Source organism: Nelumbo lutea, chromosome 5, assembly GCF_056320005.1.
Source record: "Nelumbo lutea isolate HS-2025 chromosome 5, American lotus-T2T, whole genome shotgun sequence".
NCBI classification, from domain to species: Eukaryota; Viridiplantae; Streptophyta; class Magnoliopsida; order Proteales; family Nelumbonaceae; genus Nelumbo; species Nelumbo lutea.
Window position 1 is genome coordinate 21,134,628 of NC_142688.1, and position 283,304 is coordinate 21,417,931.

The 283,304-nt window shown below is 37.9% G+C and overlaps 13 protein-coding genes, 1 long non-coding RNA gene and 1 other non-coding gene across 47 annotated transcripts; 7 read left to right on the plus strand and 8 right to left on the minus strand.

Annotated features, from left to right (window-relative positions):
• The first annotated feature begins 35,854 nt into the window (after positions 1–35,854).
• LOC148850884 (Leucine-rich repeat protein kinase family protein) lies at positions 35,855–45,245 on the plus strand. The gene is made up of 5 exons (XM_088947373.1): positions 35,855–36,742; positions 36,858–38,901; positions 41,703–41,831; positions 43,396–43,418; positions 44,202–45,245. The coding sequence occupies exons 2-5, from the start codon at positions 36,965–36,967 to the stop codon at positions 44,810–44,812; spliced, it is 2,700 nt and encodes an 899-aa protein (XP_088803499.1). The 5' UTR covers positions 35,855–36,742; positions 36,858–36,964; the 3' UTR covers positions 44,813–45,245.
• A 19,419-nt stretch (positions 45,246–64,664) lies between these two features.
• Positions 64,665–111,128, plus strand: LOC148850885 (FAD/NAD(P)-binding oxidoreductase family protein). 4 transcript variants are annotated; one of them, XM_088947374.1, is made up of 16 exons: positions 64,665–65,230; positions 65,326–65,487; positions 66,390–66,569; positions 66,961–67,018; positions 80,882–80,932; positions 81,808–81,911; positions 83,853–83,940; positions 84,280–84,324; positions 84,423–84,497; positions 84,613–84,681; positions 100,589–100,704; positions 101,513–101,625; positions 107,855–107,934; positions 108,586–108,706; positions 110,658–110,724; positions 110,831–111,128. In XM_088947374.1, exons 1-16 carry the CDS (start codon positions 64,968–64,970, stop codon positions 110,964–110,966), a joined length of 1,728 nt encoding a protein of 575 aa, XP_088803500.1. In that variant the 5' UTR covers positions 64,665–64,967; the 3' UTR covers positions 110,967–111,128. The 4 variants fall into 4 exon arrangements, with proteins under 4 accessions (XP_088803500.1, XP_088803501.1, XP_088803502.1 ...); XM_088947375.1 differs by having other exon boundaries at positions 81,808–81,890; XM_088947376.1 differs by lacking the exons at positions 110,658–110,724; positions 110,831–111,128 and adding an exon at positions 109,877–110,442.
• Positions 111,129–112,104: 976 nt separating this feature from the next.
• Positions 112,105–118,547, minus strand: LOC148850886 (Clathrin adaptor complex small chain family protein). Of its 4 annotated transcripts, none has more exons than XM_088945103.1 (7): positions 118,412–118,547; positions 118,214–118,256; positions 117,796–117,857; positions 115,983–116,079; positions 112,982–113,052; positions 112,643–112,734; positions 112,105–112,338 (listed from the first exon to the last, which is right to left on the minus strand). In XM_088945103.1, the coding sequence occupies exons 1-7, from the start codon at positions 118,478–118,480 to the stop codon at positions 112,272–112,274; spliced, it is 501 nt and encodes a 166-aa protein (XP_088801229.1). In that variant the 5' UTR covers positions 118,481–118,547; the 3' UTR covers positions 112,105–112,271. The 4 variants fall into 4 exon arrangements, with proteins under 4 accessions (XP_088801229.1, XP_088801227.1, XP_088801228.1 ...); XM_088945101.1 differs by having other exon boundaries at positions 112,527–112,734; XM_088945102.1 differs by having other exon boundaries at positions 118,211–118,256.
• A 219-nt stretch (positions 118,548–118,766) lies between these two features.
• EMB2219 (Mitochondrial transcription termination factor family protein) lies at positions 118,767–124,220 on the plus strand. The gene is made up of 6 exons (XM_088945099.1): positions 118,767–119,548; positions 119,710–120,118; positions 120,528–120,743; positions 121,348–121,455; positions 122,433–122,707; positions 123,759–124,220. Exons 1-6 carry the CDS (start codon positions 118,767–118,769, stop codon positions 123,946–123,948), a joined length of 1,980 nt encoding a protein of 659 aa, XP_088801225.1. The 3' UTR covers positions 123,949–124,220.
• A 5,315-nt stretch (positions 124,221–129,535) lies between these two features.
• LOC148850888 (uncharacterized) lies at positions 129,536–134,339 on the minus strand. 6 transcript variants are annotated; one of them, XM_088947383.1, is made up of 5 exons: positions 134,094–134,339; positions 130,760–130,875; positions 130,525–130,617; positions 130,292–130,416; positions 129,536–130,207 (listed from the first exon to the last, which is right to left on the minus strand). In XM_088947383.1, the coding sequence occupies exons 3-5, from the start codon at positions 130,613–130,615 to the stop codon at positions 129,974–129,976; spliced, it is 450 nt and encodes a 149-aa protein (XP_088803509.1). In that variant the 5' UTR covers positions 130,616–130,617; positions 130,760–130,875; positions 134,094–134,339; the 3' UTR covers positions 129,536–129,973. The 6 variants fall into 6 exon arrangements, with proteins under 6 accessions (XP_088803509.1, XP_088803507.1, XP_088803508.1 ...); XM_088947381.1 differs by having other exon boundaries at positions 130,292–130,422; positions 134,094–134,324; XM_088947382.1 differs by having other exon boundaries at positions 130,292–130,422; positions 130,693–130,875; positions 134,094–134,300.
• Positions 134,340–137,165: 2,826 nt separating this feature from the next.
• Positions 137,166–156,077, minus strand: LOC148850889 (NADH dehydrogenase [ubiquinone] iron-sulfur protein 8, mitochondrial). 2 transcript variants are annotated; one of them, XM_088946050.1, is made up of 9 exons: positions 155,961–156,077; positions 155,541–155,833; positions 154,399–154,477; positions 148,902–148,955; positions 148,589–148,680; positions 148,396–148,509; positions 138,075–138,142; positions 137,599–137,710; positions 137,166–137,504 (listed from the first exon to the last, which is right to left on the minus strand). In XM_088946050.1, exons 2-9 carry the CDS (start codon positions 155,592–155,594, stop codon positions 137,409–137,411), a joined length of 669 nt encoding a protein of 222 aa, XP_088802176.1. In that variant the 5' UTR covers positions 155,595–155,833; positions 155,961–156,077; the 3' UTR covers positions 137,166–137,408. The 2 variants fall into 2 exon arrangements, with proteins under 2 accessions (XP_088802176.1, XP_088802175.1); XM_088946049.1 differs by lacking the exon at positions 155,961–156,077 and having other exon boundaries at positions 155,541–155,927.
• A 4,545-nt stretch (positions 156,078–160,622) lies between these two features.
• LOC148850890 (uncharacterized) lies at positions 160,623–178,227 on the minus strand. Its single transcript, XM_088942435.1, has 17 exons — positions 177,561–178,227; positions 176,452–176,762; positions 175,565–175,642; positions 174,899–175,119; positions 174,561–174,653; positions 174,316–174,399; positions 171,913–172,029; positions 171,139–171,244; positions 170,974–171,036; positions 170,790–170,843; positions 167,462–167,519; positions 165,912–165,988; positions 165,481–165,551; positions 164,379–164,439; positions 163,332–163,391; positions 161,596–161,658; positions 160,623–161,023 (listed from the first exon to the last, which is right to left on the minus strand). The coding sequence occupies exons 1-17, from the start codon at positions 177,730–177,732 to the stop codon at positions 160,901–160,903; spliced, it is 1,812 nt and encodes a 603-aa protein (XP_088798561.1). The 5' UTR covers positions 177,733–178,227; the 3' UTR covers positions 160,623–160,900.
• A 3,469-nt stretch (positions 178,228–181,696) lies between these two features.
• On the plus strand, positions 181,697–185,486 carry LOC148850891 (uncharacterized). Of its 2 annotated transcripts, XR_016099961.1 has the most exons (3): positions 181,699–181,972; positions 183,400–183,480; positions 183,844–185,486. It is a non-coding gene; the product is annotated as an uncharacterized LOC148850891 (long non-coding RNA). The 2 variants fall into 2 exon arrangements; XR_016099960.1 differs by lacking the exon at positions 183,400–183,480 and having other exon boundaries at positions 181,697–181,972.
• On the minus strand, positions 184,518–186,933 carry LOC148850892 (Leucine carboxyl methyltransferase). The gene is made up of 2 exons (XM_088947825.1): positions 186,343–186,933; positions 184,518–185,339 (listed from the first exon to the last, which is right to left on the minus strand). The coding sequence occupies exons 1-2, from the start codon at positions 186,728–186,730 to the stop codon at positions 184,711–184,713; spliced, it is 1,017 nt and encodes a 338-aa protein (XP_088803951.1). The 5' UTR covers positions 186,731–186,933; the 3' UTR covers positions 184,518–184,710.
• Positions 186,934–191,658: 4,725 nt separating this feature from the next.
• On the plus strand, positions 191,659–202,000 carry LOC148850893 (S-adenosyl-L-methionine-dependent methyltransferases superfamily protein). The gene is made up of 9 exons (XM_088945207.1): positions 191,659–192,033; positions 192,142–193,164; positions 193,245–193,394; positions 198,793–199,063; positions 199,157–199,249; positions 199,539–199,713; positions 200,631–200,873; positions 201,025–201,219; positions 201,591–202,000. The coding sequence occupies exons 2-9, from the start codon at positions 192,319–192,321 to the stop codon at positions 201,787–201,789; spliced, it is 2,172 nt and encodes a 723-aa protein (XP_088801333.1). The 5' UTR covers positions 191,659–192,033; positions 192,142–192,318; the 3' UTR covers positions 201,790–202,000.
• Positions 202,001–219,054: 17,054 nt separating this feature from the next.
• On the minus strand, positions 219,055–219,139 carry TRNAM-CAU (transfer RNA methionine (anticodon CAU)). Its single transcript is given in 2 exon segments — positions 219,055–219,090; positions 219,102–219,139. It is a non-coding gene; the product is annotated as a tRNA-Met (tRNA).
• Positions 219,140–219,234: 95 nt separating this feature from the next.
• LOC148850895 (MIP18 family protein (DUF59)) lies at positions 219,235–224,061 on the plus strand. Of its 2 annotated transcripts, XM_088943349.1 has the most exons (6): positions 219,235–219,481; positions 219,876–219,982; positions 220,769–220,868; positions 223,230–223,275; positions 223,493–223,604; positions 223,738–224,061. In XM_088943349.1, the coding sequence occupies exons 1-5, from the start codon at positions 219,371–219,373 to the stop codon at positions 223,591–223,593; spliced, it is 465 nt and encodes a 154-aa protein (XP_088799475.1). In that variant the 5' UTR covers positions 219,235–219,370; the 3' UTR covers positions 223,594–223,604; positions 223,738–224,061. The 2 variants fall into 2 exon arrangements, with proteins under 2 accessions (XP_088799475.1, XP_088799474.1); XM_088943348.1 differs by having other exon boundaries at positions 223,493–224,061.
• A 5,318-nt stretch (positions 224,062–229,379) lies between these two features.
• Positions 229,380–237,462, plus strand: LOC148850896 (uncharacterized protein At1g01500-like). 19 transcript variants are annotated; one of them, XM_088943363.1, is made up of 6 exons: positions 229,397–229,797; positions 230,624–230,659; positions 234,747–234,800; positions 235,187–235,960; positions 236,049–236,154; positions 237,063–237,462. In XM_088943363.1, exons 4-5 carry the CDS (start codon positions 235,247–235,249, stop codon positions 236,133–236,135), a joined length of 801 nt encoding a protein of 266 aa, XP_088799489.1. In that variant the 5' UTR covers positions 229,397–229,797; positions 230,624–230,659; positions 234,747–234,800; positions 235,187–235,246; the 3' UTR covers positions 236,136–236,154; positions 237,063–237,462. The 19 variants fall into 19 exon arrangements, 18 of the variants coding, with proteins under 18 accessions (XP_088799478.1, XP_088799489.1, XP_088799490.1 ...); XM_088943364.1 differs by lacking the exon at positions 237,063–237,462 and adding an exon at positions 234,477–234,546 and having other exon boundaries at positions 236,049–236,147; XM_088943368.1 differs by lacking the exons at positions 229,397–229,797; positions 230,624–230,659 and adding exons at positions 234,029–234,273; positions 234,477–234,546 and having other exon boundaries at positions 236,049–236,097.
• Positions 237,463–237,553: 91 nt separating this feature from the next.
• Positions 237,554–240,864, minus strand: LOC148850897 (uncharacterized). The gene is made up of 6 exons (XM_088943370.1): positions 240,704–240,864; positions 239,663–239,752; positions 239,028–239,204; positions 238,710–238,808; positions 238,377–238,622; positions 237,554–238,096 (listed from the first exon to the last, which is right to left on the minus strand). The coding sequence occupies exons 2-6, from the start codon at positions 239,720–239,722 to the stop codon at positions 237,797–237,799; spliced, it is 882 nt and encodes a 293-aa protein (XP_088799496.1). The 5' UTR covers positions 239,723–239,752; positions 240,704–240,864; the 3' UTR covers positions 237,554–237,796.
• Positions 240,865–251,037: 10,173 nt separating this feature from the next.
• Positions 251,038–263,797, minus strand: LOC148850898 (BTB/POZ domain-containing protein At1g63850-like). Its single transcript, XM_088943371.1, has 2 exons — positions 262,394–263,797; positions 251,038–251,613 (listed from the first exon to the last, which is right to left on the minus strand). The coding sequence occupies exons 1-2, from the start codon at positions 263,591–263,593 to the stop codon at positions 251,341–251,343; spliced, it is 1,473 nt and encodes a 490-aa protein (XP_088799497.1). The 5' UTR covers positions 263,594–263,797; the 3' UTR covers positions 251,038–251,340.
• Between the last annotated feature and the right edge of the window lie 19,507 nt (positions 263,798–283,304).

Sequence of the window (283,304 nt, forward strand, 5' to 3'; positions counted from 1 at the left end):
ATTTATGAGCCTGATCTGGGCATAGGCCCAGAGCGGCCCTGAACACAAAACCCAGGCCCAAGCCCGGAATTTATGGGCTAGGACCACCCTAGGTGCAAGTTGGGATGGAACTAGTTTGTTTTTTCAAGTCAGGATTGAATTAATTTTCTCCTTTTTTTTGAATTTTTTATTTTTTTCAATTTTGTCATTTTTGAAACAACTAATGAGATGTACTTTCTCAATAACTCAAATAATATCTTCTCCTAAACTATTTCCCCCACTATCCCTCACTTTCTCTAAAATTATCTATAATTCCTACTTATCTTCAAAATTATCTCTAATTCTATTTATCTCCAAAATTATATCTAATTCCTATTTATCCTTGGTCAATAAATTATTTCCTTCTTTTTAATTTGTTATTTTTTTATTCCATGTCATTTTTAAACAACCATTGAGATGCGCTTTCCCAATAACCTAAATAGTCTCTTCTCTAAAAATTTCTCCTAAACTACCTCCCCCACTTTCTCCAAAATTATCTCAAATTCCAATTTATCTTCTCCCCAACTTTTTATCTATATCTATCTAAAGAAAGTTAGGATTAAAAAATTTAAGAATTATTTACGTATTCTAATAAAATTATATAATAAATTTAAAATATTTATTAAAAATACAAAAAAAATAATTTTATATTTTTACAAAATATATCACAAAATTATGTACTAACAATTTAAATTCTGTTTTTCAAAATTATCAATTTAAATTTTATTATTTCAATAAATATCAGAAATAACAAATATTATAAATGTACAATTAACTATATAACAAAATATTTAGTAATGTGTAATAGCGTTAAATAAATAAAATTAAAATAACAAAAAAAATAAATATTTTACATATTAAATAAGTATTTAACATAACTAGATTTTAAATAGTTAAAATAAAGAAAATATGTAATAAATTAAAAAAAATCCATAAAAGTAGAAAAATAATAATGACATAATATTAAAATTAATAATAATTTAATGTCTTACAAAATTAAAAATGAAACTATGTATTAATAGTATAACATACAATTTACTGGATTATTAAATTCAGTAGATAACAAAAAAATTTAAATATTTTACATATTATTTAAAAATTTAACATAACTAGATTTTAAATAATTAAAATAACAAAATTATGTAATAAATTTAAAAAACTTCTTAAAAATAGAAAATTAATTAAAGCATAAAATTGAAATTAATAAGAATTCAATATCTTGCAAAATTAATAATAAAATTATGTAATAATAGTATAAATTATAATTTTATGGAATATTCAATCCAATAAAAATTAATATTTTAAAATTAAATTTTTACATATTATTTTAGAAGTTAAGTCACTAAATATTTTAAATAACAAAATATTTAACATAACTTTATTTTAAATTTGTTAATATAAAGAAGGTATGAAATAAATTTAAAACAATATGAAAAGTAAAAAAATAATTATAACATAATATTGAAAATAATAATATCTTAATATTTTACAAAATTAATAATTAAATTACTTTAGTAATAATTTAATATTTTTACATAATATTGTAAGTAACTAATTTCACTTATATCAATTAATAAATCAAAAAAATAAATTTCATAAAAATTAATATTTATTAATAATAATTTTAAACTCTTAATATATATTTATTATATAATTATATATTCTAATATTAATATTTATTGTATTCTAGTAATTATTTATATTTTTTTGTGATAAATGTAGTTTCAATATAATTATGTATAAATTTATTTTTGTTATTTTATTTATCAAAAAAACTTTCAATAATTATTGGAGATTAAACTACTATTATTGAAATTTTTAAATTTTATTTATTTTAATTATTGTATTTATTGTATTTTTATATGACTTAAAGATTAATATTTATTATAGATTATACTATTTATTGATTGATTTAATATATTTTTAGTACTTATGTATTTTTGCAATTATTGTATCTTTTTCATTATCAATATATTTTTCAATAGTTGTGTATTTTTGCTATAAATTTTCAACAATTATTGGAGATTAAATTATTGTTTTTTATCAAAGATGAGACTATTAATTTATCTGAAATTATGAGTACTCATGAGTTGGTTTAGTTCAGTTGTAGGTTGTTTTGCCAACCAAATTGACTTGGTCAGTTGAAACCGACTGACCATTTGTGAAAATCGACCCACTCAAATTGTATCAGTTTGGGTCGATTTTTTGGTTTGGTCAGTTGGTTCAAAAGATTTAAATTTCAAAATTAAATTTAAATTTTAAAAATTATAGTGCAATTGTTAAAAATGAAATTTATGATATAAAACATTTTAGATTAAGAAATATGGGAAATTTCCCACTTTTTCATATAAAATTTATGTTTAAAATATAAAATATTAATATATATCAATGGTCAAGTCATTCAATTTTGGTTGATTTACAAATGGCCAAAGAAAAATTGATCCAATATGGTCAGGTCAAGTTGATCGGGTTGGTCGATTTCATCAATTTAATGAATAAACCTAAGTGAAATTAGTAATTGTTATTTTTGTATTATAAAAAAATTTATTAAAAGTGGTATATAAAATATGAATATTTATTAATTATTTATAATTTTGAAATATAAAATAGTTGTATACTCTTATGTAGGGTTATCAATTGGACTAGATTTGGTCCAATCCGATCCAATCCAATGAATCCATTACAAATGGACCTGGTCCAATCTAGTCCAATGAATATTTTAGACCATGTTGGACCAATCCAAAGATTGTCCAATCTGTTAAAATTCCTGTTCATTTAGATTGGTTTCAACTCAAACATGGGCCATTGATACCTATGTTCTTATTTTCTATCAATGGACCAGGTATTGGCTCAATCCAATAAAAATTCATTATGGACGGACCAAGTCCAATCCAATATGTCATATTAGTTTGTCCAGTCTGTCCAAATTCAATATGTCTTATTCGTTCATCCAACCCATCCAAATGGATTTTGATTTGGACGGAGTCCAACCCAAAACCGGTCCATTGACACCCATACCCTTATGTGTTTCTATTAGGGTCATTTAGTAGAGCACACCTTAGAGTTTTACATATTTATTTAAACCTACATTATAGTTTTCATTTTAATAAAATATCTCATATATTTTACAACTTATTCACTTAATCAACATTTCATTAAGGAGTGTTTGTTTTGTCATTTGGGGCATGGTTTTTTATTCCAAAATACCATTACCACTTTTTTTGTACACAAAAACAAAATTTACCAAATATAGCAAATAGATTGGTTTGCATGTGTCTTATTAGGGGCAAAAATGGTATTTTCATTTTTATTTTCTTTTGATAAAATTTATTTAAATGAACATTAGGGTCGACATTGTCATTTTCCACTATCATCTAAAGGAAGATTGATTAAATCCATAGTAAATTATAAGTGGTGTTTTAGTAAAATACAAACTATAGGGTAAATTTTAGTAAATCCACAAAACTATAAGGGGTGTTTTAGTAAATGACATTTTCTATTATTTAGCTTTCGCTTAACAAATCCCGTGCATCACACGGGTCCCCGCTTGTTCATTATTTAAAATATATAGTTATTTAACTAAATATTTAAAATCTTAACCTTTTTATCATAATTGAAAGTTATCTAGTAACTATTTAAAATATATTTTTAACTGATTTAAAATATTAATTCGAATATTTTGTTATTTAAGACATTTAATTATTGAAATACTTAAATAATGTTTCATTTTTAATGTTAGATATTTATTATTTGAATAACATTTAGATTGGATAATCCAAAAAATCATAATTTATATTGTTTGTACATAATTTTGTAAAAATATTTAAATAATTCTTAAAATTTTTAATTCAAACTGTTTTTAGATAGATGTAGATAAAATGTGGGGGAGAAGATAAATAAGAATTAGAGATAATTTAGGAGAGAAACTCTCTACTATAACTTTATTGAATTTAATAATCCATAAAATTATAATTTATACAATTATTACATAATTTTATTATTAATTTTGTAATATATTGAATTATTATTAATTTCAATATTATGATATAATTTTTTTTCTACTTTTAAGAAGTTTATAAAATTTATTACATAATTTTTTTTATTTTAACTATTTAAAATCTAGTTATGTTAAATATTTAAATAATATGTAAAATATTTAAAATTTGTTGTTATTTACTGAAATTAATAATCCATTAAATTATAATTTATACTATTAGTACATAATTTCATTGTTAATTTTGTAAGATATTAAATTATTATTAATTTCAATATTATGTTATTATTATTTTTCTACTTTTAGTAAATTTTTTAAATTTATTACATATTTTCTTTATTTTAACAATTTAAAATCTAGTCATATTAAATATTTATATAATATGTAAAATATTTATTTGTTTGTTATTTGAATTTTATTTATTTAGCGCTATTACATATTACTAAATATTTTGTTATATATTTATTATATTTATTATTTACAACATTTATTTATTGAAATAATAAAATTTAAATTGATAATCCGTAAAAGCAGAATTTAAATTGTTAGTACATAATTTTGTGATATATTTTGTAAGAATATAGAATTATTTTTTTGTGTTTTTAATAACTATTTTAAAGTTATTATATAATTATATTAGAATATGTAAATAATTCTTAAATTTTTTAATTCATACTTTCTTTAGATAGATATAGATAAAAAGTTGGGAAGAGGATAAATAGGAATTAGAAACAATTTTGGAGAAAGTGGAGGAGGTAGTTTAGGAGAGATTTTAGGAGAAGAGATTATTTAGGTTAATGGGAAAGCGCATCTCATTGGTTGTTTAAAAAATGACATGGAATAAAAAATAATAAATGCAAAAAAAGGAGAAAATTTCTTGACTGTTTGTTTTAATATATATATATATATATATATATATATATATATATATATAGAGAGAGAGAGAGAGAGAGAGAGAGAGAGAGAAAATAATTTAATAAGTAATTAATATTTTATGGATTATTAAATTCAATAAGTAATTAATATTTTAAAATTTAAACATTGATATTATTTCAATGAATAAATAATATTGTAAATAAATATTTTCATCTATACCAATTAATAATTCTAAAAAATAATTTTAAAAACTTAATCTTTATTTATTATGTGATTATCTATACTAAAATTAATACTTGTTGTATTTTAGTAATTATTTATTATTTTTTATAAATATATTTTCAATGATTATGTATAAATCTATTTTTATTTTTTATTCAATAAAAATTTTTCATTAATTGTTGGAGTTTAAATTACTGCTATTTAGCTTTAAAATTTAATTTTTCTATAAATTTTTAATAATTATTGGATATTAGACTATTGTTCACGGGTTGGTTCGGTTCAGTTATAGGTTGTTTGGCTAACCAAATTGAAATGGTCAGGTTGTGGGGTTGGTCACTCAGGTTATATCAATTTGGGTCAATTTTCGGTTTGGTTGGTTTGTCAAATTAAATTTAAAAATTAAGTGTATTAAAAAAGCATATATATATAGCTCGTGACATTTGATTTTAGTCAGTTTACAAATGGCCAAAGCAAAACTAATCCAACCCAATCGGGTAAGATTTTCATTCATTTATAACCAATTTCTTTACACTATGGCGACATGTTTTGGATCCTTTTGTTAGGGGTGTTCAAATTTGGATGACAAACTGAAAACTGAACCAAACCAAATTGGAAACTAAACTAGTGGTTCTATTTGTTAATGGGTGATATAGCCTTCCAATCACATAGTGCCATGTGTCATGTCCGAACCATTTGACATATCAACATCATGTGGAGGTAGGTCACGCTTGGCCAAATCAGCCCAAGCCCACCAACCTGACCTATATCTCTACTGATGGAAGACCAGTAGGTTGCTCCACATCAGAACGTAGCACCTCACCTTGGGAGAACAAGCCAAATAACTTAAAGTAGCAAATCAACCTCCGCGATAACAACCTACGTGGAAGGCTGCCCTTATCCGGTAAGTGCTGGTAAGTGCACCAATCGATTCTGAAAAAAATGATGACACGTCCTCCACCTATCAAGGATGAGCCCAGTCCCATACGCTTCAAAGGGATTGGATGAGGATCATCACCAACACCAGTAGAGCATACCCTAAAGAAAACAAATTGATATGGCCTACCACTCCCTAATATCGTCTCTTGAACCTTGTGGTCTATAAAAAGGCACCTCCACACCTTCACAAGGTACACGTGATTTAGTACATACTATCTCTCTAGCTCTTAGAATCTCCTTTACCTTTCTTCCTCGCTAAGTTTGACAAACTTAAGCATCGTAGTGCCTAGCATGGGTCCAAAACCTTGAGTACTTTGATCTCTTGCCTTTTTCATATTGATTTGTTGACTCCAACACCACTCGTCTGAGCTGTCCTCCAGCAAGGAAGTTGGGCAATTCGACCTCCATCAATTGGCACCATCTATGGGAAAGTGAATAAAAAGCCAGTTCAAGTTCTCACCACTTTAGTCACAATCTCGACATATCTTCCCCAAATAACAACTAGAACAAAGGAACCTCTACCGGAGGCAAACACAGGTAGTCATGCCCTCAGTGGTTCCTACCGGTGTGGATCATCGACTATTTCAGGAGCTAATGCGGTATGCCCAAAGCATGGGCATACACATGAAGTCCTGGGAGAAACATTCTCGCCACTCCCAGGCCAATGTAGCCCTAGGTAGACCTATTCATGGGCCGGGCTTTCACATGTTATCAACATAATTTACCCAGGCCCGAGCCCGAAGCCCGAGTTGTTGTCAATGAATTAGAGGGAAGACTAGGGGAGAGGAAGAGAGGGAGAGAGACCGTTGTTGGGAAATGGGGAGGCGCCACTAGAGAGATGACGGGAAGCCTTTGCATTAATGTGTATTTAAAGAAATAAAAGAATGGGATGCCTCACCGATCGCCAATCGCCATCTGTGGAAGGAGATAAGAGAATGGGACACGTTGTTGGAGAAATTACACCGTTCACTGCCTCGTCGATCGCCGATCACCACTTGTGGAAGGAGATTATATGATACTATTGTTAGGTTGCTAGTTTGCTATCACTGGTTTTTGATTTGGAAGGGAAGTTCCAAGCTCTTCCAGGTTTGAACAGAAAAACAGGTTGAGGTGAGAGAGGAGATACTATCAAGTATCAAATGAGAAATTAAGGTTAGGAAGTTAAGAAAATAATATGTATGTTATTATACTTTTAATAATGTATATTCTTATTATTATTGTTGTTGTTGTTGTTATATATTAATATATAGTATTGTCGGGTCAAACCAGGATTTTATATGAAATCCCAAGCCTGGCCTGAAATTAAGTCGAGCTTTTATGTGAAATCTCGAGACTAGGCCTGCGAATCGGGCCAAGCTGTTGGGTTACTCGGCCCATGAACAAGCCTAGCCCAGGTGTCGTTGTAGACGTAGCTACCGTCCCAAAATCAGAATGTCAAGAAGTTGGTGATCCCACTAGAGGATAGATGTCGACCTCTCACTAGGACTCGGACTTCCAAGGCATGGTACAACACTTACGTCCTAGACGAGGGGATTAGCAAGGCAACCACCTCGATCATGTCAGACAATAGGGCCTCGGAGTTGAGGTCCAGGTGGAACATGAGTAGGAGGCGCCTTAGGCGTGAGCCCATCAAGAATCGACTTAGTCCTAAAGTGGCGAATTGTGAAATGAGCCCAACTAAAAACAAGGAGGCAAGTCGGTCAAACTCCTCGATCGTGCCTCAATTCACCCAGGCTTTGCTCCCTATTGGTTGAGTTCCTTGTTGAGCCCCAACCTAAGGACTTTAAGGTCCTGAACATAGAAACTTGTGACGAAATAACTGACTCGGTCGACCACGTCAACAACTTCTTGGCTATGATGGAGCTACATGGAGCAAACGTGGCAAGCCTATGCGTCGCCTTCCCAACCACACTCCGATAGGCTGCTTTGATGTGGTACTCATGTCTAGCCCTAGGCTCCACTTAAACCTGGGACTAGTTTGTTAAACTATTTACAACCCACTTTGCCACCAGATGGTGTTGCCCAAAAACTACCAACCACCTCATGATGGTCTATCAACGCTCTAGCGAGGACCTACGGGACCATGTGCATAGGTTTACTTTGAAGTCCTTACAAATCTAGAACTTTGACCCCGCTATACAGATGACTGTGGCGATCCATGATGTCCAAAACCCCTACTTAAGAAGGTCGTCTGTGAAGAACCTCCCAGAGGACATCCTCAAGCATGCACAAAAAATACATGAACGCCAAGAAGACGCTTCTCACGCATGAGGAGCTTTCCGGGCTGCTTAATAATTACTTAATTATAAGTTTTCATGCTAATTACTTAATTTACACTAATTAATTTACTGATTTTTTAATACTTTAAACCTTTAGTTTATTAGGTTTCTTAATAAAATTTAGTTAGGTTGTTTAATTAACAAAATTACCTAGGAATGGAAACTTTCTCCATCTCAACCTCCTCGGTCCAATGGGGATGAATAGGGATCCCTAATCAGGGATGGGGACGGGGGTGGAGAATGAAGCCCTGCCCTGCCCCAACCCCAATTATATATGTTAAATATTATTTACATTATATATATATATATATATATATATATGCGTCAAAACATATTAAAAATATTATTTATATTTAAAAATTTCCTCTATTTTAAGTAAATTTATTTAAAAAAAAATACTTTTAATTAAAAAAATTGGTGATCCAAGTCCCCATAAGGAACTTGTCTTCGTTAGGGATTAGGGATGGAGGGTAACTTTTTTCCCTAGTAGTGGTCAAGGTTGGAGATGGGGAATATGGTTCTTTCCCCAAACCCTCCCCATCGCCATTCAATTGCTTATCATAAACAATAATTTGCTTATTTTACTATTAACTAAAAACAATTATTTAAATTTAAGTACAAATTAATAATAATAATAATTTATTAATAACAATATGGTTTAAGTAACCTTAAATTAATAGTATTTATGCATTTATTATTTTACTATGAATTACTTCCCTTTGATCTTATTATTTGGTTTTCAAATTTTACCACCATCACACAGGGCCTTGCTAGTTCGACATATATTGCCAGTTTGGGAGAGCTTTTACAAGTGACTTCTGACTTTACGAGGTAGGTCTTACACAGATGGCCTTGTAAGCTTTGTTTGGTGAAAAAACTGGAAAGCCCAAATATACAATCATTTAGAAAAAAAAAAGGATAAATCAAAGCTTCAACCTTCACAAAAGAGTACATAATAAATATAACATAATATGTTCACTAGTGTGATTATTTTTGGAAATTGATGACCAAGAATCTTCAATGTGGCAAGTTTTGTGATCAATATACTTTTACCATGACCAATAATCTTCTATGTGGCCGCCGTCGAAAAGAAGAAGAAGAAGGAGGAGGAGGAGGGATGCGGTGAATAGAGTCCACTGGTGGGAAGAGGAAGGAGAAGAAGAAGAAGAAGAAAGAGGAGGAGGAGAGAGAGTACCTAGTGTCGGTAGCTACCACTTTTGGCAGTCAGTGATGAATCGACGGAACTGGAGGCTTCAATGGTGGCTGGACTTTGGGTTCAGATGAAACAAAAGAGAAAGAAGATCAATTGAACGAGGGTTTTGGGTTGGGATTGAGATTTTTATTTGGACCTTAGGGTCTTTTTGGTCCAATTTATGGGTTTTTTTTGTCTTTTTGTATTAAAAGTTAGATGTAATAAAACTGGATGGTTATGTAAAATTGGGACCCATTCACCAGTTCTCTGATTAAACTGGCTGGGTGAACAATTTTTTAACAAAGCAATTTTGGGGGTATATTTGGACCGGTTAGGGGGTGAGTCATGGTTCAACTGGTTCAGTTGGCTAGTCTGGTCTGATTTTTAGAACATTACAGTTTAGGATCAGCATACCTGGTCAAGCCCAAGGCAACTATTTTTAGTCTAGGCCATATCTTTCAAACTAGCAAATGATGAAGTTAGTGTGCAATTTGGAAGGGCTTGGGTTGAGCATTAGTTAAAATTTAGGAGGTGTTCTTTTTTTTTTTTGGATTTTGAGTGGGGGGAATGTTGGTCAATTGATTTTGGTTTCTATTGACCAAGAATCCTGTATTCTTTTTTTTTTTCAGATTTATTTAGGGGCAAGGGAAAGCTTATTTTCCTAGGTATCACATACCCCACATAGGGGGAAAGTTGTCAATACTTGAATGGGATAAAAATGCCCATTTTAATAATGAATTTTTATGGCTAAAATGGTTATTGCCTTATTTACCTTGGAAATAAAAGAACATGGGTACATGCACTTACCCAGGTAAGTGTTTCCCATGAAAAGCTTACCCAGGTAATTGCATTTATCCGAATAAGTAAATTATTGAAAAGCAAACGAAGCCTTAAAATGAGTCTAGCCCTCTTACACAAGACCTAATGATTTGCACCTCAAGACAAACCATAACATGGTCAAGGTTGACTACCTCACCTTAAGGGGGTGCTCATTTTTTTGTATTTTGAGGGGAGAAAGTTGGTCAATGTGATTTTGATTCCCATTGACCAAGAAACCAGTGTTCTTTTTTTAGATTTATGTGGGACTAGGGAAAGTTTATTTTCCTAGGTATCACTTAAGGTTATGTTTGGTTTGAAGGAAAAAGTAAGGAAAGGAAACCTTTACAAAACTTGTATAGGTTTGCTTACCTTTCCCTTCATTTTTCCTACATTTTCCTTCAAACCAAACACAATTTAAGTGATACCCATCTCTTATGTGGATAAATAACTTTTTCACCTAGGGGGAAAGTTACCAACACTTGAATGAAATAAAAATGCCCTTTTTAATAATAGATTTTTATGGCTAAAATGATCATTATATTTACCTGAAAAATAATGGATAAATACACTTAACAAGATAAATCTTTTTTATAAAATACTTATCTAGATAAATACATTTATCCGAATAAATAACTTAACAACGAACAGGACCTAAATCTTCTAACCAGTCCTTATTGGAAAAATTTATATTAATCAATCGACATTATAAAATGGGTAGTCAATCAACTGAACTTTTTATCGAAATTCATGTGATTTTGATCGGTCAAAACCTTTTCAGTGTCATATCTTTCCGGCATCATAAAATTTCCCCTTCGTCATATATATCAATCCCCACTCCAACAATTAAAATATTAAAATGGGCTTTGGCCTTTGGGTAATGAATACGGATATAATGGCGATGGAGTTAGATGAGATGTAGGGGTCTCAGATGATGGCTTAGTTGGGGCCAGCCGGCCAGCGTTAGTGCGTTACCCTTACCTTACGACTCACGGGACTTGGGATGTACGAAGGATGCTTAATTGAGTGGGCTTAGGTTGAGCATCTGTTAAAATTTAAATAGGCCCGAGGCCAATCCAATGTAATTTTTGTAATTTGGGCCCAATTTAATTTTATGTAATATTACATAAAAGGGTAAAAAAACTAAATCATACCCCATGATTAATTGCGAACTATACCCATTAATCTGACGTGGATCACCCTTTTATGTAATATCATTAAAATGCCTTTGCAATTGATCATGGGGTATGAGTTTCACAGCCCAATACGTGTTGACCTGATTCACCCGATTTATTAAGAATTGGAGGTAACAATTTGTCTTCAGTTGGTCACTTGGTTGGAAGGTTTTTAAAATTGGATCGGACAGCAAATCGTTATGGGACTGGTTCTTGAGTCAAATGGTCCGATCATTTGGTTTGAACAGACTGCCTATTTTGATAAAAAAAAAAGGTTAAAAACCACTGTCTGAGTCAGCAGTTTGACCATCCAAGTCTGTACTTTACTGATCAATTTTTTTTTTAACCAAAAAGTAATTTTAAGGTAAAATTGAAATGGTTAGGTGACAGGTTCTAGATTTTTCCAGTCCAACTGTCTAGTCAGATATGGTTTTGAAAATCATGCTTGATTGTCTATGGATGAGTAACAAGCAATTATTGGTCCATAAAGCCTCACCAGCATCTTTCGGATTAGGTTGTGTTTAATTTGAAAGAAAAGTTAGAGAAACGGTTCTTTGTAAATGGCCCCAACAACCTAACCCTGTATCTAGCTCCTCACATAAGTCAACATGATCCCAAGCAAACATTCTCCAAGTTGGAACTTGGAAGTACAGCCAAATCCTAGTTATTCGTTTATTTGAATTAGGCCCAGAATTCACCTCGAGCGCGGGATAAATGGCATCTTAGGCCCAGATATCCGTGGGCTGGGGCGTTTAAGTAGAAGTATTAAATAAAGTTAGTTAAATTCTTTATTTGATGAATGGAACCTAGAAATTGAAAAAGTGTGCCCATTGTTCATTTTGCGTGCAAATACAAATGTGGAGGTGGTTTAATTGGTATATTAGCTGAATAATTCTAGCAGATACATGGATTCAATTCCTACAACCACTGACCTTGGGATTTTATTAGTGTGATAGAACGGTGCAAATTTACCAATGATGGATTTCCCAACAACCTGAACAAAATTGCTATTGTAAGTTTCAGTATACAAATAAAATAATCACAGCATATAGTAAAGAACAAATTTTCATTTCCTTTATCATTTTCAACAAACCTGTCAATCCGATTCCCTTATTTTAATGAATAGTCGAGATTGCCACATGGGCAATCCAACTGTGAAGCGTCTGATTTGCTTAAAGAAGCATCTGTAACTAATGCCACGAGTACTGCTAAATCCATTAAAAAAAAAAAAGAAGCAAGAAAAAGAAAAAGCTGAAAGTTGGTCCATCCCGAATAATTAATTGAAGAAAGTCAAATTTAATTATCAGATAACATGGTTGTCCTTGCTACACTATTTATATACTGCAAAAATTGGCTGTAAACACTGTATGTGGATACCAGTATCACATGCTGCCGTGCTGGGGATAGGGACTTTGTCCTAATACTTGATCATTTGTCAAGTGTCAACTGTCAACCCCAGCTAAGATTTCTCGGCTCGAAATTAAATTTCATGATGATGTCAAGACCATACTTTCTATATTACATTAACAGATCTTTTTGGATTACTGAGCCAAAAGAAAATTGATCTCTGAGGGGTATATATGTGAAGTTTACAGACTAGACAGTATGGTCTTGTCTGCAACTCACATTTCCTGCTCTTCTCCGTATGGATAAAACGAAATCTCCTGTGAAATTGAGCACCCAAGAGTTGCAGAGAAACCCATTTATATTAGCATTCATTATCATCACATGATTTGATGTTCCTATATGTTTGTCATTTTTTAGGCTGTGTTTAGTTTAGAGAAATAAAATTTTGTTGAGCCCTCAATTTTCTGTTTCTGTGTTACTTTCTATCACACCAAATATAGCCTTACAAGGACCAGATCTAGGTGCACTTTTGCCCCCACTTTATTATCGAAGTGGACTCTATATTTTCATGAAATAAATCTCATTACGAAATAGGAATTCCTCCTAAATTTGCCGACGAGCAGAAGCCGAGATGGGGCACTCGGCTTCACTCCAATTACAGAGGTGCAAGATTGAATCCACACAACTGTAAGCTCTCTCTAGTAAGGTCGGTGGATCTCGTGTTCCCTGGATTTCTTGTAATGTAATTTATATTACTGAAAAATAAATAAATAAAAAAGAAATCCTTCCAAATTTTAATACTATCCTATTCGCACCGTTAATTTTGTATGTATTTGGAATGGTGGACGCTTTATTGATTAAACGTTTTGTATTTGATTTATTTAAAAAGTTGAGAAAAATAATGATAAACCTGTTTATTGATATTTAGGGGTCATTAAACGTCACATCAGTAAACAGTGAATAAATCTACCCGTTGAGGGAAGCAATAAATTAAAACTTTCCCAACGGTAAGTGTGCATATAAACCGGAATCTACTTTTGCAATTCCCACATAATGAACGAAAATGCTGAAGTGACACTTAATTATTTATTCAATAAACGCCCACGATATCAAATACATACTTTATTTTCTTACTTTACCCCTTGCTCCAATTCCAAAATGCAAATAAATCATTTTGGTTTGAAACCTCAATGGTGACATGCAAGGCTTAAAATTTCCTTTTCTATTAATTTATCTTCTTATTTTATTTTCCAGATTGAGCTTCTAAAATATCATTAACTCACCAATTCCTACTCAACTTTATTCCGGAGTATTAAAGAAAGCCATTAGAGTCCACATAAAAGGTTGAGAAGATAAGAAAATAAATTGGGAAAAACGGAATAGAGCAAGAAATAAGCTAATGGGAGAGAAAGAGCAACAACTATGTACTTTTTTTTCTTTGAAAGATAAAAAAACTATATAAGATCCATTACATCTGGAAACTATGTACTTGGATCCTAGAAAAATATTTGAAATTAGTTATTTAAAAAATATTTTTATTATATTTTAGTATTTGATTGAAACTTGGAAACAAACTTTGAAAAGTGGGATCACAGTCGGTCTAAAACTGTTAGATTTTAAGCCTATATAGAGTAGGGATACTTCAATGAAATCAAAAGTTTTATAGGATGAGAGTGATTTAAGGAGAGAATGTTGACTTGGTCAAGTGTACGTATCTCAAACAGGTGTGGTCAATACATGTTATAAATTATATATTCTATTATTGTTTCAATCTTATTTTGATATAAAAATGTCTCTAAAAAGTTCGAATTATTTTATTTTATTTTTCTTTTTTACATTTCTTTTATTTTACATCATTGATTTTATCCCATTGTCACTCTAGTTCTGGATAATTTTTTGCTTCCCTCATTATTCCTGCCAAATATGATGAATAATCACCTAAGATACGGTAAAAGATAAGATATATATATATATATATATATACTATCTATAAAAGTGTGAATAGGTGTCTCTAGCTTATTGGACAACAAATGCCCCTTCTCTAAATTATTTGCACTTGATGAATGATGATTTGGCCCGACCTCACAGTTATGCGACACGTGGCAAAAGTAACAGTTCGGCACAAAAGCAAACCTAAGGCGTTTTCACCAAGAGGAGAAACCAGCAGACCAAACTCCCTACTAGGGGCCCGAATTCACCCTTGGCCCCAAACCGGAAAGTAATCCACTGGCCTGCCTTGCAACAGTTCGGGACATACCTCGCCGAACTGACCTACCTGGTAACAGCTCGGGATACACCTCACCGAACTGACCCGCCCTATACATACATCCGAACTCAAGACTTCGCCTTGCTCACCACTCCACACCTTCAGGGCACAAAAACCAAACAAACCGCACTATGCCTGACACTGAGGAAGTCCGTTCCCAAGGGCGCCACACCTGATTGGCTTGGGATCTGACGCTTGACAGCCGTACTCTAAACAACCACCTGCCACCACCACCTGACATCGCCATCCCCAGTTAGAGAGACGGTTAGGCAGTGACGGTTCTGTCCCAGCAGAAAGGACGACGGCCGAACTGACAAATGTAAGGGTAATCATACCCGACCTGACAAGGGCCTCGGAGCGAGTGCGCAAAGTGATTATAAGAGCCCTCTGCCCCCAACAAACAAGGTATGTGAACTTTGCGCCATCTGGTCTACACTTTGCCTTTGAGAGATTATTGACTTGAGATTCGGAGTTATCACACCGGGTTCCCCTCGGAGTTCTCTCATTTTTCCCGTTTCAGGCTCCCCGAAGCTCCAGCTCAGAGGCGAGTTCATTAACAGCTAAGACCGACCGGATTGCGCTCCATCAATTGGCGTCATCTATGGGAAAGCTTCTAAAAGCCTCCCTCTAAATCTCTTCTACCTACCCTTCTTTCAAAAACTCCAACACTCACTCTAACACCGAAATGGCCTCCTCCAGTAGTGCCGGACGAGGAACCGAAACAGCCACTACCGGAGAGCAACTTCATGCTCCGGCGGTGTGCATTGGGTAGTTCACCATCCCCCTTTCAGTGGATGGGATCCCAAGTTTGAATGTGCCACATGCGGTGGCACCTCTGAACACTCCCTCGCTGAACATCCCTCTCCCACTCCCCATCGAAACGAACTTCGCGGAACCAACTGTTGTCCCACTGATAGCCCACCAAAACCAGATAGATGATCTGATGCAATGCATGCGGGCAATGCAGGCCCAAATGCAACAATTCCAGTAGCACCAACTCCAGCAACACTAGGTGTTGCACCACCTCTCTCAACACCATTATCAACAACAATTCCCTCAGCTACCCTTGAACCAGCCGCTCCCCCCCCGACACCCTATTTCAAAGCCAGTCAAGGCCTCCCCCCAAGGTGGACGACCTCACCAAGAAGAGGCTTCCAGACCGCAGAACCCCCTAACAGTCAGGCCTCTTCCCCGGGCCGAAAGCAAAGAAAGATCACCCCAGCCTCGCAGCCCGCGGGTGGGTCAAGAACCTCGCCAACAAAATCACCTCGGCGCTCCAAGCCCGAGTTCCCACTCACGGAGAACCGTTTCAGCGCCTTAGCAGCAGGCTAGCAATCCGGGCCCATCGAGCTCGGCAACACAGAGGCAAGCAGCGCCAGCACCAGGCCCAATCAAAGAAGGCACCGACGAAGTCGCCAAACTACTACCCGCGTGCTACCCGAGCTCAGAGGCAAGGAAGAAACGAGCTCGGGCGAGGTAAAAACCGTCCCCATTCTCTCAGTTCCTTCCCCCCTTTCAGCAGAACTTTTGGCAGTCCCCTTGCTTAGAGATTTCAAACTCCCTTCTTTGGACAAGTACGATGGGTCATTTGACCCCAACGACCACATCGACGCGTTTCAGTCATAAATGCACCTCGCTAGGGCAAGCGAGTCGTGCATGTGCGTGGCCTTCACCACCACCTTCAGAGGGGTGGTTCGCACCTGGTACCGGAACCTAGCTTCCGGGTCAATAAAAAGCTGGCCCCAATTCGTGCAGATCTTCACTACGCACTTTGTTACCAGCAAAAGGTGTCAAAAAACCGAGGAAAGTATCTTCGGGGTGATCCAAAGAGAGGGAGAACCCATCAAGAGCTACATCACACGGTTCAATGAAGCATGTTTGCAGATCCCTCGGTTAGACCCCGCGGTACAGCTCACCGCGGCAAAAAGAGGAGTGACTCATAAAGAGTTCAAATGGCACATGGTAGCCAGCCAACCAGCAACCATGGCCGACTTCCTCAAACTCGCGGACAAGTTTATGAGAACAGAAGAAGAGATCAACCAGAGAAACGAAGGCGGGGTTGAAAAAAGAAAAAGAGAAGGCGAGCCCTCCAACCCCGGCGACAGAAGAGGCCACAACCGAGAGGTGAAGCCAAGCCAGCCGTCCCGAGCTCCCTTAGCAGTTCGAACGGATTAAACGCCATTGAACACAAGGCGGATTGAGATCCTGATGACGATCAAGGACGCCCCTTACGTAAAGTGGCCACCTCGCCTGAAGAGCAACCCCAACGAGAGGAACAAAAATTTATGTTGTAGTTTTCATAAAGATCACGGTCATAGCACCGAGCAATGTAATAATCTCTACGACGAGATAGAAGGACTCATCCGTTGCGGGTACTTAAGAAATTTTGTACATTATGACAATAGTAATAAAGTAGGTCGGCAAGGGGAACACGGGAAGGATGTCCCCGAGTCGAGCAATAGACCGGCCGAAACCTTACAGCGACCTCCCCTAGAAGAAAGGCCAATCCGGGGAACCATCCATGTGATAGTGGGCAGTTCGGTGGTGGCAGGATGCAGTTCGGCGGCAACAAGGACATCAGTTTGCGATGCAGCCCGAGAGGAGCAGAACCCTCCCAAGAGGCCGAAGAAGGAAGAACCGATCTTTTTTACAGAAGACGACACGCGAGGTGTTCATTACCCCCACGACGACGCGCTCGTCATAAAGCTAAGGATCAGCGACTTCGAAGTTCGGCGCGTACTGGTAGACTCAGGCAGTTCGGCGGACATACTATTCAAATCGGTGTTCGACCAGTTACAGTTGCAGAAAAGCGATTTGAAACCCGCTCACACTCCTTTGGTAGGCTTCAGCAGAGAAGAAGTCACGCCTTTGGGAAAAAGAACAGTACCTGTGGAAGTCGACACATGGCCGTGCACGGTAAGACTCGACCACGATTTCCTGGTGGTCACAACCCCCTCCCCGTACAACGCCATAATAGGGCGACCAATTACGCATATTCTGCGTGCAGTGGTCTCCACCTATTATCTGGCAATGAAGTTCCCCACGGACTTCAGTGTGGGGGTAGCGCGGGGCGACCAACTTGAGTCCCGCAAATGCTATGTTGCCGCCCTGAAGGGAAAAACCAAGGCAGCTGACGATCTCGAACTAAAGCGACCTGCGGAGCAGGGCGAGGAACGAGCTTCGCCCACTGAGGAAACAGCTCGCCATCGGCAGCATTGGCCATCTCCTAAGTTATACACGAAGTGGATATGGCACTAACATCGAGGTCGGGGTACGTGTTCCAGATCATCCACCGGCTCAGCTTGAACCCCCTTCTGTAAGAATCCACTATCAGATCGTCAAAACACGGAGAGGCAATATAGTCTTCAATAGCCTTCTTCTTGGCGTCTTCTCCCTGATGTCCTCCTGAAGATATTCGACTTGATGTTGCAAGTCCAACTTCAAATCCGCCATGTGTTTGACGACTACCCCATGGCCTCGGCATCATGCTGAGACATCGCCTGCCTGGCCATGGCAACGCGAGCAGCTTCTTCGGCAGCATAAGCGGCCGCCTCAGCGGCTCGGGTATTCGTCTCGGTGGCACGGAAAGCCTCTTCAGCAGCATGGGCGGTAGCCTCAACAGCTCGCGCCTATCGCGGGCTCCTCTCCACTTGGGCCGCTAAGGCGTGAATTGAAGAATTCAGCTACCAAAAGAAACAAGTGAGCAACAGCAGCAAAAGCGATAAAAAGTGAAGGCAGACGAAATCTGACTTACCACCATAGCGTGTGTTACGGCGCGACAGGCGACCTGATTCAAAGGAAGATCGGTCCATGCCGCGATCTCCTCGGGGAAAGTAGCCTCCCTACTCTTCTGAAGAGCATAGTTTGGCATCAACACACTCATGAACTCCCCTTGATCTCCCGAGCCCGAGGGCCCAGCTCGCGTACGAGCGGACCCAGAGTGAGCAGGAGCACTGGAGTATGTAGGAGCACCCGTATGAGTAGTCTCAGCGTAAGACGCCCCGGTAGTTTCATACATTGGCAGAGTCACCTCGGGCTCCCTCGGCAGATCCTCCTGCATGTGGCCTGGAACTTGAGGCTCCTCATCCGGGGGCATTTCGGTACGAGTTCACTTGGCGACCCGCTTCCTCCTCCGTCAAGTACTCATGACACTTTAAACCTTGCCGTGCCCATTGCCGGAGGCCCTTCATCGTCTCTTTGTTGAGAGTGACACCAGAATCAGGAGCGACCTCACCCCACCCGGTCTGAAAGGGCCATCCTTACGCACTTCGCACGCCGAAGTAGTCCCGCTTCCATGCTGTGACCTTATTAGGAAGATCGTGCAGATGCTTAAAGCCTGGGCGAGGAGAAAGGTAATACGCCCGTCTTCCCCAGGAAGAGAACCCACTTGTCTCTTAAGCATCAAGATGGAGGAGAATATCTCCAAGTCTAAAGGGAAATTCTGCTCGCGGAAAAGGGAGACTGTCCCCAGTAGGTTCCGAATAGAGTTCGGGTGAAGCTGGCCAATGGTAACGCCAAAGTGGTTTATGACTTTGACTAAAAGGGGGTGGAAAGGTAGTCGCAGCCCCACGGAGAGCTACTCTCGAAAAATCACGATCTCGTAAGGACTGTGTTCCCAAGGAAAACTACTTGAGGGAATGAAATATGTATACACCCTAGGCATATTGTAAGACATGAGTATAGATTGGAACCCCTCGGGCATCATGGTTGAGGGACCAAACCTATCTAGCATCCGACCTCGGTGAGAGGTAGATGCCAAACTGCCCGAAGCTGCTTGGCCTACGGGTTCATAGTCATCTTCAAGTTCCACCTCGGGATCACTAAGGCAGTCGGGGGATACGGCTCGGTTTGTAGAACCTACATCAGTCCTACTTGAAGAGTCGTCTAAGCTATCAAAGCTAGACATCGAGGAAAACAAGTGGATTTAGGAAGGTACTCACCGGAAGAAAGTTTTGAAGGCTCCGGAGACGGGAACAAGACAAAAAACCTTGGAGGCTAAGTAACCAGCCTAGACGGGAGCTGAAAAGTTGGACGCGAGCTCAATAGGCAAACCGCAGAAGTGACAAATCGACTGGGGTCCCCCACTATTTATAGCTGCAGTAACAAGAACCAACCGTGCAGATCAAAGACGATCCGACGACCCACATTCGCGCTGACAGCACGTCCCCTGAGGTCAAGATGTGATTGGCGCACGTCTTTCCGAAAAGAGTGAATTGTCAACGCACGTCTTTTGAAACTGACGTTGCACCGGCGCACGTCTTTCTGAAACTGACAAAAACCGCCAGCGCACGTCCCTTCAGAATGATAGAGGCACGCTTTCTTCAAATTTAAATGATCCACTATCACGTCCCAACGGCGCAAATTTTTGAAATTTAAAACGCGCGCTGTCACGACCATCAACATTTATGAGCACTAGGCACGTCTCCCACCTTCTCGGACACTCCAAAAAACCAAAGAACCCTGGCAAACGCAACTCACACAGTCAAGATTCGAAGAACGAGACAAATCCACCTACTACCTCTCAAAACTCCCCGCACCAGGGCAAGACCCTTGGCGCGAGGAGTGGGGGGCAATTGATGAAGGATGATTTAGCCGGACCTCACAATTATGCGACACGTGGCGAAAGCAACAACTCGACACAAAAGCAAGCCTAAGGCATTTTCACCAAGAGGAGAAACCAGCAGACTGAACTCCCTACTAGGGGCCCGAACTCACCCTTGGCCCTAAACCGGAAAGTAATCCACTGGCCTGCTTTGCAACAGTTTGGGACATACCTCGCCGAACTGACCTACTTGGTAACAGCTCGGGATACACCTCGCCGAACTGACCTGCCCTATACATACCTCCGAACTCAAGACTTCGCCTCGCTCACCACTCCACACCTTCAGGGCACAAAAACCAAACAAACTGTACTATGCCTGACACTGAGGAAGTCCGTTCCCAAGGGCGTCGCACTTGACTGGCTTGAGATCTGATGCATGGCGGCCGTACTCTAAACGGCCACCTGCCACCGCCACCTGACACCGCCATCTCCAGTTAGAGAGACGGTTAGGCAGTGACGGTTCTGTCCCAACAAAAAGGACGATGGCCGAACTGACAGACGTAAGGATAATCATACCCGACCTGACAAGGGCCTCGAAGCGAGTGCGCGAAGTGATTATAAGAGCCCCCTGCCCCCAACGAACAAGGTATGTGAACTTTGCGCCATCTGGTCTACACTTTGCCTTTGAAAGATTACTGACTTGAGCTTCGGAGTTATCACACCGAGTTCCCCCCAGAGTTCTCTCATTTTTCCCGTTTCATGCTCCCCGACGCTCCAGCTCAGAGGCGAGTTCGTTGCCAGCTAAGATCGACCGGATTGCGCTCCATCAGTATTGATGCAAAACCATGATAGTGCAAATGATTTGAGTGTAAATTCTGACTTGTTTTTCTTTCAAAGTTTAGCTTATTTTATTTGATTGCAGTACAAATGAAGTAAATTAAGACAAAAAGCAGAGTAAAGTAAAATCTAAAACAAAATTAAACAAGAAATTGCATTTTTTTTTTACATTTGTACTAGTGCAAAAAAATTTGCACTGCAACTAAATACAGCCTTAGGCACAGTTTGGAAGGAGTACAAATACAAATATGTAGAGTGCAAAACCTTGTATTTTTTATTGTACCGTACATATTTGTATTTGCACTCTTTCCAAACTGAGCCCTAATGCTTGTTTATACTATTATTAAAAGTGTGAATAATGGTGCAAAATTTTTGTTTGTCTAAATTACCCCAATTATTGAATTTGGTCATTGTCTAATTTAAATGATGAAAATGTAATTTGAAAAATCACTTTTCTAATCATTCAAATCCCTCCCATCAATTCTAATATTTAAAGTATTAATTTTCACTAACATTCATTGAATCATTTTCTTGACTAGAATACCCCTATTTTTGAATTTGGTCCCTCTCTAATTATGATGACACAAAATGTAATTTGACCTACTACATTTCTTCTCATTCAATTCCCTCTCATTAAGTCTATCTTAGGGTATTAATTTTCATTCTTTTATCGAATATTATATTTAAGATGTTATTTTGCAAAATAAAAACACAAATAAATTCTATTAATTAGATCTACATCCAATACTTTTAACGATATAAAATATGTATTTTTTTAAATTTACCCAAAAGTTGAATTATTTTTTCATCATGGTGGCAAATAAGCAATTCAACCATCTGGGCTAAATGGGCTAATCCATAATGTCATAATTATAAAATATGAAGAAATAACAAATATAGAAAAATTGGGCACATATATAAACCAATCCAAAAATAAAAATTATTATTGTAGTGGTGGATCAACAATTCAACCTTCTGAATTAAATATGTTAACTCTTGATATTATAATTAAATAAAAAAATATAAAAACACAAAATATTTGGTTGGCCCAACCCAAGTTGCACCCCTAAAAGAATTTGAACTATTCAATAATCCACCGAGTGCACCAGCCTGGTCTTGGATGGCTATCTTCTCGAGATTATTTCGATTTTGAACCCCTTGGTCAGTCCTTTGACAAAGTTAACACACTTAATTATGAGAGGCGTTTTTCCAGAAATTGGTTTTACATTGGCATGCTGTTTTCCGTTTTCTTAGAAAATGTCTTATCTCTCTTTTTATTTGCTTTGATTGATGTTTCTGCAACATAGGCGTTTTTCAATTACATGTTAACACATTATTGCTAGCAATGGTAAAAAAATGAGAAAATATCTATGAGAAAAAAAATTTCTTTTGAAAAAATATATAACCAAACATAAAGTTTCTGAAAAAATGGATTTCAAATGTGGTGCTGATGTAACACAAAAACGACATTAATTCCAAACACTGGTTGATTTTATTTTTGAAAACAAAAACAACTGTTACATCTCCAAAAGCAATATAATTTTTCTGATGTAGCAATTAGTTTTATTTTTAAAATCAAAACCAATATGACCAACCATGTTGTCAAATACCGCTTTAGTTTTCTTTCTTTCTTTTTTTCCAAAGCTGTTTAGGGAATCGGTCTAAGCCAGTTTAAATAGGGCAAAATCCCAGAGTATCAGAATTTCAAATGTAAATCAATAACGTTGCGAAATTTTAATTCTTTGTGTACAATTTATCCAAATTAACTATGGGCCGGACATGGCTTAACACTTTCTGCCCATAAGCCTTAACCAGCAACCTTTTCGACCATTTCATGCTCTCCGACGTTGTACACTGTTAGAGTGCTAGTAACTAGTCTCCTTTTCATCCAGCAGTTATGCTTACACCATTGTCTGTTTTCAAAGAAAACCTTAAGTAGAATTCTGATCCTATTCAGCTGCGTGAATGCATGTTTTATTCGACTAACAAATCCACTATGCAAAATTTGATTAGTGGACCTAGGCAGTGTTGGATAGAATTCGGATTCAGATCTGATGTGAGTCCAATTAATGGACCATCTTAAGAAGAGGGAAATCTTAATCTTAAAAAAAATCTTATTTAATACAAGAAAGAAAAGAATAAATATATATAATTCATCTCTTTGACTTGTACGCTTAAAATAAATTAATTTGAATATTAGTTTTAACCTTTAAATAATGTACGTATATAGAATTGTTTTTTTCGGTATATACTGATTCAGACATTCGTTGACAACACAACTTTACTTAAAAATAATACTAAACGCCAACTTAATATTTCTTGCCTCACATTCTCTCTCTCTCTGTTCCTCACTCAAATAATACTATACTAAACGCTCTTCAAAAGAGGGATTGTTCCAACCTAGTTGTAATGACATGAACCAACCTCACTCATCGATCGATCGGCTCCATCCCCACCTGCAAGCAAACTTCACCGCCTCTTACGGTCCAACTGCCAGCTAAAGGTGTCAATGGACCGGTTTTGGATTCAACTTCATCCAGTCCAAAATCAATTTAGACAGATTAACAAGACATTGGATTGGATAAATTCAATCCAAAATATTTATTTGATTGGATTAGACCTGGTCTGTTCATAAAAAATTTGTATTGAATTGGGTTGGATTAATCCAATATCTGGTCCATTTATATAAGATAAGAATATGAGTGTGTCAATGAACCAGGTTTGAATTGACACCAATCTAAATCAAAACGAATTTGAGCAGATTGGACGATCCAGACATTGAATTGGACTGATTCAAAATGGTCCAAAATATTTATTGGATTGGACCTGATTCATTTATAATGGACTCACATGGGACTGAATCGGATTGGATCAAATCCAGTCCAATTGGCACCCCTTCCCAGGAGTCCATAACCTGACACTTCTGATGATCAATATATGAGTAATCATATCTTCCCTGACCCCAATAAGGGACATCACCAAACCCCTTTAATTAGCCGAGTACCTGTAGATAACCACATTAAGAGTTGAAGAGGCTGGAGAGTTTCAAGAATCTAACTCAGATTCAATCCTCACAAAACGGTATTCACGTCATACTCACAGCCACTTGCAATCGTATATTGAAAATATTTCCATACTTATACATTTTTATTCATGGGAGATATTTTCAATTCAGAGTTACAATTGTCTGTGAATACAGTGTGAGCACCATTTTGTGAGGTCTGAGTTGGATCTCAAAAGAGTCAAGACAACTGCATACTAACAGGTGGGATACATTTGTATTTGTAAGAGGTTTGCTTTCATTTCTCTTACGCTGTGTTTGAATGCGGTGTAAAAGTGCAATTACACTGATGGAGTTGTATACCGATCCTTTAAAGTTATGGACCGTTGTAAATGGAAAGTGAGATTATCAATGTAAATGTTTACATTGTTTTTAACAAAGTTATACTTTACATCATAAAACTTGATGTGAATGAAGTTTTACATCAATTTTTGGTGTTTAATTATACTCCATCCAAACGGCTACAAAACCATACTGAGTGTTTAATTACACAGGCCGGTCCGATATCTACAACCATCAGCACATCATTGTGCAAAACAATTAAAAAAAAAAAAAATCAATGCTTAGTGAGGTGATTTTCTAGGTCAGAAACCTTAAATAAAATACAGACACCGGGACCGGGGAATGGATCTACCCCACTCATCCCCTAGGCAGCAAATTAGACTACTAAACTCATGAAGAGGAAGAAAGTTATCCGATACTATCATCGTGTGACCCACGTTTCACTAGCCAGTCAACTACATGGTTTGCTTCTCTGAAATCTGAACATACATGCACAAAGGTGACTGTTCTTACAAATTTCGTAGCATGTGTCCAATATATATGAGCTTAACATTAATCCCGGGTGGATCTTCCATGTCCTCTTAATCCTTTAATAGTAATGCTTGAATCTCCTTCTAAGATAATTATTTTCTTTGCAAATCTTGTTGCTACATGTATCGCTTCTAATGCCGTCCATCCTCCAGCCATATTTATCAAGCATCTTCCAATATTCCTACTAACCACATACCACACTACTTGACCATCCGCACCTCGAGTTACAGCTCCTATCGCACATCTGCCATCTATCATTTCTTATAGTGTTGAAGTTGACTTTCACTTCTCCAACTCTAAGAGACACCAATAAATATAAACTACTCTTGTTGGGTTTTGGGGACTCCGGGTGTAGGTGGGGTGGTAAGGGAAGAGAGGTTGGTCTCCCTGAAAGATAGAGGATGATCAGCGTGTATAGGAAGGAAGAAAGGTCGTATAAGTTAGGGGTGTCCATACAAAACAAAAAAATCAAATAATTGAATTAAATCGAGAAAACTGAATTAATTAGAAAATCTGATTAACTGAGCCAATCGGTTTGGTATTTTTGAAAAACTGAAGGACTGATTTGGTTTTTTGTTAACCTAGAAAAAATAGGTGGTTAACTGAACCGACTGGTATATATATTTATATGTATATTTTATATATATCATATATTATCTATATATTATATGCATAATTATTTATTTAGAAATATGTGATATATATTATATATTTTTATAATATTTATAATATATTATATATTATATATCATTTATTATTTATAATATAATATATATTATAAATATAAAAAAACCAAAGAACAAAACCGGTCAGAAGCCAAAATCGATCAACTAGTTAACTAGTGGTATCAGTTTGATTTCGGTTTGGAGAAATGAAAAAACCAACACAGCTAGTTCGATTTCAAATATTGCCCATGGTTCAGTGACACCCCTAGTATAAGTTAGCATGGGGAGCAGAAAGGTAGGGGTTCTCTTTCAGTGTTCTTGATACAATTGTTTCCTAGAAGACTTAGGACTACCTCATTTTATAGTTGAATTAGCAAGGCTAAAGAGAGTGACATCAAGGAGGCACTTTCCTATTTTGGGAAGGTGTCATGATCTATTGGGTACCTATCGGGCAATATTTGTCAAAGTTTTGTCACGTGTCTAATGAGGATCTTTCAAGATTGGGGTTTCTTATCCTTTAAGAATCTCACGTAGGCACTCTTCTAACTACAGCCCCCTTTATGTGGCATATTTGTTAGGCTTGTATGGATTTCTACTAACAATTGTGGCCTTCCTCTCATTGTGGCAACATTGTTGGCGCCATCACAATCCTTACGCGATTTTGGGCGATCGCAGAGCTCCACAATCACTCCTTGTGGTTGTGGTGATTTTAATGGCAAGTATAATATTCATCGCAAGTCGTATCGTGATTACCTTTATGATATCAAGGTCCTAATTACAATCTGTGCAACAGTGAAGTATATGTACTTACACCGGGCGACATCTAAAGAGAGGTGGAGTAACTCTAAACAATAAGAGGTTGCTCTTTCCACTAAAAACATAGGGGGTAATTTTATTGTTAAAATCTTTATCATTTCTATTTTTCCAAACAAACCATAAGGATATGCTTTCTTATTCCATAATGTTTTTGTTATGATTTTCCTCGACTTTTCCCAACTTTCTCCTTCACTGATTCAACCTCTTCTATGGATCCCACATCAGGAATTAGTGGGCTCAAAAATCTTCAGATTTATTTGTGCCATTCGGAAAGCTAAGAAAATATGGTTAATTGTTTCTTCCCTATAGAATGGACAATTAGTAAGGATCTCTAACCCTTTTCTTCTTAGGTTTGATCTATTTAAAAGTTTTTTATTATTTAGTCATAAATACAAGAAAAATTTTATTTTTAGTGGGCATTCTGACTTCCACATTTCTCCAGAATTGTGTTGTCTTGGTTCATATCAACTTCATCACCTATAAGGTTATAATAAGTTGATTTAACCATCAAGTCTAACTTCCTACAAAATCAGCAGTCTCCTTACCAACCTTTATCCTTATTTTAAGGACCTAATTAGTCGAAAAAATAAATAAATGGCATTTCATAAGGAACTAATTAATCGAATAAAATAAATTGATACAGCAGACAGACGTCAACATGACCCCATGAATAACTTCACTCCGACAACTGGTAACCCAAATTGATGTAACTGTAATCTAGCAACTGGAAGCAGAGAGAATATAAATCAAACCCATTACCTACCCAATATATATAATTTGTCTATTAACAATTCTTGCTGACAAAATGGTTTCACCAACCTAGTTCATTTAATTCTCTAGATCTGTTGCACTGGAGTAATGCTCAGAACCACCGTGTCTGACATACAACTGCCCCCTCCTTTATAAAGCTTACCGTTTCAAAGCCAAATTGAATTGGAAATGTAGACAAATCACCCGCCAATAGGATATTAATCTTCTCTCTCCTTCTTTTGGCAGGATTTAATATGTTAATCTATTTCTGGTGGTTAGACTAAACAAAAGTCTTCTCTTTAGCCTTCACCCACTGTTGATAGATATGACCAAGAGGATCCATTGCACATGTTCATTATTCTTCTATACCAACAGAAAGGATGGCGCCTCCTTAATTAGTCGAAAAGGCCAACCTTTCAAGAGAGTATAAGATCAGATCAGTACTGTTAGGTTCCTTGCATGTGTTTTCTTCTTAATATTTTTTTAGTTATTGTTATCATCATTCATAATACATGGTACCACATGTCTGCAGTAGTTCCATTCAACTTTCAAATTTCTACAAAATTTTCCTGTCTGATCTAGTATGAAATATGCATATATGAATGGCCAGACAAGGAGGAAAAGAATTCATCGTTGCACCAATATAATTTATCATTTTATAAGTAGTAGTCGCTATAGTTGGCCAGAGAAAAGTTCGCCTATGTATTAGTTAGCAAGTAGAGATGCTTCTCATTATTGTCTTGCAATTTGATCCATCCATACAGACAACATGACTACATTAAAATAGATAATAATATTTGAGGAGTCAGATTCACCATTATTCTATATATTCAGAAGGGGTCTCACAATTAGCAGTTGCTTGGTTGGTGGGGGAAAATCCCAGCAAGCTTAAGGACACTTGATCATCGTCATTAATTCATCATCTAAGCCTTATCCCAATTATATGGGTCGGTTACATCTTACATGCATGAGTCCTGTTATCGGTTTTTATTCTGTTTAAGCCCCGTTCACTTTTAGGGAGTTATTTATGTGGGAAGTTTATTATTATTAAAACAGATAATAATACATAAGTCCTGTTATTTCAAATACATAAGATAATGATTGTTTTAGTCATAAAAAATAATTATTAGGAGGGGCAAATTTGTCTCATCCAAGTATAAACAACTTTTTCCCAGGTGGAAAAGATGGACCAGGTAAATGATACCTAAAAAAAATTTATTTCTCATAAATCCCACATTAATCTGAAAAGAAAAACATAGGTATCTTGGTCAATGGGAACCAAAATCCCATTGACTAAGTCCCCCCCCTCCTCTCAAAATTAAAAAAAGCGAATGGACCCTTAATATTATATTCGTATTGTTAAATTATGGACACTTCAATAATTTCTTACTTAGACCTGACAAAAAGTTAACCCAATCCAACTCAACTCGAAAAGGCAGGGTTAATTAGGGTCTCATGTTTAGCTACCTTTATTTGAGAATAACATGATCTGACCCAACCCGAAAAAACAAGGTTAGGGTCTCATATTTAACTACCTGAATTTAAGAATGACCTGACCCAACCTGAAAAAATTGGGTTGAATCATGGGTCAACTTGTTGACCTGATTGTTAGATCTAATAGGGACTATTTATGCATTGTTAGAAGTTTCCACTCTTTAATTTTTACTATTTAGTCATTACTCTTTATTGTTTTATTCTTGGAATTGTTAAATGCTTAAGTTATTTTATTTTATTTTTGGAATTTTAAGGTTAATTCCTTTATTTTGGCATTTTTCATATATTTTTTTCTTTATTTTTTAAAATTACAGTTATTTTTTGAAATGACTCAAATTAACCCATGAATCAACCCTAATAATCTAAACATTTAGGGATATGGTTTAGAATTTACCAACCCAATCCGAAGTGTCTTAACCCATCCCAATTGCCACGTCTATCTTAATAGTTTAATTCATATTATTTTTGTATATCCCAAACCTTTTTAGGCCCTTCAACTTGCACTTGATCACTTCGTCCTACAGCTCAAGGCACCACCAGGAATCATCTCAATTCTTTGTTTGAACTAATGTAGAGGATAGAGAAAAGTTATATGAGTTGAAATGGAGCCAAATCATGTTGGAAAGTGTCATATTTTCGCCACTAACCATCAGTCAAACGGATCCCATTGTTTTAGGCTTCTAACCCCTGCACTAGCTCTGTTTTGGCTTATAGGTGGATGAAGAAACGCCCGTGAGTTTTGAATGCATAACTTCTGTCAAGTGTCAACGCCTCCTCGCCCAAGTGGTGGCTACGGGGAGGCATAGAGCTTTGACTTTTGGAAGAAATGAAAGGTAAAGACTTCCGCGGAGCGGATATGTGATTGTGCTTGTGCAGGTGCAGTCACGCAATGGCCACGCGTTGAAGTCTGCTCTTTCCGCGTCGTGTTACATCCGGCCGACCCGACCCTACTACGATCTCGATATGTGTGGGTTCCCCGAATTCCTGTGTGGCCTGCCGTGCCTCGAGAATATGATGGCCGATCTTCTTCGGACCCATTTGGCTTCACGAATGACTTGATTTGGATGTTTACTCTGAATTGCTCAAGGGTATCTGACTTCACACGTAATCCCCCCTTTGGAAATGAAGAAAAGTTCACGCTGCACAGAAGACAGAACATGTACGCCTTCATTAAAGTAATTTCCTCTCAAATGACAATTCAAAAATCAAAACTTGTAAATAGGCCCTGAAACCTCGTTCTTATATGTTATTATCTCAATAATGAAATTTTGGATGACCCGTCCTAAGTCGCAACACGTCTTCGATAGACTAAAATCATTCCCAATTGCACCAGAGACAAAACAAAATTTATCCGTGCTGCTTCTCCGCGGCATATTTTTAACCTTGTTTACAATAATTAAGCGCTCGGATCGTGTCAAACGATATTCCCAAAACCATCCTCACACCTTCGTTACAGACACACGAATTGGGAATATCTCTCTGTGTAAAGATATTTTTAATGCACAACTGCAACTGCAAGGAGCTGTAAGAACGATGACGAAATAAATTATTTGGAGTTGCATCTGAGATGCATTACTATATCTCCTACTATGAGATGAAAAAGGTGCATCCAAACTCTTACAATGCTTGTTTAGCCTAGGTAAAATTTTGTATATTTTTATCAAAATGTTGGAGCAAATTTCTAATTTGGATATAGGGGTCTTCAATGCAAGAAAATCATAAATAACATGTTTTACCCAAAAGGGAACATAGTAGACAATTAGGATTTTAGTTTCATTTCATTTCGTTACCATTCATTTAAGTAGAATTATTCTTCTGAGGAATTCTCTCATGAGTAGCAAATCAATTACAATGAAATGTACAACAATAAAAGTGAAGAATGGTCGAACATTGAGAACCTCGCTTTTGGCCACTGTCAAAATGGGGTGTCTACAATTATAAACAAGATGTGTACAACAGGCTACAAAACCCAATTAAGAGCAAACAGAATTGCCGGTACACCAGGTACAACATGGATCGCTAACGTGTTTACTTTAAATTGCCAATTGGGTTTTATGGTTCATTATTGATTCGCAGTCAGAATCAGAATTAAAATCCTTCGAAATCAGAATTAGAATGATTTATTCTTATAGTCTCTTTGATTCAGACAGGAATGGGAATAAAAATTGGAATAAGTAGGAATGAGATTTCATTCCCGAGAGAGGAGCAGGGAATGGCCATTCGCTCAAATGGAGGAATGTCATTCCAATATGAATGGAAATGAGATTTCGATTCCGTTCAATCAAACAGTTGGAATTAGAATAGCCCTTCTGATTCTGATTCCGAGCCCTTATTCCTACAAACCAAACAATGTCTTTTTTTTTTAACCCTTGTATTTACACTATACATATTTGCATTTACACTCTTCTCAGATTAAACCTAAAAAAATACAAATACAAATACATACAATACAAATATATATATAAAATAATACAAAATATGAGATTTTAACTCTACATATTTGCATTTATATTCCTTCCAAACTTCCAAACTGAGCCTATGATACAATAAGGTCAGAGTTTTTCTTCATTTAACTTTACAACCACACATTTTAGAATTGGAGTTTTTTAAGTTTTTCTATAAGCCTGAAATAACTCATAGTATACACAGCATGCATCCATCTGAAACCTGCCTATAGTGATATTAAAATATATTTAGTTGGATATGAGTCTCAACATGTAAGATTACAATATGGTGTCAATCACTAGAATTAAAAGTCAATGGCTAATAAAAATGTTTTAGAAGTGACCATATTTTTATTATAACTCATTATTAGTAATAAACAACCTAATAATTTCAACATTGTAGGCCCAAAGTAGTAGTAATTGAATCTGATAAACTGAATTTTCCTTTTATTTAATTGATTAATTAAATTATCTTTATATTGGGTGTCTAAAAGAATTGAATGTGGGCTTGTAGTACTAAAAGCATAAAAGGCTGTCTTGATCCAACATTTCTGCTTGACTACTTGAAATTCAGACCCACCAGAATATCCAAGTGGTCAATTGTCAATTTCTTTTTTTTTTTTTCCCTAATTTTCTTCTGCAATCATACTTTGATTAGACACAAACCATAAAATACAACCTAACCTCTCCTCTGATCCTCTCTTTATTCTAACCCTTGATTGCAGTGTAAGTTGGATTGTGGCTGTCAGATTTGTATATTGATTCCCTCATTGAATTAGTGCGACCACATTGGTTATTGGGTTAAACACTTAAACTTACCACAAGGTAAAGTCAGATTATGGAGCAAAACTGCTTGCTTTGGTCGGATTTAGCAAATTTTATTCGTAGAATGAGTTTGAGAGTCTCTCCCCACCACCAAATAAATAAATAAATTCTTTAAATGAAAAACAGTCTTAATATAAACTAAGGGGTGCTCGTTAATGTGTATGGTTTCGCCTTTTCAAATAGCTGCTGCATCATCAAAAAGCAATACAATTTAGGAAAACAAAATTTTGCTTTTTGGCCACCACCCAAAAGTAGGTGAGAAATATCTCATCTGGGTTACTGGACAAATGAACAATGAGAAAATGGTAGGTGAGAAATAAGGCCTCTCCTGGATATGATTTTCCCACATAGGGAAGAACTCATCACTCAGGGCAAATACAATTTCTTGCTCTGAATTCAGCGTCATTGAACCAATTTCCCAAAAAGAAAACAGAAATCTCTATCTACCATCACCTTGGCTCTGTGAGACAAACAACGTAACCATGGATGCTACAGACATTAACAAGCCTACAACCACGTTTCACGCATCGCATCATTAGCCATCACAGTCTTCAAACCAGTATTAGTCTTACCAGACCGATAGCTTGAGTTTGAAATATCAAACCTTACTGGTCGGCAAGCTAGGCTTTGGAAAAGTTTTCTCTTCTTTTTCCATGTTGAGAACTACATGAAAACGACCCTAATTCATTACGTTGATTACACTATAATAAGCCTTGAGTTTATGCTGTTGTTTGGATCAGTGTTTTAAGACTAGGACCGGAGTAAAATTGGAATGCTCTCTAGGTTCTCGTTTTACGAAAGAACTTTGGCTCCTTAGGTACGATCATCATTTAAAGCCAAAAATAAGGAGACATAGATTCATCATCCACTGTCAAAAGTGATTGTAGTACAATACGATTATGGTTTTTGAGTGGCCGTTGAGTCAGATGGTTGAATCATTTGGCTTGGGAACTGTCTAGGTAATCGGTTCTGTTTTACTTCAAACCAGGTTTCCGGTAAAAAATCATTGAATCAATCAATAATTTATTGGTTCAGACAGTTGAATCATCAATTTATTGATCCATTCAATAATTTTTTGCTATTTTATTATTTTTTAATTTTTATTATCAGAATAAACCGTTCATTCGAACATGATGATCAAACCGTTGATCCGAAAACTAATTAGGAGAACGACTCCATTTTTAAGTCAATTTTTCAAACCATGCATACAATTTAAAAGGACCGAATTTTTTTTCCCAGTTTTACTGATTAACTGGGTGGTTTGCCCGTCCGATCTGCAAAAACAGTCATTTAACCAGAACTCGAAAAGGTCACCGGTTTCCGATCGGGCCGAGTCTTAAAACATTGGTTTTGATGAAAAACAATGAAATCGACACACCATGAAAAATAAAGTGGTATTTGGTGAAAATGGGGTCTAATTCATCTACCCATGGACATTAGTCATTTGGTAGTTACTCTCTAATTCATCTACCCCTGGATTTTAGTTAATTATATATGAACGTATGGATTTAAGGACCTCTTTAATCTTTCCTCTTTTTTTAATTATTTTTCTTTTTGGAGATGGAACACCTTGCTTTTTGGACATATCCTTGATACAGAGATATGATCTTGACTACCCTTTGCTTGTAGATTTGTAACACGAAAAATCTTTATAAATAAAAAAATATTGTAATTTTGTGTAAGGGTGACGGCACTCTGCACGTAAGACAGGTTTGAAAACCATAGGAATATCAGATTGGTAATATTTATTTACTCCAAAGAAGGAATAAAATAAAAATAAATAATAAAAAAACCTCTTTCACTATAGTATATCCATGCGAAGGCATAATAGTAAAAGACAATGAGGCCCAGTTAAGTACATCTTTGGCCCACAAAACCCTGGTGGGGCACCCATTCAATTGTGGGCCTCAATCTTCTGACCACTTGTACAAGTCCTTCAGTAATCAGTCTTGGTCTGAAACAAAAACAAGCTTGGAATTCTGTTGGTACAGACTTCTGTCACACCGTGTAGTATGTACAAGCTATAACATTATGTGCCGAATAACCCTATTTCTGCCATGAGTAGAGAACTAGAGATGATGGTGGCCGATGTAAACCGTTCATTGAATGAGGCCCCATTTCATCTCCAATCCCCAACCAATCTGTCCTATGCCCGGCCTTGGAAAGATATATATCACTGATGCAATCATAGGGATCAGCAGTTCTAATCCAACGGTTCTATCTTAGTGGGCCAACCCCTACATATTTTAATTTAATGGCACGATGGATATTAAGTACGTAATATGGGCTTAAACTTTTTGAGCCCATTATGGTTCACGGATGCGGGTACCTTGTTTAAACTTTTCAAAGACGAACGTTGAGCGGATATACCAATCGCAGACTATGTGGAAGAGTGGGAAGCTGTAGTGACGTCTACACCAGAGAATGATGACTTTCCCAAAGAAAGACATCTGGAGAAGACAATCGATACACGTAAGCAGAAACTGGGGTGTTGTCAGACATGAAAAGCTCGACGCGGAGGCGGGCGTCCACGTCGGATTACGCGTTGGGTATTGCGCCACATCATCCCAGTTATTATCGTTGTTGCTGCTACGTTGGCTTTGGAAGAAACGCTGATAGATAATTTGACCAAGTAATAAGGTTTGACTCAATTGAACCGAACGCCTAAAAAAACACCTAACAAGTTCTACTCGCCTTTTTTAAGATAGACTAAGAGCGCGTTTGACAAGTTTTTTTTTGTTAGTCAAAAGATATATTGAACTTTTTCATGAAGAGCTAAATAATCTAAAGTTAATTTAATTATTACAGTTTTTTTTGTAAATCTTTTTGTATCTTTTTGTATAAAAATAATATGAAAAAAACTCAAAAAACTATATTTAGAGCTTTCCAAAATCAATTCAAAATGAATTTATTGTGTATTTTTGACACACTGACTTTTGGTGTATAAATTTATCAGGAATCAAACTGAAAAAGACTATAGCACAATCTGCCCGATCACACGAAAAAACATGCCAAACGGGGCCTGTAATTCTTTGCCAAATTACTAAATTGCCGCTCAGAAATCCAACTCACTCCCAATAATTGTTTTATTAAATTCACTTAAAAAACTGCTATATAATTATATGCAGACTACCATTAAAAAAATATATAACAATAAATTAATGGGCCTCGTAGTTGGTTCAGAAACCAGAATGCACCTTCCAGTTACAGCCTTTACAGGCTATCCACATCACAATGACTGTGAAATGGAAGAAGAATTGGGCCCACCAGCCCATTCACCGTAACAATTACTCTGGCCTAGTGGCCTGACCAGTGACCAGAACCGGAACACTATAATTATTGAGGGGTTGATTAATTTAAAAAAAAAAAACTAATCACGATATGACAGATCTGGATGACGGGGGGACAGGTCAATTTTGTAATTTGAGCAGATGCGAGGAAATGACAAGGGCCTTTTAGTAACTTTCCGGAATAATTGGTTTTGTTGGAGTAGTACTTTTCACTTTATTGCAAAGAGAAAAGAAAGCTGTTAGCCTGTTACGATTCGAATCATCTGATCTCTGAGAAGGGGAGAGAGGTTTGGTTAATCGTTAGGTGTGTGATCTGATCTCTGATCTCCCTTCTTCTCTCTATTAATAGAAAAATTAAAACCACTGCAGAGTCTACAGAGTACACAAACAAAAAAGAAAAGAATACTAGTAGTATTCAGTTTTAGTAAAGAGAGGCTCAACCTTTTTTCCTGGGCTAGTTAGCTGGTTCGAGCGGGACTAACGAAGGTCAACGCTGGTTAAAGAATCGGCGCCGGTCTCGCTTCCCTGTCAGCACCAACCACCGATCAAATCCTGTTTTTCTCTCGCTCCGCCGCTCCTCCAACCATCCGACCAGCAGGCAGCAGCTCGCAAGTTGCACCACGGCAGATTTTACATCTCCGGCGACAGTAGAAAGTAGAAAGAGCGGGAACAAAGCGGTTGGGAATAGTTTTGTCATTAATGTCAGCGCTTAAATGAGATGAGGCCATTCTCCGTCTTAATTCTTATCCTGGAAGCTGGAAAAGCGGTTGCGCTAGAGAGCCAAGAGCGATAGATAAACCAGTCCAATCCTCCTCTTCAGTTGTTATTATATATTGTTATTACCATTTTGAGGTTGCTATTATTTGTTTTATGGTTGATACTCTTTCTTTCTCTTTCGTCAACCAAACAAAGAAAGAGAGAGCGAGAGAGACAGAGATAGATTAGGTAGGGTGACGGGCATAATTCGAGAAATGAAAAGAGAGAATCAAAGTAGAGGATTGAGTTTCCTCTAATTCATTATGTGTATTCTGGATCGGCGTTTAATGAGGAGTGACAAATTCGGCATCAACTCTTGTGCTTTAAGGTAAGAAAGATTTTAGTGGGGATGCAGATATAGATAAACAACTGCATTCCTGGTTAGCAAGAGTCCCCAAATCCTTAAAACTCTTACACAGATTCACTGATACATGTACTTGTAGCTTGTAATGGGACGCACAAGGAAGAGATAAAGATGAAGAACACAGAGATGCAGAATTGTTATTCACCATCATCATCGTTGTTGGCAATCTCTTGATCATATGTAAAAATGGCGGATCAGCGAAGTATACTAGAGTTTGCAATCCTTTTCTTACTGTTTCAGTCAGCATTCGGGCAGAAGGTGCCGTTGAGTTCCGGCACCGAGCTGATTGCCCTATATAACCTACGCTCGTCATTAGGGTTGAGGAGCAAGGACTGGCCGAGGAAAGTCGACCCGTGCTCACAGTGGGCAGGTGTTCAATGCCAGAACGGCCGGGTCGTTGGTATCAATATCTCGGGGTTTAAACGAACCCGCCTTGGTCGTCAGAATCCCCAGTTCTCCGTCGATGCCCTCGCCAACTTAACCCTCTTGGCCACTTTTAATGCCTCCGGTTTCTTACTTCCCGGCTCCATTCCCGACTGGTTCGGGCAACGTCTCGGAGCACTCCAAGTGCTTGATCTCCGATCTTGTTCCATTATTGGCTCTATTCCTTCGTCACTGGGAAATTTAACCACCCTCAGTTCTCTCTATCTGTCCGGTAATAGGCTTGCCGGCATTATACCTACAACCCTAGTTCAGTTATCGCGCCTTTCGGTTCTTGAGCTCTCGCAAAATTCGCTCACTGGACCCATCCCTTCGTCGTTCTCCTCTCTCGTCAATCTTACCTTCCTTGACCTTTCTTCAAATTTCCTGTCTGGGCCAATTCCCCCCGCCCTTGGCACCCTCTCCAACCTTCAAATTTTGAATCTTTCCAGCAATAGCCTTTCTTCTCCTATTCCCGTCCAACTCGGCGACCTTTCTCAACTGGTTGACCTTGATCTGAGCTCGAATTCTCTGTCTGGGTCGTTTCCATCGGATTTGAAAGGACTGAAGAGACTGAAGAAAGTGGTGGTTGGGAACAATTTTCTAGTAGGCACGTTGCCGGAAAATTTATTCTCCAGTCTAACTCAGCTGCAATATTTAGCCCTGAATGGCAACAATTTCTCTGGTTCTCTTCCTGATTTTTTGTGGTCAAGGCCAGAATTGCGTTTCCTCGATATCTCCAATAATAACTTCACGGGTATTATTTCCAGCCTCAGTTCAAATGCTAATGCCACAACCGCAGTGTTCAATATTTCGCAGAATCAGTTCTATGGAACTCTGACTTCTCTTATCGGGAGATTCAGTTCTATTGACTTGTCCTCTAATTATTTCCAAGGCCAAGTTCCAGCTACTCTGCGTAATGTTTCTCTTCGTGACAATTGCCTTCAAAATGTAGAGAAGCAGAGGAGTTTGGAGGACTGTCGATCATTCTATGCAAGAAGGGGCTTGAGTTTTGATAACTTTGGGGTCCCAAATCTAGCCCAACCTCCTCCGTCAGGACAATCGCAGAAGAGCAACAAACAGTTGAAATACATATTGGCGGGAGTGTTTGGTGGTCTTGGTTTTATTGTGCTCTTGGTGTTTGTGATAATCATGATCCTACGAACATGTCAGAGGACTGTTGTGGCTCAAAGAGGGATTGGTGTAGGGCCTGTTCCCGCGGGAGGAAGCACACCACCTGCTGGGGTCTCTATTAACTTTTCAAATCTAGGGGAAAAATTTACATATGAGCAACTGCTCCGGGCCACAGGTTATTTTAGTGATTCAAACATGATCAAACATGGTCACTCAGGCAATCTCTGCCGTGGTATGCTAGAAGGTGGAATTCCTATAGTCATCAAGAGGATTGATGTGCGCTCACTCAAAAAGGATTCTTACATGGTTGAGTTGGATTTGTTTAGTAGGGTTTCACATACCAGGTTGGTCCCCCTCTTGGGGCATTGCTTGGAGCATGAGAATGAGAAGCTTCTGGTTTACAAGTATATGCCAAATGGGGACTTGTCCAGTTCTCTGTTCAGGAAAACCAATTCTGAAGATGACAGCTTACAGTCTTTGGATTGGATAACAAGACTGAAAATTGCAACCGGAGCTGCAGAGGGTCTATCTTATCTGCATCACGAATGCACTCCACCTATTGTTCACAGGTATTTCAGAACTTGTTTTTCAATTCTTTTGTCATCCTTGCCTCTTTTTCTACCCTTATGATTCTCTATCTTCTGCCTTGGTGAGTCGGTGTATGTTACTATGCAATGGAAACCTTTTGCACTTGAGAGTGGCATTGTTTGTCTTTACAGAAAAAAGCAAAGGAATTGAAAATGGTTTTATTTTCATGCTGTTACTGTGTATCAAGTAAACTATGGTATGGCTTGCTTCTGTAGGCTATGTTTGGTTTGAAAGAAAAAGTAGGGAAAGGTAGGGAAACCTTCACAAACTTTATATAGGTTTCCCTTCCTTTTCTTTCAAACCAAACACAGCTGTAAAGATACTTTAAGCATTCTAATGTTCTTAATTTCATGGTATCACAGGTGATTGTTTGTATCTTATAAATTGGTTTTTTGTTCTTTCTATGTGTGAAGGATCACAAGGGGAAGACCTTCTTGTTATCCTCAGAATGGTCCTTGACTATGTACACAGTTCTAAAGCTGTATTTTATTCTCACCATTGTCTGAACTTTGTGCATGTCTTGAGGATTATTTTGTTGATTTATTGTAGCACAAATTTGAGCTAGTTTTAATTATTCTAATTGAATGTGAGTATGCAACATTTTATAACAGCGATATGAAATCTCATTATTTTTATCTGAACTTTTCTTGTCCCTTAGAGGTGAATGAAAATTTGAGAAAAGAAGAATATTTGGAGGTCATAAGGGTCAGGATGGAATATATACACACATAAAAGGAAATGGTTTCTTAATTTGGTCAGTTAGGCTTCTTCTGTATAGAATATAACCCATTAATGCCACACTGAAGGGATGCTTTAGCTGATCTGGATAGAATAGAAGAGCTGATACAAGCATTAGTATCATAGCAAAAAAAAAAAGCAGTAGTTTAATAGTTTTTGGTTTTATGGGAGACACTGCTAATACTAGTACATCTGAGCATTCTTAAATGACTAGTTGTAAACAGCCTTGGGGCTATAGAACAAAGGATCCACTAGAAGAGGCCATGGGGGGCACTCCAGATTGGTTTCAAGTTCATCCTTCTTAAGTCCACATTAGCCCTATATTCCTCCATACTTTGGGGCTCTCATCACATAGTATTGACTGTTGATTAGTCTCAGGCTGACAAGTGTGAGAACACCCAATTTGAGTATGAGAAGAATGGCCAGTTTGTTCAAGGAAATGCTGAAGGGGTTAGGTCTGAATCTAATCCACCTCTCCATAGACCCTGGATAGCTTGGAACCAGCATTAGATGACAACCCCTTTTAGTTTATTTTTAATAGTCAGCCTTTTTATAGTTTTCACATAGTTTTTAAAGAAAGGAATTGATGATGCCAAGCATGAATTTGCAGATCGAGTATGAACTTCCATGCCCTTATGGTGATTATTGGAAATTTAAGCTAAAGTATATGTATGATCTTAAGAACAGGAATATAAAAGCTTGCAAACATTTCCGAAGCCAAAATTAGCAGTGAAAATTCTTGGAGGGTCAAAGTTAAGCATATGTAAGATCACTTTAACAAGAATTCAATTACATGCATGTATATCTAAGCTAAGCTAGGTCAGAAACTTGGATAAGAATAAAAATTTGACAGTTGCAGCCGAAGCTGGATGTTAGTACTCTTGAACAAGCTATGTTGAAGAGAAAAGGAATTTATTTAGAATTATGAGAATGCAATCCATGTTATACCAGTTAAACTCTTAAAACCGAAGAATGTAATAGTTAGTTACTCTGGAATCGAAACCATTTCTAAGAATCCTAGAAGAGTTACAAAAGTTGAACCTGAACAGTAAACAAAAGAACCTTGTGTATAAAACCCAAAATTTATGAGGTAAATAGTTTGGGTAAATCATAGTTATGTGGAGCATAACATGTAGAATGGAGGTCATAGATTTTTAAGTTTTCTTTTTGCTTAATAAAATTTTATAACCAAATCAGTTCCTACTATGTGGAGGGATAATATAACCAACCCAAACCAATTATTAGATAGATCAAACACCTTCCCAATCCCACTGTCCTATTGTCCACTATAACCCGACTTATAGTGATGTTTTCCTGTAGTATTAAAATTGGCTGTTCAAGTTTTGAATTGTTTTTTAACTGCCTGCATAAAAGGAGTTGGTTAGACACATGGGTAGGAATTTTGATTTGAAAGTGTAAAACTTCTCCCATAAATATAGGTTGAAGAGATGAACAATAGGATCCTTTTGGACCCCCAAACAATATTGGCATGTCTAAGAATCCTAGATCATCTAGAGTTCTCTAGATGATTGGACTAGCAGGTATCACCTGTAGTGAACATTTGAGAGTCTAAACTATTGAAAAGATGAGACATTGAGACCCCCACTTGAACATTGCTCAGTAATTCTTTTCAAGACGTTTCTTAATTCTGGTATGAGGTTAAATTATTTTTATTTATTTAGGGTCTGTTTGGTTCATGCAAATAACCTGTATACCCTTTCAAATTACCACTGCACATACATCTGCACTTGCATGAAAGGAGGTGCTTCCTCCATCTGGATGTTAGGCATTCCTCCACCCTACCTTTACAGTCCAAAATACTTGTGAAGGGACACCAGGGATATCCATGTGGATCTTGTAGGAAGTTTGTACGAATTTGAATTTGTTTTGTTGATATCCCAAGTCTGGGTTTATGACCTGTATCCACTACTAACAGACTTATATAAAATAACGGTGAGAAGTGTGTGCATTATCTTGCCTTGGAAAAATATTTCGGCTAGTTGATGCAAGTGCTAAGTTTTTTTCCCCTTTTTGGTGGTTGTAGAGATGTCCAAGCAAGCAGTATTCTTCTTGATGATAAATTTGAGGTGCGGCTTGGAAGCTTGAGTGAGGCTTGTAGTCAAGAAGGGGATACTCACCAAAATGTGATCACCCGGCTGCTTCGGTTGCCTCAGTAAGTACTCTATTAATAGTATTATTCAGTAAATCATTTACAGTTTATATTAAGCTCTTCTCTTTGACATTTCAATTAAGTTTGATTAGAGTTAGCTTTGACTACTTTGCATTTGTTCGTATCCTTGGTATGAGGACTTATGGTTTTCAATTGTTCTGTCTATCTATAATCTGGTTTTGGGTTTTGATGAGTTTCCCTTTAACTAACTCCTAATACAGTGTTGTGGCTTTGCTACACAAGTACGGTTTGTGTCATATACTACACTCCATATCCAGAAAACAGCATTTCTTGTCCTTGGAACTTGGCTCCATGTCTATTCTTTGGTCTTGTCTCTCAACTCTGGATTCCATAAAATCCTATTGTAAACAGTTTGATAATGTAAAGTTTATATTTACCAAAAAATGAATAAATAAATAAATGAAGTTTACTTTTACCAGACGTGCAATAGAGCAGTGCATATCTCTGAACAGTGTATAGTTAGTATTTTATGCTAATTTATTTTATGCAGAACAAAAAAGAAACAAATTAAGCAATTATCTACTTCATCATTCTCTATATATCTAGGCCTAAAACTACATATTCCATCCTTTTAAGATACTTCAATGAATAGCCCATGGAAGTGAGGACTTAATTTCTGTCACACCAATAGAAAGTCACATTCTGCAGCTGCTGCTCCTAAGTTCTGCAGAAGTGAAACCTAAGCCATCCCAAATTTTCAGAACATTGACTTGGAGTGACTTACACAACCATGTTGAAGTTCTTCCATTGGATGAGAAATGCCACTATGATTTCACAAGTTGTTGGACACACTGCCAACCCCCTCCCCCCTCTTGTAATGACAAAAAGTCAACGGGCCAAACATTTTTATGGATAAAACCACCAGTATCATACACCCAAATGCTTTGGCTGATTTGGTTCTATGAAATGGTACTTCAGACCAGTGTTTTAAAAACTGACCTGGAGGCTGAACTGTTTTTGCCTCTGAGTCAAACAGGTCAGACCATGACACAACAATAAATAATATGTGTGTATATGCAATTTTTATGTTTAGTTTATTTTTTATTTTTTACTTAAAAAAGTACTAAAAATTGTGATGTGAGGCCAAAAGGGGGGGTTGGCAAAAATAGTGGGGCAAGGCATCTTTGGTGCCTTGGGATGCATAAATCTCGAAAAGTTGCCCCAAAATGATATAAAGATCACCCCAATTGGATAACCTGTGACCTAGAAGTTTTTAGTATGTAGTATGTAGCCCGTGACCTTGTGGCTGGGTGGAGCAGGTCATCAGTTCAACCACTCAGGTTGGATGGTCTTTGACCAAGTCAATGGTTTTTTTTGTCAAAATCCAGGGGTAAATCGGACCCAGAATCATGGCCAGGTGATGGTTTGAACATTTTGACCATCCGGGTCAATGGCGGGATGAAAAGACTGCTTCAGGCTAATTATGGATTATGTTCTAAAGAAGTTTCAATTGCTTAGAAAATTATATCTTCTTGCTAATGTGGTGCTTACTGCTTTATATTTATAATGTTTTCTCTGACTGTATTTTTCTATTCTTCATATGCAGGACATCTGAACAGAGCCCTTCAGGTATGTACAATTTAATTGATTCTAAAAAATGCTCTGTGAATGCTTCATTTATTGTCTGCATATCTTTTACCATGTCCAACACAAGAATCTATATGGTGAAGTCCATAAATCTTGACAAATTGTGGACTCTGGCCAATAGAAATGTAATTGGTTGAACATTTCCAAGATCTTCTAGAGTCTGGATGGGTACCTTAGCTGATTTAGTTACCTTGTGTACAACTGTTGTAGGGATGCAAATGGATCAGACTGGATTCGAATCAGAGTATATCCGAATCCAATCCAATAACACATATCCTAGATCTGATACGATCTGATTTAATTTCTGAAATTTTAAATAAATTATTAAAAGAAAAAAGCATAACAGATTAACAGTTTATATAAACAAAGACAAAAAATACAAGTATTTTTCAACTATATTCATCATATACATTAATATATATATAGGTCAGACTCGGATTCTTTCAGATCAGGGTGATCCGAATTTGATCTGATTTTCAATTGGATCCCATTATTCCATCCAATCTGAAAATCTAATGGGGGTATCTGAATCCAACAAAAAAATAGGATTCAGGTTCGGATCATGATCTGGTCCATTTGCACCCCTAAACGATTGGGATCTATACTCATTTTAATATCAACTGGGCCCTGGGCAGCAAATTTAGGGGGAGTGAGGATCTTGCAAATTTGTAAGTCCCATTTGCACCGGGTACTCTCCCTTGTAGTTGTACTTGCATCTACTAAAACTGGTGCCTAATCCCCTTTCTTTTCATTGGAAATGGTCAGGCTCACCGTTGGCAAGCTGTTCTTATGATGTCTACTGCTTTGGGAAGGTCTTACTTGAACTAGTAACGGGTAAGCTGGGCATCAGCGCTTCTGACGATGCCACTACAAAAGAGTGGTTAGATCAAACACTACATTACATCAGTATTTATGAGAAAGAACTCGTGACAAAGATTGTAGATCCATCTCTCATAGTAGATGAAGACCTGTTGGAGGAAGTCTGGGCTATGGCAATTGTTGCTAAGTCATGCTTGAATCCCAGGGCTTCCAAACGCCCACTCATGAGATACATCCTTAAAGCATTAGAGAACCCCTTGAAAGTAGTGAGAGATGAGAACTCCAGCTCAGCACGGTTGAGAACGACTTCATCCAGGGGATCATGGAATGCAGCTCTTTTTGGCAGTTGGCGTCACAGTTCATCAGATATTGCAGCCATTCCAAGCAGCAACAGCAAGGAAGGGGGCAGTGGTTTAAAACAGTCGGGAACAGCAGGTTCTCAGGGAAGCGGGCAAGGTAATGGGATTGACCGCTCATCTTCTCTCAAGAGGCAGTCGAAGGAGATCTTCCCTGAACCGGCTGCTGTGCATGACATAGAGAGACAAGACGAAGACTAATACAGATGGGTTTGTGATTCTTTGTTAATAATACTGCGGGCTTCCATTTGAGTCGATTGCCTGCTCGTTGTATCCCCCGCAATTTTATGAGTTCAAACCGAGGGGGATCCGGATCTATTCTTTCGCGCTGCTGCAATAGCCGTAATGCTCCTCTGTGACTTTGTGAGAGTGATTACCATTCACGAGCATTGCCGGTATGGCGCAAGCAAAATGTTAGGTGTACAATTATGGGTTGTATGTGTGTGAGAGAGAGAGAGAGAGATGCCAGTCTGCCGGTGCCAGATTTGAATTTGTTTGTAAGGCTTGTTTTCTTGTTCAAAGCAAGCATCAAATTTTTTTGGCAATTGGTTCTGTTTCCCTTTGAAATGTATATTGCAACGGTTGGGGCTTTTTCTCGATTAAAGGTTTTCTTTTTTATTGTTTTCATTTTCAATGAGAATCAAGGTAGCCAGTTATTCTAAATCTAACCAATGTTCTTTTAATGGGAAAATCTATGATGTGGAAAAGATATGAATCCACCCATGAATTTTGATAAATAACACCTGATTGGCTATCACGTTTATGAGAGGGGGGAAAGTTGTTTAATGGGATTTTAATTTTCATTGTGGATGAGGAAAAAATTATTTTTCTAGGTATCATTTACCCATTCTTAAGTGGATAAATAATTTTACTACTTAGTAGAAAATTGATAACACTTGAATGTGACAAAAATATAAATTTTTATAAGACTTTTATGACTAAAATGATCATTACGTTATTTACATGAAAAATAAAAGAATATGACTAAGCTCACCAAAAAACAAGCATAATATTAGTGATTATTAAGAAAATTAATATTCTACAATGCCTCGAAAGGTCCTAGTGAAAAAATATGAAGTCAAAAACAAGAGGAAAAATAAGGTCCAACCGAGATTTGAACTCGAGTTACTGGATTCAGAGTCCAATGTCCTGACAGCTAGACCATGGGACCTTTGGCGAATGCTTAATTAAACTATAACCATATAGAAGTAAGTAGCACGTTAGAACTTCACGTGCCATTATCTCCATCATTCAGTGACATTTTAAAAACCTTGGCTGGCTGGGTCATTAGTTCATGAAGACATGTCTTCACCGTAAGCCGAGTATCATCCGTGGATAGTGATGCAGTGGAGGTATTGGAAGCAACCGCACGATTAAAGAAGCGGTTTTCATAAAAAATCGATTAAAACAAAATTCAGTCAACTGACCCAATTGGTTCAGTTTGAAGAAACCGAAGGCATCCCCGGTTGAAGATGCTTATATTTACCCAGTATATCCACCCACTTGACCTTTCTATTTCTTCGTAGGTGAAATGCTGTCAAACAAACGTTTTGTGCTTGCCCCTGCCAAGTGCCAGCCAACTTACCGACATTCAGAGCCCCACTCCCATCTCAATGTCCCTCACTTGTTTGGCTCCACTTACTCTAACACTTATATTTAGCCCGTGACAGTAATCTCCTGACATCTGCATAAAAAAAAAAAAAAAAAAGACCCATAAATGCGACATTACACGTGATGACTGAAGGCAATGAAAGGAGGAACAAGAGAAAAAGTAGAAGTGATTCAAACTTCTAAGCCATTGCCATAATGTCACAAGTGACTCCTTTATTGCGCCATCAAATACCTTTTGCTGCGCCTACAACGTATCAGGGAGACTACCAATGGCATTATTATAATTATTTAGTATGAATTTTCACTCTTTTGATGTTTCTTTTTGTCACTTCCTCAAAAGCTTAACGTACTCTTTGAGGGGAGGTAAATAGTTGAGTGAGTCATACGCGTGTAAATGTTAAGCACGAGATCCACTCGACACTGAACTGTGTGCTTGTGCTTACCACTGATTAATACAATACAAGTTGCCTTTTGTCTAATTTGTGTGCCTTCTTGTTGCCTTTTGTGTGTTTGTTTACATTTGTAGGCTTTCTTGACCCCATTGAACGTCACATGGGGCCTCGTCGATTAGCTCTATGATAGTTGGTATCAGAGCAAGTTGCTCCTCAACACACATGACCCTTGCATAGCAACACTAGTGGTGGCGCAATGAAGCACAGTAAGGAACTCATCGGCGAGATTCAACATGACCTTGCCCATGCTAGAGAGATCAATGAGGTTCTAGGCGATGAAGCTGTTACAGAGAAGGCCCCGAAGGGGCGCACATCCAAAGCAAGCAAACGCGACAAGTCAGTTGACAAGCTTGCTACCTTCGGCACACGCATTCTTCATTGCAAAGTGACCATTGGAGAGATGCGTGACCAAGTAGAAGAAGCCCACCTGAACGTGGAAACAATTGAGAGATCCATGGTGGAGCTAGAAGCCTGCTTAAATGGCATTATGAACGAGGTCCAAGACGTCCTGAATGGCACCCTCAAGGAAGTCCTTGGCACAACATCCCGACAAGAAGGGAGCTCATCTCGATCCAACATCCAAGACCAGGTTGATGAGATGAGAGCTGAATGGATGACTATGAAAGTAGCCATATGGCCGCTCCTACTGACCTCCAGGCATACTTAGATGAACTAGGAGGAGACATGACGCTCCTCAAGAGATTAGTGGCCATCACTCCAAGCCCCTCCACAACATTGGCCCCTACTCATGCGAAGATTCGGGAGCCCACACCTTATGCCAGTTCCCGAGATGCTAGAGAACTTGACAAATTCTTGTGGCAAATGGAATAATATTTCCTTGCCACTGGCATTGATGATGACCTAACTCCGATTTGTATAGTGATCATGTATTTGACTGATATTGCTATATTATGGTGGCACAGGCGACTCTAAGACATTAAATGGGGTATGTGTACCATTAAGACATGGGTTGATTTCAAGCAAGAACTAAAGCGGCAATTCTACCTAGAGAACATGGAGTACCTGGTGTAGAAGAAGTTGAAAGCGCTCAAGCACAAGGACTTACTCCACGATTATGTCAGAGAGTTTTCAGCCCTTACCTTGGAAATCACGGACATGTCCAACAAGGATCTACTGTTCAACTTCATGGACAGACTAAAGCCATGGCCAAACTAGAGCTCCAATGCCGCAACGTGCAGGACCTCACCACAGCAATGGTAGTGGCGAGCAACTCAATGATATGAGATTCTCAGATGAAGAAGCCTCTATGCCAAAAGGCCCATGTGCTCCAAATTTGAGTAGGGGAGCAAGTCATCCATGCCCTCTATACAACAACTCCAGCTTCAACAAGCCAACAAGACAAAACTACGGGAATAAGCCATAAGGAGAGCAAGGCCCTTAGCACTAGTACAAGCCTAGAACCGTTGGGCCCCCACGTTCTTGCTTCCTTTGTGGAGAGAAACACCTGGTTCACGACTGCCCAACCAGGAGGAAGATCAATGCCCTTGTCGTCAAGCTCAGTGATGATGTAAAATGATGAGGAAAAGTCTATGTCGGCGCCAAGAGTGGGCGCCCTTCAACTCTTCAACGCCATGGTAAAGAAAGAGACCAATCATAGAAGGCCAAAGAAAGCCCAAAGGGGGTTGAAGTATGTAGACATCCTCCTCAGCGGGAAGTCAACTCAAGCCCTTATTGATATAGGGGCCACCCACAACTCCATTTCAGTTGCCGAGGCCAAGCGACGCAATTTGAACATTGTGAAAGATACATGGTGGCTCAAGGCTGTGAACTCCGAGGCCAAGGCGATTGAAGGCATGGCTCATGGGGTTGATCTCCAAGCTGGGCCATGGGCAAGCAAGACTAATTTATCAGTGGTGCCCCTGGACGACTTGCAAGTTGTCTGGGGAATGGACTTATTGACATAGGCAGAAGCAAAATTCATGTGTCATATAAACTCTCTATGCATCTTGGATGAGTGTGATCTGACTACTCCTAGCTGAAGGGTGATTTGGCTTCCAATCGAGCAACAAGCTAGATGAATCTACAAGATAGTGGATTAGAGAACCCGGGATGGCTAACCCGGTGAGGTCGCTACGATGCTTAAGTTAGTGTATTGTGATGCGAGCTGAATGCTTTGAGAGTTTGAGAGCTAGAGAGCTAGAGAGTAGAGAAATCACGCGTACCTGGGCCTTGGAGGGGTTGTTGGTCTTATATAGATGAGCTCCCATGGGTTTCACGGAATGGTTTCGGGATCTTAGACCTGAGGGGATGAGATATATTTCCGCTTTAGTCAGGGAGTAACGTATCAGTCAATAAAGTCTATCGTTTCCGCTCGATCCGGGCGGAGAGAAGATAAGGCCTGCCATTACGCGACGTGATCCCATAAGGTTCGGAGTCTACTGGAGAAACTTCCGGAGTCGTTACATGGCGGTTCAGGTTGTTAGCCCCGAGCTGATACTTCGGTTCTTGAGTTCCAAACTGGATTGAATGAGTCGAACCTGTTCGGTCGCCCAACTCAACCAGGAATAACTCAGGTCACGTCTAATTTACGTGTGGACGTCAAAACATGCACTAAATCAATTTCAACATTTGGGGTCGTGCAACTGGTTTTCCTAGGAGCCATTGGATCGTGTTGATCTCGACCGTTGATCCCCGAATATACTGGCTATAAATAGGAACCAAGGGGCTCATTTTCGTTGCCACAAGTCCGTTAATCTGCAATCTGAGGTCGCGCTCAAGTCCTTCAGTTCAGTGTCATTCTGAGGTCGCCTTTCTTTCTTTGGTCTTTCTTTTGGTGAGTTCCCCTTTGCTCTCTCTTTTTCGATTCTGTGTTTTTCCATCATGTCTAGTTTTAGTTTCGATAGCCTCTTATACAGGAGAGGTGAATCCGCTGGAGCTGAGGTGGGTACCTCAGCTCAGGTCGTAGGTCCTCATCCTACCAAGGAGGTTACTTCAGGTCAGGATGTGGTTCACGGTCCTCCCGAAGTGGACTCACCTCGGTGGGAGCGAGAGGCCTCCGGTAACCTAGCTTCCACCTCACATCGAGATCAGTTGCCAGATAACTTTGGCCTATCGACAATGACAACAAATAGGATCCTAACCTTAGTAGCCCGATACAGACTTCCTGATGACCTCATCTACAGTATCCCCTTAGGTAACTTCCCTTGGGAACACGGTCACGATGAGATCGTGATCTTCGAGGAACAGCTCACAGCTGGTCTTTGTCTTCCACTTCACCCTCTCATAGTCGAGATCATAAAGTTGTTCAACATCACCATAGACCAGTTGTACCTGAACTCCATCCGCAACGTCGTAGGGACCATTTCTCTTTTCCACGACTACAACCTTCCTCTTGACCTTGACATTTTTCTTCTATCATTTCCATAAAGAATAATTCATCTTGTGTTCTGCCCAAGCTTACTATCTGTACCCTCGTCCTGGCTTCAATCTTTTGCACGAGCTCCCAAACAAGGTCCCGGCCTGGAAGAGGCGCTATTTCATGGTTTGCAACACTAAGGGGTGGCCTTTCCCGACTCATTGGAGGGCAGCCATCCAGGACCCCGGTCTGAGTCCTAGTAGGTCACTGTTTGTTGTATTTTCTCTGTTTTACTTTGGTATTGTTTCTGACAGTTCGTTCTTGTTGCAACTATCATGGACATCCCCGCCAACGAACTCTTCGAGAGTATGAGGAAGGGGAAAAAGAAGAGAGCCTAAAAAAGGGTTCGCGTTGAGTCCCCACTAGCCGTTGTTCCAGAGCCTAAGCCATCAACCGCCGAACAACCTCCAATGATAGACCTGATCGAGGAGGACTCGGGCAAGCTCTCCCCGCCCCGCGTGCCCAAGGAGGCTACATCTTTAAAGCCCGCCCCGGTAGCAGACGCTTCTTCAGGCAGCGGGGACGCAATTTAGAGCAATTTGACTTTGAAATTCGGCCTCCTCAAGAGCAAGGGCACAATATTTGCTGAGGAGGTTGCTAGCTGGGTCAAACTGCCGATTGCCCAGCTCGGAGCCCAAGCGGCTACTCACTGCATGGTGATAAGTTTTCAGACTTGTCTTCTTCAATCTGTCTTGTACTTGGCTTTTTATATGTTGATGCTTATTTTCTTCTCTTAGCAGGTGAGTTCCACCATCCACGCCTTGGCTTATTAGTCTGAGGTGAACTTGAAGCGGGCCCTCGCAGCCAAGGAGTCTTCCCGTAAAGCCCACGCCGAGCTGAACTTAACCTGCAATGCAAATAGCCAGCTGAAGAAGGACGTGCGAGATAAGAAGGAGCTGCTCACGTTGTTGATGTTGGAGAAGAAGGAGCTCAAGGAGCATGAGGCGGCCTTAAAGAGGGAGCGAGAGGAGCGAGTGGCGGCATTGAAGAGGGAGGTGGAGAACCTCGAGGCTCACGTGAAGGAGAAAACTGAGATATTTCTTCAGGCAATGCAGAAGGCCAAGGTTAAGGCCATCGAGGAGTACAAGTCTTCGATGGAGTACCGAAAAGACATGGTCGAGGTGGGGACAACATGCTACCGCAAAGGTTTTAAACTTAGCAGGTAGCTGACCCGACGTGAGTTCCCCCAGCTCGACCTCTGTGTCATAACTACTTCGAGGATCACAAAGGAGATGGTCATTGAAGCTGCTCAAGATCCGGACTCCAAAGCAGAAAGTGACGGCAACCTGTCTGATGAAGGTGAGGAGACCGGTGCTGGTGAGAGCCACATGGAGACGGATCCTCCTGCCGAAGCCTCCAACAAGAGTGAGGAGCCCCAAAGTGACTAGATGTCTCTTTTCTTGGACCCCCTTCTGTAATACATCGAGCATGGTGCCTTGTATTTTTTTTTTTGTACTCGACATGCCATATCAATGAAATACAAATATTTTTTGCCATCTTTGTGTAAAAAAATTATTTTTTTCTTGTAAGTGTAAGTAACTCCCGAATTGACAAACTAAACCAAATAAGAGTAGAATTTCTTCTAAGTGGTGGTTACCCCGAACTGTCGAGCTAACAAGTTGGACTCCGAGTAGGGATAACTTCGCATCGTTGTACGCTGAGGTGGGCGGACACTGTAGGGTATATACCCGACCTGTCTGCACACGGGCTACTCGTTTAGGTGTTGGTTATCCCTTAGTGCAGAGCCATTGGGCCTGACTTCAAATGGGATCAACCTGTTGTTATATACCGAGGTGGGCTAGACATCGTAGAGTTTGTACCCGAACTGTCTATGCCTTAGGCGTGAGAACTAGTCTGCCTACGCCGAAGAGGTGACTAGGACTTGTTGCCTATGCCAAAGAGGCGACTAGGACTTGTTCGCCTATGCCAAAGAGGCGACTAGGACTTGTCCACCTACGTCGAAGAGGCGACAAGGACTTATTTGCCTATGTCGAGGAGGCGATTAGGGCTTATCTGCCTATGTCGATGAGGTAACTAGGGTTTATTTGCCTATGTCGATGAGACAACTAGGACTTATCGTAGTGTCAAGGTCTTATGTCACCTCGGCATCATGGCCCTTAAGCTTCTAGGAGTGACTCGTAGTCCTCTCTCCAGTTCGATGATCCCTTTTGATCACTTCAGTGGTCAAGAGTAGTACCTTCTTAGGTTGTCGATATTCCACATACCTGCTTTCCTTCCAAAGTCTTGAGCTCACATGTGTCTTCCTCGAACACCCATCTTACTCGGTATGGACCTTCCCAATTCAGTCTAAGCTTACCAATGTCGGGCTTAAGTACCATAATCTTCTGAAGAACTAGGTCACCGACACGAAAGTGTCATTTTCTGACCCGGGCATTATAGTACCGAGCTACTCTCTGTTGGTAAGCTGCAGTCTGAATGTAAGCCAGGTCTCGTACCTCTTCTACCAGGTCTAGGTTGGTACAAAGCTTGTCATCATTCGTCTCCTCGTCATAAGCGTCCAAGTGTAGTGTGGACACCTTTATTTCTGCTAGGATCACTACTTTTGTACCGTAAGTGAGGTTGAAAGGAGTTTCACCTGTGGCAGTAGTTCGGTAGGCCCAGAGGACACTGGGCAGTTCGTCTACCCATAACCCCTTGGCTCGAGCTAAGCGAGCTTTCAGTCCGCGAAGTATTGCTTTGTCAGTGACTTCCAATTGCCCATTCGCCTGGGGGTATGCCATCGAGGTAAATTTTTGTTGAATTCCCATTTCAACACACCAATTTTGAAACTTGATATCCTCGAACTGTTTTCCATTACCGGAGATGAGTACTCGAGGTAGTCTGAAGCGACATACTATGTTCTTCCAAAAGAAATTTTGTATGTTGTGGGCTGTGATTGTTGCCAAAGGTTCAACTTCCACCCACTTCATAAAGTAGTCTACTATTACGACCAAAAACCTCCTTTGTCCTGTCGCTAGCGGGAATGGGGCAAGGATGTCGTTTCCCCACTACGCGAAGGGCCATAGGCTAGTGAGGTATTTCAGATCGGCAACAGGTCGATGGTAGATGTTGGCATGCCTTTGACACCTGTCGCACTTCTTGACGAGCTCGAGTGCATTTGCCTTCATCATGGGCCAGTAGTAGCCTTACCGCAGTGCCTTCTATGCGAGAGCCCTACCCCCAAGTGTTCGCCGCACAAGCCTTCATGGGTGTTGTGGAATACGTACTCGACTTCTAAGGGTCACAAGCAACACAAGTAGGGAAGAGTAAAGGACCTTCTATACAACTGTCTGTCTATAAGGACGTACTTAGCCGACTGGCGCTCTACCCGTCGGGCCGCATTGTGTTCTACAGGTAGGGTCTCGTGAAGCAAGTAACTTACGAGTGGGTCGATCCAGCTCGGTTCTGCTTGTGCTACGAGAGTGACCTCTCCTGCCCCCTCAAGAATGCTAGGCCGAGGTAAGTCCTCTATATACATGGTCCGCACGGTGTTACTGCTTGTGCTGGCCAATTAGGGCAAGGCGTCGACTCAGCGTTCTTGGACCTCGGAATCTATCTAATGAAGTAGGAAACGAAGCCGCACAGGATCTCTCTAACTTTGGCCAAGTAAGTAGCCATAGTGGGATCGTGAGCTTTATATTCACCGGTGACTTGGTTGACTACAAGTTGTGAGTCACTACATACGATGAGGTGCTTTGCCTTCATTTCTCTTGCTAGGTTTAACCTGGCGACCAATACTTCATACTCTGCTTCGTTGTTTGTTTCCGTGAATCCAAACCGGAGTGTGTATTTCAGCTTCACCTCACTTGAGCCGTATAGAATCAGTCCTGCACCACTTCCCTACTGGTTGGACGAGCCGTCAAAGTGGAGAATCTAGGGCTCCTTGTCCCAGGTCAGACCTGCTTTGACCGAGACCGGCGCCACACTGGTTAAAAATTCCATCATGTGTTCGAGCTCGGCCAGCTCGGGAGTTGCGGTATTGAATGTGTATTCTACCACAAAATCGACCAAGGCTTGGGCTTTGATTGTCATCCGAGGTTCATACCAGATATCGTACTCTTTTAATTCGATAGACCACTTCGTGAGTCTGCCAGGTACCTCAGGTTTGAGCAAAATCTGTCTCAAAGGCTTGTTGGTGAGGACAACGATAGTGTGGGCTTGGAATTATGGGTGAAGCTTGCGAGCTGCTATGATTAACGCGTATGCTAATTTCTCAATCTCTGGGTACTTGGTTTCTACGTCATGCAAAACTTTACTAACATAGTAGATGGGTCGTTGGACCCGATCTACTTCTTTGATTAGTACCGAGCTGACCACCTCGTCACTCATGGAGAGGTACAACTTTAATACGTCCCCTTCCTCGGGTCGAGTCAGAACTGGGGTGGTACTTAGGTATCTTTTCAACTCGTCGAAGGCGAGCTGACATTCTGCAATCCATTCGAAGTCCTTACTCTTTTTCATGGCTTTAAAAAATGGTAGGCAATGATCTACCGACTTGGACATAAAGTGGCTCAGGGCGGCTATCCAGCTAGCCAGCCTCTGAACCTCTTATTTTGCAGGGTGGTCTCATATCCAGGATGGCCTTTATTTTTTTTAGATTGGCTTCGATGCCACGTTGGTTGACTATATAGCCTAGGAATTTACCCGAGGTGACTCCGAAGACACACTTGTTTTAATTTAATCTCATGTTGTATTTTCGCAAGATTTGAAAAACACTTTGTAAATCATCCAACAAAAAATTTGAAAACTGGGTCTTCATGACCATGTCATCAACACAACATTCGATTTTATTATCGATTAATGGCTCAAAATTTTTATTTAGAAGGCGTTTAATGGTTGCCCCAGCATTTTTTAGTCCGAAGGGCATGACCTTGTAGCAATACAACCCGAGCTCAGTTATAAAGGCAGTTTTTTTCTTCGTCGGTAGGGTCCATCCTAATCTGGTTGTAATCGGAATAGGCATCCAAGAAGCTCAGCAACTCATGCCCTGAGGTCGCCTCCATTAGGCGGTCGATCTTGGGCAACAGGAAACCGTCTTTTGGGCAGGCTCTATTCAGGTCAGTGTAATCGACGCACATGCACCACTTGCCATTGGCCTTTTTTACCAGAACTGGGTTAGTTACCCAGCTTGGTAATGGATTTCCCTAATGAAGTTTGCCGCTAGGAGCTTTTTGACCTCTTCATCGACTACTCTCCAGCGTTTCGGGATGAGGTTGCACTTCTTCTGTCTAACTGGCCTGACTAAGGGGTCGGTATTCAATTTATGAGTTAGAATTTTGGAGCCTATTTCGGGCATTTGTGCTACGGACCAAGCAAAAATATCTAAGTTTTTTAGTAAGAAACTTACTATCTGGGAGCGAAGTGGCTTGTTGATTGAAGCACCGATCTAGAGAGTCTTGGTCGAGTCATTGGTTGAGACTGGGATGTGGACCGTCTCCTCTGTTGGGGCAGCTCGCTCGTTGGCATATTACTTTGGTCGCTTGAGCTCGACATCAGCCGCTAGCTTTGCTTTCCCCTTGAGAGCAGCTATGATCTTGGGCAATAGGAAATAGTCTTTCGGGCAGGCTTTGTTCAGGTCGGTGTAATCGACGCACATGTACCACTTGCCATTGGTATTTTTTACCAGAATTGGGTTAGTTACCCAACTTGGTAATGGATTTCCCTGATGAAGTTTGCCGCTAGGAGCTTCCCGACCTCTTCATCGACTACCCTCCAGCGTTCCGGGGTGAGGTTGTGTTTCTTCTATCTAACTGGCCTGACTAAGGGGTCGGTATTCAATTTATGAGTTAGAAATTTGGTGCCTATTTCGGGCATTTGTGCCGTGGACCAAGCAAAAATATCTAAGTTTTTTAGTAAGAAACTTACTATCTGGGAGCGAAGCGGCTTGTTGATCGAAGCACCGATCTAGAGAGTCTTGGTCAGGTCATTGGTTGAGACTGGGATGTGGATCGTCTCCTCTGTTGGGGCAGCTCACTCGTCAGCATATTCCGTTGGTCACTTGAGCTCAACATCAGCCGCTAGCTTTGCTTTCCCCTTGAGAGCAGCTATGTAGCACTTGCGAGATTCGAGCTGGTCACCTCGCACAACTCCTACTCCATAGTCCGTTGGGAACTTCATCACCAAATAGTAGGTGGATACTATTGCATGTAGGACGTGCATAATGGGTCGACCTACTAAGGAATTATAGGGAGAGGGAGTCACGACCACCAGAAATGTGTGCTCAAACCTCGCGATATTTGGCCACGTGTCGGCCTCTACGGGTACCGTGACTCATCCGAGAGGTTTGACCTCCTTGCCGCTAAAGCCTACCAGGGGAGTGTCTATCGGATTTAGATCATTTTGTTGTAGTTATAGCTTGTCGAAAGTTTCCTTGAACAGAATATCCGCAGAGCTACCTTAGTCCACCAGGATGCGCTTGACTTCGAAGTCGTTGAGCCTCAGTTTTATCACTGGAGCATCATCATGAGGATACTGGATCCCGCGTGCATCGTCATCTGTGAAGTATATTGGTTCTTCAAGCCGAGGTCGCTTTGGTGGGTTTTCCTCTTCATTTTCTAGTTCGTAGATTGAGATCTGTCTAGCTGCCGATGTACACCCTACTATGATGGACCCGCTAGTAATCATGTTGATTACCCCGCGGATCGGTCTTTCCTCGGGCAACTGTCGCGGAGGCTGCTCATTCCCCCTACTGGTCTTGGGGGCATTCCTTCTCTGGTCCCCCTGTTGATCTTTTTCGTGTTGTGCTCGTGGTCTCTATGGAAATGATAGTAGACATTCCAGTTCCTTGTTGTAGGATCTCCCCTCAACCTAGGAGGCCATTTGACAAAGGAGTCCTTAATGGCCATTAGGTTTTCTCCTCGCTTAGCGTTTAATGGTGTGTAGTTCGTTCTTTCAACAGGTGGGGTCTTGGAGCGCTAACCTGATTTGCAAGTTCGCGAGGGAGATCAACTTTCAGATTCGTTTCTTCCCCTGTTCGGGGATTTGCTATTTCTTCTTTTGTGTCCGCCATTATGTGTGTCTTCATTGTCTCTTTTCCTTTTTTCTGTTGGTGTGTCAGCCTTTTGATTAATTTCCTCTTCGGTACCAATGAACTGATCGGCTAGTTTGAGGAATTCAGTGATGTCCTTTGGTCTATTGGCCACCACATGCCATTTAAACTCCATGTGGGTTATTCCTTTCTCAGTTGTAGTGAGTTTTACCGTCGGGTCTAGGTCTGGTATTTGTAGGCAGGTGTCGTTAAAGCGCTTAATGTAGCTTCTGATCGACTCTCCTTCTCTCTGAACTACGTTGAGAAAGCTTTCCTGTGACCTCAGGCACTTCTTATTGGTGACGAAGTGTGAGGTAAATAAATTTGTGAACTGCGACCAACTTTTGATCGATCCCGATGCAAGGTTCTGATACCTAGTCTGAACTACCCCTTCAAAGGTAGTGGAGAAGGCCACACACATACAAGACTCATTAGCCCCAACTAGGTGCATCTGGGACTAGAAAGAGTTCACATGGTCATTAGGATCGAAGGACCCGTCATATTTGTCTAAGGGAGGAATCTTGAAGTCTTTAGGCATCGGGGTCGCCAAGAGCTCAGGAGACAGGGGAGACGACCTGGAAAGTAGGGGAGAAGCAGCCTTTGTAGCTATCGAGCTCGCTTCTTCCTTACCTTTGGCTTGCCCTTCTTGCTAGTTCGGCCTTGCTAGCTGGTTGCTCTAAGCCAAGGTATGGCGTGCCTTGCGACGTCTCCGTTGTTGTTTCTTTACTGACTTGGCATTGGTGTTGCTGATTTCGGTGTGCTCCAGCACCGCTCTGTCGTGAGGTAACTCTTGGTTTCTTATGGGATTCTGGGGCTGGATATTACAAACGGAGAGGCCCTGTCTCAAGTTTGCACCTAGAACCCCGAACAAATTACCTGCTAGCGAACCATCATTTTCTTGCTGTGAATGCCAAGGAAGATTGGTCCTATGAGGCTGAGTATCCCCGAACCTGTTTCCGAGGTTCCCTTGTGAGGCAGGTGGAGTAAGTAAGCTAACCATCTCTTCTCCCACAGGATGAGACCTGACTCCTAGGAGAAATCGGGACTTGGGAGGTCTCTTCGCCTTGGTGGGGAGATCGGTTGATATTCTGATTAACCCGAGGTCGGTTCTGATTTTGATGGGCCTTTGGGTGTCGAGGTGGAACCTACTGTTGGTTCTGTGGTAGTGGAGGGAACTGATGCTGGTACTACTGGTAGAAAAAATACTGCTGGTACTATTAAAATTATTGGACCTGTTGCATCTGGATCTGGATAGCCCAGATGCACTGAACCAGGTCATTGAATTGGGACTGCCTGAATCCGGGGGGAACCACAGAAGGCTCAGAAAAAGTTGTGCCTACCACTAAGGGAAGTGGGACACTCACATGTGTGGTGTTTGGTGGCGCGGTCAGCGTTGGAACTCTAGACGCAGTAAGCGGGATGGTGAATTGGCCGATGCACACCGTAGGGAGTTGTGGTTGTCCCCCGGAGACGTTCATCTCAGTGCTTTTCACGGTGTGACTGGAAGATGCCATTGACGTAGAAGTAAGGTTGATAACTATAAAGAATGGAGATGACTTTTCAGTCGATTCTCACAAACAGTGCCAATTGATGTAGCGCGATCTGACTACTCCCAGCTGGAGGGTGATCTGGCTTCCAATCAAGCAACGAGCTAGATGAATCTGCAAGATAGTGGATCGAAGAACCCGAGGTGGCTAACCCAACGAGGTCGCTCCGATGCTTAAGTTAGTGTATTGTGATTCGAGCTTAATGCTTTGAGAGTTTGAGAGTTAGAGAGCTAGAGAGTAGAGAAATCACACGTACCTGGGCCCTAGAGGGGTTGTTGCTCTTATATAGCTGAGCTCCACGGGTTTCACGGAACGGTTCCCATATCTTCGGCATGAGGGGATGAGATCCGTTTCCGCTTTAGTCGGGGAGTAACATATCAGTCAATAAAGTCTATCATTTCCGCCTGATCCGGGCGGGGAGAAGATAAGGCATGTCTTTACGTGACGTGATTCCATGAGGTTCGGAGTCTACTAGAGAAACTTCCAGAGTTGTTACATGGCGGTTCGTGTTGTTAGCCCCGAGGCTTGCCAGGCTGAGCTATCATCCCTTAGTCAGGTCGTGTCCACGTGTCCCCTTCTCGCTAGGTTAGGCCAAATCACCCTTCATCACTCCCCTTGCATGGTACTAGTTATGACTTCTACTAAGGTTCATGGGAAACAAGTTTAACTTTTTTCATGAAGAAGCCTTATTTGACGCCAACATGGAGGAAGTAGAGAAGTTCTGCACTCCACTAGCTGAAGAAGCCACCCCTAAAGCCAACCTCAACAGTAGCAGGCCATCAAGCTATCCTCACCACTCCAGCAACAGAGTTCGCCCACACCTACTACCACAACCACCGAGGAGAGCGAGTGCCACCCAAGCCATTTAGGGACCACTTTCACACCATCCCTCGGATTGAATCACATAATAGCCCTATGAGTCACCCTTGGGGAAAAATTCATGGGAACCAACACCCCAACGGTCCAAAATATCCTTTTGACCCTTACTTGGCTCAAGCCTTCCCTATAGCCAAGTTGAATCAGCCACTACCATACCTTGAGGCCGCCAGGAAAGGACTTAGCCATAGTAAACACCAATAGAACAAGACAACCCAACCATGGCATCCAAATCTACACCTCGGCCTTGGACGATAGCCGGTTTGTGGAACAGTAGGAGAACCTTCCTTCCGCATCAGCAACTCTAAGGGACCAGCTAAAGCCGATCACCGAGGACGTAGATCGAATTGAGTGGGGGAGACTGTCACAAGTGACTCTTTCACCACGCCATCAAGCACCTTTCGTCGTGCCTACAACGTGCCTTCATGGTGTCATGGGTGGGCTATGTATGTATCTTGTAAGGGAGGACTACTAATGGCATTATTGTAATTACTTAGTATGAATTTCCACTCATTTGATGTTTCATTTTGTTACTCCCCCAAAAGCTTAACGTACTCTTTGAAAGGAGGTAGGTAGTCGAGTGAGTCATAAGTGTGTAAAGGTTAAGCACAAGATCCCCTCAACACTGAACTGTGTGCTTGTGCTTACCACTAATTAATGCAATACAAGTTGCCTTTTGTCTAATTTGTGTACATTCTTATTGCCTTTTGTGTGTTGTTGCTTGCATTTGTAGGTTTCCTTGACCCCATCGAGCATCGCACGGGGCCTCGTCGATTAGCCCCGTGACAATAAGGCTTATTTCCTTTCTATTACTTTGGACACCAATGAGTAAAGATTTCATGAAGTTTAAACCCAACAACTTGACTTCTAATAATTCATCGAAGAGATTTAAATGTGAAATATAAAATGAAATTATTTTTTCACGCCATGTCTGATTGTTGTTGTTGGAAAAAGTCTGGCCACTTATATTGTTTGCAATTGAGGTTCAGACTCTCAAAATATAACTAGGCTCTAGTGTAAAGATGCTTCGATTTTTCTTATAAAGTGTTATAAAAGCCAAAAGTGGATACGAGTCATTTTGAAGGTGTTAAAGGCTATGCACCCTATGGGCAAGCCATATTTCATGCTTCCCAAAAGCAAAAATCTTACAAACACCCTAAAGAGTGTGCCTTCAACTGCATATTAGATAATAAAGGTATTCGTAATGTACAATTGGATGCTCCGAATTGATGCTTGCATGATTTTTGATTTCATGATACAAAGGCTCCTTGTAGACATGTAAAACTATTAATCATCTTTCTTTTCCCTTAGGGATGGGTGGATAATAAAGGGGTGCACCATTTGGATATCTCACTAGTAGGATTAATAAGTGGTAACATGCATTGAGAGCTTTGTAGGTTAGGATTGGATCAATCTCAATTAGGGATGGCAATTTCTACCCTACCTGGTGGGTACCTGGCTCTACTCTTCCTGACCCACATATTGTTGGAAAGCATATAAGCTTTATATACTAGGTGTTGAATTTAATAATATTTTGAATTGTATGTAAAAGATAATTGATTGTTTATGTGTTTTATACACGTCTTAATCAAATAATTAGAATTTTTGTTGTATATTTGCATTATTTTACTTATTTATTGCTTATATGTGACAATGAATAATAGAAAATTAGATGCGGATTCTAAACCCAACCCGCCCTACCCTTGAATGCAGGGAGGGTAGGGTTGGGAGGGTTTTGCATTTACATGTGCGCAAAACCCTCCCCAAACCTATCCCATTGCCATCCATAGTCTCAATCTGATTTTGGGTCATGTGCGGGTTAGGGCAAACCCAAGTTAAACCTGATCTATTAATATTGCAACATTGAATATCTATATACATGGCCTTGTTTGAGTATTGACGTGTCATGTAGTAAGGGAAAAAACGTATAGATGTCATGGGTTATTTTTGGCAATTCACTTTGTTTAATTGGCGAGTCAGAGTCGAGTTGAAGTTACATTTTTTGGAGTGGACATATTACATAAGCAACGGGCCAACCGGTTTGACTGTTTGATCCTAACCCAATGAGCAAACCAATTGATGCAATTGTACAAGTATAACAGTACGACCCACACCAATGGGAACTAGCAACGTCTCCCACCTCGACCATTACAAGTGAGCCAACTTGACTGAGTCATTAAGGGCCTATTCATTTCCTCTTAGCTCTTATCTTTTAAAAGGAATCTTATAAATTTAAGAGGAAAATGGGTGTTTGTTTCATCTTATCTCTTATCTCTTAAAGAGGAATCTTATAACTTTTTATTTTCTAATGATACTTTCAAAACACAAACTAAAGTTCTCATATATGGGATTAAAATGAATATTTGACAATTTTCAAAATTTAGAATTTAGAATAATATTCTCCACATTTACAGTTTAGGGGAAAGAAAAGTTCACCAATAGCGATATACCTTTTAATGTAATTATTGCACCTTCGAACATCAAACATAAGAGCAATGATTGATTACTAACTACTAGGCAAGAAGCGACCATTACATGTGAGGGAACTATACTGACTTGCTAATGACAGATCCTAACTATCACTCACTTAACACATGCTAATGATTGATTACTAGCTACTAGGCAAGAAGCGACCATTACATGTGAGGGAACTAAACTGACTTGGGAGCTGGCATAGTTTCCATTACCTCCATGACTAATGGCCCCCTCCTCCATAAATAGGCAAGTGCCTTAAGGGTTTGACTCTCTTTACACTCCGATTTTCACACTCTCTTGCTCTCTAGTTACCTTAGCACACATCTTGCACCTAGAACTCTTTAACTCATTCACAACTCCAGCAATGTGCTAACTTGACCATTGGAGACTTTGCCACGGGAAAAAAATTCCAAGACCCCTCTAACATGTTTTCCGTGCTTGTAGGTGACTTGCAATTTGTGATCTTTAGATGAGTTCCCTCTCTCCTTGTTTGCCAATCTGGACGTCATCATTGATTCATGCGGGGCTATTTGAGTTGTTGAATTGTTAGGCTCATTGGTTTGACTTTTATTTGTTGAAATAAATAAACAAATAAAAATTTTCAATGATTCAATTATCTAACCAAATTTATTTTCAACTATTAAGAAGCCCTAGCCTTACAAAAAGGCCCCCCATTGTACTGGGTTAATGACAAATACCCCTTGAACTTTCACTTTGTGACAAGTACCCCTTGGCCATTAAGTTATAAGACAAAATGCATTAAATCACCAAAATGTCAGTTAAAATTTCCTCACTTACTTTTCTCTTAAACCATGATTGACAAAATGTACATCAATTTCTCTAGAAAAAGCTAGATAAAATAATAAGAATCGTTTTCACCAACATAGGAAAAATAAGATTTTTTAAATTATTGATTTATTTCACTGACATGAAAGCCTCTCTTCATCTTAAAATATAAAAAATTATCTACTCCTTTCTCCAATAAATCAAGAAAAACAAAATGAAACCATAAATTTATATTATCAAAAAAGAAACCTCTACCATTTCATTTGAATATAATCCCACTATAAATCTACAAGGAGCTATTGGAACAATTGAGGGGACTTCAATGTCATGTGTAGAAAACTAATTGAATCATAAATTGTTCAAATAAATAAAAAATGGTAGTTTGGAGATTTAAAAAAATCTTAAACAACTGAATGACAAATATTTTTGAAGTTATCTGATAGAACTATGATGGAGGGGTATTTTATTGCAAAGTGAAAATTTAGGGGGTATTTATCACTAATCCCATACTATATGGGGTATTTTTAATTTACCCTAAAATCTCATTCACTAAGGCTGAGTTTAAGAAAATTGTAAATACAAATATCTACAATGCAAATACAATGGTAGTACATATGATTTGAACAAATTCTGATTTATTATTGGGAGGAGTACAAATACAAATTTCTAGAGTACAAAACCTTGTATTTTGTATTATTTTATATGTATTTGTGTCATACATATTTGTATTTGTACTCATTCCAAATTGAGATTAAGGTTGTGTTTGGTTGCAATGCAAATAAAATTACACCGATGCAATATCATGACATTGCAAATTATTTGAGTGTAAATTTTGACTTATTATTGTTTCAAATTTTAGCTTATTTTATTTGATTGTAGACAATGAAGTAAATTAAGACATGAAGTAGAATAAAGTGAAATCCAAAATAAAATTAAACACAAATTTATATTTTTTACATTTACACTCCCACAGATTTGTACTAGTATAAATAAATTTGCACTGCAACCAAACACAGCCTAAATATTAAGAAGCAAACCATACAAAGTTACATTAGGAAGCGAGACAGGCTTATGATCAAACCAAAAGAAGTCATCATCTTAGCATATTGTGTAAACCCATGTGGACGAGTATTTTCTTGTCTACTTACATAGACAAAAGTAGGTGATTGAAACTTTGTCTTCAAAGAGTATATTTCAAAAAACCCAAGAATTAAAGATGATGTAGAAATCAAGCTAGTAACAACCGAAAAAAAGTCCAAGGTTGTATTTGGAAGCGATATAAAACATCAACGATGTAAAAGTACATCAATGAGGTTTTACACCGAACCATAAAAAAGTTACCATTGTGTTTTGAAAAGCATCGAATTTTTATATCGATATAGTATTTGCATCAATAATCAATATAAATTTATTCTTTTGATGAGATTTTGCATCGATTTACAATATAAAATTCCAGTCCATCTAAACTAGAATAGAATTTTACATCAATTTTGATTTACGCAACATCAAAACATCGATAAAACCGAACTAACATTAAACTTTTACATCTATAACATTTTATGTTTACTTCCAACCTCAGTTTAAGCAACATCACGTTCACCTAGAGAACAAAATAGAAGGACCAACTGAACTTACACAAGAACCCAATCTATTATTACAGACAACAGCCTTATTTAATGAACCCTCCATCACAAAATAAAATAAATTCATTAAATTGCACCGCAGATTAATTGAAAAGAACAGTTGGTTTTTTGTAATATCCAAAGAATAACAAATAGTTTGAAAAATCATCTCATTCATAATAAATCAAATATAATAAACGAAAAATATGAATAAATTCAATGCAGATTTCTGAATTATACTGCACAATTATAAACATTCAAAAGATCAAAATCCCCATTTTATACACCAATGCCACTCATTCCCCTTGAAGTATAGTTGAAGTATAGTTGATGCATAGAGACATTAATATTTGACATTTTAAATGTTTATAGGATTGCTGTGGAATTCAGCAATCTGCAATCCGTACTTTTCCGTATTTTATTTGACTGTAGACTGTAGAGCAAATGAAGTAAAATAAGACCTGAAAGCCCTAAACAAAACCGGAATTCAATCCAACCTGAGTTCAGGTTAACCCAACCCAAGTTGCAGAATTTGTTGCAGTGAGCTCTGCAACGGGAAGACGAGAGAGTGAGAGAGACCGAGCATGTGGCGAAGGATCTTCAGCACCAGCACCAGCGCCCGCGCGGCGTTTGCGTCCAAGGGGAAGAAATGGGACGCCCTGATCATCGGCGGAGGTCACAATGGCTTGACTGCGGCTGCATACCTTGCTCGCTCTGGCCTGTCTGTGGCCGTTCTTGAGCGGCGCCACCTCATTGGTGGTGCGGCTGTCACTGAGGAGCTTGTCCCTGGCTTCAAGTTCTCCCGATGTAGTTATCTCCAGAGTCTACTTCGCCCCTCCGTTATAAGGTTCGTATCTTTATTCCTTCGTGTCTATCCTTTCTCTACATCTCTATCTTTTCACTACAAATTCATAAATACTATTTTATTTTCTTTTTTGAAAGGGAACTTGAGTTGGAAAGGCATGGATTGAAATTGCTGAAGAGGAATCCTTCGTCGTTCACACCATGTGTCGATGGACGTTACCTTCTTTTGGGACCTGACGCAGAACTTAATCATTCCGAGATTTCTAAGTTCTCCAAACAGGATGCCGAAGCATACCCGAGGTAGTCCGACTTTTCCGATAATAGTCTCGCTCCGTAGATAATCGACACCTTTTGTTCGTTGTTTTGCCATCCCATTCGTGAAGTCGAACTGAGTTCATCACTACCTTGGCATGTCAGAGCTAAACATCGTACAAAACAGTAATTCTCTCTATTGAACTGTGTTCAAAACCAACCAGAACCTAGTCTGGCAGAAGTAATAATCAGAAGTTATATTGCCAGACTGTTCAAGCGAAAATTGTAGGGTATAGAGGAAGGATATGGTCTTATATAAGGTGATAGGTTGAAGTCTCTCCAGACTATGCTCAAACGCTCCATACTATTTTCTCTGTAACTTGTAATCAACATGTTCCTATATTCTTCTTCCCTTAGTGTTTGCCCATACTTACAAGGAAAAAGAAGGGAGTAGCTAAGGATAATACTCTTTTCACTTTCCAAATGGCAGGAACACTGCCTTGAACCAAATCTATGGTATTGTTGGAGGAAATGCTGTAATATCATGAAATTGGTATTGAAGACAATATTCAAGCTCTCATATCGAAGAACCCATGGAGAGTCTTGTTAAAATTTTGTCCAATAAATTATGTTTGAAATTAAACAACAGAAGGTGATAAGGAATAGTAAAAGTAAATATCCAACAATTGCATCATGAAGTTGAAAGCAAAATTCACAACTATAAAACATATTTACATACTTAATATTTTGAGTTTTTAATTTTTTCATTATCGCTCATAGTCTATAATTGATCATGATTGTTCTTGTTTATGTACTCTTGAAGATGTTAATCTTTGGTTTATAAGTCCATTTTTCTCTGGGTTAATATCTAGATATTTTGTTCATAGTCTCCACATCCTTGACTTATTACTTTATATTGTTCATCTTATAAGTGATTTTCTAACATGCAGATATGAGAATCAGCTACAAAGGTTCTGTAGTTTCATGGATTATCTTTTGGATTCACCAACACCTGAAATTTCACATAAGGTTCTGTCCTTCACTGATCGGATGAGGGACAAATTACAAAAATCAATATTTTGGGCTCATTGTTTCCGACGGGCTATCTTCCTTGGGCAAAAAGACATGGTGTAAGTCTTCATTATTTTAGTTACAAAAGTTTTACCTATCTGTTCCTTTTTGCAATTTATTATTGGGTGAAAAACAAATCGACCCAGTAACTATTTTTTTTTATTTATTTTTTTTCACCCTGGCTTGCCTCCCTTTCCTTTCAACTGGTAGATTTTCTCCCATTTTGAATATCTTTTATTGATCCTCATATGTTTTTAGCTATAACTGATAGCATCATGCTTATCCCAACTATGTGGATCACTTAATGAGTTCCTTTTTCCCCATTATGTTTTCTATAATGTTGTTGTCATTCAGGGAAAAATCTGACCTGTGAAACATGGTGAAAAATGTACTTCATTAACTTTCTAGTCTCTTTGCATTTTTAACATGCTTTAAAAATTATTCTGGCAGGGATTTCATGGATCTTCTCTTATCCCCAGCATCTAAGGTTTTGAATAACTGGTTTGAGGTTGTTATATTTCTTATTTTCCCTTGGAGTTATGTACTGTTATCAGATATATGCTTTATTTTTTCTGGCAATTTGTATTACATTGTCAACGATTTGAACATCCTACATTGCTTGTATGCTGCCTGGGGAAGAGGTGGTTCAGGGGAAAATGATTATACTGAGAAAATATTAATACCAATTTACTGAAAAATATCTATTTTCCCAGTAAATAATTTCCTACATAGCAAAAGCCACCTGAAAGAATATCATACATTTTTTTTTATCAGCGACAGAAGCATTTCATTAATGAAAAATGAAAGGTAGGTACAAAGGCAGGGGGAGGTAATTCTCTTAACTCCCCCCAAAATTAAAATATTACATGTAAGCCCAGAATAATTGATTCCTTCCCACCCCTTGTTTGGCTAGTGCAACTGCAAAGGAATTAGCACACCTCTTTACCCATTGTAACCTCACTGTCATATCTCAAATCAACCATTTGATGATCCTTTTCTCATTCTTGTAATTTCCTGTAGTTTGTGAATTTTATTTTATTTTTTCAAATTTTCTTTAGCTTTGATACTTCAATTTTTTTGTTCTTCATAAGTGAATGTTTACATGTTCCTTTAGAGTGTAGTGTTTTGGAAACAATCTATTTTATTTTTATCAACTTTTTGATTTAAATTTACTAATTGTTTCTTTGCTCCTTTCTGCAACATTATTATTTTTTGATTGGTAACTATAACTTTGTTGATATTTGATAATAAGTGACAAATAAGATATAAACAATGAAACAACGAGTTTTTTCTCCGGTTAGGGTTTTTCTTTTCTTGTAAGGGTTTGTTTCTATATGAGTGTCTTAAACTTGTTCCTGGAAGCTCTCAACTTTCTTCTTTCAGTCTATTAAACTGTTTGAAGTAGGATGGAGAATTAGAATACCGAGCTGAAATCCACCGGTACCATGGGATTGGGTGTTGGAAGTGATAATGATATTTTTGGGTCTGGAATTATTACTACAGTAAAACTGGATGGAACAAACTATTTAGAATGGGCACAATCTACCAAGATGGCTATTGGTGCCCGTGGAAAGTTAGGGTACATCACTGGGGAGGAAAGGAAACCAAATATAGATTCCTCTCGCTGGGTACAAGAGAATTACATGGTGATGTCTTGGCTATGTAATTTTATGCTACTTCACATTGGAAAAAAATTTGTGGGTTAATATTGCTAAAGAGATTTGGGATGGAGTAACCGAAACCTATTCTTAGAAACAAAATGTAGTCAGAGTTTATCAACTAAGAGATTAGGTGATTAGTATAAAACATGGAGATAAACCTCTTGCTATGTATTTCTCCATGCTGAAAACCCTATGGCAGGAAATAGACCACTAAGAAATTGTGATATGGGAAAGTGTCAATCTATCAAAATTTGGTAGAGAAAAATAGAGTTTTTGAGTTCTTGGCAGGGCTGAACCCTGAATTCGACATTGCAAGATAGTATATCCTCTCTAGGGAGAGTGTGACACTCTCTCAAGCCTATGCCTTTGTTTCTGGAGAGGAAAATAGGAGGAATGTCATGTTGAGACAGCTTGGGATTGACCAGTCGGCCATGGTTAGTACATCCAAACCTAAACCAAATGGAGATAAAGGGAGCAGTGAGACTAGGAGGGAGGATAAGGACTTGGTGTGTGATTACTGTAAGAAGCTTAAGCATACCAGAGATACTTGTTGGAAACTTCATCCACAACTCATGCGTGCTCGAATAAAGAACAAGAAGGGAAATGCGAATGTGGCCACTACAGGAGACTCTTTAGCCCCTCTTTCCCAAATTGATTGGGAATCTATTGTAATAGTAGTTGTGAGAACAGAACTGGAAAGGTTTGGACAACTCATGAAAAAAAGATGCAACTAGTTCTAGCCTTCCAGACGGACAACAGAGTGTAGGAGCCAACTACACCACCTCTTTGGCACATACAGGTAGCTCATATGCAACTGCAAACCTTGCATCCACTTCAGGTAAGGACGAATCTCCCTGGATTATAGACTCAGGAGCATCTGAGCACATGATTAATGCCCTTACCCTCTTCAGTTCTTATCAATTGTGCTCTGGTAGAGATAGAGTCTTTACAATAGATGGTTTTCATATTCCCATTGTCGGGAAGGGAATAATTAGAGTGACCAATGATATTACTTTATCCTCTGTTTTACATGTCCCTGAACTTCATACTAACTTACTTTCAGTTAGTTCTTTGACAAAAAATCTGAATTGTTCAATGACTTTCCTTCCTAGTAATTGTGTTTTGCAGGATCTGGAGTCAAAGAAGATGATTGGGAGTGGCCGTGAGGTGAATGGAGTCTATCTTCTAGATGAGATTCCGAGATATCAAATTCATCATGTCAATTGCAACAACAGTAGTAGATTAGAATTAGTGAGTCAGGTTATGCTCTGGCATAATCGGCTGGGTCATCTTTCTTTTAGTTCTTTAAAATTTCTTCTTTCAATGTTATTTGAGTTTGTTCAGTTATCTACCTTGGAGGTGAGAGTTGTCAATTGGGAAAATATTGAAGACATTCTTTTAAACCAAGTGATAAAAGAAGTGTATTTGCTTTTAATATTGTTCACACTGATGTATGGGGACCGTATCATATTCCTTGCATGGATGGCTACCGTTATATTCTCCTATTTGTAGATGATTACACACTGTATTCTTGGATATATTTGATGAGATCCCGCGATGAGGTCCCTAATTTGGTCCGACAATTCTATCAAATGGTTTTCACACAATTTGGAGTAAGGACTAAGGCCTTTAGATCGGATAATGCTAGAGAGTATTTTGAGAAGGACTTGACAACATACTTTTTGGAGCAAGGTATAATTCATCAGAGCGCATACACCGCAACAGAATGGAGTAGCAGGAATAAAAAATACACATTGTGGAAGTGGCAAGAAGTCTTATGGTATGTGTTTTATTTCTTGTCCGTTTTTGGGTAGATGTTTTTATAACTGTGCACTTGCTTAACCGTGTTCCTCCATTCAACCTTTTTTTTCCAATTGCAGAGATGTTTCACATTCCTTTGAGCCTGAGCATGTCATTTCTTCTAATGACAATGTTCCTGTACCTAACACTATTGTTGCAGTTGATCCCACTGATCTTGATCTTTCCATTGCTCTTCGCAAAGGGAAGAGAAAATGTACAACCCATTGCATTTCACACCATCTTTTCTATAGTGCCTTATCACCCTCCTACCGAGCTTTTCTTTATTCCTTGGATTCTGTGTCTATACCCGAGAATGTTACTGATGCTCTTTCCAAACCTGAGTGGAAAACAACCATACAAGAAAAAATGGAAGCCTTAGTTAAGAACCAAACTTGGGAAATAGTTGATCTTCCTTCAGACAAGAAAACGATCGGATGTAGATGGGTGTTCACTGTGAAGTATAAGGGTGATGGAAGGATAGAGAAGTACAAGGCAAGGTTGGTAGCAAAAGGGTATACTCAGATAGATAGACATATGGCATTGATTATTTGGAAAATTTTGCACCAGTAGCTAAGATGAGTTCAGTTCGTATTCTGTTATCTCTAGCAGCAATCAACTCATGGCCTATGTTTCAACTTGATATTAAAAATGTATTCCTCAATGGTGATTTGTAGGAGGTATATTTGGACATTCCAACAAACTTTTATGAAAATATTGGTAGAGGAAAGGTGTGCAAACTCAAAAAATCATTGTATGGCTTGAAACAATCACCTAGGACTTGGTTTGACAGGTCTAGAGGGGCACTTATCCGTTTTGGGTACACACAAACCCAATTTGATCACACCCTCTTTGTGGAGAGGAGAGACACTCTAGTGTCAATTCTGATCGTATATGTGGATGCTATAGTGGTTACAGAAAATGATCTAGAAGAGATTAATGCTCTCAAAAGGCTATTGTAGCAAGAATTTGAGATTAAAGATCTTTGTGAGCTCAAATACCTCTTGGGGATTGAGGTTGCAAGATCAAAGCATAGGGTTTTCATTTCCCAGAGAAAGGATGTTTTTGACCTACTACGGGAAACTGAGAAGTTAGGAACCAAACCGGTTGTAGTTAGGTCAAGTGCAGAGGCTGAGTATAGATTCATGGCCCATGGTGTCTCAGAACTACTTTGGGTTAGATCTCTATTGAGCAAGATTGGGGTGAAAGTAGAGGAGCCTATGATGGTGTGCTGTGACAATCAGGCTGCAATCAATATTGCCCATAATCCAATCCAACATGATAGAACAAAACACATTGAAGTTGATAGGCACTTCATAAGGGAGAGGGTAACCACCGGAGAAGTTTGCTTGCCTTATGTCTCTTCAGAGTCACAATTGGCTGATGTTCTCACTGAAGGAATTGCAAAGAACAAACTTAAACATGATCTACGCAAGTTGGGAATGTGTGACATCTACTCCCAACTTGAGGGGGAGTGTTGAAGATTGGATGATTTTTGTGATTATTTTAGGATAGTTGTGTTATGTTAGGATTTAGATAGGTAGTGGGGACCACAATAGTCCAAATCTTATTATGTTTTTGAATCCTAGTCCTATTCATACTGTTATGTTTTTTATTATAAATAACAAGTGAAGGGGGCAGCTAGAATATAGCTCTCCTATTTCTCAAAATCTTTTCTTCTCTTCTTCTCTTCATCTCTTCCTTCTCTCTTCAAGAAAACACTTTTATTTTTATCAGAAACGATAACTTTCATTAGAGATAAATTAACTTGAAATACAAAATTTAACCCTTATTAGAAAATGTTGATCCAATAAACATCAAACATTACAGCATTGCCCAAAAAAGACTCTCCCTTATAGTCCCTTGTTTTGCTAGGGCGTCAGCAAAACCATTTGCTAATCTCCTTACCTAGTTGAACCAAACACCCACCTCCCTTGTTATGCTAAGAATTTCCCTTATCAGGTGTTTATATTGCCAAATTCCCAACTGCCTTGATTGCATCCACCCAATTGCCAACTTGGAGTCTCCCTCTATCTCAATCTGTTGTAGCCCCAACTGTTTGGCCAGTTTTACACCTTGATGTAGTGCCAAGATTTCCGCTCTTAAGGAATCTCCAACTCCTATTGGACCTGAAAACAAAGCCATTATCTTGCCTTCATCATCTCTGAAAACACCTCCTATACCAGATGGGCCTGGATTACCTATAGAGCTTCCATCAAAGTTCAATTTCACCCTTTGTTGTGCCGGTAAGGACCAAACTTCCTGTATCATATCTTTGGAAGTAGTAGTAGATGCCACAATACCCCAACTTCTATAAATGTCTTCAACTGAGAAATCCTTAAAAAGATCACATGATTTCAACCAATGGATAACCTTAATAGTTATTCCTTCCACAACCTTTTCCTTGGATGTACATCTGCCTTTAAATATCCTATTGTTTCTTTCCACCCACACTGATCACAATACAACAGCTCTAGTGGCTCTCCACATAATCCTTCCACGAACCTTTGGTTGCCTGTAAAAAGTTGGATCAAAGAGGTTCACCATGCTTGAGGAGGGAGTCCACTTATAGCCAAAGAGAGAAGAGAACCAAGACCAAATAAAGAACACAAAGGGACATGAGATTAGTAAATGTGAAATTGTCTCACCAGAACCCAAACAGAGGCAACAAACATGGGGGGAGAGGCACATATTTGGCTTCTTTTTCTGCAATAAATCCAAGGTGTTGATTTTTTGGAGTACCACTTCTCAACAAAAGGCGTGAATTTTAGGGGTACAGGACTACCCCACACCTCCTTTGAAGGAAAGTTCCCTACAAGGTTAGAGGTCTGAAGCAAAATGTTATAGAAAGAAGAGTAATTGAAAAAACCAGAAGGGGAAGGTGGGAAGGTTTCCAAATTCTGTTATCTCTACAGGACTGATCAAGAAAGACTTCCCCTAACTGAGTAATCAAATCATCAACCATCTCCATTTCAGAATCTCTTAGACCTCTTCTCAAGCCCAAATCCCAGGAGTTACCAACAAACACTAAAGAGATCACTTTTCTTTTGTTTCTTGCCCACTCAAGGGCCTCTCTGTAATATTTTAAAGATTAACTTAATAAAATGTTTAGAGTGTTAGAGGGAGGTTTAGTTTGAACCTCTCACTCTTTAACTCTCATTGCCGCCAGCTCTCTCTCTCTCTCTCTCTCTCTCTCTCAACTTCTTAATCTTCTCTTGTTCATTTTTTTGGTTTTGCATCTAATCTCAAGCAGTCCTATATTTCAAGAGGACTGTTTTCAACTTTTCTTAAGACAACTTGATTGGGCAATGATTCGAAATAGGTCTCGGCAATGCTATAACACCTAAAATCCCCCATTCAGCTTCAATCCACTGTAAAGAGGAACCTATCCAATCGACAACAGGTAGGGTTTTCTTGGAAGTTTGACCAGGTAAAATTTGCTTGCTGAAGAGGGAGGTTCTACAATGCAAAATTCTCCACAAAGAGATTAAACTTCCTCATGCTAGATGTAATCCTACGACTGGGGTTATTGAACTCGTTTAAGAATCTTATTACGCTGAAATCCTCACCCAAACACCAAGGGCCATCCCACAAACCCCTAACAGCTGCTAGTTCTTCCCAGAAACCTTCCCTTTCCCTGTAAGAGGTGGGACCATAGACATTAGTTAGCACCCAAGCCCACCTATCTTCCTTTCTCTTCAATTTTATTGACAGAGAAGTTCCCAATTAATTATTCTTCACACTCCAGTCTTCATTTCTCCATAAAGTAATAATTCCCCTTGAAGCTCCCCACATTGTGCAAAGGCCCAACTCAAATTTCTTGTTGACCAAATGCTCCTCACCCATTTCTTGTCCCACCTCTGACAATTTTGATTCTTGTATTAAGACCACATTGCAGTGGGAAGCGTCTAATAAGATGGTAGGATTGATTGCAGTGGGAAGCGAGCAATTATTTAAGGAGTAGTTTATTGCAGTGGGACCTCGAAATCAAGATCTGGATTGGTTGCAGTGGGAAGCGAGCAGTTTATTGCTCTGCTTGGAGGAACCAGATTGCCAACACACACTGTACAAGCACCCATTCCCTGGTCTTTACAAAGGATTGAATCCCCTTTTTCTCCCTATTTCGGTTTTCTCCTCACCCGAGCCTGTTTTCTTTCTTTCCAACTCCTTTCTGGGCCGAACCAACTCTCCTGGAAGTGTACAAGCCTCTTCTTTGAACAGTAACTTTAATCCTGGGTCATCTTCCTCTCCAAACCTTGAACGACATTTACTCTATATACTACCATAGCTGGACTAGTGGAGTAAGAGACCAGTCTTGGTTGCCACGCTAAAGTCGGATCAGACAAACGTTTTTCTTTCCAGCCAGTTGTAGACCAATCTGAAGAGGACGAAGATATACCACAGCGAATGACTATAGTCTTTTGAACCTTGTTCCACCTCACGTGCCTGTTTAAGTGGTCACCTGATTTCCAGGCCCATCCACTTGAACCTGACCCAGTCTTTTAAAAGTTTAGTATTGGTTCCCTGACTGCAGGCCTGGGCCATATCAAATGGCTACCCACCTGGTTTCTGTTCCAATCTACCTCCATTTGTCCCCACTTTGGACACTTGTTCAAATTCAAAAAGTCTTCTGACAGACTTTCTCCACCTTTGGACGTTACTACCTGAGCAAAAGTCCTACTCCGATCCTCTGATTTGCCAATTAAAGTGGAAGACTGGGGTACCTATCCCTTGCTTTTATAGTTTCCTTCCCGGTGTTAACTCGAACCTTGGAGGCCACGTCATCTTCGTCTTCCCCACTCCTCCCCGATCTCCACCATCTAGCTTCTGTAGAAGTTGCAATCCAAACCTTGAGTTCGACATTATCTGAAGTTAAATCCAAAGACCTTGGGATAAGCTCTGGCTTTGCTTCAGCTACATTAATCTGCACGGCACTCAGGTTGGAAGCATCAAAGGAAACCATCTCGCCTCCACATAGCTTCGCAACTTTCCTGAATATATCCATCTTCCATAGATGGAAAGGCAACCCAATAATTTTCAGATTGATAAGTTCTGTGGGTTCTACCAACTGTACATTGCATAAAGGCTTCCATTTCTCCAACACCACCACACCTTGCTCTGTTACAGCCGAAACAGTAGCAAAATCCAGAGGAATCCCCTGAAAATACACTACAGCCTTGTGGTCGTCAAAGGGAGAAATCTGCAACACCTCTGTAGTCTTCAATATCTGTTGGATTTCTTCACCTAGCCTCTCCCAATCTTTTACTTTCTTGTTTACTGAGAGGACAAGTTTAAGTTGCCAATCCTCTTTAGGTTCGTTCACCCACAATTTCACCAAACCTAGTCCAGCATCAATCTGCAATTTACTTTCCGTCCCTATCTCCTCCTCTCTTGGGATCTCCCTGAAAACTTTCCCTGACTGCCCTTCAGATTGTTCCTTAATTTTTTGACCATCTTTTAGGGCACTTTCTCTGTCATTAGTTACCACCATAAACTCCTGAATTGCTTCTGCTAACTGGTCCCATCCCGAGGCCTCCCTTCCTTCAGGGAAACAGGTAACCTGCTTCAGCCCCTCACCAAAGTGTTGCTGCACTCCCAAAACCCCCTGTACTTGTTCTCTTTTCTTTCAGCCACATACTTCCTGTTCTGTTCCAATAGACAGCACCTCCATTCCGTTGATTTTTCTGTTACTTTAGCTCCATCAAGAACTCCTTGGAACCATGGTACCGCCCTTCCTTCGAGAAGCAAAGAAGCTTTCCTCGATTCTACAATCTTTAGAGAGAGTCCATTTCTAGTCCAGATTTCTTCCAAGATGAAAGTCTTCGCTTCCACCTTCAACACTTTCTTCCATCTTTTAGCTCGCAGGAACTGACCTTCCCTCCCTCTTTCCAAGCTTCCTCCGCTGATCTTCCCTCCCTTCGTGTTTTATAGAAAACGCTTTTTTCTTTTATATATATATTTTTAATTCAACAGATTTCTACTATTTATTTTGAAATTTAAATTTATATGTTTATTAATATTATGTTTAATATTTATTATTTATTATTTTTTTTTGCATTTTTTTTTTGTTTTTTGCACCTTGCTTCAAAAAGGTGGGCGCAAATTGCCCCTTGTGCTATTAAAACACTGGGATTGGTTTCTCTCTTTGTTTGGGTGTATATGGACCCCCTGCCAAATGTACAAAGCTTGTTCTTTTCTACTTTTTTTGGTTGGCTGAAAAAACGGGGAAGAATCCTATGGAGGTGTACAAGAGCTGTGGTTTGTTGGACTATTTGGGAAGAGAGAAATATGAGTCTTTTTAGGGAAGGAAAGAAGCAAAGAACCCTTATTAGAGGCTATTACTATAAGGATGGTCCATTGGGTGAAATCATTCCTCTTTTTGAGGATATTTCTGCTAATTACCTGCGTAGGAAGTGGGTGATTCAGCCCCAGTTGCTGCTGTTATAAGGTATTCTTGGTCCCCGCCAATTGGTGGATTCATTAAGAGGAACTTTGATGGCAGTAATGAAGGAAACTCCGGTCCCTTTGGCATTGGAGTGGTTTTCAGGAAGGATGAAGGCTTGCTTTCTTTCCAGGTCCAATTGGTGTTGGTGATTCATTGAGGGTTGAAATATTGGCTGTAAGCCTGTAATTGAAGGTGTTATAAGGGCCAAGGAATTGAACATTCGGAAATTGATTATAGAAGGTGATTCAAAGCTAGTGATTGGATGGCTGCAAGAGGAGTTGGGTTGGTGGAATTATGTTAATGAGAAAAAGAGATTCAAATGGATGGCGTGTGGTATGGAGATTAGATTGCAATGGGTGAAAAGAGATGCTAATTCTTTTGCAGATGCATTGGCTAAACAAGGGGTGGGAAAAGATCATCTTTTTTGGGCTATGTTGTAAATTGACTTTCTTGGGGAGAGTTAAGAGAGCTTATCTCTCCCTTCTCTGATTGTATTGTATACTCTCTTTATTATCCTTTAATGAAATTTCAGTTATTGATAAAAGAGTATTTTTATAGAAGTACTTTTTATATGAAAGTACTTTTTTTTATCAGCAAAGAATTTCATTAATCATTAAATAACATTAGGGAGAATACAACAGGTTGGAACATTCTAACAAGACCCAAGAGGCATAAGCTTAAACTTCTGCCCAAAACAACTGAGGTCTATTAACTCCCTGTTTAGCCAATATATTCAGCTATTCTGTTTGCAGTTCTTACCCAACTAAAGGTAGCATTGAGTTCTCTTGAGAGGTAAAAAATCTCCCTAAATTCATGCCTGCACATCCAAGGAGCTGAGTTAATTTCCTAGTCCAATATGTAATCAATTTTGAATCCCCTTCCACGACTAGCTCTTGGAGTCCCCATCTAATTTACTAGTTTTAGTCCTTGTAACAGTGCAAGCAGTTTAGCTCTAAGTCACCATTACCAATTGACCCTGAGTACAATGCCATCACCAAACTCAAATGGTTCCTGAATATACCCCCTATTACCTAACCTGCTGTCTGGATTACCCATGGAACTCCCATCAAAGCTCAATCTTATTTTACTATCTTGGACCTCTTCCAATCAGTCTCAGTCATTGATATTGTAAATTCTTGGACAGCAGTGGCACAAACAGGAACAAGGAAGGAAAAGGTGCATGTGAATTGGACTTCACCAGCTTAAACTACGTTTTTTTATCAGCAAAGAATTTCATTAATCATTAAATAACATTAGGGAGAATACAACAGGTTGGAACATTCTAACAAGACCCAAGAGGCATAAGCTTAAACTTCTGCCCAAAACAACTGAGGTCTATTAACTCCCTGTTTAGCTAATATATCAGCTATTCTGTTTGCAGTTCTTACCCAACTAAAGGTAGCATTGAGTTCTCTTGAGAGGTAAAAAATCTCCCTAAATTCATGCCTGCACATCCAAGGAGCTGAGTTAATTTCCTAGTCCAATATGTAATCAATTTTGAATCCCCTTCCACGACTAGCTCTTGGAGTCCCCATCTAATTTACTAGTTTTAGTCCTTGTAACAGTGCAAGCAGTTTAGCTCTAAGTCACCATTACCAATTGACCCTGAGTACAATGCCATCACCAAACTCAAATGGTTCCTGAATATACCCCCTATACCTAACCTGCTGTCTGGATTACCCATGGAACTCCCATCAAAGCTCAATCTTATTTTACTATCAGCTGGTGAAGTCCAATTCACATGCACCTTTTCCTTCCTTGTTCCTGTTTGTGCCACTGCTGTCCAAGAATTTACAATATCAATGACTGAGACTGATTGGAAGAGGTCCAAGATTTTTATCCAATGTGCAGATCTTATTGTTATGCCTTCTATGAACTCCTTGATTCTGCTCAAATCATTAAAAATTCTTTGGTTCCACTGCTCCCAAATAGACCAGACAACTGCTGCCCTTACTACCTTCCACATGATTCTCCCCCTTTTCTCTGGCTGCCTCAGGAAGTTGGGACTAGATAGGCTTACCACATCATGAGGGCGAACCCATCTGCAACCAAAGAGAGAGCAGAAATACTCCCAAACATAAAACACAAAGGGAGGAAATAAGTAAATGAGGAATAGTCTGATCACTAGTTTTGCATAATACACACGAGGAGAGGCACAAATTAGGCCTTCTTTTTGGCAGCACATCACAAGTATTGATCTTTTCAAGGAACACTTCCTACAACATGGCTTGCGTTTTGGGTGGGATAGGTTTGCACCAAATTTCTTTCACTGGAAACTTCATCCCAAGGACTCAGAATGAATGAGAAGGTTGAAAAAAGAAGCACAAGAAAAGGTGGCATTAGGAGAGGGAGCCCAAATTCTAGTGTCATCCAAGTCTTGATTCAGGAAAATATATCTAGCTTGGCTAATAAAAAATTAAAAATACAAGAGCCTCACATTCAATTATCCTTTAAGCCCCACTTGAATCGAAAATCCTAATTTAACCCCAAAGGGGAGGGAAGTAAGACCAAACTTTGAGATAAGTTCAAATTTGTAAGTAGAAAGAGAATAGAGCAAGGGGAATCGCAATTTCAAGGGTAATTCACCAAGCCACAAATCTCCCCAAAACAGGATTTTATTTCCACAACCCACATCAAAGTGGGTAAAACTAAGAAAAGTTGGGAGTACATCATGGATTGCCCTCCAAAGAAACATAACATTACTAGGCAAATGGATTTAGAAGTTTCCACTTGAGAGGGATAGGTTGTAGCAGAGAGTCATTGAAAATATTGTCCAGCTTGGCTAATAACAAATTAACAATACAAGAGCCTCCCATTCAACATCCCATAAGCCCCTCCTGAATCCAAAATCCCAATTCAACCCTGAAGGGGAGGTAAGACCAAACTTTGAGATAGGTTCAAATTTGTAAGTAGGAAGAGAATAGAGCAAGGGGAATTTGGCTAGCCACAAATATTCCAAAAACAGGATTTTATTTCCACAACCCACATCAAATGGGTAAAATTAAGGAAAGTTGGGAGTACCTCATGCATTGCTCTCCATGGGGAGTGAGAAGAAAAGTGGGCCACTTTTTGCATCCCAACCATTTTCCATAACATCATGAATACTTTCATTGACTCTGTGCCACAACATATCCCTCTCAATTGGAAACCTCTAAATCCATTTGCCTAGTAATGCTGCATTTCTTTGAATCGAATTACCAATGCCTAATCCCCCTTGGTCCTTAGATTTACACACCTGACCCCATTTTACCAAATGGTCTTTCCTCTCATCTCCTGGTTCCCATAAGAAGTCCCTCATGCATTTGTCTAATTGCTTTGCCACCTTAACCAGAAGACGAAAAGTAGACAAGTAGTATATAGGTAAGTTGGACAGTGTGGATTTGATTAGAGTAATTCTCCTCCCCCACTCCCACCCCCCATTGAATGTAGTTCTTTTTCCATAAAGCCAGCTTCTTTGCAAACCTCTCCATTACTGGTTTCCAGAAACTCTTAGCTCTCGGGCTGCCCCCCAAAGGTAGTCCAATGCATTCTAAAGGCCAGTTTCTAACCTCACATCCTAGGATCCCTGCCAGCGCCTGAACCTCACTCTCATTCATATTAAGTCCTGGAGCACAACTTTTTCCCCAATTCACCTTTAGATTAGAAACCCTCTCAAAGGTATTAACTATTTCCTTTAGGCTTCTCAAGCTTCCTTCATCACAACCTTCAAAAAAACACACCTATACTACTTGCAAACTGAAGGTGGCTCACAACTACATCATTCCTTCCCACCCTCAAACCCCTTAAGGAATTTGGCAATTATATGAAAGTACTTTTACATAAAAATGTAATTTTATAAAAGCACTTAGAAACATATTGATAATAGGGATTAGGGAATGGGAAAGAAAATGGGTGTCCAAGAATTAGGTGGGAAAACCGGAAGGGAGAAAAGCTAGCTCAATTTAGAAACAAATTGATAATAGAAGGGGATTAGAATTTAGATGGAAAGATTAATGATATTTGGCTTGAAATGGCAAATGATACAAGGAAAGTAGCAAAGGATGTATTAGGAGAATATAAAGGGAAGTGGCAAAGTACTAAAGAAACTTAGACTTGCAATATTTCATTCCCTTGCAATTGTTTAGTTTTAATTAATTTTTGATTTTTAATATTGAGCTTCATTAATGTTCTTTTTGGTTCATTCTTTAGATATTGTTTAGGAATGAACTTTCCAAAATTTCCTCTAGTAACAGTACTTGTATATTGTTTATTTTAATTTTTATTTTAAACGTAGAAGCTTTTCTTGTATGGGTGAATTGATTGGAAGCATTTTGAATGGTTTGGTCTTCTATAGTCTTTTCTATAGGGTAGGGTTTCTTTATCATTCTTTAGATATGAGTGGTGGTATGCTAATAAGTTTAGGATTTGAACCCTGAAGTTTTAATCTCATCATTAATTGATATCTCACTACCGACTATGCTATTTGCAGACAGATGTATTGAAGGCAACGCTTGCAACAGATGCTGTAATTGGGACTATGGTACAACTTATAACTTTGTTTGAAGTGGATAATGAATCAATATTAATTTTATACAATTATTTCTCCGAACTATTAAATATTGGGTGGTGTCAGCCAAGGGCATTTATAGAGCATTTAAAAGGGTGGTGGGGTGTGGGAAGCTGAATAAGAAGGGCTGGAAGTTATGGAAGACTATCCGTGCAGCAGTATCTTGGTGCATATGGATGGAAAGAAATGCAAGAATATTTCAAGGGAAATAATGTACAATGCAGGAGTTAACTAGGAGGGCATTAGGAGTGGTTTACTCATGGGTTTTGATTCTGGAGGACTTCAAAGATACACCTCTCAACAAATACTTTCTTTTTGATGTTTTATCTTCTTGATTAGGGTATACAGGATGGTAAGGCTATGCTGGGCACATTTTGTATAGCATTTCATTGTACATGTTACTTTACATGATTCTGATTAATGGAATTGATAGTTTACCTTCTTTTGTGCTAAAAAAGTAGAAAACTTTCCATTCTCCAAATATTTGCATCTTATCATTACTTGTGCTAAATAATGATTTGCTAAATATACCATTTATATGGAAGTCTCCATGTAATGAAGTAGCGTCTGGAAATGTCCATGTGGTATTTAGGTGTTGGTATTGGTATTACATCATGTTAGCATGTGTATGCTTTGCAGTACCCATTTATCAATGCTCATGACCTGCTATACAAGAGGGATTTTTGATAATTAAACTCTTATGGGTTTGGATGATTCCAAGCAATGGAATCTGACTGTTCAATACTAATGAGTTATGCTTTTCATTGATAGACTACAAAAGAATGTTACTTCTCCTTTTCAGAGTGATTGTTTAATTGGCATTTCCTGTTGTTCCATGTTTTCTATAGGGAACTGTTCATACACCAGGAAGCGGATATGTTCTGCTACATCATGTGATGGGAGAAACTGATGGTGATCGTGGTATTTGGTCGTGTGTATCTCTCCCTTACAGGCATTACATAGAGGATGCTTTATAGTTTAGATCACTTGCATGTTGCAGAAATTGTGGGATACATAACTTCTCTTCTGATGACTTCCATAATGCAGGCTTGTTGTCTGTTATAACTGAATTATAGCACAATAAATGAAAATAACTCTTGGGGATCAGAGAGGTATTCTACTATTATGCTGTGGGCACTGGGATCTGCAAAAGAGCCTAAGGACTTAGGCCCACTTTTCTTGTTTCAACTTTCAATTACTTGCAGAATTATGGATAAAGTGCTATTGAGTCACTTAAACTAGTTTCTTGTTGTCTTGGTAGTGTATACTTGACTACTTGTTAAAGAACCTTTATTGAGGATCATCATATTTTTGTCAGGGCCCTAATTGCTACAAGTGCATTGACTCCAAAATTTCAGAGGGTGTGATTGGTTTAATTTGCAAAATTGATTTGGAGATTCTTTGGGTGGGTGAGGTGGTGGTGAGTTGGCTTTGAGACAACCACAGGGCAATGTGGAGTTACAGAAATGAAATAAAAGAAATTAATTGGAGGGCAAGGGCTTCCATGCTGATACCAAGGATCAAAGTTTCAATACACCCTGATATGCCGGAAGGGGTGTATTGGTACTTTCTACCTAATGCAACCTTTTTTTTTCTAAGTTTTTTTTCCAAAAATAGGTCAAGGGGCAGGTCTTAGGCCTGCCTACCCCTGAAATGGATCAAAAGACCAAAAGGCATGTATTTGGCGTATCGGTGACCCCACTGATACAGACTGATATGTGATGAAAATTTGAACCTTGGGCCAAACAAGGGGTGAGCAGAGGGAGTATGTTCTGGACTATGTTGTAATCAGTTTATGAGTTTATGTGGATATTGGGATAAAAAAGTTGGGTTTGGTGGGGAGTCAAGCTTAGCTAATGGGGTTTGGTGATTGTTCAGCTAAACATTGTCTGAATAAACCTGCCAGTTCCTTGGAACCCATTGGAAAGGGCTGTTTATATTGGATGCAAAAGATCTTGCTTCCCTAGTCAAATGTCTAATACTCTGAGGATCCAAGTGCTGTCTGTGCTTTGAAAAGAACCAACAAGCCACCACCTAAGATCTTCTACAATTAGGAATTCGAATTTCATGAATGCTTTGTTGGGGTGCTGATGTTAGGGGGTGGGATGCGTAATGGTACAGTTTGTTGTATGATAACAATTTCCTTGATGTTGCCACACTTCTTTCTTCCCCAATATTTCTCAGCACACTCCTTCCATAACCATTAACTGTATGTTCCTGGATTACTCCAAAAAAGATCTACCTCTTCCTCTTCAATACCATTGATATGACAACTTCTTCAAGTCAAAAGGGAAAAAATATCACTATTTCCAGAATACCTAACCCTTGGCAAATACTTGAATCCTACTGAGGGGATCTTAATCTTCTTGAACTGTTGACTCTGGTCCTAACTCTGTCACTTTAGGATGAGTTGCCAAACATGCCTCAAATTTATATTCATGATGTGCTTGAGGTGGTGGTTAATGGTCAAACTTTGTGGAGTATGATCTGTTATGCAATTTGGTTGGACCTATGGAAGAGCTTTATAGAGTATATTCCATAATTTGTGCAAATAGTGGATCATTTTTGTTCTACTAGATATCAGTCTTTCTTTTGAAGGGATTGGTTGTTTATTTCTTGGGTATGAAGATTTGATATTAAAAAATCTTCTATTTATAAATTAGGTTTGCTTTCCTCTATACATGTACAGGGTTGAATCTGTAAATGAAAATGCTTTGTTACTGGCCAAATAAATAAATAAATGAGAGACACTTTTGATGTTGTTAGTCATTAGACATTAGTCTGTTGTTTTACATTTACTTTGGAGCTTGGTTGTTTTTTTTTTATGCGTCCCAAATGATGGGTTAGCAACTTAGCAAAAGAATTTGTAATTAAGAACTGATATTTGATATAGGTATGTTGAAGGTGGGATGGGTGCAGTTTCATCAGCTATAAGTAATGCTGCTAGAGAGGCTGGGGCTCATATTGTAACAAATGCTGAGGTATGTAGTTATTTTCTGATACTATTTCTTCTAATGAAGAAGCACTTTGTTTATGTATGAACTTTTGGTGTTAAATATCCACTTTGTTTTTTGTTTCAGAGTTGCTAAGGCATCAGAATTTTATTGTTTGCAATAAAGTGCATACTCTCATTCACCAAAAAATAAAATACATACTCTCAGGATGTTGTGACGCATCACTTTGTAATTGGAATACATCTACAGAAACCATTGATTCCTTCCGTTTTCATTGTGATTATTTTAAGAACTAATATTAGCTGTTTAGATTGGTGCCTTTTGGAACTTATCTGTTCCCCTTGATTGTTCCTTTTTGTTGGTTAGGTTGCTCAACTGATGATCAATGACGATTCTGGGGCAGTAAAAGGGGTTAGTCTGTCCTTGATTTCCTTTAGCAAGTGGTTTTGGAAGGGTACATAAAACTAATCAGATACTTCCATGAAACTGGAAATGTGGCTGCAATCTAGGTAGTGCTGGCTGATGGAACAGAGGTGCATTCTTCTGTTGTTTTGTCAAATGCAACCCCTTACCGAACTTTCATGGTAAAATACACCAATTTTTTTGTTCCTTGATATGGAGGCACATGCAAGTTTTTGATTTCTTAACTGAATAGGAAGAAACTATTTTTTTTATATTTCTTTGCATTTTCTGGTACAGGAACTAGTGCCTCAAAGTGTTCTTCCTGAAGAGTTTCGCTGTGCCATCAGCAACTTGGATTACAGCTCTGTAAGATTTATCTTCAGAGGCTTTTATCAATTGTGGTCTTATGGATGGTGGGGTTGCAAGTATGTTTTACATATTACTGTTTGCTTTTTGTTGGAACTCAATAGAGTTGGCTAATTTGTAAATGAGTTTGTCTAGCAGAGTTCTTGATTTTTATTTGTTTTTGGGTAAGGTAGTCTTTATTTTTTTCAAATTTTCACAGGTTCTATTGATGAGAAAGTTCAGAATTTGTGAAGAAAATGTATAGAGAAATTTGGTTTGTATTAAATCTTTAACACATGCAAGGATAAAGTTTGACATTTTAAAAAAATGCATGGAGCTATTTGTATATATAAGACAGATAAATTTGGAGTACATCAAGAATTTTTCTTTTGTATTGATGGTATTCTTTGAGGTTAATATGGCTTCAGGTGTCTGGTATCCTGTTTCATGCGTGGTGTTCCCAAGTCAGATACTTCCGTGTAACTGAAAATGTGCAACACTTCAGGTGGATGCAATTGTGAAAGCTGTTGGGAGACTTGTGATGTGTGGTTGGAGGATTGCATGTTGAAGTTTGTTGCAAACGGCAAGGCTGTTGGTAGAGGTGGATGGGAGGCAGTTGATCCCTTTGCTGCTAGAACTTAAGTTTTCAGGGGAAAGGTATGGGATAAGATTCTTGGCTGGGGAGGGGGGGGGGGCTGAAAGTGAGCAAAGATCCTAGAAATGAGAGGGTAGAATTGCAAGTGCAGGTTGAAGGCCAACAGTTGGGGTTATTGAAAAATCTTGGTTGAGAAGTTGAAGATGGGAGCATTTCTGGAAATAAAAGAGGTAGACTGTTACTGGTGCAAGTTATATAGTTTCATATAAAAAACTACTTATCTTAAGGTGGGTGGGATTGTGAAATCATGGAAGACCGACTAAAAAGTGTAATAGGTAGGAACACATGATAGGTTTTTGGAGGTAGAAGGATAAATGATCAAGAAAGAAGTCAAGTAAATGAAGGTGTGATAAAGAGGGGCATGGTGCAATTCTAGCTGAGTTCATTTTTTGACGAGTCTCATTTGCAACCACTTGGAGCTCACAAGAAACAAAACCAAATGAAAACTGGCATTGAAAAGGAGAAAATTTCAAATCCAACATAAATAAACATAAGGTAAATGGTAATTATTTGTGGGTTATCACAACATAAAGGAGCAGGACTGTGGAAGTGGGTACCAAGGTTCAGTGATGTAATAAGTGATTCCTTTATTTCAATCAGTCGGCTCACTGAGCTCTTTTGAGATCTCTAGCCAGGGAGTAAGTGTGCCTTATAGTGACATCATTGGAAAGGAATTAGATGATTTGTCAGCTGTAGATCATGGAGAGGTGGTTGACAGAGATGGAGTTCTTATTGAGGTGGTGGAAACAAGAGAAATGAGTAGGTCAGGCTGATGCACAAGTCTATAGAAGAAGGCGTAAGTAAACTTTACCCTTTACAGAAACTGATGAGGGATGGATGAACGAAGTGACAGTGGGGCTGCAATGTAAAGAGGGACAGAAATAAGTAATAGTGTGAGTAGAATTTGCTGATAATAATTTTAGATGAATTCCTTGTGAAGAAAAGTAGAAGAAGCTGAAAGGTTTCAGCAATAGAGAAGAAGAAGAGAGAAGAAAAGAGAGTGGGATGTCGCCAGATTTGAATAGATCTGGCTGCCAGCCCCTCTTGATTTATATACTTAAAATAAAAGAATGGAGTACTACATGAATACCCTTAGTAGGGTGGCTACTTTAAGTAGCTGAACAGTCACAACTTAAAATAACATAAACTAATGGGCCTAAGGCTCAATTACTTCCTAACTCAACAACTTAAAAATAAAATTAAAAGGTTGGGCCAAATAACTTAAATTCGGCCCAATTCAACACTCCCCCTCAAATTGGGAGTAAATGTCATACATTCCCAATTTGCATAGATCATGCTCCATCTTATTCTTTGCAACACCTTTTGTAAGAACATCAGCAAGCTGCAAATCAGAAGCAATGTATGGGAGTCAAACTTCCCCTAAAGTCAACCTTTCTCTTATGAAATGTCTACCCACTTCAATGTGCTTTGTCCTGTCATGCTGAATTGGGTTGTGGGCAATATTAATTGCTGCTTGATTATCACAGTATAACATCATAGGTTCTTCTGCCTCATCTGCGTGGTTGCCTTTGTTACAAGTTTCCCTGTTTCTTGTAAAAGGTCCAGAACATACTTCCTCAGAGAAATGAGAATTCCATGCTTTGATCTTGCAACCTCGATGCCCAAGAAATACCTCAGCTTCCCAAGATCCTTAATTTCAAATTCTCTGTGTAGATTCTTCTTCAAACTGTCAATCTCACTCATGTCATTTCATGTAATTACAATATCATCCACATAAACAATCAGAACTAACACTAGGGACCCCCTCCGCTTCACAAACAAAGTATGGTTTGATTGAGTTTGAGTGTAACCAAAAGCAATCAAGGCCTTCCTGAACCTGTCAAACCATGCTCTGGGAGACTGTTTTAAACTATAAAGTGATTTCTTCAATCTGCATACTTTCCCCTTTTCAACATCATTGTAGAAACTAGCAGGAAGATCCATATACACTTCTTCTTGCAAATCCCCATTCAGAAAAACATTTTTTACATCAAGTTGGAAAATGGGCCAAGAGTATGTAGCAGCAAGAGAGAGAAGGATCCGAACAGAAGTCATCTTTGCAACTGGTGCAAAGGTCTCTAAGTAATCAATGCCATAGGTTTGAGCATACCCTTTTACAACCAGTTTGGCCTTATACCTTTCTATACTTCCATCTGCCTTGTATTTAATTGTATAAACCCATCTGCATCCAAAAACCAACTTGCCCTCTAGTAGATCCACAATTTCCCATGTATGATTCTTAATTAAAGCTTCCATCTCTTCTTGCATAGCTGCCTTCCACTCAGGTTTGGAGAGAACCTTACTGACACCCTTGGGTATAGACACGGAGTCAAGGGAAGAAAGGAAAGCACGATAAGGAGAAAGTCCACTATAGGATAGGTACCGTGAAATACAATGAGTAGTACACTTTCTCTTCCCTTTCTAAGTGCAATAGGAAGGTCCATGTCATCTGTAATGAGATTAGTAGAATCAATAGGAACTGAAACATTATAGGGATCAAGATGAATACCTGAGTCCATGTCAACCAAATCTGGAATCTCCAAGGAATCGATAAGAAGTGATGGGTTCTGTTGCAGTGGAATCAACCTCCCTGTGAAGTCGTAGGTGCTGTTGTGAGTGACACTGAGAAGCAGGACGCAAGGGAGGTGGTAAGATAGGTGATAAAGGAGGATCAAACACAGGAGTGGACATAGATACTAGAACTAGAAGAGGAATGGACTGTTCACTCATTTCCCCAAAACACTCCCTTGAGAACCCTTTGAGAAAAAGGATGTGGACTCAAAAAAGGTGACATCCATAGTAACATATCGACTCCCAGAGACTAGGTCATAGCAGCAATGCCCTTTCTAATTTTCTTCATACCCAAGAAAAACACACTTCTTTGCCTTTGGATCGAGTTTCGAGTGGTGAGGACCAAGAACATATGAAAAGCAAACACAACAAAAAACCTTGAAAGGATGTGAAACATCTCCCCCTCAGGAAAAAGGAGGCTGAATGGGGTGCTGAATCCAAGTACACAAGAGGGCACCCTATTAATCAGGAAAACTGCTGTGAGAACTACATCACCCTAAAACTGAACTGGAACAGTGGATGTGATCATCATGCTTCTTGTAATCTCAACAATGTGTTTGTTCTTCCTCTCTGCAACACCATTCTGCTGTGGATTGTAAGAACAATTGCTCTGATGGATAACTCCATACTCTAATAGATACGAAGCAAGGTTCTTCTCAAAATATTCCTTAGCATTGTTTAACCTAAGCACTTTCACTCGTACCCCAAACTATGTTAGCACCATCTGAATAAACTATCGGACCAAGGATGGTACCTCATCACGGGATCTCATTAAGTAAATCCAAGAATACCAAGAAAAATCATCCACAATAAAAGAAAATATCAGTAGCCACCCATAGAAGGAACACAATATGGTCCCCAAACATCAGTATGAATAACAACAAAAGCAGATGAACACCTTTTATTACTAGCTTTAAATGAATGTCTACAATGTTTTCCAAGCTGACAACTTTCACACTCTAAGCTAGACAAATTAGCAGACTCAAATAACTTTGGAAACAAGAAACACAAAGAAGAAAAAGACATTTCCCAAATGATTATGCCAAAGCATAATCTAACTCATAGACTCTGACTCAAAATCCCTACTAACATGATGACTCTGGTGATGAGGAAGCGCATCTAGGAGGTCGATTCCATTCACTTCACAACCACTCCCAATCGTCCTCTTTGAAACCTGATCCTACAAAACACAATGGCCAGGAGAAAAAATCATTGAGCAATTCAAGTTCTTAGTCAAACTACTAACAGATAACAAGTAGTACTTAATCTAGGAATATGAAGGACAGAGGGTAGGGAAGTGGAATCAGTAATCTTGACAGACCCTTTCCCAGCAATGGGAACATGAGATCCATCGGCTGTGGAAACTATCTATGCCAGAACAGAGTTAGTAAGAAGAAAAAATAGTGGAACTATGGGTCATGTGTTCTGAGGCTCCAAAATCTATAATCCAATGAGGTCTCTCATTACTTGTAGTAGAAACATAGTTTGTAGTGGCATGTGAACTACTTGTATGAGCAAAGGAAGTAGAATGTCCACCACTAGAACCACCTGTACCTAGCTGTCCACCTTTACCAGATTAGAGTTGATTGTATCTGGTTGATTTAGTAACTACCCATATCTCTCAAGTTCAGCCCTCACTGTAGCAGTTGCAAAAGACTCCAAAGTAGCTGTAGTAGGGGGGCCAGGTAAGTCACCAGTGACTGGCATGTTAGCATTTCCCTTCTTGTTTTTGAGTCTATTCGGCACAAGGTGAGGATGAAGCTTCTAGCAGGCATCTATCGTGTGTTTAGGCTTTTTACAATAGTCACAAATCAGATCCTTCTTATCTTCCTTCTTGGTTTCACTGCCACCCCTGTCTCCACTCTGCTTAGGTTTCACAATACTGACCATGGCTGACTGTTCAAGACCCGAATTCCTCACATTACATTCCTCTTACTCTCTTTCCCTGATCAAAGGCATATGCCTGAGAGAGAGTAACACTATCCTTGGAAATGATATGTTGCCTTGCAATGTCATACTCGGGATTGAGACCAACAAGAAATTCAAAAACCCTATTTATCAAAAAAAAAATTTCAAAAACCCTATTCTTCTTTAAGAGTTTCTGGTAGACAACACCACCCTTAGTGGTTTCCTAAACCACCGTTTCTAGATGGTCAATCTCTTGCCATAGGGTTTTAAGGGCTGAAAATTAAACAACAATAGGTTTATCTCCCTGTCTGGTAGAGATAACCTGGTTCCTCGACTGATATGCCCTAGCAACATTTTCATTCTGTGAGTAGGTTTTTGCAACTCCATCCCAAATTTCCTTAGCTGTATTTGCCCAAAAAAAAATTTACTTATATGGGCAGCATAGAATTGCATAGCTAAGTCGTTACTATATAGTTTTCCTGTACCCACCGAAAATTGTTAGTCTTGGGTTTCACTTCCTCACCAGTGATATACCCCAACTTCTCACGAGCACCAATGGCTATCTTTGCAAATTGCGACCATTCTAAAGAATTTGTACCATCCAACTTAACTGTAGTGATGGTTCCAGCCCTGAAAAGGTCTCCGACACCTCCTCCCACTGGTCCCGTTTCACTCCTCGGTTTGTTCTCAACTCTGTGACCCTCCATGATCCCCCAAAAGAGGTAAAAGATCACTTTAAGATGAAAGAATATGAAATAAAACCCTTCAGGCACCACAGGCACCCTTTTGGTACCCTAGATGATCCTCCCACAAAAGATTCCCTTTTTGTGGAATGGGAGAAGAGAGAGAAGCAACAGCTCCCTCTAGAGGCCTCCAAAACAGATGGGACTTTGAACCGCCTCCTTCAGAGAACTCCAAGGAACCCTAAAAAATTAGGGCGCCACTTCCTAGGTCAAAATTGAAGAGTCCTACAAAAACAAGACTCTTCCCCTTTCTCTAGTTCTTCCTTAATTTGATGGGAAACCCTAGACCAGCTATAGGGCAAACAGATCCACCAAAAAATTCGAAAGTTGGGCTTACTTGAGGTCTTCGATCAGCCTCTCATATCACCATGCAGTCAGCCGATCTAGGGCTGCATGATAAAGCAACTCAAGAAACCTTCGGCCTGCTCTGATACCAAGTAGAATTTGCTGCTAATAATTTTAGATGAATTCCTTGTGAAGAAAAGTAGAAGAAGTTGAAGGGTTTTAGCAGTAGAGAAGAAGAAGAAGAGAGGAGAAAAGAGAGTGGAATGTTGCCAGATTTGAATAGATCTGGCTGCCAGCCCCTCTTGATTTATATACTTGAAATAAAAGAATGGAAGATTACATGAATACCCTTAGTAGGGCGGCTACTTTAAGTAGCTGAACAGTCACAACTTAAAATAACATAAACTAATGGGCCTAAGGCCCAATTACTCCCTAACTTAACAACTTAAAAATAAAAATAAAAGACTGGGTCCAATAACTTAAATTCGGCCCAACTCAACAGCGTAGGAGCTCTAATCCCACATACAAAGTTGTAAAGCTTTTTTAACTCTAATTTCTAATAAAATTCTCCTTTGCTGATCAAAAAAAGATGAATGAAGTGACAGTGGGGGAGAAGGGGCAATTGATGTACTTGAAGATTATATCCTGATAGACACACCACATGGTATAGATGATATTGGGAACCCTTTTCCTGGGTGAAGGAGAGTTTGCAAAGAAGGAATTTGCAGATCTGGATAGGAATTTATGCATGGAGTTAGGCACTGAGAAAGTGAATGATGAAGATGAGAATGGCATTGTAAAGGAGTGGGGATTTCAGGTTTATTAAGAGGATGAGGGTTTTGATATTCAGAATGGAAGTTTTTTGATGGAAGCTCTTGAAGTAATCTGGGCCCCTCTGAAATTGGAGGTGTAATTAGGTATGGTCATGTTTTGGGACCAATAAGGACTGGAGACTCCCCAAATGCATAAATCACAGAATTGTTGCATGGAATGAGGCTAGAAATGCAGTTAGGACTCAGAAGAGTGGAGGTAGAAGGGGACGCAAAGTTGGTAATATCGTGGCTGCAAAGTGGAAATCAAGGAGTGTGGACTCCCGGGCATGCTTTAGTGGACATTGGATGCATTGCTAGGAAACTGGAGGCTATCTTTTCTTGGTTCAGAAGATCTCAAATGGCTTAGCAGATTTATAAGCCAAGGGGTTGCTAGGGATCAATTGTTCTGGGCTGTGATGTAACATATTCATTGGGGCCAGGCTGTTAGTGCCTGGATTGTAGTCATTGCTTTGTTCTAAATAATGAAAAAAATTCTGTTATTGATCCCCCAAAAAAATCAGAATGGAAGTTGTGTTGAAATTCAAAATTGGCCCGGTAGGGATGGATCTTGGTCATACAACAGATTGCCTCTTTGTTTCATAAAAATGAGGATAAGGAGTCAAGGGAGAAAGAGGGGGTCTATTAGTGGATAAGGAATCAACAAGAAGGCTAAGAAGGTTGTGGTTGGTGGTTGGTCCCAATAAGAAGGCTAAGAAGGTTTGTAAGAAAAGAGGGTTGAGGGATATATCTACGAAGTTAACTGAGTTGGTGAGCAATGAGGTGAACCAGGGAAGGTAGGTACAGTGTTTATGTTTTTTTTTTTTAATTTTTTTTGCAGCACAAGTTTGGGAATGTAGTTGATGCTTTTATTGTTGTATTGTGACAGGGAACTACCTTTTTAGATGCGGATGTGGTTTTTGACACGTAGATGCTTGCAAGGGGTTGGGTTGAATGAATGGTGGTTGTGTTGTTTTTGTAATGTTTCTTGCTTTCTTCTCTCTAATGATTTCTGATGGCCTATTTTGTACTTTCAGTAGTCGATCTAGACTACAATCAGTCTTGAATTAAAAAGAAAAAAACGAATGAAAAATTGAGAAGAGAAGAGAAGAAGAAAAGAAGTACACGAAGAGAGTTTCAGAAAAGAGAGAGAGTAGGTCATAATTTCTGCCGACCCTCTCTTAGTATTTATATAACTATTGGCTAACTGTAAAAGGGCTGAATTGCCCTTATTGCTTACATGACAAATAGAATAAGAAATAACTAAAATAAAGCTGAAATAACTACCAACTAACACTGTCATATCTAACGGAAAGATTGCTGCCATACGAACACTGTGGGGACCACATCAAAGGGGTCCACATCACTGTTCTTTACACTCCCCCTCAAGTTCGGAATAGATATTTGTCATTCCCAACTTGCATAGATCTGCCTCTAACTTCTTCCTTGGAACAACCTTGATGAGAAAATCCGCAAGCTGCATGCTGGAGGTGATATACGGAAGACACTTCTTGAGATGAAACCCTTTCTCTGACAAAATGTCGGTCCACTTCAATATGCTTAGTTCTATCATGCTACATTAAGGGCTTGATTATCACAATGCAACATTAAGGGCTTCTCATAAGCAATACCCAACTCCTCAAATAGTGATTTCAACCATAGGATTTCAGCCACACCATTAGCCATGGAAGCTTCTGCACTAGAACGAGAAACAACATTTTGTTTCTTACTCCTCCAGGAGACCAGGTTACCTCCTACAAAAGCACAATATCTAGAGGTAGACCTTCCATCATCAATACTCCTAGCCCAATCAACATCTGTATAAACCTCTTTCTTCATATGGTTATTATTCTTGAATAGTATACCTCTACCTGGGCACCTCTTCAAATATGTTAATATCCTCTCAACTGCAAGTAAGTGAGTAGTCCTAGTAGAGTGCATATACTGACTGACAACGCTAACTGCATAACTGATGTCCGGTCGTGTGAGACAAAGATAGAGGAGTTTTCCAACTAATTGCTGGAAGATAGCTTTAGCTTCAAGTGGCTCTCCACCCTCTGCACTGATCTTGTGATTCCGCTCAATAGGTGTATCTGCAGGCTTAACACCTAACTTTCTATTTCTTCCAACAAATCTAGAACATACTTTCTTTGGGAAACAAAAATCCCATGTTTAGATCTAACTACCTCAATACCCAAGAATTATCGTAGCTCTCCCAGATCTTTCACCTCAAATTCTTGATGAGGAGTTGTTTGAGAGACTCAATCTCACCATTATCATTCCCTGTCATTACAATATCATCCACGTATACAACAAGCAAGGTCAAGGAAGAGTCCACTCTCTTAATGAACAATGTATGGTCTAACTGGACCTATACATAGCCGGACCTTTCAAGGGCTTGTCTGAATCTATCCATACGAAGCTTTATTCAACCGGCAAACCTTCTTTCCTGTGTCTGCATCATAAAATCCAAGAGGCAATTGCATGTAGACTTCTTCCTGCAAGTCTCCATTGAGGAAGGCATTTTTGACATACATCTGGAACAAGGGCCAAGAGTAACTGGCTACAAGAGAAAATAAAACTCTAATAGTGGTCATCTTTGCTACTAGAGCAAAAGTCTCCAAGTAGTCTATACCATAAGTCTGAGTAAATCCCTTTGCAACTAACCTAGCCTTATACCTTTCAATGGAACAATTAGCATTATGTTTCACAGTAAATACCCATCTACATCCGACCGGTTTCTTCCCTTTAGGTTGGTCAACTATCTCCCAAGTATTATTCCTCAAAAGAGCATCCATTTCAACCTTGATTGCATCTTTCCACTTAGGAACTGACAAGGCCTCCTGCACTGTTCTAGGGATAGGAATATCATCAACAGATGTGAGGAAGGACCTGTAAGAGGGGGACAAGTGATCATAGGACAAGAATTGGGAAATGCAGTGGGTTGTGGATGTGGTGCAACGTTGTTTGCCTTTACGGACTTCAATGGGGACGTCAAGGTCATCCAAAGGAGGTAAGGGCTCAACAGTGGAAGGTATCTCAATGGAACCCAGATCTGATAAAGGAATTGTAGTACCTGGATTTGGATCCGTAGAAGGAACTGGGGCTGGCCTGGACTGCTGATGACCGAAATCAACCTGCCTCCACCGCTTGTGATAAACTCTCAAATCCCGACACCTCTGACACCCTTCCCCATTACATCCCTCATCACTCAAATGGAATAGGTAAATGAATTTCTGATGAGTTAACCCCACACTCACTACTCTCCCCCTGAGGAGAAACCCTAGGATAATAGGGTACATCCTCGAAGAAAGTAACATCCATAGAGACAATTTTTTTTCCCAAAAGTGGGTTCACACCAGCAATATCCCTTTTGAGTTTGTGCATAACCGAGAAAATACATTTGGAGGCCTTAGGATCAAATTTAGAACGATGAGGTCCGAGAATTTGAACAAAGCAAGTACAACCAAAGGTTTTAAGGGGAGCAATATAGGAGGTAAATGGAGGTTTCATGTCAAGAACCCTTGAAGGAACTCGGTTAGTGAGATACATTGCTGTAAGAATGGTATCTCCCCAGAAATGAATAGGCACATTGGAGTTAAACATGATGCTTCTGGCCACCTCCAATATGTGCCTATTCTTCCTCTCAGCAACCCCATTCTGTTGTGGTGTACGAGGACAAGTACTTTGGTGGATAATCCCATGGTCAAGCAAATAGGAGGCTAATTGGTTGGCAAAGTATTCTTTCGCATTATCGGATTTGAAGATTTTAATTTTGACCCCAGATTGGGTTAAAATCATCTGATGAAAGATCTGGGTCAAAGTAAGAACCTCATCTTGAGAATGCATAAGGTAAACCCAAGAAAACCGGGTATAGTCATCAACAAACAACAAGAAATATCTGTACCCCCCCATAGCAATGATGTGATAAGGACCCCAAACATTGGTATGCACAATATCAAAAGGATTATTACTTCTTTTATTACTCAATGAATAAGATGTTTTGCAATGCTTTGCAAGTTCACGACTCTCACATCTCAAATTGGACATCTTAACAGACTCAAATAAATCAGGAAACAAACTCTTCAAAGACCAAAAAGATAAATGACCCAACCGATTATGCCAAAGCATAACCTGACTAACAGACTGGGAAACAAAAGACTTCCTATCTTCACCATCTTCCCAATGTGAACTCTCTCCAAGCAGATAGATCCCATTCATCTCACGGCCAGTCCCAATCACCTTCCTTGTCTCCAAGTCTCCAAAAACACATCGGTCAGGGAAAAAGGTTACTGAACAATTATGATGTTTTGTAATGCTACTGACTGAAAGCAAATTAGTATTAAACTTAGGAACATGCAGAACTGATGATAAGGATATGGCATTAGACAATTTGATGTCTCCCTTGCCAGAAATGGGAACAAGGGAACCATCAACAATGGACACCTTATCTCTTTTAGAAGATAAGTGATAGGTAGTGAACAGTGATGGCAAGCCATTCTTATGGTTAGATGTACCCGAGTCTATTACCCAATAATGTTCAGTGTTACCTGGAGTTGAAGCATGATAAGCTGAGGCCTGAGTACCTAAATGAGCAAAAGCTGATGTGGGAGCTGATGGTGGCTGAGATGATTGAGCTGAATTGCCAACTTTCTTTTCCAACTGTGTTAGGGCAGCCCGAACTGCAGCTAGGGTGTCTAGGGGTCTGCCTTTTGTGCTCGATGAGGAGGCACAATCAATATTAACAACCATATTAGCATTACCCCTTTTGTTCCTGAGTTTTGCTGGGACTAAATGAGGGTGCAACTTCCAACAGGTGTCTTTAGTATGCTTGGATTTCTTGCAATGTTCACATTACTAGATCTCGCTTGTCTTCATTCTTTATATCCCTCTTCGTATCATCCTCAAACTTAGGTTTGACTGCTGCCAAGGCTGGTGGGAAGGGCTGATGTTGCATCATAACCTTTCTCCTAGTCTCTTCACTGTGCATTAAGGAGTAGACTTGTGATAGGGTCACACTTTCTCTTATTAGTAGTTGCCGTCTCACAATATCATACTCAGGATTTAGACCAATTAGGAACTCAAAAACCATATTAGTCTCAACCTGCTTTCAATGAGTTTGTGCATCCTTTTGGCTTTCCCACTTTAGTGTTTCTAGGTGGTCAATTTCATGCCACAAAGATTTCAATGTAGAGAAGTAAACCGAGACTGGTTTCTCTCCTTGCTTAAGGTTGTTAACCTCACATTTCAGTTCAATAGCCCTAGCAACATTAAGGGGTTGGGAGTAGGTCTCTTTCATGACATCCCAGATTTCCTTAGTTGTTTTCGCCCACAAATTGTTCTGGCCGATATGTGGCTGCATAAAGTTGCACAGCCATGTCATAACCAAATAGTTCTCCTGAACCCATTTGGTATAGGTTTGGTCCTCCTTAGTTGGTTCTTTCACATCTCCCAACAAGTAGCCCAGTTTTCCCCTTCCCCTAATGGCCATCATGGTCGATTGAGCCCATTCTAGGTAGTTTGATCTATCAAACTTAACTGTTGTAATAGGAGAAACAGCACCCAAACAACTGATAACAGTTGGCCCAGGTCTTCCAAAGAACACAAAAAACAGAATTCTGAATGAAACCAGCAAATTCTGATATGAAACAAATAACAGTTCTGAATTTTAGGGTTTTCTCTCAAAACCCTAAAGAAAACACAAAAATTCTGAAGCCGCACCTCTCAGACTAAACCAAGATGATCTTTTCTGATTAGAATCACAAGAAAAAGCTTAGTTTATGAAAAAATCTCTGGCCTTCACCTTTTGGTTGATGCAAAACCCTAATCGTGAGGATCCAAAGCTTCTTCTGATTCTTCCTGACTACTGGAACTCTCCCAGACTTCTACAATCTCTTTAGTAGCAGCCGCACACTACTAGTAACCTCCAAGAATCAGCTGATCCTCCTTCCTTGTTGAAAAAACTTCCAAACCTAGGAGGTTCTCATGCAGTCGGCCTAATCAGACTAGCATAAGAGCTCCTAGGTCGGCTCTGATACCAAGTAGTTGATCTAGACTACAATCAGTCTTGAATTAAAAAGAAAAAAAGGATGAAAAATTGAAGAAGAGAAGAGAAGAAGAAAAGAAGTACATGAAGAGAATTTCAGAAAAGAGAGAGAGTAGGTCATAATTTCTGCTGACCCTCTCTTAGTATTTATATAACTATTGGCTAACTGTAAAAGGGCTGAATTGCCCTTATTGCTTACATGGCAAATAGAATAAGAAATAACTAATAATAAAGCTGAAATAACTACCAACTAACACTGTCATATCTAACGAAAATATTGCTGCCATACGAACACTGTGGGGACCACATCCGTGGGGTCCACATCAATGTTCTTTACACTTTCCTTAGAGTTTCTTTTGATTGATTACTGTAAACATTTTATCTGGAATGGGGGTGTCTTGAGAAATGAGAAGGGAGAGATTCTGTTGCTCTACTCAGGTCACTTAGGAGTTGGAGACTATCAGGGCAGAGCTATTAGCTGCTGTACAAGGGGTGCAATTTGCAAACCAGCTGGGGGTACAGCATTTAGTAATTGAAGGGGATTACAAAGTGGTGGTGGGCTGGTTGAAAAATCCTGAAGGTGCTATATGGCGCTACAAGAACGAAATGAAGAAATTCAGTTGGTTGACAAGGGATATGGTGGTCTCTTTACAGTGGGTGGGGAGATCAGAAAATACTTTGTCCGATGTGTTAGCCAGGCAAGGGGTAAATGGGCAAGAATTGTTCTGGGCTCAGCTGTGATTCCTGTATGTCCTTCCTAGTTTACTTGTAAGATTCAAGGAGGGGCTGCAGCTTGCGCCTCTCCCTGGGATGTTGTATGAATTCAAAACTCTAAATCAGATTGTGAATTAATAAAATTTACTATTATTCATCAAAAAAAAAATTAAGAATGATAGCCATTTTATGCAAGTCCTGAAATCAAAGCAGTCCAAGAGATATTATTCTTGACTGGCATATAATCAAATATCAAATGGGCCTTTTTCCAATCTCAATGCCCATGCCAAATCAACCACCATTGTAGTCCATGAGATGATATCCCTTTCAGCCATTCAATTTGGAATTTCAGCAAATAAGTTTTGAGTTTAAATACCATTGTACTCTGTTTGCATTCTCCCGAATACTTAGATTTGTTCTCCATGAAACCCATGGTGATTCAACCCTGAAATTGTTGAATTATAGCTTACAAAGTTTGGTTTTGGAATTTCAGCAAACAAGTTTTGAGTTTTATTGAAAAGACCCAATCAAATAAATGCTGGGGGATCATGTTTCATGAGTGCATATACTTGATGGTAGGCCTGTATCTGATCTGGTTATCCTGTATTTAGGTGAGTTACATTTATGAACGGATCCGATTCAGATGTGTCAAGTAGCATCTAATTAATAATCGGATTGAACTACATATTAGCATATCTATTATTAATTAATTTATATAATGTGTATATTATATTTCTAGTTATGAGTTTACAAAACTATCCTGATATGTTTTTGATATTTCCCTTAAATAGATTGTAATATATTATAACTTTTAGTGGTAAATAAGTAAATAAGGAAATGACTTTCCCCATTCCCCCTTTTATGGTCAAAACTCACACTCGAGAGCCAAAATTCTTCCCAGCTCTAACTAATGTGTCTCTAAGCTTCTGTTGGCGACTGCCATGGAGATTTAGGGTTTTTATCTTCCATTCTCTCAAGTGAAGTGAAGCTGTGAAGCCGTGAAGCCCTATTGTCATGGTTCCTGACTTCCTGTATGTCCATGTGCCTATTATAAAACAAATCCCCGTCATCCCCAAATCCTTGATTTTAGAAACCATGATTTGAAGAACCACTGTCCCTAGCACATTTAAGAAATCAATTAAAGTGTCAGTGAATCACTGCAACTTGGTTCTTCCAAGCATCTGATGTTGCTCAACGTTTGGTTCTCAGTCGAAGTGGAGAAATGTTCTCCAATGAAGATCTTCGTCAAATGTAAATATTCGATTTGATTAACCATTTCGCTGCTATTTCCCAACTATGAGAGTGCTGATGAACTGGCACCCTTATTTCCATAGCATGCTGGCTCTGCCATCTCTTCGGCAGTAATTGTTGCCTTAGTCTTTGTTTTTTCTTTTTACTTTTCTTTTCCCTTTTTATGCTGTGTTATTTTATGGTCTTTGTTTTCTGGAATTTGCTTTGTTTTCCATTGTCAACTTCAAATGAAAGCAGGAAAATGGCTGTACCTATGAGAGAAACCTTCCATGTGTTGTTCTCAGTTCTTCTTTGATAGGTTTGTCTCTTGAAGACTCTTTTTTCTTTGCTTGAATCCATCGAACTTGGATAAAATCTGAAATCCGATTCATCCGATCGGATTCAAATTTGAATTGACCTCTCATGCATCTGGTTGGATGTCAGATAGAATTCAGATGGAGTAATTTCCTTATCAAATCAAAGTCGGATTTATATACATCTGATTCGGGTATGATCCGATTACAGGCTTACTTGATGGGTATATCATCAAAACTCTTTTGAGCACTTTCAAGGGAACTACATTTTTTAGTACATGTCCACAAGACAGTTGTAGAGGAGTAAAAGTTTTGATTAGATATGAGTCTGGGAGCTTTCCTAGCTTTGAGAGAATTTCTTGTAATGCATTCATCAGTAAGGAATGAGTAGTGATGTATGTGAAACCAGTTCTAATGCTCCATGGGTAAAATCACCATTTACATCATTACTTGGGTGAAAGACTCCCCAAACTGTAGAGGGTATATAGAGTTTACCCTTCAGAAAATCAGTCAGATGAGTTTTAAAATCTTGTTAATCATCACTGAGCTTTGTTTTCTATTGATCCTTGACAGTAGTTTTTAGATTTTTGGTAATTTCAACATGGTGACTCAGACTAACTTGATTCTTATGTGACTGTCACTTTATGGAACAGGGGACAACAAAAATAAACATAGCAGTTGATAGACTGCCACAGTTTCAGTGTTGCAATCCTTCTATTCAGGAGGCAGGCCCTCAACATGTTGGTACCATTCACATCGGTTCTGAAAGGTATCCTACTTGTTGGGTAATAGGGAAACATTTTTGAAACATCTTTTCTTCTTTTATAGGGGCTATCTGTTATGAACATGCAAATCCAGATTGCCTATGTGTTGTCCATATTCACCTCACAAATTTATAAAATCAATTTATCAGTAAGAGATTTTATATAACTTCCGCATTGCATCAAACTATTAATATTTTTGGAAGGATAAAAAGAAAAATCATTAAAATAAAAAGGAAAGTACAGCAGAAGGTGATAAGATATCACCAAAAGCATGGGAGCCAACTCAGGAGACCCAATAAGGCCCAATACAACCGCAACTTACAACTACGAACATCACCCAAACACCCAAAAGAAAAATGAAAACACAAACCCAACACATATCCCCGATAAAACAATGGCTAAAGCCTGACATTAAACAAAAGCAAAGATCCCTAGCCTGAAGCCCACATCAGTCTTCATTGATGATAAGGAGATTCACTGAGCATGATCCCTATCCTGAAAGCATGAGAACTAACTCAGTATTAAACTATTACTTGATGGTCGGGAGATTCACTGAGCCCAAAAACAACCCTGGAATTTTGATAAATTTCATAACCAATAGAAAGAATTATAGGCTTGTGTGTTTTTTCAAAGAATAGTAGGCTTGAGATCTGAAGTGAATTCGTGGACCTGTACATTTGAACATCTAAATTTTGTGATTGATCTTTTTTTTTTTTGATAAATAAGAAGGATAAATTTCATCAATAAAAACTAATGCAGTTACAATTTTGTGATTGATCTTCATACTTACATTTCCTTCTCTTTCTCCTTAAGCATGGAGGAGATCGATCTGTCTTACCGAGATGCATTGAGTGGCTTTCCATCACAAAGACCTCTTATTGAGATGACAATTCCTTCTGTACTGGACAAGACTATTTCTCCGCCTGGTAGACTGAAGTTTTTGTTTCTTACTATTACATTTTCACTATCTATTTTGGCATTGAGTGGTATCTTTTTCTGGATAACCAAAATAAATCAAATTACTGAAAGAACATCACAGAATGTTTTTTTTTTTGTTTTTTAATGAATAACAAGTTTTATTCTTCTTTTTAGATGTTATACCCTGGAAGTATGGAAATCCATTGATGTTATTCATCAACCTTTTAATATATCTGTACATTCCAAAAATAATCTTTTAATATATTTTTTATATGCATGATCCTCCTGTATTTGGCTTTATTGGAAGGAGTGCAAAGGGCAAAGGAGCTAAGTATTAGAAAACTAATTGTTGAAGGTGATTCTAAGCTGGTAATTAATTGGTTACAACAAGAGGAAAATGGGTTCTGGAGTTATATTAACGAAAAAAGGAGGTTTAAATGGCTGACCCAGAATATGAAAGTGAGGTTTCACTGGGTGAAGAGAAGTGCTAATACATTTGCTGATTTGCTTGTTAAACAAGGGGTGGGAAGGGTAACATGTTTTGGACTAGGTTGTGAGTCGATAATTTTTGGTGGGGAGGGCTAAGAGATATATTTATACACACACACACACGATCCTGTGCCTGGTTTGAATGTTAAGTTTTGGCAGGAACTTTGCTATGGGGCTTGGCCAATGTATCTGAAATTTTGTAGACCGTATTTTATGTCCTTAAGGCTTAGTTTGGAAAGAGTTCAAATACAAATATGTACCATGCAAATACATAAAAAATATAAGGTTTTGCACTCTACATATTTGTATTTGTACTCCTTCCAAACTGAGCCTAATAAACAGCTAACCATACCAAGTATGGTGTCTTTCTCATCCTCTAGGTTGGGATCTTGGGTTTATAGAGGCCTTGGGGACTGCGAGAGTAAAATGGTTTTGTCAATAGCTTCCTGAATCATGGTAGGGATTTGATGGTCTGGTTTGCTAATTCCTTAGGATCATTCTCATTTTCTTTCTTTAGGATTCTTGATAGTAGTATACTTTAACTTTATCCTTGGGCTATTCTACTTGGAGCAATGATAAAAAACTCAGGCTGACAAGTATGAGAATGCGGGTTTGAGTCTGAGAGCTGCAACTTCATGCAAGAAAATGCCAACGGTTATGTCAAAACATCCTGTCCACCCTCCCAAGATCATGGATTGCCGGGACTGAGATTTAGTAAATATCTCTCCTTTTTGTATTTTAAGCTTTGTGAGATGTGATCCTGTGTTCAGGGTATAGAGCCAAATTCCAAGAAGAATGTTGATGGGAACTAGGAGATAAACCATTTAGTTGTGGTTATCCTTATCTTTATTCTATTTCCTCTTACAAGAACAAAACCAAATTTGGACATTGTGTGTTTCTCTCCTATGGGCATTTCTTGAAAATTTGGTTTTAGGCATGGTTTTAGAAAATATGAGTACAGGAGGTGGATGGATTTGTTGAGTTTCTTAACGGTGTTCTTTTTTTTTTTTTTTGACAGGAAACAGTAACTTTCATTAACAATAATGGATAAAGATTACAACTGCTACCATCCAAGGGCCAGATGGGGGACCCTTTGATAAAAATGCCTCAAAAACAGGCCCAAAACAACTCCTGCCCATTGACTCCTTGTTTAGCTAAAGCATCAGGCATACCATTTGCTGATCTTCTTGCCCAATTAAACCTCACCCCAATCTCCCTTGCTATGCTCGAGATTTCTCTTAGCTGTTGTCTGAAAGTCCAGGTGCCCAAGCTTCTAGATTGCAGCCAGCCTATTACCAGTTTGGAGTCTTCCTCTGCTTCTAACTTCTGCAGTCCCCATTGCTTTGCCAATCTGAGACCTTGGAGTAAAGCGAGAATTTCTGCCCTTAAAGAGTCTCCTACTCCTATAGGGCCTGAATACATGGCCAGCACACTACCCCTCTCATCTCTAAAAACTCCCCCTACACCCGAGGGGCCTGGGTTGCCTAGAGAGCTTTCATCAAAATTCAGTTTCACTCTAGAGCAAGGCGGCGGAGACCAACTGTCCTGGACTGAAAGATAGGAAGATGAGGAACCAGCTATGACACTCCATGCTTTGGTGAAGTCAGTAAAGGAGAAACCTTTAAAGAGCTCCAAGGCTTTCATCCAATGTATGATCCTGTTGGTGATGCCCTCTAAAGTGCTTCCTTGGGTTTTTCCTGCCCTTGGAAGATCCTATTATTTCTTTCCTCCCTCACTGGCCAAATAATAACCGCTCTTATTGTTTTCCACATCACCTTGCCTCTCTTCTTTGGTAACTGGAAGAAGCTAGAGTCAAAAAGGTTCCACACACATGAAGGAGTCCACTTGCAACCAAAGAGAGAAGAGAACCAGTCCCAGATACAAGAAGTTAAAGGACAGGAAATAAATAGATGAGCCACTGTCTCACCACTCCCCAAGCAAAGGCAACAAGCATGTGGTGAAAGGCAACAATTTTTCCTTTTTCTTTGAAGTACGTCCAAAGTGTTAACCTTTTGGAGAACCACATCCCAGCAAAAAGCCCTAACCTTTGGTGGAGCAGGAGTATCCCACACTTGTTTTGAAAGGAAAGGGGTAGGAACAACAACAGAACTAAATAAAGCCATGGTTCAAAATATTGATATGCCGACAGAGGCATATCGGGCAGTATATAGCTTTTTTTTAATTTCTTTTTTAATTTTTTTTTTTTTCAAATCCAGTTCAGAGGGGCCGGTTTAATGTTCGTCCACCCCTGAACTGGTCGAAATCCTGAAACACCCCCTAGAGGGGCGTATCGGGAAGCCTCCGGTACAGTCCAATATGTATCAAAATTTTGAATCTTGAGTAAAGCCTTGAAAAACAACGAGCAGGAAAAAAATCCCTGAGGACTCTAGAAAAGCAGCATCCAACAAAGAGAACAACTCATTTCCAACAACCACTTTTGAGTCCTTCAACCCTCTCCTCAAACCCAAGTCCCAAGAACCCTCATTTACATGAAAAGAGGAAATGACCTTCAACTTGTTTAAAGACAAAGAATACATAACTGGGAACCTATCCTTAAGAGAATTTTTCCTAACCCAAGTGTCTTCCAAAACAAAATTTTATTACCTGAGCAAGCATCACACCTTATGAAAGGAAGAAGAGAAGGTAGGACTCCAATTATTGCTCTCCAATGGGAAAAATGAGAGGCCATGGGGTCGACAACAGCATCCCATCCATTTGCTGCCATTACCATGAATACTCCCAACCACCTAATGCCACAAGCTATCCTGCTCTAAGGGAAATCTCCATAACCACTTTCCTAACAAGGCTAGGCTTCTTAACCTAATATTACCATGCCTAAACCACCATCCTCTCGCTTCTTAGTGACAATTTCCCACTTCACTAGATGATCCTTCTTTGATTCACCGGTTCCCACAGAAAATCCCTCATCTGCTTTTCAATTTGATCTGCTACGTTAACAGGGATCTTGAAAGTGGACAAGAAATATACCTATTGGTTTCTTAACGGTGTTTTCCTTCTTCAGGAGGATCATGATCAGAGTCTCTGAACTGTTGATCCATTAGGCTCCTCTTATTCTTCATTCTTTAAAGTTCTTGATGATTCCTTACCCTCTCCTAACCCTGTTATGGCTAAAGCCCTTTGGGGTGGCCCCACTTTACCAAAAAAGATCAAAGCACTTCGTTGGGAAGCCTCAATGAAGATAATCAACATAGATGAAATATTCAAATGAAGATGGAAAACTTGGTGCCTCTCACCATGTATGTGCATCCTCTGCCTAAAGAGTGGTGAGAATATCAACCACTATTTCTTATCATACCCTTCTAAAATAAAGGTATGCAACCACTTCTCTTTTATATGGTGCTAACTGAACACAATCTTTGAACATGTTAGACCTCTTCTCTTCTCCAATGAACCCCATCAATATGAAAAGGGGAAAATTATATAGCAAATTACAAGAGCTGTGGTCCTTTTGAATGTTTTGTTTTTATTAGCAAAAGATAATTTTATTACTTTAATTATATATGTGAGTACAACTTGATAACCAAAATGTCATCCCAAATAACAATACAATGAAGCCCAAAAATGTTGTTGTCTTGTAGCCCCTTGCTTAGCAAGGAAATCAGATAGCCTATTTGCAGTCCTTCTCACCCACTTGAAGTCAGCACCTATATCCTTCACAATCCTTTCCACTTCCCTAGGAACATGTTTGAGGTTCCATGGGGTATGTTTGGTATAACTTGCCCAAGGGATGATTGCTTTAGAATCTCCTTCCACCTCTAGCTGTCTAAGGCCTAGTTTCTTAGCCAACCGCAATCCTTATAGCAATGCCATCAATTCAGCCTTCGCAGAATTTGCAATGCCAAGTGGCTCTGAGTATAATGCCAAGATTCTGCTCTCAGAATTTCTGATTAAACCTTCTATGCCTGCGAAACCTGTGTTACCTAAGGAACTCCCATCAAAATTCAACTTTACTATGGTGCCTTATGGGGGGGTTTCCATTCCTTTCTAATTCTCTCCTTATCTCTTGAGGATCGTGTTACTTAAGTCCAAACTCTTAGTATATCATTGACTGAGAAAATCTGGAAGCAGTCCAAAGTCTTTGCCCATAGCGCAACCTTCACTTTTATGCAATCTATTACCTCCACCAAAATTAAACTCTTTCTGGTGAAAATTCTGTTATTCCTTTCTTCCCACACTACCCAACTAATTGTTGCTTTAGTAGTTCACAATATCCTCCCCTTTTCTTTGGTTGCCTCAAGAAGTTCAGGTTGAAGATGTCCACCACCTCTTGAAGGGGATCCCACTTGCAGCCAAAAAGAGAAGGGGAAAACTCCGAGTTTCAAAGTACAAAGGAGCATGAGGTTAATAAATGGGAGAGGGTCTCTCCGCTATCCCTGCACAAGAAGCACATATGAGGAGAGAGGCAAGAAATAGGCCTTTTTTTCAGCATATCACACGCATTTACCTTACCAAGTAAAATTTCCTAGCAGTAAGCTTGAATTTTTGGTGGGAGAGGCTTACTCCAAATTTCTTTCACCAGGAAGTCCACCCCTTGAGATCTAGGTGAGGCAAGATGTTTAAAAAATGAAGAAACAGTAAACAGACCATCTGTGGAAACAGTCCAAATTCTGGAATCCTCCAGGTTTGGGTCTATAACAACTATCTATAGAATATCAAGCAAGCGAATCAAGGAGGTACACTCATTTTCCCTTGGGCCTCTTCTAAACCCTAGTTGACACTGGAAGGAGAAGGTGTTCCCATTCTAGAGATAGTTTTACCTAAGGTTGGAGAGGACAAAAAGTTCAGGAAAATTGTCTTTTAATGGCATTTTCCCTACCCAAAGGTCTTCCCAGAAATGGATTTTATCACCCTTTTCCCACATCAAATCGAATGGAATTAATAAAAATAAGGTAAACCCCATGAATTGCTTTCCAAGGGGAAGCTGAGGTTGAGTGGGGAGCAATTTTAGCATTCCAACCATTACAATACAATCCAAACCATGAATGCTTTCAATTACCTTGTGCCACAACCTATATCCTTTAAAGTGGAACCTCCACAACCATTTACCTAATAAGGCAGCATTTCTAATGACAATGTTTCCTAAACCCAGACCCCCCTTTTCTTTTGGTCCACTAACCACTTCCCATTTAACCAAATAATCCTTTCTTTGGGTCCACCCCCCTTTTCTTTAGAGTGTTTGGTGTGAAAGTTATCCCTAGATTTTTTATAACAAGGAGCAAGAGGCTAATGCCTTAACATTATGGTAACGGCAAGCACATTGAGCACTGACTAGAATGGAGCTCAACGAGGTCATGGTGGATGGTTATGTACCCAGAAGGCAAGAAACAACTGAGGCTTGGACTGCACCAGTAAGCTAGGTGATTATCTTTTACCTTTTTTTATCTATATCACCAGGAAAACTATATCACAATACAATAGAAAGAAGCACAAAAATGTAGTTATCTTTTTATTATGAGTTCACAATCTGTGATTGCTTGTTTTTCTGTCAGCTGGCTGCCTGGAGAATAGATGAGATGCTTAGAAGGCCTTGTTATGTTTAAAGTATCAGAGTTCAAAACTTCATCTAAATATGGTCTTAGTTTTTTTCATGGTTTTATATGCTCAAATATGTTATCAAGTGGTTTGATATTTCCTCAAGAGACTGGTTATTTCTTGTTTTCATCCATTGTTATTACTACAAAGTATGGTTTCTATTCTATATTGAACTTTTTTCTTGGCATCCCACAGGTAAGCATGTGATTAACTTATTTGTTCAATATACACCCTATAGACCATCAGAGGGTAGCTGGGAAGATCTGGCATTTAGGGTGAGTTAGACTTATATCTGTAAGTGTTAGCTCTGTTCTTCATGCTAGTTTTTTTTTTTTTTTTTTGTTATATGTTTTATTTCTAACACTCGTTAAATTGTAATCTTTGTGGGGTTGCAAAAGTGATGTGCACTATTGGACTTGAGTTGGAAAGGTTGTTCTAACCCCTCTCCCCAGCAGGGTCTTTCTAGAGGATGGGTTGGGGGTTTCAAGCCTAAGGCAAAGCAACGATTGAAAATGTCATCTCAACTTGGCCTGAAGAGTGGGTTATGTTTAGCTTAGGCCCCATTCACTTTTCACTCTAGGCTTCCTCAGTACTACAATCATCTTTGACCATGATAAAATTTTACAAATTCCCCAGCAGGGTCTTTCTAGAGGATGGGTTGGGGGTTTCAAGCCTAAGGCAAAGCAACGATTGAAAATGTCATCTCAACTTGGCCTGAAGAGTGGGTTGTGTTTAGCTTAGGCCCCATTCACTTTTCACTCTAGGCTTCATCAGTACTACAATCATCTTTGACCATGATAAAATTTTACAAATGTTTCTCTGGATCCTGATAATGTTACAAATGTTCTGGTACATTCATCTTTGACCTTGATGCAAATGTTACAGATGTTTCTCTGGAACCCACTAATTGGCAAATAACTTCTCAGGAATCATTTGCTCAAAGATGTTTCTCCTTGATTGATGAATATGCACCTGGTTTTAGTTCATCAGTTATCGACCACGACATGTTGACACCAGTAGATCTTGAGAGGGAATTTGGCCTTACAGGTATTTCCACTGAAAATCATAGCCTTCATCAAGTTTAAATTTTATTGGTTTTTTCTTGAGTGTTTTTTTTTTTGTGTGTAAAATCAAAAGGAAAAGAGTGGATGAGATGCAAATGAAAGCCTTGGAATATTGCTTAATGGGAAAGATATTGAACATATAAAATCTTAGATTTGTGGGCTTTTTAATGTATAATCTCGTTTGGCTCTTGCCCTATTAGAAGTTGCCCAAGTGCCTTTCCAGTGGGTAGATCCTCATTTATCATCATCTCAGGCCTCTCAGCTTTGGTGGTAATTCATCCTCTAACAAGTCTGATTTTTAGATCTCAAAATACAGTTCATGATTTCAAATGTATAGGAAAACGTCACAACAGAAGTTGTTCACAGGGTTAAACCAATAAGGCTTTTTAATTCTTTTTCCACCAATGACATTATCAGATGTTGGCAATGGTAGGCTAATTTGTCTACCAGTAGAGTTGCTGTTATGTCTCAATTAGGGGTGAACATGGGCTGGGCCGGATTCGGCGCCCATGATAAAGGCTTCAGCATAGGCCTGGGTCCTGCCCGGCCCACACCTTGGGCCTAAATTACAAGCCCAGGTCCAGACCTACACAGGCCCAGGCTGGGCTTACAGGCTTTTCTGGGCCTAATGAAAAAAATAATAATTATTTAGAAATTTTTAAATTAAATAAAATATAATACATTAAGAAAACATTGCACAAGCCGAAACTAGGCTGGTCTTGGCTAGATTTCGGGCCTATTGCACAAAAAATAAGGGAATGGGCTCATTTAATTCCTAAACTTGGTTTAGCTTGGCTTACCTTTTATAGATGAGGCAAGGCCTTCATTCCCATTTTTGAGCAACGTGGGATATGGAACAACACTCAATAGCGAGTGTTACCATTGAGTTTTGTCCCAAGCCCCACATTGCTCAAGAATGGGAATGAAGGCCTTGTCTTCACCTATAAAAAGTCTTGCATAGGAGGACAACTCTACTTGAGATGACTCATGTGTTGATATGTGTCTACTCATGAATATTTGTGTTATAAATATTTATATTTTATATAAAATAGTAAATATTTAATATAAAATAATACATATTTGCATATATATAACATATAAAATATATAATATTGAGCATATATAATGCATAATATATTATATTATTTTGCAGGCTGAGCCAGGCCAAGAATGACCACCCCTAGTCTCAATGGGAACCACCACCACCACCTCTCAGTCCAATCTAATTAGCAAATGTCCTGGCATTCCTTTTATACTGTCCATAAAACAGCATCTCAATATGAGTAGCTTGAGGTCATGAATTGTCGCTTATATTATTATGAAGCATGATTTAATAGTGATTTCACTCCTAAGTAACTAGATTTGTGAAGCACGCATGAAATGTGCCCCTCTTACTCTCTTGGGGCTTCTGGGCATTAAGATGGGAGTGCTATGCAGATGGTTAATTCTGGAGGTCAACTATTGAATGGGTGTTCTGGATTTGCCATGTAAATGATGTGTGGTAGAATGTTAGTAACTATTCAAAGTTGTGATCAGAAATTGTGAAAGAAAATTGTAAATTTTTCCAAGACTACGGAAAACTAAATTCATATCTTGTAAATTTATCATTATGACTCAACTTTCAGGAGAGTAAGTTTTGCTGCCCTAACCTGAGAAATGATGATAAATTCTTCAAATATAGGTTTGTGTTTAGGGAGGCATACTTTGAAGTTGCGTATTAATCAGTTTCAATTCTAATGCATTCTGTGGATGGATATTATATTATTAAACCATGCATTTCACTGTAGACCTCCATGTTCAAGGCTAATGCAATCACCTTCTGAAAGAAATGGGAACTGTCGTTTTAGCTTTGTTAATTTTTAGTGAATCATACAAGAGATAACGCTATTCACACCATTTCACCATGTTGTCCATTACTTGAACAAATTTGACAGGAGGGAATATATTTCATGGTGCAATGGGCTTGGATTCACTCTTCTTAATGCGGCCTGTTAAAGGATGGTATTTCTCAAAGCAGAATAGTTTATTGAGGTGGAATTATTAGAGATACATTCTTTTCAGGTTCTCGTTTCATACTCATGTCAGTATACCTGATTAATGCATGCAGGTCAGGTTATAGGACACCAGTCCAGGGACTCTATCTGTGTGGAAGTGGAGCCCATCCTGGAGGTGGGGTGATGGGAGCACCTGGACGTAATGCTGCACGTGTGGTTATTCAAGATATGAAGTCATCGAGACATTGAACTGAAGGGAGACGGATGGATTTTTTTGTGTTGTCGTCGTATTGTCTTTTAATTTCTAAGTTTATTTATTGAGTTTTCTTTTGACCTTGATGTAGTGTAACATGGTCGGTTAGGATCTGCTAAATGAAAGCTACGACCAACGAAAGCTCACTTGGAGCCCAACTCTGGTTTTCTCTAGATCTGAATATGCTCAACCGAAATCTAATTGTTTGTCTATATTTCCCGGGGGTCTGGGGCTTGCGTTCAGGGTTGTGGGATCAGAACCAGACCGCAAAATCCCCATACCTCGATAGAGTTTTAACATTTCATAATCCTTGACCTGAACTGTGGCTGCCCACGTTCGACAGCCCGGGCTGTCAACAGGGTTCACCGGAGGGGTGTCACTTTGGACCAGATTTGGTACAGTCCAATCCATTCCAATATGAGTCCATTACAGATGGATCAGGTCCAATCTAATCTGATAAATATTTTGGACCAGTCCAATTCAATGTCTGGGCTGTCCAATCTGTTCAAATTGGTTTTAATTTAGATTGGTTCCAAACTAAATTTGGTCTTTTAACACCTATATTCTTGTCTTCTATTAATGAATTGGATATTGGTTTAACCTCACTCGATCCAATATAAATTAATTAAGAATAGATCAGTTCCAATCCAATAAATATTTTGGACCATTAAGTCTAGACTGACCCAATTCAATGTCTCAGTCCAATCCCTCCAAATTAATTTTGATTTGATGGATCCAAAACTGTCCATTGACACCCTTATTTCACCCTATGTGACACGTTAGTTCACCCAGCTATGCATCTAGAATTGATGCATTTCTGACACGGGACAAGTGCAAACTGTACAATTATACTCTCTATAAAGAATATGCAGAATGGATAAGCACACCCGTTATCGGCTTCAGTGCTTATAAAACTGTGTTCATGTCGTTCACAGTCCCTTGCAGCCTTGCAATGGGAATATCTCTTTTTATGAGAGCAAGAGATTATGAATGGTGTGGGCACAGTCTTGTGAGCAGTAAAGTTGATCTTGGCACACCCACCCGAATGGTCCCGATGGTGGAAGTCAGCAAACTGCTTACAATGAGAATTCGTTGCAAACCAAAACAACTGCACTTTATACAGAAACAAAAATCTACCACATGAACCCTCCAAAATTTACTTTTTTCTGATAGTTGATTTCAAAGGTTTTACTTATTCACAATGCCAATATCAAATACAAATGTTGGAATAACACCGAAAATTGCTGTAAATGTGCAAGAACAATGCATCCACGGTTACGTTGCAAACCAATTGTCACGTATCATCGACTCTGCCAGCCAGAAACTGATTTGGGAACAAGTGTTATTGCATTTGAGGCCTTCCCCAACCTGAGGCAATGGATAATAAACAGCCCAGTTAATCAAGTGGCCTTTTTGATGCAATTAGCGTTAGCGTCAGTATGTAATATCTATTACTCTCTCTGGCTGGTTGTAGCAGAGGCTTGGGGCTGTCAGCATGGTTGGGGGGGGGGGGGGTTGGTTATGGGTTAGGGGACGGGATACCCCCTGTTGTTTACCTCCATGAAGCCAAAAAAGCAATGCCTTATTCTAATCATTTGAGTTTGGCCATCGCACATATAGAATGGACTGAACACAGAGAGAGAGAGAGAGAGAGAGAGAGAGAGAGAGAAACTTGGTGATTTCATCAACAGCCTTCATTATTTCTGCTGAAATCGTTTCAAGCACTTGACCTCCAAATATGATCTCATCTAAAATAGTATGCATCTGCAGAGAATCAGATTGATTAAGATTTATCCATGCATTTCTATCTAGTAAAAGGTTATTTTGATTTTTTTTTTTCTTTTTCAGTCTGTTTTAATAAAACATGCAAATAATATTCTTAAGTTTCCAAAAAATAGAGCATCACTAAAGATTTTGTCCATAAAAGCATCTTCTCTTATTTCTTACTTTTAACCTTATGACATGCACTGACAAGAAAAAATAATAATTCAAGCAGTGGAAGAAATTGAACCTTGCTAAAATTGAACACAATGTCAAGTTCACACACATTCTTGAAGCATTTGTCCAGCGTCTCAACAAATACTGAAAGCCAAGACAGGTTGATTTAACAGAGCGCTCATGAATTATTCCCTAATAACAGTAAAGGAAGTAAATTACATGCACAGTAGAACAAATGAATAATGTAATGTCAAGATCACTTTTTTGCTCATAAAAAAATGTGTGACAATACTAGACACCTATCGTTTTCTGATCCTCATCAAACTGATATCTTTCTTTTGATCAATAACCATAATTAAAAGAGAGATTATTAATGTTGATGAGGAGCCCTGCTGTTACAAAAGTCCAACAGCAAGGGAAATAGCAGCGCAATACTACATATACAATAGAAAAGTCTGACCAAATGAAAGAGGAAAAACAATAAGAAAAACTTCTGTAGTCTAATCTGTTTTCTGACTTTTCTATTATGATGTGCTCTCCTTGTTTTGGAGTTAGCATTGTACATTTGTACTTTCCAGCTTGTCTTACTAATGAAAATTTCTGTTGATTATCAAAAAAATAAAAATACCCTTCAAAGTATCAATCCGATACACCCAGTATCAGTTGTATTGTATTGTATCTTGAGGTCACCAAAATGCTAAATACATGTAGTTTGGGCATTTGGCCAATTTTAAAGGATAATACCCTCTTTAACCCTTTTAGAGATGTCCTAAGATGTTAACAATCTGCTAAAGCATAAGCCGATCTGGGAATCCAACTGAATTAGATATTCAAGGAGGTAGCGGCCAATGTGTTTTGTCTTTCTCATCAGAAATCTTAAGAGACCCTAGGCCTTCCTCCACCAAAGAGGACCAATCAATCACCACTTGATAGTTCCCTTTATCAACCAGTCCAGTCCACCTCGAAAAGTTGATTATCCCCTCACCACACCCCATCTGGCTATCCCTAGAATAGAATGTATGATCCATTGATCATTAAATCCCTGTTCAGGCAGAAAGCCAATGACAACGAAGGGGCATAGTCCAAAAACCCAACCAACTAAATCAGATTTGTCAATCTAGGGCTAACTTTCATGATAGAACACATTTGATGGTAGGTCTTGCTCCTCTGGGTAAAGGATAATATGCGTGTACCCAAAGAAAAAGACAAATGGCATGGCCCCATATCCAATATTCTGCCTTGATTTCTGTACATCTGCCTGGCTAACTGTGATGTATGGGCAAATTCTGGATGTTCAATTAAGTAACTAGATTATTTGGGATTGGACCAAACGAGAAGTCGTTGAAGCCTTCAAGGATTGTAAAGAAGTAGAAAGTTCTGGTATGCCATTTTGGGTGGTTGGCAGCACATCTGTTTCATTTTTTCTTTTTGGGCATATGGGAATTTGGTTCTCTAAAATTGGGGTTGAGTGGGTTATTGGAGTGTCCTGAGGCTTCTTGTTAAGGGTGAGTTTTGTTTATTTATGGCTGTTTGTTCTGGGATGAGTTGTTTTTCTTGGGTTGAAGTGAGTGGGGCTAGATTTTTTTTCTTTCTTCTCTCAGGTGACCTCTGGTCACCTTCTCTGTATCATTCTCTATTTCCTTTTAATAAATTTTATTTTATTACCAAAAAATGTTAAGTAGATTATTACTCATGCAGGCTTTTGGATTCATTTAAGGAGACTACCAAGGCTCTAGTTGACTTCCATTGCATTGTTTGGGAGAAAAGTAATTCTTGGAGCAGGTACAATTTTTGAGAATTTTCTCTAGTATGCCCATTTATTATTTGCCTCTTGTGAAGGTTCCAGAATTGATTATCAATCAGATCAAGAATATTCAAACTTATAGAGACTTCTCATGGGATGAAGGGAGATGGGAAAGAAGTTCTATCTAGTTAAGTGAGATTGGGTTTGCTGTCCTAAAATGGACGGTTCAGGCCTCAGGCGAATTAGAACAATGAACACAACACTGTTGATTAAGTGACTTTTGAGGTTTGAGGTTGAAAGGAAGTCACTAGGGGAAAATGGTAATTTAAGCAAATATGAGGTGGTTCAATTTTAAGTGATAGGGAGAAACAAATTTATCCAAAGGACCCTACGAGTAGCTCCAATAAGTGATAAAATGAGGGGAAGTAGACTGAGATGGTTTGGTCATGTGCAGAGAATGCCATCTACAGCACCAATAAGAAGATCTGTTACAACCTAAAAGGGCTAAAAGAGCTAGGGGCAGACCAAAAAGTACATGGTTTGAAGTAGTGAGAAATGATTTAATGGCTCATAATTTAACAAAGGATATGGCACTGAACAGGGTTCATGGCATTAAACAGATCGAAATGGCAAAACAGGATTCATATAGTTGACCTCATATAGTCGGGACTCGGGATAAGGCTTGGATGATGATGATATACACTAAATAGAATGGAATGACAGATCATGTCATGTAGTTAACCTCATATAGTTGGGAGTTGGGACAAGGCTTAGATGAAAATGATAATGGGGTTATTCAAGTCATCCACAGGAGTCTTAGGCAACCTGGGTATTGTCCACATGACACTCTTCATCCCACTTGTTCCCCTAATGCTCTATTCATAGAAAAGTTTCAGAAAAGAGACCATGCCACATGCCCAAAGACCCCGGACTAATTCATTTTGGAGCATTTTTTTTAATCAACAAATTAAAATTTTCAACTGTCACTACCTCTTATGAAAGCTCCAATAGATGTTGGGGGAATATGGATGATGTGGACAAAGCAAGTGAAACTGTTGCAAATCAACAAGGTCAATTATCTGAGAGATACTTGGATTGGCCACATCATCCATCCACATGGCAGAAATAGTGTAGGTTGTATATAGAAGAACCTAGTTGGCCTGGTTAGAAACCACTTATATTTTTCCATACTTCAAAATATGCAATTATGCATATAAGGGAAGGGGCTGATAAACTCTCTTGAAGTTACTACATTCAGGATGCAACCAGTTTGAAGAGATATATATATTTTGTGTCCAGAAAATGTGAATGGTTTTACTTGGGAAATTACCTTGTATAAGATCAAGCATAGCTAGCTCATTTTCAGAACTATCAAACACAAAGACAAAGTAAAGGGTTGCATAATGCTTGTATACCATCAAAGTATCCTGCAAGAAAGAGGGAGAAATGGGTATCAAATTTCTAGCCCTTCAAAATGCTCAAGAAATAAGCAGACAAAGCAAAACAGAGCAAGTATTGACATCGAAATAACAACAGAAAGAAACAAAGGCAAATAATTTCAAAAGGACAAAATTCTAGTATCCATTTCAATTTCTTTTGAATAAGTGTGAACATTTGTATTATATTTAGTATCAAAAAAGGAAACAGAGTTCTCAATAATACATATAACATAGTCTGTGACTCATGTATAAAGATACCATTTAAATCAATGATAGGTAACAAGAATTGATTGTAAAGATACCATTTAAATCAAGATTCCATAATCCATACAAGTGTATCTGAGTTGGCTGATCTGATGTTCACTTGTTTGGGACAGCAAAACTAAGGTAAACTTCCTAGTCATTCAAATTTCTCCAGAGCCACACATTCCACAGTTCCACCCCAGTTCCCTGGCCATCATCTCGTAACATTGATAGAATGTGGCTTCTTTATTAACAGCTAGATCAAAGATGACTGGGAAAATCAACTTGCAAATTGCAATAACCCTTTGCCAAATTGCATCGCTTTCTACACAAAGGTTAATTTCTTCATCTGGAGACAAGTAGCCCCCCTCAAAGTGTTTAACAAGAGATAGCCTTCTAAGAAGAGGAATGCAGATTCTCGATTAATCATGTGAGTTATGTAGGAAGCATGCTGACACTGTGGAACATCTGTTCATCCATTGTCATTTCTCTCAGGTTCTCTGGTTACATTTTCTGAGTGCTGCTCAGCTTAGCTAGGCGATGCCTAGGTCTTTGTTGGAGCTCCAGTTATCTTGGCAGCAAAGAGGTATGAGTAAGAAAGGGAAGCTGGTCTAGGATGTTGTGCTAACAGCAGTTGTGTGGACCATTTGGCTGAGAGGAATAGAAGGATTTTTTCAAAAGTTACACAAATCAAAGGAAGAACTTATCAGCATCTAGGTGGGCAGGGTGGGGTCTTGAATCTCAGCTGTAAAGGAGGTTGATCATCAATCCATCTGGCAATTTCTTCAATCTGTTGTTTTCTCGATGTTTTTTTAATAAATGGTTTCTGGATGAAATGTTCTGGTTGTATCGGGCTAGTGATTGTGTGGGTGGTCATGGGTCCCTCCTTGTTGTTTGGCAGGTTGTATCATTATCTTCTTCTTCAGTGGTAAAATTTTTATTTTACCTTTGACCAAAAAAATGTCATAGCCATTTAGGCAATAGAACCTTGTTCATCATATATATTGTTCTCAAATCAATGCCTCATTTTCTTTTGCCGTATCTGACATTCTAATCAACCAAGTAGTATTTCTTCCACTGATTCTGGAATATTGAAAACTGATAATGTCACCAAAACAAGAATGATCTAAGGATTGCAAGATTCTATTTGGCAAGGTCATGATGTAACTCAGGAGAACATGCTCCCAACTCAAATATCATGACTATATTAGTTTCTAACTTCCTCAAGTTCAGTTTATTGAAGTTCATATCAATCCCTAGCTACTTTTGACAAGAATCAGTTCATTTCCGACCATGAGATGCTTCAGCAGAAGGATGAAATGGAACAGTACCAAAGCACAAGTGGTGACAATTATAGAGAGATTGCTGCTCAGCTGCATATAAAGCCCAGCATTTTTTTTTTATCTACCTTAATGAATAATGATAATAGCGACTGAGTAGTAGTTCAAAGAGATGGCATACCGGACCGAAAATTGCATCAGCCTGGACAAAGTTGCTTACATTCTCAGCTCTACCGCACAGAACTGCATGAAAGGAAACATTTTTTTTTGATAAGTATGAAAGGAAACATAATTGAAAGCTAAATCTAATTGTAACAGATACGAAATGTAATATAGAAAAGAGACAGGGAAAAAAGGTTGAAAAATAAAACGAAGGGACTGCCTATAAAGCGAATAAATTCTGGTATGGTAACTCAAGATGGTACAAGTTCCAAGACGATGGATCCTAAATCGATTGTGTTTGAGCTTTTCTGGTCTAACCGTCTAAGCATTACAATTTGTGAACACTTGTAGCGTTGAAACCGTCTAGAACCTTAAAACAATACAGCTAGCGATCCAGCGATAATAATAACGAGAAAGACCAGAGGAGTGCTTACAACCTCCATAAACGCTCCGAATCAGCTCCTGCTGCTTCTCCGGGGGCTAACCTTTCAATTCAACGACTACTTGATTATTCTCAAAAATTTCTATTTGATTCAACAAGGAGGGAAAAAAAGGAAAAGAAAAGATTTGATTCGTTATAAATGCACGAATGGAATAAATTGAAAAAAAAAAAAAAAAAACTACATAAGACAGACCTGAAAATCGTAGAATTTGGCAAGCCGAGGCTTGCCCTGTGTATTCATCACCATCACCGCCCGAATCATGTCGACTTCTTCAAGTTGAAGCTGAAGCCTGAAGGTGGCGCACTTCACCTCCCTCTTGCCCGCTCCGCACCCTCTTTCCCTCTGTAAATCTGCAATACCTCTCACAAGTCTTAAGTCTCAACTGGTTCAAACCCCTGTTACTGTAGAAACAGGAAAGTTCCTGTTTCGTCCAATAAATATATGACACGTCATATGACTGCACGTGATACACGTGACCTCACCGTCTACGTTAACTCGCGCCGTTCTATCCTGTTCTTCTGAAGTTCTGAGAGTTCATGAGGGAAAGATGTTGCTTTGCCCACAACACCGCCACCAGCATTTATATCCCTCCGCCCATGTCTCCGGCTGCCACCGTCGCCGCTATAACCCTTCCGATACATCAAATAATCTCCACTTTACCACTACCATTGCAACTGGACGCTCTAAAGTTTTGGTTGTCTCTTCCTCTGTTCTCCATCGCGACCATCAAACTGCTCAGACACCAGACCACGAGGATACAGGAAGAAACGAACAAGTTCTCAGAAAGCACAACGCAAGGTCCTCGGCTCTCCTTCTCCGTCACCTCTCTCAGCTACCGGAAGACTTGGAGCCGAAAGATGAGGAAGAAGAAGAACAACAAATAATAGTAGCAAAAACAACACTTGAAGAAGAAGAAGAAGAAGAAGAGAAAATAAGACTCTTGGAGATGTCCCTCGTAAAAAGAAGAACCCCTCAATTTCCAGGATCCATCTACTTACGATCCCATGGTGGGGCCGAAAGTGGAGTATCTCCCCCACCTCTTCACCAACTATTCCGAGGGGAAATCCACGATATCGATGACGACAAAATGCTAATTCAAGCCATTGAAATACGGCGTAAGGTTACCGCTGAGATTTTCAAGGAAGCCATGCGCGGTGGCAGGTTCAGTATTACTTACTCCACCAATTTGGTGTCTAGTTTGCCCGACTTCATCGACTACATCATGATTGAAGCAGCTTCCATGAAGCGCTTACCAGATTTCTCGCACTCCACCTTCAATGCCCGCGCTAAGACCGTCATAAGCAACTCCAATGTCATTCCTCTTATCAGGTACAAAGATCAGGATTCACTGTTTCAATTAAAGTCGTTATTTTAGGCTTATCAGCGCAATTCTTGCTCAATCTTTCGCTGACTTGTTATTGAGAAAAGAAGAGAAAGCACACACTGGTATGGGCCTTCTCAATATAATGATTGATGGTGTGCTTGTTTAGGTGGTTGAAGCACAACTCATTGACTTATCCCCAAATTGGGAAGCTTATTTGCAAGTGTTGCCGAAACCTAGAGTCAATAAGGCAGCTGGTTGATTGGTTGAAATCGATTTATGTGAAGGGGGGGTTTATTGGTGCCATACTTGTAAAGGCTGGACCAACTGTTCTAGAACGCAACACTGAAGAGCTGGATAAGATTGTTGGCTATCTAGAAAGTAATGGAGTCAGGAGGGAATGGATGGGGTTTGTTGTTAGTCGATGTCCCCAACTTTTGTCTTACACCTTTGAAGAGATCAAATCACGTGTGAGTTTCTATTTGGACATGGGTATGAACCAGAAGGATTTTGGCACCATGGTCTTTGATTATCCAAAGGCACTCGGATTCCTAACCCTTGATGAGATGAACGTTAAGGTATCTAATTTTAACTAGATCTGCAGGCTAATGATGCTTGATATTTGATAACTCTTAAAACGTAGTGTTGCATGGACTTTCCTAAATGGTCAAGGTCTGTTTTAACATTTTCTTTTTGAATGTTTAAGTACTAAAGATATACCATTTAATTTATTTAAGCAATCATCTAAAGATAAATGATGATAGAAGTCATAAATTACAGAAGTTCTTTAATAGTAAGTAAATTCTGATTTTAGATGTGTACTGAGTCCATTTTTTTCATCTTGCTGATTCCAACTCCCATGTTTGTGTCCATGCAACAGTATTAAGGAGGTTTATTGTTTGGATGGTGCATCTTTTTTCTTTCTTGCTTTCCTTTTTTTTCCTTATTTTTTCTAAAGCCATTGAGGGAAATGTTGAGCATTTTCAGGTTAATTACCTTAAAGAGTTTGGCCTTAGTACTGAAGAGGTTGGGAGATTACTAGCATTCAAGCCACAATTGATGGGTTGCAGCATTGAGGATAGGTGGAAGCCTCTTGTTAAGTATATGTATTACCTTGGGGTTCGCCGAGATGGTATGAGGAGAATACTTACAATAAAACCAATGGTTTTCTGTGTTGATCTGGAGACAACTATTGCACCAAAGGTACAATATTGTTTGCTTTGAGTGTGTGTGCTTGCCAGAAATAACTTCCTTGTGGGCAATAATGTTAATCTGGAGATGATCTATATTGCTTTCTAGCAAGGCTAGAACTAGTAACAACAGAACATTCACCCTGGACCTTGACTTTATTCTGATAGCACTCTCATTGGAATGGCACGTCTGATGTAGATTGTTGCACCTGAAAGACGAGCTTCTATATTTATTCAAATGTACAGTCCCACTCTACCTATGCAATGCAAAGAAATGGTCAAAAAGGAGCCTCTTTTTTTCTTTTTGACATAAATGAGGTTATTAGAATGGACTGAAATCATGACATAGGTGAAGGGTGATTCACAAAACACATGGATGCCTTTTATTCCTCCATCTATACTGCCAAGCCAGAATTCCTGACATGTAAGAATTCCTTGCACATGCCACGGAGGAAACATGTTCCTTATATCTATGTGAATTGGTAAAAAATGTTAACATATATGTGCTAACTTAATAATATTATAAGAGTAAATACTCCTTAAATTTGATGTTTACAACTAAGATGATCAAGTTTTATTCCATACTGATATGCAAATACATTCTTTTCATTTTGAAGGTAAGATTTCTACAGGACATAGGCATCCGTGAAGACGCCATTGGAAGCATGCTAGTCAAGTTCCCACCATTATTAACATATAGCCTCTACAAGAAAATTCGCCCAGTGGTTTGTCCTCTTCTTTTTTTTAATAGTTCCATTTACTCAACTACTTATGGTTTCAGAACTTTATTTATCCTTAACTCTTCCTTTCAAATGGTTATTTTTATCCTCAGTTCTCTCATACAATTGTCCTAGAAATGTGACTTCATCTTGCATAAAGGTTGAAAACTTTGCCATTAAACTCCGAAAATCACTGTTCAAGTAGGCTGGTAGATGGGAACTTGCCAAATGGATAAATATAGCTGATAGCATGACCATTATGCACTCATTTGTGTATCCATGTATTGTTAAATGCAATTATTTATGGCAACATGGAAGAATCAAAGGGTTGTGGGGGAGTGTTCTGTGACCTCTTCTGAATTTGGATCATCAGAAAGTTAACTACAGTAGTCTTACATGTCTTATGGAGTGGTGGGCTCTGCTTCTACATCTCATATAACTACTCTCCTTTTTTTCTCTCTTCGGTGTGTGGTGGAGGAGGCTTTTCTCTTTGCTTGCAGTTGAAGTGCATCCTAATTTTTATTGGATAATGGTCAGTTTGAACTATGTTATTTATTACACAAGATTTGATAAAAAAAATGCAATTCATTTTCTTCTACATACATCTTCAGATATTTCATATCATCACTAACATGGATGGGTTTATTTTGGTAATAATAAGACTATCAACCTATCACAATTATATTGGTGTGAAAAAGCATTGTCATTAATTTATTAACTATTCCATGGCCCAGTATTTTGTGATATTCCTTGGCCCGGATCTATTCTCTAGTTGTCTTCTATAGCCATGTTCTCTCTTTCTATGTGTTAGGGCTGAATTCTGTTCCAAAGATATGGCTGTAGGTGAGCTAGTAATTGGAAAATTATCTAAACTATCCTCTGTTCCTTGTACATATTAATTCAGAAGCTTCTGCAAATTGCGTACTGACATTTTTTTATCAGTATTATGTACTGACATTTTCGCATTCGAATATGATTTTCAGGTCATTTTTTTGATGACAAAAGCTGGTGTCAGCCAGAGGGATATTGGGAAGGTTATAGCATTAGGGCCAGAACTATTAGGGTGCAGCATAACACTCAAGCTGGAGGTTAGTGTGAAGTACTTCCTGTCATTGGGCATTCCTCTTCAATTGCTAGGAGAGATGATTGCTGATTTTCCCATGCTATTGCGATATAATTTGGATGTCCTCCGCCCAAAGTACCGTTACTTGAGGAGAATTATGGTCCGCCCATTGCAGGACCTGATTGAGTTTCCCAGGTAAAAGGATATCAATCCATCCAACTTTTTTTTTTTTGAACTATTATTTTTTGCTCCAGGGGGCTACACAACCTAGGGGGGAGGGGGATAGCCCATCCCCAACCCTGGTGCAGGTGGGATTCGATCCCAAGCATCATAGGAGGCCTTACCAGCCAACCAGTTGGCACCTTGCAAATGTCAATAGTGAGATTTGGCTAATAACATGAACATATTAATTAACCTTTTTTCACTCAATGAAAAGCCTAGACCTATTTAGTCTTTTAATGGCCCTACCTTTAAATTCTAATGTGGATTTAAGGAGTTCTAGAAGTTTCAATGTGCAGAATGGGTTTCCGTTTTTTTTCCTTACAAATTCTGTTTTTATGCGCTTCTGAATTGGATATCATTAGTTCCTTGCTCAATGGAACACTCGATTTTTTTTTACATTTCTTCCTTTTCCTCTCATTTTTATTAATACAGTTAAGGATAACATTTTCTCATTATCAACACATTAAGGTTGTGTTTGGTACCATTGTTGTTTCATGAGGAAACTCTTTGGGGTTGATCAATAGAAATTGGTGTTAAAATATGAACTGTCATGTCATATAATCAGAAATGTTTTGGGTTGATCAGTCCAAATTGCTGTTTACTTGAAAACATCAAATTTGATGTTTCAACTCTAAACAGCAATGACAGTTCCCACCTGCATTTTTTTTTTCAGTTAAAATGACTCCCTTGTGTAAGTGACAACTCATCTTTCTCATCAATTTCTATTTGATCAACCCCAAAACTTTTCCTGTAAAAATTGCAATGGTAGCAAACACAACCCAAGATTATGGAAGTCTGTCGACCCCTTCTCTCTCTCTCTCTCTCTCTCTCATCGCTGTCAAGATTTTCGTGGAGTACAGTGGCAACAAATAGTTGGGGATAAGGCTGAATTGATTATGCTGCCAGACTTGCCAAATGATTACTGTGGCAAATTATTCTGAACTAGTTATTGGTATGAAGTGTTATGGATTAATTTCTATTCCTCGTATCATGTTATGGGAACTGATTGAAAAAGTATCTCCAGGTTTTTCAGCTATTCCCTTGATGGAAGGATAATTCCAAGGCACAAGATTATGGTTGAAAACCGGATAAATTTCAAACTGCGTTACATGCTGGCAAGCACCGACGAAGAGTTTAAGCAACGTGTAGATGCTGCAGTGGAAAGGCGGCGAAGATTTGAATCCAATGTCACTGGCAGTCCTTCCAATTCTTGAGCAACCAATAGATCCATGGAAAAAGAGCCCAGTTTTTCTCGCTAACAAAAAACTTCTTTTCAGAGGAAAGATAAGAAATACAGCCATACAGGTGACATTGATCCATAGAAGTTGTTCATGGAGAAAGAGCCCAGCTGATTTATTCAAGAATTATCGCGGGTTCCTGTCAATGGAGTAGATCTCTGAAGTAAAAATTTTCAAGCTCCCAATACGTATAGAAAATGTAATTAAATGATATGAGGTTTGCATCTAATCCAATGCCAATTTGATCATAATACGGGGTAAGTAAACCTGTCAATAAGAGAATAATACCCGAAAATCCACAGCCTGGTCCGACATCCTATCTGATATTTTAAGCGGATTGGATTCGGATTTGACTCCATCCAATCCGACTAAAAGCATAATCTGATTATATTATTACATTTATTGATTTTAAGATATAAATTTTATATAATTATATTTAGAATTATAAAAATTTTTATATGTTATATTATACATGAATTTAGATATATAATAAATTCAGTATATTATATTTACATTAATTTATTATATATAACAATTGAAAAATAATTAATTTTTTATGTTTCAAAAAATTAGAGCAAAATCTGATCCAAATCCATTAGGATTTGAATTCGAATCCAATTGAATTTGGATGCAAGCTTTTAATAATCTGATCATATTCAAATTTTGTTGAATGCGAAATCATATCTGATTACAACCCTAGGGATAAGGCTTGGTGCCATTATGTCACGGGGGTAATTCTACAGCGGAAGAAACCCGTGCGGTGTCCTGGCCAAGGCAAGCCAGGACAAGCCTTTGTGCGCTTAGAGGCTAGGAGTTGCCCGATGGGATGGCTCCACCAAAGTCAGTAGCACTGGATCATGACCTCAAGTCCAATGGTCGGGGCACTCTTCTGGCTCAGACCAGTCCATGGGAGGCGCCGCTTATGTGCTAAAGGGGGACAACCATCATGGAAGGCGACCATGCGCCGATGAGGTGACTTGGCACCGATGTGTAGGGTCTCCTGTGTGCTGATGATGACAGGCACCTGTGTGCCATGATGATAGGCAACCGCTTGGGTTGGAATCCACCCGTGCGCTAGGGGCAACGGGATAGTTCAATCAGCTTGGGCAAGGGATTGGCGAGGTGTAGGGACATGTTTGAGCCAGGCCCGCGTGCCAAGCCTCCCTTGAGTGTCGGCAGCGCAGTGCCGGTCCAACACTGTCCCCATGAGCTAGTGTGTGCCCATGAGGAACCCTGGTAGCCATGCTAGTCGTTAACCAGGGCCGCCCCGCAAGGGGATGATAGTCTAGGAGTGCCAAGGTTAGGCACCCAAGGAGGTCGACCACCCCTCCTCAAAGAGTACGTTAAGCTTTCGGTGGTCTGCCTGAAGATGACATCAGTTCTCCCAAAAGTCTTATAGGCGAAAATGACGAGCATGTCCCTAACGTAAGCCTGCCAAGCGTAGGCAAGGCTAAGCCTGCTTTGAACCGTAACAGGCTCCCCCACTCAATCCATTGTCGTCCTCGACAATGGGTCTTCCTCGTGAATGGGCGTCTGTGTCCCGCGCCATCCACTTCCTTGCCAGTTCCAGGGCTCGTCTGGCTAGCCCGGGTCTTGCCTATATTGGTGACCATTTCTGGGGACGGAACCATTTCACCATACCGGCCTGCCTGGACTTCACCCCAGTGTCGAGGTTACTCAAACCGCGCAATGGCTATGCCGTTGAATTGTGAAAGAAGGGCCCTCGAAGAAATGTGTGTGGTGCTTCGCGGAGGTCCGCCCCATGTATCATCTTACATCAAGGCTCAACCGTCTTCTTGGTAGCTTTTCAGTGATGCTACCGAACACGTTGATAGGTCTACTCCTCATGTTGGCGATGACCTGGATACCCTTTCACCATGCTGGCCTGCAGACTTCACCTCGCCCTGTGCGGGTTACTCAAACCTAGCAATGGCTTATGCTCTCCTGGGCCCTCGAAACTACGCTTCGCCTCGCCGACTCGGGCTACATCTTCACTCCGAGGGGGCCCCACTGCTGCTGCCTCAAGGAGACTTGACCGCTTCGAACGCGAGTGTGGCAACTTTTACCCATGAGTTGCCGAACATGCACTCGCCTTGTGATAAGCTTCTGCTGCTGCAAGTGTTCAACCTGAAAGCTGAGCATGTCCACCTGATACTTTGTCGGTGTAGGGCCGCCATGCTCCAACGGCTAGCGTAACCACATTCCTAACAAGGCCCACGCGTCTACCCCCGCATGAGGACAACTACCAATGCGTCTGCACCCGCAAGGGAAGCTGTTTTAGGGTCATTGGAATGGGAACGCGAACATTGAATGGCCTCTTGATAGGCCTGATAAACAATCTGCTCGGGCAGTGTACCCACATTCCTATCAAGGCTCACGCGTCTGCCACCGCATGAGGACAACAACCAAAGCGTCTGCAACCGCAAGGGAAGCTGTTTTAGTGTCATTGGAATGGGGCCACAAACTATGAAATGGCCTCTTGCCAGGCCTGATCTGAATTATGCTCGATCCTGGGTGGAGGTGACTAGGGACCGCACCCCACAAAATGCTGCTTGTTGAAATGACCGCTTCAACTGGCTCTGGGCTAATCTGCTGAAAACCAACTGCGGCTGCAACTGGCCAACTGGCTCTGATACCAATTGTCACGGGGGTAATTCTACAGCGGAAGAAATCCGTGCGGCGTCCTGGCCAAGGCAGGCCAGGACAAGCCTTTGTGCGCTTAGAGGCTAGGAGTTGCTCGATGGGATGGCTCCACCAAAGTCAGTAGCACTGGATCATGACCTCAAGTCCAATGGCCGGGGCACTCTTCTGGCTCAGACCGGTCCATGGGAGGCGCCGCTTACGTGCTAAAGGGGGACAACCATCATGGAAGGCGACCATGCGCCGATGATGTGACTTGGCACCGATGTGTAGGGTCTCCTGTGTGCCGATGATGACAGGCACCTGTGTGCCATGATGATAGGCAACCGCTTGGGCCGGAACCCACCCGTGCGCTAGGGGCAACGGGATAGTTCAATCAGCTTGGGCAAGGGGCTGGTGAGGTGTAGGGACATGTTTGAGCCAGGCCCGCGTGCCAAGCCTCCCTTGAGTGTCGGCAGCGCAGTGCCGGTCCAACACTGTCCCCATGAGCTAGTGTGCGCCCATGAGGAACCCTGGTAGCCATGCTAGTCGTTAACCAGGGCCGCCCCGCAAGGGGATGATGGTCTAGGAGTGCCAAGGTTAGGCACCCAAGGAGGTCGACCACCCCTCCTCAAAGAGTACGTTAAGCTTTCGGTGGTCTGCCTGAAAATGACATCAGTTCTCCCAAAAGTCTTACAGGCGAAAATGACGGGCATGTCCCTAACGTAAGCCTGCCAAGCATAGGCAAGGCTAAGCCTGCTTTGAACCGTAACAATTATGCATGTGTTGCAGATATGACAACCAAGCAAACATTTAGTACCCTAACATATCGTCACGCTTCTACAACTGACATTTTGGTGGTTTCACTCTGGGCACCTCTCACCCTAGCAATAGGTAGCCCTCTCTACGAGGACTCATGTTTTGGCGGTTTCCCTCTATCTGCTTTCACGTTATTCTAGATAGCCCTTTCTGAGGTAATTTACTCTACATACACCAAGTAACCCCCTAAACCCTAAACCCTTCACTCAAGTAGCCCTCTCTTTGATTCGAACTTGAGACGTGGTGATACATGCTTGGCCAATAAGCCAAAAGCCTCACGACTGATGAAACTCATCAAATCAAGCAATTCAACATTTAGGACCATAACAGTGTTTAATTTCACATATTACCAAAAAAAGGTTTATTTCCTGCCCTGATTAGTAAAAGCTATTATTCTCTTTATTAGCACTTTTTACATACAGGTATTTAGGAAGGGGAAGTGTTACTAAACCAAACAAAAAAAAAAAAAAAAAAACAATAATCTTTCTATGTTATCTAATCTATATGTTGATTGACTTGCTTTCCTGAAAAAATGACAGTAAGATAACTCTGGAAATGATACAATGAACAGATGAAGCGTTCCTGGCACAAAATTTTTGGGCATCAGAAAGTAACAGAGATAGATAAGACACGTTTGGTAAAAATGGCAATTAATAGGAACCAACCGAATCAGTGATGATCTTGGTTCTTGAACGCAGTTGTGTGTGTGTTTTTGTTCTTTAACACCGCTGATGGTTGGCATGACGTGAATGAAATCTTTTGGCTTTAATGGGAAAACTGGCTAACTTTCTTCATGATATTGACTCAAACTGCTTGAAACTAAGAGTATCATATTGATTCATACATTATGAACTGCATGAAATTAAGGGTGTCAATGGACTGGCTTTCGACTGAACCCATCCAGTGCAAAATCAATTTGGACAGATTAGACGGATCAACAAGACATTGAATTGCACCAATCCAATCCAAAATATTTATTAGATTGGATTGGACCTGATCCATCTGTAATAAATTTATATTGGATTGGATTGGATTAAGCCAATATCTGATCCATTGATATAAAATAAGAATATAGCTGTCAATAGACCCGATTTGAATTGAAACCAATCTAAATTAAAACGAATTTGAACACATTTGGACAGTCCAGACATTGAATTGGACAGGTCCAAAATGGTCCCAAATATTCACTGAATTTGGATCATTGGATTGGACCTGGTCCATTTGTAGTGGAATCGCATTGAACTGGATCGGATTGAACCAAACCCAGTCCAATTGACACCCCTACATGAAACATACTCAAACCAACCACTAGAAAATGGAAGAAATATTCAAAATAGACCTTCTCTTGATACTAATGGTAGCACAGAGACTTTTCAAAAAATATCTCAAAATTCTAAACCATGTCTCTGACAAACCAAATAAGAGAACTTGCTGAACTTTGAAACTGAGAATTTTTTATTGTCAAAAATCAACCAATGAAAATAACTAGTTACACCAAGCAATGGCCTTTATGTAAACACGTACAGTTGCCAACCAAAATGGGCTAACACGGCAACACCTCATACCCATTTCTTGTTCAACCACAGCACTAATTATTACTTTTCTTTGGCTATAATGTTTTAAGAACCAAATGAGAAATCATAACAAAAAGAACAGGGTTGCAAAGGGATCAGATTAAATTAGGATTGTGGCATATCTGAATCTGATCCGACAGATACGTGAAACATAGATTTGAATTCAAGTCATTTATATATCCAGATATTCACATCGAATTCATAACTTAGTATTCAGATTTGAATTCTAAGTCATTTATATATCCAGATACCCAAATTCGATTCCATTCCCATTCCTGCTGGAATGGCATTCCCCCATTTGAGGGAAGGGCCATTCCCTGCCCCTCCCTTGGGAATGAAATCCCATTCATGCTGATTTTAATTCCTATTCCCATTCTTGTCTGAACCAAACAGACTATGGGAATGGTCCACTCCGATTCCAATTCCGGAGGATTTCGGTTCCAGTTCCGACTATGAACCAAATGGACCCTAAATATAGAACTTCCTACTAAAACAAATACAAAATTAAATATATTACAAGAAACTATATATTGTAAATGGACAAAAATAGGTTTATCTAAATCTCAAATCCCACTTAATCAAATCAGATCTTAGTGGATCAGATCAATTACTATCCGAATTAATGGATCACATTCTCAAATCCCATCCATTCTGTTTATGGTCAAAATACCTGAATCCGGCTTAAACAGTTAAACTAATTGGGTTCAAGGTTGAATCAGATTAAATCCGATCCATTTACAACTCAAAAAAAAAAAGAACCAAATATTGTTAAGGGAATACAATAATGACAAAGAACAAAAGCCACAAAAGAGAATAAAACAAAAACAAAAAATGCAAGAAAATTTGGTACCTCCATGTTTTGGCCCATCCAAAGAATTTCATCCTGGAAGACATTATTACGAGCCTAACTAAAGCCCCAGAAGAAGAAACCACTCCTATAAGAGTTGCATCCCCGTCTCCAACACCAACATCAACAGGAAAGCTTGGACTCAAACAGTTGTCTTCAATTTAGAAGCAGTAACATTTGTGTAAACAGGATGTAGTACACGCCCGCCCTTGGGTTCAACATGAACCCACTTGCGACCACTCAGCTTGTGACGTTCAAATTTGACACACCCTTCTTTCAAAGCATAGAGGGTGTGATCCTTCCCCATCCCTACATAGTTGCCTGGATGGAAACGGGTACCACGCTGGCGAACTATTATATTTCCAGGTAGCACTCTCTGCAGAGTAAATAATCAAACACCATTCTTGATAAATAGAAAAGATTATGTACGAAAAAATGCTCATAGTTGAAGGATATCTACCTCTCCCCCAAATTTCTTCACTCCAAGATTCTTTGGTTTTGAATCTCTGCCATTCTTCGTGGATCCAGCTGACTTTTTTGTAGCCCAACGTCTGATCATCAAGCTCAATCCTCCTCCAGCAGCACCTAAATCTAAATTGAATAAAGATCATTATATCAACAATAACCAACAAGCCCAAAACCTCATTCAAATCATGGATATTTGCTACAAAGCACTATAAGTATAAGCTTTACCATTAGGGCCACTATACACAGGAATTTGTGAAACCAGTTCTTTGAGATTCACTTGTCTACAGAGTCTTGTTGCAAGATTAATCATATTCATTTCTGAAATAGATAAAACCTAAAGTGAATTTTATACAGAATTATGAAAGATGAATAAGGAGAATTAATGTTGCATACTTGCATGTTGAAGGTGATAATACCCACTCCGCCACTTAACAAGATAACCTAAACCTTGTGCACTTACTTCCGTTTTAAGCAACTTTATTCCTGCCTCAGAATGTCACGCTTCAAAACAGCAATGATACAGTAACAAGCTTTTGCTTCCCTATGCTTCTTATCCCAGTTTCAAACAAATATAAGCTGAAAATCAATAAAAAGAAAAAGCAAAAAGTAAATACCAGTAATACCAGAAAGCAAATGAGAGTTCTCAAGACAGGTTGCTCAAAGGAAAAAAAAAAAAGACATAAAATGGAAATTTTGTTCCAGAGTAGGCAATTTGCTAGTAAAATACCAACAAGATTGTTCATCCATCTACACAAGTGTACATGCAATAATAAACAAAAAAAGAAATCCAATAAAAGAGAGTACCTTTTTTTTTTTTTTTTTTTTTTGTGTGTGTGTGTGTGTGTGTGTGTGTGTGGGGGAGAGAGAGAGAGAGAGAGAGAGAGAGAGAGAGAGAGTTCTCATGGAAGACAGGTTGCTCAAAGGAAAAAAAAGAAAGACATAAAATGGAAGTTTTGTTCCAGAGTAGGCAATTTTCTATGGTAAGATAACAACAAGAGTTCATGCATCTGCACAGGTGTACATGAAATAATAAACAAAAAGAAAAAGAAATCCAATAAAAGAGAGTATTTTTGGGGGGAGAGAGAGGAGGAAGAGATATAGTAAAGAGTTTTAGGAAGGAAAAATGATTTTGGAGTGGAAGAGTAGAAGTAGAACTTTTAGGAGTTGGAAACAAGTAAGAAGAGAGGTGGATTATAACGTGTGGTCATGTGGTAGAAAAAAAATATAGTTATAAAAACAGAAATATGAAAAAAAAAGGAAAGGGATAATATGCCTACTCTCACAGTCTCATGCATGAACTGAAGCTTACAGTTTTTATAAAAATATAAAAATTCATAGGGAGAGCCACATAATCATCTCCCTTCTGTAAGATGTCCAAATAAAGCATGGAGCACTGCAGTCCCCCCCCCCCCCCCACCAAAAAAAAAAGGGAAAAAACCCCTTTGAAATGTAGTAGGAAAGGAAGGAATAACTGTAAGCTTCTACCTCATTGATGTTAAAAGATCACTACACATGAATCCTCATGACCTCAACATGATTAACTGGAAATATACTATATATATATATATATATATATATAGTGATGAGATATTGACATAAGAAACTAGTTGCATCTCTCCTTTGTAAACACCAAATGTGAAGCCTATACAATTTCTTGGAGAAATCAATGTACAGCCCCTGCATGTCTGGAACTGGTCTGTTAATTCCAATTGCAAGTTCAAATGTTTGGTGCACTGGTGTTCAGGTAGAATTGGAATTCCATTAAGTTCCAGGAATTATGTTTTATACAAAAGATGAAGGATCCAAAGCCACATAGTAACCATCCTTTAGTGGATTGGTGATGCCAGAAGATGGTTATGAAATCCAGAAGCATCACAATGAGGTATATGCATCTAAGGGGCCATTTGTTAACAGCTGAAGATGCTGAACTGAATCCCAGCTCCCCCAAGATTGCCTTCATGACTGGTCTTTCTGGAGAAATCTCAGTGTTGAAGAGTTGGTTAGTAAGGGATGGAAGTGTTGCAAAAATTTAATCTTGGATAGAACGCTGAATTTCTAGGTACTTTACATACTTCTGGGAAATTTGGTCGTCCCAATTCTTAGCATCTTTTGCTCATGAAATCACTTTTACCACTAAGTAATACAATCTTTTCCAAAAACAAAGATATACAATTCATGCCCCTGGTTGAGATCAGACTAACCAACAGCTGGCACATAAATAGGGGTTTGTTCTGAAACCCCACATGGCACATGATGCACTTAAACTCTACCTGATATGATTGCATAACCATCTATCCCTCACAAAATTCTCTCACCTATAAATCAGGTGTTATGATAATGATATTGTTCTTTTGGCCATACTCAGACTATGGTACTTTATATTTAATAGATAATGCTGATACTTTGCTTTGCCTCACATCCAGATGACCATCAAAAACTTTAGTTCATTTATTTTCCTAATCTTCTCTATCTCTTCCCTCCTCTTGTACATGCCACTCAACTACTGTATAATAACATAATTACCATTAAGTGTGTACATCCAGCACATACATAGTGGACACAATGCACAATAACCCTAGTTTCTGACATTGAGAATAAGAGATGTAACACTCACCTGCTATATAGGTAATGCACACCAACATGTACTAGCATTCCAAGCAATCAAAGAACATGTTGTAGCATTCTAAGTTAAGAGGAGCAACTTTTAGGAGGAATGCTACAAATAAGGTAATAATACGTTCAACAGAAGCATATAAAGCTACTGATAAGACCTGTGTCGGAAGTAGATGGACTACAAAATTAAAAAGGAAAAGAAAGAAAGAAAATCCACAACCCACCTAGAAAAGTTTACCTGGAAGTTAGCATTTTCTCCTATTTGATTATGTTTCACGAAAATCCCCTTAAAGGTTAGCTACTTTAGCACCTACTGACCATGATAAACAGGACGGGGGAGATGGAGTTTATCCTCCCATCGAACCCGTGTATCACGTCCTTATATCATAAGCATAATAAGAAAAAAAAAACGTGGTTTTCTGTTTCTATTATTGGTAAGGCACAAAGATTGGATTCAATATTATAGCATGTGAGTTTCTAGAAACCTTCAGCATAACAATTTACTACAAACAAGTTGAATTAGTGATATCTATAAAACCAACTATAGTTGCAAGCTCAAAACAATCTTGGTCGAAAATTCTATATAGAAATAGTAAATGCAACTAATACAACATTCTAGCTATTTGTATCCTTGCCACCATATACATTTGAATAACTCTGTGGATTGGTTGGGGGAACATATTAAAATCTCTCTATATTATGCTTATCAGTTATCGCTTTAAATGAGGCAATCAGCTGCAAATAAATATCGAATACTCCTCGGTTACCAAGGCTTACTGAAATTGCTCTCAACTAGCTTCAAATGTGACCAAAGTTCCAAAGTAGTACCATTCTTATTGATTTAGTTTTAATTTTTTAAGGATTATGGGGAGAATCCAAAGGAGAACATGGTGTTCAGCAGTATGTGAAATATACGGTTTCTTCGTTTAAGGTTAGAGGGAGAGACCCCTGTTCTGCGCACGAAGTGTGAGGGGAGTCCGAACCCTTGATTCCTGTGTAGTAAAGGAGGGTGAAAAACACTAGTGTATTCAAGTATGACAGAGGAGGCATCCTGTTACCAGCAAGAGAGGATAGAGGATGTGAAGTCATGTTTTACTCAGGGTAAGGAGAAGGCGAGGACTTTGGTGAGTTTGGTCCATTCACTCAGTGGATTTGTACAATTTTAGAGGCAGATAACTTACCTAGATGCAACCCTCGCAGAGATTTTCGTCTGGCTCGCCGTTGCACGTTGACAGGGAACTACCGCCAGACGTGAGATTGAAGATGAAAAAGAAAACCGAAAGGGAACATGACCGAGAGAGAGAGAGAGAGAGAGAGAGAGAGAGAGAGTCTGAGGCTTAATAGGCCCACAAGGAAAACCCTCAAGCCAGTACGGATCAGTTAGGCATGACCGAGAGAGAGAAAGAGGGAACATGTTCCAAATGCATGGTGGATGATGTGCCTGTGAGACGCCCATTTGTGAGTAACAGATCACGTCACTACGAGCACACGCTGAATGACGCTGAATGAGGAGTGAGTCCGGATCTGTTCCTAATTCTGCGCGCCTCACACCGATCTCACAGTATATCCTGGCCTCCCATCCTTAAATTTATCATTCATGGGGAAATGTTTTCAATACAGGATGGGATATGGTTGTGATGTTCCCAATTCTTGAATAAGCACTTGAAAGTTTTTTTGACACCTATACCTTAATATGCCCTCAAACTACCCTTAAAAATATTAAATTCAACTTTGTATATAGGTGTAGAAGATTTATTATATTCTCATTCCTTGTGCTTACAATGTTGTGCCTATTACATTCGGATTCCTCTCAAGCAACCTTTGGTGAAATTTTGAATAAGCCAAAAATAATAAAACACACATTCATTAGCAGATACAGATAAATTGACTTTTCGATGAATGTATTTCAACTCTGTTTGGTATTAGAGTTCGGATCTGTTCACTCAATATATTCTTGGCTACATTCATCCAGCCACGCGTTGGGAATATCGGTGATATAAAGTATAAGATATATTTTCAATGTGTGGTTGGATGAATGTGGCTAGCAATGTATTATGGTTAATATATCCAAATTCCTCAATTTTTAGGGTGAATTGCGTTAACTAAGGTGATGTTTGGCATCAATACTGATTCTTTATGCTCAGTTTGGAAAGAATACAGATACAAATATATAGTGTAAATACATACAAAATACAAGGTTTTGCACTCTATATATTTGTATTTGTACTCCTTCCACTCCAAACTGAGCCTTATTAACAAATCTTTGAAATCGGTGTTTTTTTTTTTCCGGAAATCAGTAAATTTTGTTATTTGGTATCACCTCTGCCATGTAAGCTGATTTTTTAGAAATTGACTTTTAATTTGTTTGGTACTGATTCTCAAAGACCAATTATTTTTGTATTATAGTTATTATTCAATGCCGCGTCATCCTCAAAAAATCGGAATCAGATAGAAATCAGGAAATTACCAAAAAAGATGATCCCTGAAAAAGGCTGACTTCAAGAATTGATTTTTGGCCAATTTCTTGAAAACCACTAAAATCGGCCAACCAAACAGAAATTTTAATGCAAATTCCTCTAATGCTGATGCAACTCCAACATGGCAGTGATTTTCAAAAAATCATTGTCAATGCCAAACATCACCTAAGCCACTTCGGTTGAACATCCATGTTTTGGATAAGCTTGTTACAAACTTACAATCACAATTCTAGTGTTTGGAACACCTATATTGGCATTACGAATTTTTACCAAAAACAGCTTTAGAGGTTTCCGTGTGGGGTCTAACTAAAGCCGCATCCTAAAAGCCCTCCCAAACTAGCACTTCAGCTTCTCTAAAGTGGCTTAATCAACGAAGCTCAAATCCTGTGGCTTCTATCTTTCTGAGGTTGAACCCATATAGACAGCCCATAAACTATATGCCTGCTTGGGAGCAGGGGCCAAGCTAGGATTTCTCTGAAGGGTGCCAAAAAGTGGTAAACCTGGATGGTGGGGCCAAAAGTTAGTAAACATAGGTAGGAGACCACAATATAAGTGAGGTTGAAATGGGCACTGTGGGGATTTTCAAGGGATGGGAAATGACTCTGCCCCTGTTTGGGAGGTCTTTCACACAACTGCTTCTAACATTGCAAGGTAAGCCCCACAAAAAGCTGTGAAGCCGTGTTTAACTGTTTGGTGAAAAACCTGAAAATAAATTGACTTTCCAATAAAGCCATTGTCGATAGTTTCTCTGAAACGGCTGAGTCAGCAATGGTTAAATCAACGTCGAAGCCCTCCCTCTCAAATGGGCTCTATGTTTGGTGAAAATCCGGAGATCTCGACCCAATAAAGCATACGGTTTCTGTATATAGCTTATAGGAAGAGCTTGTCGATTTGCAGCGCTTATTCAGAGCACTTAAAGGCAGCTGAACTAACTTAGATGAATCTTCAGCTCAACACTGACAGTTTGGGAGGTCTAAAACACACTGGGGCTTGTGGATTTCTGAAGTGGGCTCTACTCTACATGGACAGCCTATAACTATGTCCGATGAAGATTGTATGGAGAGCCCAAATCAGCTGTCGGTTAATTATTTGAAGGGCCGCCACAAAACTGCCACTTCAATTTCTTCACACCCATGACCATGGCTAAGGTGGGGCGTTATTACTAGTTTATACAGCTCCCAACATTAAAAACCCTTTACCGCAGTCCTCACCTCCTTGAGCTCGGCTACAAACTAGAGTTTGAAACGATCATTACTCTTTTTTCATTGCAATAATGGTTGATATTTTACCAGACCTTTTGTCACATCATATATTTATAAAAGAAAAAGCAAACCAAAATTATAAAAAACTAGTATTTAGCGTTTCAGAAACTCTAACGTAATCTATCAAGACCACCTCTTCGATCCTCTCCGGAACTCCGCATCTCAAGTGGAGGTGGAGAAAATAAAATAGTATTTGTGAATTGTGATGGCCCAGTTAAGGAGGTGGAAGAAGAAAGACACCGTATTCTTCAAGAAAGCAAGAAAGCTAGAAAGCTATTCAAGGTTGAGATGGTGCATCCCGACCCAACCTCGGTCCTCCCCTGGCTCGGGGATTGGTGAGGCCGTTTATTGCTTCCAGGGAAAAGCATGGTGGCCCCACAGACTGTCTAGCATGAGCATCATGTGATGCTTTTACTTCTTACTTTGAAATTTTAATGTTTGATATGATAAAATTTTGAAAGGAACGGAAAAGGAATTCCGTTCCATCCCTTACATTTACAGAACTTGAAAGAAATGGAAAAAGTCATTCCGTTCCATCTCTTGCATTCTCTATTCGTTCATATTTCACATAAAAGGAACATTTCTTGGATTCTTGGGTTCACTAAAAAGCAGTTTGCGGCTCAGGACAATGCACTGCACATAAATGCCGCCATGCCGGGAAGGGTGGGGGGCCAGGGTAAAAAATAAACTTCAAGTGCGTTAACAGGTTCCTTTATTTTAGTTTCTAAGTAGCAATACTGATGTTGGAGCATGACAATCAACGGTAGAGGCTCTCAGATCTTAGGTTCTCTGCAATCTCAGTCTCCCATCTATCTCCATTCTCAAGAAGTTTCTCCTTGTCATATAACAATTCCTGCATCAATGGGAAACAAATAATTACGTTTTGAAGGCACATACACACATATAGTGACTTGCTAATTTCTTTCTTCACAAAAATAAGAATTCACCTCATGAGTTTCGGTTGCAAATTCAAAGTTTGGTCCCTCCACTATAGCATCAACAGGGCATGCCTCTTGGCAGAATCCACAGTAAATGCATTTTGTCATGTCAATATCATACCTGTGCAGCCAAACATATGAGAGAGAGAGAGAGAGTAATTCGCCAATTACAGAACATAGTTGATTGGATCATATTATCTAACAGCTCTAAATCTCATCTTGTCTGATTGGCTTTGCTTTTCTATTCCTTTTACTTTCTCTGCTGGAAAATTGCACCAGCGCTGAACTTCCAATTTAATAAGATTGAGCTAAATCAATAAAAAAATTAACATTATCTGGCAGTGGGTCCTTAATTTTCCCCAGCACCCCCCTCCCCTCTCCAGCACAGTTTTTTTAATTGTTCCAGGCTTCCAGCTATGCTTTTTTCTAACAAGCACACAGAGGAAAATTCAGCCACAAAGAAAAGAAAAGGCAGTATCACTCACCTGGTAGTCCTACGGCTCCCATCTTCTCGTTCCTCAGCCTCAATTGTGATTGCCTGTGCTGGGCATATCTGATCAACCAATAAAAGCCACATGACACATATTGCACTAATTCATTCAATAAAACTTTGGCTGAGGACCATTCAAATGTTCAAAATTTAGAACATTTCAGATATACAATACTGATGCTCGTATTGTATTAAGATTGCAATTAGTTAAGGTTTCTAGATTTTAAATTTTTATTGAAGCCTAACTCCCGTTATTTGAGCCAAGTCCCTTAGCAGGCTCTTTGGCTAATTGACAGTAAAGTGCCACTTAAGTCCTAATGGTTTTATGAATTGCAATCAAAATCTCATTTATGGGTTGTTTTTTTTTTATGAATAATAATAAATTTATTGATTCAGAAGCAAATTTAGAGTGAGTTCATACATCATCCCAGCGAGAGGCGCGAGCTGCATCCCCTCCTTGAATCTTACAAGTAAACTAGGAAAGAAAAACAAGAATCACAACTGAGCCCAAAATAATTTTTCCCTATTTACCCCTTGCTTAGCTAACATATCTGACAAAGTATTTGCTGATCTCCCCACCCACTGTACAGTGACCAACATATTCCTTGTCAACCAACTAAATTTCTTCATTTCATTCTTGTATCGCCACATAACCTCTTCAGAATTTTTCAACCAACCCACCACCACTATGGAGTCTCCCTCGATTATTAGTTGTTGTACCCCCAGCTGGTTTGCAAATTGCACCCCTTGTACAGCAGCTAAAAGTTCTGCCCTGATGGAGTTCCCAAATCTCAAGGGACCTTAGTAAAGCAACAAAATCTCTCCCTTCGCATTTCTCAAAGCACCCCCCATTCCAGATAAACCTGGATTACCCATGCTACTTCCATCAAAGTTCCAACTTTAGTGAGCCTTCGGATGGAGACTAGCTTGTAATTGATTTGTCCTTTAGAGATGAACACCTCGCTACTGCTAACCAATTTCTCCAAAGGTCTTTAAAAGAGAATTGATGAAAGATTTCTAAGGTCTTCAGCCAATGTATTGTCCTATTTAACACACGTCTTTCAAATCCTGGCTGCTCCTTTCCTTTTCTTGAAAGATTCTAAGATTTCTTTCTTCCCAAAGGGTCCAAATCAAAGCAGCACGAGCACATCTCCACATAATTCTCCCTATTTTTGCAGGCCAATAAAAGGTAGAATGGTTGAAGAGCATGTGAACTTCTGCTGGTAGACTCCACCTACCCCCAAACAACGAAAGTAGCCAAGCCCAAAGGTCTGCAGAAAAGGAACAAAATATTAATAGATGGTAACAATCCTCACCGTGAGCTCTACAGAGGATACACCAATTAGGAGAAATACAAAGGAAAGGTCTTCTCTTTTGTAGGTTATCTAAAGTGTTAACTTTCCCATGGAATACTTTCCAACAAAATGCCATAATTTTTGGGGGAACTAGCCTACACCAAATTTCTTTTGACGGAAAGGGTTGGTGAGTAGAAAGTTGAGAGATGGACTTGAAGAAAGAAGCACAAGTGAAGGTTCCATTGGGTCTAGGAGTCCAAACCCTCTTATCTGGCTTGGAGGGATCCAAACAAACCTGATTAAGACAACCAAGCAAAGCAGAAAGAGAATCAATTTCATCATCCCCAAGACCCCTACGAAACCCAAAATCCCAAGTAGGATCTAAGGGTGTTCCCAAAGGTGAGACAAATTTTGAGACCACCTCTTTTTTGTACAAAGAAATAGAAAATAGCGAAGGGAACAAATCCTTTAACGGTGTGTCTCCTACCCAAATATCCTCCCAAAAATGGACAGAGTTGTCAGAACAAACTTCATACCTGATAAAATTGAGGAATTGAGGAAGGGTGTTGTGAATAGCCTTCCAAGGTGCTGCTAGGTTAGCTTGCCTCGATACACCAGCATCCCATCCATTCTCTGACCTCCCATGAATGTTTTCCACTACCTCATGCCACAATCTCTCTTTTTCCAAAGGCCATCGCCATAACCATTTCCCTAACAAAGTTTAATTTTTTCTAGTTACCCTCCCAAGTCCCAAACCCCCCTCTTCTTTACTTTTGCACACAATTTCCCAATTAACCAAGTGATCCTTTTTTTCTTGTCCCGGCTCTCATAAGAAATCTCTCATCAACTTCTCCAGTTTCCTAGCTTCCCTAACTGGTATCCTAAAAACAGACAAATAATAGGTAGGTAAGTTAGTCAAGGTAGCTCTTATTAGGGTAATTCTCCCTCCTAAAGAGAAATAATTCCTCTTCCATGAGGCAAATCTCTTCTCAAACTTTTCTATCACTAGGGTCCAAAATCTACTCTCCCTAGGATTTTCCCCTAAAGGAAGCCTTAAATATGACATAGGCCAAGCAGAAGTGGAACACTCAAGACACTCCGCAATAGCCTCAACCTCCCCTACCTCCAAATTTATACCCGCTATGCAGCTCTTTTCCAAATTTATTCTCAAAATAGAGATACTTCCAAAACCTTTTATTAGCTCCTTTAGGTTTGCTACCTTTTCGCTAAGACCTCCTTCACAAAAGATCATTAGGTCATCTGCAAACTGAAGGTGGGTGATGGGAACTTGGTGTCTCCCTATTCTCCAACCCCTAATGGCATCTTCGCTCATTTATGGGTTGTTTAATCCCATTATGTACCGTATTTCTTTTTTTTTTTTTCTTTTGAAGGGCTACACAACAGGGGTAGCCCATCCCACAACCCATAACCCCCCCAACCCAAGTGCAGGCAGGATTCAATCCCAAGTCTCCACTACAACCAGCATGAGACCTTACCAACCAGTTGGTCGGCACCTTGCTACGCAACCTATTTCTTTCATTAATAAAATCAATTTCTTTTTACTAAAAATACAATATCATATTAAATGAGACATTGATACAAGGATATGCAATCTATTTTCCCACCACAATGTGAGCTGTAAAAACCACACCTGCCAATATGTTTTGGTAGATGATAAAGACATTGTAAAGAAAATTGAATAGGCAAGGTTTGTAGTAAAAAAAAAAAAAGCAATGATAAAGAGATTGAAAAAAAAAAATCAATGTCAAGGTTTATAGTGAAAACCAAATAGATGAGAACAAAATGAAAAAAAAAAAAATCAAGCTTTACCTCTACAAACTGGAATGTAATTTTCCACCACCAAAAAAATAAGAAGGAAAACTAAAGAACTGGGATATATAATCTTTAAATAATCAAAATGGGAGGATCAACTGGTTTTTTGGGTCATCTTTTAGGATTTCCTATTGGGGTTTTGGAAGGCAATTTTGAGCTTTTAGATTATCACAAGATTAATCCTCTCCAAAAGAGAGTTTAAGTAAGCATATTATTTTTACCCTTATAAAACATTAGGTATTTAAAGGCTCAGCTAATTGAAGCAACTTAGAAAGACCAAAAGAGTCACTAGTCAGCCAATACTTGGTAGGAATAATACGCTGGATCAATCAGAACCAGTCTTTGTAACCAGCCAACTTCACACATAAGAATGTTACATAATTGGAGTCTTCCAACATGACTTGTCATCTTGCAAGCAAGAAGTTTAACTCTTAAGCCAGCAAACTATCCTTAAATCCTCTAAATTATTCTTTGTAAAGAATGCATGCTTTAGCAATGTAAGTTGTGAAGTTAATTTCTTGCTTGGGAGAAAAGTGTACAAGGGCAGCAGTAGTGTGGACAGCTTGGGAGGAGAGAAACTTAAGAATATTTGAGGATAGAGAAAGTAATAAAGGGGTTCATGGTTTAGGAGGGTTTTTCCCTACCTACAAGGGAATAAGCTGAGGAAGGGTTCAAGGACTAAAGGAGATGGAGAAAGGGGCCATGAACTTCGTGGAGGCTAACCAATGGAGAAAGTACCTCAAGGTGGAGGTGAAGAACTTTCTGCTGGAAGAACTAAGAATCAGAGGGCAGATTAGCTTGAAAATCAGGGAAGCTAAGCTGGCTACGGTGCTGTTCGTAGGACTGAAGGTGGTAGAATGGTTCATAGATTTCGTAGTTGCAGCGAGTGCAAAAGGAAAGGACAGATGCTGGAAAGAACTTATAACAGAAGTGGGAAGGAGATATGTGGTGGAAAGAAGGAAAAACCACAAAGGGTTCTTCATAACACTTTCAGAGCAGTATGATAATGCCAGGAAGCAGATGGTCTGCTTTCCAGAAGGAAGGAAGAGCCAAGGGTGGATTGAAATAGTCAAGGCCGTGCGAGACTTTATATCTAGAATGAAGATGAAACAGGAAAAACGTGCGGAGAAGAAGGTAGGAGAGGATATCCTGAACACAGAATGGTCCCTACCTTAGTGCAAGATGGAAAAGAGCAGCAGTATTGATTTCGGCGGCAACAGGAGAGTGGTCCAACAAACTGATAGTTGAAGTCAATAAACCAGGTAAAAACTGGGAGGAGATTGCTGAGTTGGTGACAAAACAGTCGAGGATGACGACCACATACATATTAATTCCTTTTGATGGGTGCAAAGCTCTGCTAGATCTTCCGGATAATAAGCCAGAAGTTGAGGCCATGTGTTTGCAAGATAAACTGGGGTTGGTGAACATTACAGGTGGTCTCCTTCATCAAACTCGAAGGAATCCTCAGTAATGGATGGAGTTAAAAGTGCGTGTGGTGGGTCTACCTTTCCATCTGTGGAAGGATGAAGTACAAGAAGCCATCGCAACATTGTGTGGAGCAAGATTGGCGGGTGTTTTTTGGGGAGATCTAAGGTCTGCAGCAATCTTATTAAATGGTGTCAAGCCTGAGGAGATTCCAAGGAAAGTGAACCTGAGAGTTGGAGGAGCTTTCATGACGGTCTGGTTGACTTCCTCCATTGAAGCTGAAATGTGGAAGGAAACTCGTTGGGAGGAAGATGGTAAGGTTGAAGAAGAAACCTTACGTGGCAGTAAGGGGTTGGTTAACCTACAAGGAAGACACAGCTACACAAAAGAGGGAAAGCAAGCTATTGGTATTCAAAAGCTTTGCTGAAGATGGAAGTCACAAACGTGATCAACAAGGCATGAGATGGATACCTGACAGAATATGCACTAGCAGTAACACATGGCGTTCAAGCTAATTCATTAAACGCACCTGTTCAACTGAGAAAAGGTGAGAGAAGGGGGCAGAGAGTAAAGGGAGATGAAAAGCTGGGGTCATTTAAAATTAATAGGGCCCAATCTCTACCCAATCCAGGCCAGATAATTGGGAATGGGCCTCCCCCAAGTGGTGGGCCCCAGGTTTTAAAAACTAGGCCAAATAATATTAGAAGGGACAATGTTTATAATGGGCCGACCATTGGGGGCCTATCTAAGGCGGGACAGAAGGAGCATTATGTTAAAAGACCATATGGGCCAAACATTACCAGCCTATCAAAGGGGACCACATGGGTTTTAAAAGGTCATGTGACCAAGGGGGCAGAGTCAATAGATGGTAAACACCATCTACCCTCTTCGTTGAACTCAACAGGCCGAACACTACGAAGAGAGAAGTTCACCAATCCAGGGAACTCCTTACACTGGGTTGCATCAGAAAAGGTAAACAGATTGTCGCCAGAAAAATGCAATCCGAGGAGCGTCAGGCGAAGTGATCTTGAAGAGTGGAAGCAGCGCGAGTGCTCTGAGGAAGAAGATGCCAGTGATAACGATTCAGACTATACAGTGAGCTTAGGGAGCACTGACCTGAGCAGAACGAGAAGCGTTTTTTATGAAGACAGTTCGGGTACAGAGGTGCTTTTTCAAGAGAACAAGGAAGAAGATGTTTCACAAAAAAGTTGAAGACGACGATGTGAATGAATTGGGTCGTCTGACAAGAGCTGAGGTTCAGGTGATGCCTGCACTCGCAAGGGAAGTCAGTCTAGTAGCTCAGAAAAAACAGGATACAAGGCTGGTAAGGAAAAATCCTAACACTTTGGTCTGTAATGTAATACCGGAAGAAGGGAAGCACGGGAAGAATAGTTCAATTGCTAAAGCTGACAGGGTATTGACTCCTACTATAAACTCTCTAAGGCAAGATCAATCACAAGGAACAGATTTAAGCCTCTCTCCTTATGCGCATCCCCCCCCCTTGATTGATGGCCCATTGGTTCCCAACAACACAGGTATGGATGTCCTTTCGGTTTTGGTTACTAATGTGCCTTCTGTGCTTGTAACAGATACTCCAGCATCCCAAGCGGAAGTTCCAGTCAGGGGAAAGAGGAGAAAAAGGCAATTCTGAGAGTGAACTGAGAGGGGAAGAAGTGGCCTCTAGAGAAAGAAAGGAGGAGGAATTAGAGAGAATATGGGAGATGATCTGTACGTTGTTGGAGGAATACAAAGAGAAGGAGGAACTAGATCAAAGAGAGAGAGCAGAAATTTCCCAAGAGAAGGAATTCCATAGAAGCTCCAAGTTGGGGTGAGGAGTAGCTGAAGCTAATGCATCATCTAGGAAGATCGAGGGTAACAATAAAAGGAAAAAGAAAAAGAGATCAGAAGTGGAGAGATGGATTTAAGATATTGAGGGTGACATTGAATTTAGTGGGAGAGGGGAAAGAAGAAAGATTCTGCAGTAGGTGGAAACTCTTGGGAAGGGATTTTTTGAAAAGAAGTGTTCAATGAAAATCACAAGTTAGAATGTGAGAGGATTGAGAAGTGAAAGAAAGAGAAGGGCTATTAAAGACCTACTAAGAAGAGAGAAACCGGACATAATGTTGATACAAGAAACCAAGTTGGCAGAAATGGATAAAAGGTGGGTCAGAAGTGTATAGAGATCATCAAGAGGAGTTTGTTAGACCTCGGCCCCTTCTTGGGGTGACTCTGGAGGTCTAGTAACATTATGGAGGGAGGATGCTGTAGAATCAGTGGAGGAGCTAATAGGGAGATTCTCTGTGTCTTTAAGGTCAGGAATGTGGGGGGATGGATTTACCTGGGTTCCAACCAATGTTTATGGGCCAAACACATAGAGAGGAATGAGACGTGGGAAGAATTGTATGAAATACGAAGATTATGAGAGGGTCCTTAGTGTCTTGGGGGGGGACTTTAATGTAATTAGGTTCTGTAATGAATCTAACAACCCCCAGAGGACAGTTACTACCAGCATGCGAAAGTTTAATGAATTTATTAGTAACTGTGGTCTAAAGGATTTACTTCTCTTACAAGCCAACTTTACTTGGTCTAATTTCCAAGAAAACCCTCTTTGTTCAAAATTAGATAGATTCCTCTTTAATGAAGAGTGGGAGAGTCATTGGAGGAACCTGATGGCTAGAGCATTACCTAGAGTCAATTCCGATCACTGCCCTATCCAGTTAAGTCCTGAAACATTAGCATTTGGTCCACGGCTTTTTAGATTTGAGAATATGTGGCTGACTCACCCGGATTTTGTGCATTTGATTGGGGAGTGGTGGAGAGAAGATTCAAGAGGGGTGAAGTGGAAGGGAGTGAGATTCCACAAAAAGCTGAAAATTTTGAGATCCAAAATCAAGGAGTGGAATAGGGAACAATTTGGAAGAATAGAGGAGCAAAAAAGTTACTTGTTGTCTAGGATCGAGGAATTAGATTCCAAAGAAGCCCAAAGGATGATGAGCGAGCAAGAAAGGGTGTTGAGAAGGAACTTAAAGAAGGATTTGGAAAAGGTCCTTCTGAAGGAGGAAATTTCTTGGAGGCAAAAGTCAAGACATAAATGGATTAAGGAAGGGGATGGGAATACAATTTTTCCATGCGCTAGCTAATGGAAGGAGAAGAAAAAATTTTGTGGCTAAGTTAGAAGTGAATGGGGAGGAAGTAACAAATCAAGATGAGATAGCAAGGTTGTTTGTGGATCATTTCAAATCGATCTATAGGAAACCCTTGAATAATGGGCCAACATTGGAACATTTGCAATGGACCGGAATATTTGAAGAACAAGTAAACTGGTTAGAAAGGGACTTTAGTGAAGAAGAGATCAGACATGCGGTGTTTTCAATGGATAGATCCAAAGCTCCTAGTCCAGATGGCTTCACAATGGCTTTTTATTAGGATTGTTGGGATGTGATTAAATAAGACCTTGTTGGGTTGTTTCAAGAATTTGCAGATAAAAAAAAAGTAAACCCTGGAGTTAATGCAACCTTCTTATCCCTAATCCCAAAGAAGATAGATGCAAAGGACCCTAAGGATTTTAGGCCGACCAATCTGGTGACTAGCATCTATAAAATTTTGGCTAAAGTGTTGTCTCTGAGAATCCGAGTAGTACTACCATCCATCATTAGTCAAGCATAAGGTGCTTTCGTGCAAGGAAGGCAAATAACAGATCAGATATTAATAGCAAATGAGTGTGTGGAGGACATGAGAAAGTCGGGTAGTCAAGGTTTTGTGTGTAAGCTAGATTTAGAGAAGGCTTATGATCTTGTCGATTGGAGTTTTTTACTAAAGATCCTTGGGTGTTGTGGCTTCGGAGATAGATGGTGCAACTGAGTAAAGGGTTGTATTAGTTCCTACCATTACTCAGTCTTGGTTAATGGGGTGGTCAAAGACTTTTCTCCAGCTTGTTGAGGCCTTAGACAAGGTAACCCACTCTCCCCGTTCCTTTTCACCTTAGTTGCAGATGTTTTTAGCAGATTAATCTCTAAGGTGGATAGGGAAGAGGACGTGAGTGGTTGGAGGATAGGAAGGAACAATGTCCAGGTAATCCATCTATAGTTTGTTGATGATATCATAATATTTTGTGGAGGTGACAGGCAAAAAGTGAAGAACTGTAGAGCATTATTACAACATTTTGAGAAGGTCTCCAATTTAAGATAAACCTGCATAAGAGTTGTGTGGTCAGTGTCAATATGAATGAGGGGATTATTCAGTATGTGGCAAATTGTTTAGGTTGTCCCGTTTCTTCTTGGCCCTTGTGGTACCTAGGTCTCCCTCTAGGGGCTAACCTAAGAGAAAGTAGTTTTTGAAACCCAGTTTTGGAAAATTTTGAGGAAAGATTAACGGTTTGGAAAAGAAACTATATCTCTATAGGGGGTAGAATGACTTTATTGAGAGCAACCCTAGCGAACCTACCGGTCTATTTTTTATCCATTTTTAGGATACATAATAGGGAGGCTAAGAAGCTAGAGAGATTAATGAGAAATTTTCTTTGGGAGATAGAGGAGGAAAAGAAAGATCATTTAATTAGTTGGGAAATAGCATATATGAGCAAAGAGGAAGGTGGACTAGGGTTAACTCTCAAGAATAAATTCCTCTTAGAAAAATGGTTGTGGAGGTGGCCTAGAGAAAGGGAGAGGTTGTGGCACGAAGTGATAGCTAGTATAGATGAAAGACTGGAAAATGGATGGGATGCGGGTGTAGACAAGCAACGTTGGCATCTCCTTGAAAAGCAATCCAGTGTATCCTCCCTCAATTTCTCAACTTTGTCATGTATGATGTTAATTCTGGTAACCTTGTTTTATTTTGGCAAGACACTTGGGTGGGGACTACTGCTCTAAAGGACCAATTCCCATCTCTCTATTCTATTTCCCTTTACAAGGAAAGAGTTATCTCTCATTTTCTTCCATCTCTCATATCACCTCCATCCTTAACTTGGGATTTTCTTCCATCTCTCATATCCCTTTACAAGGAAAGACTCCTGAGGTGAGCAGCATCTCATCAGGGTGTTATGACAATTTAGAAATGAGTTCAGGCGGTTCAAGTTGCTATCAAGGCAGATGCACATTCATGTAAGATGGGTTAGAAGGTCTGCTAATGGCTTGGCAGATGGATTAGCCAAGCAAGGAGTACATAGACTGATAGACATCATTTGTTTTGGGCTCAATGTTAATAGAGTGGTGGAATGTTTTGTCATAAAGGGTCTTGGTTCTAACAACCTCTTGTAATCCCATTTTCATTAAATTTTAATAAATTTAATGGAATTGGATTATTGTCACTTGCGGGGAAAAAAAAAAAAACTAGTGATATGTGCACACCCACAGGCTTTGTACATAGACTTTTTTTTTCTGTTGGATAGGAAGGATTGATGTTTTATTGTTTAATAATGACAAAGGTGGGATTTGATTCCAGGTATGGGACTTGACTCACCCAGCTGTTACCAAAATAGAATTGACTAATATCAATTTTATAAATATTGGTATCAATAAGGAAATGTCAGGTTGTTGCTATGTTCACAAGAATCTTGAGCACTGTTTGATTTTTTTATCATTTTGAGCACTGTTTAATTTGGGCAATAATCCAGTTCAAACCTGCATGGAACTCCAAACTTCTTTTGCCCAGCCCATGCAAACAAGCATACAATGATGCCCAACATTCATTCCCCACTCCTGAATGGTGTCAGTTCACAATATACCCCATTATTCCTTTTTGTGTGAGAAAAATCTAAGTTCCTACCGCTTCACAGAGTTTACATGCAATGCAACGCTCCTCTCCAGTTGGATAACGCCGGAGTGCATGCTCTCCACGAAAACGAGGGCTCAAAGGACCCTTCTCAAATGGGTAATTGATCTGCATAGCAAGCAAGATAAACCTTGTTATATGAAATAATAACGATCCATGCAAACAAATTAAAGTTTGAGATACTTACAGTGACATTTTTATCAAAGAAGTACTTGAGTGTGAGCATCAGGCCACGCACCATTTCAGTCAGAAATAATGTATTTATGCTTCGCTCAAACACTGTCATTATTCAATACACATCAGGAATTTTTCATTGCATGTTGCAGAAACAGAAATTATTCCCTAGGTAAAACAAGTATTCCAATTGGGGGAAGCTTCTCCCTTCCATCTAAAGGCCTAAGGTTTGAGTAATAAAATGTTATTGAAACATGGGATCATGCGTCTTCTAGATGGTTCAGCAGAGTCAAAACCGAATATTATGTAATCCACAAAAATATTACCAGAACTCCAATCCTTTGACATCTCCTTTGCAAGTTGCTCTCTTTCCTCATCATCTGCAGTTTGCAGGCAAAGAAGAGACAAATCAATAATAAAAATCGATAGCATGAACAATATTATATTTATAATAAATCACCAATAAAACTCAATAACATTGCCCATGTAATTTTTGTTTCAAGAACTCATACTATTCCTTAAAATTTTCACTTCAGCACTATATGGCATCTTTTCTTCTAATACCAGTCTCCATATTTTATTGTAAATAATGATAAAAAAAAAAATAGACAACAACCGAACAAATAAACCAACAATATGGCACATACAAAGTGATCTTCAAGAATGTTCCACCGCAAATTTGGATTTATCTGCTGCTCAACCACCAATTTCAAACTTTAGGAAAGAAAACAGTTTGGGTGTCATATTTGAAGTCTTGAACAATTTACATGTGACCTTAGAAACACATGTGATTCGAACTGGGATCTTTACATTCTGAACCATTCTTTCCTTTTTATTTGTTAAACGAAGTTACCAACCTTTGCCTTTTCTAGAGGGTGATGGATCTCAGGTTTCTGGTGTTTTAGCATGTTCAATTGTTTTTTTAGATCATCTTTTGCTCAGTGATGGGGTGAAGCATTGCTTCCAAGTGTTGCTGGGACTTGGTCCCCCCCCCCCAAAAAAAAAAAAAAAAATCCATTATAACTCATTAATGTAACAGCAATATTGTTTGTTTCCAAATTCAGAGCAATGCCTATTGTACCCTCTTCAAATTCTACTAATTCACCTGCCATTACTTCATCAAGATCATGAATATGACCAATACCATCATCTACTACAATTCCAGTATTCAAAATCTTTACTTCTCTATTATATTTCTCAATACGTTCACCTATAATATTACTTATTTGGTCAGCTTGAATGGTTACCAGAAGGCACATTCATTTACTGGTAAATAAGAGGGGGAAAGTTGGTAAATGGGTATCTCTTTTCCATTGACAACTTTATTTACCCAGGTAAAACCAAGGTTCATCTTCATTTAATGGGCCCCATGGTGAAGTCATCTTCATTTACCCGGGTAAAACCAAGGTTCAAAATATCAATGCAGGGTGATACGCCAGCAAGGCGTATCGGCCTGTATCGGTACTTTTAAGTGTTCTTTTTTTTTCGAAACTGGTTCAGAGGGGCCGGTTTAAGGCCAGTCTACCCTCTGAGCCACTTGCTGACCTGAAGCACCCCCTGTAGGGGCATATCAGGAAGGCTCCGATACGTGACGGAATTTCAATCCTTGGGTAAAACCTAACCATCTCCCAGGTGGGTAAGTAACTTTACCACCTGGGGATTATACACAATGGGATAAGTTTGCCCATTTTAACATTCGCTTTTTATGGGTAAAAAAGTCACTGTAGTACTCTAGGTTTGAAATGCCGATGTCGGTGGAAATGTCAGTCATCCAAATATAAGAAACATGTCGGAAATGTCAGAAATACTGTACGAAAATATTATAAAAATTATAGATATGGTGGAAACATTGTAAAATGTGCAAACTATAGAATGTTATTTTATGAAATGATAAACGAAGCATAGGCACACCTTTTTAAATTATTATCTTATTCTAAATCATTAAACAAAGCTAAGAAACTAAGGTTATAGATAAAAGAATATATTCTAAAGTTGCCCTATAAACCTTAAGATTCGGAGCTTCATGATAGAATGGGTTAAAGCAAAATTTGAACTCAGAAAATGTAAATGGTTGTAATAGATTAGCCAAATAATCTATTACACAAACAAAAACTAATATTTAACTTTATATTTGAAATGAATATTGAGTTAATTCAAAGTGGCAATCATATAAGTTAGGTGGACAATAACTTGCTATTTCACATACCTACAATATTGTTACCAAATTATGTTACAATACTATCTCTTGTACTCCACATAGTATTGGTAGTGTTCAATGGGGAATATGTCAATTCTAGTAAAATTTCATGTTGTTACCCATGGAAGTGGAAATGGAAGTATGTCATGGAAACTATCTCTTGCACTCTACATAGTGTTGGTAGTGTTCATTGAGGAAATGTCGATTCCAACAAAATTTTGTGTCACTACCCATGGAAATGGAAATATGTCATGGAAATATTAGGGAAATTAGGGAAATTTTAAACCATGGTAGTACTTACCTGGGAATCAAAAGAACATGGGTAAGTGAACTTACCCCAAGGATCAAAATTTTGTCACATATCGACTCATATCAATACGTATCGTATCAGAGCCTTCCCAATATGCACCTACAGGGGGTGTTTCAGGTCGGCAAGTGGTTCAGAGGGTAGACTTTCCTTAAACCAGCCCCTCTGAAGTCTGAACCAGTTTCGAAAAAAATAGAAAAAAACACTTAAAAAACAATACCAGTACAGGCCGATATGCCTTACCGACGTATCACCCTATATCGATATTCGATATTTTGAACCTTGACTCACCCGGGTAATTGTTACCCAGGAAACATTTACCTGGGTAAGTGCACTTACTTAGGTAAGTGACAGATTTGTAAACGAGCAGGGCCTAAGTGTTTTTTAATTTGTTTTTTGGAAGCAAAAGAAATGCACATGGAAGTATTCCCCTTAATCGCCTTTGTTGTTCAAAATAAATAGTTTGTTTCTGTAAATTTCTAGTCCCTATCCATTATATCGTGAAACAACGAAAGCTCTGTGGGGGTGTTTCCCTTAAATATCCTTCCATAATAACATAATGCAAATCCAATTTACCTAGAGAGAGAGAGAGAGATATCATGTTATACTTTTTCCTCTCATGTTTATTCTGTTGTCACTTGTCAAGCTTGTCAGTCTTTTTGTTTATTGATCAGGCTGGTCAGTCTTCTTTCAAGAAAGCATAATCTTAGCTTTGAGTAGAGGTTTTAGGCAAGTTAAGAGCCAAACATTCCTATTCCAATGTACAAAAAAGCAATCACACTAGCATCTTCTTTAAAGTCCTAGTTTATATGATTCAGGTATAATATATCAATAAAAGGATAAATCTCTAAGGAAGCATATAGGGAAGCAAGTAGGGAAAGCTGTATTGGGGATCTGCCCTTCCTGGGTGGAGCATTTATTTATTGTTCACAGGAAGGAGGAGAGCAAGGTGGTTCCATTTGGACTCCAGTAGAAAAATCTTCTTTTTTCCTTTTATACTTCTCAATAATAAAATGCTGGAAGGATTCCTCTAAATTCATTCAGAAAATTGGGTTCTAAATCATTCAGCCTCTCTTCATTTCTTGCGATTATGCTAGTAAAATTTGTAATTACATTTTTTCTCTTTTGGGGTTGTAACGGCAGCCCCCTCCATTCCCAATCAAGAATCCCAGAAATCTCCAACTAAGAATCCCCCACCTTCATTTCTTCGCAGCTCTATATCTTCTTCCTCTGCCTCAACTCCCACTCCCCCTTACACCCCTACGGCCCTACCACAACTGATCTTCTAATGATCAAAATCAGAAAGCGACAGATGCATGTCAAAACCTACATTTTTTTTGAAGAAAGTAACAATGTCAAAACCTACAATTGATGAATCAAACCAATCAATGCAGTGATCCTCTCCATCAAACAGTAAAATCTCAGCAGAATCTTTCTCAAACCCAATCAATCCATTCTTCAAAGGTCTGAAACACTCTATTGCTATATGGCTATGATAGCCAAATACCTGTACAAGGGTGCCAATATCATGTCAGATCAACTTTTATGTAAATTCCATATCAGATACCATATCCAGCCATGTCCTTGTCATATGTGGGTAATATAATTATATAGCCTCCAAGAATAAGAATAAATTATGAACTCCTAGTTTCTTACTCAACCCTGTCATGCAATCCAATGCCTCCTCCAACATAGTACTACACAGGGGGATTGGTGACATAACTTTGTCCAACACATTTTCCTTGAGTAAAGATGATTGAACACCTTTAGACATCACAGTTTCATGTGCACTACTATTTAATTTACCTTCCCCTGATGTCTCTCTTGTGATATCAAGATGTTCAGCCTCTCCATTCTTGAAATAGCACCTTGTCTGGATCATATGGAGGAGAGGCTGACACAAAAGAGGCATGAAAGCTCAAACTCCTCTCTAATTTCTTCAAATGTCAGGAGAAAGATTATCATTTCTTATCAGTGAGATTTTTCTTCTTGTCAGTGAGAAAATTGTGGTTTATTCTAGTCCAGTTGAGAAGAGCATCCATTAGAATTAAGGTTTTGGCATTTCTTTAAGGGTTCATTCTGATATATCTTGACAACTTTTTGAGGGTTGTGGACAAAGGAAATTCCCAAGTCCTTGTTGGAATTGAGGAGAGAATCCATTATAACTAAGATTTTGACATTTCTTTAAGGGATCACTCGGATGTATCCTCCTGGCTTTGAGCCAATTGAGGAAGAAAGGAATTTTGAGATCATTTTTGGCTAGATGTGTAATGTTGGGTACATCATACATGTCATGGAACCCATGGGAGCACATCAAGGAAGCAATAGTCTTGGCTTCAAAATTAAACATCTAATTCAGACAGATTCCATTATTCCAACGTCTGCCAAGGGGGTTCCTACTTCCTACAGAAGAGTTGTTATTGCATTCAACTATTGTTAGTTAAAATGGTTATATTCCTTCAGTTTATTAGTCGTCTTTGTGTTATTGATCTCTTGAGTTTTTTTGATAAGTAAATATAAAAATTTTTTTGAGAAGAAATTAACTTTATTCATAGAGAGAAAAGGTACATGATGAGATGTACACAGAAACTAAACACTCAAAGAGATAAGGTACAGTCTGAGTAGGTGTTAGGGCAACACTTACAAACATAACAACAAAATGAGAAACACCAGAATAAGAACAAATTGATCTCTTGAGATTGACCCAGGCAAAGAACAACCAAAGCCAACCAAACATCAAGTGTACCCTATACTCAGTCCAATTTAGTCAATTTCCAGCCCTAGCAGGCTATTTAGGTTATAGGAATCAAGATATGAGAAAAGGTTAAGTGAGATTGCTTGACCATATGTACCAAATATCAAAAATTGTACCAGGGGAATGAGTAATTTGGTGGGGGAGCAAGTAATTTGGTGTAGGTTGATGACTCCAAGAGAAAAATGGGAAGCTGAAAAGAACAATTCAAAGTAGAGAGAAGACCTTGACCTTTTGTTTGAATGATAAACAAGATGTGAAACAGAGTGGAAAAAAGAGAGCAGAAGTCAGGTAGTTGGTCCCAACTAGTTGGAGTAACAATAGTTGATTTGACCTCAATAATTACCATCTTTGTCACCCATCCTGTGTAATATTTGGTTCTTTACTTTTTAGGCAAAAGGGAGAATTCTACCTGGTTATGTTATCTTATTTTTAAATTTTATGTGCCAATCAAGAAATGTTTATACTGCCCCTCTGTGTTTAGTTTCTTAAATTTGAATATAACTACACGTCCATTGTTATTGACCTACAAAAAATATATTGAAAATTGGACAAAACAAAGCAAACCTTTCTTCGTGGAGAATGGGTATGAAGTGACTCGCTGTCCATGTTGATGTGACGCCTGAAGAGCCTGCCCTACTCCAGCCTATAGCGAAACCAAGGATCCAACTAAAGCACATGAGCTAAATGCCAATTCACAACTAATATATATATATATATATATATATATATATATATATATCCAATAGAAAAGCACAGATTTTTTCCTTGAAACCTTTAAAAGGATAAAGACAACAAGAATTTTTTGATTGGTAAATAACAGCAAATCAGGTTCTTATGTTTTTGGTTGGGAGGGGCACCTTCGTCTTGATAAAAACAACGCAATTAAAAGAAATTAGGAATTTCAATAAAGGTGAAAAATAATGCAAGTAATGGCCACACTCAATTTATTGCTCCAACAAGAGAACCCAAACAGCATAATGTAGATAAAAAAAAGTCTACATTTACAAAATATTTTTTATCGGTTACCTTTCAAAAAAAAATAACATTTTTGTTGGTAACTACATTGACAAAACATAACCATGGTCATGTTAAATGGTTATACATTTGCAGTTTTCTGTCCCACTCCCACAGACTTTCAGACATCATAAAATATTAATGCATTATGTTTTTTTGATGAATAATACAAATACACTATATGCTCTTGGATATCTGTCTTTATGAAATTAGAAAAATTCAAATTACCCTTTTTATGTCTTAAGGTTACTCTCTCTATTTGTTTTCCCCTTTATTTGATTAACCTAGCATTTTTATAAGAAAAATTGAAGTTAGAAATGAAGCATACACAAACACTGGATTAAACTGACTAGTGCAGGTTACTCGGTGGCACAGGATATACTATAGAACCAATGCCCTAAAAGAACGAATTGTACGGTCAAATCGTTAAAAATATATCACCAAAGTATAACCAAGAATCGCTGACTTAAATTGATGGAAATGAAATACTACTTTTACAGCACTCGCCAACCCACTGTCAACTGATGAAAAATGTGGATAACAATTCGATTCAGAGGCTACTTCTTGCTTGACGAAAAAAAAAATGAAGTTAGGGTTTGGAGAATAGGCAGAGTTTCGTTGAGTGATAGGTGACCACCAAAGTTAGGGTTCTGTTAATTCCAGCATAAATTATGGGCCAGATGCGATCTTACCAACTGCCGAGCACGAAGGGCGGCGAGGGATTTCCGAGCTAACATGGCAGCCATTGGTGATAATGGGAGTTAGATATCTTCTCTTCACTTCACGCGCAGAACAGAGGATCAGGAAAAGAAGAATCCGCAACCGAGAAAAAGCGGAAATAAATTGAAGCTCTTCAAATCAGAAACACCGCTAGTGGAACTATGGCTTTTTATGAGGCCGGGAATGTTCGTTCCAGATCTCCTGCTCTTTGTTTTCCTCAACTTTCTCCTACACTTCCAGTTAGTCTTGAGACTTGACAGATGTCCTACGTGCATAAATACATAAGAAGCAGTTTGGGTGGAAGGAATATAAATACAAATATATGAAATACGTAGAATGCAAATGCAAAGGTTTTTTACATGTATAAATATAAGGATTAAATCTTAAATTACCCTTAGGCTATGTTTGATTTGAAGGAAAAAGTAAAGAAAAGAAAGGAAAGGAAGTGAAACATTTACAAATCTTGTATAGGTTTCTCTGCATTTCTCTTTTTTTCCCTACTTTTTTCCTTCAAATTAAACATAACATTATGGTTAAATAATTAAATTATCTTTATGATTTAGCAAATAGATAATAACTTATCTACTATTTGAAAAATTAAATAAAATACCCTTAAGTTTTTTTAAAATTGACAAAATCCTCCATTATCATTAATGACAGGTGTTCATCATGTAATGTCATTGTGATTTATATAAATTTTCTCAATTCCAAACATTTGCCATTATTCTTTAAATTTTCAAAACAAAACTCACCCTTTCAATATATATTTCACCCTTTAAAGAAGAGGGATTTTGTTGGAATCCAATATATATTTCATTCATTAAATTAAGATTCAAAAAAAAAAAAAAAAATCACCCTTTCAAAATACATTCGATGGAAGCCAAATCTTATACTGAAATGGTTACAAACATTTGCCATCGACCACAACCCCTCTCTTTGTTTCATGGCTCGCACTCATCTTTTTAATGTAGTAACAGTTCGATAGGGGCATATTGGATTGTATCATGGCTCGCATCTGTTTTTTTTTTTTTTTTTCAACTCAATTCGAAGGGTTTTTTTTTTTTTCAACACAATGAATTCTTTCCTTAGCCTCCATCCCCTCCTCTCCATTTCATTGTAGAATGCCTGTAATCCCTTATTCTTCTTCTTCTTCTTCTTCATTGTCTTCCACCCGATAATTTCCTCTCTTCCTCCCCATTTCATCAGGATTCCTTCCTCAGTTGGTTCTTCATTTATTCCTCTAAAATTGACATGTCTTTGTAGTCATCTCATCTAAAAGAAACCATTTATCTAAAAGAAACCATAACGCCATTGTAATTCCTTCGTTTGGATATTTGCAACCATCCACAGAATCAACTGATCCTCTGCTAATCCCATTTACCTTAGTTAAGGTCCTCTACCTCCACTTGCATGTATCATCATCGTAGCTGATCCGCAAAGTTAGGCTCTGGTATATATGATACATAAAGCAAAATCCTCTGGAATTAGGGATTTATCGCTCAAAACCAAACAGTAAAGGTCTGTTTGGTTCAGACAGGAATGTGAATGGAAATTCAAATCAGCAGGAAAGGGATTTCATTCCCAAGAAAGGGACAGGGAATGAAATTTAAAATGGGGGAATGCCATTCTAGAAAGAATGGGAATGGGATTCCGATTCCACCCAACCAAACAGTTAGAATTGGAATAGTCTATTCCGATTTCGATTCCAAACTTCTATTCATGCAAACCAAATGGGGCTTAAGAACAGAAAGACTCTTGAAATGTGCAAATTGGAAATCATACACCAAGAAATGAAAGAAAAACTGCACATAAAATCAGGGTTTGTTATTGTTTGTTTTTCATTGTGTTGTTATTATTTGTTCCATCAGTTGTATTTTATTTTGAAAATTGAGGAATAATATAGGACAAATTTGACATTTCACCCTTTTAGTTAATATTTAACGGCAATGTCAATTGTAAAATTAAAGGGTATTTTAAATAATTCTTCAAACGATATGATACGTCATTGTTTATTTACTAAGCATAGAAGTACTTTTAAGTATTTAACCTTAAACATAAAACAGCTACAAAAGAATACATTTGTTAATGGAACGTCTGATTTAATGAAAGTATACGAGATCTGGAGTGGGCCAATGAGGAGCGTGGTTTAGTTTTTGTGTCCTTACTCAGTCAGTGGGACCCATTACTTGTAACCCTTGGATGGCATCTCAGGCAGTCTTCCATGTAGGGTTGATTGAAAATGGATTGGATCATATTCAGATAGAGGCACATATGAAGCCGATCCGTTAAGAGTATGAGAGATCCGAAATATGAGGCCCGTTAGGGAGGGATAAGCTGAAGATTCAACTAAATTTGATTCAGCTGATTCAAAGCACTTTTTTTTTCTGATAATAAGGAAAGAAAAACAAATAAAGAAAGGAAAAGAAACCAATGCCAGCTAATAAGCAGCTTGGTTCACCCCTCTGATAATAAGCACTTGTCCCTCCCCCATGACCAACATCAACATTTGCCAACTAGTAAGCAGCTTGGTTCACTTCTCTAAGGATGTGAGAATGTTGGACGTTTAAATTGTAGCAATGTCATGAGCTTCAAGTGCAGCCCAAACTTAAGCAATATTAATAGAATACTGACACACTTGTTTATACCTACTAGCCAATATCTCCCCCTTTTTCATTTCTCACAATACACCCAACAACTTTCTATCCATCACTTTTCCTTTTCCTTAATGCATCAAAATCTACCTTAACAAATGAATCATTTGGAACTTACCACCACACCCAAATGCTCTGGGTTCTCATATGATGTCCTTTTTGTCAGGACTTGTGAGATTAATAAATTCTATCCAGCCACTTTGCTAAGCACGACAGCAGGGGGAAAGATGGTATTCTTAAACACCTTCCCATTTCTATTCATCCATAATCTCCATAATAGAAAATGCTAGAAACTCCATGATCCTCTTGTTCTTAAGATGAGAACTTGATTAGGTTCTCTCCCACCAAGCTTTTACATTTTCTCCTTCATTTATGGGTCTCAAATCTACCCAATGAGGAGGCTTCAAACCTGCCTAGCATAATCACAATTAATGAAAATGTGATCGCTGTCCTCCATGCTTAGACAGCATTCCTCTTCCACATTCACCCCTCTCAGCGTTAGGAAACATTTTGAGGGTCGTCTATTAGCTAACACCAAAAAAAGAAAAAAAAATTTGGAAGATAATTTAGAGTTAGGGATGGCAATTTTCCCCACCTCCGACGGGGACTTGACTTCCCAACCTGATGGAGTCGGGGATGGAGATTATTTTGGCAGGGTAAGGGCGGGGATTAATTGAAATCCCCGATCGGAGTCAAAGATGGGGATTGAGGTCCCTGCCCCACCCCGATCTAGAGGTGTAAATCGGATCAGACTGTCTGCGGCCCAGCACAGCATGGCACGACAGCCCACAAGTCGTGCCAGGCCTAGCATGGCTGAGCCTGGGGTTTGAAGTCTACGAGTTGGCACGACACAACATGATCAAGCGGGCCGTGCGGCCCATGTGCCGACATGGCCCAACCCGCGACCCGGCCCTTATATACTATTTATATTATATGATATATATATAATATACATAATATTTATATATTTTAACATATAATATTATATAAATAATAATTACATAATAATATATAGTATATAATATATTAATAAAATAAACATTTTTTCAAATTTATTATACTAATTTATTTAATTATTGTATATATAAGCAATTGTATACATCAAAATTCATATAAAATTAAAATTTTATTTTTTTTCAATTTTTTTAAATAAATAGGCAAAAATAGCTTTGACCCGATCCATGGCCCGACTTGGGCCAAGGCTTGGCCCACGAGCCAACCTGGCCCACGACACAACACAAGTCACACGGGCCTGAGTCGTGAGCCGACCCCCAAAATTTTCACCGGGGATGGTGGCACGACCCATAATGGCCTGCGAGCCAGCACGACATGGCCCACACTTTGCACAAGCCAACTGCGAGTCATGTCGTGCCGGCCCAGCACGGCCCACTTTACACCTCTACCCCGACCCCAATTATATATATTATTATGTATATTATATTATTTATATTTTAAAATTTTTATTTATTTTAAGTAAATTTATTTTTTAAAAAACATTGTTATCTAAAAAAATTCTAGGGATTCGGGTGCCTACAGAGAACCCATCCCCATTGAGAATCGGAGATGGAGGACAACTTTTATCTGGAGCCAAAAAATTAATTTCAGAATCGGGGTCAGGGATGGAAAATATGATCCCCGCCCCATTGCCTTTCCTGTTTAGAGTCCACATCCTACTATTGAATCACGCATAGAAATTGAATAATTCAACTCGTAAAAATATATACCCTTTCATAGATCTATATCTCAATTTGTTACTTATCATATTGGCACACAAGCACAAAAAATAACTATAAATCAATTTAAAAATAGAAAGCATCTGAAATTTTGAATCCTTTGGCATCTCTTATCTATTTTTTAACATGTCTGCAGATTTTGATCTTAAATCAACCGGTTTTTTTACGAGTGTCAGAACAATGATATTGTTGGTGCAGCAGAGTAAAATGAAATATGAAGTGGACGGTCGGACTTATGTGAAAATCTGCTGGCTCAAAAAATAAGAAAAAATATTTTTCTTTCTTGGCAGGTACACTACAAGGGATAAAATGGAATTTCACCAAAAATATAACAAATGCTGATCTGAGAAGGGTATACGCGTGCAACCAGTATTCGTGTAAAACCAGATGTGTATACATTTCTTTTTCTTAGCATTTTGATTAATAGGAGTTTAGCTGTGTAGGATACATTGATATGGAACAACGTGAGAAAACATACATTGCATGACATTTACCAAAAAAAATATACATTGCATGACTGATGACAACTCTTAGGCCTTGTTCACTTTTCGGTAAGTAATTTACCCGGGTAAATGTAGTTACCTGGGTAAGTTTTTCCAGGAAAACACTTACCCGGGTAAGTGCATTTACCCATGTTCTTTTATTTCTCATATAAATAAGGCAATGACCATTTTATCCATAAAATTTCATTATTAAAAGGGACATTTTTGTCCCATTCAAGTGTTGGCAACTTTCCCCCATAGGTGGGAAATTTATTTACCCACTCAGGAGATACCCAGGAAAATAAACATTCCCTGGTCCCTACATAAATCCGAAAAAAGAACATGGGATTCTTGGACAATGGGAACCAAAATCCCATTGACCAACTTTCCCCCCTCTCAAAATCCAAAAAAAGTGCACCCCCTTAAAATGATTGTCCAATCTCTCCCTTTAATTGAACTAGGTTGTTCACACAGTAAGAATGTCGAATTCATGTGGCATGAAATCTTCACTAGGTCTGTAGTATTTGTCCGGTGAGTATAAGCTCAAGTTGGTCACCTGGCCGCTGTATAGGCAAGCAAATCTTTCCACCTACACAGAATACATAAATTATGGAAATGATCAATGAATGTCACTAGGCAATAATTTTTTTTTTTAAATCTGCTTGATTTTAAGCTTGTTTCTCTAGTTGGTATGAAAACTAGAAAACATTGAAGTGAACTAATATGAAAGAAGCAAACATTAAAAGTATAACTAAAATAACAAGCATTTCATAGCCTATGAAAAAACTAGGAGATGGATCTCTGTTCTGTTAATGCAAAAGGGCAAAACAGAGACCATGCGTCTGTGTATAAAGTTGACGAATATAAGTAGACAAATGTATGAAGGAACAGAACCCTTGTTATTTTGAACACCAAGAAATACAGAAACGTAAAATTGTATTAATTGTAGAAAACAGGAAAAGATATGAATTGGTAAATCCTTATCCCGGTCAAGGTTAGAAAGAGAGGACTGTCCCAACAAAAAGAACAGAGTAAGCCCAAGACAGAAAATGTCAAACAGAAGAAAAAAAACAGTTGGGTAATATTAAAAAATATTGTATCTTTTAACTACCATGTGAAGCAAGCTCAGTTCGTGACTTGAATCTTAAAAAGGAGACTGACCTGATGTGCAAAGCGAGAATTCTGGTAGCCCGTCTTCATGAGTTGTCCCCAAACCTTGTGGAACTGAAACACATCATAAATAACTGTGATACTAATATAGATGAAGATTTCACTTCTCAAAGATGGTAGTAGTCTTGAGAAGGTTTCATTAGATACAATTTGAGAACTTGATGATTGTTTGAATGGTTGTTATTTAGTGAGCTTTTGGTTTCTATAATTCATCTTTGAAGTGTTGGAATTGTTTTGTGGCAAACTCAAATCCAAGGTGGCATTAAATATTAAGGCCTCTAACAAATAGTATTGCAATAACCAAAAAAATGTTTAGGCCTGATATTAGGATATCTTTGGAAGTTATTGATTTAATATTGGTGCTGGCAACACTCAAATAAGAATGCCATTACAGTAAGGAAACCCAAGGGTTCTCTTAGGTGTAAGAATTGTTCCCATCATGAGTCACACACAAGGGGAAAGTTGTTCATCTATTTTCAGTTTGCTAGGGACATTGGAAGGAAATAAAGAAAAGAGCTTTTTATGATAAGAGGATTGTGGATACAGACTCTTACATTCACTGATTTTGAAAGCTTGGGATGCATTAGGTTTTAGAACAGTTTAGAAATTGCATATGTGTAGAGATTCTTTTCTAATAGAGGACTATCACAAGATCATTCTTCTGTGCTTCTCTCCTCCTCCCCCCCCCCCCCTTTTGTGCTTAAAATTTCCATTAGTTATCACAAAATAAAATAAAATTATCTGTTAAAAAGCAAAGCAAAATGTTAACAATGGGTATAAAATAAGAGCTAGGTATTAGCTTTAACATTAGTGCAGGAAGAGCCTCTTCATGCAAATAACTTATCGTGGTTGCATTTGTTCATACAAACTAGTTGACTTTAAGTACAAGAAATACATTACAGAGTGCTTGCAGATGACTTTAGACTTTTCTAGACTTAGAGGTACCTGTCTTTGACAACCCAAGGGTTCAATGAGTATTATGATGAATGCTAAAGCACCAATCCTATTGACAATTTATATTCACTTTGAAACTATATTATAAAGGTGCAATTTTATGTGCATAAACTGGATGGATGTGGTATGCTTTATCAAGCCAAGACTATTTCATTATGACATTGGTGCTCAGATTTTGTTTTTTTCCTTACCTCACATTAAATATCTCTACCTCATTTTAAATTGGACTTGAATTTGTTCAGTATCTTCTGATAAAAGTATTAACCTCTATCTGCTTTCTAACTTGTTACCCTAAGCATGACTTGTAACTTTGTATAAAACAAATTGCTCAAGGGAATATTTCTATCTTGAACAAATAAGTCCTGCCAGGGTTGTCACAAATTTTGAATCCATCAGTTATCCACATTAGAAACCTCTTCCCTTATGGACATCATTATTCCTAATGGAAAGAAGAAAGCAGAAGTCATACATTAATTCATAATCCCAGTAGCATTAGGATCTTTATTTGTTAAGAAGGCAAATAAAAAGTTTAGCGAGGTCAACAACATAAACCATGCAATGATTTCTCAACCTGATAGTAAAGTATGCTCAAATACTGCAACAAGTCTCATGATTCTTTTGAAATAGATGCATTTCTCAAAAGAATATTGATATTGGGTGACCAATTTTCTTCACATTGAAATATAACATCACAGCTATATTGTCAGTGACAGATAAAACCAAGTTCCTTAATGATGCAAAAGATTTTCATGGTTTAAATAAAGATTAGTTACCTGTTGGTGAAAACTTCGCTGAACCTGTTGATGACGAAGACGAACTTGCTCTCTTTGAGACTAACAATCACAATGATTAAAAAAGTCATATAAATAATTGGGTAAGCCAAAGCAATTTTAATTTCTTGCTCCTTTCTTATAATAAGAAAACAACCTAAGAGGGGAAGCAGAGGGAGGAAGGGAAAGAAATTAAAAGGATGAGGGAGGAAAAGAGAGCCCCAAAAATATAATGGCTCTATCCTCCAATAACACTGTGCAGGGTGGTGGTCTCACAACTAGAGATGCTGCATCGAGGGTAGATAGAACAGAATTAATTTGGGGGCTTTCAACCCATATGGGATGTTTTCTTTTTTTTGTTGAAAAGTGGTGAAGATTTCATTAAAAGCTTAAAGGAAACATGCTGATGAGGGAGAGGTTCCCTCAACAGCTACAAGGCAAACAGAAAAGACTACAAAAAAGGAAACATTAATTCAAATCATCGTTGACCCACAGAAAATTCTCCCAATGGTCACTGAAATGCCTAAAATGCACACCCTGAAAGAGATTACCAATGGATTTTCCCATTAAGATAAACATTGAATGTTGTTGTTGCATCCTTGGCAACCTAGTACCTACTAGCATTGATGGAGTGTTCAGAAATAGGGAAGGTGATATTTTGGCCTTGTCCTCTGGACTGGAGCGAACTGAAGGTGGTACTCCAAGGTTTGGGACTGAAGAACTTTTAATTACAGAGACATGACAGTAGAAGGTGACTCCGGGATGATGGTGGGATGGCTCATGAATATTAGTTTGGGGACTTAGCAGTATAGGCACATAATGAGAGAGATGAAAGAATTGATAAGAGAACATAGATGTACCTTCTAGTAAAAGTCATAAACTCATAGTAATGACTTAACTGGGAAAGAAAGTAGTTTCCACATTTTGATTTTAAGATACTCAAAGAATCACATACACACACACACACACACACACACACACACACACATCCACATGAAATTCTTCTAGAAAAGAAGCGTAATAAAAAAAAGAAAGCTCAATGTGGCTGACCTCCAATTCCTCAAGTTCAGAGGATAGCTTTTTCTTTTCATCAACACTCACATCCTTGAATCTGAGTACAAAAATGAAAGATCTGAAGTAAGAAAAACTACTATAAGAAAACAAAGGAACAATTATGGGAATCAACCTGCAGATCTGGATAGAGCTGTGATGGCTCCAAGCAGGGTGTTGCTGCACTATAATGACTTTTTTCCAGGTGTGGCTACAGCATTCCAAAATTATCCTTGAATCTTGAATCAATTAGGGGCTGGTTGAGCCTGAATAACCAGCTTCTCCCTTGGGTCTAAATAAATCTATCAAGCTTTAAATTATCAGGATCTTTTACTTTCTTATCTTCCATTATAGTATTTGAACCAAAGTAGGAAGTTCTTCTTTTGCATGTATATATGTATTCCAGCATATTTGCTTACTCGTTTCTCTTTGGTGTGACTCCGGTTGGATGATTCAAATGCAAAGTAGATCTTGACCCAGAAATAATGTTGGTTTATTCTTCTTTATTTATTAATCGAGTTTCTTGAAATTCAAGTGACTTTCTTGATTGACTTGGTCTCAGAAATCTGAATACAAGGTCTTGATCTTTTTTTATTGGAAAGTTTTAACTTTTATTAATTGTAACAAAAGAATGAATTTATACAAGAAGTGTCAGGATAGTTTGTATACATCCACTTTATGGTCGGAAACATAAAACAGATGGAGTATCCTGCTTTGCGACCTTGAATTCATTATTGAGCTGCCTCTGACTAGTTCAGTTCATCAGGTTGATTCTTTAAATAATCATTGGTTAGAATCTGTGAAATAGGTCTCAAAACAAGCTCTTGCTGTAAATTTTAGTAACTTTTATTTTATTTCAGGGCTGAAACTTGTGGATAACCCTAAATCTTTTATTAGTGTTAGAAATATTTACTACAATATCAATGTGATCCATAGTTTTCTAACATATTTTATCATCTTGAATTTCCCTTCGGGAATTTCCATTAAAAAAAACCTACTTCAATGCCCATGTGGTAGGTGTTCACCAAGTGAAGCATGATCAGATCAAATTTGATACCAATGACATGAGAGAACAAAATGTAGAACAGATTGTAATGCTTACTCGAGAGACCACTTAAGGTGATGTATTTTGTCTTCGACAAGATCACGTTCTTTCCTTAACAATTGAAGTTGCTGCAAAGAGGAAAAAAACTCATTAAACTTAAGTAATGGGTTCAGCCTACCTTACAGTTATAGTAAATTATAGAAAAAGCAAGCTTACTACTGGCTTTTCCCATACCTGAACACCTTCAAAACTTTATCCTAAAAAGCACTCATCTCTTTCTTAAACATGGTATAACCATGTTAAATCAATTCTTTACCATCCATTACTTATATTTATTTTACTATAAGAAATACATACACAAATAGGTGATTAACTAAAGAAGGATTTGATAATGTAACAAATTGCCAGCTTTGAAAGTAATTGATATCATTTTCGTGTTATGGATTAACTTTGGGTACTTGCTAATGAAACCTTGAAGTTATTAATACCTTGTGAGTCTCCCTTGACTGTGAAAGGAGTTCCACCTCCCTCTCCAGCTCTGGAACAACAAGCATTGTTCTCCAACCTGTTAGGGAAAAATGAAATGAGAAACAAACCACAACTGTTTAAGGAAATCATAAATGAATATAAAGGGATGCCTCTTCCCTCAAAACAGAAAATAAATAGCACAAAAAATATCATCATCATCATCATCTATGCCTTGGCCCAACTATATGGTATCGTCTACATGAAATATTATGCATCCACCAAATGGGATGACTTAAGCTTTTTTCTTAATCTTCAAAACATTAACTAGGTAATCTTCAAGTTGGCAGCTAGCACTAGAACTTTTGCCAGTGTCTCATGATCATGGGTCCTGATGTGGAAATTGATGATTCAAACCATGGAACCACAGACAAAATTTATTTCCTATTTCTTGATAACAAAAATGAAAGATGAACCCCCTGAAATTGTTTTAGAAATTTATCATGATCTTTCTAATGCCTTACCAATATAAAGATCAGTCATTTTATTGTTTACCGATCAATATATATATATATATATATATATATATATATATATATATATATATATATACATATATATATGTATATATATATATAATACTAGTCATAATATTTAATTACAATTTCTCAGATGGGCCCTGTGTGCTTTGTTACAGAATGGTTGAGTCACCTGTTCCTTCATTGCTCTTTCAGTACTTTGTTTGTCAAGTCTCGGGTATGTCCAGGAAAGGAAAAGTTTGCTGGGCAACTGTCCAAGAAGCAATTACTTGGGCCTTATGGCATGAGAGGGCTAGAAGAATCTTCAAACAGAAGCCAATTTCTGAGGCAGGGGTGATCAATACGGCAGTAGAAGAATTGAAGAGTTGACTTTCTGTTCACAATGTATTTAAGGATGATATGTTTTCTTCTTTTTTTGAGGGTGGACTTTCTGGGGGTCCCTAGTAAGCTATACTGTACGTCGTCTCATTGTACAGAGGATCACACTTTAATATTAATACAATACCTTATACTTTACCTTTCTCTCTCTCTCTGTATGTGTGTGTGTATATATATATATATATACAATTCAAACACATCAAAAAACTGGTAGTAATTCATATTAAACAAGTTATACTTAAATACTTTTGAATATCATGACTACTTGGGATAAGGCATGGATGATGATGATGATGATGAAAGAACGCCCATCGTTAGAAATTATAAGCAATGTTAGCAGACTTAGACCAGACAAAAAAATATATACAATTTGGTCACCAGTTCAAGTTCCAGATCATCTTTTGAAGTTAGATTATATCAAAATAAGCTAATAATGAAAAATATTATAGGTTATAACAGATATTAATGGATGTATTTGAGGTAGGCTTGACCAAGTCAACATTTCTAAGAACCAGATAGCCAAAAACCATTTTGGCTGCTGGTAACTGGTTCTGATGGCCCAACCATTGGTCTGAGCCTGATAACATTGGTTAGAAGGGTTATAGTCAATTCATAGGCTATCAAGACTAGAAAAGTCAATAAAAGAAAAACTGTACCTAGAACTTTTTTGCTGCGTAAGATATCTCCATATATGTGATCTCCAACATAAAGAATCTAGTCCATGTAAATAGAAACATTTTAGACATGGGGTTCATGGGAAGAAGACTTAACAGTGACAAAGAAATAAAAATTGATTGCAGGACTAAATATTGATTTGATTCTACAATAAGCTCCTCCCCTCCCCTACCCTCCAACAAAAAAAAAGGATGCGAAAAAAAATAAAATTAGGCATGGCCATGCAAATCAAGTTTATAAGGATTAAGTAGCTTATGTAATCCTTTTTTTTTTTGTTTGAAAATTAAGCATATTCGTTCAAGAAACAAAGGGAGTAAATATAGCAGGCCCATGTACACCAAGGACCTACACACTGTGAATATACAGACAATACACCCAAAGAATATACACAAAGAGAACTTTTGTCAAAAAAAGAGTCACTATGCTTCCCCATGAAAAACTTGTGCACACTAACCCAAGATGTCCACCATCTCTCCATATTATGAAAAATCCTTGAATTTCTTTCAGTCCATATGCTCCAATATCACTGCAAGAGGAGCTACCTTCCATAATATAGCCCCTTCTCTACTCACACCTTTTACCTTCCAGCTTTTGAGGAAAGCTTCTAAAGTTTCAGGTATGCACCCTTCCACCACACAGATGCCTTTAACCACTGGATTAACTGTATTGAGTTCTGAAAAGTACAAATAAAAGGCTGAAGCAACTTTATATGTCCAAACCTTGAGGTTAAATGGTTAATCATGAGGATCTTGTCAAGAATCACTGTCTACATGAAGAAAAAGACTTTGGAGGGGATATGGTCCTATCAAAGCCACCTCCAAGGGAAGGCTTAGCCAAGGGACCAAATAGGAAATCATAGAATGATCCAATGGTGAATATACCTTGTGGGTTGAATTTCCAAATTCTTTACCCTCTTCCCCTGCCTGTATGCACCGATGCTGTAGATTCTCAAGAGAGGATATTAAGGAGTATGCTTCCAAATCATTGAGACAACACAATAATTGGGGAACCAATACAAGTACACCAGATTGTAATAATTTCTAGTTAGTGTCTTGAATTATTGATTGAGCAGAAAATAAATTTGATTCGAAAAAATAAATTTATTTTTTCACTGTATCTCCAACCCAACAATCCTTACAAAAAATAAATTTGATTACAGTTGCTTGGTTTATAGGGAATTTGCTTCGAAAAATCATCTCTAGAGTTAATTACTTCTCCAGAAACCCAAGCCATATGAAAATTCAACTAATAAAAATTCATGACCCAAAGCTTGGATCCAAAGCCATATGAAAGTTTGTTTTTTTTTTTTTTTGAGAAAAAGTTAACCAGATTTCATTGATAAAGATAAGAAATACATGAGTAGGTGTACTAAAAGTGAAAACAGCAGAAATACAAAATTACAAGGGGGGAAGCTTGTTGCTGTATAAATTTTTTAGGTTCGCTCCCAATTTAGCTAATCCATCAGCAATATGATTCATCTCCCTCGGGATCCACTTCAGAATAACATTCAAATGTTCCAGGGTGTCTCTTGCCTCTGACAGATAACGACTCAACCTCCATGGGCCCCCCTCCTTCTCTTTCAGCCATTTGATGGTATTGGCTGAATCTGATACCAGTGAGGGCTGCCATCACTTCAGCCTTTGTTGAGTCTGTAATACCTAATGGACCACTAAACGCCCAACAAATCAGTCCCTGTTCTCTTGATTATACCTCCTTGTTCTCTTGATTTTTTTTTTTTGAGAAAAGGTAAGGTAATTCTATGAAGGGTAAATTACAGATAGGTACCTTGTACTTTGGGGGTAGTGACAGATAGGTACCTTAAACTTTCAATTGCAACAATTTAGTACACTGAACTCTCAAAAATAGACACTTGGGTCCATCCATTACTATTCCGTCAGTTAAACATTACATAATGTCAAAAATGCCCTTCTCATGTATTTCTGAGATCATTCTCAGGTAATCAACCGTCTCCCCACGATAATGTTCTCACATGGACAGCAAATAACAGATTCAGTGACGATTTTACTCTGTAGAATGATCTCAAAAATACACAAGAAGGGTACTTTTGACATTATGTAGTCTTTAACTGACGGAATACTAACAAATGAACCTAAGTGTCTATATTTAAGAGTTTAGGGTACTCAAGTGTTGCAATTGAAAGTTTGGGGTACCTATCTGTCACTACCTCCAAAGTACAAGGTACCTACTTGTAATTTACCCTGTTATTAATTTAGCAATAAAAGTACAATAGGATCCCGTCAAGGAACACTACTTGGAAGAGGATCAGTCAGAACAAAACAACATTACAATTACCAGAAGTTCCTAGAATTCAGCCTAGCCCCTAGCTAAGAAACCTGAATTCCCTTTACAGCCAAGACCCAAGAGATCAATTTTTCCAAAGGAGAAGGCAATCAGCTCTTCCGGATCTTGGAGATACTGTGAAATAGCCTTTTATTTCTTTCTACCCAAATAGTACTGATTACAGCAGCTGAAATGGACACCCACAGACCGCTAGCAAGCTTTGACAGCCCTATAACTCCCAGCACCCCAACAACTCCTTCACTGAACCCGGCATAAACCCAAGCAAGACCCAGAGCTGAAAAATAGTGGTTCCAGATCTGAGCAGAGATAGGACAATGGAGAAACAGATGAATGCTATCCTCCAAGCCATGGCCACATAGCAATCCCTGATCTTGGAACTGCATCCTTGTTCTCTTGAAATTCTGTTACTCTTTCTCAAAAAAGGAGAAAAAAATATTGCTTGAAATCATCTGCCTCCAAAACCTTCTTTCTCTACTTACCAATTCTCCAAAGCCACTTGCCAAATAATGCCTTATCATCAGTTTCTAGTGATTTGTTCTTGTTGCCTCTGTTTATTTTATCCCTTTTAGGACAAGCTATTCATTAGCATTCCAACTTTTACCTAGTCAATATCATGTAAGCATATGTGACAAGAAATGAAAAAGAAAGGAAGCTCTGCTTTTAAACTAGCCTACTTTACAAGGTTAGACATAAAGTCAACTAAAATTCAAAATGATGGCCCTGTAAATATGAAACATGGCACTAATGATAAATCAATGATATTATTTTCAGTAACTTTTGATATTAAATGCATGTATACATCAAGCTATACAAGCAGTATAGTCTATTTTTATGTACAGTGATAGCCCTTGCTGCACCCTCACCAATACTTCATAGGGAGTTGATAATTGCATACAACACTTTTTCAACCCAATGTCATTGCAACAAGTCATATGAAGAAGAGAGAAAAAAAATGAAACAAATTCATTGGAACAAGTTATGCAGCACCTGTGAACTTGATTCAATGGAAAGCAATTTATGCAGATGGGCAACACTCCCTCCCTGAAAAATGAAAGTTCCAGAACATCATCAATAACAGATAAAGATATTTGATTTCCAGCATATCATCCAACTTTAAAATTAATGTTTGGCCAGCTATCAACTGGATGGATAAAAACAATGGAGAAAATACCTGGAAAACTCTACAAGCCTTCCTCGACCCTTTTGATTGTACTGTTTGTGAAGTGTTACCGATCTTGTAGCAGAAAATCAGATGAACAAATAAGGAGAAACGTAAATAAGAATTAATATGGATTCTGAACACAGGGAAGAAGAATATGGAATTTACCATACCAACCTGAGGAATTGGAGTGCCATTATCTGTATTAAGTAGCATTCCAGATTCAGGTTCAACCTCAAATAGGTTTGCACGGTTTTCTTCATTGAAAAAGCTTGGCTTTGAACTGTGGCCATAAGATGATAAGCAGATTTTTTATTGTTAAAAGCAATCAAGTGATGAAAAACTGTGAACCAAGAACTGCATGTATTCATTGACATGAACGATATGCCTTGATTTAGCACATGATGTTGCCAAATGTAATATAATGGCATTTTCTAGGAGTTTTTTATTCGTTAACAAAAATTCCTATTAATTACATACCATTCAAAAAAAATTCTACTGACCATTGCCTAAATATATAATTAGTAACAGTATTTTTTTGGAGCTATTCTATGCGATAATGGATTCCCAGTCCTCTGAAAATGTAATATCCTATTTATTGAGAAAAACTTTCAAGTGCCACCAATTGTGATCATGCAACAAAAGAAGCCGCATAGATACAAAGTAAGAAAAATCAAATGCTTTAACCGGTATCAGGGTGCTACTTCATAATTTCTCTAACAGAAAAACTAAAGAAAAATGAAAGGTATGCTGGATATCAGTTAAGACTTAAAAGTTCCATCCATACGCACTTGAAGAATAATATTATATCAAATACTTAAAAACAAAAAATATGAGAACGTGAATACCATTGACCTCAGAAGAATTCAAAACTACCAGGTAGATAGACTGTTTTAGAGATCAACAAACACAAGAAAAAGGAAAAAGAATTACACAAGTAAAGGAGAGAACCTGCCAGTAATAACAACATCAAAGTTTTCAAGCCAATCATAACTGCAAGGAGAACTGCCATCCATAGTTTGGTGCCCACAAAGAAAATTCATCACAACATGTGTATAGTCCCATAAACTGCAGCAGAAATAAAGTAGCTTTACTTATTATCTTAGCTATTGTGGATACAGTAGTTCGATCAAGCAATCCAAAGAAGTAAAGAAAAAAAATAAAGAGGAAGCAAATTCCTAGATTTTCAACACAAATCTGGCTAGCAGAATTTACTAAACCAAACTTTTATTCATTAACCTAACTCTTCTAAACTTCAATTACAATGATTTCATTAATGGACTCAACGTTAGAGCATTGATCTCCCTTTACAGACTTCAGTTAAGACTCAAAAACTATACCAAAACAACTTTTAATTGCTCTATAACTAAAACAAACCCAGGTAACCTATAGGGAGAAACAAACTTAATTTAAAGAACCACAGATTATTAAAAATAATAAACCATGATTTTACTATAAATAGTAATTATGGGATTATTAATTTATTATAGATAGTAAGGCCAAAATTACCATAAATAGTGATTTAAACTTTTACAAGATAATAAATATCTAGAAGACTTAGAAGCACTAATCCAGAGATATCAACAAACTATTAAAAAACTTAAAAACTCAAAAATACCAAAACTAGAATGACACAACATTATGAGATTGCCATTGATGCAAGAATATAAAGACTTTTGATTTCTTCTTCCATGGATTTTTCTCTTGCTTACAAGTCAGCATCACGAATAGTCTAGCATCGAATCCGAATTGCTCATTCAGATGGCTTCCTAGATCTGCAAATCAACACACTAGCAAGGAGGGTGGTAAGCAGAGTAGATCTAGTTTGGTGATTGCCAGGACCTGGATTGGAAATTTAAAGAGATATAGACTTACTTCACCTTTTGTTTTTCTTGTTGCCTTTGTATGTCAGCCTATAGCTTTTAAACACCCTATATTTTACCTTTCACAATTTCACTTAAACAACATGAAATGTTGGAGTATTTTTCTTGATAAAATTTTGACTGTTGTTTAATGATAAAAAAAATCATCTATGAATGTTAAATAACAGAAATAAACTTAAGACTTTTTCTAAAGGTATATAATATTGTAGTTCAGAAAAAAAATATGGATCATCTTAATAATTAGCACTGTTTGCGGAGACATTATATTCTGATTATCATTTCTGTGTCCACGTGATACTGGCTTGAATGGCTTCCTTCCTTTTTTAACCAACAAAAAGATACACCACAGGAAAGAGGATGATTTTTCATGTTTTATGTGGCTAACTCCAGTGCCTAAATAAGTGGGTTTCTGTTTTCTACTTTTGGATGTCATCCTCAGGATATTGGCATTGAGCCACCTCATTTCAAGAAGGAAAACAATAATTGATGAATCCATTCCTTGTCTAAACGATGCCCAATTCATCAACCACTCCTTAAATGTTGGTTCGTGTAGGCAATGGGGTCATTTTTCAATCTGTTCTCCTATGTTGGGTACCATTAAGTGATCCAACCAAGGGATGCTTCCAAAGCTTGGTCACCAACCATATCTAGCTGAAGAGGGAGAGAACCTATTCTCTCTCATCATATATTGGAAATTGGGATAAGAAGAAAATGTTGAAAAGGGTAGGATCCCTCCTGTCATTGTTCTTCCATTTTGAAGGGGTTTGAAAATGTATAATTATGATTCGGAGTATCTCTGCTTGTTGTTTCTTAGTCTTGGTATTTCAGTGGAAATTTATGTAGCACGGTCTTGTTTTCTTCTTCCTTGGGACACTTTGTTTCTTTTGAAATTGAGATCAGATCTTGTAATATTTCTGTGATGTGGGGTGATATTTACTGTGGTGATTTCTTAACACCACTTCTTGTTTTTAATTTAATAAATTTTATTTTACTATAAAAAATGGGGAAGGAGTTAATATATGTTATCAAGAAGAAAATAAAGAACAGAAAATGTACAGGCATTTACAACTGTAAAGTAGGGAAAGAAAATTCTTACAGGAAATGTATGACAATAAGAAATACATATAAAAGAAAAACTACAGGAATGAAGTGTTACCAATTGATATTAAAAGATTATCATTCATGAAAAGGAAAAGTAAAGAACAAAGCAGAAACCCATTAAAGTGCTTTGATAAACCTAATTAAATCATACTGTGAATGAACTTACACTCCTTTTTAACAGAATCCTGGTGAAGTCAGCACCGAACTTAAAAAACTAACACTTGCTATTAGAATGCATCAATGCATTCTTTATCAAGCATGAAGCTTGCACCGTAATGTTTTATATGGCTACATGTAAAAATATAAGCATATAACTATACATAAAAATATGAATAAATATTCCAAGGAATTGACAGAAGGATACCAATACCTGTTTGTCACCAGGAATGTAGAACGGCCAGAATCTCTAAGCATTTTAAGCATGGGAACTATTGAAGGATCATCGTTTATATACCTAATGAATGCACAATCAAAGTAAAATGAGATCAAAATGATATGAATGTTCAGGGACTTGTTAAAAATTTAATGAGAGGCTCGTATCAATGTCTTAGATAACAACTACAAGTTTTTGCTTCCATATGGTAGAATAACTAAAACCAACTACATGGTCCTTACTTCTTAGGATCTTTTGCAACCATTTGCTTCAAAGTTCCATCGCGGTGGCATAAGTCAACCGCAGCTCGAACATCCTTGTACAGTCGAGAGTAGCTTGAAAAATGTAAAGCAGCACGTAAACAAAGAAGAAAAGTGAAAAAAAAAAAGAATGAGATAATATTTCTAATATGATGCTGAAAAAGAAACCCTAATTAATGATCAACTTAAAAACTGGTACCCTGTTTACTGTGCAATAACAATGACAGGGTGAAAATTGTGCTTAAATAATAAAAGATAAAGCCCATGCATAAAGTAACTCCTTGAAGTCAGCAATATTTTGGAATGGGTAGTATTTATACTCAGCATTATTTGGCACGTTTCCAGGATTATCATCCTTGAAGTCAACAAGTTGTGCAAATAGGTAAGCTTCAGCCAGTGAGAAAAGAGTATCAATAAGAGCATAATCAGGCTCATCAAATGAATCCTGTAACAATGTGTTTCCATAAGTTGCAATCTTGTCTTCCTTAGACATCTCTCTAAAGCCATGGTAGGCTACCTTCACATATTTGTGTCGATCCATCTGTGAAAGAAAGGAAAAAATAACACTTGTACTCACTGAATATAAAGCAATAAATGAAAGTCAAGAGAATGGGAAAAAAACATACTAATTCAACAAGCATCTGAAACTGAAAAAACCACAGAACAGGATGCATGCAGCTAAATGTAAATGTCGGTGGTGGTAAAGATGGTGAAAGAAGCTTTACATCTGAACATTTTCTTTGTTATTAGTGTTGAATTACATCACAGTTGTACTCAATGAATATAAAGCAATAGGTTAAAGAAGAGAATGGGAAAAAACCATCTATTAATTTGGCAAGCATCTCAAACTGAAAAAACCACAGAATGGGATGCATACAGACAAAATGTAAATGTTGGTGGTAGTAAAGATGACCAAATAAACCTTATATCTGATTTTTTTTTCTTTATTATTATTGTTGTATTGCATCAGAAAGTTAAGAGCTAACCTTTAATATGTTGCCTCTCTTCTTATCAAGAACCAAACCCCTGACCATGTATTTCCAATCAAATGACCACTCCAGTAACTGCAGAAAGTAATATCAGTCAGCAAACCCTATATCTTTTTCTTCAGAATATAAGAGCCAACAAAATGGTACTACATTACAACTAAATAAAAAGTAATTTGGAATGTTTACATATAAAGAAAGAAAAGGATCAATCACTTCATTAATAAGGCATGAGAAGTAAATTTGACATTTAAAAATTGTGTGCAAACAGGAGGACTCTAAGTTGTTTTGGTTCAATATCTAGAATTAAAGAATATGAATGTCATAGAAACTGGAGGAATGTAACTTCTGGTGGACATTTTGATAGACAACTTGCATCAAGCAAACATTATGTAAAATCCTAGAACAAGACAAGATTCTCTAGTTGCTTCTAAGTGCTAATAGAACAGTGTCTACTCAAAACTACAAAGGATTTTCATGAAAGTTAGGAATTCCATATATATTCTTTTTCTTGGGGGTGGATTGGTAAAAAAGTACATATATATTAGATCAAACTACCACATTCAGGAAGCATTGAGTAATTATTTCAGCATCATCACATAGATGAGTTGTCACAGAAAAGCTTATATAGATAAGAATTAATCAACAACATAGCGTTAATCTAGGACCACTGGTTGTGGATTAAACCTGTACAGACTCCGTTAGATAATAGTTTCTGTGATGAAATCTAAAAGTCTCAAGGTTTAATATCTAAACATTTGAGGAAGCTACTCTCTGGATCAGTTTGTAATTTTGCACATCTTCCAAGAAACAAATGAAGGCAGGAAACATATCACAAAGATTCAGTTATACATGAAAAGATAACAATGGATGAAAATCAAACAAACCTCTGAAGGGTATCCCAGATCATAAACCAGCTTTCTGATTGTGCCATTGTAAGCAAGGGATTCAAAAGTTTCAGGCATGTATTGTGCTAAAGTGTAATCCATATCAAACCCAACTGCAACGATATTCTTCATATTCAAAGATCTGTTGCAAAAGATATGCTTTCCCATATAAATTTCATGGCACCCTTCAGGGGATGACCAAATACATTGATCTTGAGTGGCATCACTAGGAATGGGATGCTGAGATTGTGACATCTTATCATCTAAACTGGCACTATCCGTTATATAACTGGCATAGAATTGATTAGTTCCTGAAACCCATGACTAATTGCATTAGCATCAAATAAAAGGCATATGTTATATGTACAATGTTCGCGTAAATATACGCATAATTAAATAAATGCTAATACATTTAAATCTAGAAGAATAAAACTGCATTTATTACAGAAAAAATCTAATTTCATCTGTACCTTTGAATATAATGACCATATAATATTCAGCAAAAGCGGCTCTTACAATAATATATAATAATTTATTTTGTAATTAGCAACCAACACTCAAAAGAACTCTATTAGTAATCATAAAATAAGGTAGAAAACCCAGTTCAAGACCACATCCGATCAGGTTTTCTTCCCATCCCCCCCCCCCTACCTACATATCTTGCAAAGAACTGCTTCTAATACCATATATATCTCCCAAAGGAAAGCATTAAATCCCACCTAGAGGAAAATATACTCTACCAATTAACTTTATCAAACAAACCTGGAAACAAGACATTACACGACTTACCTGGAATATATTATTCGAATGAACACAAGGTGCACGATGTCCTGTTCCAACCAGAATCCTCCCAAGTTCGCTTCAATCATACATAAGAGTCTAAAGTTTTCAAGTAAAAAAGCAGCCCTGCCTCCCAAAACAATTTATTAACACTAAAGTATAAACTCTTTCTCCCAATGTTAACAACTCCACCATCAAAACCCATCTAAACCTCTAGGGGGGGGGGGGGGGGGACAAGAATGCACCAAAACAAACGCGAACAACGAACTCTAAGAAACGAAGAAGCAAGCAATAGAATGCAGTAAAAAGAAAGAGTAGAAATGACGAACCTCCAATGTTGATTCTTGTTCTTTGTCTTCCTAGAGTTGAACCGTCAGCTGCAGAAATGAGTCGAGAACCAAGAATGCTGGAATTAAATTTGATTCGGGAGGCGGAAGGAGAGGGGAGGTCGGGAGATAGAAAAGATAGGCAAATGGAGACCGGTCTCTTTTGAATCAGCATATTGGATTCAAAGACGCATCTCGGGATAGTGTGCCTCCGTGGATAAAGCGAATCGGTACCTGGAATCGTCGTCGCACGATTACTTATTTGCTTGCTCTTGTTGCAATTGTTGAAGTAGACATTCAATCTTCAATTCATGTGGTTAAGTTCAGAGAAGGAAGGAAATAGAGGGAGGAAGCTACGACGATCATAAGAGAGGTGGAGAATATACATTCGAGGGAACAAGATTCAAAATGAGCTTCGCTTTTTATCCAACTTCGGTTGCAGCCTTGGCAGTGGGCAGTGGAACGGGAGATGTAATGGGTTCAGTGGCGGGGCGAGGGGGGAGTAAGGTTAAGATATCGTGCCACGTGTTTCGTGGTTTTGGCGGGGAGAGAGGAATGCTTGTGAAGTTGTGCGCCGATAACCTGCGCCAGGAATGTACGGTGGCACCGTTGGGATATGCTGCTTGCAAGGCTGCGTGTTGATGCTTTATGTCTGTTTGTCCGCTTTGGTAAGGGAAAAACGACTCCCAAGCACATTATATATAGAACGCTAGCGTTTCCACTCGTGATTGGTCACACGGATTAGGCACACGCTAGTATTTTGTTTTGTTACACACCAAATCACATTGATCAGTCAACTTATCCTTTCTTTTATATAACTTAAATAAAATCTTATAATCTTTAATTAATTATAAAGATGTCATGGAATAAAACAAAAAACAATCATAACTTGTTTCTTTATATTTGATATAAACATATAATTATGGGTAAATCTCTTAAATTATTCATTTATGAAATTGAATAATTCTATGAGCCCGGTCAGGAGTCCGGTTCTCGGGTCAAATAGTTTAGCCTGTTCTAATAAAAAATAATAAAATTAAAAACCGTTGAATAGTTTGAACGATTCAACCATCTGGGTCAGCAATTTGTTGACTAAATCAATGTTTTGTAGGCAAAAAATCGGTTTTTAAGTCAAATATTTTATTAGTTAAATTCGAGTTCGAATAACTAATTGAACTTGTCTTGGCTTTAAAAAAGAAATCACTAGTTGTACTTATCTTTAGATTTGAACTTCATCAGCATCGAACTCGAATCAAGCTTAATCAAACTTGAGTTTGAACGGTTTGATTAAAGCTTAATTTGATTCCAAACATACTCAGATTGTCATACAACTTAATCTTAATATTGAACAATAAAGTTGTTCAATATAAAAATAAATATATGAAAAATAAATTGGAGATAAGATAGGGGTGCTCACGGTTTAGTTAATCAAAACATGGGCCTATTTTTTGAAACCGAACCATTATTACCAGTTTCTAAAAAACTGATAGCCGAAACCAAACCGAGTCGATCAGTTAACTGGTTGACCGGTTTGGTTAACCATCGCTTTTTTATATTTACAATATATATTATAAAAATATATAACTATTCAAAAAAATATAAATATATATAAAATATTATATTTTTAAATAATAAATAATATATTATATATTATAAATATATTTTATATATAATATATAGAAAATATAATATATATATATATATAATATGCATAGATATACATAAAATAATAAGATATATATTATACTAGTCGGTTTGGTTAATCACCGGTTATCTATATTGATTATCTGAAATCGATCCAACCAATTTGGTTTTACTGAATTTTCGGTTCAATTTTGATTAATTCTTCAGCTCGGTTTAGTTTTTCTATTTTTCTTGCCCACCCCTAAGGTAAGCCATCTTCTCTACGAGGTTTGACAACAAAACAAATGATGCTTATTACCATTAATGTGACCATTTATTGATAAATTGACATTTCGATCCAAACTAAGTGCATGTATAAACTTCACAAACTTTTCTTTAAAATCCAAATTGCTCATACAAGCCCAAGAGATGGTAACATAAATTAAATTTGATGAGTTTCTTCCCTAGTCGATAAATTAAGGGTCTATTTGGTCACATGAATGGGGCTTTGGAGTTAGAATCCAACCATTTAACTGCACAAAATTGGAATCCTATTTCCGTTAATGGTAGAACGACATTTCCCCCATTTGAGAGAACGAGTATTCCCTCACCCTTCATTGAGAATGATAATCCATTTTAATCACTCCAGATTTAGATTACTGGATATTAAATTTTCCATTGTATCCATACATATCCAAATACATTTTTTTTTAAATTACATCTTTGATATTTTAAATTTTTAATACTTTATAGCTTTCACCTAATTTTACATCACTTAGGTAAAAACGTGGTAATTCTCTTAGGCTGTGTTTGGTAGAGGTGTAAATTCAAAATTACACTGATGGAAAATTTGATCCCGGCTTAGTGATCGATGGAAAATTGAACCGTGGTGTTCTGGAATTTTTCTCTCGTATTGTTTGGTTGTTTTGATGTAAAAGTGAAATTCTATTATGAAACTCTGCTTTGCTTTGAAACTTAGTACTAGCATGGTGGCATAGAAGAGCCTCGAATGGATGTTCTCAAGCTTGGGGAAGGAGAAGGAGATAATAGCATGGGAGATTGCTTGAAAGGTTCACAAACTGAAAGACACAAAGGAGTTCCTCAACGATGATAAAGCACAAAACAAGATGTTATTGGCCAAGGTCCAAGCTTGCGCTGCTAGAAAAAAGACTGCAACTATAAAAGAGGAGATGACGGAGGGAACGCTGTTGTGCTGCAAGAGCATAACAAGCTTCTCTCAGATCCTTAAATGGGTATTGATTCTTGATGAAGAAGCTGAAAGAATCATGGGATACTCAAATGCAAGGAGGGATGACAAAGATGGGCTGGCAGTTTCAGGCGGCCTCAAGAGGATTCAATATTTCCGGTAGCGAGTCATAAAATGCAATGAGCAACAGAGAGGGATTAAGGAGGAGCTGAGCTGATAGAGTTGGAAAATATTTTCCAACGATTAGAGATGAAGGTTTGTAGGTGAGGCAGTTTAGTCTGTTAAATAAATAAACCTAAAGGCTAGAGCCAACCTTAGTGCAGGAAACCGAAACCCTTTGCCTTAGGCTCGGTTTGGAAGGAGATATGCTCTGAAACTCCATGGAGTCAACATCGAGCCCGTGGATTTTTTTCTCCGTCAACAGCAATGATTTAATCTCCATAAGCTTGCGCTCCGAGTATATTAATGGCCGGTGATAGGATGTTAATGGCCAACGAGCTCTTCTTTGGACGGAGACCATTGGATGGAGGAGGTTTCTCACAATCAAAGGAGAGGAGGTCTTCTCACCCTCTCTTCAACTCTTCATATAAAGGAAACCATTCAGTGGAGAAGAAGGAAAAGTTTACATCGGTTTTATTGATGTAAAATTTTCATTGATTTTCAATGTAAATATTGGCGAGAATGGATCTTTACATCGATTCATGAGGCAATATTAACACCTCTATCAAATATATATAAAATTGAACCGTGATGTAAAATTTACCTTGACTCGATTTTCCACCTCAAACAAACGTCAGCTTAGTATAAATGTTGTGACAGGCCAATGTTGAAGATAGGACACAGGGCCAAGAGTTTAAATCATATCTCAATTCTTTTTTATTATTTATATCACTTCTTATAAAATATATAAGATACATTTGACGACATGAATTCGGGTTCATATTTGGATACTTGGAGTTGGCAATGTGTAATGTTTGAATGTAATTGGGTTTAAGTTTGAAGGAAAAAGGAAGGGAAAAATGTAAAGGATATCCTAACATGATAAACGGATAATTCTAATCGGGCATTTGAAAATTCTCGCAAAATTGCCATCCTACTAAATGAGATCAAATCAGCCCCTTATAACATTGTCCCTTACAACGTTTCAAAATACATCCCCGTCCTTTATTAGAAACATCTCCGGGTGATGTATCAAAAATAATAATGGTATCGTTAGAAGATGTTACAAATATACGGCGGGGATGTGCTATGGAACGTTGTGGGAACTGATTTGAACTCCCTACAAATTAAGAATTTGTAATTCAGCAACGAGGGTATGTCCGCGAAATCCGGATTTCCCACCTATACAATTCTGCTTTTAATTTCACTTTTCTCTCTCATCCTTCCAGCCCGCTGCCGCCGCGGCTTTCTCCATCGGCATCTGAACGGACTTCTCTTCCATCTCTACCTCCGCCTTCTCCGAGCCCAATTATTTCTTTGCTCATGCAACAGGACCAAAGGACTTACTGAGGGAGCAGAAGAAGAACTCTCGAAGTTCCTATAGGCACCGATCGGTGCCACCCGGGCATCGTCTGTCTTCTGCCAAGTACTTCCTCCTTTCTCTTCAACCATCTCGATAGTTATATTATTATTTTTTTCTGAATTACCACATTAATTTAGTCTGATTTCAACAGCAGCAAGTGATTCTGAAGGATTGTATGTTCGTTTATGCCATCTAACTTAATGTTGTTTTGTAATCACTTGTCTCTATCAAAACTCCTTATGATTTTTAAAAGCAGTAAATGATTCTGAATAATTATAAAGAGTGAGCAGCCAGCAATTCCTAACAATCAGAACTACCCAATATTATACAATATCGCTTACCTCCCTGGACAGCACATACAACAACTCTTCCCTATTTGCACCTCTAGCCAAAGAGTTTGTTATTGAATTTGTAGGTCTTTGAATGCACTGTTCAATTTGGAATCCAAAGATGGTACCTCTCTAATGGAACGGGGATGCACTCACGAACTAGACATTTCCTCCATCCGTCCAATTACCATTTGGGAGTTTCTTTCAGTCTCCAGCCTCAAAAAGCCTGAAGACACCGCCAGCCTCAGCCCTTGAAGAAAAGAAAACATCTCAGCGCTGATAAAAACCCTATTGCCTAAAGGGTCCGAGTTAAATTTGTCATCTATAAACACCCCTCAATCTCGAAAAGGTCTCAGTTCCCTCAAATTGCAGCCCCCAAAATTCGGCTTTACTAAATTCATTCAAGAGGTAGACCAAGGAAATAACTGCCGAACTGGTTGTCACTGTTCTCGTCAAGGAGGAAACCGCTGTATTCCAGCCTCTAAGGCTATAATGATTTTTCTGGGATGAACACGAAACCTATTATACTGTTTTGTTATGTCACATATTGCTATAGTTAGGTTGCAAATGGGTTCTTATTTCTTAAAATAGCAGAATATCTGCCAGGCATGGAATATGGATGCATCTCTTTCTTTCTGATCAAGCTTAGCCATGGTTTTCTCAATGCAATAGGCTTGCAAATTCTTTTTAATTTTGAAGAATTCATCCTCATTCCTTGATAATGACAATCCTGTAAGATTTGTAGCTGTAATCGTGCTAGGTGATCTTATAAGTCAGCAATTTGCTACCCCTTCCAATGATTTGTATGCTTTATGCTACATGATATATCCTTTTCTATTGTATTCTTTTATTAAGCAACCCACCCCTAAAGAAAAGAGATTTTAGCAAATGGACATAACTAAAATTATGAATCTGTTGCCGTCTCTGTTGTGATGACGATCCTTCCATACCCAAGTACATTAACAAATTGATTGAACTTTCAGGGATACATCCCTATACTTGATCTTTCATTATCGTGCGAATTCATTCCATATACATACTCTTTCAGCTTGGAGTTTTGTTTTAACTTATCTTTTTCCTTTTTCTTTTTCTTGGGCTTCTATAAGAATCTTGTACATGAGAACCTGCCTCTACTTATCTTTAGTGTTTCATTTGATGTAGGACAATTCAAGCAATACGGTGGTATGTTTGAAAACAACATTGGATATTGAATTGTCCAAGGGAGTACTTCAGTCTAATCAGGTTCAACTGATAATTTTCTTAGGATAGACTGATTATATTTTTTGACAATTAACTGAGTAAATATTATAATCAAAGAAAACTGCACTGCACACTCAAATAGGCAGCAGGTGAAAAATATAAAGCAACTTCCCAAAACTTTGGGTCCAATACAGCCATAAGAAAAGTAAAGACAAAACATATACAAACAAAAGCACACAAAAACACCGTTTTCTCTACTTCCCCCATGCATTTAAATCTATCTCTATCATATGAACCATGCCAACAAACTTTTTCTACTCATTGAGGACAAGTTTGCTCAATGCCAGTTTAATGGTGAACCAAGTATCTTCTCATTGAAGTTTTACAATCTCATCATCTTAACAGTACAGGTAGCAGATTTTGGGCATACATCGACAAACAGATCGAAGAAGACACATTATCAACAGTTTCAGTTGAAGAAATTGCAACTTCAGAATTCATTTCATGATTATTGCCCCAAGGAGACATCATTTGTTAAGTGATAAATTAATAGAGGCTTTGGTACCTTATAAAATGATAGAATATTGAGGGTGGTTACCTCTAAAATTCATTAATACGAATTTAGAAAAGAAGAGGACAAGAACTATAATCAAATCAGTACTTTGGGATCCATTTATAGGTCTTGAAAGGAACAGAATGACAGAGTCCCTGATAATGAGAGTTGTCGTTGATTTTATACACAGTAAACTAGGTACTAAATAAACCCTATTTAGATTAGGCATTCCAACTCCTTTAGCTAAGATCCATAAAAAAGGGTATTTTAGCTAAGAATTCTGATACAACTGCCCTCCCTTTGCTGGATTAACTTGATGGAACAGAGGTTTATAGAAGGTTATGAATTAGAAATGGCTTCAAGCTGACTTGATAGGTCAGACAAGTTGGCCTTGACACCCACTGATTGGATTTTCTGTCCAATATGGTCCATTTCACTGTTGGAATCAAGCAGCTATAAAAACAACTTTCATCCCATGTGCCTGATATTTTACCAATAGGCAATAGCCAATAGAGGGGTGAGGGAATGAATCCAAGTGAAAGAATCTTGTTTGATTCTCAGCTTATTTGACAATTTAATCTATAATATAACATTATCTTACAGAAAATAACCACCGCTGACTCCCAAATTCACTGAATGACTCAATGCTGCGTGGCAGTCAGTTCTTTAAATGCATTTTGTAACTCCAAAAAGAACAAGATCATCAAGTGTTCCATGTATTATGAGCTGATTTGATCGGGTGAGCCTGAGGCTTGCACCAAATACAGGCGATTGCATGGTGTTCCATCATCTGGGTGCGTTTGAAGTGACCTTGGCAGGTTGCGGAGCTTGTTGAATAGATTTAAAGGGTCGTTCATGAGTCCAAAATGGGCATCTGGGTCTCCAATCTGCGAAAGCTTAACATCAGAAAACCCCAAGGACGGCAGGAGGTGTTCTGGCCAGTCGCTATAGAAATGGAAGGTGGAATGTGCAATCATGGTTGAGGACTTGTTCATGAAATCCGCAAGGAGGATTGTGTGGGTTAATGTGCAATTAGCAGCAATTGTCTTCAGTACCTGCATGGCATTGAGGTGGGATAGGTAATAGAGGATACCTTCAAGGATCCATATGGTATTTTTCTCAGGCATGAAACCGGATCTCTGAAGCTTCTCAAACCAATCATCGTCTCGTATGTCAGCTGCCACTCTGGTTAGGGTTTTAGCCATCATTTTAGACTGTTGGTTTTCATTGCTAGACCCAGTTGCTGCCTGCAAAAGACTGGCCTTTACTTGCAAGAGGTTGGGGAAATCAACCTCAAAGACATTACTCTCCTTCAGGCAAGCCAGACGGTATGCCCTCGCATCCATGCCTATAGATGAACAGTAACCCAAGTTTTTTTTTAATGTATTTGCTATTTATGGAGAATAATTTGAAAATAAGGACTGGAACTATGAAGTGTGAACTTTATTGGCTTACAGTAAGTAGAAACAAATTTCATTTATTTTTACATGGAAAATGCGGATTATTTTCCTGGATGCAAGCTGTGTGCACAATACACATGGCAGTTGACAAAAATTTTATCATGAATGGGTTTTCTGCAAACTTCACTCCAAAATTGCACAAGTGAAATTCAGGCTGTGACAAACATCCTGATGAGGGGCATATTTGTCAATACACAGGGGGAGGGAGGATGCTTCAGTGATTACACACCTCTGTTTATTTCCCACTCATTGACAAAAACCCTTCTCAGGACTCAGGAGGCATGTCCCGTCCTCATGGGCAGCTATACAAAATTTGTAAGTTTATTTAATGTATTTCTGATGCTTAATTCAGTTAGTTTACGGGCTATCTGATCTCTTCCTGAGGGGGAGCTGGTTTATGGTTCTTCCCTCTTTGTATGACTATTTTTCTCATTAATAAAATTTGCTTTTTAGTTTTTATTTAGACCTACTGCCCTACTGGGTTGGGTAATTGGGTTCATGGGAATTCACATCTCCCAATGCATGCTGAGATGTGCATGTGGGGGGCGCAGATGTAATCTCGGTTCATGGCGTGAAAGATGCGGTGATTACAGCCATTAGACCGTCCTGGGCCTCCTAGCCTTTTGATGCATGGGTTACTGGTGATGAACAATCTTCCAACTAAGGATAGGATTTGTATTTTGTACAATCAAATGCAATACTTAAAAGTATGTGGATAATCAGGAATTATAAACATGTACACGTTAAATGCTTACAGCAGACCACTAAAAGGGATACCAGTTACAACATCTTATTTTCTGGCAGAGAAGGAGGTGAGTGAGTCTAAATATGACATGGTAGAGTAGAGTAGGCTGTGATATGCATTAGGCCCAATAGAGAAGAATCACCAACCTGCGCCCAGGAGAACAACTTGGGCTTCGCCATTGAAGGAGTTGAGAGTGGATTCAAGTTTTGAATCAAACCAGAGGGTTCGGACTGCAAGAATCACCCCCGACACTTCACGGGCATTACTTAGCCGGTCTTTCCTCATCTTCTCGTGAAGGCTTCGGAGGTATGTCTCTCCGGCAAGAACCCCTGCAAGGGGGTCCTGGATGACATGGTTCCACAGGGCTCTTCCGGCAGCTGTCTGGCATGCGGAGCGCTGGAGGGAGTCCCACTCATTTTCAATGGATGCGTGGAGTGCTTTAACTGTATCAGTTAACAGCAAGTCTGGGAGCTTTAGTTCTGGCAATATGGGGTCGTCGTCTTCTGGGAGCTGTCCATTCTCTTGTTCTGACATGTCTCAGAAGGGCATTTATCCTCACCGGTTTTGAAAGACTTGAGAAGGAAGGAGATAGTCCTCCTCCTCCATGCATATATAAAGGATCGAGGGAGAATGTTTGGTAAAAATAAAGGGGGATAGGGAGGGGATAAGGAAAACAGAGCCACACATAAACATCGTTTGAAAAACCCAACACCCAACGCCCAACGCAACGTATGCATATTATGCTTATGCAGGGGTCTTTGCCGCGATAGGAAGTGGCGCAATCAGGCTGGCTGTCTCTCTGGCTCTCGCGAACACACTGACACACTTCATCCAGTGGTGGTGCTGTGATGGGTCCATCTGTCAAGATGTGTACCGCTGCACGTGCATACTGTGGTAGGGTTAGAGGCTAATCAATTGTCATTATGTATGTGTACACAAGAAAGGGAAAGGGATAATTTTGGAGAGGTTAGAGGATTGAGTTGAGTAGCAAAAGTCATTCTACCACGGGTCCATGGCCATCCATCTTAAAGTCAGATCGGTTGGGTTAGTAAATGGCAAGAATGTAGCCCTTTGCAGTGTAAAAGCTCCAGCCATATTGGATATGGTTTTGTACAACCATTCATTCTGGCTGTGGAGTATCTCTTTGTCCTGTCACTCAATCTTGATAAAACATTGCAATCCAGCAACTCAGGTTATATTTAGTATCATTGTCACTTTTATTTGTAATGTTTTGTATTGGTTAATACAAAATTTTGAGAAATTGTCTTGTTACATCATAGCTGATGTTTCTATTAAAAAAATATATACATTAGATTAAGTGTTGGCATTTTTAATAGGAACACCAAGTTTGACATTTCCTAAAGAATCAGCAGTGGTATCCAATGTTGTATTGATAATTCAATGCATTTGTGGTAGAAAAAAAAAATATTCCCATAAAATTTGTATTCATCATCTTAAAATATTTTAGGTAGAAGTGACAATAGTACCAAATACAACCTTAGCCTCAAGAATATAGGCTAATGCGGATTATAGCTTTAACAGTTTAAACACAGATTACAAGAAACTCATTTTATATGCAGTTCGACATTGAATCTAGACATTGCAGCTGAAGAAACTTGACAGAAATTCTCATCTGAAAAGCTCCTGCAATCAAATTGAGCTAAAACGAATGGCAATAAATGTTCATTGAGTAAATAGATGGCAAAAGGAAGCAATGCAGACAATCCGATTAGAAAAATCAGCTGTGAAATAACACAGAGAGGACTTGGTGTTGGGATATAATCATATAGATAAAATTAATCTTTGTTCTTTATGGTTAAGGGCATCGTGAATACTTGTGTTTTAAGATTAAGCTTTGCAAATTTTCTGTAAAAGGCTTCTGTTACTATTAGGGGCGTCAATTGAATTGGATTTGGTTCAATCCGATCCAGTTGAATGTGATTCCATTACAAATGAATCGGGTCTAATTCAATCAAATCCAATAAATATTTTAGACCATTTTGGGCCGATCCAATTCAATGTCTTGACCGTTCAATCTGTTCAAATTTGTTTTAACTTAGATTGGTTTCAACTCAAACTCAGTACATTGACACCTATATTCTTATCTTATACTAATTGATCAGATATCAACTTAATCCAACTCAATCCAATATAAATTTATAATGGACGGATCAAGTTCAATTCAATCTAATAAATATTTTGAATTGGATTGATCCAATCCAATATATCTTGTTGGTCAAATTGATTTTGGACTGGATGGGGTCCAGTCCATTGACACTCTTAGTTACCATCTTTTGGAGAGGAGGACAACCCCTATTGCTGATCAAAGCCTATTGCATTTGATTGATTTAGAAATTACATTTGCCTAACAGATTCAGATTATTCATGTGAAGCGTTTGTAGGCGCTTCATCTGAGATAAGGAATCTTTATATTGGGATGGGAATCATTACTGAGAATAAATGTAGTTTCTGGAATGAAGCATCTGAGTGCATTTGGAATGCTTTCAGAGAATTATTTCTGATGAATTTTGTGATTCTAAGAACCACTTTTAAGTTGGAATTTATGTAAATTTTTGGAACTAATTCTTTTTCTAGGCTCAAATCTCATTCTAAGAATTGATTCTTTGAGGTTGAAAAAACAAACAGCTTCAAAAAAGGAACAATTTTTTGCTCAATGGAACCAACATTTTTCAAAAAGCGATTTCTCTGAAGCAGAATTTTAACCAAACATAACCTGAATCTCCACTTCATCCCTTTGCTAAAGCAATTTTGTTTGCATATTTCTGTGATATTTGAATTCTAAGATTTTTCACTAGTTTTTTTTCATCGTCATCATCATCATCCCCATGCCTTATCCCAACTATGTGGTCGGTTACTTGATTCCTGTTTCGCTAATCCATTGGTTCTATGTAAAATCACATCCTCTGTTAAATCATTTCTTACTACTTGTACCCATATCTTTTTGTCTGTCCCTAATTCTTCTAGCTATTTCCACTGTTTCTTTCAGGAATGGAAGAGGATCCTGCTTTTCATGTCTGTGGCTTTACATCACAATCAATTATACCCTATTTCACGATTTCCCTAAATTTATGTATTGGATTCTAAAACATACAGATACAGCTAATATAGTATGTAATAAATACTATGCCGAAATTGGGTATCTTTCATACAAATGTCTGACAGAAATGAGTACCCACAAATGCAGAATTAAAATCATACACTTTTAGTATTTTTTCCAAAGTTTTTAATTGGTTGCAATAATAATTTACAGTAACACAAATGCATGGGAGTGCAAATTCTGGTTTTCTTCTACTTTATGTTTATTTTGCTTCTGATTTTATTTTACTTTATCTATACTGTAAGTAACTAGAAAAAAAGTAAAATCTGAGAAAGATGTAAACAAATTCAAAATATCAGAATGGATTGGTGCATATTGTCCCATATGTATCTCGATTTTTGAACCTACCCACACTCAGAATATAAGCTTTTTGATAGTTTTAATGCATTTGAATAAAAACAAATGTGAAACCATAGCCTTTATGTAATTTTGAAGACAACCAAGTAAGACAAAATACAAGTATCGAATTTGTAAAACGATTGATGCACAAGATTTGTGTATTGCGCATCTCGATACTTTTACCCTTGAATTTAGATTTAGACTCAGCTTGGAAAGAGTATAAATGCAAATACGTACAGTATAAATATATACAAAATAATATAAAATATAAAGTTTTGTACTCTATATATTTACATTTGTATTCCTTTCAAATTAAGTCTTAAGTTTTCATTCAAAACATTTGCACTCCATGCTTAGTGCAAATGAAATTACACTGCAAATGATTTTTTTTTTTTGAATTTTAATGAGCAGCATGAAAGCATTTTTCTCTTTGATGACGATGACCTTTCACTTTCTATACCAATAGAAATGTCAGCAACTTTTCATACTATAACATAGAAACGGTGACAAAAAAAAACTGTCTATAAACTATAATTATGGGGTGGGCCTCAAAGATACTTGATTTCTTCCTTCTTAATAATGGATTTCAGAGTATTTCCTCACTATCTTTATCTACCTAATTTGACATTGGCTACCGTTTGGTTTCTTGTTTGCTTGGTTATAGTACCTTCATTTTTTTTTATTTGGTTACAATGATCAATTGGTTTTTGAAATATGATCTTAAATGTTTTCGTCTTGTTGGCTTCTAGTGCCTACGATATTTGAAGTTTATATATAGTCTAGTAGGGAAAATCTATGACACGGGAATGATATGATAATGGAAAGAGTTTTGACCAATCAAAACCCACCCATGAATTTTGACAAATGACACTTGATTCGCTACCATGTTTATGATTTTAATTTATTGTTCAGTTGTTTTTCTGAAATCATATCTTTTCCATATCATAGTGGAACCCAATCTATAAATTGAGTAAAGCTAATGGTTTTATTCAGAAATTGATGGTCTTAATCAATGGGTACGTACCTTGCAGGCCTTGGGCCATTGAAAAAGAATATACTTGATTATAGTGTATTAAGTCCTCAATGGCACACTGAGTTGATCGTTGTAGCATAGATCTGGGATCAAATCCTGGTGCCACTAGGGTTGAGTGGTTAAGGGGATAGGAAAAAAAAAATAGTTATTTAAAACATTTTATAAAAAGTAAAAAATTCAAACTTGAAGCTGCTTAGACTTGCCCACAATGGGCCATCTTTGACACCAATCTAAATCTCTTCAAACCCATATGTATGATATGATATGATATGCACTAATACATTAAATACTTTGACCCTTGCTTCATTTTTAGAGTATTTTCTAAAGGAATATTTTTATTACTATGACCATAGAAACAATAAAAAAACCTAAGGCTCAGTTTGGAAGGAATATAAATACAAATACGTACAGTATAAAAACATATAAAATGATACAAAATACAAGGATTTGCACTCTACATATTTATATTTGTACTTCTTTAAAACTGAACCTTTGGAAGGAATACAAATACATATAAAATAATACAAAATACAAAACTTTGCACTCTACATATTTGTACTTTCTAAAACAAAGCCTAAGGCCGTGTTTGGTTGCAGTGCAATTTTATTTGCACTAGTACAAATGCATGGGGGTGCAAATGTAAAAAAATGCAACTTATGGTTTAATTTTGTTTTTGATTTTACTTTATTCTGTTTTATGTCTTAATTTACTTAATTTGTACTACAATCAGACGCTAAAATTTGAAACAACAATAGGTCAGAATCTACACTCAAATCATTTACACTGACATAATTTTGCATCAATACAAACTTATTTGTATTTTAACCAAACATAGCCTAAGGGATGGTCGCCGTTGTATAAGGTTTTGAACTCGCGACCTTCGGCTCATAAGAGCAACGCTCTAACCAACTGAGCTACGGGACCGAGTCCTTCTGTTTCATATATAATATAGAAAGCCTTAGCTATGATACCGGAGAAACATGATACAACCATCATTTCTAATGTATGAAATTAAAAAGAAAAAATTGTTCACTTTTTTGCTGCGTTTTCGCCGATTGCCGGGGTCCGAAGTGGACTTTCCGTCTACCTGAGAGGAAAATTCGTTGGCCCGACAATGTGATCTGAACCTTCCTGTGGTTTTTGTTTCTAACTTATTCCTGAACAGATTCAGTTGCCTGTCTTTCCTTCTTTAACTTTTAATCTTTGCTACCTTAATATGATAATCAAAAATAAAGTTTTTGGTATAGAAAAAAGATGCAGGCGGTATATGAGACTTAACAGCTGCAGCTGCAGCTCTTCTTTACTGAATTTTCCAATCTTGGTACTCAAAATTTCTGCCCCATAGAGGTATATGCTACTTATTTCTTATTCTGCAATGAATGGTGATTTCTTCATCTCTATCATAGAAACTGGAAAGCTTTGTGTTTGCTGAGTTCTGTCAACTTTTGTCTCCAGATGCTGTTTTACCCCATCTGGGTTGAAAGGATTTCTTTGTTGCAGAGGAAAATCTAGCTTTGTCTTTGTACATCTTCTTATCGTGTAGTTCTATTTCCTCTGCATATGAGTGTAGATCTTGTCCTCTATTCCTGTTAAAAATTTTGGTTCGTTTTTTACCGGTTTATCCGTGTTAAAATGGTGCTAGCGCGGTTTGCTCGCCACGCCAAACGCCCACATGGTTTCTGCACGAAAATGGTGGCAGTCACCTTTCTGGGTCTGATTTTTATTTTTGTTTGGTCTGCATTTTCGTTTTCCTCAACTTCTGTTACCTCTCAAAGGAATAGCTTTGGTGACATATCAGAGCCCGTTTCAGTATATGATAAGGGAAGAAATTCTGGAACGCAGCCAAAGAAGAATGAGCCAGGTAAAAGTGAAGTGCCCAGAGGTGATAAGAAGGTGGAGTCTGATACCGGAGATAAGGATGATAAAAAGGGAAATGGATCTATACCCGATAATAATATTGATGTTAGGAGCAACGATGGGAAAGATGCATTGAATCCAAAAAAAGAGGAAATTGATCCAAAAGAAGCAGAGGTGTTAGCAAGGAATGCTACCCACAGACCAGATGGACTTGAGACAGAGGAGCCGCAAAAGGAGGAGGAAGGAGATGAACAAGAAGAAGATAAAGAAGCAGTAGATCCCAATGGAGATACTGAAGAAAGTATAGATTCAAATGCTTCAGGTGAAGAGGAAACTAAAGAGAAAATGGAGGATGAAGATGCTGGATCAAAAGTTCCAGGAAATAAGAAAAAGAAGATGGGACCTCTATTCGATTCAAGAGCCAAATACACTTGGAAATTGTGTAATGTAAGAAGCAAGCAGAATTATATCCCATGTCTTGACATTGAAAGCACCACAGGGAAACTACAAAGCTATCGACATCGGGAAAGGAGTTGCCCCAGGACACCTCCTATGTGTCTTGTTCCTCTTCCCCATGAAGGTTATGTGTCTCCAGTACGATGGCCAGAGAGGAAATCAAAGGTAATACCCGGATGAATCTTCATAGTCTTTAAAGCCCAGCAACTGATCACCTACTCTTGATAATATTCTATGGTTTGCAGATACAATATAGGAATGTTGCACACCCCAAACTTGCTGCATTCATCAAGACGAAAAACTGGATCATTCAGTCTGAAGAATATCTTAATTTCCCTCAAAATCAGTCTGAGTTCAGTGGTGGAGTTCTTAACTACATCGAAGCCATTGAAGAGGTAAGTGTTTCACCTTATCTTACAAGAATTCTATAGGTTTATTCCTCACTTCTGAAACCCCAGTTGTTTCATTCTTATGGATTTTACCTGGAAAAAGAAAAACATAAAAGTTTTGCAAAACAAAGGCTTGCCAGTAATTCTTTTTTTGATTGGTAGCCGTTTACTTTTTTGAATTATATTAAAAAAGATGATTAATATGTACAAATATAATTTGCCAAGCACCCCAAAACATGTAGTGGTCTTGTTCCACAAAACAGTTGAACCCCATTCACTCCTTGTTCACTAAGGCCCCCCAGTAATATACAAGTAGCTATGTTCAATAACTAAAAACTTGCATATTATCCTCTTTTGTTTTCCCTGTATGTGTGCAGAGGCGGGGGGGGGGGGGATAGGCAATAGAGAAACTTATTATGAACGGGAAAACACATATACTTTTTTCTGTTAGATAATTTCTGATTTTTAGCAGTATAAAGTGGACAATTTATTGGTAAATATAGTGTACTCTTGACCAAAAAAAAAAAAAGAAAAAAAGAAAAAGAACAAGGAGAAATGAAAAGAGAGGAGAAAAATATATGAAAAAGGGAATGAGAATGAAAGATCCCAAAGGAAAGTAAAGTGCTGTTCACAATAAACAAAATTATGGTGGTCTACTCCCTAAAATAGTTACCAAAATTTCCCGTAATCTTTACAATTAAGCTCCTTGTATTCCTTCAAATTCAGCCCTACGGCTCAATTAATCTGCATAGTTCAAAAACTCAGAGAAATTCTTGGAAATATTTGTTAGGAGTTATAAAAAATTCTTCTATTTTTCTCTCTTCTAAATTCTCAGAAAGTGACAACAGCTAACCATGATTTACAATATGTGTAGCCTTTACTTCCTTCCTTGAGGGTAAGGGAACATGCCAAGCGAGTGTTTCATGCCTATTTTTCTCTCTTCTAAATTCTCAGAAAGTGACAACAGCTAATCATGATTTACAATATGTGTAGCCTTTACTTCCTTCCTTGAGGGTAAGGGAACATGCCAAGAGAGTGTTTCATGCCTATTTTTCTCTCTTCTAAATTCTCAGAAAGTGACAACAGTTAACCAAGATTTGCAATATATGTAGCCTTTACTTTCTTCCTTGAGGGCCAGGGAACATGCCAAGTGAGTGTTTCAAGTCTATGTGAGAAAATTCAATGTACACCAAAAAACTGGGAGAAAGAAACTCCAAATATCTCTAACTATAAGAGAAAGAAGAAGCAGCCAACTCCTATTCTTCTCTTTTGCTGCTCAATGCTCATAAAAACCTGTTTGCATTTGGAAACCCCACTTCTCTAGATTGTTGTTCTCAAGAACACTGTGTAAAGCAGCAATTTATTCAAAAGACCTGCTCTCTAGGAGGATGGGTCCATGCCCAATGGGATTCTTCAAATCTTACTGAAATTTCTGTGAGCTTCTAGTCAACATGTAATAGAACAAGCAATCCAAGATAAAAATGGAACTTTTGAATTGCCTGACTATACCTCCAGCATCAACTTGTTATTCTGTGCCATGAAGTATTCATTATGGTTCAGTCCTTGAAAGGCCATGAAATCTTGGACAAAATTGATTGGCTTCCTGATCCTGACATCAGGACAATCACCTATAGAAACCTCATTCAACTGCATGTCCTACTTTTACAGCAATCTATATATTCATGGTAAACCTTCATAATATCTTTTCAAATACTTATATGAAATGAATACAAGTCAAGGATTCATCCAAGATTGTTACTTCATTCTTTTGACAATTAAGCTGACTCTGCTGATCCATGTCTCATCGTCTCCATAATCATTTCCCAACAAAAAACAAGTCCAAGCAATTAAAATATGCATCTTGTCATTGGCAAACTTGGTATATAAAGGAATGAGATTGGGTTCAGTGGTTTTAGGGGACAGTGATTCAAATTCTAGAGTTTGGGTTCTCAACCAGTCAGGGTCCTTCTCTTGCAAATCCTTTCTGAATTCCCTTGTTGCTACCTCCTCCTCTCTTTTTTTCCCTGTCAAGAAGGTCTGGTGTCAGCCCATCCCTCCTAAAGTCGGTGCTTTCTGTTGGGAAGTGTTCCATGGTTCCATTAACACTTGTGATCTACTTCAGAAAAAAAGACCAAAATGATGTTTGTCTCAAACTGGTGCTCCTTATGTAAGCTACACAGTGAGACTGCATTTCATCTTCTAATTTCCTGTCCTTTTGCTAACTTCATTTGGGAGTGGTTTTCCTCTCTGTTTGGGGAACAATTGGGTGAAAACACTAAAGTTGTTTGCTGACTTTAAGACAGAAAATATTTTCAGATTTTGGGGAACAATTGGGTGAAAACACTGAAGTTGTTTGCTGACTTTAAGACAGAACATTTTTTCAGATCTTGGGGAACAATTGCTAACACTGCTTCTAGAAAATCTAAAACAAATGAGGTCTGGTCCCCTCCAGTGGCTGGATGGAGGAAATTAAACTTTGATATGGTAGCTGGATGGGAAGTCCTGGCCCATCGGGTATTGGTGGGGTGATAAGGCAAGAGAATGGGAATATTTTAGCCATGTACTCAGGTCCTATTCAGCATGGTGATGTGGTGAGCTCAGAATTGATGGCAGCAGTGTATGGTGTTGAAAAAGCCTAAGAAATGGGGATTAACAGGCTGATTATTGAAGGGGACTCAAATATTGTTGTAAACTGGCTTAAAAAGGGGGAAGGAGTAATATGGAAGCTAAGAAATGAACTCAGGCATTTCAAGCAGATATCTAAAGACATGTTGATACAAATTAAATGGGTTAGGAGATCAGCTAACAGTATGGCTGATGGACTAGCTAAACAAGGGATTCAAAGAAAATCTATATTCTGGGCTGGTTTGTAATTAGTGGTTTTTTTTTCTTTTTCTTTTTCAGGATTCTCCTTCTGCTCACAACTTCTTGTTATATATATATTTTTAATTTAATCAATAAATAAATGCTGAGTTGCTGATCACTATATATATATATATATATATAAAGGAATGAGATGTAAAAGAAACCAAGTCCCATACTCCCATCATATTCTGGGATGCATTTTTATCCATCCCAGCAATCCAACAGATAGAACAGCTAGAGTCAAGTTGGAAAAGCTAAATAAAAAAAATATCCATGTTGAAAGCTCATTTTTAATGCAGACTGTCAAGAAGAGTAAGATGTCAACCATACCAACTTAGGTAGGATAGCGTTAAAGCATTTCTTAAATTTTGAGGGGTCCTGTTCCAAGGGCTCATGCTTGATGCGTTGGAAGTTCTTCAAATCAGGTACCCAATTTACACCTCTAGCATTAATTGTCAAGGCATGTAATGTAAGTGATTTTAGTGACAATAGAACCCTTAGTCACCTAGGAGATGGAATTTGACAAAGGAAAAAAAAAGCTAAATTCTGGGTTAGTTCCCCTGTTTCATATACCAACCAGCTTGTGCGTAAATTGAAAATGACCAGTGTTCTTTACTAAATAACAATGAATTTCATATAAAAACATGGTAAATAAATCATCACATACAATATAATCTTTCTGCTCCTTGTTTTTGGGAGCTTGTTTTGTACTCTCTTGGACTGCTATACACGTGTGGGCAGTGTGGAGTATTTGTTTTAATGAAATGTCTCTGTTATTTGTCAGAAAAAAATTACAATATAATAAGCATTTAAGAGTAATTTCTTGTTGAAAAATTATTAGCAACCAAATAAGGGTTTAGTTTTTTACTAGTAAAAGATTTATGAGAGAGAGAGAGAGAGAGAGTTGAAAAAAAAACAAATTAATTGTTAGTGACCCTATTCAATTTACTGCAGAAAAAAAGAAGAGGCCCTCTGAAGCTCAGTTTAGCCTTTGCCTGGGTGACACACATTAATAAGATGCACCTACAGAAATAATATTATAATAAGGCGCTTGCCTTTTAATTTTTATCACCTAGGCAGTTGCCTTATTGCCTAGATTGGTTCCATGTTGCCTGGGCAATGCCTTGACAAACTATGCCATCAGCCTCAGTGGAGTCACCCACTCACACCAACCAATGACTAAAATGCACGTGCCTCACAGAACCAATTGTTTTTCAACTTGAGCCTAGTTCCATTTTCTTAGGTCAATTTCACTATACAGCGATGACTAGGACTCTGCTCCCAAATTTAGGTGTCTTTACTGGAAACTATATGCAAAGTGAGGACTTAATTTAAAAAACTTTGCTTTTACGGATAATGGTGGTAGTGTTTGAGAGTTTATTCTAGAAATTCCTAATATTTCTTCCTTTCCAGATGCTGCTTACACTCATGGAAGGAGAATGTTTCTGAAGCAAAAAAATTGTGTACTGACAGGATCTGCATACAAAGTATAATCTTTCATGGAGATCACCCAATAGAGCCTAAAATATTGGGAGTGTCCCACAGCAACCTCTCCTCTTTTAAGCATATATAGAGATGATATATTGATGCTAATTAAGAAAAAGAATATTTACGTATTGACTTGCCAACCTTCTGCTACCCCTTGGTAACCCTGTATGTCAAAAACTCAAGCTGATGCATAGCATGCAAACTGGATAGGGACACTGGATTTGCAGCTTCTAATGGAGGTGTTATATGATCAATAAAAATAATGGAAGGTGTTACATTGAAAGAAGAGAAGTGAAGAGAGGAGAAAAGGTGCAAGCATAACCACCCTAATCCTAGCCTATTGGTGCCTAACAAGCAAAATGAAGGAATGATATTCATAAAAAAATAAAGGGAACGATGGTTCCTACAGACTACAGTTGGAGAAAAATCTCTTTTCAAGGAGAGTGAAGAGTTGTAGTTCAAAATTGATTCCTTCATTGAAAAGGAAACAAAATGGTAGATAGCTTCTTATATGTACAGCTGAAGTCTCTTTAGGTGAACAAACCCTAACTTCTACAACAAACCACCCTCTAAGGGAACAAAAAAGGAAAAGAAATAGAAAGTACATTCTAATCTTTTGGACTCATCATCATCCAAGCCATATCCCAACTATATGGGATTGGCAACATGAATCCTGTTTTTCCATTCTGTTCTGTTTAATGCCATATGGATTGGTGTGTTGGCCTAGTCTGGCATGTATATGGATTGGTCCTATATGCTTATCTATATGAAGATTAGGTTACAAATGAACGAATTCCCAGTATTTGTTCATGGTTTGGTTGAGTAAATAAATAACCTCTACTTCCTGGATTGATAGCCGTTTAGTAACATTCTGCTATCAATGACTGGAGCCTGCCAATCCCAAATGTCCAGTTTTCTGACAGTCGGCCAAGTTCCTTAAAATTGATCATATGACTGCCAACATGATTATCTCTTCAACTAACTTTTCTGGTCTTTTTAAATTCCATCTCCATTATGAACTTGTGTTTTAACATTTATTTTGCGTCAATAGATGGTACCAGACATTGAATGGGGAAAGAATATTCGCATAGTTTTGGACATCGGATGCACAGATTCGAGCTTTGTGGCTGCTCTCCTTGAAAAGGAAGTATTAATTTTATCATTGGGATTGAGAAGTGACCAGGCAGACTTGGCACAAGTTGCCCTTGAACGTGGTTTCCCTGCAGTCGTGAGCCCCTTTGGAACAAGAAGGCTTCCTTTCCCTAGCGGTGTTTTTGATGCTATTCACTGTGGGAGATGCAACATACCTTGGCATTCCAATGGTTTATTTCAATTTTTCTATTTCTCTAATAGTGGTTATATTTTCATAATGTACTGTTTATTTTGATATATTTTTATGCATCTCTCTTATACAGGGGGGAAGCTCCTTCTGGAGATGAACAGGATACTGCGGCCTGCAGGATATTTTATTTTGTCAACTGAACATGACAATATTGAAGAAGAAGAAGGTGTGGGCTCTATCAATGTTTAAATTTTACCCGAGTGCTGCATGAATTGTAAATTTGTATATATTGAAGGCCATTCTTTTCTATAACTTTTCTGGTTGTTTCTTGTCCAAGACATGACACAAAGATAGAAACTCTAGTTGATTATAGGCTGGAAAGGCCTACAGGAACATATAGAATGACAACCTTTCCTTTTCAGTTACAAAAGTCTATACTCGAATTAGTTTCATTTCATACAAATTTACAGTTTATGTTGGCTTCTGTCCCTGCTTGACGATATCTTTTTATTCAGCTATGTCCACATTGATGGCATCCATCTGTTGGAATATCCTGGCTCATAAAACTGATGAGATGAATGAAGTGGCTGTTAAAATATATCAGAAACCAGAATCAAATGATATATATGAGTTGAGAAGAAAAAAGAACCCTCCTATATGCAAAGAAGATGAGAACCCAGATGCTGCCTGGTAAGTTGGAATAATATCATTACTTATATCTTTTTTTTTTTTCCAGTATGCATCATCTATGTTATATATACCTGGAGTTTGTGATTTGATTCGTGAATTAAAGAAGTGTTGTTTTTGTTCCTTTTAATAAGACCTGAGGAGCAGAGAGAAAATCTACCACGTTGATGTATGGAATGAAGATTCCACCTTAGTATCATTAGCACTGGGACCTTACATGTGGGCATTTCTGTTTACTAGACTTGTCAATGCTTATCAAAAAAAAAAAAAAAAAGGAAGAAAAGAAAAGAAAATCGTCAATGCCCCTACTTTGTGAGCTATATTTCTGGTGGAGACTACACTTCTGTCATAGTCACTGGTTATGGAGTCATATCCCATCATTCCCCTTCCTAATTTCATGTCCTTTCTTCATGAAAGTAAATGCATTTCCTTTAATTTTTCTTCAAATTTCTTAGATGCTGCCTGGTAAGTTGGAATAATATCATCATTATTTATATCTTTCTTTTCCAGTATGCATCATCTATGTTATATATACCTGGAGTTTGTGATTTGATTCGTGAATTAAAGAAGTGTTGTTTTTGTTCCTTTTAATAAGACCTGAGGGGCAGAGAGAAAATCTACCACGTTGATGTATGGAATGAAGATTCCACCTTAGTATCATTAGCACTGGGACCTTACATGTGGGCATTTCTGTTTACTAGACTTGTCAATGCTTATCAAAAAAAAAAAAAAAAGGAAGAAAAGAAAAGAAAATCATCAATGCCCCTACTTTGTGAACTATATTTCTGGTGGAGACTACACTTCTGTCATAGTCACTGGTTATGGAGTCATATCCCATCATTCCCCTTCCTAATTTCATGTCCTTTCTTCATGAAAGTAAATGCATTCCTTTAATTTTTCTTCTAATTTCGTTTCAACAGGTATCTGCCAATTAAAACTTGTGTGCATACTATTCCAGCTGCCATTGAACAACGTGGTGCTGAGTGGCCAGAGGAATGGCCCAAGAGGCTTGAAAATTTTCCTGATTGGTTGAACTATAGAGATAAAGTGATTTCTGATGCAGAGCACTGGAAGGCTATTGTAAACAAGTCCTATCTCAATGGCTTGGGTATTGACTGGTCAAATGTCCGGAATATAATGGACATGAAATCCATCTATGGAGGGTATGTTGAGAGAACTACTGGCTCAATTTATGCTCCTGTGACATGTAAATTTTGCCTTATATTAGATGGTACTTCATTTTTTTTAGTTCTTATAAAGCCCATATACATATATCTAATAGAAAATAAAACTTTAATATGTGTCACCATACAGATTTGCAGCAGCTTTGGCACAACAGAAGGTTTGGGTGATGAACGTGGTCCCAGTTCATGCTCCAGATACACTTCCAATCGTTTATGAGCGTGGACTTGTGGGAATATACCATGATTGGTGTGAGGCTTTTGGAACTTACCCAAGGTCATATGACCTTCTCCATGCAGATCATCTTTTCTCACGGCTTAAAAAGAGGTTTGGAGAACAAGCTTGCTCTTAGTTTGTTCTTTGTTTTCACATTTTCTTTTACCATATCACTTCTTGAAATTGGGCTGCAATTTTATCCCAATGCTTAATTGTTGAGGCAAGAAGTGGCATGTCAGATAGACCATTTGGATCAATTGGCATGCTATCTATTCTTGAGGAGGATGGTTTTCACAATTGTTCTTGAGGAAGATGCTCTCTCTCTCTCTCTCTCTCTCTCTCTCTCTCTCTCTCACACACACACACACACACACACACACACACACACACATTGTAAGGTCTTATCTTGATACAATAAGGTGATATTCCTATGTGTAATATGATGCAAATCTGATCATTCTTGACACTTACCGGTTTTGCAGGTGTAAGCAGCCTGTAGGGATTATTGTTGAGATGGATAGAATACTAAGACCTGGTGGTTGGACAATTATCCGTGATAAAGTGCAGATACTAGAACCTCTAGAGGTGATACTGAGAAGTTTACACTGGGAGATTAGAATGACATATGCCCAGGATAAGGAGGGCATAATGTGCGCACAGAAAACCATGTGGCGGCCATAAAATTTCATGTGATCAGTTGCTGTTGTACCACAAATATGTCTATGTCCACTAGAAGGGGGAAACCCATATAGCTTTTCTTCTTCCACTCGATTTTTGTGCCACATAATCAGGGTAATGTTCCTTGAATCAAGATGGGGGGATACAGAAGTTTCTCTTCATATTCTACTTTGTTCACATTGATGGGTGCAAGGAATTCCCCTTTTCTTTTTCATTGCTTTCATTTTTAAGTAATCTTTCTTTCTTTTTTGCTCCTCTCCCTTCCTTGTAAGCATTAGACAGCTTATTGCTGCCAATCCACCTGTGCTCTGGTGGTTGAAGCATCCATTCGCCCGCCTGCAGCAGCTAGAAGGTCTGTGATTCTAGACCGAGACAAGGGAAATGACTTGATTTGCTAAGCTCTAGTGTAAATGGTTAGGGCCATATTAGTAACCTAATGCTTTCTTCTTTGATCAAGTGCAAGTAGCGTCTTACCGGTTGTCTGGGGTTAAGCAGATCCTTGATGTTGTTTCTCATGTCTCTCCATTCATGAACAAGAAAATACAATGGAAAAAAGAGGTATATCCCCTGAAACCTATTAGTGGTTTTATTTTAGGGTCAGTTACTAGAACACCCCTTTTAGTTTCAAAGATTTACTTAAACCTACCTCCTTATAATTTGCAACCTATTTACTTGATCAACCTTTCATTAAGAAGTGTTTGTTTTGCCATTTGAAGATAGTAGCATGATCACCTAAATTGAGTTGAAAATGTTCAAGGGCATGGGCTCATGATTATTTATTCCAAAAGTACCTTCAACACTTCTTCATACAAAAAGTAAAATTGATCAAATAAAGTGGTTGCTTGTGTCTTATTAGTGGCAAAATTGGTACTTTAATTTTTATTTTATTTCCATTAAATTTATTCAAATGGACATTAGGGCCAAATTTGTCATTTTCACTATTATCTAATAGAAGGCCAATTAAGTAAATCCATTGTAAACTATAGGATAGGTTTTAATAAATCCATAAAACTATAATGTTGTTCTAGTAAATGAACTTGTATTTTATTTTGGCAAAAATTAATATGTTAATAGGGCCAACCATAAAGACTATTAATCTATTATATTAATAATATAAGTGGGGAACTTTGAGGTGAGGCACAGGGACCAAGGCTCCCTTGGGCCCCTTATCTCTGCCCCTCACAACAAGCAATAAAACCCTGTCTAGGGCAAGTGTTGCATGATTGTCGTTTTGGAGTGCAAATTGTCACTAAGGCTGTGTTTGGTCGCCATGCAAGTAAATTTGCATTGGAACCGACCTTGATGGTACCAAATTTGCTTTGAAATAAACTTCAAAATACTTTTGAGGATGTGAAGATTTAAACCCAAGCAATCATGATTACAAAGGCCATGGTCTCACTTGACCATTGAGTTATTTAAGTGATTAGATCATTTGTTTTCATTTTAATATTTGAATGTATATAACACGTAATGTAATGGATAATATTTACAAAATTTAAATTATAATGATAGGTTTTAAACCATATATTAATATATTATGATAATCTATATATCAAATTACTCAATTTAATAAATAAAGATGATATAAGTTTTAAACTATATATTATATTTATTGAAAAACAAGTTTTTAAAGAATATGCCATTTTTTTTTTTTGAAATGGGAGATTAAGAAAGAACAGGTTTCATGGCTAAACCCTAGAATCGACCTCGAAACCGCCAAGGATAGAATTGGCCTTGGAACTGACCTTCACAAGGTAGGTTTTGGTTCCAAAAACTTAGAACCAATCCATTCGGGGTAAGTTCTAGGTTCTACTATGGAACCAAACCAAACTGACCCATGTTCACCCCTAATGTTGGGTAAAGAGAATTAGGGTTTAGGGGTCTTTTTTTGACTAGATGGAGTGAGATTCTCATTCCCAAGGGGAATCCAAAATGGCCATTCCCCCAAATGTGAGACTAGAATGGGCCATTGCAACCTAATTCTAGACCCCTATTCTTGTGAACCAAATAGACCCTAAAAAGTCTTCTTAATATAAGTAATCATTTCTTGCCTAATCTAATCTATGTCAATGCACACAAACACACATATATATAGTAGGACTGACCTAAACTTGTATATCAAGTCCAAATTGTAGACAAAAATTTGCACACTTTTTCATTAATTCGTATGCATATAAAAAGTAAGTAAAAAAAGTTTGCACACTTTTTTCTGGAGCCCCTTACCAAATTTAAGTTCCATCCCATACATGGAAACTGGCAATAGTTTGCTTGCTCGTGAAGGAGTAAGTATAAAAAGTAGAGAGGAAATTGAAGACTGAAGAGGCTATTAACTATTATTAAGAGGAGGGACAAGACAAAGGAATTTTGAAAATTGAAGAGGCTAATAATGCCACATAAGTGTTAAGAGAAATTCTTGAGTCAAGACATTTATAACACTGTATGTATAGAAAATTCATGTAGGTTCCCCTTTAAAGAAACATCAAATTGATGTTTTTGGCTCTACAAAAGAAACACATTATCATCGGTGTTTGGGATCTGCTACACACGAGCTGTTATTACATTTTTAATCACGAAATATTACAGTTGCACATTAAGAATATCTCCCTTGTCATTAATGGGGAGATGTTATCAATGCACGACCGTGGTGCTCCGTGGGGAGGTATGCGAGAACAATTAGTGGGTAACAGATCTCGAGTGGTCATTTTGGCTTTGACTGATTGGTAAAATTTCCTAGCTGTAGCCGAGTGTTGGAATTGCATCCCACCAGCACTAGAATTTGCGGGTTCATGGGCTTGGGGATACTTTGAGAAAAAACACATTAACCTTTATCAATTTAATAATACACAAGCATTCTTAAGGACAAATTGGCATGAAATATGATGCTTGTAGTTCAAGTCTAGAGGGTATTATCTCAATCCAAAGTACTTCATGTCGAAATAGCAAATACCAAACACAACCCTAAGTCTTTAAGTATTTATGCTCCTCTTCAGGTGTTATTCACCCCATTGTGCCTGCAAGGTGAGACACAATGCTAATGGTGCCGGATCTCTGGCTCCCTACCTCCTAATCTACAGTACACATATGATGGGACACCTGTCACAGGAAGTACAAGTGCCAAAATATTCATTTCTGCACTCAGTAGTCAGTACTAGGCCTGGAGATGATTAACAGAAACGAAAAAGAAAATAGACATAAGAGAAGAGAGAGAGAGAAGCCCTAGAATTAAGAATTAATCAGAACAATCCTTCTGTCCTCTACTCCTCCCTCTGTAAATAAATCCAGTAGACATAAGAAATGGGAGAGAGAATAGCAGAAAAAAGCAGGAACAGAGAAAAGATGAAAGAGAATTTGAAACTTAAAAGTCCATCATCTGCTGCTCTTGTGAGGCTGGCCTTTTCTTCTTCCTCGGCTCTGGCTCTTAAGAGGTTCCTTTGACTTACATACGTCGGATTGTGCTTCTTTTGCAGCACCCAACGAAGACAACGACGAATAAGATTCAATCGCCCTCTGCTGCTCCTTCTCTTCTTCTCCTTCAACTTGGGTCTTCACTCTCTTAAAATCGCTCTCCTTGACGGCTGCTTCTTCTTCTTTTTCTTTTGGTTGCTTTTCCTGTTTACTTCCCGTCTTCTCCACGGTTTTGCGAGGTCGACCTCGCTTCCTGTGAACCTGATATTGCGGTTCTGTTGTTTCTCCGATTGATGATGCTTCTGCTATTGCCACTGCTACTTTCTTTAATTTCTTCTTGGTCTTCCTCTTCCCCATCAAAATTTCTCAATCGAATCGGAATATAAAAGAAACCCAACCGCTAGCCAAACTAACGATAGAGAATTAGAGAATCCACCCTCTGTCTCCTCCAAACCAATCACCGAAGAACTCAAATAGAGACCTTTAACTTGCACATATTCAGAATTGGATGAACAAGGTTAAACCAAATCTTCGAACCCTAGTAAAATAAACTCTTTTTCTCCCTCTGTGACTTGCAAGAGTGCAGCAGATATCCGTCAGTCCATCACGGTGAGAAGAGAGAAGCCATATCAATGAACTCCATTTCTTGACAGTCGACACGACAAGGCCGAGAGGCGACGAAATAAAAAACTTGGAACGTAGAAAGGGGTAAAGTCAGTAACCATGGTTAAACATTGAACCATGGAATCCCCTAAAGTGGACTAGGGTTTGGTTTGTATCTGAGTAAGCCAGAGGTACGATTACCACTCGCCGGACTGACCGGTTTTCTGCCTCATCAATCACCACGGACCAGGAGGTTCACCTTTGATGATCTGTTCTCCGCCCGTCTCTAACCTTTGACCAATTTTTTAATTGAAAAGATTCCCATTGATGGAAGGAAAAGGGAAAATTCCCATTGATGGAAAACTCCTGATACCCTGTCGTTTTGCACTGATAATTTGGTTCTTGAAGTTTAAAATGTGATAATTCAATATATATCGAAAATTTTAAAATGTAAAAATTCAGTACTACCGTTAATTAATTCATTAATCAGCCGTTAATTAACATTTAAAAAGTAAAATTTGTCCTAACAATGCCATCTAATTCTCTTTATCTTTCATCCAAACATTGACAATTCCAAATTACAGATTCACTAACTTTTTTTATTAAAAGAGGTTAGGACTTGGGATTGTTTAGTTTTTTTGTCAATGTTTGGATGGTTGACAAAAAGAATTAGATGGCATTTGAAATGATTTTTTTACTTTTCAAATGTCACCAGTGTCTGGTGGTTAACGATATTGGATTGTCACATTTTAAAAGTTAGTGTATTAAATTATCACATTTTGAAAGTTCGTGTATTAAATTATCATATTTTAAAGTTTGGGGACCAAATTGTCACTCAAGCCCAAATATAAGGTACTTATTAAAAATTTTTCCAAAGAAAAATTGTCTACAAACTCATCATTTCACCAATTCTCTTAAATTTCCCATAACTTTTCAAAACCTTCAGAATTCTCCATGTAAGTGAGATAACATTAATTTAACTAACAAACGTTGTTAATTTACTATTCTATCCTTTCTTATGCTCGGCCCATTTTACAATATCTCAAAATTACCCCGTCATTCTTCAAACCAAAACCCTAATAGTTTGACCAAAAGAGAAAACCATTGCCGTTGATTCTTCCATTGTCTTAGAACGTGAAAACCATTGTCACTGAGACCTCCGACGGCAGCGATTGTCTGATTGATAGCAAGTATACCGGTTGCTTATCTGTTTCCTGTGAAGAACACATTCAACACAGAAGTATATTTAAACAGAAGCTTTCGTGTTCAAGGTAAATGAACAGAGCTGTGCCACACTACATTGATCTTTTCCAGACCGAGTACTTTGTTACATAACAGTAAAAAAACACATTTTCCTCTCTTTACATTAGTAAACGTGATGGTTTTCACCGTGCAAAAGTTTACCCAGATTCAATATAGGAGGAAAACTATTTACAGAAACATTATCCTAACCAATCAAAATTGTTTTAGTTTTTTTTCATAGTTATAAGTGGTTTTAACAATCTGATTAAAGACGGTTTCGGCGGACTTGATTTGATTCACTTGGTTTTCCATTAGAGCATACTAAGGAAGGTGAGATTAAATGAGAAGAAGATGATAAAGAAGAGGTAGTTGATGAAGTCCAATTGTCCATAAGTCAAATAAACCAGTTTATGTGGATAATGTTGTCGACAGAGAAGTGCAAAGTGGGCAAGGTATTGGTAGCTTTCTTTGTAGGTGGAGAAGAGGCAGTTGGGTGGATTTTTAAGGAGTTGGAATAAAAATGAAAAGATTTGCATGAAGGAGCAGATCAAATAGGTAGTGAGAGAATGGGGGTATCAGATGGAGCCATGGAGGGGATTCTGTGCTGAAAGTTTTGAGTAGCAACAACCTTGTATTTCCAATTTTCTTTTAAAGAAGTTTGTTTTACTGTAAAAAACTACCATTTAGTAATCATTCAATTCCTTCAGTAAGTAGCTTTAGAGGTTCGTTGGACATTGAGAGCAAGAAAACTCTTCCTTGGACGTTGAGAGCAAGAAAGACTTTCAACCAGCGGGAATCTTATATATGAAAGAAGTTTGGGCGTTTAAGGGCATTTCAGTCAAAAAATTGTTTAACAAGCTGATTCACCATTTGGGGGCAGTTTGGTTATGAAACTTGCATTTAGGTTGACGTACACAACTTGGGTCAATGAACTTTAACGGTGCTCTAACGGATTATGAGTTTTAAAAAATAAAAGTTGACTGACATGAGGAGTTTTGGTAAATTTAAGAAAATTTATGAAAAATCATGACAAATTTTAGACAATTTCACATTCATAAATAAATAGGGAAACTTTATGGTCTTCTGCAAAGAATCTACAATCCAATCCGTCTTCCCCTCTTCACATCAAGCTTCATTCGCCAATCATGCCATGACACATCGGATTCACACAGGTGGGGTTATGCGTTAGGCTGATGTGGCATATCAGGATTGGCTAGGGTAGGGATAGAGTTTGGGGTGAACAAGTTGTCCGTTGTCATTTGTCAAAAGTTACATGTTTCTAAGACGTGATCAGATTGGATGATCGGACTATGAAAATCAGAACCGAACCGGTGGCCTAGGTCCCAATTAATTGGGATCAGATGCTCCCAATGCACACTGAGATGCATATGTGGGAGTGCTTGTGGGGCGTCAATGTGATCACCGATATTCGTGTGTGGCGAAAGAAAAGAGCAAATAAATGCTTATTTTCAAATTAAGTACTGAAAAGGTAATCACCCGGGAGTTGGTTATTTTAAGCGCTTATTCTAATTTTTTGAGACAAAATTATCCTTATCATTTTTTCAAAATCTCATCGTGCATCTTCTCCATTTTAGCGGCGGAATAGGCGGCTCCAGGACAGCTTCATGAATCTCCTCACTTCTTTTTCTCATTTTTGGCTTTGTTTTGGATCATTCTTCGTGACTATAATTATTAATTCTGCAAATATAATTATATAAGTACTTATTATTGGTTAAGTGGTTCACTAAATACTATAAACTAGGGGTGCTGACGGTTCAGGTAATCGGTTGACCGGTTTGGTTAATTGTTGGTTCGTTCCACCAGTTTTTTGGTTTTTTAGTTTTTATAATATATATATATATATATATAATAAAATCATAAAATATATGTAAAATATTATATTTTAAATAATAAATAACAAACAATATATTATAGATATATATATATATATATTATTAATTTATAATATATAAAATATAATATACATATATATATATATAAAATATATAGAAAAACATGTATCAATTAACTGTCGGCTTTTTATATTGATTAACCGAAATCAAACCGATACCTTCTGTTTTATAAAAACACTGAACTAACTGATTCGATTAACCGATTTTTCGATTCGGTTTTGATTGATTTTTTCAGTCAACCCCTACTATAACCCAAATAAATATATAAAATAAATGAAAGTGATTCAGGAAAGGTGTACTTATTCTCAAACCACTTTTTGGCCAGACATAACCTTAATGAGGATAAATCAGTAGATGAACCCACTAATAATAAGAAAGAATGGTCAAACGGCAGATTCTTGGCGTTGTGATGAATGACCGACTGTGGACCCTGCAGCTGCATGCATGCATACTTTCTACCCTAACCCTACCCACTCTCAGCTTTATGTCTTGACCTTTCAAAACATAGCTTCCTTAGGCTGTAGTGGAACATTTCTCCAATTGCCTCCTCATATCAACAATGTGAAAATACTAAATTCATGACACAGAAAAATGGGTGTTTTCCATAATGCCTCAGAAAAAGGTTCTGTCGATGAGTCGATGAATCGGGTCTGCTCCAGGTTGGAAATAGACCCGTTCTCTACCTGTAATTTGACAATAAACTTAAATTTTTAAATCGACACATTTTGGAATTTAGACATCATGAGACGATAATAGATATTGCCCTGATAATGTTGCGAGTATATAATGAGAAAATTAGGTATTTTTAATGATGGAAGAGAAATTAAGTATTAGATTAAGAGTATCTTCATAGTTGGTTGGAGTCTTAATGGGTTTGCAACAACCGAAACTGATTATAATTAGGATCCAGATCCTATCAGTTCAGTTCGGCTTATCAGGTCGGCCTAACCCATTAACAATCCTAAAGAGAGAAGGGTAATTTTTGAATACTCCACTTAGTTGGTCTATGGATGACAATTTTTCTCATCCTGGTTGAGTACTTGACCTCTTCATCGTATCCAGGGATGGGGAATGAAGTCCTCACCCCACCTCGACCTGATTATAAATAATATTATTTATATTATATAAATATATCAAAATATATTTAAAATATTTATATTTTAAAATTTTATTTTATTTTAATTATTTTTTTTTCAAAAAATATTATTAAAAATTTGAGGGATTTGAGTCCCGCAAAGAATCCATCTTCACCAAGGATTGAGGATAGAAGATAATTTTTATTCTGGAAAAAATTATGGTCGAGAATAAATATTTATTTTAAAATAAATATCAAGAATGATAATATAATTCCTACTCTGAACCCGTCCTTTGGCCTTTGTCATTCTTAGGCTGGTCCCACCGTCCCACCCTCAATCTTTTGCCTTGATTTAATGCACGACCATTGACTTTTACTTTTGACATTCCTTGTATCCGCAGAGAAATCTATACTCATATACTGCATGGATTTTATTAGGGCCCACATGGATGAAGAAAATACACAAACTTACAGCCGCACCGCAGAATTCCTCCAAACAAAAGAGAATCAAACGACAGTTAAGGACATATCATGATATCAGGTACTAGCTATGAGGGAGGCACATGAATCAATGAATGAAGGGGCAATGTAGCCATTTCACCATTGTCCCTAACTTGAGGATGCTGCCTTTTTCACTTTCCTTTGTTATTGAATCAATCAAATTAGAAGACGCGATGTTTTAAAAACAGATAACAGGTTGAACCGTTTTTGTCTTTGGATCCTGCGCAAGACTGTGATACGTTATATAGTCCCTGTTTATCATTGGGAAGTTATTTATAGCAATGTTTTTTGTTTCTTAACTAATTAAATAAGATAATAATTATTTTGATCATAAAAACCATTATTAAAAGGATTAATTTTGTCCTATTTAAGTATCAATAATTTTCTTTCGAATGGAAAAATTATTTATTTGCCTGGGAGATGGGTATTATTTATCCAGATAAATAATAATTAATGAAAATAATTTTTTTATAAATTCTATGTAAATTTGAAAAAAAGATATTTATGAGGAGATATTCCTAATATACAACTGCAAAAAAACTATGAACATTGTGTGAAGATGGTCTTATGAGGACTGAATCCAATTTCAAAACAACACAACCCAAAATAATGATTCTTGGTCTATGAACTCTCATGTCTTCCTTATACAGAAAATCAAACATCCAAACCGGAGTTAAAAGAGGCGAGAGCCATCTCGTTGCAACCTCTGTTTGTTAAGCAATACTTGCCATGAAGTTGCTCAAAACATGCAAACCATCTTTCGAAATAAATAAAACATGAACCAGGGACAATCGAGAATCTTTTGTTGCTCAAGACGTTAACAATCTCTTTTGCCTCTCCTTCACAAATTATCCTTTAGGTTTTGTTTGGCTGCAGTGCAATTTTATCTGCGCCAGCAAGTATAAATGCATGAAAGTGAAAATGAAAAAAATGTAAATTCTCATTTAACTTTTGTTTTAGGTTTTATTTTATTATGTTTTATGTCTTAATTTATTTCATTTATGTTATAATACAAAAAATAAGCTAAAATTTGAAACAAAAAAAGATTAAAATTTATACTCAAATCATTTGCACTGTCCATAATTTTGCATCAATATAAATTTATTTGTATTGCAACCAAACACAGCCTTAAAGAACACAAAGGCACTAATAATGCGCCTTTCCCTTATTACATACACCCCGGTTCATAAATAGAAACATCTTCAAAGCATTCAACTGGGCTAAACATTCCAACGTTTGTTGTTTACGTGTTCATCATAGCATGTTTTGAGAGATGCTTCTTACTTTTGTCCAAATAAAGGGCCAATTCTTTTTTTTTTTTTTTCTGATTTTAGTCAATAAAAACATTCTTATTGACCAAAATATTCATGTTCTTTTTGATTTCTTAACCCATTTCTTAGGTGGTTAAGTAGGGGAAAATTGTCTATACTTGAATGAAACAAAATTGTTTATTTTAATAATATTTTTTTTATGATTAAAATGGTTTATATCTTATTTACTTGAAAAGTAAAAAAATATAAATAAATACATTTACCTGGATAAATATTTTCCAATAAACACTTATTCAGGCAAATGTATTTATAAAAGAAGAGATGCACTCGTATATAAATGATATGACAACTCTTGGTTGGGATTACATTGGCTATAGATTTGGTCGCATCAGTCTATGCGGCGTTAGTCAATGAACTCCACATGCATGGTTTTGTTTTTTAGAAGTAGACAATATATCACTGCCCGTATGGGAGGGCTCATTCCTTGGTTGAATAACTTTAGCTGTGGTTAAAGTGGCGTTTGATTATAGGGTTTGGAAAATTTATTTTTCAGAGTTTTGGTATCATTTTGCCTGAACTTCTACACTATGTGGACTGGTTTATACCACACACTATGGTAAGGATCAATCCATACTACATCACAGTTTACAATTATTCTGAACTATGTGGATTGAATCAGTCCACACCCATAGTGGCATTCTGTACCACACCACACTTTTTTGATTCTATGCATCTCATATATATTTTATGAATGATATACACAGTTAATCATAAATATCTAATTTTTGCATTTTATATTATAAATATTTTAAAAAATTCATCAATGAATTAATATTAATCAATATATATTAATTTTTTATAAAACAATAGTAAAATAATTAAAAAAATTTAAATATTTAAAAATATCATTTTATTGATAAAAACATTAAAAATTTATAAAAATTAAGATAATTAATATTTTAGATCATACAACCGAAATGCAACTGTAGAAATTTCAGAGATAAAATTGAAGGTGTATCTCTGTGTATCTACAGTTTGTCTTAGGTCATACAACCTTTGACCCTTGTTCCTTGAAGCATGGGATCAAAAACAAATTGTGGAGGAGACGTATCCACGAGTTTTTCCTATTGAAGATATATTAGGATGCCCAATTGAATGGGTCTTCATCCCGTGGATAGGACCGACTCATGAGATGAATGCGGTGCCAAAGACTTTGAAAAATGTCATTTTTTCTTTAAAAATTCGAGGAGAGGGCTTGGTTGGCACGTATACTGGGTAGTCCCAAGCCAGATGCATTTTCATTTTGAAGCCTTGCTATCGGCTCTCACATTAACATAGTTTTTTTAATTACTAAAATGTCTTTCTTTCTTTAAAAATTAAGACTTTGAAAAATAAAAACAAGTAAATTTTTTGCTTTTCAAATTTTGCACGGTTAAAAAACTATTGGATAGATTTGAGGAAGGCAAAGCCTGAAACAACAATGACGAACAAGTTCAACTTTGGTGTGCCAGACCAAAGGATTTAAACAAAAAATCCCAATATTAGGATTTACTACAAAAAACATCCTTCATTCTCTGGTACATTTAGAAAAGCAAGAACAGTAAAATATTCGAGAAAAAGTCTACAGCCACAGAAATAATACTTCATACTGCTCAGTCTTATCATAGGTCCTTTACCCAAGCATCTGCCTCGCCAAATGAAAATAACTAGCACATCCCAACAATCTCAGGATAACCTGGAAACCACCCCTAGAAAGAGAAATAAAAGATAATTTTGACACCTCGAAAAGGGAATAGGTATCATAGGTATGGAATAGCAAGGTTCAAAATATCGATACGCCTGATATGTCGGTAGGGGCGTATCGGGTGTTTTGATACTTGTTTTTTATCTTTTTTTAGTTTTTTTTTTCAAAATTGGTTCATGGGAGCCGGTCTAAGACCCCTCCATCCCCTGAACTGGTCAAACCCCCGATACACCCACTGTAGGGGCATATCAGAAGGGTCTCGGAATGATACGTATCAGCCGATACGTAATGGTACTTTGAACCTTGTGGAATAGGTATCATATATAGTAAGAAATAGCATGGTTTTAAAAAATGACCCGGAAATGGAATCGTTATGGCCATCAATTTTTGGGTTAACAATTTAATTATTGTTCGGTTCGAACGGATGACCCGTTTTAATAATAAAAATTAAAAAAATAGTAAAAAAACCATTAAACAGATTGATGGTTCAATCGCCCAAGTCAATGAATCATTGACTAATTCAATGATTTTTTGCCAAAGACCAAATTTGGAGTAAAATGGAACCGTTGAACAGCTCGAGAAGCACACATCATAAAGCAAAGTTCAATAATATAAATTGCACGATAGAGGGGGATTCACGCCTGATCATAGAAAGCTTGCAGGGCCGATCCAACCCACAATGGAACATCAAGAATCTAATTGATGACCACTAAGGAATCTGTGAAGAAAATAGGCTCACAATCAACTATGAACATAGCTTAAGCCAAGCAAACTATGTAGCTGACTGGCTAGCAAAAAAGGGCCACAACACCAGCTTGGAGTCAGAAGCTTATAAAGATAGTGACTTGGCATTCTTATGCCTTGTTGATGCCCGGGGAAGATTCTCAGAGAGGGGAAGCTAGGAAATCCCATGCCTACAAAAAAAATTGCACTGTTAATAAAAACATTTTTGCCTTTTGATTTCATATTTTTGCTTAAATTACTGAAACCTCTCCCAAAATTTTCGGCTATTGCTAAAACCTTCCCTAGAGTTTGCTAGTTGTAATAACTTCTTCTAAATTTTCTAACATGGTTGTAGGTAGACCCCTTTTGTTAAAATCCTTTTAAAAGAGACATGAAAATGTCTAAAATATCCATGCAGTTACTTTTGATCAAAATGTTTATTTTCTAAAATTTCTTTTCATAATATTCGCTAGTCCAAATCCTTCTAATATCTTTCCTAAAATTATTTTTTTTTTCAAAATTTTCCTTCATATCAATCTCTTAAAGGTAAAGTTGCAACTTTAAATTCTCTATTTTTTCGTTGTTTATAAAGTTTGTATTGTTTTTTATGTAAAAACCAACTAAATAGAAATTGCATGAATATTCTAAACATTTTTGTGCCTCTAAGGATTCTAACAAAGGGGGTCACTTGCAACTATATTAGAAAGTTTAGGGTAGGTGATTGCAATTATCAAACTATAGGAGAGGTTTCAGTAATATACCCTTCTTTTAAGCTTGATAAAACACTTTTAGATATCAAATATCTGTTTTATAAAAGGAAAAATTATAGTTAGAGCCAGTTATACATTTAAAAATAGGCTAAAGGTTGGTTTAGAAACCAATGAAACTCTGACAACCATCTACATTAATTTTAAATTATAATGATGCCGTCATGCCATCAGAGGCTTATGTGGCTATTGCTAACATGAGACTCTTAATCCATGTTGGATACAACAAAAAGCCTATACCAAAAATATGTTTTCAGTTTCTCTCTCGCTCCCCCTGTCTCCCGATCTCCCTCCCTTCTTTCTCATTCTCACATTCATCTCTTGATCTCCCACTCTCTCAACTTCGATATGCAACCAAATCAAAACCTCTATTTCTCCCATTCTCTCTGTCAATCTCTCTCGTTCCGTGTGTGTGAATCTATTGTTCTCCCTTAATTTCTCTCATTCTTCTCCCTCATTCTCTCTCTTGGTTGATATCTCATTCTCCTTCAATCTCTATCTCTCCTCTCTTGTTCTTTTTTTTTTATTATTCTTACAAACTTATACGTTATTAATCAAATCATATAAAAGTACTAAAGAGACCAACCACTTGTACAATTAAGTAGAGGGAGTAGGCGATAAACTAAGGGAGAATGATATAAATTGAGGGAGAATGAGAGATCAACCAAGAAGAGAATGAGGGAGAAAGGAGAGATCAACCGAGAAAGAGAATGAGAGAGATTAAGGGAAAACGATAGGAGAGAGAGAGAGAGAGAGTAAATTCAGAAATTGGAAACCATTTTTTTTATTTTCAAATCACAGTCATTGAGTAGAGGGAGACGACTGTGAGAGTGAGAGAGTGGGAAGAATATTAAGAGAGAAAGAGATAGATAGATAGAGAGAGAGAGACTGAAAACCCATTTTTTTATTTTCAAACCACTTAGCATTAAATGGCAATTCTAGTATAAGCTTTTTGCTATGTCCAACATGGACTAAGAGTTTTTTGCTATGTCCAATATGGATTAAGATTTTTTTGCTATGTCCAATATGGATTAAGAGTCTCATGTTGACAATAACCACATAATAAGCCTCCAATGGCATGGCAGGAGGTTTTTATAATTTGAAATATAGAATTAATTGTTAGAGTTATGTTACTTTTTGGACCAATAACTTTATAGTCGGTTCTGACTATAATTTTCCCTTTATAAAAGGTCATTGGCCAGTACCTGACTAAGAAAATAGTCATTTTAGGTTATATATATATGTATATGGAGAGCCAAATATCACTAAGCTTAGCCAAAACCACTCTAATGTAGCATGAAGTTGTTTTAAAGACAGCAGACAACAACTATCTTTTAAATTTATTGATTCCGCTTTTAAATTTTAAGGTTGCATAGTCGATGGAAAACTTTCTTGAGTGGCCTTGGTTGTATTTGATATATTGCTGTTTTTTGTCCAAAACTTTTGGTTGATCCAACTAGAAAAATGCTAGTATGAATTGACCCGAAAGTCAAATTTAACTTTGCAACAATAATATTTATTGATCAATCCAAAACATTTCAGGTAAAAACAACAATCACAACAAGAACAACCCATGTATAGAAATTTGCTTCTTTGTAAAATGGATTTTATTATTATTGTTATTATTTTTTTTTCTGTCTTTATGTATATCAGCTATCAGTTTTTATCTCCCACAGTGAAAACTTTGTTTTCTATCCCTTTTAGGGTTCATTTGGTTCGTAGTCAAAATTAGAATCGAAATCCTTTAAAATCGGAATCGAAATTGAAATGATTTATTCTCATAATCTATTTGATTCAGACGGGAATTGGAATCATTTAGAATGATATCTCACTTCCAAGGGAGGGGAAGGGAATGGGATTCTGATTTCATCTGATCAAACAGTTGGAATCAGAATGGCCCATTCTGATTTCGATTCCAGACCCCTATTCCCGCAAAGCAAACAGGCACTTAGTTTGTGCTGATATTGATGGCAAAAAAAAAAAAAAAAACAGAGATTTCATTGCCAAAAAAGGGCCGGGCGGCTGCAATGAGATCTTGCATCACAAGTGAATACGCTGATGTTTCATACACATGACCTCCATATAGGATCCACACCCTGTTTTTGGTGAATTCACATCAGCCCCCACAAGGTCCCATAGCACAACTCAGCCGTGTATTGGGAATATCTCCCAATATGATATTACAAGAAATGATAAACATTGTTAGGAAGATGCTCTCAATGACTGGGATGTGCTGTGCGATGTTGTGGGACGTTCCCTTGAAAGGGGTTGATGTGAACTTGTTTTTGGTACACAAGAGAAGAGAAAGCTCAATTTACAGAAAAAAGGAAAAAGGGAAATAAAAAAAATGAAAAGACAAAAAAAACAAACAAACAGAACAACGGCAACAAACACACTAGTCACAGGCGATAGGACAATCATCAAGCAAAAAGTCTTTCGAGCTGAGGGTGGGGTAGCAACCCAATATTGGGAAAGCGAGTGGCCCATATAGGCTACCAGATGAGGTTGCCTAGCCCACTTTGTTTCTAAACCACCCGGTCCAAAGTAAATATTGCTTTCAAAGACTTCAACAAATATATAACCTCAACACTTTAAATAATGTCAATTGTTGGGTTTGGGTTGGATCCTAAAAACCCAACTTTGGAACATAATTAGGGTTCTGGATCTTGTCAAGTTCAGTCCTTGGGTATGAAATTTGGTTCGGTGGTTCCTCACATGATTTTCATAATTCGATCGGACCGGACTGTCAGACTGGAAAAACCAGAAACCGATTAGGTAATTGGTTTTGTTTTGCCCAAAAACCTGGTTTTTAGTGGCCTACTGATTCGGGCAATCAAACCGTCGATTCATACAATAGTTTTCGGGCCGTTCATTCAAATCAGATGATTAGATCATCTGACCTGAGAATCGGTCCCTAGAAGGACTGGAATCTGGCCATGAGCTCTAATTATTTACATGTTAGCAAGCTTTGAAGTATTTAACCCAACTCAATTCGAGCTTCCAATATGGAAGCAGGTCTTCGATGTCTCAAATAAGAGTGTTTTGAATTTTGAGTGATTTTAGACTATGTTTAGTTTGAATATAAAGGTAGAGAAAGTTTGTATAGGTTTCCTTATCTTTTCCTTTAAACCAAACACAACCTTAAGCGATAGACATCCAAAACCGTCCCCTTAATTAATTTTGAAGAAAGAAATAAAAAATAAAATATTTTGAAGCATCAAAACACTTTTTTTTTTGTAATAGAGATTGAACATATTCATTACGAGAAAAAAATTAAAGGGGGTGGGGGTATATATATTTAAAACAAAGGAACTCAAATGAGCCGAACCAAGTAGAGAAATGGTTTGCCATCAATTGATTAAAATCGGGGGAAAGGGCTGCACGAGCTAAATGATGAGCTACCCTATTTGTCTTCCTACCACAGTAAAGGACTTAGATTGGGTAAAACGCCCTGAGAGGCTACAAATATTTGACCACACATTTTTCAGGGGGTTAAAATCAGGCTATTTATTGAAATTTACGATTAAAATAGCTTCTAAAGAATCAAATTCCACCAGAATTCTATATAGCCTTTCTTTTAGAGCTTCCCAACAACCCAACCGAATGGCTCTTCCCTTCAACATCAATGATTGATTGGCAATGAATTCAGTCTCCTTGAACACCAACAACTTTCCCTTCTTGGTTCCTTATGACACTGGCAATTCCCGTCCACTTAGAGGATGCATCGAAGCTTTCATCACAATTCACCTTCATCCATTGGTTAGGAGGGGGGTGCCATCTATTGTTTGTTGCAGTTTTTGACTCCAAATGTTATGTGAGTTGTAGAAATTCCTTCCACGGTGCTCTTCCATACTACCAATAGTGGGTCCAGGCTCTTCTTCACTAGATACACATGTTCGTGCGTATTGGATGTATTGGTACTTTACGTAGTAGAACCAAATCGTATAAATAAAGCATGATTGCCAAACTTGGGTAGAAGTTCGTCGTGTTAAATGACATTTAAGAAAAAAGAAAAAAGAAAACTTGGGGTGAGAGAGGCTCGAACTCTCGACCTCAGGATAACTCGAACGCTATGAGACCTACGCGCTAGCCAACTGCGCCACCACCCCGGTGATATGTTAGAGTGGAATTGTATTTATAATTTATTACCCACGACATTTTACAGTCCACCTTTGCTATTGAAGCTTGAAAGTGAACTCAGAGTTCATAGCATTGGGACGGAAGTCTCCGGTGCGTAGCGCTTGCATTTTCAGTCGAGAAGGAACTATCAGAAAGTTCACAAGGAGGAAATAGAATAAACAACTACGATTACACGCCGGAGCGGGAGAAAACACGGGAGGATGACACTGGGTCTGATCAATGCGAATCCAATTGTCCACGCCAAGAAGGAGAGGATCGCTCGAACCGAAGATCTCCACGGGGATGATGCTGTTGATCCCCTCGATATCTATGATATCCTTTCATCCTCCCTCTCCCTTCATTTCTTTTAATTCTCTCGCTTTCTCCCTTTCTTTTTCTTCTTTTTTTTTTCCTAACTAAATATAGTTTTGCGCTATTTGCTTCCTTTATCAATGGAATGGTCTGATTTATTTTTCTTTCACCATTATTTTTTTTTCTTGATCGGAACTGGCAGAAGACATTGTTAGAAGTATATTTTTTGTAGATGTTTTGTGGTTGGTTATATATTTCTCAAATTAATTAATATTTTTGGAACAATAATTTTTCTATCAAAATTAAAGGAGGTTTGGCTTGTCAAAATTTGAGGGAAAATTTTAATTTGAGTATAATCCTTTCGCTCCTGAAGTCCAGAACTTGAATTGTTTATTCTCTTTAACACAAGACTCAGATTTCGTGAGGGATATCAGAGACCCAGAGCATCCTTATTCGCTCGAACAGCTCAGCGTTCTCTCTGAGGAATCCATTACTGTAGATGAGAAGCTCGGACGAATTCTGTAAGAAGTTTCGTACTATTTTTCTCTTCAAGGTCGTTTTATTTTGTTCAATAGTTTCGGATTTGTAGAACTGTTTTAGTATTCTCACATAAACAGAGAGGAAAAAACTGAAACTTGGAGAAAATTTAAGCAGGGGGCACAGAATTGCAATACAAATTTTGGGTTAAAAATGACTCTGCACATGTAGTTTCGAGAGATTCTGGATGGTAATGTTTGAAGCCACTCAACTTGAAGAGGTAACTTTGGGGCGAAATTCTTTGAAGTGTGAAGAAATTTGCTTCCATTTGAGGAGGTTTGACAGCCGATTTATTTATTTGTTTATCTATCTTAGGGGGAGTGAGGTCTCCTTTGGTAAAGTTGCCTGTTTCATTGGACACCAAGATAAGTGACAAAAAGGATTGGCAAAGGGGAAAGAATGGAGAATTATGGGGATTAATTAAACACATGATTAATTGCATTATCTCAAATGGTAGAAATTGCATTCTTTGGATGTTTAGGATCGTTTAGTTATTGATTTAGTTCCTGAGATCACTTTGGTTGGGTTGGGCATGCCAACAGCATGGCTCGTTTTTACAGAAAAAAAATGGTATGTAGTCCCTACTTTCCTTTTACTGAAAAAAATGGTGTATATTGTTATTATCTTAACTCTTGCAGTCTGGCTTTTCAGTTTCCGTTTCCCTTCTTTCCCTTCTCTTCATTCTTGAAATTGTTTTGGTCATTTGGGTTAGGTTTTAATAATATGTTATACTTTCATTGTGAAGTACTTTCTTTTCTCATGATTTGTAGGATAACCTTCACTCCGACCATCCAGCATTGTAGTATGGCAACAATCATTGGTTTATGCCTTAGAGTTAAACTGATGAACTATTTTCCTTCACATTTCAAGGTGAGATGCTATGCCTAATTCTGCAACTTGAAATTGGTCATTCAAGTTCCTTATAAATAGTAGGAGTTTATATGTGCTTCATGGAATATGAACCCATCAGAAATTGTAATCTTTTCTCTAGCTTTGCTTTCAAAAATTGCATTTTTTTTTCTTGTTTCTGGTAAGAAATGACCCCTGAGAGCAATACAGTTTACAAAATTGAGGTGATCCCCATATCCCTAAATTTATTTGTTTATTAATTTTTGGGTGGAAACCATATATCTAAAAGTTAGTTTCAGCACACTGTTGTATTTTTTAGTACATTTTCCTTTAAATTTAATCCATGTAATTCTTTTGATGATCAAGATGGTCTCTCCCATATGAGTAGATGCTTACATTTGATTCCTTGGGTGGTCCAATGAATTTTCTTTTGATACCTATGCCTCAGACCTCATTGATAGGATGCTTTATTGGTGTCAAATGCATGTTTCAGACTCCTTGACGTTATTTAGAGTTTGGATATGTTTTAAGGGTGTAAGTCTGTTTGAACTGCTGTTGAAACAGGGTACCCAATCAGCTTGTGTGTAAATAGGTTAATTATGGAAATCTTTGGCTTGACCTGTTACCCCACTATTTCCTCCTTGCTCGGATTGACATGCGAGCATACAACCACTGAATTGAGAGCCAACCTGAGACCAACTCTGAGCCAAAGCCCATCCTAGCAAATGCTGCACAACTATTAGTTGGATTGTGATGTTACAACTTACAACTCAATCAATGCACTGGAGAATTTCTTTTGGGGGGTAGGGGTGGGGGTGGGAAGTCAATTTGATAATCTTGAGCCCATCTGATCACTGGCCACTCCTGAAACAATTCATGTATGTATGATAGAAGTCACTGTTGAACAAAAACTAGTTCTTGTAGGATTAACTTATAAAATTTCTGTTTGATAAGCAGATATGTACCGTTAATATTGTCCAACATACCTCTGAAATGAAGGTTTTGTGCATGTTTATATATTGGAGTTTTTTTATCTGTTGAAGCCGATTGATCTTCATTATCTGAGAAGCTATTCTGTAAGCACTTTCAAAGGACCTTTCCTTTAGCCGAGAATGCAGCAACCCTCCAAGCAAGGGGAAAACCCAACGAACCCAGAAAAGGTTAAGAAAATGGTACCAGACGAGAAGTGAAAGGGCAATGAATTGACAGGTGGTGTCCAGACTCAGGAGCAACCACTAAGAGGACACAAAGCACACAGGACCATTGCTAGCCTCACAGGAGAATCCACATTCTGAATCCTTTCCTTTCCTGCAAGCCACACAAAGGCGATAACCTTCAGTGGAATTTGAGTTTCCAAATCCACAACTGGCCTTCTTTCTCCCCCAATCACAGCCGAGCATCCCTGCGACTAGGTTCCAGCTTAAACTCATACGAGATAGGATTAGCTGAACGCTTTAGCTGTCAGCAGGCTGTGGAACCAATAATAATACTCCACATCAGTCATAAAATACAGCGGGCTCACAACCATTTGTCCTCTCAGTGTGGGCCCCATGTATTTTATCACTGGTGTGAAGAGTTATCATTGGTTCCACAGCCTGCTGAACAGCTAAAGTGTTCAGCTAGTCCGTATTCAACTCATACAACCTGCTCAATGACTCCTCCAGAAATGGAACCTCCCAACCATTTAAGTGTATGCGGAAGCTTGGAACCCACACCACTTGATCATCGATCATCTCCATAAACTTGCTGACTGGCCCCTCCTTATTAGATGCAATAGCAAAAAGAGAGGGAAAAAACTCACAATTTGGCTGGGCAGCAAGGATCCATCCAGTAATGTGTTGTTTGAATGTCAAACTGAACAAGTATGAGCAAAAGGCCTTAAAACCATTCAAAATAAAACACAGAATAGTATATTAGTTTCAACATATCAGTGTGTGCGTGTGTGTTTTTTTTTTTGGTCAAAACCATGTCAGTGTGTTAATTATATATTATTTTGGATTGTTTGTTACATACTCATTTATGCTCTCTAAACATGGAACAAGCTAATGTGGTATTTTCATTTGTCTGCAATATCAGTTGGTTGTCTATTTGGTTTGTAATATGTGGATCAAAGTCTGAAATTCTAGTATGGAAGCTTGCTCGTACATCAGAAAATGAGGCATATCGTGATTTAAATGGTTGTTAGCTTTATATTTTCTTTTTCTTTTTGTTTAACAAAATTTGAGAGAAAAGAGTAAATTTGGGAAATTGGACAAGGATGAAGTATTATGTATATACATCCGGGCATTGCTGTTGAATCTCAACTACCTTTTTCCCCATTGTTCACCCAAACACTTGACCTGCTATATTCTTACTAATATATATGACCATACATTTGCACAGGTTGATATTAAAGTAGCACCAGGATCTCATGCAAATGAAGAATCAGGTAGGACTTGAATAAGGACTGAAAGAATTTTATGCAAAATAATTTTATCCACTCGCTTTCTTGCTTTTTGTTCTTGATGCTAAAGTTTAAGAGAAGAAAAAAAGAAAAGAAACAAGTTCATATTGGAAAAAGGAAGAAGTTGAATGATGAAGAAAACTTCTTCCTGGAAGATTTTTCTATAGCAGATGCATCTTAATGCATGTTTTCCATTTTGCAGTTAACAAGCAGTTGAACGACAAGGAAAGAGTTGCTGCAGCTCTGGAGAATCCCAACCTTCGCCAACTTGTGGATGAGTGCATCTACTCTAACGAACTTTAACTAAGCTTCTTGTAGGTGCAACCTGTTGTACAGTAAATGCTTTATTGTTGTGGATATATGCAACCATGCATGACTTTTGGGTTTGTATAAAATAATAGGATCCTTGGAAGCTCTCTTCTTTCTACTGATCCTCTTATTTGTTAGCCTACATGGATGCACCTCTGAGTGTTCTCCTACAAGCTGCAACAAGCATGGGCACCCCATCAGCTCATCGATTCAGATCGTTCAATTGGTGCACCATCTTTCGACTTGAGTGTGCAAGCAGCCCAAGAACAATTTAATAATGATGACGGTCCAAGGAAAAAGGAAGGTGGGGACTGGGGAGGGGTTGATAAAAATAGAAGAAAATGAAATTTCCTAATTCAGGCTGCATTGTTATGAATCAGCAGAGTGCATCATGTACTCCTATATAACAAGCATATTTTAGCAGTTCTATTCTCGGCGTCCCTGCTGAGGTATTTCCATCCACTTTTTCTGATTGAGCATCTTAACTTATTAATCACAGTATGGTAGTTTTGGATTAATCCCGTTACCATAGAGCACTGTTTGGTTGCTCGAGTTGGCCCAAATCTCTTTATTTCTTTTTTTTTTTCTTGAAAAATCTTCACTTGTTTCTTAGACTTGAGGTCGGCCAATCAGGGTTGACTAGGCACGTTAGGTAAGCACAACAAGTGAGCATGTAATAGCTGCGTGACACATGTCCCGTTTAATGTGCCTTTCATCCAAACGGTTTTACTCCGTTAGACATAAATTATTTATTATTTTATTATCTTTGTCAAAATAATTAAAAATAAAAAACAATGAAAAAGGAAAATGTATACGAGTCCCAACTCCCAATACGTTTAGGTTTTCCTTTTTCATTGTTTTTTATTTTTAACTATTTTGACAAAGATAATAAAATAACGAATAATTTCTTTCTGACAGAGTAAAACTGTTTGAATGAAAGGCACATTAACTGGGACATGTGTCATCCAGCTATTACGTGCTCACTCGTTGTGCTTACCTAACGTGCCTATTACATTCGGACCCAGTTAGTTATCGTGTTTTAGGAGTAATATGTTCATGTTATACTGAAAAATCTTATCCTCTGGAAGTATTGACACATAGATGCATATGAATACACATGCACACATTACACATACATAAATACATACACGCACATGCATTATGTGTGTATGTACACGTATGTGTACAAATATGAATAGGCATATCAATAGGGGTGGGTTTGAGCCAAGCCGAACTGAATACTTGGTTATTCGAGCTCGGCTCACAGGAATGGTATCAAGTTTGATCTCGATTGGAGATAGAGACTTCAGCTCGAGTTCGGTTTGGTTCATAGCTCGTAAGTTCGAGCTCGACTTGGCTCGAGCTCTACTATAAGCTAAGTCTTTTTTGAAAAAAAAATTATATGTATAAAATTATTTACTATTATACATAAAAATAAAAATATTATTATATATAATGAAATTATTTATTATATGTATTTATGTATGTATATGTATTATATTATATTATATATATTTATGTATGTATATATATATTAAAAATTATTTATTTAATATTAGGCCCGCAAGCTTCACGAGCCTAGCTTCACTAGGCTCAAGCTTGGCTCGATTATCAAACGAGCCTATATATTGGGCTCGAATTCAGTTCGAAGCTCGATTTAAACTGGACCGAGCAAAGCTTTTCATGAGTCAAGCTCAAGTAGCTCGTGAAAGGCTTGGCTCGTGGCCACCCCTATGGATTCGAGTAGGCAAATTCCTCACCCAACCAGACTTCGAATTGGCAGATGTCTTCAATTGATGCCCGTGATCCCAGAAGATGCTTGTTTTGTCTTTCAATCTTTCCTGCAGGAGCCCACAGTGTTGAGTTACTGCAACTCTAAGTGGGTGGATAAAACTAGGGGTGTCAATAGGTTAGGGATTGAACCGAACTGGTATTGTGCGACTGAGTTACTAGATAGCTGGGTCAAGACTTGGATTGGAATAAACTGAATGCTCTATGGGTCCTGGTTTTACAGGTAAATCTGATAATTTATTTGCCCCATCCAACTTGTCAAAATCATCACTTAACTGGAATACGGTCGACTGCCCGGTCAGGGGAGTCTTAAAACAATGGTCTAAAGGTCAAGCTCTCTTCGAGTCTCTATAAAAGGTCAACGATTTGACCATCCAGTCCGAGCGGATGGTCTGTTGCAAATTTTTTGGAAGATAAAAAATAATTAAAACAAAAAATGATCAAACCCCAAAGGTCAGTGGGTTATTGACAAGTTACAGTTTTTGATAAAAGAATGACTCAGAAATGAAATGAACCGATTGTTTGAACAGTTTTCAAGCTAAAACCATTTGGGTCAACCATAATTTGAAAACCATGCTTAGGACCTTCCAAAGTTCTACTTTCATTATCTGATAAGAAATGGTGAAATTACCAATTGAGCCACCACCGGTTTGTAAAATTGTTGAGATGTTAAATTTGGATTGATTAATACAAATTGTTGATTCTACCTCAATTTCAACAGTTAGGCTATATGGTATTCTTAGTTGAAGTGACACTCTGTGATGTGACAATGCATATATATTTCCACCAATTTGTATTGATCAATGAGTTTCACATAAAAGCAACAATGGTACCAAACACAACCCAATACCTTTCACCCGATCTATAATGTCATATGTGTACATGGGAACACTTGATTCAGCTGTGGGGTAAAGCACGGTGCACAGGAGGTTCACTGACCAATTGCCCATACGACATAGAGCCTACAGTTTTGCAGGTTTGATCCCCCACCTACTATTTTGAGGGTGAGTGCCAAATGACCATCTTAACAACTGGGTTCTCAACAGAAGCATTATGATTCCAGAGCCCAGACTGGAGCGGATTTTCTTTGTTCACCTCACCGGCTAGGCCGTTACAATTTTCTGCTTGTTAAAGATGGTTCAAAGTATCGCCCCTGTGTATTGGCAGGGGCATATCGGTACTTAGAAATATATGTTTAATTTTTTCAAAATATAATTTTTAAAGATATAATTTAGTGACTTTTTTATTAAAATAAATCAAGATCCTAAAGCACCTGTAAATAGGTGTATCAAGACTAAAAGATACGATACAATATATCCGATACGAATTGTATCGTATCATACTTTTGAACCTTTTACGAATGCTAAATCGTTACATTTTGTGCCCTATAACAGTAATTTGATTGGTTAAAACTTAAAAAGTAAACTAATGATCGAGCTTGGTGCAAGAATTGGGCGTTTAGGTGCCTAGACATGCATCATTTACTTAATACCTATCGAACCTTGTCAAATGTTATTCACATTTTTGTTTTCTAGTGGATTGAGCGTCTGGCAGCTTCCATTAGGCTGAAATCCTGTCTGGTTTAACAACAGTTAATGGTTGATGTAAAACAAATTTGTGTTAAGAAATGCATAGTATGAGGTGTTTTATAGTATGGATGAGAAATTAATGGGTGTGGACAGGTCTACACCACATCCTGTGACAAGGACTGATTTACATCACACCATAATCCGTAACTGTTTTGAATAGGTGTGGTGTAAATCAGTCCACATCACATTTTTTTATTTCATATATCTCATATACATTTTATGGGAGATCTATACGGTCGATCATAAATATTTAATTTTTGAATTTTATATGGTAAATAAAATAAAAATAGGAATTAAGAAATTAATATATAGGCATCAATTGATTTTTTTTAACAATTAAAAAATATTATTTTAAATATAAAAATTAATATTTTAAATATTGTTTTATTGATAAAAACATTAAAAAAATAATATTTAAATAATGAAAAAATAGTGGAGAAGGAGAACCGTTGGACTTGTGCTAGAATTAACATTCAAAATTATTATTTTATTGATACAATATTAAAAATTATTAAAATATTAAATAAAATGAGAGTAATTTTTTTGAAGACAATAAAATGAGAATAAATGGACTAATGTAACACAATTGCATTACATTGAAACCTTCCCACAAATTGTCCACACTATAGTGTGGATCATCCACCAAAAAATATTGTAAACCATGATTTTTGAACCGTTGTTGATCCGGATGGTCGGATCGTTCAGCCCAGGAATCGTCTAGGCAATCGGTTCTGTTTTACCCCAAACCCGGTCCCTGGTCAAAAATCGTTAAATCAATCAATGACCCATTGACCCAGGTGGTCGAACCATTGACCAATTCAATGGTTTTTGGCTTTTTTTTATTTTTAATTATTTTTTTGTAAGAACGGCTCTTCTGTTCGAATTAGATGATCGAATCATCGACCCAGAAACCGGTGGCTAGAACGGTCACATTTCTATATCATTTTTAAAACCACACTATGAACGATAAATTGGAGTTTGGCCCGTCTCCATCCATACTATTTTATGGATGAGAACCGTCTACACATAAAATAACACCATATTTTACCATAAACAAAATCAAAACGATCTCACATGCAATATTTACACAATACCTAACGCCACCTTATTTTAGTCAATTAATAGAATGCGTGAACGATACAAATTCATAAACTGCCGTCTAATCACGTTGCACCCATATGCACAGTACCAGCAGATGACTTGGCGGCACCAATAACCAACTTGTATTATCTTTTCATGAAAATTAAAAAAAAAAAAAAAAGAAGAAGACTAGGAAAATATATTCAAGAAATGTTTCTCACGCTTAGGGTTGTTTTTCAACGTGCTTTTTTTAGGTGAGTTGCAAAGCAAAAACAAATTAAAACTATGTGCTTTGAAAAGAAATTGTTTCTTAAAAAACATGAAAAACATGTTATTAGTTATTAATGTGTTTTTTGTTTATGAAACTGAAACCAAATATGTAACATGCAGAATTCTGAATTCCAGCCCCCCTACTCCCCCCTATAAATCACATCCTACCCGTGAATTTGACATCAAGTCACGGTTAGGATGCATTTCCCCTGTAATTTGGGGTTATAAAATTCCGAGATGGGCTGATTGGTCATTCTCCTTAAAATATATCTCATCATCTTCAATAAATCACAAAGGTAAAAGACTTACACATATCCTCTATCACAAAAATATCACATGCTATTCTCATGTAATGTTTGTTACTTGATTCAATTAGAGGGGCTTGTTTTTGGATTTTGAGAGGGAGAAAATTTATTTTCATGGCTCATCTTCTAGGTGGGAGAAAGTTATCAACACTTATATAGGACAAAAATGTCTCTTTTAATAATAGATTTTTATAGCTAAAATAGTCGTTGTCTTATTTACTTAAGAAATAAAAGAAAATGAATAAATACACTTACCTAGTCAAATAACTTATCCAAAAGCGAATGAGGCCTTAAAATTTCTAAAATCATATTTTGCCCCCCTTCTATGTGTTAAGCCTTTAAATACTAACGCAAACAACGTATTTATTCATACCAAGGAGGAGAAAATGGTTTTGGGTTCTGGATTCTTTCTATAGTTCATAGCAGAGAAAATGAACCCAAAATACCTGATTCTCCTATTTTCCACTTCACTTCTTTCCTATTTTGTAAATAATTCAAGCAACAATTGATTTCTTTAGATTGTCTGCTGCATGGTTTTTAAAACTGGATTGGACCGGAAAAACCAGTAACCAGTTAGTCCCCCGGGTCTGGTTATATTACAAACCGGCAATTTCTTAAAAAACATTGAAAAAGTCAAAAAATGTTGACTCGGGCGGTTGAACCGCTAAACCGTTCGACCCGGGTCTGGTTATAATTTTTTATTTTTTATGATTTAATAAAATAAAAAATAAAAAATAAATAAATTACTACCATATTCCTGACCCCAAATCTTACATGCTTAGGGTTAGAACGACCCCATTTTCGTTCTAACCCTTCCCTCCTCTCAGCCCTCACACCCAACCGGCCACAAATACGGTGTCCGATGGCGATTCACGGCGACTAGTGATGGCGGTGAACTTCATCTACAGCGGCAGCGTTGATTTTACAGCAGGTCCAGCTGTCCAGTAGTAACAAATGTGGCCAAAAACAGGTCTGGTGACCGATTTGTAGCGGCGGCCGACGATTTTGCAGCGACGGGCAATTTTACAGTGGCGATTTTGCGGGGGTTTCTACTTTCTAACAGCAGTAATAGTTGCAAGCTTGCAGCGGCAATCACCTACGACCAAGCCTGATCCCATTGGCGGCAAACCCACCGTCACACCACCATTAGCAGCAGTGAATCGGTGAAGGACCTGAAGCCTATCTTTCTTATAATTGATAGATAAAGATAATAGAAAATTAAGCCTATTTGTCTTCAACTTGAGATATATACATAAAATGTTTTAAGAGAATCATATCAGGATCTCATCTCCCCATTCTAGAAATTCACCCTAGGTAAAAAGAAAAGGAAAACGACATTGCTCCTCTGGCCTTTTTAAGAATCATCAACTAAAGTTATCAATTCCCCAAAAAGTTTGAACTTGTCAATCTCCTCATTCTAGAAATTCACCCTAGGTAAAATGAAAAGGAAAATGGCATTGTTCCTCTGGCCTTATTAAGAATCATCAACTGAAATTATCAATTCCCCCAAAAGTTTGAACTTGTCAATCTCCTCATTCTAAAAATTCACCCTAGGTAAAAAGAAAAGGAAAATGTCATTGCTCCTCTGGCCTTGTTAAGAATCATCAATTGAAGTCATCAATTCCCCAAAAAGTTTGAACTTGTCAATCTCCTCATTCTAGAAATTCACCGTAGGTAAAATGAAAAGGAAAACGACATTACTCCTCTGGCCTTGTTAAGAATCATCAACAAAGTCATCAATTCCCCAAAATCATTAATTCTGTTTTTATTATTTATAAATATATTTTTTATTTACTTATAACGTCATGAATCGAATCGTTCGACCCAGATGATTGAACCGCTTAACCAGAAGCCGGTCCCCTGACCGGTTCTGTTTCCGGTTCGTTTTTAAAAACCTTGGTCTGCTGAGATTTTGTAGAGAAAAGCAGTTCAGATTTTCTTCCTTGATTTTTCTCTCTAATCCTTTCTCATGTGACAATTCCGCTGCAGGAACCTGGGCAAATTGAAAAATAACGACTGTGATAGGTAATACACCTGTCCTGATAATTTCTTCTATTACTCTTTTTTGTTTCCAGCCAGTTCGTATAAAACCGTCTTTGTTTTTTATCTATTTCACATTAATGTTTGTGGAGATTAAGGTCTTGGGATAGATTTGGATGAAGAAAAACAGATTAATGCATCCATAAATTTTCCATCTTGAGATATAGTTTCATAAATGTTAATTTTTTGCTTTAAAATCTCTCCTTGCAGTATTACGTATAAACTTGTATATTCCTTTTATTCTATCTCTCTCTTTTTTTAATTAGTTAGTATTAAATTTGCTTTCTCTTTAGCATTATTGAGTTATTGATAGGAATAAGGCAAGGAAGATAAGAATTGGGTCCTCTGATTTTTCTCTCTTTTCTTGGATCTCCTATCCAGCATAAAAACTTTACCCATACCTGCCCATATGATATAAGAACTCATCATAAGAACTCTACCCATTACTACACATTCCCCTACTTGTATGTTATCATTAATGGGAATGTTCCCAATGCACTGTTGGGGTGTCTTGTGTGTGTAGGTGTGGGCAGACTTCTTATAGATAGGATGATATCTGGGAGCAAAAAAGAATAATAGATGAAATTATTAGGACCTGTCCATCAAGTCATCTCTCCTACTGTCTTTAGTGTTAGTGTAAAAGAGTAAAAAAATTAGAGAGAATGTTGGAGGTTGCATGTAAGATGGCGGAGGCTCACATTTAGGCCTCGTTCATTTTCCAAGAATTGGGGTGGATAAGTTGGCTGTGGGTCTCACAAAAAAAAAAAAAAAAACTGTTTATTCGTATTCGATATTGGTGAGTCAAACAAAAAAAAAATACGGAGTGGCACATTTACCTAGGCTAGTAATGCGCTCCCGAGACTTGGGTAAATTATTTATTCATTCATATAAAAATTTATTAATATGTGATTGGACAATATTATCCCTTCAATAATGTCACTTTTTTGGATAAAATAATCATTATACAATTTTACCAAGAGAATAAAAAAATATTGGTAAGTGTAGCATAGATATGTGCATTACCCATGGTAAATGACTTATTGAAACACAGGCAAGGCCTTAGGGATAGATGTATCTCCTAGGGAGTACACCACGGCACTATAGGGAAAATAGGGTGTCCCAATAGAAGACGATGGTTCAAGGGGTGTTTTGCAATTTGGATGAGAAATTGGTGGGTCTAGACTAATCCACTCTACACCAAGGATCAAAATTTTGTCACATATCAGCCTATATCGGTCGATACGTATCGTATCAAAGCCTTCCCGATACGTCCCAACAAGAGATGTTTCAGGTCAACAAGTGGTTCAAAGGGTAGATTGGCGTATCACCCTTAAAAACAGAACCGATACAATTTGATACGCCCTATCAGCGTATTACCCTGTATCAATATTTTGAACTTTACTCCACACCACTATGGCAGGAACCAATCCACACCACAATGATGTCTACATTTGTTTTGAATTGTGGATAAAATGTGTGAACTAAAATTATCCATGCCTAAAGGGGTGTTCTGCAAATGTGGCATCGACCAATCCAAATCACACTTATTGATTACATACATCTCATATACAACTTATAAGATGATTTATATGGTTGATTATGAACGAAAATTTCTTATATTTTAAATCCAAAATAAATTGAAAAATAAAACAAAACAATAATGGATAAAATAAAACACCAATATGTAATTGAATATGCCAAATAAATGTGAAACATTAGAGGATAAAATGTGTAGAATATGAAATTATCTAATAATAGAAATCATTTTTATTAACAAAAAAGGCAATAAAAATAATTTAAAAGTAATTACTTTTTATCTTTAAAATTTTATTAACAAAAAATAATGGAAATGGTTCAATTTTAAAAAATTATCATAATATTATTTGCACATATTAAAAATTGTAATAAATAATATACAAATAAAATCAAATCAAAAGGAAAATAAACTAAAAAAATAACTACGATGGATGGTCCTAGTCCACGATATATTATAGATGGGAATCGTCTATAATAAACCAAACAACCACATGTCTCGTGGAAAGTGTTTAGTTAAAAAGTTTTCAATATTAACTTGTATTCCTTAGGTATCATGTAAATGTATTTACCCATGTTCTTTTATTTCCCAGGTAAATAAGATAACTTAGAAAGTGTTGGCAATTAAAATGGCAACAGGGTAGGTTCTGGGTGAGGATCATATTTCCCGTCCCTGACCCCAATTTTAAAATAAATCCCCACTCCCAATCCTCGAAATTTTTTAATTAGCATTTGTTAAAAATAAATTTACTTAAAATATATAATCGGGGCTGGGTGGGGCAGAGACTTCATTCCTCATCCCGACCCTGATCCCAATTGGGGATCCCTATTAATCCCCATCCCTGACCCCAACTTGCCAACGCAATCCCCATCCCCAACTCCATTGGGTCGGGGAGGCCAGATACCCAATGGGGATGGGGAAAATTGCCATCCCTCTTCCTAGGTGGGAAAGTTACTTACCCACATAGGAGGAAAAATAAATTTTCTATGTATCCCACATAAATCTGAAAAATGAACATGGGCATCTTGGTCAATGGAAACAAAAATTCTATTGACCACCTTTCCCCCCTCTCCTGAAAGCCAAAAAAATAAAAAATTACCCCCTCTCAAAATCCAAAAAACGAGAGCGCCCTAAATCATACAACATCTCTACCCCAACATTTATTTTTATTCTAAAAATCATTATTTTGATGGTTTCAACTTTCAAAAAACATGCATTGCATTTTTTTCCGACAAAATCAACTTATTTTTGCTTCTCAAAAAAAAAAAAAAAACAAAGTTCAAGAACACGTTTTTTTCTTGTTGATGTGGCAATTTTAACGATAAATGAAAACAAAAACACCCCATTATTGTGTCTTACTGAGCTCACCAACCTTCTTGTGTGTGTTCACTGAATGATTACTTAAAGAAACTCATGGAATTGTCAATGTGATTAATTGAAACCTCAACATATATATTTGTTAATTCTAACACATATCCAATATGATCAAAGGGTTCTAAGTTTATCCTGAACACCTGGAAAAATATAAATTTTCAAAAGCCTTCACATCCCTTTCAGGGCGAGAAGTCCACATATTGAGCGTGCTGGGTTGGATAAGATCCCAGAGTCTTACTCATACTGGGCCCATTCTCCTATCTAGTCACCATTCGTTGCCAATAACATTTTAGCAAAATCACATCCCGAATCAAACAATCTGATCAAAAGCAGGAGAAAGATTTCTTTATTTTTTCCACCTCTAGCCTCTTTCTTCATATTAATTTAAAAATAATAAAATAGTTAAAAAGAAAGCCTATTTGTCTGCTTAAGAGATTTGAGGACGTGAACAATTTAACTTCTGAGTATTTTCTTGTTGCCTGTCCAAATTTTCTCCAAGATACTATTATTCTTTGGTTTCATGGTCATGGCCTCTTCAAAGAGATTCGACAAATCTCTTGGGGCCACAACGTGATCCTGTGGATGATAGAAGACCACTTATTAGCAAAGTGGAGAAAGGGTCAAGTGGGGAGAAAGGAAAAATAAATGGACTACCATTTTGGGATGGTCGTTGTATTGACGTGAGGCCAAGGTAAGAAGCTGAAATTTTTGCTCCTATCAAGGCCGCTTCATAAGAAATTACATAACTTTTCATAAACAAGAACAAGGAGAGTGGCCCTATATCATTCACTGTGAATCGGACTGTTTTCTCTTTTATAAGAAGAGCCAAAGTTTTTTTTTTTTTTTTTTTTCTTTTTTGGCAATTAACGATTTTGGAGCTTGTTCTTGCATCAGATACAAGTATAACCGATAACTGAACTAAAGAGGTTCTTCTTCTTTATTTATCTGGTTCGGCGTCCTATTGGTGGGTCTCTGTGCTTGAATTCTTTTCTACTTTTCTTTTCTAGCTCTAGCTCTGAGTTCTATTCTTTTTCAGACTTGCAACATTGACAGTTAGACACTTTGTTTTCATCTAGTATCTGGGTTCTTTCTATTCCTTTGTTTAAGACTCGATGGATTTACATTGTTCTGAGCAGGAATAATTTGGTATACATTTGTATGCAGATTTCATGATTCGAGCACCGCCCTACCCAACCAAGACAAGCACCCGTTAAGTAGGTACTGTATTTTGTTAGAGAAGGTTCTCCTCCTCGCAACTGGGTTTCTTTCGTGTTGAATTGACATCGTAACACAGAGATGCTTCTATTCACTTCTGCCACCCTAGTCTTTGGTGGACTATTTCAGCTTTAACCGAAACCCTCCGTTCTCTGTTTCCTGTTCTTGTTTCGCAAAAATTTCTGTTCCATTTAATTTGGTTTTATTTTATTGAATTTAATCTAAAGATTTGGAACTTGGGCAGCTACGTTTCTGGGTTCATCTTCTTCTTTTTTTTCTTTTAATCTTCCATTTCAATATCCAAACTTTGAACGGGGCTCTGTAATTCTTGTTCAGTTTATTCTTTCGTATATAATTCTTTCTCAAGTATCCATCCTCGTTTGTAACAGGTTTCTTCCAATTATATGAATGCAAAAGCTATCTAGTGAAGAAGATTAAACTCAAAAGCCATGGGGCATTCCTACGAGACTGTGAACGAGGATGAACCAGATGATCATGGCCGAAAGATTATAAAGCAGTCTCCTTACCAATTCTGCAGCATGTTATCGTCATCTTGGTTCCAACTGAGAGTGTTCTATGTGAGGATCAGTAATTGTGAGGTCGACAATTCAACCCCCGAGTACCTGACTCTCAACCATATCCCACTCAGCCCTGAAACCCACCTAGAAGTGAATGGTGTGAGAAGTAGCATCTACTCTGAAGGCATCTCTTCCCTTCTTAGACGAGACCGAGCGGATAAGAAATCTGAAGAAGTCACATTTGTGAGCACAGACAGAATAATGATGACTGGGAGTGTGAAGTTCGATATTCATGACAAAGACAAACTGGTGCTCTCTGGCGTACTGGAGATGTCTAATTGTAATGGTTCTGTCGATGAATTGAAAAACAAAAGCCATGGAAAGCGGTGGAGCATGAGTTGTGAATCCAAGATAGTTGCAGGAACAGGATTCTTGAAGGGGAAACAGTATGTGGGTCCTGAGTTACTTTCACCAACCATTGACGTTTATGTTGCAGGTTGTTTCTCTGGGACTCCTATCATCTTGACAAAGACTCTGCAGCTCAGTTTTCGAAAGAAGCACAGAATAAAAGGGATGTTGGATTCAATCCCAGAGAATGAAACAACTGAATGCGAGAAAGATAATCCATCTGAGCTTGCTTTCCAGGTACTTCGTTTGCTAATTCGTTCTGCTTGCCCAAGTGTTCCTTGTTTGAAACTGATGCTCTTGGACTGACGAAGATGATCCATTTCAGGAAATCTGCGGCCACACTTGGGGGGTTTTAATCCATATGAATGATCTTGGTCTAGTGTTGGATTCTCGTTGCTCCTGTTATAATTAATTAAATTTCGTGTGAGAGGGTGTGTTAAAGAATATATATCTATCCCTAAAGCTCAAGCTCATGGGTTGAATGGTGCAGGAGTAGTTTTGTTTTGGATAACAATATCATATAATTGGCAAGGACACCCTTAACTTCAGAATCTGGCTTTTTTTTTTTTATAAAATTAAAACATATGAAAAAAAACCTGACTGTGTTCTTTAATGAAATTAATTCTCTTCTTTGGGTCTTACTATCATCAGCAAAACGGACACATAGCGAGACCCATAAAAATGAGAATTGGTTTCTCAATTCAGAAGCTTCAATTTTTCAGTCCCTGAATCAGGAAAAGATATTTGGACAATCAGGTTTTTAACATTTTCGGTTGATTACAGAGATCGAAATCACCATGACGTAGCATTAGGGCAAATCTATGATGCAGGAAAAGTACGATACCCAACTTTGACCAATCTCAACCCCGTGTGAATTTTGATGAAAACCACCCGATTGATTACCACTTTTCTGATACCGGTTGACTGGTTGGTCATAAGTTTTTCCTGTATCATCAGATTGGGTCATTTGAGATGAGATGCGTGTGGATTCATACTTGATCCAAGATCAAATTCGGATCGCCTTTAAATGGATTAGATTAGAAGGACGCATAATTAGTAGCCAACGAAATCTCTATTGTGAGGATGGTAGTGGGAGGGGATACTTGAAGTTCAAAAGAATTAGATACTGTTTGAGTCATCAACTTAAATGCCTTGTAGTAGTTGAGATTTGAGAATTTAGTTATTGCAGATTGAATCTCTTTGACAGTGAGATTACTTTTCATCTGGCTTTGATAAGTTCAACAATTGGTTATTACTTTGCTATCATTATTAACCTGTAGCTTTCAGCTATGATCTTCCTGCTTTGTTATCATCCTGATTCCTGTTTCCTTGATTGCAGATATCGGAGTACCAGAAATATAAACCAGAGACAATAAAAGACTACAATGAGCAGTACACAGGAGCAGAATATTTAGAAGGTTACGGTGGCGAACTCTCATGGTTCAACGCTGGAGTGAGGGTGGGCGTTGGGATTAGCCTGGGAGTTTGTTTGGGTCTTGGAATAGGAGTAGGTTTTCTAGTCCGCACTTATCAAGCAACCACTAGAAGCTTTAAAAGAAGGCTATTGTAGTCATAGACTTCCTGGTTCGCCTTGTAATCCTATTCATTACATTTTATTCCTGAGATGCATTTCATTGCACAATTTGCACTCAACTGTGTTGCTTGTTCAACAGGTCTGCTAGCACTGAGGCCTTTTTTTTCTGTTAATGGAAAGAAAGGTGGGTCTTCTGGATGGGTGATACGAATTCTTATGGTCTATCTATGGTTAAATTTGATAATCATCCCACTTGCTATTGTTATTGTAAATGGTTAATTGTACGCTTCTGCTGGTTCCAGGAATAAGCTCTGCAATGTTCATACCTGAATTATGATCAGTTTGATCCATGAATGGGTCTCATTTTGCTGATTTTTCTTTGGAAACCTACTAATTGAGCTTGAATCAGCTCTGACTTTTATTCTTCTTTTTCAAATGAGATAATGGTCGGCCACAATTAACTCAAGGGCCGTGGAAACCATACAAGGCATCAATTATGACTACCAAATGGTACTGTCTGGTTGTTGGGTTGGGCTAATTCAGCTTGCTGGTGGTGCAAGAGGCACCTGCTCGGGAGACACCTCTGCTCCTGAATAAACATTATTGATATGGCAAAGCTTGTTTTCAAATCCCCACACTCTGGCAGCTTTAACATCGTCCTGCATCATTAATCTTGAGAATTCTTCATGGTCATACTGCAGCTTAGCTTTTCCCCCGAACTCCACTGGAAGGTTCTCAACATCAAAATACAACCGCATGAGCTCCACGCTGTCTTTGTTATTTGGGTAGACGAATTTCACCTTCTGGAATGTTTTCTGATCCAGGAAGTATTTGATAACCTGCACAGACAAAATGTGAGCAGCTCAATGAACTGATAGAAATTGGAATATCTTATCAAAAAAGGCAGCAAGGAAAACCACCCAGGCTATCTGGATTAGTTAGAACTAGGCCATTCAATCAGATTACTTAATAACTTGATGGTTTCTCAGTCACTCCCGGGTTTGTCCATTGAAATGACTAGGTTGATCCGGATTCTTAAAGACTACTTCGTATTTGTAACACCTATGTACCCTTAAAAAAAAAACAGAATTAATTGTGGGGTGAATTGGGGGCCCAAACCTTCCAAAAAGCTTCAAAAATCCTTGGGGGGTTGTAGAGAAATGCTACAGCAAGCCTCTCAGGATAATGGTTTTGTAAAATGTGTGCAGAATCCCTGGCTGTTTTGATGGGAACACTGGCGCTCAATGACCATCCGGTGAAGTCTATCAACCATGACATCTGTTCTTGATCCTCAGGAAGGTTAAGGATAGCATTCTCTAGCAGATACACTAGATGTCGGATGTGGCCATCTGATGATGATGTATTCTGGAAAAAAAAAAAATGCAAAAGAGATTATTTTTCAAAAACCACTAGAACTGATGCAAAACCTGAAATGGAAACTGAGTACAAAACCTGCATTCCTGGTCTCATTATAAGAACAGTCCTCCCATGTCGATCATGAAAGTTTGCTGTGGACACTTTCCCTGTCTCACCTTCTTTTTCCACTTCATGCTGATAATTAAACAGGTCCGTAAGTCCAATATTCATAACTTAACCTCAAGCTAGAAAGTCCAACAAATTTTGTTACAGAGAGTTACTCCACTATATAGCAAGTAGATCCTATATAATAAACATTCTCTTCACTTGCAAGAATGTTTAACAAACAACATAGATATAAGTATGGGTGGTATTTGATATGTACTAGACTGGAGTAAAATTTGCCGGACTTACCCAACGGATCTCCTCAGGCTTATAAGTTGACCTCCAGTTCAGTGTTTCTTCCAGCATTTTCTTAGACTTTTCCAGGTTCCAGTTCCGAGCTTCTAAATATCTTTTCAGGCATGCATCAGTACAGTATTGTAGACTACGGTCTGATAGTGGACCAATGGCAATTCGGACCTCTTTAACCTGCTCACAGAATAAAGATTTGCTATATTTTAGAACTAACCACATTACCATCTTGTTTAACATCAGTGAATTTTGATATCATGTTTGCTTCATGAAAAGCATAAAAAATTGCTTTAAAAAGGACTGATCTACTTATTTGATTAAAACTTCTCGTGGACCAAAAACTGTGGAAATGATTCAGAATATAGTTCTAGCAATATTCTCTCAGCAATGCATTGCCATTTCCCCTGTAGCTTATAAACCATTTGATGGACTCTTTAATTTTATGTTTACCAATGGTATGGAACCTCAGTTGAGTTATTAGGTCAATAAATGAGGACTCAAGGATCAAATTGAAGTATTTGTCCATAAAAAAGGTAATGAAGGCTTCTAAAGCCATATCCTGCGATTTGTAAATTGTAATGAAAAAACAAATAAACATGTCTGCCTATCTTCTAAGTCTATAATCCTCTGTTTACCATAGCGTCTTTGTGTGAAGAATCATTCTCCTGATGATGCAAGTTCTTTCTCCGAAACATGGTGACAGGGTTCCCAACCTTAAATTGAGCCTGACCCAAAGGCGGTAAAATTCACGTTAGACTTAAAATAGATCTTTTGAAAGTTTCTATCAATTCAAACCAAATGATCAACAGGTTAATAGAGTCAACTGTATAAACACAGTACTGAATGCATTGGAGCAAAGTTCATATATGAATCAACAAAAATACTCTAGGACGAGTGGCATTTGTTAGAAATACTAATATTCGTCTGCAGCAAAGTCCAAAGATATTCAAACACATGATCTTCAGATTAACAGATGGTTCTATGCCAAACATCACATTTGATATGGTCTCTTCAAGCAGTTCCAGAATTGGCAAGCAGAGAGACTAATTTACAGAAAGCAAGTTTTAGAAACTGGATAAGAGGGAAACATATAGAATGGTGTGGTTAGTTTCTTTTAGAGCATGAAGATCAAAAGAACCTTCATATTGGGAATTGAATGTTTCTTTCTTCGGAATTATCTTCGTGGGCAAATCCTGCTCAGTTTTCTAAACATTCAACCAATATTGACGAATAACTACAGACTTTACTCTTTCTTTCTTCTGAGTAGCCTCTCAATCAACAACAACAAGATCCTTTCTAAATTTTGCATATAGAGTTGGGAAAAAAAAAGGAGGTATGTGATCAGGAAAACTCAGGGAAACACCAAAAGCTCATCAAGATCATTGTCGTTTTAATTTATCATTCCTCAGAAGACCAAATTCATGATTTGTATGTTTAAACCCGATGAGAGTTACAAAAGTCTTCTGAAAAAGGTCACCAAGGAGGCAAGGACCTCTCAGCGAACAACTAACGGTCACGTCTTGGATATTCGACCTCTATGTTAAAGCCTAACGACTGAAAATAAAGTCGAAGAGGGAGAATTAATGGTGAAATTAAGATAGTTCTGAGAAAAGAAAGACAACACATGAGGAAACATTTCTGTTCTCTGCTGGGAGAGCGAACCTATGTGAACATACCTGCTGCTGCTGAAGCAGAAGGAACAGAGTTCGAAAGCTTTTTCTCTGTTTCTCGTTTTTCTCCCCCGCAAGGTATGAAGAAGAGGGAGAGAGAGAGAAGGTGAGTTGACTGAAACCAGAAAGCAGAAATCAGAATTAGTGTGGAGTGGGAGTGGGTGGAGGCTGGAGCCCGGAGGGTGGTGGCCTTATATGCATATAGAGTGGAGAGAGAGAGAGAAAATAAACGTGTCTAATGTTGACTCCAAAACGTACAATCGTACATGATATAAGGATCTTAACCGTCAGGTATTGGGTACACGTACATATAATTTGCTTTCGACTTTCAAGGGCTGATGAGGGACGATTCATCAATGAGCTGAGCTCACTTCCATGGGCTGAGGCCCATGAGCCCATGGGCTGCTGTCAATTTTCAGCCCTCTCATTTTCAAAGCAACCATTGAAATGCCAAAACAAAATTACATAAATTAAAAAAGAAAAATAAAGTTGAAATGTCAACATTCAACAATGATAATGATGGGATTTCCGTGGTCCTCAACTTTATTTATTAAATATTCTTGTCCTTTTGCTTTTTTTTTTTGTCAAATCTTTCTAGAAAGTAGTGTCTACGTACTTCCATACGGTGTTACACAATCTTCACAATACAAAGTAGTGTGGTATCACGGTGCCAGATGCTCTCTCTCCCCTTGTATTTAACTGCTAATTACTTATTAGCATGGTTTAAAGTAATCGATGGGCCAATACGTATTGTGTCGATGGCTTATTGATACGTCTATCGGGTCAGTTATTGATTTAGAAGGTAGTTGGGCCTTAAACCAACTTCTTTGAATCGATTTTGAAAAAAAAAAAGTAAAATCTAAAAAAACTACTGATATAGCATGATAAGCTTTTATTGATGTATCAGGTATATCAATGTTTTAAACTTTGTTTATTAGTAAAAAAAAATGTTCACTTTTCTTATGTAGTAGTGGGCCGGTGGGCCTCATCATAGAATGCTCCTTTTTACATCAACTTTACAGTCATATCCTACCGTGTATTAGGAATATCTCTCCATGAATAATAAATATAAGTATGAATTTGTGATGCAGGCCCTTGCCAAAAGGTAGTAAAGATGAATCGATAATTTTTCCGTTTTCGAAAGAAGATGAAGTAACTTTGATTTGAGATTGAGAGTTGAGACTTTGAGCCTTGTCAAAATGAAATTGATGACTACACTACTAGAAACGGGGAGATATTCCTCATATGCGGTTCGATTATCTGTGCAGAGTTTTTGCTTATAGGAGATCTCACCTCTCCCTAACCCTTGTTGCAAGTTGCAACGATATTTGATCCTTAAATCTCCACTACAACTAGTCAAAGAATTTACCAAACCGCCATCAATCAGAAAATCTACAAAAGATGAAAGCATGGAAGTGACAACCCTTTTTTTTTTTTTTTTAGAAAATTGAATTATACACCAAATATATGCTTAAGTTAATGCATTAAAATATAGTTTCTAGAAAAATACATAAAGAATATGTTTTGATTGAAATACATAACAATCTCCAATAACTTAGGATTTGGACCTGATGCTTGCTAAGCAATCATAATAATTTAAAATTGTGATCATATAATGCATCCAAGTCGGTTACTTACCTTGGGAAGGAACTATGAAATTTATACAAAGTCATATTCTTGTCATTTTATAGACTATATTGAATTTAACATTTTTTTTTATGATTATGTTATTAGAAATTGGTTTTATAAAATAATAGAAGGCATGTGAAAAGAATTATGGAAGATCATGTAGACAAGCGCATTAATTAAAATTTTAGTCGCAGATCAATATCAGAAAAAAAGTGACATCATACAAGAATTTCTCTTAGATGACAAAAAACTTTTAAGTTAGCTACCTAACCATTCACAGATAACTCAATTACAAGTTAGATTACCTAAAAGTATAGAACTCACTCTAATTTACTAGAAATGTAGCATCAGTTTTATTGAATCATACATGAAGGTACAATATTTTTTATATTTTTTCACAAAATCCAAACAATCCTTAAAATAATAGTTATCCAGTGAAAAAAGAAAAAGACAAACCCTTAAAAGCCAAACATAGGCTATTCAAATTAATTACTTTCACTCAATTTTCTGTCAAACCAAACACAACCAAAAGTTACCTTCTTCCTTAGATATCTATTTGTAGGCTGTTGGGCCGAGAGACCTGTGCCAAACACAATATAGAGCAATCTTGGTAGGAAAAGATTTATCCATAAGCATTAGTTCTCGTTCGAATTGGAGTGAAAATAGGAATGCTGTGTGGTTTCATTTCTACCGGTTAATTGGATGATTAACTGCTCAACCCGTAAAAACCATCATTTAACCAATACCCGAAAAGGCCACTGCTTCCCAGTTTTCACGGTCCGACCATCCGGTCTAGGCCGACTCTTACAACATTGTTTCCAAGCTTTCTTCCTTTACATATTTGGTGTATGGTCGTCGAAAAGTTAAAATCAACTGCAGGCTGAAAGTCCCGTAATGGCAAATGGCAACTACAGATGTAAGTTGCGATGGGCCGGCCAATCTGTTGGGCTACGCTCGTGTTTTCCATTTTGGGCTGGATTTGGACTTAAAATCCATCATCATCCAATATTTCTTTTGAATGGTTTTTTTTTTTTTTTTGGGTATTAATCACTGCCTAACACCCTCATAGGGTCAATACTCTTTAAGTTAACAATACAGTATTACATCAACAGCTCCTTTCTTACGAAAATGATAATAATGAGAATCGAAATCGCACCACCGCTGGGACAATTCATTCAATGCATGTCAAATTATCGTTAACTTGTGTTGTCATCTTTGTAGTTAGTCAGATTGCGAAGGGTTTCCATTTTGTTTCTAGCCAAAATGGACCAAAATGGGAAAAATGTTCCCAATGTAATAGGCTAGTAGGGCCTTTAAGTTGGTTTGGCCCTTCTTGACTTGGTGTGAAACCCGGCCCAACCACCCAAAGGAAGACCTTGTGAGCAATGAAATTAAGTGCCCATTTGGGAGCTTTTGAGACGAGGCTTCTGGCATTCCAAGCTGGGCCCATACATAATGGTAGAAGCTGTGTTTGATAAAAATCCAGAAAGTCAATATGAGCTTTCCAAACACCGAAACCACTAATCAAATATAAAGCTAGTTCTGAGTAGATTTTCCAGAATACCAGTGGTCAACAACCACAGCTCAATTAAACGCATAACCCCTCCCAAACGGGCTCTAAGTTATACTATAAAAGTCAGGTTCAAAAAATCGATACGATATTGCCCTGTATCGAATATATTATATCGTATCTTTTAGGTCCCGATACACCTGTTTATAGGTGTTTCGAGACCTCACTATTTTCTAATGAAAAATATAGATGCTAAATTCCTCAGAAACCAAAATTTCAATATATATATATATATAAAATCATATTTCTTTGTGGTTCAAAGTACAGATACGTCTTAGAATTTGAATTATTGTTATTTTGTAGAATGTAAATGAATCACACGTTACATTTATGAATTGAATGTAAAATATTGTTATTCTGTGTGATTCATTATTGTTATTTTGTAGAATGTAAAATATTGTTATTCTGTGTGGTTCAATGTAAATGAATCACAGGTAAAAAATCACAGTTTTACCCAAGGTTCTTTTTTATTCTACGAATGAATTTGTTGCAACTCAACAACAAATTCCATTACCTAAATTAATGAAAATAAATAACATTCCTCAGATATGTCTTAGAGCTTCACCTCCAATTTCCTAAGACTCCATCTCCGACAATACATTACAACTAGAAAAGCATACTTAAAAATAATAATTTGTTGATTTTGTATACAAAACATAAGCATGTTTTAGGTAGGACCCATCAAATACAAACTGATCAATTGAATTATCTATCAGTTATGTGTCTTAATGAAAATAAGCAATTAAGGACACACTCCTCAATTGCTGAATGGCTTGTTGAGACTTGAGATGAAAACTTCACCTCTACATATTTAAATACATGGCTTAATTGGTCAAAGGTTCAAAGGTAAAGAAGGAAGTAAAAGGATTCGAGCTCCAATGCAAGAACCACTTTCGTAGGTATTTCTACGAGGTAAATAATTTAGGGGGATTTTATTGTTCAGTCCATCTTAAAAATCTTAATTCTATATGAATCCTGACCATGAATCGATGCTAAATTTATAAGATAAAAATAATGTAAGATCAGTCTTTCATTTCATACCAATGCAATCTTATTCTATAAATTATAAATCGTGATCCAATGAAAAGAGTTGTGTTATCATCCATTCATCTCTACAGACAATAATCATCACGTGAGGGTCTTCCTCCAGTGGCACTCACTCAAACTCTGATCCTTTGTTTAAGCCATCATCGATCTTTATCTTATCTTTTCCATCTGATATTATAGGTAGATGAATTACTCAATTTCATCTTATAATATTATTATGTGGATTTAAGTTTAATAATGATATATATATTTTTTTAAAGTAATCTTATAATGAACTCATTGACCCACCACCAAATGATGTAACTATTGTCCAGTCTGAGACCCATTTGATGGTGGGCCCCATTTTTTTTAAATTTGGGTGGCATTTGTTAAAATATCTGAGTGTGGCATTGGATTCTGAATAGCTTTTTTTTTTCTTCTGTTCTCCAAATGCAGTTGAACTGTTTGAATATCTAATAAAATAAGAAGAAAAAGTTTACTAAGTAGCACCAACTCCACCTGATAAAGAGAAGTAAAAGAGAGAGAGAGAGAGAGAGAGAGAGAAAAGTAAGGTTTTGAAATAAGAATAAAAGACATGGCGTGAGAGAGAGAAAGAGAAGCACCTCATAGGTTCATTAATTGCAAACAAACACTACCTAAGACAGTTGGTTAATTAACGTGAGAATATCTTGGGGATCTCTAATGCCTTCACACGTGAAGCCTCAGCCATGACGTATTTTATTGAGCAAAGGAATCATTCAACATGACAATAAGTAACTTCAAGAAATTTTCATTTTTGAAAACAGAATGCTGACATCTCAGAGAGTCAGAGTGGTGGTACTAATGACATTTTAGAGAGTGTTGGCATGCAATGTGCGTGGATTTTGAACCTTTTTTTTTAATGAAAACAGCTGACACATATAGAGTTGTTTTTTGTTTTTCAAAACAAAGAAAACTGCCACCTTAGCAAAACCCATATGCAGTTTTTTTTTTTTTTCTGTTTTGAAAAATAAAATCATTATATAAATTTGCAAAAAAAAACCCTTAATTAAGATTATCATATTTGAATCTTTCTCTTTTCACTTTTTTTATAAAGATGTATTCTTAATTTCTAGTCTTCTAAAAAGGATGAACAATTAAGAAATAAGAGTCCAACTACAATACATTCATTAATACTGGTTGCATGTAAAACCTAAATTTTAACCAATCTGTTTACTTAACATCGCATTCAATTAATCACATCTTTTGTTCCAGGGTGCAGTAGATGCATCATAGATTTTGCTAAAAAAATAAAGATGTTAAATATGAATGGAGTCCCAATAATAAATAAACATACAAATAGATAAATAGATAGATAAGGAGGGAGGGAAAATGAAGGGGGAACAAAATGATACAAGTTTGGGATAATTCATGTGATATTGAGATGAGGGCAAGGCAAATACCAACATTATATAGAAAAGATAAGCAAACACGTAGAAAGAATATGAACAGCCTTAACGAATTAAAAGGCAATACTTTCTTTGTTGAGAACTTAAAAGCATTGCTTGATCCTTAAGGCTCTGTATGGGAATGATGCAGATGGAGTGTAAATCCCAGTTTGGGGTAAATGTGTACTTTGGTTCAGGTTTGCTAGTGTTTGGCAAGAATGCAATTATGCATTGACAAATGGAATAAAACACATTTTCCAATGCATGTTTACATCCGAAATTAGATGCAAATGTATATCGATGAAAAAGAAGTAAATTTTCATTCAATGTGGGCTTTTGTTGAAAAAGGCATATATTTTGTTGACATTCATGTTTACATCCATTACAACTAAAAGTCTGTTTGGTAAGAAGATAAATTTGTCAATACAAAACCAACCTAATTTTGCATTTATATGAACCGATTGTATTCACACTTTATTTGCATCGTTCTAAAACGGAGCCTAATATATATATATACAATCCACATCACCTTATCTTTTTTTGCTCTAAACCCCCCTTCCTAATTTCTTTTTTTGAATTTTTTTATTTTTTTAATTCCACATAATTACCCAATAAGCCAATAAGGAAATCACATAAGCTTAACTATTTCTAACAACCATAAATAAAGAGGATTTGCTTATCTAATGTTTAGCCAAGTGGCACCACTTTCCTCCACTTTCTCCTAAACTGTCTATAATTTCCATTTATCTCCTAAATTATCTCTAACTCCTATTTATCTCTTAAATTATCTCTAATTCCTATTTATCCTAGAGTCGGGATCTCCTGCCCACGAGAACTCTGCCCACACCTACCCACAATACACTACCCCCGTGAATTGGGAACATCTCCCCTTGCATAATACAATGAAAAGGATGAGATGTTCTCCATGTATGGCCGCAATAAATGTGGGCAGAGTTTTCATGGGCAAGAGATCCAAACTCTTTATCTTATCCTCCACTTTTTATCTACATCTATTAAAAAAGAAAGCTTGAGTTAAAAAAATTAAAATTTATTTAAATATTATAATAAAATTATGCAATAAATTTAAAATATTTATTAAAAACACAAAAAAAAAATTATTGCAGATTTACTAATATTTTCAGATTATTAATAATTTTATATTTGTTATGAAATTCATAACAAAATTATGTACTAACAATATAAATTATAATTTTACAAATTATTCAATTTAAATATTACTCAAATATTAAAAATTAAAAATAAAAAAAATATTATTTAAAATTTTCAATAACTAAATATTATAAATAAAAATATTAAAAATAGACAAATATTATATAAAAATATTTAATATTATGTAATAACTTTAAAATAAATAAAATTTAAATAACAAATTTTTTAAAATATTTTACACTTTATTTAAATATTTAAATAACTGAATTTATTATAAAGAAAAACCCTCCTCCAACCCAATCTGTTGTCATCCCTGCTCAAGCTAGGCTAAGCTTGGGCTTGGGCATATTGAACTTTATACCTCAATTTCTAGATAGAATAGGTTGATAATATATAAATATATCAAAAAATATTGGGCAAACTTAGCAAAGTCTATACATCACACGGATCATAGTCTATAACAAATTGATTATATAAGAAGTGAATGCATATCTTGTATTATTTAGGTGGATTATAAGTTAATGAGAAGTAGAACCACAATCATAGTCTATGACCGGTCCAACCGGATGAGTCAATGACAAGTTGATTATATAAGAAAGCCAACTTTATTATGTTGTATATATCTAAATCTTAGTAAAGTAAGACTGTAAGAGTAATGCATGCGTATAGATAATGGGAAAATAAATAAATAATAGTATGCTTTAGCATTATAGTTTTATATTTACGTTGGTCAAAGGTTAATGGATGCACGTGGATCACCATGATCAATCCCCTTATATTAATTATCAAGTTGGGCTGGGCTGGGCTAGTGAGCCATGGGGGTATTGAGGATAGAGCTATTACATGACTCAGAGATCCACTTGGAAACTGGAAATCGGAATCGGGGTGGGCCGGAATCCGGAATCCACGGCGCACATGCAACTGCGGTCCCAGAGTGGGCCCAGGCGGCCACGGTCTCCAGGCGCTGCATCTCATTTCATGATCTCAACTTTATATCACACGGGATCCTATGGCCCTTGGCGCATGGAGCGCGTGCGCCACACCCGGGTTTACCTTTAAAAACCGAGTGCGGACTCGCCCGAGTGGTCAAATTCAACGCCAGCACTCCATCCCACACTCGAAAAAACTCGTCACAGCAGGGAGGAGTAAAACGTAAGAAACACAGAGAGAGAGAGAGAGAGAGAATATACTACTGGTCTACTACTAACTAACTATTACCACAAGATTTGCACGATCACTGTCAGAGGAAAGAAGAGAGTGTCTCAGCCTCGACTCGACGCTCTCCTCCAATCCCATTCTCATCTCTCGCCACGTTTTCTTTTCGACGTCAAAATCAGAATAGAAAAGATGGAGACGCGTGGAAGCTTTGAGACAGGAGGAGGATCTTCAGGCTCAGCGTCTTCTTCCACCAAACAGAGCGGAGGTGAAAGCAACAGCTCTATGCTCGTGTCCGAGTCGATCTCTTTGGAGTGTGCCAGAAGTACCAGCTATGAGAAGCTCTCTCCACCTGCGAGGGCTGCCAACGATGACGAATGCACTAACCCTCTCCCTGCACACCCCGCAGCACGCCCCAAGAAGAAGAAAGCCTGGAAATTTCTAAGCCGTGTCCTCTGCAAACCGGGGAAAAGCGACGGTGGTGGTGGTGGTGATTCTGAGAGCGGTACTGACAGTGGGGCTAATAGTATTGACGGCGGCAGAGGTGAGGAGGCCAAGGAAGATGTTGACACTGGGAGCACTTCCAAGGTGGAGGAGAAGAAGAAGAAGAAGAAAAAGAAAAACCGATCTTCATGGCTGCCGGACCCAGAGAAGAGGTGGCCTGTTCAGGGGTGGTGAAGATCTGGGGGAAGTAAGAGAAGAAGAAAGATGCAAATCGGATACTATGTTGTTGTGCTTTTGGTGTTTCTTGGTAGTCTGTGATTCCTTCATAGAGTCCTCCGAGTTGCTTTTGCTGATTAGGAATTTTTATTTTGATGGTTTTTCACTTTTTCTCTATCTGTATAATGTGTTGATATGTGATTGATGAAGCCAAATTAACTCTACTTTTGTTAAACAAGAAGGGACAGATGAATAAAATGACGAATTAACTCTTTCTGAATTTGTGGCCTACCAAATGAAAAAATCTGTATTAATTTGTTACTTGTTACTGGAATTGATCATAGCTGAGCTGAGCATAAAATGAAGATTTTGTGTCCACTAATAATTTTATAGATGTAGAACCTACAAGTTTTGCAGTATCATCACAACATCGGGGTCTCAGTCCAGGACTCGAGGCCATGATTTAAAGTATCGGCTGCGTATCGGTTCTTAGTGCTAACGATACGTGACAGAAGTGGAATGGCCAAAACTCTTTATTTGTTATTTTTTGGTTCCGTTATAGAAATTCAACCCTGTGCAATGCACGGGTTTTGTTATGTGAAACTCAAGTAAAAGAGCTCTGAATGTTTGCAAGTTTTTGATGGATAGAAAATAATATTTTGTAAGAAAAGTTAATCTACTTGGTTTTTTTCTTAATTTATATAGAATATTACTTCTATAGCTAATGTGCATATGTTTAAACCACAAATTCTATCAACATAATAAAATGTTGGACTTTTAAACCCTTTACTTGTGATGGATCAATTCTTACTAGTGCCTTAAATGGTGATTGAAACACAAATATAAGTCAATTATGGAAGGTTCCTATATAATCTATACTCTATTTCTACCACATGGTAGATGTAACCCATCCACCGAGGAGAGAAAGACGGGGTAAGCAAGTATAACCCATTTTAAAATTAAAATAATTAAAAAAACAAATAATCTAACATGTAAAAAAAGTAATTTGGTCTAAATTAATTAACCCATTTTATGTTAATTAATTACTAGTATTTTTGTAATGTAAATAGTTTTTGCTTACTTTTGATAACCAATTAATTATTATTAACTTTTGTTAATTAATTAATAGTAATATTTGAAAATTTATTGGCATTGATACATAGATAGAAATTCTGGCAAAACTTCTCTTAATTAATTATTAATAATTTGTATAATTTCTTTTAAATTTATTAGAATTCCCTGACCAACGTATTCATACATATCCCAAGTTTTTTTTATCTTGTCTATGCATATACAGTGTATCCCATAGGTTTCTTAAATTTGCCTTTTTTCCATACTCATTCCCATACTTTAAGAAGCATCGTTCAAAGGCCCCTAAGCTACCATTTGTAATTGAATGCTTAATCCAACAACGGATGCTCAATTTACACGATTATCAAGAGTTCGAGGTCAAGCATAGCGTGGTTCTTGGTTGAACGACCATCTTGGCTGTTGCATACACGATGATGATGATGATGATTGGGAAACGACATATTTCAGTAATCAACGTTAAAAGAGATAGTGGTAGCATTTCTTTGGACTCTCTGTATCGAGACGCAGTTATGAACGCAATACATTGATTGATTGTTACTAATAGAAACAGAATCGCAATTATTTGTGTATCAGAGTGATATATTAATCAAACCGAGAAAAAAGACGAGTGATGAAAATGAAACTCCATCTGCCTTTCTTTATTATGAAAATGGAATTCACTTTTATTCCTCGGCAAGGCTGCAAGTGTCAGTACTCAGTAACAGTGGGAAACTGAATACTACTGTTAAAAAAGTTATAATATGCACAATATATACTACAATGTACATAGTAGTTTGCTTCTTCTGCAACACTGTTTGAATAGACACAATGTTTTCTGGTCTTTGTTACTTCGTTCTAAATGCAAAACTCCAGAACAGATGTTCCCTAACTCCACACGGCAGTAGATGATCACAAGAGCAACAAACCATCCCATTTCAATCAAAACTGTGTGGTGGTCGAGTTGCTCGCCGGAACCATGTGTTGAAGGCTGAGACCAGGTGTGGGCAGTCCTCAACATTACGGGTGGAGAAGCTAAGGCACTGTGGCAGCAACCCCTGTGCATCAGACATGGGCAATGTTGAGATTATCCCAAGGAATGTCTCCTCCAGTTCTTGATACAGTGATTTATGACTGGGCAGCATTGGTGAGCTGTTGTCTTTGCAAACAATCAGCACTGGTAGCCAATCCTTCACAAGCTTCATCCTAACCTAATAGTCAAAAACATAAATCCATTAAATTTTTTCTACACTAAAAATTGTAGGACTGAACCGTTGATGCCGGTAAGAAAAAACCTGGACATAATCATTTAGAAAGAAATTTCCATATTCTCCATTATGTGGTAGAGCTCATCTTCCACAATCTTGTCATCTAAGTGGCTCTAGTGCTAAAAATTGTTAAAACCCAGTTAGATTTTGTTATTTTTTTGGTAGAAAAAAAATGGAATTTGTTCTTAAGATGCTTATAGTCTTAAATCAATTCATGAATGATCGAACAACCGTACTCACGGGCTATATCATAATATATAATGTAGCACGGCATTTACCAAATCAAAAGATAAACAAATAGCACAACATGGCTCTTGATAGAGCACAGCAGCAGGACAGAATTTGAGTAGCCAACCAAAATGATAAATTATTCACCTCCAAGGCTCCAATATCATTATAATTAATAACTGCAATTCTAAACAATCATGATATAAGTCCAAAGCTATGGAAAAAGATCCTCACTAAAGAAAATTTTGAATGCAACTGCACTAAAGAAACAAAGACACGACATAAATCTAGTTAACGAAACAGCAGCAATCTTCATCCAAAAAAAGAGAGAAAAGTCCATGTCATTCTTTAATGAAACAGCAGCAATCTACCATTATTAAAGTTGCTGGTATTTTCTGGGCAGGTCTAGCCTGTTTTGAGCACGTTCAGCCCTTTTGAGCAGCTATAACTTTATATTTAGGTCAATTACTTTGGGGCTTCTAGTTGCAGTTTTTTTGTGCTGTATGAGCTCAGCCAAATAGTAAAATTAATAAAAAGGTAATAGGGTCTAAACTTTAAAACTAAGAACACATTCCTTTTAATAGCGGTTTAAGCTTATTCTTCCATGTGCCATGTGCATATATTCTTTGCTAATGGAAATGTAACCCCTTTCCCATTGTTTTGATAACTTAATTATAGATTTCATTTTCCAAAAAGACTATGTATAGAAATTGTGGCAAATTTGGAATAAGGTTTGGCCCTAAATTCATCTAAAAGGGAAATTGCAGGTAGATCAATAATCCATGAGGAAATAAATGATTTGACCACAGCTAAAGTTGGCTATGTTACTACGTTAGATTCTATTTGATTAGTTTGACATTCTTGCTTTATTTGTTTGATTTGAGACCACCTCCATACCTCTGTTGCTTTCTATGAGTAGGCAAAGAAGAGACATATATCATCACAAACCACAGGAAGGTCAAAGAAAGAGCAAAAACAAGAAGCCCTACAGCACCAATGTTGGTGTTGCAAACTCGATGCAAAAGAACATAGATGGGGAACACCTCACTGCCCAGAGGAGGCCATCTTGTATTCTATTTCACTATGAACTACATACAAAGAACACTAGGCATCATGTATTCATGTTTCACTTTTAAGGAGACAAAATCGTGAGTCTTATCCTAATTCCTAACTATATGAGTTGGATGCATCCTGTTTTTCTATTCCATTTTTTAAAGGCCATGTCCATCAAACTTCCAGACCTAGATCATTACTCATTATCCCAGGTCCTCAAAAAATGCTTTCATGCTTTCCTCTTTTAAAACCATAAACTCAAATGGCACTCCTCTTACTGGTCAATTTTTCCTCTTTTTATCACCTATTGGACAACTACTAGATTCTCCAAAATGAACTTACTTCTCATTTTGCTCTTTCTAGTTTTTCTCCTTGTTGAGTTATTTGGGCCAAGAGACCACCTCATTTCCTTGGGGCAATTTTTTTTATGTTGATGGGCTTTAGAATAAGGGGATTACAAAGCCCCTTATATTTCTTCTCATGCAGCCACCCTCTTAAGGGCATTCTAGTAATTACACTTATTTATAGTGGTTCAAATATATCAATGATAGTGGCCGGGAACCAGCCATGACTCCTTCCCCAAACCTCTTTTTTTTTCCTTCTTCCCTTCCACTTTTCTGGACCACTTTTTTTCTTTTTTTTTTTCTTCACTTATTTCTTATTGGATCTTAAGATTTACTACTGGTTAATCACCTACTCCCTCATCCTTTCTCAAATATCTTCATCTCTGCATGTTCATTCTATGGGCATGTTGCTTCTTGATTTCCCAATACATTTTACCTACCAGCTTCTTCCTAGTCAGAGACAAAATATCCCTAACCGATGGTTCTCTTGCTCCCATTTCTTGAAAGGGAGACATTAGAGCCACTGAGACCCTTAACCTACCCTTTGTCCTTCATGTCCCCAAACTTAAAACCAGGCTGCTTTCTATTAATAGTTTAACTAAATCCTTAAACTGGTGTATAAACTTTTTTCCTACTTACTATGTTTTTTAGGACTTTAAGTCTGAGAAAGTGATTTATAGTGGTCATGAGACAAATGGGATAATATCTACTTGATGTGCCTAAGAAAAAACAGCTACAATCACAATGGGGGGCTTTAGAATCTATTGTATCTAAGTCCTTCGATCAAATTATGTTGTGTCATTTTTTATTTGGACATTTATCTTTTTTCTTCTTGAAGTCTGATATTTCCTAAGTTGTTTAAGGCTTCAAGAGTGTTAGTCTATCTAGTCTACATTGTGAGTCCTGTCAAATATCAAAACATAGTAGATATTCTTATTCTTTAAACAATAAAAGAACCAAGTTTCCTTTTAGTATTTTGTACTATGATGTGTGGGGGTTGAGCCATTTACACTTTCTCTTGTATATTGATGATTTTTTCCATGGGTGGTTATAAGTATGTCCTCTTGTTTACTGATGATTTTTCTAGATACACTTGGACTCATTTGATGCGTTCTCACAATAAAGTTTCTAAGTTAGTTAAACAGTTTCATGAATTTATTCTTTACTCAATTCAAAACAGTTTCATGGATAATGATCCTGTTAGTGGCACACATTTTGTTTCCATGGATGTCACTTTTGTTGAGTTCCTCCCTTTCTATTGCATTCCTTCTAACAGGGAGAATCATAGGTTATTTCATACCCCTTCAAAATCATGTGTCATTTCACATCCCCTCCCAGCACCTATTTCGTCCTCGTCAATTCCTTTGGATGTTTCTTTTGTTTGAGTCTTCTGCAATTCCTGTCTCTCCTGCCCCTTCTTCTCATCCTACCTCTCCTTCTAGTCCTTCTACAGACCCTCCTACCATTCTTTCTCCATCTACCACCCAACCAATGCAGGTCTATCAAAGGCACAAGAATGAGTAGATTGTCCCCCCTTCATCAACAAAGCCTCCTGACCACCAATTACTGAAGTGACGGTGGGTACAGGTACAGAAACTTCACCTTCTTTCCATGACCTTGATCCTCCTGTTGTTGTATGAAAGGGCAAACATAAGTGCACTGCTCATTGTATTTCTAAGCATCTTTCATATGACTTGTTGACACCCTCACATTATTCCTTTTTTAGACTCTGTTTCTTCTTGGTCCATCCCTAAAACTATATCAGAAGCATTGTCTAAACCCAAATAGAAGGATGATATGAAAACTGATATGGAAGCATTGCAAAAAAATAATACACGGGAAATTGCCTATTTGACTAAAGCTAAGGGCCCAGAGGTTGCAGGTGGGTGTACACAATCAAATAACATGGAAATGGATCTATTGAAGGGTATAAGGCTAGATTTGTAGCTAAAAGGTATGCATAGTTGTATGGCATTGACTGCTTGGAGACTTTTACACCCACAACCAAAATGAATTTTGCCCGTGTCCTCTTTTTTCCTTTGCAACCACCTTTTCATGGCCCTTATATCAATTTGATGTAAAAAATTAAAAAAAATAAAATAAAAAAAAAGCATTTTGAATGGGGACATTCACGAAGAAGTCTACAGGTCTCTTCCTCCTTGGATGTATAGCAAGGAGATGCAAGAAAAGGTATGCAGATTGCAAAAACCTCTCTAAGGGCTCGAACAATCTCCAACAGCTTGGTTTGAGAGATACCAAAATGCTTCTGTTGGATTTGGTCAAATACAAACCCAGTTAGATCACACTGTCTTTGTGAAGAGGAGAGATGCTTTAGTGACTATCCTTAAAGTCTACGTTGATGATATTGTAGTTATAGGAAATGATGTGTAGGAAATTAGGATACTTAAACAACTTCTTAGCAAGGATGGCAACAGTGCAGGTTCAAGGAGTGTTTTGTAAATTCTAGACCCTACCCACCTCCCTAGACCTCCCAACCCATACCCTCCCCAAAACTCGTTGCAAGTTGGACTTTGAAAATCCAAACCATCCCCACACATGAATATGTAAAACCCTCCTCAACCATACCCTCCTTGCATTTGAGGGTGGTGCAGGTCAGGTGGGTTGGATTGGGTCCAGAACCCGCATCTAATTTCCTATTATTTCCTATTATGTATAACCAAAAACAAGTAAAACAACATGAACAGACATCAAAGTTTCCAATTATTTGACTAAAACTTGTAAAAAACACATAAACTATCAACTATCTTTCACATGAAATGTATGGGTTGTAAAATTCCAAAACCCACCCCCACCACAAAACCCGTTTTCCAAGCAAAAAAAAAAACACCCTGTTAAGGCAGTTAGGGTAGAAATTGCCATTCCTACTTAACACATTGTTTTAGATTAAGGACCTTGGTGAGCTATGGTAATTCTTGGGAATTGAAGTAGCAAGATCCAAGGCATCTTTGTGTCTCAAAAGAAGTATGTACTTAACTTGTTGACAGAGATAGGCAAACTTGGTGCTAAGCTTGCTTCTACCCTGACCTTAATCATAAGTTATTTGCTACAATTGGCTAGTCATTGCCTGGTAGGGTAGTGTTTTAGAGACTTGTGGGGAAGTTATTATACCTTTGCATGACATAGCCCGGTATTTCTTATGGCGTGAGTGTGATTAACCAATTTATGCATGCTCATTGGGACACTCATTTAGCTGTTGATAAAAGGGCTCTATGCTATTCGAAAGGAACTCCAGGAAAAAGGAATTTTATTTGATAATTATGGGCACGAGAGTATAGAAGCATTTTATTTTGAAGAGTAAAATGAAAATTTTATTAAATAAAAAGAAGAAAGATACTGTCCAGGAGGTGACAAGGTGACACCTATCTTGCAAAACCAAACAACTCTGACCTAAACAACATGAGCTCAAACAAAATTGAGACAAATTACAAAGACTGAATTTCAAGTGCATTCCAGAAATTCAAACCCCAAAACTGTCCTACTAACTTGATCAAAGTCTTGGAAGCACCTAGACCCAGTCTGCTACTAAATTCCCCACTAGTAGCCACCAGAGGTTCAGAATTTTTTTTTTATCTTCAAAAATTCTTTTGTTTCTTTCATTCCACAGAGTCCAGCATATGGCAAAGGGAATGCAGCTCCAAACTAACCTTGCTTTCCTGCTTCCCCCAAGAATTGGCCAAGAAGAGAAGTTAGGTTGTTCAGCTGTTGAGCTTGGCTGAAATACTCCATACCCAAAGGGAGACGAATAGAATTTCCAAATTGTTAGCTATCTTACAGGAGAAGAAAATGTAAGACAGACTCTTCCTCCGAACAGCACATAACACAGATATTTGCTAGACATAATCCCCTAGTCTTTAAGCGGTTGACTGTTAGTACACTATCCAAGGCACCGACCAAGCAAAGGCTTTCTACTCTCTGTGGAATGGGGTTCCCCCAGACCCCTTCCACATGATCTAAAACCAACTGATCCTTTTTACCAGTACCAAATAGAGAGATTTGGTACTAAGGAAGACTGTAGAATCTTGACCCCCACCCCTATTGGCTTTTTCTCCTGTGCCTCTTTCTTTAAAGTGCTATGCCAGCCCTCCAATCCTATAACCCCCCCTCCCTGTTAATGAGGTTTGGTGTAGACCAACTCCTCCTAAGGTTGGTAGTTTTTGTTGGGAAGCCTTTTTGGAAAGATTCAACACTGGTGATCTGCTCCAAAAGAAGAGACCCAATGCTTGTTTGTCCTCTCAATGGTGTATTCTTTGTAAGGCTGATGGGGAGACCAGTTTTCATCTTCTGGTGTCTTGCCAATTTGCAAAGTTTATTTGGGAGTGGGCTTTATCTCTTTTTGGGTGTACTTGGATTCCTCCATCAAATTTGCAAGGCCTTTTTGCTCCTTTTTTCAGGTGGCATACGAAAAGGGGAAGGACCATGTGGAGAGGACTGAGGGCAGCAGTATGCTGGTCTTTGTGGGAAGAAAGAAATTCCAGAATCTTCTATGATGTAGAGAGAGGGGCTGGGGAGTTGAGGGCCTTGATCCACATAAGGGTTATTCAATGGATGAAGTCCCTAGAGCTGTTCAAAGAATATACAGTAGATGACTTGCTGAGGAAGTGGGGTGAGATTGCTAGTTGTACCCAGGTTAAAGCAAGGATGAGTGTGTCTTGGACTCCCCCACCTGTGGGTTTCATGAAACTAAAATTTGATGGAAGTAGCAAAGGGAACCCTGGACAATCATGGATTGGGGGAGTCTTCAGGGATGAGAATGGGGTTTGATGTGGCATAATCCGGCTGCTCCCTGCTAGAGACGGTCTGGCTACCAGCAACGACAGGGATTGAGTAACCTGCAAGAGATGAATCAAAGATCCCGGGGTGGCTTACCCGGCGGGGACACTCCGATGGCTGAGTTAGCACGTAGTAGAGAGCTTGAAGATGATATCAGAGAATTAGAGAGCTAGAGAGCAAAGATTACACATCATACCTTCACCCCTGGGGGGTGAGGTCTTTATATACTGGAGTCCTTGCGGGTTTGGTGGAGCAGTTCCTGGATCCTCGCTGTGATGGGATCCGCTTTCGTGTTAGGTGGGGATAATGCCACCAACCGGTAAGGTTGCCCATCTCTGCCTGAATCGGGGAGTGGGTGAGCTAATATAGCCGTTAAGGTACGATCCCGTAAGATGCGGGGTACGATGGTGAGCTCCTCGGGATTGTCATGCAGAGGTCAGCCTGACTAGGTAGTGAGCTGCCTGTGAAGTGTCAAGCTACTTGGTGGCGAGCTGCCCGAGCTCGTTTTCTTCAGAACCGACCTGCTCTTAATGCCGAAGTGCCTTAGTACTAAGATGATCTTGCACCGAGGTAGGCTTGTCCCGAGGTGAACTCTTTTCGAGGTGGGCCCAGCTGTCCGAGCTCGATCTATAGCGGACTTGGTACCGTTATCCTGGTCACGAACTGGTACTGAGGTGATCTTAGTTCGGGATGATCTTAGCTCGAAGTAACTCTAGTTCGGGGTAGCAGGGTACCCGAGGTTGCTTTGTAGAGAACTGATCATGCTGAGCTATCACTTATGCCGAGTCACGTCCACGTGTCTCCCTATTACGAGGTCGGGCCAAATTTCCCTTCATCAAGGTTGTTTCTACCATGTTTTCAGGCCCAATTGGAGTGGGTGACTCTCTCAGAGCTGAGATCCACGCAGTTTTGAAAGGTGTCCAGAAAGCTAGGGAGATGAAAATCAGGAAACTCATAATTGAAGGGGACTCGGAGGTGGTGGTTGGGTGGCTGAACAAATAAGATAGCGGTTTATGGAGTTATAGTAATTTGAAGAGAAAATTCAGATGGCTGGTTCAAGAAATGGAAGTTAAAATTAGTTGGGTAAAAAGATCAACTAATTCTTTTGTTGATGGGTTAGCTAAACAAGGGGTGAAAAGGGATGTCATGTTCTGGGCAAAGATGTAATTTAACTTTCTTCTTTTTCTGTTCTCTCTTTCTCTCTTGTTTCCTTTCTTGAGGCTCTTGATGTAGTTGGAAGATAAGAAAGTTTGTCTTCCTCTCTGTAATTTACTGTGATAATTAATGAATTGTGTTATTGATCCAAAAAAAGAAGATTTCACAATGAAAACCCCATTCTTGCATTCTTTCCATCACATCCCATCCCTCGAAGAGGGTGACACCTTAACTTTCTATAGTTTTCCCAGCAACTGAATACATTCTTCCATCTCTTGATCCAGCATAGCTCTTCTGAATCTGGGGCACCAAACAGGCTCATCTCTCCTCAGCTCAAAACATTGATAAATTTTAATGTGATGCTCAGTCAGCCTGTAAACTTTCGGGCACACCTCACACAACTTCACTACCTCACACCACTCATCCTCCCGAATCTTCATTGACCCATCTCCCACTTTGAATCTAACTAAAGCTTTGAAATCTTGGGTGAATAGCATTACCCCTTTCAAGACACTCACCCCATAAGAGTCAGTAACCTCCCTCGACTCCCATCCAAACCTCACCAGCCCATACATCCCAACCACAACCCTCCTCCAAAGAGACTCCCTCTCCCTTTCCAGCCCAAATCTCCACAACCACTTACCCAACAGGGCCTTGTTGAAAACTTTGACCCTCCTAATTCCCAACCCACCTTTCCCTTTTGGCCTACATACCTTATCCCACTTCACCAAATGGAACTTCTTCTCTTCCCCTACTCATTCCCACAAAAAATCCCTCTGAAGCTTTTCAATTTTATCCGCCACCTTTGCTGGAATCTTCAATAGAGATAGATAATAAGTCGGTAGGCTAGAAAGAACACTTCTAATTAGTGTAATCTGCCCCCCAGGGATAGATACTTTGCTTTCCACATCTCCAGCCTCTTCTCCACTCTTTCAATTGCTGACCTCCAAATTCCTACTGCAGATCCTTTAGAACCTACAGGAAGACCTAAATAAAGGAAAGGCAGCTCCCCAATTTGACATTCAAACACAGCAGCAAAATGGACCATCCCCTCCCTCCTTACTTCCCCCACCCCAATCAGCATACTCTTGGCTAGATTTACCTTCAAACCTGTAAGCTTATACAGATTGATTGGATAAGTTGTTTTGACATAGAAGCTTATACAAATGTTGACTGGATAAGTTGTTTTGATAATAGAAGGTCCACATCTGGATATTGCACTCTAGTTGCTGAGAGCCTAGTTTCTTGGAGGAGTAAGAAACAATCTATAGTAGCACGATCTTCAGCTGAAACGGAGTAAAGGGCAATGGCCCATGGGGTGTCTGAGTTGCTATGGCTTAGATCACTTCTAAAGGAGTTGGGTGTTGTTCATGATAAGCCAATTATTTTATATCGTAATAATCAAGCAGCTATTAATCATCAGTATCATTATCCATGCCTTATCCCAACTAATATGGGGTCGACTACATGAATCCCATTTCGCCAATTCGTTCTATTAAAAGCCATACCACTATCGCATATTAATATGGCCCATAATCCTATTCAACATGACAGGACAAAACATATTGAAATAGATAGGACACCATATGAGAGAGAGTTTCATATGGAGAAGTCTGTCTACCCTTATTGCTTATGAAGTATAGTTGGAGGATACCTTCACTAAAGGTGTTCCTAAGCCTAAATTGCAGCATTATACAAGCAAGATGGGCATGATTGGCATCTATTCTCAATTTGAGGGGGTGTTGAATTATTTGGACCAAGATGTACCTTATTTCCTTGGGGCAGTTTTCTATTATTTTTTAGGCTGATGGCTTTAGTGTAATGGGCCTACAAGGCTCTTTTATTTATTTAATCATGCAACCACCCTCTTAAGGGCATTCTTGTAATAGCACTTTTATTTATAGTGATCCAAATATATCAATGATAACAGCTGAGAACCAGCCATATTCTTTCTTCCCACAACCTCTTTTCTTTTCCTTCTTCTTCCCTTCTACTGTTCCAATCCACTTTTTCTATTTTTCCTTCATTTATTTCCTGATTGAATCTTAAGATTCACTGCTGGTTCAATCACCTACTCCTCACCCTTCTCAAAATCTTCATCACTGCATGCTCATCCTACGAGTGTGTTGCTTCTTGTTTTCCCAATACTGTTATAAATATCCCATCAATGTAATTTATCTTCTCTCCAATCACACAACACTCCAGCTATAAATCTGTTTTATCCTCCACCTAGCTGTAATCCAATAGAAATTATTCTTCAAAATCTCCTTTGTTATGGATTGTCAAACATGGTTGTGTACCTGATGTTTCAAATTTGAAAAAGTGTTTTTAAAAGTATATTTCTTAAATCATAATAAAAAAACAACTAGAAACAATTTTGACTTTCAATTTTTCTGACACTTCTCATTACTACTGTCTACTCTGACAGGTTTGACCTGAAAAACATGTTTCAGTCATAAGTTGCTCAACCAACACTTAAATAAGCTATGATAATTGACTGAAACACATCTTAAGTTAACTTTCCCATTTTTTCAATTCAAAATAACCCAATGCAATAACTTGTACATGTAATAAGGCACATCTCCATTACATAATTCTTTATCCGATAACTTTACCTTTAATGTCCTAGGAAATGTATTATGTTTCTATTGTAATGCAAATCAATCTTGAATTTAACCTTCTATGTTTTAGGATTCAGTGAATCTGATGCATACCGGAAATGGGTGACTCTTCAATATCTCCCAATATACAGTTTTGTGTATCTAAAAGTATTTTTTACCATGGTTCATTTTGTCTTGCTTAGCAAAATAGGCACAGAAATAGAGGATTTCAACAAAAACATGGAACTTAACCAACATCAATCTCCTTCACAAAAAAATTAAGCAAGTCAGCAAAACCAGAACACATCGCGTGGAAAGCAAGGCCATGGGAAGGCAGATAATTACGTACGCTAGAACTTTCAATAGGCCAAGTGGTGGGTAAACACCAAGCTCATTAATCATCTTAATATACAAATAAAATTATAATACTAAATTTCCAGCTTCTAAAATTAGCAATCGTATAAGGTAGACGACAAACAAATACACAGAATAAGGGTATAAGGATTACATAAAATTCGCAAAAGAAAAGCAAGATATCTATTATAGTAGTACCTGCCTAACAGCCAGAATCGAGCCAGTGGCAACAGCATTTGCAAGCTTATAGGTGCATCTGAGTATGACAGCTGGAAGGCCTGGCACGATATTCCTCCATGCATCGTCACGAAATGCCCTCTGCAGATCAGCTGTGAAAGATGCTTGGTCGCTCCATACCTTCACGGCGGTATCAGCCACTCTTAATTCAATCATCCTCTCGACCAACCACAACAAATGCCTCCCATTAGTCATTGCTTTGTGCAGATTTAATCGCTGAATTGCTTCCGTCTCGTTGTGATCTCCTCTAAAATCTGGGCTGGAATACTCCTCCAGCGACTCCTTCACAATCCTCAAGCTAGTCTCAAATGCCCGATCCAACACCCTCCTTGCCGAATCCTTGGACGAGAAATCCCTCAGAAGCTTCGCCACGAAAGCCTTCACAAAAGCCATGTTGGGATAGCTATGAATGGCCGTGAGAATCAATCCATGGAGCATGTCCTCTGATGAATTGCTATTGGCGGGCGAAACCCTAGCAAGAAGTTCCCGAGACTCCTCCTCCCTGAGAAAGGGAATTAAACTAAGAACCATCTTTTCTTCCTCTTCAGTCCAGGGTACGGCTTCCAGGAATCGAACGCAAGCCTTGACACAATCCTCGAAGAGAAGCTCGAGGGCGACAGGGAGGATCTCCAGGGCAGCGGAGGCACTACCAATGACGCTGGAGAAATCATTGGTGTAAAGGAGTTGGAGAACAGTGAGATGAGTGTGGATTGATCCAACCGAGGACGGAACCTTCAAATTGAGACGGATAATCCCATCAGAGACATCGGAGGAATCGTCGGCGGATTTCCTTTTCCACCGGTCGGACAAAAGGGCGGAGAAGTATTTGGAGCGGCGAAGGACATTTGAATGAAGGTGAAGCTGGATGTCCTCCTCATCGGCCGAACCGACGGAGGAAACTAAATCGGGATCGGGATCGAAAGGAGAGGGTTCGAGGTAGAGACGGAGAATAATGTCGGCAGTGGCGGGATTATTGAAGCTGCTAGAGGAGGAGGAGGAGGAGGAAGAGGAGGGGAGATGGAGGCGGCGAAAGCCCAAGGGATTGTGGGAGATTTCCGTCAAGGTAGTGTCGATTCGGGAGAATTCGATGTCAGCGAACGCGGAGAGGCGACTGCTGCTTCCCACGCGTTGTCTTTTCTTAGGACCTCCACCTAATATCATCTCTTGCCAAAGCAAAATGATTCAAGACTCAAGAGCAGTAACAGAGACAGGAAGAGTAATTGAACCAAAACGGTTGCAGTGTGAAATAGAGGCGATGATGATCGAGGATGACAGCAAGGAGGTTATGTATTCATGTAATCGGGAAAATTCGTCATAAGTACCTGTAATTTGGTTGTAGTGATAATTTGATCCTATGCGATAAGGATATCATCTAATTCTCTATCAATTATTTAAACATCCAAATTAAATGAACAGTTCTAAATTTAGACTCTTCTAAACACTCATCAATTTTTTTTAATAAAAGAGGCTAACTGACTAGCATTTAGGATTGTCTAATTTTTTGTCAACTTTAGATAGTTGATAAAGATAATTAGATGACATTTAAAGGGCATTTTTAACTTTTCAAATATCATTTAAGGACTGATTAATGGATTGTTTAGTACTGGGTTGTCACATTTTGAAAGTTTTGGTATTAGATTATCGCAATTTAAAGTTTGAGGGCCAAATTGTCGCTCGAGCTAAAGTTGATCGAAAATTTTCCCTATTACTTAAAGATCTACACACCCAATATCTTGAAAAAATAAAAAAGGTAAATTACAAAGACCTCCTTGTACTATGGGGTCTATGACAATGGCCTCCCATACTTTGCTTTGCGGCAAAAACGCTCCCCATACTATGACCGTGAGACAAAGACCCCCTTTTGTTAGCCTTTCGTCCAAAAAGACTGATGCAATATTTTTAATCCTTATACTACTCTTGTAATAACTATTCGGACAAGAAAAACATTGTTCATTTTCCCGACCTCACAACACATGAACAGCAGTGGCAATAATCCCCATATGGGAATGAGATCGTGAGGCTGGTAAACGTCAAACACCTTAATGGTGAAACAATTCGAACTTTAACCCAGCAAACATAAGTTTGAACTAGAGATAAGCTTGCGACCCATCCCAGGTAGACAAAATACAAAGCATACTCCATTTCACCCAAAAAAAAAACAAAAATGAGAAGAATACAAATGGAGATATGAAATGATCGAGTAATGAATACCATTTTAATTTAATTTAAATTAAATATCCAGAATGATGAAATGAGAATTTTGAAAATCTTGGGGGAATCAAACCTTGGCTACTTCTTCAGTCGTTTTCTTCAAATACGACTGGTTTTTTCCAAACCCATTCACCATATCTCTAAATAGAAGGAAAAAGTAGGCATGGCAGAGCCATGAACCACAGCTCCTATGCTTTCCGCTATCATTAGAACCCAATCATACTTGTCCACAAATGAGAAGAGCTAGTAAAAGGGAAGGGTCTGTTCCTTTTTCTTCTCAGCCTCTAGCAAGCTTTTACCTTCTATAGTTTCTATTGGGGAAGATGGGGTCACTATAACTTTGGAGAAGAAGCTCTGAGGCGTGTTTGAAGACACTATCTTTAGAACGTTATTTGCCCCCACTCGGTTTTACTGAGTTTGCTGTTGGGTTACAAGCAAATTCGTTCCCATGATACAACAGAGCCTTGGGCGAGAATCTGCAACCAGCAAAGTTGAAGAGTCTCCAAAGAAACCTTCTGTGAGACTGTAGCAGACCGGACAGAGAGAGAGAGATAGTGAATTTCAAAATTGTGTGTCTTGGAGTCTGATTCATGCTCCTTAAATAATTTGTGAAGAGGTATGAGGAAAAGGTAGGTGCTGGTTTAGAAAATGCATCTTGAACAGTCACAATTTCAACCATTGTGACTGTTTAAAAAGTTGTTAACAATTGGTGACTGTTAACTTTGAATTGTGCCTCTTGATCACACCCGATCGAATCGTGACCGTTGATCTCATCAACGGTGATCAACGGTCACCCGATCGAAGTGCGAGCAAAGTGCGTCTCTAAAGCGCCTCATTGCGCCACATGCGTGCGCATGCGTTGCGTGGTATCGAATCCTCATACTCTCATCTACTAATTTTAAGGAGTGTAAATCAGCTCCTATTGAAATACTGAAAACAAACCTTGTAATTATCCAATGTGGGACAAGTTCAAAACTTGGTTTTTTTGTAAGAAAAAAAACTGATTTTTCAACCAAGTGTGCAGGTGCAATTTCTCATGTAATTGACCAATCAAACCCATTGGATTTAATCTCTTATGAGATTAAAATCCAACAGTTTCCGCCATTGGAGCTACAACCGAAGGCTTCTGCAACTTTCATCTATAGAAAGGAAACAACGTAAAGGGCGACCAAACTCAGGAGCCTCATAACAACCTTGACGCCGTCTTGCCAATGGAAAGGAAACATAATCAGAGTTGGTGTTTTACCTGGATTATCAACAACAAATAGGATCATGCCCATCCATTCACTAGAGCTGCAACAATATTCCTCATTGGTGGATCGACAAGATTGAACTTAGTTGTGTAAGTTTGCGGATTGAAATTCCCAAAGCCCTTTGCAACATGTAGAAATCATATCCATGATATGAATTGGGTGGTTCTCGGCTAAGAAGATAATTGTACATTGTAATACAAGTTCATCATCGTGTACCCTATTCATCATCTTCAATCTTGAGACAAAACGGAAGGGGAAGAAGAGAGATCAAGGGAGAGAGAGAGAAATGTGAAGGAATCTGAGGTACAGGGGATTATCACCGCTGTTATTCGTGTATTGTGAGATCAGGAAAGATGAACAATATTTTTCTCGTTTGAATAGTTATTACAAGGATAGTATGGGAATTAAAAAATATAGAACGAACTTTTTAGACAGAAGACTAACAAAAAGGGAGTCTTTATCGCAAAACAAAATATAGGGAGGGAGTCACAGACCCCATAATACAGGGGAGTCTTTGTAATTTATCCAAATAAAAAAAAAAATGTACATACACCCTTATAATACGGCATCCAACCACACATCAGGACTGCCGTGCATGAATGTTAAATTCAATGGCAGATATTCCCTATATACGATTGGATGCCGTAACCTCAGGGATGTGCACTCTTTTTGCTTTGCGGAAATCTCGTCTCATTAATCTGTTGTCTGGGCTCAGTCGGACTACATGTTTGTTTTCTGGGATGAGCCATCTCTACTTCCCACGTATGCAACAGTCTAACAGACAATCGCCACTTCTTTTGTGTAAACGTAGAAGTTAGAACTTGTATGATAAATTGATACGTCGTAGGTTATTAAATTTCAACGTAAAAGTGGGTTATGATCCGGCCCATAGATTTCCGAACATATTTCTGTCAAGCCGGCCCAACCTGAGTCCATACACAATGCAGGCCGGACCTGGCCAAGCTGGCCCAGCCATGTCCAGAAATTATTGTATATATGATATAGTATATGTACACGATTTTACATTTTGGGTAATAGTGTAGTATCTTACAATATTTTATTAAATATATAAAATTCTGTATGCACGTGATGTGCATAATAGCATATAAGGTGTAAAGTATGTATGTATATATGGTATTTATGATATTTTATTAAATATATATGGCATGTATATATGGTATTATATATTAGTATATACACCAACTTTTAAATATGTTTTTTCTATAACTATGAATATAAAGTTAAATTAATGTTTTAATTTTAATTCATAAAGGCCAAACCAGATGTTCGGCCCAGCCCAAACTAGGATCAGGCTCGGACATGTAATATCAAGCCTGGGGTGTAGGCCCAACTTTGTTCAGCCTGCATATATTTAAATATTATAATATGACATTTGTAATATATATTATATTAACATTTTACATTATAAGATGTATAAAATAAATTTCTATGTATATTATATGCTATTTAATGAGTGTGAAGCTTATAAGTGCTCAGGCCTAGGCTTGGGCCAGGTCCAGTGTTATAGGTCCAAAACCCAAGCCTGGGCCTATAGGCTATAGCCTTTATCATGAGTGTATAGCTCGGTTCAAGCCCAATCCGATCCAGCCATTGTCACCCCTAATTGAGATCAACCCTAACTAACCCTAAAATGTTAGGTTGGGTGAGCTCAGGTTGGCTACTTCTGTTTGTTGAATGTACTTATTTCTTAAATTCTAAGAGTTCATGTTAATTTGATATTAACATTATTATGTGTAAAAGAACATAATTATCATGTTTTATAAAAAAAGCACCTTTAAACTAAAAAATCTTGACACACAAAATACATGTATACACGTATAGAGGTAAATAAATAAATATATAACACTCATGGCAAAAAAAATACATAAATATATAGATACATACATCTGGATGTGTAGTTGCATATGCATAATGCATGAAAAGTGAATCATACTTACATGCATCAATACATATTTTATATATGCAAATATGAAGTTAAGTTGAGTTTGGGTTGGAACAGATTGGTGAAGGCTTCTACCCTAACCCAACCCAAAGTTAAGTCATGTTCATACTTTTCAAACCTAATCCTAATCCAAACTTCAACTCAACCCAACCCTAATTTCTTGAGCTGGGTTCGGACTAACCCAGCCCAAATTGCAGCCTTATGTAAAAGGGGTAAATTATAGACACTACTGTGTATCTAGAAAAAAAAAAAAACTGTTTTGCAATAACAACCCACTTTTACGTTTGGATTTCAAAACCTTTCCCCCATTGTTAGCATTCTGTCAATTAATCTCATGGTTTTATAAAACATAACTAAAACCCTAAACTATTACTGTGTTTTTTTATGGATCATTTTTTTTCCCTTTTTGATTCATCTTTTCAGGAAAAAAAAAACTTGGAATTAATGTATTATTTCAGGCTTTTTAGCCCACTTTTTATATTGACACTGGTAAAATTAAATAAAAATATAAGAGTGTGGGGTCAATTTAGGCATTTTATTTGGAAATTAGACTATGTATACAAAGATTCTATATGAGAGAGATTAAGCTGCATTGATAGAGCTATTTCTAAGGAGCTACGACGTGGACAATTGAAAATGTAAAAAAAAAAAAATAATACTTTTGACATTTATGAAGTTTTAAATTATTATATGACCCTAAAAAAATTTCTAGCTACGCCACTGCCCTCACATGTCTGTGTGTAACTTTCTTTGAACAAAGTTCATCTTGAGAATGGTTACTTTAATCAACCCATACAATATCAAATAGACAATTTAGTCATCTTGATTTCACTATTAACCCTATCAGCAGATCAGGGGCAAAGCGCTAGAATTTAGAAGTTATATAGGTCTTTACCACAAAACAAAATCTAAGGGAGCTAAAAAGTGTTCTCACTCACCCTCTAAGCATATATATTAAAATTGTATTTCGCGGAGAGGACTTAACTTGAAATGAAAACAACATTCTCGCATTAGCCATTTAGGGTATATATATTTGGTTTGTGAGAAGGAAAGGGAAAAAGAATATCCTTGAATGTTCTTACCTTTTGCATGATTGGTTTTGCTGGGATGCTATGAGATTGGAGGAGAAAATGATGGGCTTCTAGTTCTTTAACTCATTAGGAAGTGGAGTCACAGCATTCCGGTGGAAAAAAAAAAATTGTTGGGGAACGGGCCACTATCCACAATATTTTCAAAGTGACCCGAATGAAACCACTTTTTGGTCTAGATGACGGATTAGCAAGTCAACTGTTTTGGTCAAATGAATCGAACAGTGAAGTCACAATTAAGCAACGAAAGGGTAATAAATATATAAAATCACAACTTGCCAAAAAACATTGGAATTTTGAAGGAAAAGTGGCATATGTCTAATATTGTATATTCATTATTATTAGATAAAATTTAGTGTGATGAATAAGATGTTTTTTATGCATGACAAATAGTAGAGAGAGAGAGAGAATAAGGATGTCAACGGGTCATGTAAAAATACATAATTTCCAAACCCGATTTGATCCTATAGGGTCTAACCCGATACCAACCAACCTAACCTGTCACATTTTAATTGTATTTTTTAATATGTTTTAAAGACCTAAAATCCATTAATTTACGTTTGAAAATTGTTTTATAGATTCTAAGGTATCACTTTTCCCATTTTAAAAAAGAAGAAAATCAAAATCAACATGTAAATAAATCTTAAATCGTAAGCCTGTAGAGTTAGAAGACAAAAAGTTACAAGAATACTGCATATATATGTAGGGTATCATAATTCGGCGGGATGGGCCAGCCAAAACAGGTTGGAGAATCAAAACCCCAACCCAACCCTAAAATCCAAATATGCTGACCCTAGCTGGGTTTACCATTTAACTCAATCCATTGACATCCCTTAGAGAGAGAGAGAGAGAGAGAGAGAGAGAGAGAGAGATTTCATGGTTGACCCATGACCCATTCACTGAAACAAATGATTTAGTTGTTCAATGGACATGTCATATGGGTCAACATGTGATATCATAATTAAGTAAAAAATATATATATTAAAGAGATAAGTACAAAAAAAAATACAACATATGGAAAGTTGTATAAAAAAGGGCATATCTTTAATATTATATATTCATAATATTAAAACATAAATAAAGTATGATAAATAAGTATTTTTTATTAATTATTAAAATGGTCAATAAATATAAAACAAAAAAAAAGAAAAAAGACTTAATATCTTACCCATATCCACTACCATGTCAAATGGTTCAATGGTTTAACCAATAGGGTCAAATGGGTCAACATATGATAACATAGTTTAAGTAATAAAAATATAATAAATGCATAAAAAATACTAAAAGTGCATAAAATTTTATAAAATTGGGCATATCTTAAATATTATATATTCATCATATTAATAAAAAATAAAGTGATAAATTAGAATTATTTCTTAATGATTAAAATGACATACAAAAAATGGAAAACAAACATTAATATTTGACCCATAACCCACCAATTTGGTCAAATAGTTCAATAATCCAATGGATTAAGTCACTATGTTGTTAAATGATGCAACAATATAACCTCAAATTTTAGCCACGTATGTTGGAAAACACGGCCTCTTTTTTATTGGGGCTGACATCTCAATACTTTTGCAACCAAACAATGGAAAATTGAAGCCATATTAGGTTCGCTGCTCTAGGCCTCATTTTTTTAATTCATGCTCATTATGGACAAAAATGAATAACATTAAAGTGTTTAATTGCAAAATTCTTGCCATGGGCCTCATTTTTTTTTCAGAATGAAAAATCAGTCCATAGCATAAAATTGAGGCAACCTGCAATATGAAAAATAACCATGCCCCGTTCTACTTGTTTTCATTCTTTAAAGAAATTATATGCTAGGGGTCATAAACTGCTGGCCTAGGTCTACAAAACCACCACCATAAATGTTTATTGTGGATTGTCATGGAAACTTATGCCAATGGGCATTGACCACTAGCCACCCACCGATAAACATCAATGCAACCATTTTCAAGACCTAGGCCAACAGTTTATGACCGCAAACATATTTTTCTAAGAATGAAAATGAACAACATAAGGCACTTGCCGGTTTGAATATAATTTATTTTTTAGGAAAAAAAGTGTTTGGTTGATAGTAATATTTTCTCATTCTACCCATTTTTACCCATTATTGTACATTTTAGAATTTCATCTTGGATAAGAATGAGAAAGAATGAGTTGAACCAAACATGGCCTAAAATTTTACACCCATTTTTTTCCTTTTTTTTCATTCAATCCTATCAAAATCTCCCTACATGCCAAACAAAACCTAAATGAAATAAGCTGAAACACCAATGGCATTAAACATTACTATGGCTTTTTTTTTAAAGCAACAACCAACAAAACATCTGAATCAATGTTGTTGGATTGGATTAGGAATGCAATCAGGTTACCTAGTTTGATGAATTTTAGCTATATCAAGTTTGGGCTTGGGCACATTAAATTTAACGATTAATTATCAACCCAAATTGCATCCTACATTTATATCTATATCTATATTACTATACAAAGTGTGAATAACTCCCCATGGTTTCTAGATTTTTTTTGGACTAAATGCCCCTCATTTTGAATTTAGCCACTCTCTATTGTGAGGGCAAAAATTGTAATTTGGATATTACTTTTTAGTGCATTTCATTCTCTCATTAAGTCTCATATTTAAGACATTAACTCTCATTCTCTCTCATTAAATCTGATGATGCACGATCCGGTCAGTCCTAGCTGTCGGTAACCTTGCCTCTGACGGAGCGGGAGATGCCTGAAACAGGGAGAAAACAAGAGATCCCCGGGGAAGGAACCTAGTGGGAATGCTCCGATGCTCAAATTAGCACTCTTGAGAAAGCAAGGAAGATGAGAGATTCTGATACCAGAAGGCACAAAAGTATCATTTGCCTTTACTCTGGGTGAAGAGGGTCTTTTATAAGCACCCTGGTGCACTCACTCCCAAGCCTCTGCCAGATCAGGTGTAACCGCCTCTGCGGGGGGCAGGCATAACCGCCACTGTCTTCTCTGTCAGGGCCGTCTCTACAACGACTGAGATGGCTGTAGCAGGTGGCTGTTGGAGTGTGGTTGTCATGTGTCAGATCCCTGATCAGTCAGGCGCGCCGCCTCAGAGTACGGACTTCTTTGTCAGATATGATTATTCAGTCATGCGACCTGGAGCCGAGGTGCCAAAGTGGTGCATGAGGTGGTATTGAGTTCGGATAGGAGTGTGGCCCGGACTGACCCGAGGTGGGTCAGTCCGGGCTTTGCCCTTCACGGTGTTCCTTGTAAGGCTCAGGATTTCTAGGGAAAGCTCGGAGCCTCTCCTTGGGGAGCTCAGGCATTTTCTTGGGATATGGCTATGTCGTTGTGCTCAGCTGATGCTCTGCCAGGTCATACCCGGTTGCTTCCACATGTCACACAGCCAAGGGGTCGGGCCAAATCTTCCTCCATCAAAATCTTATATTTAAGGTATTATCTATCATCATTAAATTTCACTAATTAAATCCATGAACACTATATTAATAGTCTAAAACCTATATTTTTAAAATCAAGTAAAAATTAATTTGGTTTTTCTAAGTGACAAGTAATTCTACCATTTGGATTTGGATTAAATAGGTGAATCCATGATGTCATAATTAAATACTACAAATTAAAAAATAGATAAAAATACATAAATACTAAAAAATTATAATATTATATATTTGTCATATTAAACAAAAAAATAGGTATAATAAATAAAAAATCATTTTTATAAATGATGGAAATGGGACACAAATTTAAAACTAATCCATAAATGAAACCATTTTCCTCCCTGTATGGTGGGTCAATGGTCTAATGATAATTGGATAAACCGATGATGTCATAGTTAAATAAAAAATACTATTTTTTGAAAAATACAAAAATACATAAAATAGAAAATTTTAGATACATCTCTAATATTATATGTTAAATAATATTAAAAAATATAAGTGTGATAAATAAGAATTATTTTTATTAATGATGTAATGAAATACAAAATTTAAAACCAAATGGGTCAACTCATTTAATATTATAGAAATTTGGCACATCTAATATCATATTTCCATCATATTAAAGAAAATAAGTGTGATGAAGAAGAATTTTATTGATGGTGTAAAATACAAACTTTAAAATTGCCTAAAAAATAATATGTTTTCCATTTGTGGATGGTTCACGAATTCAATAGTCTAGGTTAACCCATGCTGTCACAATTAAATAATAAAAAATAAAAATATATAGAAATACTAAAAGCTATAAAAAAGTATAAAACAAGTTTATAAAAAAATCAGGAAACATCCCTGATATTATACAGTCATCATATAATGAGTGTCATAATTAAATAATACAAATTTAAAATTAAAACCATTGACAATAAATAGTACAAGAAGTAAAATACACCCAGAGGCGGAGCCAAGTATATATAAAGTTGGTGGGTCCTTGGCCCCCCAAACATTTTGTTAAAACCAGTAGACCTTTGTATAACCCACTAGCTAAACAAAAATGTTAAGGACTGTTCTTTAACTCTCTAATGCCCCTCAACTTAACTCCCGAAATTATAAAAATAAATAAAAATAAAATTGTTTATTTTTTTCATAAAATCCCCATAACAGACCCAAAACCTCATATCATATTTCTCTCCAAGCCATATCTATTCTCTATCTCTTTTTTTTTTTTTTTTTGTTTTTTTCCAAGAACACAGGTCATAGGAAAAATAAATCAATTACATTGAGAATTAAATAGTACTTACGGGATTTGGGAGTTGCCACAAAGCCTATAATCTTAATATCATTTATGCATTTCTGACTTTTTACAGTGATATTTGCATTGTTTATGTTATGTATTTGACTTAATATAATTTCTTTATACCACCGAATACACCCTATCGATATTTACAACCATTGACAAAAAATAGTACAAGAGATATATTTTCATTACACAGTTGTAGGGTGTTGTGCACAACAACTTGTGGTCAGCAGATCCGGACTTATCATGCATGGCAGGCATAATCAGACCATCAATATCATCATTTTAATTGGAAAAATATTGTTGACTTTGGACTTGAATAACATTGTTCAATCCATCCACCAAATCATTAAACAGTCCATCCATAAACTTTAGAATAGTTGGAACAGTATAACAGGTCGGGAACGAGTTAAAAACTTAAAATTATTGATAAATAAAACCTAAAAATCTAATAAAAGTCCCTGAGGTGTATGAATTCTAAAATTTCCAACATTTAAACTGTGCATGGGTCAGAAACTCTTAACTCAACTCAAACCAAAGAAGTGCATAAAAAATGTCAACTTTTTACCATGATCCTTTCATCTCCTCTTAGTCCTCCTCCCTTGCCCCGAAATTGTTGCCATAATTATGATCATCTGCACCAAAATCAAAGTCATGTACATGATACTAATCTAGCGGTTATAATATGATTATGGGTCGAAATTGTTGACTCACCGCCAAGATTTCCGAATTGATTTTTGAAACATTATTGACATGTAATGGAACTAATTACGGCAATTGATGAGTGTGGATTTGGTCCTCCAGCGAAAATATGACACTTGGCACCTCATGCCAATTAAGTGTAGCTTCTTGATAATTAGGTAGCTCGCCACTTAGGGACAGCTCGGCATAGGCAACTCACCACTTATAGGCAGTTCGCCACTCCATAGGTAGTCTAGCGTCTTATGAAGAGCTCCACACTTATTGGCAACTCGGCATAGGTAGCTCGCCACTTAGGGGTAGCTCGGCGTATCGTAGGAAGATCTCCTACCTGACAACCGTACCTGACAGATCCGGAGACCAGCGCTCACGTCTCTTGCCAGGCGGCGCCATGCCTGCCAACTCTAAGAGTTGTCCCTTGCCTGGCAAAGCTGTACCCTGCAACAACTGCCTGCACCTGCCACCTCAGCTCTGGAAGTAACGGCTGCAGCAGAGAGACAGAGGCGGTTATGCCTGACTTGATAGAGGCGGTTACGCCTGATTTGATTGGACACCGCTACATAAGGACTCCGACCCCCAAAAACAAAGGGGATGATGGAAAAATGGAGGTAATCCCTGCTCTCTAGCTCTCTCATCTCTCTCCAAACTCCCTACAATCAGAATGCTAACTTAAGCATTGGAGAGTCCCCGCTGAGAAAATACCCTCGGGTCCTCTGATTCAGTTCTCGCAGGTTCCTCAGCTTCCGCCGCCTACAGAGAGGAGGAAAAGATGGAGTTCTCGTAGGTCTTTCAGCTCCCGCCGCCTACAAAGAAAAGGAAAAGATGGAGTTCTCGTAGGTCTTTCAGCTCCCGCCGCCTACAAAGGAGAGGAGATCACCTCATGCAAAGGACAGTCAGGTTGCGCTACACTAGGGAGCTCCACCATCCCCTGAGTTACAGGCCGCCTAGGAGCATGTCAAATGACGAGTCCACCCAGGTAGCTCACCACGAGGGAGCTCGTCACCAGGTACCTCACCGCCAGGGAGCTCGTCACCAAATAGCTCACCACTAGGGAACTCCAGTATCATCTTCTAAGAATATATCAAATGACGAATCACTTGGTCAAAAAAATTGATACATCACAAAAATTGGTACTTGACAAAAAATGATTATATCAACAATAATTAATAACGAATACCAACGTCTAATTAATAACGTGTAATGGAAGTATGGAACTAAATAAGAGCGAACACGTCACTATTCCATACACATCAACTGCGAACCCACCCACATACAAATACCAATGTCATCTATTTTTTTTTCACAAAAGGAGAAATCAATCAATCTCGGAAACAAACAACCAACTTATGTAATTCATGACCCATGCTGACGCGGTGGACATCGGATTCGCATTGTGAGCCCGAGCCAGGTTCGTACCTAGTTCTTTTGTTTTGTATGCGGAAATGTTTATGATTATTCAGCTCACCTCAAAATTCACTCACCGTACAGGTGAATGAATCCCTAAATTAGCATTGGGTTGGGGAGTGGGAAAGGGAGAATTTACATGAAAAATTATACTAGTTTTGTCATTTAGGCCCTGTTTGGTTTATGGGAATAGATACGGAATTAGAATTGGAATGGGCTATTCTGTTTTCAGTTGTTTGGTTGGATAGAATTGGAATTTCATTTTCCATTCTTGGTGGAATGGATTCTCCCATTTGAAGGAATGGTCATTCTCTCCCCCTTCCTTAGGAAAAATCTTATTTTTGCTGATTTCAATTGTTATTCTCATTCCTGTTTGAACCAAACAAACCATAAAAATAGGTCATTCCGATTCTGATTACAATTTTGACTACCAATCGAACGAACCCTATTTGACCAATCATGTCTTGATCATTCCCTATTTTTTTTAAAGGTTTCTTATTTGTTTTATTTTTAATTAATTATTTATTTATTAAAAAAATATATTATTGGGTGGTTTTTTCTTCTTTCCTTTGATTTATGCCTCTTGCCTTGGTGTTGTGGAGTGCCTAGCCTCATGCCTTTTTTGAAAAAGTGTGTGGAATGATATCTGTAAGGTTTAATCATGCAAATTGTAATCATAGTTGGAGGATCCAACAAAATTAACAATTAAACATGCTAGAAAAATTATTAACTTAATTCCATCAATTATTTTTCAGCGGTTGTAGGTAGAAAATGTGTTGATACTGTATCTGTCTTTCTGGTTCTTACACCGTTACACGGAAGCAAAACTTTGAGACTTCAATTGTTTCTTGTATATATCTTAGTTTGGTTTAAGAAACTCCCAGCCTCACATTTCATAGTATGGCAGGTGGTGAAAGTGAAGGGCCTTGGTTTATGCCAGATATATTAGTAAATGTAAGGAAGTCCGGAGAGGAATCTGGTCTCGGAGTCGTTCGTGAGGTGCTTCTGGTATGTATGACCACAACTTATTATAAATGCACGATGGAATGTAAGATGTTATTTAGGCTGCATTTGGATGTAATGTAAATCAACAATTGATGTAAAATTTTTATCGGTTTGGTTTTATAGGTATTTGGAAAGAGGATGTGATTATTATTCATATAAAGCTCAGATCTAGTTCAGTTTTGTGTGCGTTTGAATGGAATTGAGTTTTACATTGATAATTGATGTAAAACCTCATCAGTTCTATCTCTTCCATCCATCACTATATTCAAAAAGCAATGATCACTTTCATAGTTTAGTGTAAAAACATCACCAGTGTATTTTTACATTGACTCCAAACACAGCCTTAGTGGAAACTACAGAATTACAGATCGATGCATCTGGCTTGTCTTGGAGACAGTTTGATAATGGCTAGAGTAGCTTTTTCAAGTGACTTATTGTACTATCTCACTGGATAAATTGATTAAATATTTTTTGGAGAATGATCGAACATCCCAGGGTCAGAATTTATAGGCTCAAAGTACTATCAGGGTAGGTGCCAGCTTGGAATTGATGTCAATTCACAGGCAGACATTGATGCATAGAATGTGGGTTGTGGTCCTTTTAAATATTTATAGCTTTGCAGTGTAAATAAAAAATCTTAATTGGGCAAATCCATACTTCTCCGATATTTTTTTGAGTGACTTATTGTTAGACCTGGCAAAAAGTTGACCCAACCCAACCCAAAAAAATAGGGTTAGGATCTCATTTTTGCTACCCGAATGTGAAAATGACCCAACTCGACACGAACAAAAAAGAAAAAAAAACTGGGTTGGGTTGGGTTGGGTCATGGGTCAACCCACTGACCTAATTGTCAAGTCTAATTGGGATTATTTATGCATTGTTAGAATGTTCAAGTTTTCTATTTAGTCTTTACTTTTTATTGTTTACTCTTTAAATTGTTAAATGTTCAAGTTTTTTATTTTACATTTGGAATTTTAAGGTTAATTCTTTTAATTTTGACATTTTTTATTTAATTTTTTTTTATTTTTTTTTAAATTTAATTATTTTTTAGGATGACCTGAATTGACCCATGGGTCAACCCTAACCCGAATATTTAGAATTAGGGTCTAGCATTTGACAACCCAAACCGAAATCCAACCTGACCCAAAATCAACCCGAAGTACTTTGACCCAAACCGAACCCGACCCACCCAACCCAATTGCCATGTCTACTTTAACCCCCGGGAACAATGATGTGTGTCCAATACTCCAATCTATCACAATATAAGGGCATTTAGCCGTGTGGTTCACTTATAGATATAAGATGCAATCAGGGACCACCAGAGGAAATTCACATGACTGTACTACAAGATTAAATCTGATGGTACGTACATGTAATCAAATAAAGATATCCGGTGGGTGATATATATAATTTCTTACCTATATTGGTATTGTGTACGTAGAAATTAATTAAATACCACCTGGAGAATATGTAACTGGTGGATGTTTGCCACTACCACATTCAGAGATTGATGCGAGAAGATAATGGTGATTGTTGACAAAACTTATTTTGAACGATAGATGTGTAAATGCTATAAGCCAAAGTTGAAACCAGTACATCCGTGCAACTACATGTCTGCATCCATATGAAACCCGACAACTTAATTCACTGGGGATGGTCTTATTACTTCCTACGGCTTTTAGTCGGATCCGGCTTTCAACTTCCAAAGTCCAAATACATTTTGATTTTTTGATCAATTCGGGTTTACTCCTCACAATTTGATTTTTTGGAAGCCTCAATTCTGAAGGGAGTTTTTGTGTCAAAATCTAAAGTAGTCATCGGTTTTGTTTTGCGTGATCACGTGGGTGTTTGCAGGGCGGCTAAATTTGGATCTGTTAAAGCATCATCGCCTTTGATAGTTGAAGCAAAATCCTTATAGGAGGCGGTTAAAATGGCTGATCAAATACAACTTTTTGAAGCTCTTTTTAAAATCTGATTGTACTGGCTTATTGCAATCTGTTAACAATTTAAACGAAGATGTTCTGCCCGAAATTCTGCTCCTTTGCCAAGATATCATAGAAGTTGCTGCTAGAAGACACTTCAAGTTTCAATTCTGTTTAAGGAAAGCAAACAGTGCTGCTCATGCTGCTGCAAAATTTGGGCTTAATTTTAGTTTTTGGTCATGTGATTCAGTTCCTTTTTGTCTTGTTGATGTTTTAATGTTGGATTGTGTCGGCTGTAGTTAGTTTTCTGTTGTTTTCTCTTTCTTAGTTGGTTCTGTTGTAGGTCTGTTCTGTTTCTTCTGTGGTTTAAGAAATTCTTTGTTTATCAAAAAAATCCTATGAATATCTATCTCCTCATAAATAATAGCATGTAAATAAATATGGGAGATATTTTTTAATGTGAGGCTATAATGATATGCGGGCACTGGGCAGGAGATGTAAAGTTGTAAACACATTTTTTGACGTTTGGTGGGGTGTTAATCGTCCTACCACGGTACCACCCCAAAGGCAGGTGTGATGTTAAGGATCGAGATCGGTCCTGGGATCCAGGAATAGACCTACCTACGACTGTAGTACCTCTGATCCAGGATTGAGAGCCCCTAATCAGCAATTCACCACAGACCTCACTCCTCTCCTCAGCCTCATCTTCAGAGAACAGGGGAGAGTGCTATTTACCGTTTTTTTTTTCAAATAATTAATGTGAAAACACAAAACACTAAGGACTATCAATGGATTGGGTCTGGACAGAATCAGAATCAACACAATAAGAAATATTAAAGAACCGGAACCAAACTAACCTAATTTTAGACTCTATACATATAATTCCGATTCCTTAATATTTCTTGTTGGATTATAAATCAAAACCAGTCCAATCTATTGAGGTCCATTGAATCGGATAACCAAGGTAAGGCGAGAGCATTTCCATGCACAACCGCCCCTACATGCCAAATTTCAATTTCCACCGGCACCGGCACCGGCGTCTGAGTCCTGAGTGTCCTGATCCACCAGACAAAGGCTACAAGGTCATAAGTCACAACCACCTCTACATGCCAAATTTCAATTTCCACCGGCGCCTGAGTCCTGACCCACCAGACGAAAGGCCAAAGCCCGCAAAGTCACAAGTCACAAGTCACAACCACCCCACTGACAGATAGTGACTGCATGGCGCTCTTCCTGTAATTCCACCAAACAGTAAACACGTTATTCACGGAATTTCTAGATAGATCGTTAATTCAGTACTCTATGTGTTCAAGGCTCCAAGCTGCTGCCCTACGGAATAAATCTAAACTTCTTTCATTCAAATTACACAAACCCATCATCACGTTTGCAAGTGCACACTCCAACGCCCAAAATGACGAACATGACAGCCTGACAGGTCACTTCTCATTTATGTGCAGCTTAAATACTACAACTCTAGGAAAGCGTTTCAAAATCAAAATATGTTTCAATAAAAATTGAAGGGATGACGGAGTGAAATCTGGGACAAAGGGTACTTCACGTTAGAGGTTTTTTTTTTTTTTTTTTAAATATGGTCCCTTAGTTCTCCTCTTATTTCCTTTTTTTTGGGTTCCCCTGGTTCCTTCTATTTCGACTACGAAGCCCATATATGTGAACCAGACTCACCCAAGTCCCACCCTGGGCCAACTGGATCCATCTGTCTCTTACATTTCTTGATTGGCAGCATCTGAGTTTATAATTACTTGGGCCCTGATTAACGCCAATTAGAAATGGTGTAGAATACTGTCTGGCCCATGTAATAACTAATCCTTCTTATTCTTACCCAAAAAAAAGTTATAACTGATCCTCTATGAGAGGTTTATTCAACAGTGCTGCTTCTCAGATTGGAAGCTAGCTGGTCTGGCCATTCAAATAAAATAGGGCCCCATCCATCGTGGGCTAAGTTGGCCCATTGTTTAATTTCGTCTTTGGTTGATAATTAGTGACGTGAACATATTGAAAGTAATTAGTTAACTTTGTTTTTCATGCATTTTCTCCCCACAGCAGAGCCGTCGGTTTATGCAAAGTGTAAAACCCATGGATGTAATGTTAAATCAGTGTACTCGGATCTACCCACAAGTTGTTCCCACATACGTACTCGGAAAACGCCACCACCATGTCTCGTGGTCGTGGGTAGCAAGTCCGAACCCAAATCAATGGCCCACTCCGCAGCTCCGGCAGGCTGGAACAATGGAAATGAAAGCACCTTCAGGGGCACGCTGGAACTCATGCTAGTTCCCTTCACTAGAAGACACCTAGAGATGGCCTCTGGCTGCTATCTGCATGTGTTATGACCAAACCGCCCACCGAGTCTCATCTCTAGAATACCCTACCAACTTAATTTTAAATGGGTTAATGGACCTCTGCCACTGTGGGGCCATTTGTTAAACGGATGAAGTGGCTGAACGGAAAATTTTATTGTTTGGGAAGTTGGGGGTTCCTTAATGGCTGAAAATGAAGTTAGATTACTATACCAATCTGATAAATGGCCTACGAAACCCGGTTCGGTTTGATATGATTTGCTTTTGGTAGGATCGGATTGAACCAAGTCGACCATCCTCTAATTTGTCGCGATTGGACCAGATTGATCTGCTTGGTAGTCAAGAGTTAGTCCACTATTGTACCATCCACCGATGAGATAAGCAAGTAATTAAGGCTAGGAACCAGAAACTAGCTAGTAGGATCTTAGATCTTAGTGATGTGTATTAATTATTTTAAATTAATTGTATTTAATGCGTAATTAAGACGGTCAAAGCTCAAAGGGTTTCTATTCTCTACCTAACACAAAGTGGGGACCATCCTATCTAACCTCCCTCCTCCGTACGATGGAATCAGAATCAACAACAGGAGAAAACTTCGTCATCACAGTTTACTGACGGCATATCTAGAGCCAAATAAAAAGTTGTTACTTTTGATACACTTCTTTCAGACAAATTTGATGTTTCACCTTTCTGGTCTGTGAGGAGCAAATCCGATCTCTTTATCTGTGGGGTGCCGTTTCACCCAATTTCATTGCCTTCAAAAGAAAAAAAAACTCAGGCCCCAGGATAGGATGATTGTGTCCGCGCCCCAGCTGGCCCAATACTAGAGGCCACTTGAAACTGAGCCCATGTTCCAAAACAAACAGTATTGGAAGCTCGCACACGGGAAGCTAGCAACTCTAATTCTGTAAATCGGAAGCCAATCTATTGTGAGGATATTCCCGGTATTGGGTAATTCGCAAATTGGGAATGAGAAGGAGATATTCCCAATGTACGTCTGCTGTGTTTAGTTGGTATGGACGAGAGAAGAATGTGTGGGTAGGAGATCCGAACTCAGAAGGAAGCAGCCTGAAGTTTGATTTATTGGTGACAGCTACCAAAGTGACCTGTAAATGTTTTTAAAATATCATTTGAATCTCGCTATATGTGTGGGTAGGACATATAGCGACAGCAATTAATAATCTTCGTTAGTTTTTAAAATATCGTTTGAATCTCGTTTCCATTTATTTTATTATTAATTAGTGGAGGGTCTTGTATTGCATGGGCTCGATCATAAACTATTAGGTTCGAGCTCGATTCGAATTAGATATTTGAGTTTGAGCTTGGTTCAAGTCAAAAAATTGGAAATTCGAAACTTTGATTGCAGGTCTCAAGCGCAATCGAAGTTTCGTTCGAGGTCTCCCTTAATTGCTAAGGTGTTAAACCGAGGTCTTCCTTAACTACTGAAGTGTCGAGTTGAGATTTTTCTAGTAGACGAGGTATCGAGTTAAGGTCTCCTTTAGTTGATAAAGTGCCGAGTTGAGGTCTCTCTCAGTGACCAAGGTGCCAAGTTGAGGTCTCTCTCAATGGTCGAGGTATTGTTTAATTCGAACTCAGTTCAAATTAGAGACTTGAGCTTGAGTTCAAAAGTTCGAGTTCAACTTAGCTCGAGTTTGACTACCTTTGATTGTAGGTCCCCTAATAATTGAGATGCCAAGCTGAGATCTCCCTCAATCGGAGAGAGAGAATGTGGTATTCTTATAATTTATAAGAAAGAAAGAAAGAGAGAAAAAATCGGTAAGAGAGAATGACATTCTTGTAATTTGAAAGAAAAAAAGAGAGAATTGGCAGGAAAGAGTGACATTCTTATAATTAAAAATAAAAATAAAAGAAAAAATTGATATAAAATAATATTCTTATAATTTCTATTTCATACTATTCCAAATTTCCAACATTTATAAATGCGCTCCCCCCTCATTAAATGAATTACCATCCATACTGACTACACATAAGGGTAAAAAAAAGTCAAAGTAAGCAAATCCAAGCCATCCATCGAGTAGAAGACCCACAGGTGTCAGGTGATGATAAAACAATCTCTCTCGTCCATACCGGCTCCCTGCTTCCCCCTGTGCCCCTATGCCCGTCCGGTTACATTTTCCTACGGTGCACGAGTGCCTTCCCCATCATCCTACAAAGTCAGAATCCGTTCGAATGGCAGTGCGCAGTGAAACCGGACAAAATGACAAATCAAATGTGTATAGTGTATACAGTTCACAATGAGAGGGACGGACAATTAATA

Coding starts and splice junctions, on each gene's coding strand:
- LOC148850897 (XM_088943370.1), bottom strand. CDS start 239,722: ATGTTTCGGAGAAAGAACTTGCATCATCAGGAGAATGATTCTTCACAC. Junction 239,205..239,662: donor CTTCACACAAAGACGCTATG/GTAAACAGAGGA, acceptor TTCTGTGAGCAG/GTTAAAGAGGTCCGAATTGC. Junction 238,623..238,709: donor TAATGAGACCAGGAATGCAG/GTTTTGTACTCA, acceptor TTTTTTTTCCAG/AATACATCATCATCAGATGG.
- LOC148850889 (XM_088946050.1), bottom strand. CDS start 155,594: ATGGCTGCCATGTTAGCTCGGAAATCCCTCGCCGCCCTTCGTGCTCGG. Junction 154,478..155,540: donor CCCTTCGTGCTCGGCAGTTG/GTAAGATCGCAT, acceptor GTTTCGCTATAG/GCTGGAGTAGGGCAGGCTCT. Junction 138,143..148,395: donor CATGTAAACTCTGTGAAGCG/GTAGGAACTTAG, acceptor TTGGTTGATCAG/ATATGCCCAGCACAGGCAAT.
- LOC148850888 (XM_088947379.1), bottom strand. Junction 130,423..130,524: donor TGTGTATAGTGGCCCTAATG/GTAAAGCTTATA, acceptor TATTCAATTTAG/ATTTAGGTGCTGCTGGAGGA. Junction 130,208..130,291: donor TGAAGAAATTTGGGGGAGAG/GTAGATATCCTT, acceptor TTTACTCTGCAG/AGAGTGCTACCTGGAAATAT.
- LOC148850898 (XM_088943371.1), bottom strand. CDS start 263,593: ATGATATTAGGTGGAGGTCCTAAGAAAAGACAACGCGTGGGAAGCAGC. Junction 251,614..262,393: donor CGATTCTGGCTGTTAGGCAG/GTACTACTATAA, acceptor TTTGACTATTAG/GTTAGGATGAAGCTTGTGAA.
- LOC148850885 (XM_088947374.1), top strand. CDS start 64,968: ATGTGGCGAAGGATCTTCAGCACCAGCACCAGCGCCCGCGCGGCGTTT. Junction 81,912..83,852: donor TGTGTATCTCTCCCTTACAG/GCATTACATAGA, acceptor TATTTGATATAG/GTATGTTGAAGGTGGGATGG. Junction 83,941..84,279: donor ATATTGTAACAAATGCTGAG/GTATGTAGTTAT, acceptor TTTGTTGGTTAG/GTTGCTCAACTGATGATCAA.
- LOC148850886 (XM_088945100.1), bottom strand. CDS start 118,480: ATGATTCGGGCGGTGATGGTGATGAATACACAGGGCAAGCCTCGGCTT. Junction 118,257..118,411: donor CCAAATTCTACGATTTTCAG/GTCTGTCTTATG, acceptor TTGAAAGGTTAG/CCCCCGGAGAAGCAGCAGGA. Junction 116,080..117,795: donor CTGATGCAATTTTCGGTCCG/GTATGCCATCTC, acceptor TCTTTCTTGCAG/GATACTTTGATGGTATACAA.
- LOC148850896 (XM_088943352.1), top strand. CDS start 235,247: ATGGGGCATTCCTACGAGACTGTGAACGAGGATGAACCAGATGATCAT. Junction 235,961..237,062: donor CATCTGAGCTTGCTTTCCAG/GTACTTCGTTTG, acceptor CCTTGATTGCAG/ATATCGGAGTACCAGAAATA.
- LOC148850893 (XM_088945207.1), top strand. CDS start 192,319: ATGGTGCTAGCGCGGTTTGCTCGCCACGCCAAACGCCCACATGGTTTC. Junction 193,395..198,792: donor ACATCGAAGCCATTGAAGAG/GTAAGTGTTTCA, acceptor TTGCGTCAATAG/ATGGTACCAGACATTGAATG. Junction 199,714..200,630: donor GAGAACCCAGATGCTGCCTG/GTAAGTTGGAAT, acceptor TCGTTTCAACAG/GTATCTGCCAATTAAAACTT.
- LOC148850895 (XM_088943348.1), top strand. CDS start 219,371: ATGACACTGGGTCTGATCAATGCGAATCCAATTGTCCACGCCAAGAAG. Junction 219,983..220,768: donor GAGAAGCTCGGACGAATTCT/GTAAGAAGTTTC, acceptor CATGATTTGTAG/GATAACCTTCACTCCGACCA. Junction 223,276..223,492: donor TCATGCAAATGAAGAATCAG/GTAGGACTTGAA, acceptor TCCATTTTGCAG/TTAACAAGCAGTTGAACGAC.
- LOC148850892 (XM_088947825.1), bottom strand. CDS start 186,730: ATGTCAGAACAAGAGAATGGACAGCTCCCAGAAGACGACGACCCCATA. Junction 185,340..186,342: donor AGTTGTTCTCCTGGGCGCAG/GTTGGTGATTCT, acceptor GTTCATCTATAG/GCATGGATGCGAGGGCATAC.
- LOC148850890 (XM_088942435.1), bottom strand. CDS start 177,732: ATGCTGATTCAAAAGAGACCGGTCTCCATTTGCCTATCTTTTCTATCT. Junction 175,120..175,564: donor AGAGAGGCAACATATTAAAG/GTTAGCTCTTAA, acceptor TTTCTTTCACAG/ATGGATCGACACAAATATGT. Junction 161,024..161,595: donor ATTCTCGCTTTGCACATCAG/GTCAGTCTCCTT, acceptor TATTCTGTGTAG/GTGGAAAGATTTGCTTGCCT.
- EMB2219 (XM_088945099.1), top strand. CDS start 118,767: ATGTTGCTTTGCCCACAACACCGCCACCAGCATTTATATCCCTCCGCC. Junction 120,119..120,527: donor TTGATGAGATGAACGTTAAG/GTATCTAATTTT, acceptor GAGCATTTTCAG/GTTAATTACCTTAAAGAGTT. Junction 121,456..122,432: donor ACAAGAAAATTCGCCCAGTG/GTTTGTCCTCTT, acceptor TATGATTTTCAG/GTCATTTTTTTGATGACAAA.
- LOC148850884 (XM_088947373.1), top strand. CDS start 36,965: ATGGCGGATCAGCGAAGTATACTAGAGTTTGCAATCCTTTTCTTACTG. Junction 41,832..43,395: donor CGGCTGCTTCGGTTGCCTCA/GTAAGTACTCTA, acceptor CTTCATATGCAG/GACATCTGAACAGAGCCCTT. Junction 43,419..44,201: donor ATCTGAACAGAGCCCTTCAG/GTATGTACAATT, acceptor GGAAATGGTCAG/GCTCACCGTTGGCAAGCTGT.